The 288,358-nt window shown below is 37.4% G+C and overlaps 1 long non-coding RNA gene across 6 annotated transcripts; it reads right to left on the bottom strand.

Annotated features, from left to right (window-relative positions):
* Nucleotides 1-97,149: 97,149 nt before the first annotated feature.
* Nucleotides 97,150-263,502, bottom strand: LOC129206429 (uncharacterized). 6 transcript variants are annotated; one of them, XR_008577133.1, is made up of 9 exons: nucleotides 263,434-263,498; nucleotides 254,430-254,567; nucleotides 181,555-181,688; nucleotides 143,454-143,609; nucleotides 138,167-138,270; nucleotides 102,392-102,883; nucleotides 101,977-102,015; nucleotides 101,647-101,693; nucleotides 97,150-97,471 (listed from the first exon to the last, which is right to left on the bottom strand). It is a non-coding gene; the product is annotated as an uncharacterized LOC129206429 (long non-coding RNA). The 6 variants fall into 6 exon arrangements; XR_008577131.1 differs by having other exon boundaries at nucleotides 101,977-102,883; XR_008577132.1 differs by lacking the exon at nucleotides 101,977-102,015.
* Between the last annotated feature and the right edge of the window lie 24,856 nt (nucleotides 263,503-288,358).

The raw sequence follows: 288,358 nt of genomic DNA, 5'->3' as shown, positions 1-288,358 counted from the left end.
TGAGTGGATGTGCCAGCTACTCTGCTTCACCTAGATCATGTGGGACATGTGGGTGACTATAACCAAAACAGTTCTGTAATTCTGATTCTGTAGCCAAGTTTATTTCAGCTTAGAGAAGCTGAGCAACATTCTCCAGCTGAACTCACTCCTGAACTGTTGCATTGCTGCTACATTTTAGCACGGCCAAGCACATTTCCCTTCTGCTTTTCCATATTTGACTATATTCACAGGGTTGCAAGAGGAGGGCAGAGAAGCAGTTACTCCATCCCTCTGCTGCTGGCAGATCCATCCCTGTGTAGCCGCCAGGCTGACCCACGTCCCTCCCTGCCCCCTGTGCTCAGCGAGAAGGCAGAAAACCTGTCCCTGTAAAAAAATTAGTAAGGAACTGGCATAGATTTTTCTCTTTGCAGTATTTTGCATACTTTCCAATGAATTTCCATTCTTATTTATTTTCTTATCAAAGAGATCGCCTGCATAAAGTGTGAAACAATAGTACTTCCTGTTAGGAAGGGATGGAGTTTCATTCAAATGTCTACTCTGGTTTTGTTTTGTGTGTCTGTTTTAGGAGAGATAAGACGCAGTCATGACAGGAACTTAATCCACATGTGCCCATCTTCCCAACTCACATTCAATTATTTCATTTCACCGGTAGCTCAATGTCTAATTGCTCTCAATACTACTGAAAAACCCCAGTTGTGCAAGTTCAGGTTTTCCGTATACTAAAATTATTTTAGATTGTCTTAGCTGCAGAAGATTAGTTTCAAAATAAGACACTCACATATTGTAGCTTCTCCTTGTTTGCTAACGTATTAGTCGGGTCAGCAGTTTTGGAATAACTACAGCCTTGTTCCTTAACTTTTTTTCTCATTCTGGCTACACTAAACTTGGCATCAAATTATTCATCAACATACTGAAAAGCTTGCTCTGGTCGTAGGAGGATAATCGAATTGTCAGCAAAGATCAGTAAATTAGTGTTAACATTTCCTGTTTGAATTCTCTAGTTCTTCAAAACCTGTTCATAAAACAAGAAGAAAGACTTAATGGAATATGTACTGGAAGCCTGATTAAAATTTAAATATATGAAAAGTGCTCTTCATTTTAGCAGACTTAGAAAAGTGGTTGCAAAAATGAATCGCTAATTTTTTTTTTACATCTTCCTGTACCTATTAACTAACATGTTACCAAGGACTCAGTCATTCCCCAGAAAAAGTCTTCTACCTTTTATGTCTGCTTTTTCTTGCCTTTCTTTGCCTTTCCTTGCTTTCTTTCTCATTTTATCTTTTTAATTTTAATCTTTTGTATATACTTAGAGACATTATTAGTAATGTAACTTTTCAGTGCTGGTGCTTTTATATGATGTCTCCAGAAGAGATTTTTCTTTTTCTATTGTTTTATATATTTGCAGGAGTAGAAAAAATAGAGGCAGTCAATATTTTTTGTGAAAATACTGAGGTTAGAGAATGTACCAAAAAAAAAAAAAAAAGTCCTGATATTTCTGATGTGCCAAAAATTTTCTTGACTGGAAAATTTGCTTCCTTTAATATGCCCACTTACCCCACAATCTCTAAGTATATTTGTGCTGTATGTATTGGTTTTATAACAATATGCCTGAGACAAGACCAAAGACTAGTTCTACAGTCAAGTCAAAGATATAGCTGTAGTACAAGGTACAAGACAAATGGCTCAGACATGAATACTGAAAATATTAGCATACATACATCTTTTCCCTGTCTGTCTTTGACCTCTATTGAAAAATGGCTTCCCTTCAAAGTGTACATTCCCTTACCATGAAGTTGCACCTGGAACTGAATATGGACTGGAAGGGACAATAAGTATGAACAAGACAGCTATTCATTACCCTCTTGAAAATAAGTGTTTCTTACAAGCTACACAGATGTAGTTACACAGATGTCTAGCTACCCTCTAGTCAAATGGGTACTGATGGTATAAAAGCCTAAAACAAAAGTCTAAAAAATCTCTATTCATTCTCTTCATGGAAGGAAATTACAAGATTTCTTCAAAAGAAATAAATAAATGTGATTGTGGAGATGTTTTTCATGACCATGGTTAGTTATTTTCTTTACTGGTTTTTGCTGTTGCTGTTTTGAAGAGGAACATGCATTTTTCTACAGTGTACTGCTTTTTTGTGTGGGTTTTTTTTTTTTTTTTTTTTGAGGGCAGAAGGGTGGTTGTTGTTTTTAACTAGTTACAGCAGAGGCAAAGCTGATATTGATACTTCACTTCTTGAGTACCCAAGAATAGAGTCTGCAGGCTGCTGTAGGATCCCTGCAGGAGCTCAACCTCTGAGAACTGCTGCCTGCAAAGCAAAGTTTGGCTGGCTCTTGCCATTGAAGAGGCAGAAGGGAGTGGGGAGGCAACAGTATTTGCAGTTAATCCTAATATGTAAGGGTTGACGAATCCATAATGTTGTATGCACAAGGTCTCTGTAGATATCTTCCCAGCATATTACATACTTGACACATTCACTGTTTCTGGAGAAGTGTTGTGATAGGAAGGATGAGGTGGATGGGCAGGCTGGCAAGGAGTCTTCTTACCAAGTATTTTTCTGCCTGTTGAGGATATTTTTCTAATGATGATTTACACTAGTCTTTACTTAAAAAGGAATTCTGTCAATTGGATTTGGACTTTCAAGCTCTTATCTCTGTTTTTTAACTACTCTATGTATGGTATTTCCTAAAAGTCACCACAATGGCATAGAGGTGTAGAGATTTCTGTGTACAAAGCAATTGTGTGCCTTGGATTCATTTGGGCTGAATGGGAACAAATAAAACTCAGTCCTGTCACTGTAACTATTGTGTTTTCTGCCTCTTTCATTCAGGAAGAAGTCTGAAGATCCTCTGAAAAATAATATTGTAGAGGTGAGGGTGATTATGCAAGGAAGGAAGGAAGAAATGAGGGGCATTTAGAGGCAATGTGGAAGTCAACGTCTTGTTAGAGCTCTGCCTCCAGCAGCATTGTCTACAGAAAAACTGATGTTCAGTGGAATCTCAACAGCTAATGCTAAAGAGCATTATTCCTTAGATCATCTGGAAGAATATAATAAACGTGTCATTTAGAAAGCAGGGAGATATATTGTAAATCTTACCCAGGGTTATCTGTCAAATAATTCTGTTGTTACACTGAACTGCTGTGACCTTGAATTCACATTCACACATTGGCTGCATGATGCCTTTCTCAGTTAGCAAGATGGTTAATGCCAAACTTGATCAATAAGATGATCAATTCTACTTCAGGTAGATATTTGTTTTGTCAAACAGTATTCACTGTGTAATATTTGTTACAAAAATGGGGGGAAGAAGGTACTTGGTGATCATCAAATTTGCTACATACCAGAGGCTCAGGAAAAACTTCGAATTACTGTCATGGTTTAACCCCAGACAGTAATTAAACACCACACAGCTGCTCACTCACCCTACCCAGTGAGATGGAGACAGAGAATCAGAAGAGTAAAAGTGAGAAAACTTGTGGGTTGAGATAAAGACAGTTTAATAGGTAAAACAAAAGCCGCACACATGCAAAATGAAGTAAGGAATTCATTCCCCACTTCCCATGGGCAGGCAGGTGTTCAGCCATCTCCAGGAAAGCAGGGCTCCATCTCGCGTAATGGTTACTTGGGAAGACAAACACCATCACTCCAAACATCCCCCCCCATCTTCCTTCTTCCCCCAGCTTTATATACTGAGCATGACGCCATATGGTATGGAAAATCCCTTCGGTCAGTTGGGGTCAGCTGTCCCGGCTGTGTCCCCTCTGAACTCCTTGTGCACCCCCAGCCTACTCACTGGTGGGGTGGGGTGAGAAGCAGAAAGGCCTTGGCTCTGTGTAAGCATTGGTCAGCAGTAACAAAAACTATTATTAACACTGTTTTCAGCACAAATCCAAAATGTAGCTGCATACTAGCTGTTATGAAGAAAATTATCCCAGCCAAAAGCAGAACGATTTCATGAAAGTGGATCATTAAATGTCATATACCCCATATAGACCAAGTAATATTGTTATTATCTTTTGAAAAGCAGCTATGATCTACATGAACCATGCAATAGCCTAAATAAATAAATAAATGAATACCTTATTTTCCACAGGGTTATTCTAGTTTCAAAACAATATAATACACACCAAAAAATGATATAAAATTACAGGGAAATTACCTATTAGAAGTATAGCAATAAAAGGAAAAGGGGAAAGTCTTTTCAAAGTCTCTAGATTTTATCATGTTTAGTTCTTGTGGATGTGTACTAACAATACTAAGTCAATATTTTTACCAAGTATTAGTTGAAAAATGCCTGCTGTTTCCAGTAAACAAAATAATATTTTGTCTATTTAAATTAAGTAGGAGCTGAGCTCACTTTTCAATCCAAAAAGGATGTGATTAATATTGCAAAGGGTACTTGTTTGTTTCTTTCATACTCTCCAGTGTTCACAAGGAATACACTCGCTTATATGATACATGTGATTCATAGATTCATAGATCATTGTGGAATGCTTTCTTGAACATTTAGGTTAATAGCCTTTTTGATTGACAAAGTAACTCTTTTCTGTATGATAGATGTGTGCATAAACTAAGTACAAGAAGGTAAATAGGTAATTTGCTTACATTCTTATCTGGAAAGGCATGCTATTTTTTTTAAGTTTGCAGAAATTAGGCAGACGATATTAACAAAGAAATCAGTTCTAGACCCTTGTTTGAATAACTTAAAGAATATATGTGAAAGTAGTGTTTGTTCTTACTATACATGCCTTTGAGTTAACAGCTGAGCTACGTTTTACATTACGAAGCTGATCAGAGGGCTGGAGCACCTCTCCTATGAGGACAGGCTGAGAGAGTTGGGGTTGTTCAGCCTGGAGAAGAGAAGGCTCCGGGGAGATCTAATTGCGGCTTTCCAGTACCTGAAGGGGCCTACAGGAAAGCTGGTGAGGGACTGTTTATCAGGGAGTGTGGTGACAGGACAAGGGGTAATGGGTTTACGCTGAAGGAGGGTCGATTTAGATTAGATGTTAGAAAGAAATTCTTTACTGTGAGGGTGGTGAGGCACTGGAGCAGGTTGCCCAGAGAGGTTGTGGATGCCCCCTCCCTGGAAGTGTTCAAGGCCAGGTTGGATGGGGCTTTGGGCAACCTGGTCTAGTGGAGGGTGTCCCTGCCCATGGCAGGGGGGTTGGAACTAGATGATCTTTAAGGTCCCTTCTAACTCAAACCACTCTATGATTCTATGATTATTAAATACATTTAATCAAAGTAAATCTGAATCTTTGGCTGAATATTGTTCAAATCCCAACATGTGAAGGGAAGGAGTTGCTGTCATTTTAAGAAGAGGTTGACACAGTTCACTCTGACTAACCGCAAGGTTCAGCTTGACATTTCAAGCAGTTTCTAATCTGCTCTTATTGTCAAGTGAAGGGAAAAAGTAATGTTTGGGGTTTTTTTTCAAACAAAAATTGTTTTAAAGACTTAAATAAATGAACATGACGAATGTTACATCATGTATACATATATAAATACACATTTTACATAGTATACAGATGCCTGCAATTTTCCCTTATTGCAAAACATGAATAGTTTTCAACCTATACAGAAAGACTTATAATGAGTAATGTAGGTCATGGCAATACACCAGCTTAAGAACAACAAGTTTGAAAATATATCACTTTGCTTTACTCACTGTCAAAAGAAACATGATAATGTTCTGAAGTTCAAGTGCTGTCTCCCAAGATGCCTGGGGTGAAGTCTTGAACTCACTGACATGAACAAGAATTTTCCTTAACTTCAGTGGCCTAAGTTTATATGTGTTTATGTGTCGAAACAGTGATTGGAAGCATAAAATCTCAGCCCCACTTGGGAGCCATCTCTAGCAGTACAAACCTAAGAAATGACTCAACTAAATACAGAAAAAAACCTTACCACAATATATGTAAGCTGCAAGACCCAGCAATCTAAACACTAATGATTTTCCTCAAATTTTTCTAGTCCCTATGTCATGTTCAAGTAGCAGAAATACAAGAAATTTATTTCTAAATAGATCCAGAGAGAATATTTGCCTCTTACGGCTGTGACTCCAGTAGATGTTGATTGTCTGCACTGATACTACGTTAATATTTTCTTCCCAGCATTGAAAATGCGTTATAATAACATGAACCAAAGTCTCAACTTTTCACAACACTCTTTGTCAGAAACAATAGGCAGGTCCCTGAAGGCACAGCTTTAATTTACATATGGATTGAGGGTTATGACTGTTACTTATGTTATCGGAACAGCCCCAGTACCACCATCTCCCGAACTCTATGGAAATAAATACTTAGGACTGTAGAGATTTAAAGATTGAACACATAGGTTATATTTGGTTGTGTTTAAAGATTAGTCCTCATGTTTCATGAATGGAAAACAGTGTTTAAAAGCTGAAAAGAAAAAAAAAATCAGCTCCATGTGAAACACATTTTTCTGCAGCAACAGACATACCATAAGTAATGGATTTATGTCCGATGACTTGCTCTATGAAGCAATTCTTGACAGAGATAAATCAGCCTGAGAAAACGAAAAAAACATGAATCAAAAGAAAGGGGGAAAAAGAGAAGGTATTAAGACCAGATAAGTACAAAAATAACTAAGTTAACTGAATAAACATTATGAAAACAAAATATAGCCAAGGGAATAGTAAGGAAGTAGCATAAATACTTCAAAGTCAGTCTTATTTTCATGAAAAACAATACTATGATTAATCTCAGTTTTCTAGCCTAAAGGTATTTTTCTAAAATTCTTTTGTACATTATTCATATTCTTAGTATAAAGAGCCATGTTGGCTCCGTTACGATTGGTAGTAGGTTAGCAACAGAAAGAGCCATTTTACTTTCTGCTTTGCATTCTTTCATTAAAGTGGGCTCGAATGGTAAAGTGGCAATGGAATTTGGCACTCAAGTGTCTACCTTCGGTCTCACAGCTAGAATTTGATTCCCAGCATTCACAGTATCTTTTGAAAATGATGAGTCAGACAGATGCTGGCAGGCTTCCAGATCTTGGTTGCATGTGTGAAAGGACACCGCTTTTCTTTTAAAGAAGGGAAAGAAAGAAAGAAAAAAAAAAAAAACAACAAAAAACCCAAACCAGATGAGCAGTCATAGTTTTGTATCCAGAGAGAAGAAGGATAAACTGAACTTGCGTTAGAAACCCCTGCATCCAATTAGAGAGTAGAGGAACGTACAGTAGTCATAAGAAGACATCTCTTGAATTTCCAATTTTCAACAGCAGGAGAGGAAACAAAGTTTATTAGGATAATTTTTGTTTTAAAGACAAGTTTCATAAGGTTGAAAACAATCCTTTTAAATTTTTTTTTTAATATTAAATAATAAAAGATATCTTGAAAGATACAAACTCACTTTTCACCTTTCCTCAACTACCAATTAACATAACTGTAGTGATCTCAGAGACATTTTTGCCTCATTTAAACCTACATGAGCTAGAAATATGTTGTAAATTTTGTCACGGGGAGAAACAAGTGAAGAACTTCAGGCAGTAGTAGGGATTGAAAGATACCAGTACCACCAGCAGGTACCACACCTTTGCCCAGTAAACAAAGGATTGAGGTGTGGAACCTGGATCCAATCTCGATTCCCAAACTCCCCCAAACTAAGGAAAGGTTGGATATGATATTTTTCATTTAAACCAAAGCCACTGATTACCGAGGAACTAGAGAAGGGGTTAAAGGGTTCAGAGTCATTTTATGCCACACACAAGGGTGACCTCTTCTGGCTGAGGACAAAACTGCTAAACATTCTCCCCTGAGTTTTCAACCTTTTTTATCTTAAATTAAATTATTCCCCTCTGAAAGGAAGTACCTAAAACTCCATTTCCTAACACTGTGACTGTACTCAGGAAAAGAGGAAAAGTCAAAATGTGGGTGGTATTTAATCTGTCTATTCTATCAATCTGAAGGATGCCATGATTTATTGGTATTTATGGTACAGTCTGTTACCCCAGCATCAGCCTCTCTTGCTCTATGATTGCCACTTGTAAGATTGAAAAAGTTCAGAGTGACAATCTGCAAGCAAAAATGAGTGTCAAATTGTCAACTGCATTTGCAGATGCAACTGATGCAATTGCATACACAAATATAAATTCCCTACGGTATTTCCAAAGGAGGTGGTTTTGTCAGTAATCATTGCTGAATGTGGCTGGAAGGAACTTCAGGACCATCCTCAAAGGGCATCCTAGGGCAAATACTGTTGGATGAGAGTCCAGAAGACTATAACACCGAAAAATGAAATCCTGACCAGCAGAGACATCAATGGGAGTTTTGCAACCAGGCTCAGCAGCACCACAAGTCATCCCTAAGTCTTTAAAAAATTTACTCATATTTTAAACTATTCTAAAAGTACAATATCACATAAGCTGGAAAATTATTTCACGTAAACATTAAAACAATAATTTTTGTTATTTTCACAGTAATAATTTACTCAGGCTTTCTCAGCAGAAGTGTTTTAAAAGTTTCTGTAAAGCAGAAATATGGATAAACCTATAAATGATCAGTTTCAAATACTTTTGAAAATGGACTATCATCTTCTTTTGTTATTCAGATGAGAATACAGATGTAACATCTTAGTTATGGTTGGTGGTTACCATAAGACAAACATAAAATGTATAAAGAGCTGCTTAAATATTTTCAGTGCAATGGCTGAGGCTTCTTAAATATTGTAGCTGTTACAACAGATGAAGTTCCATCTGTGGTTAGTGGTAATGCAAGTTTAATTCAATATCATGTTAAAGTCATTCTCTGGTTGATGGAGTTTCAATCTATCAGGCACTAAAAGGGGGCCTCTCCCAAAGCAAGGTTAGAAATTTTTTCCTGGGGATGACAAAACCTGTGAATACCACTGCTGATAGACCTTTTAATAGCTGATATTTTATGACATCGGTTCTCAAATTCAGAATTCCTGAGACACAGAAGCAGCACATGCCTAAATTGATTCTTTATTTTCCATTGTTTTTTGAAATATTCTTTGCAAAAGACACCTGTCCTTGTGTCTGAAGAGCCAATCCAGCACCATTGTATTTCCTGGATAAACATCCTGATTATTTTTATAATTTTATTGAATAACTCATTATTTTGAGCTTAAAATTTAACTTAATAGGATAATAAGTCCTTTGGAAATATCTATGCTGTGGTGTTAACTGAGGACCTCAAATTGTCTGCCTTCCCCCAGGTTGAAGATTGATGTGAGAAGCCACCAAGGGATGAGCATATCTGAATTTCCAACAGGTACACAGGGGACAGGTTTGAGTTTAAATCCCATAGGGGAAACGGTTTCAGCTTAACAGACTTAGACTGTTCTGTGCTGTGAACTCCAGCCCAGCTTGGACACAGATAACAGGGTTGACTAACTGTAATTTTATTGGTTTAATTCATCTAGAATTTCTCTTTGTGGTTGAAAAGGAGCTTTGAATATATGGGGAAGATTTGGTCACTGGGAGCCGAAATGCTTTCCTTTATTGAGGAAACATCTGGAAAACTTAGATACTTTCATATACGATGTTGGCAACATCAAAGCAGCAGTCCAATCATATTCTGATATAATTGGGAAGTCATTGAAAATCTTTCCATTATAACTTCTAAAGTTCCCCAGCTGCTAAGAAAAACACTGCCACACCACCACTGGCAGCCACACACAGACCTGTTCGAGGGCTCGGCCTCATACAATTCAAGTGGCTGGGAATCTCGCCACTACCGCAGGAAACGGGCAATTTCCAGGATACCTCTATTCAGGAGGAGAGCCTTTGTTAAACACTTGGCTTTTTGATTGAAAATATGGAGCATGGTGGGATTAAAGAAAATCAATTCAGTCCCCAAAATGAACTCTTGCAAATTTGAAGCTCATTGCCTGGTTCCCCTTGTTTCTCTAGGGGAAAGAGAGACGGGCGAGCGCCACTACTGTTGACAGCTTTCGGTTTAATTTTCTCAAGTGAATTAATTCATCACGTCTAACACTGGAAATAACTGATGGATGAGATGAGTGTATATGTGTGGCTTTGAAAAGGAAATACTGGCCTTGAAATGCTGCTTTCTTTTTTTTTTTTTTTTTTTTGATACTCAACTGCGGAAATCCCAGGAACAGTTTGAGAAACACCGCTCCACACAGAAGGGCTAATTTTTTGGTATATGCTACCAAAAGTATTTATTAGTGCTATCATACAGTCTATACAGTCTGTTGTCTGTTTTTGATGTGTAAGTGTAGATTGATTTCTTATGAGTGTTTCTATTTACAGTTGAAATTTCAGTTGTACACTCAGCCATAGGAAAAAGAAAAGAATGGATAACTTGTACGGAGGAAATATCATATGAAATCTGAGACATTACAGAATTCACTAACCTTCTGGGAATCTTACCTTTCTTCAAATTTTACTATCCTGCATCTGAATTTGTGTTACATTTTGTAATGCTAACAAAAAATTCACATTTAATAAAATATTTTAATTTTAAAAGACCCAATGCATATAAATGCACATATAAAATGAGGCAGCACGCAATAACATTTTGAAAGCTCAGTGTTTGTATCACAGCATGGATACCTCAACAGTGACAATTCATCCATTTAGAAGAACTTTCACTGAGAATTTTACAAGAAAGTGGTTTTAGAAGAAAAGGAGTCAGGCAATTCAGGTTTCACTTTTCATTAATACAGAGGAAAAAGGATGTCGTGGGTCGGATAAAAGACAATGTGAGTAAATTTTTTCTTTACTACATTTTGTTTCTGCAATTTATGTGTTAATTGCTGTCACCTTCTGCTACTTCTAATGCAAAATTGTTTTGTTAATCACTCTATTGGAAGTGACTCTTCTCCTTTGAATCAGGCAGCATTGCCCTTCAGTCTCTTTAGGTGAGATATTAAGCCTTCTCTTTTGAAGGAGCTGCCTTTTGAGCAACGTATATGCAGTCTTTTCCATCCTTCCTTTAGGCTGGACTGTGCTAAAGCTAATGCCAAGAGCTCTTCCAGTATGCAAAGAGTCCATAATTTATATTATGATTAAAAACCTTCACCATTTGTAACTTTTAAGATAGACGATTTGCTAGAAGCTAGACAAGTGGGCTGAAATAATTGAAAATTGAGAAAAATCTAGGAAAGATTTTATCTCTTACTCAATGGAAGAAACAAGACACTTGATCTACATGTTTTAATTTTCCTTCCCTCTACAATAAAACCCAAATGTTATCTTAAAATCTTGAATAGAACACTTACCTGTTTTACCTGTGAGACTCACTGCTGTGCGGAACTCTTGAATTTTTCCTATCTTCTTTGAGTATTCCATTTTTAAGTTAATAATTATCAGTACATGCGTGCCTACAGCACAATTTAGTCTCATGAATTAGTCTTGAAATGATCCTATGGTCAGTGTAGAGCATATAGAAAATACCAAAATAGAAAATATCAAAAGTGAAGCAGTTCATAAGAGGAAGAAAAGTCAGTTCTCAGGACTAAACCTATTTAAAATAAGGTTATTTAGGTAGTACCGCCTCAGCTAATGATGGGACACATGAAACCTTAATACTGTATTTGGCTTTCACACATCAGCAAAGTCTGTTATTCTGAGCACTTTTGTTCAAAGCATCACTAATTTCCTATGCTTCAGACTTTTTCACTGAATCACATAACCACAATGGCTCTGTACAATAAGTATTTACAGGGTTCCCTCAAGAGAAACAAATTCATCAAAAACTTTGCCTATCTAGTGTCTTCCCAAAATTCAGAGTGAGGTAATCCCCAGAATTACTTACGAGTCCTCCAGGGTGTTAGATCCCTGAAGATCTGAAGGCAACAGCAGTGGCACCACTTGGCTGAAGAACATCCCTTGAACCTTCTCTGGTTTTGAACAAATCAGTACAATAGGAAAATGGCTCAGAGATCTAGTTCATCGGGATAACATTCTAGTCTGACCTCCAAACCTGTCTCATAACCTCAGCCACTTGGCTATTTATTTTCCTGTGTGAATGGAAGTAATTTCTCCTTCACAGATGTATGGGCATTTGTTTCCATCCCAGGAATCCTGTGCTGGCTAAAATCCTCTTTGTTAAAGCAGCTGATCAGGTCTAACTTCAAAGCTAGGTCTGTCCTTAAAGCTAGGACATACTAGATCCTCTTTAGACCATAGTTTATTCTTTGTGGTGGATCTGTTGAAAGAAATTTAGCTTTTCATAAAGTAAATCAAGTGTCTAGAAGCCAATAATATTCCTCCGCTAACACATTGTTACCTCATAACCTGAGCATATCAGATGGTCAATCAATACTGCATAGCTAAAAGTGCCTACTCATGGCAACCTCGAGAAAACTGCAAGCTCTGCCCAAACCTTTCAAATAAGTTATACGTTAGAATGAAGAGCACTGTGGGTTTAGGTCATCACCTGACATTCTGGGCAACAGATTTCAGGTCAGAAGCCAGGTCAGCATCCACTCCTTAGATCTGCACTCCCACAGATGGTTAGATCTCACATGTCATAAATCAGGTAAAAGATCAAATTCTAATACATTCAGGAAACCAAGAGGTATATTTAAAAGTCTTATATCATCCTGTCCAGGATTTCCCTTACCAAAAGGAAGGCTTAACCTCTAACTTCAGATCTGGAAGCTACATCATCAATTTAACACCTCCAACTTTGTCAATCTGTTCATACAGCAAGGTTAACCCAGCCGCAGTCATTGAGTTTTCAATATATGTAGGTGGATACATAGTCATCCACCTTTCAGGATAATCTTCTAGTGCCCTTTTAGAAGTAAACTTTCTGGCGTTATACTGTTCCTTTGATTCTTACAGAGTATTTTCATTTTGCTTGTCTTCCTGCCTATTGTTAGCAAGGCCAGTCACAGACACAATTCACTGACACAGCTACACAGAGGACACCTTGAATGCCATACTTCAGTCCATTAAATATAAGACCAACAGTAATTGGTAATGACATCCCAAAGTTCAGATAGTGCTACTCTGTCATGGGAAGGGAGCCCCTCGCATCCTACTGCCATCCCCAGTCCCTCTCTTTATCAGTACCAACCTGCTTCAACCCCCACCCTCCCAGGGGACGGGAAAAAACCTAAAACCTTTCCCAGCCACAAACATATATGTAAATTTCTATGACTTTTGGGGGCTGGAAGCCCACCAGCCCTGGATGATTCCCAGCACCTGTGCATGATTTCCTTACAAAATGGGACCAGCTGCCTTTTTAAGGGCCCCAGTACTCCCATGTTCTGTAATACTGGAGTGGGGGAGAAACAAATTTCTTAAATTTTACTTAAGCAAGCTCTGGAGTGGAAGATAAATTAGAGCTTACGGACTCATGAACAGGAGGTTAAGCTGAAGGCAGAAATAGAGTAAGGGCAAAGCTGGGAGGGAATAACGGGATCTGTATAAATCAGGAAAGAACAGTGAAAAAAAGAGCAATAAAGCTGAAAGAAAGCAAGTATTCTGGAGAAGATATAAAACATAAGCTAGGAAGGAAAATGAGAGTAACTGGGCATGAATAACAGAAGAGGCATGAGGTACAGTGGAAGAAAGGAGACTAGAATTAGTATAAACATGAGCAGAGTATATATAAAGGTGGCAAGTCACTTCAGCATATAAACAAGGAAAATAATACCCCAACTGTTGAATTAATGTGTTATATTTACTTGTTTTATAGTAAAAACTGGAAGAATTTACTTGTAAAGAGGAACCAACTTCAGAAATTATTTCAAAAGTGTAGTTTGGATATGGTAGACCAGAACAGCTGTTCAGAAGCCATTTATAGTCCATTGTGCAAATTTTTCTTAGTTCAGTTCTTACTGGCTTAATAGAGTACTCAGCAGGAATTCTTACGGTCCCTTCTATTAATCTTGCTGTCAGCCTTGCACAAATTCCACACTTCAAAAAAAAAAAACCATCCCCAATCTCCCCTACACTTACAGCATGACAAGAATGCAGAGGGAGTCAGACCCACTCTTCCAAAATGAGAAGGGGGCTGCACAGTGAAGATATTGTGCATTGCAGAGGTAACGGGAAAAGGAGGCGCATTGCTGTGCCTGGCTTCCTCTCATTCCTTTTCCCTTTATCTAAACACCTTATTTTTTCTGACTCTGTGTTGTTTTTCACAGAATCCATGTTTTCATCTCTGCTAAAGTGAAACAGATCTCTCCCTCATTACCTCCCAAAACACAAGGGACACAGAGTTCTACTCTTCACTTATCCCTATCTACCTCTTCCACTCAAAATGATCATATAAGTAGAGCTACTAGCCCAAGGAGTGACAGAAATCTTCTTCATGCTTGCTTGCTTGCAGTAAAAGCATCTTTAAAAGGCTTACTTCTGGGGGAGGGGATAATTTTTCCCTCTGTGGTCAAAGCAGAGTATATTAGCTTGTTTTTTAAAGCCACACCAGTGCACTCACACAGCTTTTGTAATGGTGCTTCACAGGCATTGTCCATCCACAAGCAACAAGTAGAGATGCCTCAAATAGCTAGAGGAAAGGTTGCACTGAAATTACATGGGATTATTTCTAAAAATATCTTCATTATCCAGTATATGCAAAATAGATCCTGAAACATCATTAATTTCATGTTCTCCCTTCATTCCTGTGCATGATAAATTGTCAGACAGTTTTTCTTCCAAATTAGGTGAGCTTTGATTTATCTTTGAACTAGGCTTCTGGTTGGGGTAAATTTTTCCTAATTGAACTGTAGTCCCTAGAAAAACTGCGGAGAGGTGTTGACATAACCTTAACCACTGTGGTTCTGATGATTTGTTTAGCATAGCTGTTTGCTTTGGAATAGGGAGTTTAGAGAAAAATCTGTGCATATCACGCTCCACAAAGCACACGAAGATCTGTGACTTCATGCAGTAGTTAATGCAAAATACTTAAACTTTCATCAGGAGCTGATTGGTCCTCTTTATGTCATATGTATCGAAGGTTGGAATCTAGCTCATCCTGCTATGCAACCAGAACTTTGATATCACTGCAGAGCTTTGTCCTGGATCCTGCCCTAAAGTTCATCCTCTTTTGAGATTATGATGAACGGTTGTGATTAAATTAATTTTTTCTAACTCTTCCCTTTGAAAAACTTTTACCTACCAGAGATTCGTGGTGTATCTGAGTTGTGCATCTGAAGATGAGGCTGAATTTTCTATGGGTAGTAAATAGAATGCATAAAGCAACAGACTACAGACTGCTATGTAAATTATTCACAGGACTTAGGATGTTCGGTTATGTCTTGCATTAATCAGTATGGTTTTAATTACACTTGCCACAAAAGGAACACATTTTTTACTAAAGGATCAAGGAGCCAAATTTGAAGATAACAGACTTTTCACATGTTTTGTACCTTCTGTCATGACAGATCAAGCTATCATTCACTGCATGATGTGTATTACTCTTTTAACAGTAATGTTAGTTTTCTTCAGGGCAATGTCATAACAAATAAATATAAAGCATAAATGTGATGTCTTTATATCCTTAGCATCTGAGGTGTGAGATCGCCTACATTAGCAACTGCCCTTGAGCTAAACAAGATAGCCTGAAAATTCAGATCTGTAGAAGATTTTGCTGTTGTTCTTGTGGTTAAGAATTTATAGATAAACTGGTGCCAACTTTTACTATGTATGTAGCTTGGGTTTTTTGGATTTTGTTCAACTTCTAAAAGCCTGTTTTGACAGCACAGATTTGTCTATGGGTAAAATAGCTTAAAGACAGGCAGAATGCAGCTTCCCATGTATTTGAAAAGAACCTATGAATTTGAAAGGGTCTCTGAAAGAATGATTTAAAAAACATTAAGGGACAGACGTGGAGTTACTTGGAGTAAATCAGCACAGCTCTTTCAAATTCAAAGAAGCCACACTGATTTATACCAGATGAGGATCTGCCCATAATAAAATCAGTTTAAAATTTAAATATTTATACAACTGAGGTACTACAGAAAGTTTAAAAGTAAAAGACCTTTCTTCATCTTTCCAGTCAAAGTCTCACGACTTTTTGTGGTTACTGGTACGTTTCCACCATGCTATATTTTTAACTGAGTTACTGGCTCTTAATTTGCTGCAGGCCATCATGTATCTGTATCTGCACATAATTCTGAGCTGAACAAATTAAGCTGAATAAAACTTAAGTTATTTCTTTTTCTAAAAGAGCTTTAAAATTAACAAAAGATAATTGCCCTTGAATTACAAATACAAGGTGGTAGGTAGAAAGGCGAGGTTTGTTAACATCTAAATCTGAGCAGCGAAAAGAATTCTCTACAAAAAATCTAAGGAAATTTCAGCACACATGTCCAACTGAAGGCTCTCCATAAATCTAATGTCGTCACCCTTTGAGTTCTCCCTCCGGATGGTGCTTGGGCTACAAGTTCTGTAGACTGTTTTTCCTAGACACGTTCTTGTATGTATTGGCAACTCCCCTGAAGTCAATGGCTTATTCTGTGCTGGCGTCCTTGTGTGTAAACTGAAGGTATTTTAATAAAAAGCTCTAGATTAAAGGCATTTTCTTGAGGATTTCTAAGTACAGTCCTGTATCCTGGTCCACGTATACCTCAAGGAACGTGATTCAGTAGTTTTAATGTTTTGTATAGTTCTTTGTGCTAATCCATAGCCTGGCAGAAGTGATCTGAAAGCCAATACTCTGCTTGGGACTGGTTTTTTAAATAGAAAATAATGAGTTGAGTCATCTGCCTGGAATAATGAAAAGAATTCCCCCTCCTCCATGAGAACAGCTCAGCTTAGTTCACTGATCTAGCAGGAAAAACAATGTAAATCCTCTGAACTTTCACAGTGCCATCTGAGTTTGAAAGTACTTAGTACATACTGCCTGTTCAGCCAGTTGTCCAAGGTGTCCAAGAGTTATTGAGAGTGCCTGGAGTTTCTTTACACAGATAAGTATATTAGGACTGAGTTTCAGCTGGGAAAGTTAGAAGACGGTAAAGCATTGCTGGAATGTTAGCCATTTAGTCTTTGCTTTTGCTTACAGGAAGCATACATAAGGAGTACTCCATTGCAGACCCATTTCCAGGGCTCACTTTTTCATACAAATATGACTGTACACAAGCTGCACATCTGGAGCTGTTGATCTTTGATTTTTATATGAGCTGAATAAGTTGCCTAAATGAACATGTACTTTTCAATGGTCTTTTAGGTCAGTATGTAGGTTACCCACCTCAGTCATACTGAACCCTTCTACATTTTAGTTGAAATTTCCCTTTGTAATTCAGACTATGATTGTTGCTATTCTGACTTTCCAGATGTTTCGCTTGGCATAGGTTCATTTCAAAACTTTTTTCAGTACAAATATCACTAATTTGAACCATCCAGATCCACTAATTATAGATATTTCTGGATTCAGCATGACTTCCCCACAGCAACATCAGTATATTATATGCTTGTTTAGGTAGAAAAATATGTAGATGAAAAATTAAGAGTTGATCCATAAATATAAAAATTAAAATAGCTGTATAAACTCCCTCCCCCCCCAAAAAAAAAATGCTTGTGACCCCTTTAAATAGTAGTTTCAGAGGTTTTATTCAGAATAAGGTGCATTGGAAAATAGTGTATGTCTGTGTTTATATTTTTATCACGTATAATGTTCCTTGAATACTCTTAAATGAAGCAGAGTTCAAAACAGCTGTTACGTATAGAATAAAAATGTTTGAAGTGTTATGTACAGTAACATTTTTGTTGAAGGGTATTTTTTGATCATATCAAAAGATAATGGCCTGAAGTTTGTTTCACACCTCAAGTATATTAGGCAAATGTATATTTTAGGTATATGTATTTACATCTGAATATGTAAAAAAATCCAGAAATCCTATCAGGAAGTAATATTACTTTATTAGTCTATTAAATTATTTTCCATTAATAAATAATATGCTAATGAAAGTAGTAGATGATACCAATTTGGGAGAAACTCATTTTAGATTATGGTCACAATAATGTATGATTTTTTATGATTCCTTCTCACATATGCAGAGAAACGCATATTCATGAATATATATATTCAAAAGTATGACTTATCTGATTATATTACTGTGTCATTTCATAACCACTATTCTATAAGCTTAGCCTTTCACCTGTTATAGGAGCGTGTCAAATTGCCACAATAAGGATGAATGTTAACTTCTAAGTTACCTTTATCGGCCTTAGGAGCCCTTAAGTGTGTCATTTGCAGATGAGACGAGATAATATATTACCAAAGCTCAACATGCCTCAACTAAATGACACAGTTGCAGCTAGAAGCATAACAGATTCCCACAAGCAGTCAGACCATACACAATTAGGCAAACAGCAAAAATTATGAATGAAACAGAGTCTTGGGATTTGTCCTGAAAGATATCGCAGCTGAACTTTGACATAAAACGTTTGGGAAAGAATTTCAATGATGCTCACCCTGAGAGGAAAAGGCTTCACCAGCCAGCCTCTCTGCGTTGTGTCCCAGGGGACAAAACCACTTCGTTTTATCTGACTCCAGCTGTCGTGACCAGAGACTGGGCAACAGGTGTCCCCTCCTGGAAGAAAGGCCCAGGGCTCCCAGGAAAAGGGGAAAGAGCGGATTTTATAAAGTCCATGCATGGACTCCAGCTAACAGCGGACAAAGAGAAGATGTTGCAGGTAGGAAGGACTCGCTGGCAAGTGAATAAAAGCCGGAAGGCCCCTGTCAAAAGAATGATGCTAAATCTGTACGAGACTAGAAAAAGATAGCTTCATCTTTAAAGGAAGATATGTCGCTAGGACTATTTGTGTGTCACTGAATATGAATAAAAGACTGCCATGTAATGGGACGTGAACCTGAGGGGAAAAAAAAAAAAAAAGAAAGATTTCTGTCTCAAATATTCAAGTTTAATCCAGGGTTCTGTTGAGACTATACATAGAGGAAAAGGTTAAACCTTCCTCAAATTTACTTCAAAATATGAAAATATTTGCAGCTCAAAATGCCTTTCCTAGAACATTTGCAGAAACATTACAGCTGAAGTTTTATTCAGCTGTTTTTCTCTTTTTGAGCTGAACTTCCCTGTCTTTTTTTTTTTTTCTTATCATCTCTAGTACTTGTCAACATTATGGCCTTAAAATGTATAATAGCTTCAGGCAGAATTAATTCAGTCATGATACTTCTATGCTGAAGCAAATCACCAGTAAAATTAACACTCATTAAAACCAAAATTGTTTAAAACCTAATATCTCATTGCAAAACTGTCCATTTAGTGAAACCCAATTAAAATGCAATTAGCTTTATAAGTGATGTATATAATATCTAAGAAGGTCAATTGCTCTGCACTTCATAGCTCTAATTTGTTTTCAGATTAGCTAGTGTAAGAAAATTTAGAATGGCTTTTAAAGTTTTCACTTTTCGGGAGTATTTGTTGCTATATGTTGCCTTCACATAAGCATTGTTACTAAAAAGGAGAAGCTGAATAGTTCGTTGTGAATAATTCTGTGTTTATTTGTCTGTTCTTCACGATAGCCCTGAATGGTAGAATTTTGAGTAATAAACATCCCTATTTAAAGAAACCCCTTAGTTTCAAAGATGCCTAAGTAGATATTTTAATCCACATAAAACAACATGCTCTGACTTTCAAAGATACTCAGTCAAAACCTACATAGCTATCAATGGGAGGCTGGACACATGTTTGATGGTATGAAGAATTATTTCTCTCTAGGTAGCTATTTCTCTTTACTGACCTGTGAAAGATCTGGACAGTTAGCTGAGATGGATGCCTAGGTTCCACATTACTTAGATGATTTGATGAGATGAATCTCCACGACTTGTATATAGTAATTTAATTAGGAGAAAAATGTTTATGATACTATAAATCCTTTGTACTAACTCCTGGTAGCAATAAGATCAATTTTAAACATTTGTTATATCATTAAAAGATGAAAGAAATCTGTATCGAAAGACAGTGAAACCAATTTGCTTCTCATATACATTATTTAACAAATTATGAACCAGCTATGTCTTTTACGAGTCTTCAGTGTAAACTATTTAACATCCTTAGTCATCCTTACTGCTCATGTTACCAGGGTTTGTTTCTCCTTAATTACTGATGGGCTAAAAAGATCTTCTCCCTTCATTTGATATGCATATTTGAACTTGCTATTTCTGAAGTATGTAAGGAAAAATGTTTCAATTTTTCTGCCTTTTCTCTATCTGTTAAAATGTCACCTTCTCCATCCACAAATAGGTCTATCATTTTAGGATTTCTCTTGTTCCTCTTATGTTTAAACTACATTAGTTATTTAGCTATAAGTCAAGGGGGGTTTATCTTCAATATCTCATACATTCCATTCTCTTTTTTGCATTTGCATGAACACATTTCCATTGCTCATTTTTTCCTATCAGCTGCTTTCACTTCACTTTGGAGCCAGCAAAGCTTTTAACCAAAGTGGTCTTTGATTTTGAATTTATTTTGGGTTTGTTTGTTGTTTGGTTGTTTGAGGGGGTTTTATTTTATTTTTAAATATTCTATTAATTTAAAGTACAAAGAGATATACAAAATAAATTACAAATAGTTCTCTGTTGTTACTAGGTTATCTTGTTTCTTAGGTAGTGATCGTAGATATGGTATTTTATTTACATCTATAAATTACATCAAAGAGATGGTTCCTAGCAGGTAACTATGATTTTCGGGTTTTTTAATAAAGAGAAAATTGGTGTATTTTCTGACTTCACTGCTCATTTGTATCAGGGAAACATCAGGGAAAAATTACCCTCTGGCCTTATGTCTGGTAAATTATAATTACAGAGCAAGCCAGACATTCTCAAGCTTGGAGGAATTTAAATACCTGTTGTTTTGAAACAGTCTTTTTTCTGTAAAAATCTTGGACAAGCTGTTTGGTAGTTTCAGAGGTAGGTATCATTTTTTTATGTGAATGTGTTTTGTTATGGAATGATTGTACCTGTGTGAAACCATTTTGGATGCTTGGATTTTTAATGTTTACATACCCCTATGATAATCATGATAAAAGTATCTAAGGAAGTGGGCTTACATGGAGAGAGAGAGATATATATACATGCATATATATATATATAAAAATTGCCTTTTAACCTAAGTCATATGCCTGAGCCCAGACTTGTCCCACATCCAACGCATCTGGGTGCAAGCCCAGGCTCAGCCATGGGTTCTGGACATGCTCTGGAGCACGATGGGGGAGGCAGTGTGAGCCCTCGGCATGTGCTCACCCCTCCTACCCTGGGCAGCACAAACGTGCACGAGAAGGTAGCACCAAGTGTTCAGCGTGTGTCCTCCATCACCCCTCGCAGTGGTGTCAATCATCTGCCCGCTCCCTGGCCTGCTCCATCACGCAGTATGCAAGGAGCTGCGCTTCTGGGGCCTGTAGCCTGCCTGAGCAGGGTGCGAGGCAGTGTTGTGTCATTCGCTTGGGGCTTTGGGGCTCTGTACCCTCTTACTCTAGCTTCTTCAAAGGTGCAACGCATTTGCAGCCTACATATATTCCATGAATATATATAGTATATAGTAGGACTTGACTTGTTGACTTGTTTCTCCTTAATGACTTTGAGTTTCTAATGGGATAGTTGGGAGGTTTTTGTTTGATTTTTGTTGTTGGTTTTGTTTGTTTGTTTGTTTTTCTGTCTTCTCATGCCTTTTCATGAAAAAGGAAAAAGAAAAAGGAAAAAGGAAAAGAAAAAAAGAGAGAAAGATAAAAAGAGACCCTCATTTATAAGCAAATATATTGAAACTAATTAATACCTTTGTGCTTAGTCTTTTAACAAGAAAAGTATTGCTTGTGAAAAAATCAGCTTAACACCACCAGCAAATTAAGACATCTCCCACAGTAAACAAAAAACCCATAAGTGATTATTACCTTCTCAACTGCATAGATAGCTATAAGTACTCTCATGGAAGATTACCCACACTGAAGAACTCCAAGATCGTTTCTCTAGTCTTTTATTTATTTTGTCATTAGTCTTTTTCAACTGTCTGGACAAATAGTAGCAGATATCAAACACATTTTTTGTAACCTTTAATTACTATCAAAGTAAGCCCAAGGCATGGCTGGTTTTTAAGAGAAACAACCCATTATAAATAAGTCTAGCTCTATTTGTGCGCTTGTGACTAGAGTCAAAGTTGACAGCTTATGGCAGCGGTGGTATGTACATAAAATTTAGAATCACAATTCCAGAGGAAGAGTGTTGGCTTAAACAGATCAGAAGTTTAATTTTTTATTTCAGTTGACTAATACCCTTGGAAAATAGCTTCATGGTTGTTTTATTTGATGATAAATTTGTAAGTCTTTGCCTGTAGGAATGTGGTAGACAAGAGGGATATGGACAGAAATAAAATCCAAGCAGAACAAAAGGTCCACAGAGGACCTCTGTGACAGTTAAACCCCCTTATTGATTGATGTAGCATTCACTCTCTCCAGTTAGAAGATTTGTATTTGGACACTCTGTTTTTTACTGTTATCTTGTTACACAAACTTCTTAAAATAAGGAAAAAGTCTGACTGACTCCCGAGTATGTAATTTTGGCAAGAGAAAGGAAATGGTTAAAGCCATGTGCTCATAATATGTGCATGAAAATCCTGGTGATTTCCATGAATAGTGAACCTCGGATCTTCAGTAGTACTGTTCCATGAATAAGGTAATCCCTACAGTAGATAAATATGAAAAGATGACATATGTTTTACTCTTATTATTATTACCATCATGGTTGATGATTATCATAAATTGCTATTGAAATTGAGTTTGAATGGCATTGCAGAAGTTCAGAAAAAGGAGTTCAATCAATAAGCTGTATGACCTTTGGATTTCAAATAACTAGAAATAGAGAACTTGTTATGATATTTCCTTTGTAAATGTGTATTTTGTAGAAAATATGCATGGAATTAAAAAGGACATCAGCTAAAAATGTATTCACGTAGCTGATCAGTGCTCATGAAGCACAATTAAAACTGATAGTATGACCTGAGCAGATAGGGGAGGACAGGGTGTATGCATGAAAATTTAATAGAATATTTCAGTAGAGATTTTTAAAGTAGTGAAATAGATTCTAATTTTAATCATTTTTAATCTATTCTGTAAAATTCTGTACTGGTAGCAAACTCATGTTATGGATTTTTTTAAAAGCGAGCTTGATTATGAATGGGTAGCAAGAGTAGTATTTTAAGACTGTTTCTGTTTTTCTATTACTTTTATTTAGTATTTCAGAACCACAAAACGTTTGAGCAAAGGCCAATGGGCAGTTCAGTCAGGTGTGATTGCTGAGAGGGCAGAGAGCGACTGAACCTTTAGGCATTGGACATACTTTGGAGGGGTTGGAGGAAAGGATGTAAAGCATCCTGAGTATTTTCTTTTTCTTCATTTTGGGAGGATTTTTCAGAATAAAAGACTGTCAAGAAATGATGTGTGTCTGCTGCTGTGAAGGGCACCACCATCAAGAAAGGGCAGCAACTCTGGCAATGTGCCAGACCAAGACAGACATTCGGAAGAAGATGAGATTACTCAAACACAAAATATTATTATGTCTTTGGATACAAATTTGAAATATTCTAAGAACTCTAGTTTAATACTCTTTATCCCTATGCATGATGAACCTGGGAAACAAGTGAAAAGGAGATCCCGTGATCTCCCATGCCCAGAGCTCATGGCAGTTTCCTGGCCTAAATTCATGTGAACACACAGAAAGCACGGTGGCCTAAAGGAAGGAAGAGAACTTATTCCTGCATTTTTAGAATACATTTAAACCTGTAACAGGATTCTTAAGTATTGTTCTTTTTTTTCTATGTGGGATAGGATAGCCAGATACTGGCACCATAAAGACATGAAAATACACAGTGAATATTCACTTTACTGTTTTTGAAACATATTTGACCTAGAAAATTGGGATGGTAGTTGAATGACAGGGAAATACATACACTCTAAAATAGAGTTTGGAATTCATTAGAATGTCTCTCCTAATCACACAGAGGCTAAAATTTCTCAGAATAAAAGCAACAATTTAGTCAAAACAAAAATTAAATTTACTCTCAATACTTTTTGTGTCAGGAAATATCTTGACTCCCTGCTTACCATGAGAATGACCACAAGGCAGGCAAATGCCCTTTCAAAGTCCAAAGCCCCTTTGCCTTTTGTAGCATATTTTGTGCAATACCAAAAACTTAAAAGCTTTCTGGATTCCTTTTTGTGCTTTAGTGTTGAATTTCATCCATTCTGTCACAGCTGCTTCCTTACAGTTTCAGGGTTTTCAAGCCTCATAATGACCTTTCTGGTTGACCCTGACCCATTCTTCATGTTTCCATGATGCGGTGTCATGATGTTTCCATGAAGTGCCGTCCCTGAACGGGTTAATGCTCCCCTGCCATTCAGCTGTTAGTTTCTCTTGAAATTCCCACTAGACTGTCACAAAGGATAACAGAGACGTAATAAAAAGGTCACACAGGTGTTCCCACAGAATATGTTATCAAGTCCTAACAGTGAAGGAACGTGAGTAGGCCTATTTGAATGAACAATGAGGAGACAATGAAAGGAAAGTCGAATTATAGACAGCAGGCAGGTTTGCACTAAAAGAGTAAACAGGATTTACTGTATTCAAAGAGCCTGAAAAATTACACTCATTAACCATGTATCAAGTAAATCGATAATACCATTATGTGTTACAACGCGAATTAGCTTTAACAGCTATTTCACAGAACTCAGCAGGGACTCGCAGCTAATTCAATTTCTACTACATTGTATTCACACTAATATTGCTTCAAAATGGTATTATTTTTGTTTTGCCCTTCATCTATTTCCTCATCTTATTCAATACTTCTAAGAAAATAAAATATAGCCATTAAGAGGTGTAGTTTTGACATAAGGTTCATTGCTACTGCACCTTGTGTCAAAAACGCTGAAGACCAAACCTTTGCCTTGCATGTACTCCTACTGATGCCTTCATTAGCTGTTCGGCTTTCTATTCCGCAATAGATCAATGCCAGCTCCCAATGATTGCTTAAAACAGGTCATCCATGAGGACTGTTGCACTAAGAATCCTTCTGTCTACCTCTCCTTGCTTCTGCTTTGTCAGAGGCTTCCTGGATGGCTATTATTCTCAAGTGCAGCAGCTGCATGCTTAATTGGGAGCCAGTAAATGAAAACAACTTGATGTTCACACCTTTACCGTACTGCATGGTTTAATTTAATAAATGAGGGCAGGAAGGAGGGAGAGATACAAAAAGGTGCTCTGTGAAAAAAGTGTCCAATAAATATGGCTGACGTGGATAGCAAATGCATATACCAGGGACAGAACAAAATAAAATGTAAGCAGTGAATTGTTGCAAGGCAATACAAGAATGACATTTAAGACTTTCAGTGTGCAAAGACTTGTGACAGAAATCTCAGCCTTTATGAGAGAGAAACCAAGGCAAATATTCAATAGAGCATAACCAAAAAAAAAAGTCTGTCATAATAATATGCCAACAGTCTTCCATGGGGTCATTTCCCTTGGTAAAGAGATCATAATCAATTTCATTTATGATCTTATTTTACTTCTTTTATTCCATGAAGAATTCTTTTTAATAGAAAAAGAAAGGCACAGTGAGTGTGGTTTTTGTGTTAAAAAAAACAATACCCAGAGAGAAAATGAGGAAACTGAAGACATTTAGGGAGGAAGGGAGGAGAATCATATATCATATTTGTTGCATCACATCTGTGGGTCTTCCAAGATTTTGTCCTATATCTGACCATTTATTCCTCTAGACAGATATACAAGGTACTAAATCCTGAGATATATGAGATTACTAAATCTTACACAATAGTCACTGAGGTTCACATCCAGAAGCCATTTCCAGCATTCTAGTATATATTGCAAATGAATCACACAAGCTATATGTGCAGCCCAGATTTCAAACGTTGCTTCATAATGTAATTAGCCTATGAAAACACTGGTGAACCCTTCTGAGTTGTTTCTATTGCTGAAATTTAAAGTTGTCTTCATTCCTTGTATGCTTTTAGCCAAAATGCACTTTTACACTACTCTAATCAAACAATTGAAAAACACAGATATTTCTTATTAGACCACAAGTGGAAGTCTGCAAATAATCAAAGCAATCAATGTCCTTAATTGATCATTAGAATTTATTTATTGAACATTTTTGTTTGTGTCAAATAACAAAAAGATTGAGGAAACTCTTCATATAAGAGAGTCCAAAACCAGGATCATAACTGCTGGCAATTACTTGCTCAGCATTACAAAATAATAATTTTTTTTTTGTCTTTGGTAAGACTAGCCAAATAATTATTTGTCATATGATATAGAGCACACACAGATTTTCTTTGGATCCCAGTTGTCCTCTCAGGCTTTTATCTACACACTGATTTGGGAGCATCCCAGCAAACACCTGGCTTCTGAACTTGCTCATTGCAGATTATTTGCACATGATTGTGTGTTTACAGTTTGACTAAATAATAAGAGAGTAGTTATTAGGTAGTACTGGGCAGTTAAAATATAGGAACACATGTGCTGTTTTTTTATGGGGTTTTTGTTGTTTTGGGTTTTTTGTTTTGGTTTGGGTTTGGTTTTTTTTTTCCTAAGGGAATGCCTAACTGGATGGGGAGGCATCCATATTGCATGCTTGAACTGGGAATTGTTCTCAGTTGAAAACAAAGCTGCAGAAGGTCAGAATGGGTCACTTGTAAGATAGTGAGTGTTCCTAAATTGGTTGTTTTCTTGGTGGCTTATTAAGAGCTTGATTTAATGTTTGCCAGTCTTCTCCCTGTACAATATTGCAGTAAGGGACACAATACCAAAATGCACAAGAAACTGTCCTACCTAGGCAAGGCCCAGAGCTATAGTTTTTAATTTGTCTTCAAGTTTCTCTGAACAACATTGGTAGTCATCAGAACACTGAGTAGATCAGCAAATACAATTAATTTCTTGTGAAGTTATGATATCCGTGCAAGTTACATGTCACTTTAATTTAAACTATTAATAAAATTAAATACATTTTTTAAAATTAGAAGAAAAATGTAGGAAAGTCATTTTGTGGGAAGTCAGAAAGCATGAAACAAAGGCCTAGGAGCACACGAACAGAAGGAAAGAAGGAAGAAAATAACAAGATCAGAGTTGTCAATATGTATTGTGAATAAACTGTTTTGCCCCCTTGCCCTTTTACATTCAAAGCTGCTGTTTGGGACCACATCCTCCCACGTGCAGAGGGCAGACTGCTGTTTGACTAAGTCAAAACAACAGAAACCCACAAGATGGTAACATGCAGATCACGCTTCTGTCTGCATCACTCTCTAGTTTCAGGCATTCATTCATCTGCAGCTGCCTTCCCTCATCTTCGAGGCTACATCAAGGCTTCCCGCTGCCAGGCTGTGGCGAGACGTCTCGGCTCAGCCATCCTGGAGGCAGAATGAAGGCACCCATGAGTGATTGAAGGTAACAGATAGATGGACTAAGTGCTCAGTAAACAATACGTGTGCCTATGAAAAATCTGGTGCCCCAGGCCAACTGTCCATTTGGCCCAACCCCAGCATTTAACAGTTGCTCAAAAATGTTTGTATTCCATTATAGTTCATTTTTCCCACATATTTACTGTAAAGGATTACCATTATGGGTTCCAGCTTTTGAACTGGACTGACCTATCTTGTCAAAATCAGAGCCATGTCAACAGAAGCTGGAAAACTACATGTGGAGCCTGCTGTACACGGTGTATTTCAATACAATTTATCTTCTGTCCTTGTGTACCCCACTGCCTGATGAGCACAGGGAGCTCTGTAAAGAATGTGTGTGCAGTGAATAGCAACGGAACATGAGGACAGCATGCTGAGTTATAAAACTCCTTTTTTCTGGTAGAATATGCCTTGTCTTACCCCCACCAGATAGACACACAGTGCTGTACGGATGCATGTTTGAAAGGCACTCATTGTTGACCTATTTCTCCTTCTTATTGCTTGTTTTGGGGGAAAGAATTTAGCCCAAAATTGAGCTGTGCCTTTCTCCTGGATTTTTAGATGTTATTTTCAGGAGAATAACTTAGAGTAAACAAACACTGGAGGCTGGCTTGCCAGCTAACAAAAATAATTACATGAAAAGGTATGACTAAGATTCTAAGACTGCTGTAGCTTCAGAAAATACAAATAATATTTAATTAACTACGTGTGAATTTCCAAACTTTTTTCCATAGCTCTGCACAGAGTACCTGAGTATAATTCTGTCAGACTTCCATCTCTCCAGTCATGTTTGTTTCTGTCAGGCTCTGGGAATAGATTTTGTCATGTGTAAACTCGAGAAACTCATTGTAAAGGCATGTCCTTCAGACAGCATTTGTCTCATCCTACCTATTATCGGCACTGGTGAGGAGCACTGGCCTTCGCTGTCAGCTGCTCGCAGGGCTGCTTCCCCCAGCCTGCGTATGTAGGGTCTCTACACTCTCAGGCCATGTGTGTTGGGCTCTCTCATCCTGTGTTTATTTTATATTCTGTGATTATGTTGGGGAAAGCAGGCTGAACAAGGGGGGATGGTGATGTTTGAGGTGGTACTTTACTTACTTTCTGCAGGTACTCAGAGGCTCCAACGACAGTTTGTGGTGATCCTCACAGCCATGTCTCCTACACAGTCATGCTTCCTGCTCATGGAGCAGCTGGGAGGTGACTTCTCAACTAGAATATTCCTCCTGAAGCTGTGGGCAATTTTTTTATTTGCTTGCACTCAGAATCAGCACACTGTAAGTCAATATTTACTGGAAAACAGTGCAGGGAACAGAGATTGATGTTCTTGTGATATTTCAAAGTCTTCTAATCAGCATGAGGCTGATAATGCTCACAGATTAAATTTACCTTCAGACATAGGGTTTTAATCTATAATAAATTCTGCTTGAGTCCGTTTCATGGCAGTAGATGTCAATACAAGGGGAAATATTAATAGACTTATATTACAGCTGCACTGATAAAAGCTTCTTCCTCAAGTTGTGACCCCTTAGTCCATAGGCAAATGAGCTGAGTGGCTCATGCTCCTACTTTACGGAGTGAGGCACTCTGAAGCCTGCAGGTTACATCCACATGTCATAGCTCTTGGTCCAGGTCTCCCCTGAGCTGTGCATGATGTCCTTCTAGCATTAAAATCTATGGGTTTCTTTTGTTTGCAAAATCATCCTTCAGGTAGCTTGAAGATTGGTACATTACAGTGTGATCCTAAGGTCGTGTGGTATGTCCAGTAGTGCCACCAAAGGGAGTGTTGGGTCTGTGAGGGCCTGCTGACATAGCATGGTAGTGCTGGCAGGTTGGAAAGAGCCCAGCCAGGTGCAGCTTCATCCTTTCATCCATGCTGTCTTCAGGGAGGGGTCTCTGGAGCAAATTATCACCAGAGCTCTACCCAGGTTTCATCTCAGAGAGGAGCATGGGCAGATGGAAAGTCAGAACATGGGAGCTGGAGTTATCTGGAGCTGTTTCACAGCCTAAAGTTGTCCTGTGTCATCTGTGTGTATCTGAGTGTTGAGCCATGTTTTAGAATCAGTTCACGCAGGAGCTGAGTATGACAGTGACCTTTACAGATCCTGCAAGGGCAAACAAACAGAAATCCTGGTGCCTTTCTTTCAGAAATAGTTATGTGAAGGTTGATTTAAAACGTAATTGGAGTTGCTTTTCATGGCTTGTTCTTGTATCCCTCTGTTAAACTAGCACAAGAAAGTTTTTATTATGGGGTTATGTTTAAAGTGAAAAAGAAAATTCACTCACATCCAAAATTTAATTTGTTACAGCCATGCAAATGTCTGGTAAATTTTAGGTGCTACAGAGAATGAATACTTCACTTTGTCTGGCCAAGTATTCCCTTTGGAAAAGGTCTGTTTCATTTGGGTTGGATAAAACTGGAGTAGTCAACTTCATAATTAACTAGGATCCCAGCAAGTTTGGCATCCCATATTGAACCTTAGGCTTCTGTGGCTACACTGTTATCTATATCCACGCTAAGTAACGTAAAATTTACTTGGATACATCGCTATCAGCTGCAATTATAATTTAGCATGCATACGTTTACCTTTGCAGGCATATAAATGTATGACCAACTGTTCTGAAGCTGATTTCTGCTACTTTTTCAAAGCAAATGCACTCTTCTCCTGCTTATATTTCCATTTATTCCACTTCTATTTTGCTTATAGGTATTAAAAAGGTTAGCATCACATATTAAATAAAACAGTATATGACAATTATTTAAACTAAAAACCTGTGTGTAGCATTCAACTGATAAATGATACAGCAGAAGACAACAAACTATAATTTGGTATTTCTTTTATTATTGTAAAATAAAAAAACAGAATCCAGAAACATAACTTGAAATATCTGGGCTATTTCATACCAGGCAGAAGAGCTCACCTGGGTCTCATTGTACATACACTGACATTTGGAGCAGGAGGGATAGAGAAGGCACTGAACACAGAGCAGCTCCCAGAGTGCTGGGGCCACCTCCAGCATCCCACCTTCACACATCCCAGAGGACACCATCCCTGCCAGCCAACTTCCTCCTTGTCATGCCTCATGGACGTGCCACCTTGCAGACAAGCCCAATAGGTGTCACATAGCGCTGGCTCAGCGTCCGACTCTTTAGTTACAGCTGAAGTCAAATGGATCGACACAACTTTCATTACATAAATGATCTGGATTTGGAGCGGATGAATGGCATGAAGATTTTTACACACAGGGTGATGGGCACGCTAACAGCTTCCACTTCTGAGGTAAAATGTGGATTTTTTTTTTTTTTTTAAGGGAGTGAATTTTTATGTAAATAAGTAACTCTCCTTACTGTTGCAAATAGTCAGTTGCTATGGGAATGCAACATGCAAGGTTTCGTAGTTTACCTCGGAAATGTCTCCGCATATCCTGCTATCACAGGCCTTAGACACCTAGAAGAAAATGGAAAGAAATTAAAGTAAATAATCAGAAGACTGTATGTGTTTAATGGCATTAATTTCTTTTTAAAATACACTTTGTAGACATTCCTTAGAGGACTCTCAAGAGTATCTTGTCATATTGTGAGGTTTTCTAAGCACTGATAGATTTCTAATGACTGATAGAGACTGGTATCACTTTCCAAGTGATCAGTGTGGTTTCCTTTCATCTTTGAGTTTCTATGAAGCAACTCTTAATTTAAAATCTAATATCTTTTTTCTGTTCCCATATGCAGCAGATGGCACATGCGACTACATCCTACTTTCTAATTCCTATGTGACATTTATTATTCATCAGAAAGGAAGTTAAAAATTATTATCTTTCCAGCTTCTGGTTTGGCTAATCATATAAATTAGAGAAAATAATGGCTAAAAGAAATTATATTTTAAGACATAAAAAAATATTAAAAGTATAGCATAGGGGCCACCCAGTGGGGCAGCAATGTATTGTTCTGTCAAAGTGTAGTTCGATAAAAAAAAAGCACAACTGTTGAAAACGCTTACTTGCCACCATTTTCGACTATATATTTCTGTTACTCTGGTGATATTTCTCCATTAAGTACTAAGGGAATTGGAGCAACGCTCAAGTACTGGTGACCATATATTCAAATATGGCCAAGTTTTCTTCTATTTCTGATTACAGATTCATTTTATAAGGCTCTCTAGAGAAGTTCTTATTAATGCCTCTTCCCAAACTGCAGGCAAGGCTGTCACTTATTCTCGCAGGTAATTATCTTCACGTGTATCTTCAGTTAAAGGGAAATATTATTGTCTGATTAACTGAAAATCTGTATTTTTCAGTGGGTATGGCATATGTACCATAGCACAGCAGCCTTGAAAAGTGGAAAAGTCTTGGACAGCAAGGCAAAGCTGCCTGAGAAATAAAAAAGAATTGCATGCTGGTGGCTTATTTTTTCCTTTGAGTGAAGTAGTTCTAGTATTGGGTTTTCAAAGACACCTGAATGTTTTAGAAACACAAATTCTTGGTATTCAAGAGGGCTTTTTTCAAGTAGAGGACATAAGTTTTCTTTTCTAAAATTGTATTGTAAAAATAACTAGATCTTGTCCAGCTCACAGAGTATGAGTTCCAAGCTTACCCAAAACTGAATTTCCTATAAAAGTTCTGACTTAGACCTGGAGTTTGTACACTTTCTAAACTGTTTCATAGAATCATTTCCTCTACTAATTGTTGAAAAAAATTGGAGATGGAATTGCAGCTTCTGGTTTGGTCTTCTAAATAAAAGTAGAATTGATCTAGAATTTGGGGTTGGTTTAGTTTCCAAAAATAGTAAGGTGCTTTGGGTTATGCCTTTCTGCTATGTCTGCTCAGCCTCTTGAGCGTAAAGAGATCAGTTCCATGGTAACATGTTTTTAAACTATCACGTACAGCTGTTCTTAAATACAAAAACAAGTCACAGTTTAAAATATCCTATAAAATACCTGACCTAAAGAAAAACAAAGAGTATTTCTTATCAATTCATACTATTGTTACTGGAATGCAGTCATAATAGCTAAAAAGAATTCCATGTGGCATCTGTTTATCCCCATTATAGAAGTCACATGTATCTTGCTGCATGCAAATAAGCATTTAAAGGAGAAAAGTGTACATCTTTTAACACATTCAACATTCTTGAATTCAGAGCATATATATACCAGTTAATCTTGTAATTATTCTTCACTGTACACCATCTCCCTGTGTGACCATAGATCCAAATGTCTTAGTTACTGTGTTGAAGTTGATAATTAAATTCCACTGGCTACTAAGTTAGATGTGTTTAGCAGAGGTTACACTCATGTATCATTTTAATCTGAATTTCCTTGTAGAGACTCACCCTGTTAATAGCAAAGGAAGAACAGAAGAGATGCTAAAAATATGCCTTTCTTCCCTGGTCATACAACACCTACTTTTATGATTATTTTTTTTTTTAAGCTCTGGAAGGATGCAGATGTTTTTGTTCTTATAATTCCTGTTTACTTAATAGCTTCAGTAATGCTCCTCAGTGGTCAACTTTTAAAGTGATCCTGATGCAAATTAATCCAGGATCTTCAGGTCTTTGAGTCACACTCTTCTCCAAGAGGTTATCGTCCTTGTTACACCTTGTAAAAACTTCTTGCAAAATATAATTTCTTGAAAATAATCAGAGTAAGGGAGATGGTATCAATATAACCTTTTATGAACTTGAATGTTTTGATAGAAATGTGTGGAATTCAGGGACAGCTTTCCCATAGAGATGTCCCTGTGCAAGTAATGTTGAAACCTTAACAGTTACCTTAAGAGTTTTTTTAAAAAAGAAACAGAAATCAGGATGATCGTATAGGCCTAAGTGGTACTGGCATTACCCAGCTCTTCACTCATCCTTTCTTCTCAGTGAATGAAAAGGCTCGCCTATTTTATTTATGGTTAAAGGATTTTAACTTCTTGGTCAGGAAACTTGGACTAATTCTCATGAGGCTTGTGAAAGTTGTGGGGTTTTTTTAATTTTAGAAAACTTTTGAAATTGACTGCTATATTTATCAGTAGAGGATGGCTTCTTTATTTTCAAAGTAATGTTAACCAGTAGGAACCCAAAGTATCAAACTTTAAGAATAAACATTTCATATAGTCCTTTCAAAGTTTATGTGGTGATAACATTAATACTTTTTTCTCCAAGGCAGTGTATTTTTTCAACTTGAACCAATTGTCTTCTTTACCTATGTCTCCTTCCAGTTCTTAACTAGTTATTAAAATAACTGAGATTTATTTTCTTTAATATTAAAGATGCTACTGATATACGGATTAATAGGATCATACTCTTTAAAGCTTCTGAAAGTTATTTGCCTTTGAGAGACAGAAATAAAACAGTAATTATTAGTCCAAGGATTCTGTAGGTTAATCTAATTAAGAATCCAGACTTGTTATGTCTTGGTTGGAGTCCTAGTACCAAAGGAATTTATAGCTCATTTCACTAGAAATTTGTTTTTGCCATCTGCCTACGGAAAAAAAAAAAAAAAAAAAAAATAGATTGCTATGGTACCTACAGCTTGCATCGCACTTCCACAATGCATCATATTTTTGCTACTACATCCAGATGGGCTGCTCTGTCCCTATGTACTCAGTAATATTCTCCAGGCCTGATTATAATGGAAGAAAAATATTTGTAGTATATCCTGCAATTTTAAAAGGTATTGTTTTGGTATATACAGAGTGATTTTTCTCCCTCCCACACTTTCCTCTTTTCCCCATCTTCCCCTCTATCTCTCTCTAACACTGTATCTCAGATATCACTATCATTCATGATGGTAGAGAAGTCCTGATTGATACATATTAATGTGGTAGCACAATCTTTCATGTCTTTATTTCCAGAATATTAAAATCCTTAGATTTATAGATATGAATGCATATAATTTTCTTACTAAATTTGATTGCTGTATAATTGGAAGGTTATTTATGTGACTTCTGGTGAACCATGGTTTTTGAAAACCACAGTACTTCCATAATATTCTCATCTGTTTGGTGACAACTGCCTCATATTTATTGTTTTCAAATTTTATAGTTTGGAGAATTTAACATAAAAATGGACTTGCCGTCTGTTTCTATAGAACTACACTATGAATGCTCTTCAGAGACAGGTAAAATAACCCATTATTAATTTCGGCGCATTTGTTTTAGATCATAGCTTTGATTTTAAAAATATTCAATAAATCTGCTAGTGAAGGAAATATTTCTCCTGCATATATGGTGGGGTTTTTTCCTCTCAGCTTTTCTGTATACTTTTTACTCATCAAACTTAATTCAACCAACAGGTAAGGAGGAGTCCAAATATTATCTTTTTTCCACTGATGATAGGTTGAGAATTAGAAATCCAAGACACAAATTCCTTCAGCCATTTCTGAGACCTTAAAAAACTTCAATTACTCTGGGCTGAACATAACATAGGGAAAATATCTGCATTTGATTATATGAAATCAGTCGTTCCATCTTGCTTTAATATGATCCAATTCTAGTACAGGACGGGGAAGGGGAAGGGGAAGGGGAAGGGGAAGGGGAAGGGGAAGGGGAAGGGGGCCTTGTTTTACTTTTCCAGAGTAACTATTGCCACCAAGTAACAAATGAAGCTTTTAATGCTTGAAAGGTAGCCATCATCTAAATGCTCGGTATTTCATAGCTCCTGCAGAACATTTCTTTACTTGATCAAAGCCTAGTCTGGCCAATGGACCCATGTTTTCCCTCTGAGACCACTGTATGCAGCAGTCTGCTTTCTACAAATACAGGCATTCACTCACTGGTGGCAGAGACCATATGTTCATAGTCCTTTTCATTTTACCCTTTGGTTTTCCCATCTCAATTAAATAGTTAAATCTTTGAGCCACAGGGTCCCTTAAAGACTCCCTTAGCCCCTATATTCACTGGCATATAGGCACCACAACAACAAAATCAAGGCAAAATGGATGTTATCATTCAAACACGTATGAGCTTCAATTTACAGAGAGTTGTTAAACCTTCCTGCCCAGCAAGTATTCTCTTTAGGAAACAGGTGTCCAAAATTGGTTTTGGATTGTTTTTTTCTCTCCATATTTCTAGAAATGCAGCTCTTTCCAGAATGTGAATTAAACTGAAAAAGACTCTCCGAAGCGCAATGTGCACAGACTGTACCTTTTAAGTCTGATCAGGCTGGAATTGTTCAGAGCAGTCCTTCCTCTGCTGGTGCAGCACTCTGCATCCATGGATCCAGAACTGCACTCGTGCAGATGTAGCTCTAAAAACAAGGCTGACTTCCAAATCCATTGGGTTTTGTCCCCTTACTAAATATTCTTGGACAGGAAAATTTAATGAAATGAAATGAAATTATTTACAGGATTTTGTCTTTTTATTCCAGTAATTATTTGGTCTGTCTGATGAGGCTTTGTTATTCTAAAACATAATTCTATATGATTCCCATGCAGATGAAACACTAACACAGATGATAATTTAAAACTCTCCTTATTATTCCTCATAAGAACTTCAATAAATCATTATAGTATTATCATTATTCAGACTTGTTTTGACAAGGCTACAACCTTCATGTTTCAAAATGAGTTAGGTCTGAATTTATCTAAGCCCAGGGTACTTTATGTGTTCTGAAAATGTCATGAAATTTTCACTGCTATATATCTTCATAGTGCTAATTTACCACCAGAACCATATGTTCCTAATCTTAGATTACAGCTGTATAAAACACTCAAAATTGTGTTCATTAAAAGTATGCCTGTGGTTAGGTCAGCCTATCTATATTTATTTTAGGTATGAGGTAGGGTTCATATTCTATTGCTAGTCATTTGGTAGAGACTGTAGCGCACATAGGAATGGCACAAAGGAGCTGAGAAGAAAAGCAAATGTGAATACAAGGCATTTTTTTGTCCATGAAAGGAAAGTTCATATTCTTATTCAAAGGAATATGTATACATTAAACATTTGCTACGCTCCCAAAATATAACTTAAATGTTGGCACAGAAATAAAATGCCAAAGGTGATGTTTCAAAGTGTACAATTCCTTTCATAAATATTCAGGCTTATAGTTTTGGTTCTTTTTAACAAGTTGGAGAAAAATACTGTCAAGTACACTGAAGCAAAAAAGTATCCAAAAGAAAAACATCTGGCAAAAACAAGCATTTCGAACATGTTCGCTTATGGTTGACTGTCCTACTCTCCTACTCTCAAAATGGTGCATGAAGTAGAGCAATGCTTGCATATATGTTGTCATATGTAAGAATTTTCTTTGAAGGGAATTCCAGTATCATGTGTTACAAGAAATGCTATGCAGTAATGTTAATTTATTTTTGGTGTTGTTGTTTAAGCACGTTAAATAGATACATAAAACTTGCATGAGTTGTTGGCACGCAAGTTATTGCTTCCTGGGGACTGCAGCAAGTTACTGAAACCTTTTTGAAATGATGTCAGGATTTTTTGTAATTGAATATGCATATTTTACATGTTGGAGGCTGAAACACACTTTTTTTGGCAGGCTCTTTCAACAGATGCACATGCTGGGGCCCTATTCTTACAGCATACGTAAGTCAATATTTGTGCATAATTTATAAAACTGAGCAGTGGAACATGGCTTTTCCATCAAACTTACATGATCATATTTCCCTCACTTTGTTTTTTGCTTAAGGAAAACAGGATGTAGAAGCCCCAAAGACATCAAGATGTAAAAAAATATAATTAAAAAAATATTAAAATGTAGGATGAGGAACTAAATATTATTAGTTAATTCTAGTAGAAATCGACATTTTTTTCTGAAGGAAAAGTACAAATGGAAAACAGAAACAAAGGAGTATTGAAAACTTGTAATTAGCCTTTCAATCCATACTCTCAAGTCTCTGAATGTTTCTTTTTAATTAGCCTGTCTTTCAATTTCTTCCAGGTTTTGATGAAAGAGATAAGCATAGGCAAGGTTGTACTGAGCAGAAACCATTTTCAAAACATGTCTAAAGTGTTCATAATATTAGTTAAGGAGTTGCCTATGTATCTTCTAGTTCTTTATATTGCCTTCACGCATTCCAGCTATAAGAAAGGGAAGACACACAATGAACATGCTTGTGAAGACAATGAATTGCTGTGTCTCAAACATGATGCTATAGTGACTGAAGGTCACTGAATTCAACCCACTATTTTCTGGTACTGTCATAGTGATTAGAAATCCATTGAAAAAATCATGGGTTTAATACGTCACCAGTCATTTTCTGTACAGAGCAAAGGTTGCATAGACATTAAGATAAACATTGTCTGACTTTTTTGACTTGCTGCCAAATTATCAACAATGAAAATATACCATACAAACTAAACGAAATCTTAAAAGGGAGTAAAGATCTCAGAGGACAGTGACGTTTTAATTTATCTTCTATATTTTTATAAGCAAAGAATGAGAGTCATATGCTGCTAGGCAGAGAATCAATAAATATTGTAATGAATATCAGCTATATCCTCTATTTTAGCTATATCCAGTGAATGCTTGGTAGAGAATAGCTTACATATACCTGAGTATGCTAGGCTAAGGGTTTTGGAGCTATCAGTGTAGAAAATAAAACTGAACTGTGATAGCTGTGGATTAGAATATATTTTATTAATGACAAAATATATCAATGTAGTGAGTGCCTTATCAGAACCATTCTGAAGTATTCAAAAATTGAATAAACTGTTATGAGGATCCTTCATTTTATTATTTTTTAAAACATGTATTCTTCCATTTGGTCGAATGTAAAAGACAGGAATAAGACCAATGGTGTTCCTGGCACAGCTATGTGAATGTATGCACACATGGACTTTAAACTGTGCTGGCTTTTTGTTTGTTTGTTTGTTTTTCGGTCAAGTCTTCTGATTATAGGCTAAGATAATGTCCTATCACTGATTTTATGTTGCCAATTTACCACAGGATCTAGGTTTATGAGAAAAGATTGATGAAGCCTCTATAGTGTACTGGCTTATTTTGACCAGTGATGATAGCATGTCATTGATTATCTATTATTTAGAAATATAGGACCAGGAGAAAAACTGAAAATCCATTTTGGTCATCTTAATCTGCCATCAGTTGCTTTCAGATGCTGGCTTGACTTTATTTCCTATCAAGGAACAGTGACGGAGTGATGACTAAACCTCAGAATTTCTCATTCCAGGAAATAATATCCATTAGTGAAAATATTAGCTAAAGCTTTTTGCTGTACAAATCTGAGAATTGGGTTATTCTCTTATTTCTAGAATGGTAAAAATCCTGCAATAAGTGTCCTATCTATTCTTGTTACTTCTGCTTCCAGAACTAGAAAATACTAAAACATTTTCAAAAAAACAGAAGAAAATATAAAACCCAAAACCAGGTTATCATGACATCTAGAGTTTCAGGAAATTTCTCGCTTTGGTTCTGTTTTAGTTTAGCCTTTGTTTTATACGCTGCATAGGAAAAAAATGGTAACAAAGATTTATTTCTCCACAGATAACAAATGAACAACAACTCTGACAGCTACACAAGAAGTTCATGCTATTGCATGATAATGAAGAAGAGCTATTCTGGTGACAAGCATGGGCTGCCAATTTTAGTAACAGTTTTCTGTCACAAAGTTTAGATTTGGACACAAACTTTCTGAAGAATATGAAATAATCAGATATAAGTCTTTAAGTTTTGACTCCTCTTATAAATACAAAAGCATTTCAACATGAAGAAGTAGAGGGTTTTTTACAAAAATACACTAGGTATTGCACTGCTGTGCAAATTTTACCTATGAGCGAGCTGATGTACATAATGACTCCAGATCACACAGCAAAATCTGTGACTGTCAAGAATATAAACTAGCTGTTGTCACTAATTATAGCCACCAGACTACATTCCCATTAGTCAAAAGACTTTTCATTTCAGGAAAGATGTCTGGAGATTGGTGCTAATAAAATATTATTTTCCAAAAATCCTGTCTTGAAATAGCTAAAAGGATCACTGGGAAAATAGACCAAGACTTAACTACAGCTTTCACATTCCTGGCAACTTTTATTGGCATTCCATTGCAGACACTGCTTTTAACATCTTCCTGTCATAAATTTCAAATAAAATGATAATGATGTCAAAGATATTGTGTCAGATCTGGCATCAAGTACATAGTTTACATATACGGTAATAAACTTCCTTATATAATAGAGAGAACTAGCTAAGAATTTGGCTTTATCAAGCGTATCATAATACAAACAACTAGAATAATGAGTCGAAGGACAATTTCCCAGTATGCAGATGTGATTAAATTGGGTGGAACATCAAGTAATGAGGAGTAATAAAGAAGGACTTGAATCACTGAAGAAATATGCCTGAGCTAATTTATAGTAAATAGGCTTTGACAAAGACGGATGTATTGTTAGGTGCTAAAAGGAAAGAAACCTCATCTGTGTGAATGGAATGGTGCAGAAGTCTTCTCATTTCAGACAGATAATCCACACCTCTGCTAATACCCTAGGCAGTGTACTTTATATATAAGCAGCACTATATATATAAATATTGTTCCACAGCAACTATAACATGAAATGGAAAGACTGTGAAGTATCAAAAAGAAGCAAAAGGAAAGGGAAAAAACAAAACAAAACAAAACAAAAACCAAAAAAACAGAGGAATAAGAGTGGGGAAAACTGGAAGTACAAAGTATTTCAAGTTCTTTTGAAACCTTCAAAGCTAGATTCAGAGATTGAAGAGAAGAATCCTGCTTTAGTAGGAAGATTCAGTAGAGTAACTACTCGGTTCTTTTTTATGCCTAAATCCTTATTATTCTTTGTAAGATTTCTGAGTTCTGGTTTCTTTTTCAAGTGGAAAAATATTGCTAAATGTTACCTTTGAAAATGCAACAGCTTTCTTCTGCTTCTCTCTTTTTTCTGCGCTTCCTTCCCTATATTGAAAATTTAAGTCTCAACAGAAATAGAGTTTGGCAGTTTACTAAAGATAAGCATGTCAAACTTTAGCTGCTTACCTGAAACTTGAACCAAGGTAGCCTAGACAACTCATTGAAATAAGCAGCCTGTACATACATGCACGTACCACAATATACTGGCATTCTACTGAAGATGTGCATTTGATGACCCTAGCCTGTATGTTCAGATTTCACCAGGCCCTTTTTATTCACTAAGGGCTGTTGAGGCACTCTAGAAGGCCTTGCTGTTCCTTTTTAATTACCCAGATTGTCCCTAACTGCAGTCTTATTCTTCCTCTTAATTTACCACAATCACCACCCCTGGCCTGAATCCAACCCCAATTTAACAATTTATTTTACCTTCAGACTGAGCTATCTTAATCAGTTTCTCCCTCTCATCTCTTCAGCTTGATATCTGAGCAATAACCACAAATGAAACTCAGCGTTAAATCTCTGCCAATTCCTCCTTCTCCTGTACAGTACACAGAGAGGCAGCCAGACTCAGAAACAGGGAACTCTCATTTTGTCACGTCCACTGATTTCATCAGGGTTCTGAAACACAAATCTAAAATCCCAAAATAACATTAAAAAAAACAAGGGCTCTCTATGCCCTCAGTTTGGTCAATGTGAGTCATTCCCAAAGTTACTGAAACATAATATAAAGCAGAAGAATGACATTTGTTTTCCAGTTCTACTTTTAATTTGCTGATACTTGAATGCATCGGCTGCTTATAACAGCTATCAATACATCTGTGCACTAAGCAAGCAAGCAAGCCGGATAAGTGTTAATGCTTTAATTTTCTTGACTATTGCAGCTGCTCATTGGTGAAGTGGACTGTAAACTGGATGCTTTTGAGATTTTCTGTTTATATCCATTCCTGGAATAAGTCTAATGACATATTAAGGTGAAATACAAGAATAACAAGCAGAAAAGACATAGTTTTCATATCACCTATTGACCATAAAATGAGCGAAATGTTGAACATGATAGAATTTATGCTATACTATTTCTTCTTCGTTCTTTGTTGAGAGAATTAAAATGATAGTTCTTTATGTTTTAGGCTTTCATTGTTAGAAAATGGCTGCTGTACATAAAGTAATAGAGGGTACACAAACCCTGCCTGTCTCATTTTGTCTCCTTCTTTCAAAATAACCTCACCCACAAGGAAACTAGTCATTGTTTTGTCTCTGACTCTGAAGTATACCAGTTCCCAAGGGAAGGGGAAGAGTCAGTATTTTATTGTCAAGAATAGCAACACACTGAAATACATTTTAGGCATGATTATGATCTTATATATTAATTGGTATATTATGGTTGAAATTAATGTTTACGCTGAATAAGGAGTTGATTATGCAAAAGTATACAATCAGAAAATTTCCATAGTGGCATGACAATACTTGTATTTCAAGGAGTAAAAATTCATTTGAACAGAATATTATAAAATAACCAGATATCTGACCACTATCTTGATACTAATACAATATTTCTTGAGGATTTCTGTCATGCCTCAAGAGGCCAAATGCACTGCCAGAAAAGCAATGTGAAGCAAATATGACCAGTCACATTCTACAGTGATTATATATGTATTTTTCATCAAGAAACATTATAATTATTTGGTTTCAGCAGGAATATTTTACTATCAAGGCATTCTTGAAAGGGAACTTCAATAGAATATAACCTTGAACAAATATCTCTTGTGAGAGACATGACAAAAAAAAAAAAAAAATATGACCACAACTAGGTTACGGCTGTGCTAATACTAGTACTGCTTTTGCCAAGTCATTGTTTCTTTTTGTTTCTTTACACACCCTCTCTGTATCTCTTGGCTAATCTAATGACACTTAGACTGTTGAGATTGTCTTTTTGCTGTTTTACATATGTCTAGTCTGTTTCTTTGATGTGTAGACACATATTTCTAACAGTCATTATTATTATAAGCAGTCCTGTTTAACCACATGTTGTGGTACTTTTCAATTTTCTCAGTCTTTTCTAATAAGCAAATGTATGAATTCAGAGGGAGCAGAAGACTACAAGAATTTGAAATCAGATGATTTGTGTCAGAGAGAGTGCCAATCAATCCCTCTGTTCCGGGTAAATGCACTGCCTGGTTTATGTTTGGGGTTCAAATAAATCAGTAATGAGAGTGGAAGCCAAAGGAAGCCATAAGATTTCTTCATTAAGAGACCTTTTTATTTTTTTTCTTCCCATTAATAAACAACATACTATCATTCTATAAGAACAAAGAAATTAGACCAAGAGAGTTCTATTATGTGCCACTGAATAACTGAAGTCAACAGAGAAACACTGTTTTCTGTCATAGTCATTACTTAAGTGCCATAATCTGTACAGTGCCCTGACCATACCATATCCATGGTCACCAAAGAAAATACTTCATAAATTATTTATTAACCTGAAGATATTCACAATGTTCAGTTAGAAAATTAGGTTGATCCTTCCCCCCTCCATGCTTTCATTTTCTCTTTCTGAAGCATCAGTTTTAAACCACCTGACAGAAACATAGATGTGCCTTCGAGCACCAACAGGATTTGCTGTGATGCTGCTCTGAACATCATGGTTAACCACCTACTTAACCACCTGATTAAATGAACACATCACTGTGCTAGCTCTAAAGCTGCTCGGTATAGCTAATGAAAGAATTGCCAATGTTGGTACACAGGCAGATTATCCTTTCCTTAAAATGCTGTAAGAGTATATTATGTAGCACAGATGTTAAAAGTGTTTTTCCAAGTGAGATATCCCAGCTTGGTTTATAATAATAATAATAATAATAATAATAATAATAATAATAATAATAATAGTTGACATCATTGATGTCATCATCATCATCATTTCTATGTTAACTCTACCAAAAAAAGATATTTTTCAAACACACTCAAACAAATTCTGTTTTCAGATGCATGTCTCTCTGGACAGAATATACCTTTGAGGGAAATTCTTAAGCAATTCTAGTTTGCTGTGTATACAGAAAAGAGCTCAGCCCAAAGCATATCCAAGGTTTTCTGTCATCTAATTCCAGCATGTGGCTACTTCACAGCACTGCAAAGGGTGTTTGAGCTCAGGTAGGAGTGAATGGTTAGTTCCTTTCTGAATATGCATCACATTTATTTTCCTCTTCAGACACTTGGTACAACAACAAGTAATTTTTTTTTTTTTTGCATAATAAATATTGGTTTGTTTTGATAATAGCTGGAGGGTATCTGTCAGTTTGTAGCATGATCTTGGTAATAAAAGAAGCATCTACTGTCTTGTAAAATAAACAATAAAACAATGCTCAATTTATGAAGCTCCCTGAGGTGTTGGAGTTGAATATTTAAATAAACTCAGAAAGTACTGGACTAAAAGAGTTTTAAATGTGCCTTCAAGAGGCACAGTGCTTGTTCCTAAACCCTGAGTTTGTTGGCTGTGGCAAAACATTTTTCATGTTGCTCCCTTTAGACTCCAGGAAAATTAAAAAAAAAAACAAACCCAAACCCAACATGAAAAACAAAAAACCAAAGCACATATAAACCCATTATAGCATCCTAGTCTATGAAGATAATAACACTTCTGCTTCTTGATGATGCTAAGTTGAGTAATCAGCATGTTGCACAATGGAAGACCATAAAAGTTGTTAATAAATGTACTTGCAGGTTGGTTCATATTGGTAATCAGAACTGTGTTTTGCTGTGATCCCTGATATTAATTGACGTTTATTATTTTTGATTGACATGGATAAGAAAAATGCAACCACATTTATTACTATCTTCTTTTTATTTGCACCTTTTTGCTGTTCAGAGGTTTTCAGGAACATGGAAAACATTTTTCCAATACTGGGGACACTAGGGAATTTCACAAAATAGAGGCTTGTAAGATTTACTTTCCTATTCTTTTTTAATTGCCTATCTGATGCTAAAGTACATTCACTTTGAAATCTCTAGTACAAAGATTTGCAGTATTAATAGCCTCAAGCTATTTTGGGTCTTACTCAGTCCTTATGGAGATAGAGTTTGGGCAAATTTTCTCCTCCCCACCCTCAGTTTTATAGTAAATCAGTAGTTTAACAAGGAATTTGACCAAAAGACTGACTCATTTAGGATCTTCATGTATAAAAATTCTTATATAAATAATTTTGTAAAATATGAATATAAAAGAATGGCAGCTGAAACATCAATTATTCAACAGGAAGTAACTACATGAAAGATTTGCTGAGGCTGGAGTACACTGGAAAGAAAAGTGAAACATCTAAATCTTCAATGTAATCATGAACTTTTCTACTATTTGCAACCTAATGTTTCCATATAATGACACACGCAGCTCTCTAAGCGACACTTTATCTTACTGCAGCTGTTACCTTGATAAGACTTGAGAAAACATGGCCACTGGTTCCAAAAAAAACCCCTGGAAAACCTGAAGCTATATAGTAAGTCAGAAGATGATTGATGCCAATATCCCATTTCTGAGCTAAGACTTTTCTTTTGATGTGCGTCTGTAGAGTTTTCACTAATTACAATATAGGGTGATGCATCGCACTAGAAGAGTTTTCTCATTGACTTCAGTGAAACAGAGATTTTGCTTACAATTTCAGCATTTTCTTGTATCTAACCTTGATCTGTTCCAGCACATCAGGAGATGTCTCTTGTGAAGCATGATTTTATTCTGGATGCATTAATATCAGGATAAACTGGAAGCTGACTGGAGAGCACCTGGCCCACTGAGGTCGTTGGTGTGGAAGTTGCTGCTGCTTTGATGGCATTCTCCTCAGTGGCACTGAGTTACTCTCATGGGAAACAACAGAGATATTCAAAAGACTCAAGCAACCCAGGGTGCAACAGCCACACCTAGCAAGAACTGTTGTTGGATATGGCTATGGTAATCAGAATAAGGTTTTATGGGCATCTTGGTTGCCAATGCTATCACCAGCAAAGTATCTATACATCTTAATATCATGCCCATGTCAGTGCGGGGGGACGAGGGCTCTCACTTGCTAAGGGACGCAGATATGGATACATTGTGTGTCAGAACTCATCCTCCTGTCTTCCCAGATTATCAAGATGCTCTGGCCAGAGCTCAGTGGAGGTGCCACCTTCTCACCCAGACATGGAAGCCAGCCAATCCTGTTCAGGAGACTGCATCCCTGGACCATTCTGGCTCTCTCACAAGACCCTTCCCTGGGGTGTCTTCCTCTAAGAGTTCTCTGAAACCACCTCCTCCTTCTCTCCTCTCTTCGAGACTGACAAAATGTGCTGCCACACTAAAGTAACTGGGAATACACTGGCATTACCAGCTGCAGCCCATGCTAAGCTGTGCACTATCTCACAGGGTGTGCGTAGTGTACACAGGTCAAGTCAGAGTGAGTGCCAGGATCAGGTCAGGCATGCCACAAAATTTGGTAAATGATGGTCTTCTTGACAGTGCTGTCTGTGATGATACACTACACATGCCCAAATGGGGCACTGGAGCCTGGAGTGCCTTCACTGGAGGAACCTCCAGAAGTGAACTAGCCTATGAAGATTTTGTCTCCCCATTTGAAAGACTGCATGCACTAGACGGCCACAGACACAATATAGAGCACATGAGTAACTGCAAATTACTTATGAAAGTGTAATTAAGCCATGTTGTTCTGAATAATTTATGTCTGCTGCACTTACAGACATTTTTATAGACATTTCTTCTAAGAGTCTTCCGGGATGGGTAAAAACCCAGAGAGATTGAACTGATGGAATGGGATTTTGTTCTAAGGATGGAGCTGAATGCTCCGTGTACAGTACGTGTCTTTAAACAGCAGCAGGTGACCAGCATTTTGAGCCGGATACCATTTTTTTAATATTGCATAAGTTAAAGTGGAATGAATGAACTGTGGCAAATATTCTATGGTTACTATTTTTAATTATAATGATTCACACATAGAATCTGAATTGGATACAATTTATAAAGAAAAATCTATTTCCCTATATGTTATTTATTGACCTATATATCAATAGAAATATTTATATTGTTTATATAATGATGATTGTTCACTTTTCCTTTGTTCCAGGAACTCAAAATAAAGATCTGATATTTTCTATATTTCTCTTGATTGTTTCCAGATATTTCAGCATATGTTTTTGCTATTTTGTGTAAGCTTTGTGTAGTGAAGTTAAGTATGAAGGCTGACTTATCTGCAACAGACACATGGAGGGAGAAGTCTCACCAGGCACTTGGGAAAGAAAGTACACTTTTCACAAATGAACTGTTAATTTCTTTCCCATTTTAGCACCCATTTGCTCAGGGATGTTGGAGCAGCTGTGATGAGAATGATGGATGTTCCAAATTGGTTGCCATTGAACTCCTGCAATTTTAAAAGGTCACAGAGTGAAGAAAATGAAAAAGCTCTGTTTTGGCAGAGACAAAGTTATCCTGGCGTGGCAATCGTGCCAACAAATAGCTTTGTGCTCATATCTAACACAAAATCCTAAAACTATTTCTAAAATACTTTTTCATCATTTTTATAAGGCTGTTTGATTTATTATTATTGTGCTTTCATTTATCTTGTGTTCAAAATTTGATCTCATTATATTCATACACTTCTAATCTTTTATTTACACATATTTTAAATCCCTCAAGTATCCAGGTATCACAAGTATCCCCACACAGTCAATAAATTCATTCCTTTTTTACCACTATTTGTTTTATATCAGTTCTATACTTATGACCTTAAGAAAGATAACTCTATTAAGATTTTCCTTTTTTTCAACTGTAGTTACAAGTAAATGCTTGTTTCTCTTCAGCGCTAGTCTTTGTTTTCTTCTAATTGTCCATCATATTTCTGTGCACATATCTGAAGAGAACAATACTTTCAGCTGATATCTTACATGAAAAATTTCTATTTATTACCTTCTTTTGATTGTGCAGTTCCAGAACCATGAAGGTAATTAGTTGCCTAACTCCTGTTTAGGCCAAATTTGCCAATGAAAAAATGGCAATACAGACCCCTGAATAAGAGTGAGGTACACAAATACCCCTGTGAATTTTGTTCAGTAGAATAGAAATATTCTCACTGTGTAAGCTGTCCAATTCAGACAGGATTCTACGCACTTTCCACTGGGAGTCTGATTTCTGGTATGGCCAATGGTAAGTATATAGTAAGTGGTGATTCAGAGCATCCAAGTCAGAGACCTGAAGCTACACAGAATTAATTTTTCTGTTAGTGCCCACTTACATCTTTGTTATTTTTAAACTATAATGAGTTGAAGCTGTTGCAAGGCGGTTTGTTTGCCATATTCATACTGGCAGAATTCCTACAGAATCCTAGAGCCCCCACCTCTGAGGTAGCTAACAGTATTTAGCTGCATCCTTTTTCCTTCCCCTTACATATGGTAGAGTTTTCCTCCCCTTAATCATTGCAGTCTTGCATTTTTTTAAGACCCTTTGAGTTAACCTTTATTGAATAAGGGTGACCAGAACTTTACACAGTGTTAAATGAGGATTCACCGAATATCTGGCACATGATTTTAGTTCTTATATTTACTGGAAACCTTCTTATAGATGCTTGATAAGATTGTATTTTCTTCAGCTCAAACAACAAATATCTGGAAAAAGATCAAAATGAAGAAGCACCCAAAGAAATTATAAAGTAGCAAGTAAAAACAAGGAAATAAGAGTATTTTTTCCCACAGTGTGTGAGTTAACTCTGGAATTTATTGTCCCAGAAAGGGAAAGACCCAAACTACGAGTGCAAAAAGTAATTAGACACATTTATTGAAGAAAAATCAGCCAGGAACTCCCAAAATTGCTTAAGCTGGAAGGGTGTGTTTACTGTTTGTAAGCAGGGCAACAGTATTATTCTTGTTTTTTTCCACTAAACATTTGCTTTTCAGAGACAGAGTATTGGACTAGACCAAAACTTCATTTGAGCTAATGCAGCTGCTGTGCACATGCTACATGTAAATCAGGGAGGCTGACCTCATGGCCCAGCAAGATACTTCATCAGTTCATTTCTGTGGTCCTTCAGGTCTACTGTCTGGACTTCTAAAGTTCTCAGTACAGTTTCCATGGCACCTCATTTCACCAACCCCTAAATTAACCTTTGCACTTCGGTGGAAAGTGCGCAGCGCATACAAGTCCTAAGCTTTCCTTCACCTGTGGGTACACAAGGGGTCATTAGTAAAAGTTTGTTATTTAGTTTAGATGCTTTCATACACACACAAAAATTAAATTTTTTACCTCTCACCTAATATCCTTCTTTACACATGCAAGCTCAAAAATGTAAATGACAAATTTTATTTTTCAGAGAGTTATGTTACTCATTGAAAAATTGGAATCACACACACAAAAGAGAAACACGAAAATGAGATACCACTCAGAAAACATACTCCTAGTTTTCATTGTTACTTGTAGCTTTCTTTGAGGCAATACTTTGCTGCAGAAATGAAATCAGCACAATTCTTCAGGAAGCTTGTCTTTACCATAGGACTTCTGTGAGACATCCTTGGCCAAAAAGATAGTTCAATAGTTCTAGGTTAGAATGTGGGTTTATAACAAGTGGGTGCACTTGTACACATTCTTGTTAATTTTATGAATTAATACATTCTTCCTGAATTGCATGGTTTTCTTTCAAATTGTATAATTTTTGAGACCATTACAATACTTTGTAAATCACATGTTCAGGGAAACTTGCACTGTACATTTATTTTAGAAATCTTACAAACTCTTACACATCTTTTGCATTGCTCAGTATCTGGACTGGTTTAGCGCGTGATAAAGTATCATGTTTGAGTGTACTGTGATCATCAAATCACCATCAAATGCTTCTGATTTAGCTTTTTCCTTACAGCTTTGCTAATCTTCAGGTTTCTACAATAAAGGCTCAAGAGGTTTTACAGGAAGCCGTATTTGCTTCCCTGCTCGCTGCCTTGTGTGTTGCTGTTGGGACTGAAAGGGAATAAGATGATCTCAGAAACAGCTGAAATTTTTAAAGGAATTCAAGTGAATGGAAAAATAAAACACTAATTTTATTTGCTTTGGAAAACTGACTCCTCTGCATTGGGTGGAACTGACTCCCCTGCATTCAATGGTAAGATTCCGCATTGCCTTCATGTACATCAGGAATTTACCTCTCATTTTCTGAAACTCAGGGATGAGTAGGTTTTAATACCAGGTTTCTGTATCTGTTGAAAGGTTTTGCTAGTAGCTCATTGTACTTGCACAAAATTAGGTATGCTTAGACCACAAAAATTAATTCAATATGAAACTTTGCAAAAGAAACAATGTCTGCCTATTTATTTCCACATTTTCTGCAACTAGATATCTGCAAACCTGTATAGACTTTCTGAAATAGTTTGTACCTGAAAGAGCCCAATTTTCCCAAGGTCAGATTGCTCTGTGAACTCAGATATGATTTATGCATGGTAACATAGATCAAAAGTGTGTCAGAAGAAGGACATAATTATATGAGACAAAATATGAAAAAATAATGAGGTCGTTTCCTATTCACATATCTATATACAGGCCTTAATCCTTTCCAGGGAAAGGAAGATAAGAAACATGAGTGCAACATGGTATTTTGGATCCAATTTTATGTCTTGTCCTCTTGATTCTGAAACAAGGATTTTCTGGGGAAAAAAAAAATTAATAATTTTGGACAGCACTGACCTTTTGTCTCTGAGTATAATAGGATATAAATTAAAGCATATATACACATATAAATATAAAAGTATAAATATATATAAGATGTAAATATAGACCCAATAGGGTATAATACCTAGATGTCCACAACCTTGAATAGAAGCAGAGTTACTGAAATGTATGAAAATCTCAATCGAGTGTGATCATATTAGGATAAATAAGTAGATTTCAAAGGATTTTGTTAATACAACTGAACGATATACACTTTTTCATTCACGACACTAAGGCAATTTTTAAAATCCTGTAACTACAGTGTAACTTTAAAATTAGGCATTAATAACTCACTAAACCTTTAAAGAGAATAAGTGACCGACACAGTTATAATAAGGCAAACATAACCTTTTAGTAAGACAAATTTGAATAATTCCCAAATCTGATTAAAAACTGACTAACACTCAGTACAGTCACACGTGAGATGAAGTAAAACCCATAGTGGATTTGGATAGTGGGGTTTAATTAAAAACCTGGGAGATTCACTTATACCCCACTCGGTTATCTCACACACTTGCTCACTGGCCGCTCCCACCACATCAAGTCCCCGCTTGGAAGGTGGATGCTGACCCAGGAAGTCAGGTAGAAAGTTGTACCAGCACGTGCCACACTGCTGCTTGCAGGCATCTGTCTTGGGCATCACCAGCCAAGGTCCCATGGCACCTCCCAACATTTGTGTTCGTGCAGCTCACTCATCTCTGGGACCTTTCCCTACTTCCCAGATCCTTTCTTCGGCCACAATCTTCACCTTCTACTTCCTGTGCCCTGCCCCCCACCACCCCCTGCCCGGCCCTGGCCTTTTTTTTTCTCAAGACCACTTCTTCCTTTCAGGAATCCCTCTTCTGTGCACCACCTCTTCTTTCCAGGACCCTACACCACCATTTTTCCCAATCCTAGATAGTCTAGGTAAGGAAGCACAACACATGACTGGCCTTCTAATGGGTGGTTCTCTCTCAAGTCTCTTTCTCAAATGGAGGAATCAGGATGTGACACTTTTGTTTAGTCCAGGTGTTATAAAAATTTATAGCCAGCCCATGCCACCTGCAGCTAGCAAGTAGGAGGCTTCTGCCTGAGAGTTTAAAAGTCCAGTTTTGGATATTCTCCCTTCCCAAACACGTACACCCAATTATCTTCTGCCTAGTAACGTTCACAATTTTAGCTATATTTTTACCTATGAGTATGCTCTTTGATTACCTTCCTGCTGAAGTTGAACAACTAGTGCTTCTTTCCATAGCTGTATTATAAGACCTATCCAACTTAGAAGAAAGAGCAATATTTTATATTGCAAGCATCTACAATTCTATCATAACTCAATATATGGCACACCTAAGAGTCTGACTGTTATAGAATAAATAAATCATATTAGACAGTATAAAATATATAGTCACAGAACATTAGACTTGGAAAGAAGGCTCATTTGCTTACTTAGTTCACCCTCATGGAAAGCAGAATTAAACTATATATTCTCTTGAGCTTTACCCAGACAGGTTTTTACATGTCCGTAATTATGAGATTTCCATTACTTTTCCCAAAAGATATTTTCATAATCTAGTATCTTGGAATATAACTCTGGCATTGATGAATTTTTTTTCACATAAATACAGTGAAACCTATTGATAGTTGATGTCACCCAGTAATCCACCTCTCCAAGCTTGGCTGGTTTTGGCTGGTAAAATTTATGATATTGAAAACATAAATGTCTATTTTTGAAGCAGATGCTCATTTTGCACTCAGGCACAGAATAGCCAATGAGAAGTTGTGAAAAAAAATATAGTGGTGATCTTTCATACTGAAGAGACAAGAACCACAAGTGAATGTTTTGTGCATAAATCACTCTTCAAACAGACTGAAATCATATATGAAAGTTTGACACACTGATTCTATCACATCTGCTTAGTACTGGTAACTTTAAACATTAAAAATCTGATAAAATAATTAAACTCTCAAAATTAATCACTGTCAATATTTGCTTTCTTATGATGAGCTACAGATAGTTTCCAGTAAACTTTTCTTCTCATCTCAAGATCTTGAGATTCATGGAAGTTTTCATTGTGTCAGTTATAGGTATCAATTCAGACATTTCAACATCCAAAGATTAGTCACCCAGCAGGAGACTCAGCATGCAAGCTAAATACTGCACACTAAGAGGGTAATTGCCTACACCCAGGAAAAAGAAAATAATTTGCATAGGAACTACTGTGAACTTCACCCAAATTAGGGCTTCTCCACCTCTTGGAAATTCAAAGCTGGGTTCACTTCCAGGAGTGCACATGTAGTAAAAGAGGAGATGACTTTTTGCACAATGTCTGCATGGTTAAAGAAATAGGAGAGCTTGCTTCCAGGCAGCCTTTTCCTCCTAGAGATGTGGAACCATAGTTTCTACTTCTCCGAAGTACGTCTTACTGATGAGACTATTGAAAGTAGTGAACCAAGTCCGAGATCCTTACAGCCAGCAAAAGCCGGACAACTATGCAAACAAAACAAAACAATCAAACAAAAACCAACAACAACAAAAGCCAAGGGAGGCTGGCTCTGCATCCTTCTCTTAAACACAGAGCTGTTGAAGTGAGGGCACAATGCTGTTACTGCATGGTACTATTCAGTGGTATTTTAATGAAAAATGCATAATCCAACAAACATGGAAGCCCAAAACTCTCTCAGAGTTCAATGAGAGATTCTACCATCAGATCTGTGTATTTTACATTTCAACATTATTCTTTAAAAGCACTTCAACATTTATTTCATTCCATTTATATATTTTTGACGTATTGCCCAATTTGTAATGGAAAATAATTTGGAAATTATAAAGTTGACTAGAAAGGGGTTTCGATACTTTTATTTCTAACAGTATGTTGTGTGTTATACAGAGGAGCCATCTTTTGACACATCTACAAATGTGTGCTGTCTTTTAATTCCTTCTCCCATGACTTCTGCCATCTGCCTGGAGTTGCAAATATCATTTGGGTCAGAAAAATTAAAAAAAGAAGGAAAAACACTGAAATAAAAGTATCAACAAATCAAGATCATGGTATCAATATTGAAAGATACAAGAAATTTTTAAATCAACAGAATTTATTTCATTAGAAGAAATAAAGGAAACAAATTTCAGGAAAAATAAGATTCAATACAATAGAAAGGAAATACTGAAACATCTAGTAGTGGAAAGAGTGAACAACACGCCAAATTGGTGTACATATATAGCATTGAAATTGATAGTATACTATGGAAAGCGGATATAACAACTTATTTATTATGTACTTAGGACACAATTACAATAAAATTGATATTTGAAGAGATTTACAAGAAAAATATTTAGCTTCTGCTTGTTTTTTTAAAGACTTTGGTTCTTAAATCCAGGTAATTCTCTTTAGAGAAATGTTACCAGATCAATTTGAAACCTTTTGATAAGTCATCACAATAACTAAACAAAGTTGACAGACTGCATCTTAAACCTTTCTGGAACTTCAAAATAGCTGGTATGTTTGTAAAACAAGAACATATTGGCAATGGCTTTTTTTTAATCAAACATATCTTTGCAATTTCTGTGCCATAGCACATCACAGCTGATTATATCATATTGCAGTATGTGTTGATGTAACCATAGCAATCATTAAATTCATTCTTGGAATTTGTAAGACACATGGATTCTCCAGACTGTTCAAACATTTTTTCTAAAAGTGCAACATTTTCTTTTTAGAAATGATGTATTTTTAAAGAAAATTCAGATTTTTTATAGAAAGTTCAGACACTAAATGAGTTGTTGTGAATATATAGTCCAGTCTAATGTACTTATTTCATGCTTACATTTCTCATTTGCTGTTAATCAATCTGAATTAAGTACAATCTACTGCGCCTGCTACGCATGATGCCTGGCATTGATCAATTCACTACACACTTACGTACTGCTTTAAAACTTGATCTGGAAGACATAAGCAGTAATTCCCTGGGGAGCCAAGAGTCAAGACACCTCAGAAGCACAACAGTAAGTGACAAATTAGAATGTTTAATTATAAACATGAGTACAGGCTATTTGTATTCTCAATAAATCATCCAACAATATCTACATCAGGTAGAATTTTAATTCACCCTTTCAAGGAAGAGCCCTGACCTATAATTTGCCTTTATTGAACAGATAATGGAAAGATCAGATGATAAGGCTGAAGAGGGAATACTCAGATGTTAAGAATTAGTCTTTTACTTTGCAATGAGAATTTTTAAATGCCACCATTTAGGATGTGTTGAACTGTTATACTAGTCCATACCAGTACAATTGTTTCAAGGAATATAAGGACAAGTATTTAGGAGCTTGTTAAGTAATGCCTAGAACATTATAGGGTGGCAGAAAAGGTAACCACCAGACCTTTGGAAACTGAAATATAGGATAGCTTTCTAGAACATGCTTTAGTTTGCTGGGACAAGCAGAAGAGCAACCACAAGAGGTTTGGAGTCATTTCTCGGTTCTTTTTGTGATCGTGGCAAGTATCTCAAGCACAAACGTAACATTGCATCTAACGATAATTGTTTTTATAAGCTTCTGTATGATCAGTGGCTGACAAAAATTCTGATCACATAGAGAATAATGCAAAACTAGGTTTATTTATCCTGATCAAAGTTTACATGCAATTCACTACTTTCAAACATAGTATGAGGTAAGGAACACTTCAGAGTGGGACAGTATACAAGTTCCTTTGATCATTTTTGTTTACCAGCTAGACTGTACATGAATCTCCTGGTAATTTTTATTAAAAACCCCTCTGGCCATAATTTTCAAATTTGTTTTCTGAAGATGTGCTACTAAAATAATGGCCTAATTATGACTTCTTATAAATAGTCCAAAATCCCCGAGACCTTTCTATGCAGTTTTAATGCTATTTATTTAACTACATTTCAAACCTAAACAACTCGAGAAACTGAGTCTGTAATATATAGTAATGGCTTAGAGTGTGTCACCCTCCAAAGAGGCTGTCTGAAATCCACAAGAGTGGCATCCTTACGCTCAATATCTGAGACATGGCTTTCATGTTATAAATCATTTAAGTGGTTAAAAAGTGGTTTGCAGGCAGGGTTGAAAAATAAATAAATAAACCAGTATTATTCTAGTGTTAGTGCATCTTGCAAGGCTAAGTAAAGGAGTGGTCTGTATCCATCACATAATGACATTATAAATCTTCGTACCTTGCAAGGCAATGACATGAAAAATTAGACTGAACAAGCCAGAGATGCACTATTTGTAAGCCTCAAAGGAAAGGTTAATGCAAGTTAAATATTGACATGTCAGCAATAAAGATTATAGCAATTATAAATTTGCACTAATGCCAGCTGCTGTTTAATTATTATGTGACACTGACAGGTCAGCCTGGAAGACTGACAGCTGAAGGCATTTGCCTTATAGGAATTATTCAAGATCTTTGGAAAAGGCTCTGATCTCGGTTACAACAGTTCACATCTATGCACAAATTGCCTAGAGTCAGGGGGGTTCATTCATATTCCCAGTGGCAAGAGCAGAATCTGCTACTACGTCACGTGTTGTATTCATTTTCCCTACTGTCAGGAAAGTGAATAATTAGTTATCATGTAAACATACAATAACACACTTCCTCTCTTCTTTCCTTTAAGTCACTTTTCTAAGAACTACACAAGAACATATGTAAATACTGTTAGCATCTGCCTGAGAAAAGGGAGGGGGAAAGTAAGAAATGTGAATTTCTACTCTAAATGGGAATGTTTTCATTAATCTCTGTAATAATCATAAATCTTGAGCTTTTGGGAAGTGCTCAGAAAGACAAAATATGTAGACAATGAAGGAGAATTTGACTGTTTTCTATGGGAAAAAAAATCAAGTAGTGATTAAAACAAAGAAGTATTTCTGGAGTATAGGGAAAAGAGAGATTGGACTTCTCTGCTGAAATATACTGGGTCTGATTAAATTATTCATCTGGAAAAATTAATTCAATGACTGCCATTTTGTTTCACTTGCATTGTTCACTAAGCAATCTTGACATCTAAAAGTACGCTGAAATTATGGCAGTAAATGCCTGCAAATGACCAGCACAAAGCCTGTGAATCAATTAAATTCTAATTAAACTTTAACATACTGAATGAACAGAATTTAACTTGTGGAGAAGTCTTATCTTAGTATCTCCACACACTGGTGCATTTCTAAAAGACTATGAAATAAAAAATCAAGACAGTCATACCTTTTGTCCCTTAAGTTGTATGAAGAAAAAAACAACTTGCTGATTTAAATGAGGGAAGATTAAAACAAGTCTTATCACTTTTGAAATTTCTAAATTGTACCGTTTCTATTTTCAGTATCTAAGTAAAACAGGAGACCTGTCCCAAAGACCTATAGAGTTCCTGGTAAAACTGCCATTTTCTAAGACAGATTTCTGTGGTTTGGGGCAGTTATTCATCTGTTTACCTGTAGTAAGACATGTTTAATTCTCAATACAGCAAATATGTTGAACTTTATCACGTAACGTCCTCTTAAATACTTTGCTTCAACTGTCTTAGATTATTGAAGGAGCTGATAGCTAAGCCATAGCATAGCAAGTGGAACTGCATTTTAGTTCTGAACTATCATTAAAACTTGTTGCTTCCAATCCCTCAGTTAAAGTTTTATAGATAACTAAATAGGTTTGGGGGTTTTTTAGTTTTTCATTGAACATTATAAATTTTATGGAGACATGAGGTTGTGGATGCCCCCTCCCTGGAAGTGTTTAAGACCAGGTTGGATGAGGCTTTGGGCAACGTGGTCTAGTGGAGGGTGTCCCTGCCCACAGCAGGGGGGTTGGAACTAGATGATCTTTAAGGTCCCTTCCAACCCAAACCATTCTATGATTCTATGATTCTATGATTGCTGGAGACATCTATATGCTTCTATTTCTATATTTCCCCTCTTCATACACCCAGTCTTATGAATTCACTAGTGGCATGGAATCAAGGTTTTAACCTTCCAGAGGATTCACTACAGCTCTCCTTGTATTCTTATCTTCAAGTTTGTTGCAAATGTCAAATTAAACTTCTGCTAAGATGAAATACATAAGATCAGTGGCACATGACTAAACTGTAAAATATCTGACCTTAAGCAAGAATTGTTGGCATTGTTCTTTCCTCTCTTCATTGAAAATAGGATGTTTCACTTGTTAAAAGAAAAAAAGGTTAAAAGTAACCTCCAAGAAATTTCAAATGCAAAACTGTTTCATGGTAACATTTTACAGTTATAAAATTAAAACAAATCAGAGGCAGCCACTAGGACCTCCGAACTTTAGATTTGGGCCAAACTTATGGTATAGGGTACCAAGAATGTATTACATCGGTTCAGCATTGTAAGAAAGAAAGTCTACGTGAAGCTCATAAAAGAAGATTGTGTCTCCTTGCTTTGAACAAAAGCAGATTGAGTGGTGACAATGGATTCCCTTAAAATACACACTCCTGATCCAAACTAGAACAGCAATGTAGACACATCCTGTGTGTCATTCCACCGTGTTCTTCACAATAAAGGAAGAGCTGAATTGAGACTTCTTTATAGCAATATACTGTGGCAGCATAACATACTGCAGCAACTCTAAAGCAGACCAAGGAGGTGACTGAATCAGGGTCTTTTACCCAGACCTTTCTTGAGCTTTAGAGAGGAAATACTGGAGATGTTCCTACACTACAGTAGTTTAACAGAGATTATTTTAAGAGCATTTACGTGACCAAAAAGGGGCCAGGCGTTGGTATTATTATAAAAGTTTCAGCGTTAGTAATTAGCCTCATGTTTGCAAATATGCTGATAGAATGAACTCAGAGTTCTCTCCAATCAGATAAAAAATAGATTAATCAGATAGCTATGCCAGCTTTTTTTCTCCTGCACCCAAACTAACAGCAGCATCATTTGATTTAAAACAAATATATTTATAAGTGTACTTTCAATTAAATGGGGGAGGCTGTATTTTAATTAGAATGTGTTCTCAATTTGAATGCACAAATCCAATTTGTGCAGAAAACTAAAGACATTTCTCCAGTTTGAGGGCGGAGCTGCAAGGGAATTATGGCACATATTTCAAGGGCAAAAACCTTTAAAAGACTGACCAATCTCAATTATGTTGTTAATTCCTGAGTGTGCTCATATGAAAAAAGTCATAACAAGATCCAAGGGGTTTGGCAACTGAGAGAGTGCTTCTGCACCTGGCATTGTACATGCTCTGCATCACAAGCAGGCAGAAAAGTAGAACTCTGCATTTTTCTGGAGCACTTCACCCTGGTATAACAGCAGCAGTAAGTTCCACAATAAACTTTCAAGGGGAGGGAAGAGATTTCACTCATGTCCAGTTTGGAAGAGAATTATAAACATAACTGGTTACAGCAATTATTTTTTGGCGGGGGGGATGCAAATGTCATTAACCTCAAGCAACCAGGAGCACATCTTCATAGTTCTTCTTGCAATCTTCGCTTGGTTCCCCAAGGGTTAAATCTTTTTTCGTTTGTTGTTTAAAGAGTTTCATGTTGTTTAAAGAGTAAGTAGACCTCTGCTATTTGGTAGTTATAGGATTAATACCACTTTACAAATCTACTTAAATGAATTCACAGACATAAAATGAGATTTTTGCTGTCTTTGTGGTTTTAATGCCTTTTTTTTTTTTCTGACACCATGAAATTTTAGCTTTTAAGAACTATGAAAAATAATGGAATATATTTATACATTTCTAAAAAAACAAAATGGGATCCAAAATGACAGGACACATTCCTTGAGGTTTTTTTTCCAGTAGAAAAAATGGTCTACAGAAAGCTGGGAACTGCCAGTCTGAATCATACCTATTATGTCTCTAATCTTGCCTGCTGTCTGAAATAGTGTCCAACACCAGTTTGCAGATGTTGCATTAATCTACCCTATTGCCATTTTCCTAAACAGACCCAAACTTCTCCTCCTTCCCATTCAGACATCCCAACTTTGTGGGCTTTTTGAGGATGTCTCTTTGAGTAAAAGACTCCTGGGACTCTTTCCTAAGTTGATACAATGCACCTGTAATGTGCACAGGAAATTCAAACAATCCCCTCTATTGTGGATTAATTAGTACTTTTTAGTTCTGTTTGACATTATGTTACCACATTACTATTCACGTAACCTTCTACTATTTTCTTGTAGCTTTCTCTGTACTTGGCTATTAATGAAATAATTTCTGATCCTCAAGAAAAGTTGCATCACTAATATTCACTCTCAATAGTTATGAATATATTAACACTGGACTTTTTATGGAGACTTGAAACATTGTACTGTCAATCTGATGTGACAAAACCTGACCGTTTACCACCTCGTTTCTTTCCTCTTGCGTTCTGTGGGAGACTTCTGAGTAAAGGCTTGTTCCTATACACAATCATTACTGTACCAAAATGTTCAAAGGACTGCAATGATACATCACTTACCAAGCTTGCTAGATCTGTTTTCCTGGAAGACACATCCTACTTCAAAAAGAGAAATTGTTAAAAACATACTTCTTAAACTGACTTGGCTCCAAATAAAGTGGAAGAAAACAATTTCTTAGTCCCAGAGAGTTTTTCAGCTTTACTGTGAGAGAAAAACGAATATATTCCTGAAAATCCTTTGTGGTACAGAATGAGGTTAGAAAATCATTGAACTTCTCGGCAATATCCTTAACTTCCTCCAATGTTCCCTCAATCACACTTAAATATACCAAAAAAAGCTCTGAACAATTTGGTCTGGCATTTACTGTGCAGTTAGAGTAATTGTTATGCACATGGCACTGAAATGATGAATAGAAGAGTTTTATTATCATTTGCAACTTTGAACACAGCAGAGTTTAGTAATGTCAAAGAGAAGAGCTGAGCCTGACAGGTAGCTGAAATCAATGAAAGGCAGAGGCAAACCATGAGCTGAAACAGGGTTTTTAGGCTTTTCATGTCCCTTTGTGTGTGAAAATCTCCCTCACACATATTATGTGGTTGCCAGTTACAGGATTCATAATATTTCTGGGATCACTGTAGGAAAATGGGGAATGAGAGGTAGGGAACAGAGTGAACAAATTTTCTCCTTTATTGCATGACGTGGAGACTTTCCTGCAGAGGGGGGAAAGGATTCTGCATGCCCTTCTGCTTTCTCTCTAGCCTGGTAAGGCCCTGGGGACAAACATTCTTACCACAAAGGTATTTATGGAAAAATCCTCCTTTGGCATTCTTCTGTTAGGATTCGCACCAAGGCATGGCAATACTCAGTGGGGAGGTGGTATTATAACCACCCAGTTTATTGATGAGCATGTTTTCTTTATTCTGCTGTTCATTCCTACCCACTGGTTGTCGCCGGTCAGACAGTGTGTTTGTGAGGAGGGGTTTATTCCGTGGGCATCCAAATGCCTGGGTCACCAAGAGGTCTGGGTGGAGCATTTATCTGTTTGGTATTTATTCTGGTTTTATCCTCAACAGAATGGGATTCAGTTTGCATGCCTAGAGCTCCTACATACTACAATAATCATGATGATCATTGTTTTAATCTCCAATTAATCTCAAAATAAAATTAGACTTGTTGAACAATTTATATTTCCCATAAATTCATGTTAGTTGGCATGAATTGCTCTCCTTTATGTCCTCAACAGTGAAAGTTTATTCACTTTTTCATCATTAAGGATAAATGTTCTGGGCTTATAAATATCATACTCCTCATACTTGTCATTTCTGAATATTGGCACAATATAAACTGTCCTTCAATCTTCTGGATTTTTTCTGCTGTCTCTGGGATTTATTACAAATCAACACTATCAAGCCGGCGATGTCATCAGCCAGCTCTTTTCTATGCAACTCTCCCAGCTTGATGATTTCAAATGTTTATCACCACCAGATGTTATTTAACATCTTTTTTAGCTATTAATAGACAATATCTATCCATCTAGACAACAGACATCTTAAGTCTTTCCAAATGTAGGAGTGTTCCTAAACTCTTTGGCTTTTTTCTTTCTTAAAACATCTTAATCTTCTCCAGTTAGTGAATGGCGTTTCTTTCCTAAGACTTTGTTGTTCTAATGAACTTAATATAAATTCTTATTATATAAATCTTAGCATAGGATATTTAATTTCACTATCAATAATCTACACTTTTAAATATCTATTTTTATTTGTTGAAACATGATTCTGCTTTTAACATTTTTTATATATTGTTTACCTTTTGACTTCTGCTTTAATTTCACCACCACACAAATATTAGGCATGCTGCCAAGTTGTCCCAATTCTTATTTTCAGAATCATGCTTTATCATCACATAAACTCTGTTTGAATCATTCTAAATTTTTTTTCACATGGTCTTTTGTCTTCTGACTGCTGTCATAATTCTTACTAACAGTTAGTTTTCTGGTCTAGTTAGACACTAGTAGGGCACTATATACTAATGGGTTAACTTCTCTAAAAAGGAATAACACATTATTGAAATAAATATAGAAGGGAAATGATTGATATGATGTATAAAGGAAAGTCACAGAGATGTGAAGGAAGGCAGTATCACCTGTCAGTCTTGACAATTATAATTCCCTAGTCTAAGTCAAACCTCTCATATATTATTTGAATAAACCTTTTTCTGCTATGGATATCCTAAATTTTTCCTGCCCAAGGCTAACGACTCTGTAAGTGCTGGAACTGGTCCATCTCTAGCATTCTGGAGCTGCTCCTCCACAGTAGACCGTAAACTTCCAAGTGTTACAACATGGGGTGAAAAGAAGCACATTCTATGTGGCACAATTACATCAAAATAAATATGGACTGGCTGTAGTGGTTATATGCTCTCCAAGCTGTTCAAAACTTAAAATGTTCTATGGTAAGGGGCCTATATTTTTCTTTGATATTCTTAATCTCTTTTCCTGATCCTTAAAAGTACATAGAAACTACGCAATTCATAAAAGGATGTGTGTGCATAGTCTTAAGGTTCTGCTGAAACACTTCTGCAAGATGTCAAATTTGTAAATTACAATCTCATTCTTGCAGATATTTATGAGGATATTTAGCTTTACACTAAGTAAATAAACACACTAAAGATAATGGGACCCATTACTAATTCTATTCACTGTTTGTACATTGAGACATATGTAATTTAATAATTTTTCATTTAAAAAGTATTACTGCTAATAGAGTTTTCTTTTGTATTAGCCTTTCATGCAGAAACATTAGTTAATAACTCTTTCCAATCTCTCTGACTGGCTAGGACACTCCGTTCAGACTATGCGGCCTCAGAACTACACACATTTGTCTTTTCATGGCTCGAGATGTGATAAAATGTAGACGGGAGTGAATCTGGAGATGTGCAAAAGTGTATCTGAAAATTCAGGAGGATTGTAGATACTCAACATGAAAATCAAATACCTGGGCTGCACCCAGCACATCAGCTCTTTCTGTAACTCTTCAGACTATTGCCTTAGATCTCTCTGCCTAAGACAATTGGAGGTGATAGGATTGCCCAGAATGACAGAAATAAATAACTGGTAGTTCTGTTTATTAGGCGAAGTGGAGTGGTTATTCCATCAGGATGGAAAGAATCATCTCCAGAGGGATTCAAGAAAGGACAAATTCCCACGGATTTTAAAATCCATTTCAAACCCGTTTTCTATGTAATATGTTTTATGCCCAAAAGTAAAATTACAAAATATTGCAGGAATTAAAGAAGAAAAAAAAGAATTTTCTCATTTTCTGCTAGAGTCCATTTTAGGGTGATTTAAGATGTATTATTTTTATGGTGATCTAAACAGTTCTGGAGATGGAAAGATCCCAATAGCAAAATAAGCAAATGTTACACATGACTTGGTACTCTACATCACACTTTCAAAACATTTCTAGTAATTTATTGATGAACTTACAAAAATTAAGCCATCCTAAAGTCCTAATAGAGGAAACTCTGGGTTTAAATTAATTCAGTTAATTTAAAAACAAGCAAAAAGAGTGTAAAACAGTCCAAAGACTAATTCAAACAGGTATACATTCCACACTTCTGAACCTGAAACTACTAGCTGAAAACAACGTGAGTTCATTCCTGCCAGTACCATCAGGAAGCTAAAATATTAACTGATGCCAATTAAGACAGTCCTGCAGATGTTTATGGAGGGAGTATCCTGCTACCAGTGTCCAAGCACTAGTGGGGATCTCCAGCAGTGGTCCCAGGGCAAAAGTGTGCTTCAGGAATACCAGATTTTCAGGGCTGCTTAACACTTTAGTTTGAATAGGAATGGAAAGGTTTGCCTCAAAATATCTCCTTTTCCAGTGCAAAAGACATTGATTTTCCAAGATTTGTATTTTATGAGTTAATAGAGAAGCTCATCCAGCCTTTCTCACTTCTCTGCATATTAACTTTAAGTTGAGACTTTAAGATAATCTACATCTTGCCAACCAACACAGAGATCAACTTCCGCTCTCGGTTACACATGTCCATACTTCAGCTAAGTTATCCTTCTGTACCTTACGTGGTTGGCGTTACCCTGAGCCTGAGAGGGTGCTGAGAGGGAAAGATGAGAAACCTACACCTTGAACTCCACACACCATTAGCCACTGTCGATCTCGAGATGAAGGTATGTGTTTTCCCTCCATGAAATCTTTCTCATTGTACACAATATGGGTTTTAAAATAAAAATAACACCCAAATCCCTCAGTCTATTTCCCTATTGAAAAGCTTGGCAACAAAAATGAGTGCATATAACATATGAACAGATGTAAACACACATTTATAAATGTGTAGTGAAATGCCAATACATCTGGCAAATGCAATTTTCACTGTAATATACCTTTTTCTTATGAAAAGTTGTATATTTTAAATGTAAGTCTGGAGGACAACTCTTTCTTTTCATTTCAGATCTTTTATAGTATATGGAACGTAATCTTTGCCATTTCATCCAAATTTGAAAATGTTAGTGAGGCTTTTTAAAGAGGATAACTAATACCGTGTTACTTTTAACAAAATCAGAATCTAAGGGATTATACATACTCATGAGTATTTATAAGATAACATTTAATTTTCTTTGTAAAAGACCTTTTGACAAGGTAGAATGTACACGGAAACTTCAGTATCCTACAATGAAAACATTTTTCTTTTTATGGGAATGCAGTGATTCTTCTATTTCCCCAATGGGATTTGAATTAGTTTAGCAAAATGTAGTTTACCCATAACAGCTGCAGCCTGCACCTGTGCAGTATTTCGGAAAATCATTAGGAATTGTATATTGCTTTTTCATTGCTATGTTGTGGGGGAAACAAATGGGCAGAAAGTGGTTACTGAGAACTAATGAGTAAGAAACTAATGCAATATCACTTTGAAGAGGGTTTTGGTTTTGGTTGGGGTTTTTTTGAGGCATGTACAAAAGAATTAAGTTTAAGGAACAAAAATGCCATATTTTCACAGTCTCTTCTGAACTGAAACAACAACTAAGCTGGATATAGAATGTTTAATGCTTCTAACTCTTCTAATGAGTGACAAAGGTTTTTACTTCATTCCAGATTTTAAAGGTCTGGACATAAAGAAGCCTGATGTGTGGTGACTCAGGTGAGTGAATTCACTGGGTGAATTAAACTCCCATGATGCTATGAATATCAATCCTCAACAAATTGGACAGGGAAGGGTGATATGAGGGATGCAAAGCTTACTCTGGCCAGATGCTGATCTCCCCAGCCTGCATTCAAGTCCCGGTGAGCTACAAGTACTCGTTGCACTAAGGGAAGTGCATTGTACCTATTAATATCTGCCAGGGTTGTATTTGATCCTGCTTTGAGAGGCGAGGGCTGTCTCAGCATGAACCACACCAGGTCAGAAAGGGCAGAGCGCAAATTGCTGCTAATGGAAGCAGACAAGAAGCAAACAAAGCCACTCTGTGCTGCCCCCTTCCCCCCCCCCTCCAAAAAAAAAAAGAAAAAAACCCAAAAAACCCCAAAAACCCAACCAAACAAATCCATGTTTGTCTCCTCTCTAATGTGTTTTGTAAGTTATAATGTCAGATGGCACAAGCCATGCCTTGGAAATCCAACTCTTTCCCTGAATTCCCAATCTCTCTTTTGGTGGCCAAAGACCATAAATTTCTAACAGAATTCCTGTAACTGCATGTGCAGAATTTTAGCATTTGTTAAAGACAGAAGATAAAAATAAATTAAATATACTTTCTTCCATCCATTTTTTTAAAGAGGTGTATGGCAAGTTGCCCAGAAAATAAATATAAGTGCATCCCAGTCTAAAAAAAAAAAAAAAAAAAAAAAAAAAGGACAGAATATCTTCCCATTAAATGCAGATACAGTAACAATCTTATTTTAGGTTTTTCAAATAGCTACAAAGAAATCACTTAAAATAAAACATAAAAAGAATGAATGCTATTAAAGACTGTCACTAGGCTTGACAAGTTAATGAGGGTTAGATTATGAAAGTATTATTGTTTTAGCAGAGTATTATATTCCACTTAGATTCTCCTCCTGACTTCATAGACAAAACTTGCTCAGAAATCTGTGCCAACTATTACATTAGGTTAATGGGACCCTGACATGTGAAACAAGGCAATGCAGTCCTGTTGACCTACCACATGGGAAAGGGATACTGTAGCTACAAATTCAGAAGGGACACTAGACAGTTTTTTGTGGGTTTTTTTTCTTTTGAAATGAGAGAATGAGGTAAAGTGATTAAAATTATCTCTAATACAGTGAACACCAATTAATTAATTGTTGTACTTCAGCACATTGTTGTGCCTAAGTGGGCTTTTTTTCCCTTCTAATTTTATCTTTAAAAAAGGTAGAATACATCCTAGAAGACCCAACAGCTGAGAAAGTCTCCTAAAGACACTGCTTTCCCTTGTACTTTCTTGAGGATCTGAAAATAGGTACCCCTGTTTTCCTTTCTCTTACCTTAAAAGACAAGTGTAATGCTTTTAAGCCTAGGCACATGAACAGCACACCTAAAACCTGCTAATTTGATTAAGTTCCGGACAAAACAGCCACAATTACTTAAGCTTTTGTTCAAAACCACAGCTGTGGCAGTGTTCCTATTTGGTTTCATACAATTGTTCTGTGGCTAATGTGTTCCCCTTGAATGCAGACATTTACATTGAAATGTCTTCAGTCTGACAGGGTTTATAGCCACAATCTGATTTCCAGGAACTCTCTCTAGCCCAAGACACAGAACAGGCGTAGCAAGTGACTCAGGACCAGGTGTATAGGAGGTATGTAGGACATGCTGTGAAGAGGACGGCATCCCCAGACATGATCCTGCGGTAGGGATGGGCCGCACTGGGCAAGCAGATGAGTTAAATGGACAATTCACTAAAGCAATTGCTATAGCCCCTCTCAGCTCTCCTGCAGCTGTGGTAGATTCAGGTCCCTCTTTGGTTATGTGACGCACGTCCCATATCCAACTGAGATTTTTGATCCTTTCTTGAGTTTGCATTCAGCTGAAGAGCATTGTTCTGATGATTTTTCTTTTGGCTAGTTAGGAAGAGAAAAGATTATAAGGAAATCAACCCCCCAGAAAGAAGGGCTGTGGGATCTGTCTTTACATATCCTATCGAGACTCTTATGATTCATTGGCCCAGAAAGTGAAGATGACTCCCTAGCACTGTTACTACGTCATTTCCACGGAAGAGGGAGACTGGTCTAAGTGATTTTTCTGTATTTTATTATGTTTCTCTTTTGATTGTCACCTGTGTCTGTTTGTGGCTATTATTAGTGGGATGTTCTGCTTTTCTTACTGACTGCTTATAACTTCTGTCCTGCTACGCTTTCCCTATACGTAGCTGGTCTGCTGCATAATTAGTTAATAATACAGTTTATACCCATCAGTTTCAGTTTAGTCTTTATCTGGCTTAACCCCTTAATCATTAGCCCTTCCCTCCTCTCTCTGGCACATAGCTTGCATTACTTCTGTCGTGACTGCTGCACCTATTTGAACCGCTATTGCCTTCCCCCCGTGTGCCAGGTTACACTCCCTGTCTCTCCTTTTCCCTCAGACCCAAGTGGGCCTTTGTCGTCTTGTCATACTTGAGATCAAGGGACTTGAGCCAATTTCTGCAGTCCTTAATCAATGTCTGACAGGACAGTCACTTGATTAAGGAGTGTGAACTTAGGATCTATAATGTCTGACAGTACACATGAAGCTCGCCTGTATCCAGAAGGAGGTTACACTATTCTTCCAGCTGATGCAATTGCTTTCTGATTTTAAAATAGATGTATGTTAACTCTGCATCTTTTCCTACCCTTTTCCACATCCTGATGATTTTAAAACCTAATATCAGGAAATAAATTATAACTGTCATTTTTCTAAATAGTTTAATACTTTAAAAATTAGGTATGTATCCGTCTTCAGTTTCCTTTACAAGGATTTTGTACTGTACTTTATTTCTTCTGTTCACAGGAAGAGAATAATTTGTCTCTGGAAAAAGATTATTTTTATGAATGTATGCATATGAATATAGATGAGAGAGAGAGAAAAAAAAGTGACCTAGAATTGGAGAAAAAAAAACTTTGGCAAATTAACTTTTAGGTAAAGGCAATTATTAATGGAAAACATTGACTTAACTACACTGAGCAAAGATTTATGAATGGAACTGTATGTGTGGCAAAACTAATTTCACCTGCTTTTGTAGGAGAGCTTGGACTTTCAAGCTGTGTCTGGGCAAAGAGCCATTTTGAAGGGCTTTTAAATCATGTCAACAGAATGCAAATCAAGCAAAAACGTGAAACACTGGTATACTAGGTACAACAAATGTTCAAGCTTTGTGCAACATTCCTATTGTATCACAACACTGTAAATTTTTTCGCTCACCCATAGTATCATTGCAGAATGATAGTGCAAGTGCATGTGAACTTTTCCTATAAACTGCAGGTTGATCAGCTTTGCCTTGGCAGCAACATTTGTTTAATCAGCCTGCACTGACATTTTGTGAAAGACACTCATGCCATAGTGTCCTGAGAGTGTGGCCTCTCTGGATTTTATTCTTGTTTGATCATTGCTCACATGTGCCCCCCACCCCATTACTCCTTAAGCTATGCTCTGTGGTTTTTTACTGATGGTATTTAAGCTGACATAGCGGCCGAAATGACAAGCAAACAAAGCCACAGAAGCCCCTCTGCTTACAGCCAGCCTCATCCTTGACAGTTTGACCTTGTCCTGCTAATTTTAACTGTCATGCCAATTGGATTTGAGAGCCAAAGCACAGATGAAATCAGTAATACAGAAATACTGTTCACATTTTATGTCCGTGCTCCTGTTTACAAGGAAAAAAGGTAGAAAGAAATCATGTTGCCCAGTCAAGTTTGAGGATATGGAGGTCATTTTGCCAATAGATGTATTTGCATGGAAAGAATACTATTAAGTTTCAGTCTGTGAAATAAGCTTATCAGACTGCAAAGAATAGATCAAGGTCTTCTGTAGTAGAAAATGATAACTGTACTCCTATCAGCAGAAGCAGCTTCTACAAACCTCTCTGATGACTGAAACAATACACTTTAATTTGCTTCCGACAAACAATGTAGCAACTGTTTCTTCACTACATTTTTCTCACAGTTACTTGTATGTATTTTGAAAGTTAATTTGGATATCATTTGTTTCTAGTGGTTCCTATGGTTTCCCAGCAGTGCCTCTCAAAGGCATAATTTTCTCTGTAAATATTTTTATACCCATTTAAATATATATGTGCATTATGTACTTATATATATTGTCTACTTAAGATTCAATAACTTTTTATTTCTTTTGATTTTAATATTTTCTGAAAGCTGCAAACTCACTCTTTTTTAATATATTTGTCACTTTTGAGAGAGTGATATGAATAAAATGCTGAGTTTCAGGTAGGCAGATGAAGAGTGGAAGTACAATTTCTTCCTTGTGAAGCTTACTGTACTCAGGGAATTCAATAACTTTGTGCCATCTAACATGAAAGTGTCATTTGAGATCCTGTTACCAGAAGAAAAAGGAAAATCACTCTGGCCATAAGTGAAATTAGACAGGAAGAAAGGAAAAAAAAAAAAATAATATGAAATAGAATGTAATCACATTTCTCTATATTCTGTTCTGTCTCAGCCACCAATTTTGTCTAATTAATCTGCTGAGTCAAGTGATACTTATTCATGACATGAATTCATGGGAGGAAAAAAAAAAAAAACCACAAACAAACAACAAACAACTGGCTCCTGTAATTTGGGAATTCCACAGGAAAGTTCCTGGGTTTGCAGGAACTAGAAAAACTCCTGTATCTGTTATTATACTTAGAAGTTTCACAAGGAATTAGAAAAGGAGGATTTTTCCTTTTTGTTCTTTGACATTTTCTGATAGAACAACTATTGACCAAATCCAATACATCTTCCTCTGTGCTGTACTCCTATTGAGTTTGTGTTTACACATGGTCTTTTGCTCCTCAGTAAAATATATGAAAGAAACAAAAACAAAAGTCTTGAACAGCTCCTTCCCCATCTGTCTACAGAGCTGTCATCTCAATCAGTGTCTGACACATTCATGTGTTTCTGAAGATGCAAGAACCATATTGACTAGCGGTTGCAGGCACAATGGATATAAAAGACATTCAGCATTTATCTGCATGATGGTAACAATATTCAATTCAGATCTGAGCTTTTAGTAAAGGGGCTATCATTGTGTTATTTGTTTGTACAGTTTCCTGATCCCTGCTGGAGACTCCTGAATGAGACCACTATAGAAATTAGAAATAATGATCCAACCAAAGGAAAGGTGCTTTGTTCTCATTCAGACATGCTTTTTAAAGGTACCATGAGTGCCAGGATTTAGTTATTTATGGCAGAAGTCTATAGAGAAAGCTATTGTATAAGTAATGGATTTTGAAGAAGTGGCAAAGATACAGGCAGAAAAATATGACAAATCATTCATTAGAAAGAAGGGTTATAAAAAAGGGCTATGAATTGTATGAGCAAAATTCTAATATGGTCATGGTGCTGGCTAATTCTTTTCTTACAATGTGGCAAATTAAGGGTCTATTACTCTTCCCTAACTCCATGGACTTCATAACTATTGAAGTCAGTAGACTTGCGGAGGTATAACACTGGTGTAAGGGAACAAAGAATCAGAATCTCATTTTCCTGTCTGTATACAATCTAAGGCATTCAAAAAAGTATTTTTTTTATCATATTTTGACCCTAATATACAAAGGAAGAAACAGTCCTACCCACTTGAACAAAAGAATGTTGCAGTTCTGGTGATGATAATAACAGCTTAAACCTTTCTTTTCGGCTTTCTTTTAAGCAGAAGACAACAAAACACAAAGAATAAAGAAAATCCAGAGACTTTTGTTATTTCCTGTTACGATTTATTTTTATTCAGAATAACACGCTTCCAGAGAATGAAAGATTTTACCAACATGACCAAAATACATCCATGTAAACCATATATGTGTTTTCCTTTTAGAGATAAAACTATGTAAGTTGAGTAGTTATGAATTTTTCCAGCAGCTCAGATAAGATTACTCCACTGAACTTTTCTCTTAAGGAATCTGATTTAACTTGTAAAAGAACAAAAATTTATTTATAACTCTTTTTTTTTTTTTTTAAATGCTGTCCAGCCCTTGAGAACTTCATGAAATTCCTTTTAAAGTCATAATGACTGAGTTAGCCTAGAGGCACAACACAACTGCTGCCTTGATTTTCAGTTATATGGAGTGTCATAGTATGCATAACTACCATGTCCTTCTAGTACATGCACAAGTAATCTACCTGGAAGTTCAATAATGTCAGATATATCAGCAGTGTCTTACACAAAGGGGAAGGGAGAGGGAAGCCTCAGTACTCTTTTTTTAAAGGATCATAGAATCATAAAATATCTCAAATTGGAAGGGACACATAAGGATCATTGAGTCCAACTCCTTGCTCCTCACAGGACTACCTAAAATTAACCATATGACTAAGAACATCGTCCAGACATTCCTTGAACTCTGTCAGACTTGGTGCCATGACCACTTCCCTGGGGAGCCTGTTCCAGTGACCAACCACCCTCTCAATGAAGAACTTTTTCCTAATGTCCAATCTGAACTTCTCCTGATGCAGCTACATTCCATTTCCTTGTGTCCTATTGATGGTCACAAGAAAGAGGAGATCAGTTCTCTTCTCCAAGCTGAACAAACCAAGTGACCTCAGCTGCTCCTCGTAAGTCTTGCTGTTGAGGCCTTCCACCATCTTGGTTGCCCTATTCTGGACACACTCTAATAGTCTGATGTTCTTCTTATGTTGAGGTGCCCAAAACTGCATGCAGTACTTGAGGTGAGGCCACACCAGCGCAGAGCACAGTGGGACAATCACCTCCCTTGACAAGCTAGCTATGCTGTGCTTGATGCACCCCAGGACATGGTTGGCCCTTTTGGCTGCCAGGGCACACTGTTGACTCATATTTAACTTGCCATCAACCCAAACCCCCAGATCTCTCTCCATGGGGCTGCTCTCCAGCCTCTCATCCCCCAATTTGTATGTATATCCAGGATTACCCCATCCCAAGTGGAAAATCCAGCACTTGCTCTTGTTAAATTTCATACAGTTAGTGACTGCCCAGCTCTTTATCTAGGTCTCTCTGTAAGGCCTCTCTAACCTCGAGGGAGTCTATAGCTCCTCCTAGTTTAGTATCATTGACAAACTTAATTAATGTACATTCAATTCCTGCATCCAGATCATTTATAAAACTATTAAAGACCACAAGGCTTAAAATTGAGCCCTGGGGAACCCCACTGGTTACTGATCACCAGCCTGATGTAACCCCATTTACTATAACTCTTTGAGTCCAACCCTTCAGCCAATTGCTCCCCCAACATATTATGGACATGTCTAGCTGTGTGCTGGAAAGTTTATCCAGAAGGATACTGTGAGAGACAGTATCAAAACTTTGCTAAAATCTAAACCCACCACATCTACTGTTTTCCCTTGGCCAACTGGATGGGTGACCTTTTAATAAAAGGAAATTAAGTTGGTTAAGCAGGACCCTCGTGAACCCATGCTGGCTATGACCAATGACCGCATTGTCTCTCAAGTGTTTTTCAATAACTCACGGAATAACCTTCTCCATAATTTTACCAGGCACTAAAGAGAGACTGACAGGCCTGTAACTATCAGGGTCTTCCTTCTTACCCTTCTTGAAAATTAGGACAACTTTTACCAGCTTCCAGTCAACTGGGACTTCTCCAGACTCCCAAGACCATTGAAAAATAACAGAGAGAGGTCCTATAACAACATCAGCCAGCTCTTTCAGTACCCTGGGATGAATCCCATCGGGCCACATCGTAGATTTATGTACATAAGCATAATTCTATGTATATATGCATAAGCATACATATGCTTACATAAGAAACAATTTTTCTAATCAAATTTGCCTATAGCTATGCATATATAAGTCTGTATCAGCTTTGGCTAAAAATTGTCCTATTTCAGTAACTACTTTACAGCATAAGTGACAAATTACCTCCTGACAAAATCAGTTGCTAGCACTGCTCATGGATGTATTTGGAAAATACACGTATGAAACACACAGCTATCAGACAATTGCAGTGTTAAGAATCAGTGACTTGCTAGCAAGAAAAAAAGGAACTGGGAAGAGACAAAAACCAAGGTCTTAGTACAGAAGCAATCACATATTATCTAAACGCCCTAACTTTTCTAACAGTAAATAATGTTTCAGATTCTCAGCTGGTGCAAATATCTGTTCAGCTGACAATGGTGGAACCATATGGATTTGTGATAGAGGGCAGATTCTATTTTATATAGATTACACAGCTATGCAGATTATACAGTTATCCAAAATATAATTCTTCACTCTAATCTTATTTGGAAGTAGCAATATTCAATCATCCCAAGATTTGTGGATTTGAAGAGTAAGGCCAGAATATATCTTTAATTTTAAATATATTATTACTGCTTCTTCTCCAACATGGTCCAAAACTAGTGTGTTTTCTAGAAACAGGATTTAATAGGAGGATTTTAAATCAGCATGTGATTGTGATAGGACTGCACTGTAATTGTTGTATCCAGACTTTCCTGTGCAAATACAGAGTTAAACAACATGGATACTGTAAAAGCAGAACAGATTCCAACCTGGAACAGATTCTCATTTACATTGTCTCTGCTAATGTGGGCTTATTTGCCATCATTGGGCGTTTACTTAAACATTACTAGGATGATATGAAGTGGACTTAAGTGAAGCCATGTTTACTTATAAAAGGCATCTTTCCCTGCAAGGACTGAAAGCAGATTTTAAATAAATAAATAAATAAATAAATAAATCTACTTGACCCACAAAATTGAGGCTAAGATGACTAAGGATGAGCATTTGCTATCTATCCATTCTCAGTATGCAGTTTCTACTATAGTAGCCAAAAAGTATTCCACCTATCACAACTACTATAGTGCTTCAGTTTTAGTTCTAAAACTTTTGGGGTTTCTTTTTTTTTTTTTTGTATTCTACAGTAATTCATATCCTAGCTATTACTTCAATATGATCATAGTCATTTAATTCCCTTTGAGGGTTTTAGGTGGGAGGAGTTATTACAGCAGTACTGAGGCAATTTGGAAGTATATATTAAGTACTTAATAGAATCTAACAATCTATCATATCATGTCAATTGATAGTATTAAACCACTAAAATATTGAGACATGAAAGCATTGGGATAATTATGTACAGCAGTCAGCTTTCAAACATACACACACTTAAGGAAGAGAATTTTAAAGGTAGAGTAAAAACAGCTGCAGGGTTTAGAAAATACTCTTTTGCTACATAAGAATACAGAGGTGCCATCATTCAGTGATGTTTCAGTCTGCAGATTTCCATTAGCACAGACTGCTTTTCTTAGCTTTGATGGTGTATTGCCTATGTCAGAGTAAATTAAAAGGGAAGTTCCATGACATAGAGCAGAACAGTTTTGTCTGATAAGCATACATTTGGGGGAAGATGAGGAGGCATAACTGGAGGAAAGAACAAGATACTAGAATCTAAGAGATAGACTGTAAATTTAAGTTTTGCCATTGCATTGCTGTATAAATGTAGACCTGTGCATGGCCAGTCCAACTGATTCAGTAGATCTACTGAAGTGATCTGAATTAATATTGTCTGTAAGCTTTGTAGTATTGGTGCCTCAGACCAATAGAGATCCTACCTAATTTTTTTGTATTCTCAGGTGAAATGTGCTTTGCAGAGTAACAGCATTACTTTTACAAGGGAAGACCATAGGCTCTGTAAAGATCTTAGAATGTTTCTCAGCTGTCATCACTCACAGGCTGGACTCTAACATGAGACCCAGGGGACTACCACAACCTCCTTCTTCCCCTTTAGACTAGCTATGACCAGTCTTGGCTTTACTGATCTCAACTCAGCTACCAGGAAAAGCTGAGTTCATAACTCTCAACCAGTAAAGAGTGGTTTGCAAAGTAATCCAATTATTGTCAATGACACCAGTTACTACAGATGGTTTTTTCTTAACGTGTTCTTGTAATCTACCATCAGTTCCTTTCCCAAAAAGCAAGTGCATAATCCAACAACATTCTTGCCAGATGTTCAAGCTCTGAATATACATTTCATGGACAGTGACCCATTCCTCCAAGCTTGTCTCAGGGAGCCATTCAGTATTTCCTGTTCTTTGAAAATAGTCTGTTTTGGGCAGATTTCATACTCACTATACGAGCTCCCCTTTTCTTAGACAAATTTGTCATAAGCATCTGAATAGTGCAGGAATCCAACCTCCCTGTTATATCACATTTTTTAACTAAACCTACAAGAGCAAAGAGTGAAATATGAATTAAAAGCCACTGGAACAAAAGCCTCTATATCTTGCAGTAAGAAACTACCAATTAGAAGGGATGAAAAATCCATTCTTTTGCTCTCCTTTAAAGAAGTACTTCACACAAGACTGTTTTAATTTTTGGAATCATTCTGGCCAATGTTATTTCACTAATAAAATATGTCTGTTTTCTTACTACTATTTTTTCATAACAGCATTTTCAGTCTGTCAAATAGGCTTATGTACATACACTTTATAATAGACAATTCAACACTGTATAGCTTCTTAATAGGCTCATCAGTGTACTAACAAGATTTGAACTATTGTGTAGCACGAAGTAACACCAAGAAAGGGGGAAAGGTACTACTAAGATGACTTTTAGTGGTGTAGGACTCCCAAGCCTTTTAAAATCATGTTGATGTAGTTATTCAAAGGACTAATCTCCTTATTTTTCTACAGTCTTTACTATGCAAAGATAGTTTTCTTCACAAATGCTGCAAGCAATGCAATGTACAGTAATCATAAAGAACAATCTTTAAATAAAATCCTCTATGCTGAAATTGTAAAATACTTATTATTTAAAAATTAATTTTAAAACCCTGAAAGAAACATGACATCAAAATAAAAGTACTGACCAAAGCTTGAAAACATTAAACATGGCCAACTCCAGAAGGAACAAAGAATTTTTGAAATGTCAACTTAGTTTTGATACTCTGTTTTAAAAATCTTTGATACTTGTATTTTATTCCTATTTATAGCTCCAAATTGACATTTATTCATATGACAACAGCTATAACATGAGCCATTAAGAAAAATTTGGTACAATTTATCAAATAACTTGTTACCTTATATCATGTTTTACTTTGAGCGGTCACTTTAACTTCCTTTGCAACACTATAAAAAAACAAGTGACTAAGGACCAAATCACCTAGGGCCTAAAGCAGCACATGCGGCAAGACCAAAGAAATACAAAATTTAGGAACGATCTTTCCACAAGTCATTTTGTCATGGACAGGACTTTACTGTGAAAGTAATGTGGATTCAGTTCTCAGATCCAATAGTCCTTGGGAACAACTAGGAAACAGGGCATCTTGAAAAGTCTGATCTTCCTAATTAACTCTTCATTTTTCTCCCGTGGTTCTGGACAAAAAGAGAGACAAGCTCTCCTTGGGACAGACATTTGGACAGATTTTACTTAGGAAAGATGGTCTGAGCACTCCGCAGCCCCGGGCAGCAGACACCTCTGCAGTGGCAGACAAAGACAGCAGGGTCTGAACACAGCTCTGCCAGCCCAGCAGAAACCTGCAGAGGCAGATCACAGTGGGTGGTTCTCTGGCCATGCTACCAAGGTAGATTTAAAAATGGGAATTCATAAGTGGGTGGAAGAGGCCAAGGCTTGTGAAGCTGATTCATGTAAAGCCAAATATTTCACTTCAGTTTTGAATAAATCTCTGATAGTTGGACTATGAAAACTTTTTGCTTTGAACCATTGCCTTATATGAAGCAACAGGTATGCTGACTTCTACAATGTGAAACCGATTTATATCAGTAGAGAGTGGGTCTTTTACATATTTCCTTACTGCTAAAATGGTGCATTTTCCATATTGATAATTGCATCCTGAAGTCAGTTTTTCTGCCACCTTAGTAAGTAGAATTTTGCTATGTTTTACTTGAAAAATGCATGACAAAAATAATTACTTAACGGATTTAAATAAGGTCCTGTTAATCATTTGAAATAACTTTCTAATTAATTTCCACAAACTGGCTACAAGAATAAGTCCTTTACAACTTCAGAATTTATAAAAGATATTTAACTGCTACCATAAGGAACAGAACTTTAAAAAATGTACTTATTTTAATCTATTGGGAATACCATAGTTGTAGAATATTCATAAGCAGAATAACAGCAGAAAATAATGTTGTCTATGCTTATAAACACAACACCTTACTATCGTCAAAGGCTGACACATGGTGCATTGAAATGAAATAATACTAACAGTTGTACTGCAAACATAGATTTATCACAAAATTCTCCTAATTAGCCGTGATCATTTTTCAAATCATATAGTTTTCCTCAACAAGCATCATGATATTGTTTCTTTTTTCTGATGCAGGTTAAAATTGGAAATTTTCCCCATCTCTGCCTGCTGGAAACTTGCAATTTAGAAGAAGGAAAAAAAGAAACAAAACAAAAAAAAAGAGGCAAAATAAACAACAACAGTCACCAGGCTGTTCTGCAGGACAACTGTATAATTTATAACAATCATAGTATAGAAATCAGGACAACAAAAGTAAAAGTTATGCCCCAAAGGAGAAAAAGTGCAGGTAGTTTTTTGTCAAGCCAATGTAATGCAGCATTGTAGTCTAAGGTTATGAAAGATGGTTAAACAGGTGAGGGATTCTAAGGTGCATCCTTTTTGTTTTGATTTTTCTTTTTTTAACCTCTAAATCAACTTTACAGTTTTAGCATCAAGCATTTAATGTGACTTGGTCTCTATGAACCTGAATCTACCTAATTAGAAAATAACCAAAAGCTCTTCAAGATAATAAACAAGAGAAAGAACACAGATGAAACAGGATGGCATATTCAGGTGAAAAAGACCATACAATGTATTCTAGCATTTACACTAAGGATTACAGATTTCAGTAAAGAACTGAAGAAAACAAAGTCACAAAAGATTGTGTATGGAGAACAAATCTTCAGAACATCTTCAAAATCGTCTACAATATTAGCAAAACAGTGTGTTCATTCCTTTCCACTTCATCCCCAATGAAAATGTATGTTAAACTAGAAGACAGTGGTAAGCATTTAGATCTTAAAGCATGAAAATGCTGCGCTGTGTTACTTAATTCATATTATAAAATTTTTAGTTTCTTCACACAAAGCTGTTTTCCTCTACTGCCATAGCCCATAGTCTCATTTTTGTATTTTCAGAAACTTGTTTTTCAATGTATGTCTGTAAACTCTGTCTCAACTTTTCTGCCTGCACAAGTCTGTAACAAAACTTTAATGATGCTGCATTAATTTTATTATTGGTTTTTATAAGTACGTGTTAGTGTGCAAAACAGTTTTAAGTAAAACTAAGCCCAGCAGAGTTATGATTCTCGCTAACAATGAGTATTATCCAAAGATTGCTCCTGTCATTTGGTATCCAGGGGATTAAAATGAGGGTAATGACATAGATGGAACAGAAACATATTACATTATAGGTTTCGTTACTATATTTCAGTAATTACTTTAACATAAATACACTGATTTTGAGTCCCTAGGTGAGGACTGACACCCCGTGATGGGGTGACCTTGGCCAGCTGCCGGACACCCACCTAGCTGCTCTCTCTCTTCTCCTCCTCAACAGGACAGGGGGAGAACATAAGATGGAAAAGCTCATGGGTCAGGATAAAGACAGGGAGCTCACACTTATCAGTTACCATCACAGGCAAAACAGACTTGACTTGAGGAAAATTAATTTAATTTATTGCCAGTTAAGATAGATTTGGGTAGTGGAAAACAAAGACAAAACCTAAAACACCTTCCTCCCACCCATCCCTTCTTCCCAGACTCAAATACACACCTTGACTCCTGACTCCTCTACCTCCCTCCTGCGCCGAGCAGCGCAAGGAGGACAGGGAACGGGGCGGGTCGTGGTTAGTCTGCAATGGTTCCTCTCTGCTGCTCCTTCCTCCTCAAGCTTTTCCCCTGCTCCAGTGTGGGGTGTCTCCTGTGGGCTGCAGTCCTTCAGGAAATATCCCCCCGCTCTGGCGTGGGGTCCTCCATGGGCTGTAGTGTGGACATCTGTTCCATCACGGTCTCTCTGCAAGCTGCAGGGGAGTCTCTGCTCCTTGCCTCCTTCTCTGACCTTGGTGCTCACAGTGTTGTTTCTCACACTTTGTTCCTCACACCTCACTGCCATGCAGTGTTTTGTCTTTTCTTAAATATGCTTTCCCAGAGGCGCCACAGGGTTGGCTGTGCCCTGCGGTGGGTCTGTTGGAGCTGGTTGGAGCCGGCTGGAACCGGTCGTGTGCAGCACGGGGCAGCCCCAGCCTCTCCTCACAGAGGCCGCCCTGCTGCCAGCCCTTGGACACAACCTGCCACGGTCCCTTACCACTCTAATCACATAGCTTGCACAGCTTTGGACACTGGCCGTGTTGAAGAAATAATATGCATCACTTATCCAATATGGAGCCAATAACATAAAGGTACGCTTGAGTTACTTTCCCCACCTCGCCCATTTCTAATTTAACAAGCACAATCCACATCTCTGATCCACACGGCAGGAACAATCTCCAAACGCCATATTCCTCATCGGAGCTGGCAAAGTGTTTGGATGGAGAGCTGTGATGGAGTTATTCTTGACATACAAGTTTTTTAATATCACACATTTTGAGGCTAAAACCAAGTACCTAACCAGCAAAACCATCATTTTTAACTTCTCTTTTGATAGTATTCTGAACTTTGTGAGGTATTATTTTCTAGAGAAGGCAAAAGAGAAAAAAATTCCCTCCCTTTAAGTACAACAGAAAGCAATTAGAGATGTAGCAAATGAAAAAGTACCGAAGTAGTAGGAACCATGATCTAATTAAGGTTTATAATTAGAAATAAATTGAGATTGAAAAGGGAAAAAAACATCAGCATGCTTAATGTCAGAAGGAAATAGTTGTCAGATTAGTTAATATATTCTCAGGGGTAAACAGGCTACCAAGCAATGGAGAGAGAGTAATATGTGGACAATGCAGATGAATGTTGCATTAAATGCAACGGAAGGCATAGAAGAGAGTACCCTGTAGCTGTATAATCTCAAATATAAATATGAATTAAAGACCATACAAATTAATGAGGGGAAACAGGGACTGAAAGAAAATACCTCAGAAACTAGCAGTGGAGACAAAATTGGAAATTTCAGTCTAACAACATAAGATACATGATGAGGAAATTCCAGTGATGAGTAGCAGTAGAAAATTAAAAGCTTTCTAAAAGATCTGTGATGCATTCAGTGATCAGCTTTTATGCTAAATTAATATAATTGTCCTACTTCACTAGTATTTTAACTAATGCTTCAATTCAGGGAATGCTATTCTAGCTTTTTACACTTATTTAGCTTTAAATTTCCCATGCTCTACTCTCTGTTTAACTCTAGCTTGAAATTAAAATTATTCACCAATAAAATGATTTGGAGATAAATATGTCACAAAAGGCCTGTTATCCACATACTGCTGCTTAAAGTTGGGTGATTTTTTTAAAAAAAAAAAAAAAAAAAAAAAGCTTTTCCCTTCTGCAGTGCCAAATGCTGAGAATCAATGTTCTGTGGGAATGCAGCGATTTCTTGAAATGATCAGGAAACCAGGCAGGCAGCCAGGCTGACCATCCTGGCCAGCCTTGCTCTTTTTAGACCCATGGGGTCCAACTTTCCTATGCTGCCCAGCAGAATCTTATTTCCTGCACAGCTAGCTGTGTTTATACTTCTTTATTATTTGTTTATCTAGTAGCCCACAAAGACCGTGATCTACCTAGTATACCATGGATCAGAAAAAACTGTGGATACATATAAGAGAAAGATAAGATACATTTTGAAGTTATTACAATGAAAGGAAAGAAAAAACTGATTCCTTTATGGGAACTGCCTCAGAAAGACAACAAACACAAATGTTACAATATCTATAAAGACACAGCGTAGTTGGGAGAAAATGAGACTAATGCATGTCTAAGACTTGGTCCTAAATGTGAATGTAGGTGTACTGCAGAACTGTCCTGCGAGACAGCCAATGAGACAACATTAAGTGGTCTGGGACATGAGGTAGGATCTCAAAATTGAACAAGTGGTGTAAATGTTTATAATTTCTATGAGCAGAAATATGTGACCATAACCCATTGCATTTTAGCAGTTCTTCTCTTCAGCACTAATTTTTTGGGTTTTTTTCCCTGTAATTTATTCTGCACATTCCATTCCAGATTCTGGAGCTTGCACTATTTCTAAAATGGAAGAATATATGTGTATTTTTCTTCAAGGAACTTACTGAAAGTGAAATTATAATATATCAAATGATGGTATAACCAATAAGGTATCATGCAGAAGAGAGATCTGAGAGATGGGGAAAATGACAAGGTGACACAAAACCTGGGGAAGTGAAAAAGCATTGCTTAAGTATTTGTTAGGCGCACGAATTAATCTGAATCAATGTCTTCAAATACACTCCCCAAAATATTCTTAATATAAGTGGATTTTACTTAAGATTTAGTAATTTATATGAATCTATAGTGTATGTATATGTATAAAATAACAAATACATATATATATAAAATAGGCTGATGTAATAAAATAAATATCTGGAGGTTTTTCTTTCAATTTAAAGAATGGTTAACACTTACAGTTAGATACTCCTAATATCTTTAGAAATACTGTTCACTCAAGTGTATGTTTTATTCCCCTTGTGGTTTGTACTTTTTTTTTTTATTAAATGAGTGTCTACAAAGATCACGGTTTATCGTATACCACTAGAACCAGACCTTCAGACACTAGACAGGACATGACACAAGACTAGTCAGCGCATCCATGAACCAACAGAAAAAACTGAAACTAATTTGAATTTCTCTTAACCTGATAATAGTGCAAATGAGTTTGGGTCATAGTGAAAATAAAAATAGCACTCTGAATATCACAATGAAAGTCAATTTCTATTTAATTAAAACCAAGCGCAGCTGGTCTATGAAACTGGTGGGTGGGACTTTCATTCTCTCCTTCAATCTCTTAATCATAGTATCAAGTGTCTCATTTCTAACATACTTATTAAGTCTTTTAATAATAGTAGCAGCGTTTCAAAATTATCAGATAGTTGTAACTCACCTGAGAGAACTAAGGGTATAAAGGATTTCATCCTAAAGCGATAGCTTGTGCATGACACGTCCATCTGTCATGGTGATTGATCAGGATGTCCTTGCCACTAAGACAACCTATGGATCTTTCCAGATAACACTAAATTTAGACAATAGGGAAAGACTTGCTCTTGTTCAAATGTGTACAGCACACTTGTTGGGACTGGAATGCAACTGGGATTCAGCAGATTACTTACACATCCTAATCCAATCTCTGCCTCCCTGATGATGAGGTTTAGACTATGCTCCTTATTAGGATGAAAAGTGTTTCTTTGATAGATTAGCCTTCCTAAGCTTATCTTTGTTCTCTCATAATGAGAAACCAGCAGTGAAGACAATTATATTCAAAATAAATATTCTTTAGATGTATAGTGAAGGTAGAGCAAGAGCAAAATCAGAATTAGTTTACTGAATCACTGTGTAGTGGACCATAATATCACAGCAAAGAGAAAATCAAAGAAAAACAAATCACTATTTATAAGTAGGAACTGTTACCCTGACAAACAGCATTTATGCTGATACAACAGAAAATCTCAGCCTTTGTCATGTAAACCTACCCTTTTTCCTTTTTTTTTTTTTTTTTTTTTTTGAGGAATTAAAGATACTCAGGAAGGGAAAAAATTACACTAGTGAGAAATGTTATCCTATCATACTCATATTTAAGTCATCCTCCTGAATTATCTGTAACAGGGCTAAACTTATAGTTAGTATAAACTTAGTGGAACTTCAGAAAGTTGAAACTACCTAAGCAATGGACAGGGTCATCTTATCTAATATGAGTGGTATTTGGAGGTTGTCCAAGAACCTGAGGCTGTGGCTGAGACTTATTCTTAAGAATAGTGCTGCTGTCATTGTTTAACCTCTTATCTCTCATGAGTCTCAAGGAAATCAAACCCAGTGAAACAGTTTTCCTTAAAGTGGTATTAATTGCAGGTTTAAGTCATGACTTGGAAATTCTCTAGAGAGATATCTTCATAAACACAGAATTTAAGGCCAGGCAAAAAAATTATAATAATTTAATTTGACCTTCTGCATAGCACAGGCTATAACTTTCACTCCATGAAGCCTATATCAAGCACAATTTCTGGTCAACCTAGAGTGTAAGTATTTAAAACATCAAAACTTGATTTGACAATGCAAGTAAATGCAAGCAGATCTTTTAAAAGTTACATTTACTAAAATATGCACCTTATCTCCAGCTTGGGCAGGTTTTTTTTCTTTCAGTTTCTGTCTCCTGGCTCTCATTATGCTTTTTCTCCATTAAAGGGACTCTATGGGCAGAAATCTTGTCATTGTATATATGCTGTCAAACATTCTTGTTACAAAGAGAGTGCTAGTACTGTCTTCTACCTTTAAGGAAATTTGATCTTTTTCACTCATGAAAGCCTGGTTATGCTTCTGTCTTTGAAAGAAGTTACCCATTTCGCATAGCGTATGTTTGACTCAGGATCAAAATTTTAAGGACAGTTCAGGCTTTCCTGAGAAAGAATGTAAGAAAATTAATGATGTTTCACTGTGTAGAAAGTCTGCCTTCTTGCTTCACACTCTAGGAGCTTGCTGGATCGTGCTGTATCAGTAGAGGAGGTGAGGGTCTGAGGAATTGAAGGGAGAGACTCACTGCTAAGATGAATCATAGGATAAGAGAATAGTTGGAGTTGGCAGGGACTTCTGGAGATTATCTAGTCCAATCTTCCTTCTTGAGCCAGGTCATCTAGAGCAAGTTGCTGAGGCCCGTGTCCAGTCAGGTTTTGGAATATCTTCAAGGATGGAATTGTTTCACAAGTGCTTACTAATTGGATAGTCCTCATTTTCTGAAGCTGTGGGGCCCAAATGCAGAAATGCTTGATAACACAACTAAAGACAATGAGAGCAGTAATTCGAACATACAATGTTATATGTAAACACTAACATCCTAAGAACATCAGGATATTGGACAACTTGAACCATGATATGCCTTTGGAGCTTCATTCATGCATTTAAAAGGGTATAGTACCATCCACTTCTGGTTTTACAGGGTTGTGAAATTAAATTAACTTTGTCAAGTACTCATACGCTACTGTGATGAGCTAAACAGAAGTGCCTGCCATTAATGTCCATTAATTCAGATTTGAGTATAGGATTTGAATAGTATGCAATAATCACATTGTAAAGCCACAATGTGGAAAAAGCAAAACATTTCTGTGTGCATGAAGTAAGCACCAATTAGCCTGTTCAATGAGTCAGACAGTCCTGAGGGGAAAAAAATAACATGTAACTGTCCAATTTAAACCATAACAAAATAACTCTGTAGATGGGAACTGAACTAAATTAGCCCAGAAAAATCTTCATATCAATATTTCCCATCAGTCACTTTGGAGGAAGGCGTAGTTTTATGAGTTTCTCTATTTTTTAATGTTAGGCAGCTTTAGAGAAGACAAATATTTCTTCCAAGTATTTTCTGAAACATTTCCAATTCTGCAATAACCTTTTGAAGTCTGGACACCAGAACTGGACAAAACATTGCAGAAATATGGCCTTACTAAATCTATGCTATTATCCCTTTATATATGAGAAAAGAAATAATTTCCAAGACAAGTTTAATTTCCAAGTATTGTGGTTTGCATAAACACACGTGCTCTGACATTCAGTGCACTTTAATTTATTTTGTTCATAAATCATCCCTAATGCACGAAAAGCAAGTCCAACAAACAAAACAACAAACACAGCATTAAATATATCTGCTAAATAAAGAGCTTAATTAAAAGCATCTCTGCAAGAAGCTTTTTGTTAGCAATGGCTATTGCTGTTTGGAATGCAGTAGAATGATTTTTCAAATCACGTCCAAGAAACGTTGAAAGAATTTTAAGTATATGAGAGAGATTCAGGCTTTTTATTTTTTTTTCTTTACTATTATTTTGAGATAAGACATTTCAGAAGCTATAGAACAATTTTTGGCTAGAAATTTGGGGAAAATTGGTGAGAGAAAGAAGCTTTGCTGGAGTAATAAAATGTTGCATCTTCCTGGGATCCCTAATGAGTCCTAAAATGACTTCTGTTTTGCAAACAGACTTGCACAAACCATATCTTCTTGATCTCTGCATTAGCCCTCCAGAACATTAAATTTCCCACAAAAAGTGTTTGTTTCTCAAACTTCTGTTTCTGGCTTCTTCAGTGAAGATCTTAGAGGAATATGGAAGGAGGTAGCCACCATCTGCTCGGAGACATGGACATGAGTTTACAAACATGAAAAAAAATATATTCAACAAATATAAAGTTTAATAACAGCAATGAAGAGTATTTTAATGAGGAAGTAAGAACATGATGGAAGACCCTTTCCATTTCTATGTTTCCACCAATTCTTTTCAAATCTCTTGTGTTCTTTACCCCAACCTTACCATATTTTCTCTCTTCTCAGAAAAATTCTTATTCTCATTTGGGTCTTCTGACCCTAAAACATTGCACTTGTTCTTCTTTTCAGTTTTGGTCATAAAAGTTCCTCTGTATTTATTCCCACATGCCTTATCCATCCAACAGACCTGCCCAACTTCTGTGATTTTTCACCCTTTTTATCAGAATCTCCTTGAGAATTTGCCCTTGAATTTGTGCCAACCCTGGAAATAAGCAAAAGATATCAGAAGCTGCATCTCCCTACCAGGATGGCAGGGCTGATCTGGTCCAAGCCCAGCCTGACCATAGACCTGTAGCATTTCCAAGGAAGGAATTCAAATGAAATAGGAGCTGAGGCAGCAGCAGGCAGGTGCTGGAACAAAAGCTTCCTGCCCCACTCATCACGTAACTCCTCTGCTGGGAGATGCTTTCAGTTCAGCCACTGAGTACAACAGCAGAATATTAAGAGATATTTTGATAGTGGGAGAGTGAATGAGTGCAGAGTGCTATTGCATTGTAAGCAGTTTCAGGCTTTCCTTTCACCACCTAACACAGGCTCCCTCACCCCTCTGAGTCAGCCTGAATTTGCAAGCGAGCATTGTTGTCCCATTCCAAGCTGCAAGTGGCTTGAGATTCCAATCTTCTCAGTTGCTCTATATATACTGAACACCTAGTAAGGAAGGTTTCTCATGCAGAAGGACCTAGATGGACCTATACCTATAGATTGCTTTGATCATTCCAGACAATAAAGCTGTTCCAATAAGGAGCTAATTACATATATTGCAAGAAGGAGTGAAGACCTCGTGAGTCATCACTACTAGTATATATATTAGTTTATAAAATATATTTCTCGTATTTTTTGTATGAAAGAATATAGGGGGTTTAATTTAATTAATGAAAAAATAGGTTCTCTCATGCTTATAAAAGTTATGTTTCCTTCCAACACTGTAGAATTATGTCTTGTTAAAATTTCAGAAATCCTGTAAAAGTTGGCACTGTTTGCTTTCTCTCTGTTCTTTTTACAATCAACAAGAAATTCCAGCAATACATGATCAGCTAGGCCATTTTCCATTATCAGTAAAATACCACTAACTGAATCATTACTCTTCTCAGGTACTCCGCAGAGGAAAAAATATTTTAGCGACTATATATTTTAGTGCCTATTTAGTGAAGAAACCCTGCAACATCTATCTTTGTTTCCTAGATTTTGTAAGGCTTGATCTAAAATCTATTCAGGTCAACAGAATTCTTATCATCAACCTAATAAGATTCAGTCAGGCCCCAGTGGACACAAATATACAACAGTAAATAAAATACACATGTTCACCTGCATTTGGCAATGAACCCAGGAAGTGAAAGAAAAAAACGTCCTGCAAACAGCAAGTTTGTAGGTAATAACGTATTGCTGCACTTCAATGTTTTTTTCATTTGAGGTATGTTTAAACAAAAAATAGATTTTTCTCTAAAAAAAGCTTCTGTTTTGCTTCTGACCATTTAAGATATCTTTTATCCACTCTGCTTACTGAGACAACTTCTTAGTGATGAAACACTATGCTAACTTACCTAAGTGATAAGACTTTGTTGCTAGAGGCAAATAAAAAAATTGCCATCAAGACTGTATAAGCAACTAGTCTACACAAGACTTCAGAAGCCTTCAGATCAATTTTTCAATACTTGAGAAAGCCTCCATGGTACAAAAGATACATATGGCTAATTCTTCTGTTGGGAATTATATTTTTTAACATACATACTTTGATACCTTTACTGTATCTGAATATGGCCATACATCTCAGGATTGTGATAAGAGATGCAAAAACCCTTTATTCAGTCATGTTCATTTTACTGCAGGCCAAGAGGATCTTGTTGACTGATGTATCTAGACTAGATTTAAATTATTCAAGAAATTGAGCTAATTGTCAGCCTAAATTTTTCCTTTGCATAGTGTATCACATCACTCTCAGTTATGTCCCGTTGGACCACCCTAAGCAGTTCTTTTTCATCTTTTTTCTTATGCTCTTCAATACCCCTCAATGGTTGTTACAGTCCCTCTTAAATGTTCTTAGCCAAAGTAAGAATGTGAGATGCATTCAGAATATTGCCTCCCATCATGGGAGCAATGAAATAAATCATTAATAGCACAGCTAAAGGCTTTGTTTCTTTCCATGAATTTTATCTAGCTGTGTTATTTTAGTCATGGACTGGGCAAATCAATAGACTGTGAAGATCACATTTTCCTCCTCTCTTTTCTCAGAAAGCTTAATGGGGACCTTTCAATAACTTTGAGGAGTTTATTGAGAAAACCTAGCCAGGACACTTCCTGTGGTGTCTGGCAGGTGTCTGACAACAAGCTGAAACAAGAGCTTGTAGCTGAGTATCAGTAAAAGCTTTTTCTCCATCAGGACAGTCCAGCAGGGGAGAAGGTTGCCCGGAGAGTTGGTATCATCTCCATCCTTCGGAGTTTTCAAGACCCAGATAGATAAATTCCTGAGAAACCTAGTTTCATGTCATAGTTGACCCTGTTTTGAGCAAGAGGTTGAACTAAAGATCTTCTGAGGTTGCTTCCAGTCCCAGAATTATTGTGTCATTCTACATGAACAATGAGGATGTAACCAAGTGAGGAAAAAAGAAACTGAGGAAAACAGAAGAATAAATCATTTTCTTACCCAAAGTTTCTGGGCTTTTTTACCATACTTATGAATTTAAGAAGTAAGGATATGAAAATAAGCTTTCATTCTGTAAGGTATAATTTAAACATTGTCTCACAGTCACTGAATAACAGTTTAAAAACACATTCAGGTATTGGAGGAGAGGAAAATTTTTTAGGCTATTTCTCATGATTAACAAACTCATGGACGATTTCTTGGTAGGACTCCCTCAGAAGTAATTTATTGAAAGAATAAAGATGCAGGTAACATATACATCTAGATTGCTCGATGGAGCATTCAACTCTCAGCCCTGCCTGTTGTCAAAGCCTGTTTCAAGAATTGCAGTGTCGGGCTATTAGGAACTCACTGTAAGTCACCATTATGCCTGAACTTACTATTCTAAAATATGCAGCATACATTCCTGGTTATGTGCTGTGCATTTTAATTCTGTCTGTCTCTGTGCTTGATCAGCTATTTAAACAATACTAATCACTACAGGAATTCAAGGAATGGCACTTTTATTCGGAGACGAGATTGTTTTATTTCTTTCAAGATACGTTCACTGAAATAAATGTTTTCGTCTTTATTTCAGTGATAAACACATTAGAGAAGATCCATAATAACTTGGAAAATATAGGGAACTATTTGACATAAAGGTCCACCATTTTGCCAACAATGCTTGAATGCAAATAAAAAAAAAATTGTAACATATGCAATTATACTGCTTAAAATTTTAAAATTACTTACTAGTTAAAAAAAAAAAAAAAAAAAAGCTTTTTACACTTCCATGCTTCTGGTTACATGAATATTTCCATATCTTCTTAGTTTGCCTGCCCAGACAAACTCTATATGATTATAAAGGTCAAGCTATTTTTTGTCTCTTATTCAGCTTTCAGTCACACACATGAGACTCTGCTGTCCGGCTACGTGGTTAAAACTGGGATGATGCTCCTGCTGATGCATAAGCAAGGACAGAATCTCCCTTTCTGGGCTCTGGGTCATAGGGAAGGAATACTGAAAACTTATTTTTCCATTAGTTAAATATGACTCTGAATATACCCATGCAATAACCTTGTGGATCGAGTATTTTTTAGAAGGGAGAAGATGCTATTTCTGCATATATATGCATGCCTTTAAAGTTCAACAATAGCTCTTCTGAGAACTCTTGGTTCAATGGTTTCCAAAAGGCCTTGCTTGTCAAATGTATTAACTGATCTTCACAAAAAAAAATATACAGAATAGTACATCTGTCATTACAGCACATACTTCCTTAGCTCACTAATAAACTGAGTCAGACTGAGAAACAGTCGCACTGATTGATGGCTCACTTTAAAGCAGTGTTCTGCTAATCAGTCTGCCATGGCACCGAAAGAGTGAATGCCAGGAATGTGCAAGAATTTTTACCAGTGCCGGCCTCAGCTCAGCGCTATGAAAATGCTTGTTTAGGGGGCTGATCCTCACAAGGTGCAGAGGAAGCCACTCTGGAGTGCCCAGTTTCTGCAACTCGCATTCACTCAGAAGGGAATTAAGAGCATTAAGTCCTTGGAAGGCAAGCTCCCACTCACTGATGTTGCAGCTTTGAGAGCTAATGTGTGCATTAAATATCTTGTTTCTGAACCTTTTATGGATTTAAAGATAAATGCTTTTAACTTTGAACTGATGCCATATATTATCTCTTAGGAAAAGAATAGACACTGTGATTATTTCGAACTTATCACAACATGAATTCAATGGGGGGAAAATGTTGATGTGCTGCTTCAATTCTAAACTAAAAATATATTGCTAAAAAGAGATATAAAAAAAATGTGCTAGCTTCAGTAGGGAACCTTTCACATTTCTAACTCATGCAAAGATTTATATGCTTTAATGGTGCAATTATCTACTATGAAGGATCTGAGCAGAGACTAGAATGTTTGCTTCATTTAGTGTTTCAGTTTGGACTTGAAACATAAATATGTCAAAGGCCAAGGCTTCTTCCTCTGAGCCCCCCCACCCAGTCCTCTTGACAGTGTCATAAGCCTGTACAATAACGTCTCATTTATTAAGAATTTATGATTTGCTGCCATGAATACCAATGGTGTAGTGCAAAAATGTTTGATTGCTGAATTGCAATTTAATAACCAAGTTATAAAAGCTATTATAGAACATGACCTACTGGCCAGACACACGTAAATATTTAATCAGGAGTCAAGACTTCCTTACACTTGCTCTTTAACAGAACAGCTTCTTAAAGTTGGAGAAATGGAGATTTTTTCAAAGTGTGTGTTGTAAAATGCCTCTTAAGTGCAGTACTGTTAAAGAATGGAACAATTTTTGTTTTAAAAGGATTTGTATACATACAGGTCCTATTATATATAATACACAAATATTATATGCAAACAGAAAACAAATAAAGTTGTAAATAATTTTAAACCATTCAATTCAGGTTTAAATTATAACGTTAATCATCTCATAAAAAAATAGCTATGTTATAGTAAGGCAACTATGAGCACATCAGCCAAGACTTTCATTATATCTCCTTAAGGAAAAGTCAATGTGATCCTACAGATAACGTGTTGTCTCATGTTATCCAAACCCTGCTGTTAAGCAATATAAATGCTCAGCTCCAAGGCTCCTCAGGGACATGGAGCTATAAAACTGGAAGAGTTTTTATACTATCATGGACTGTAAAAGAGAAATCATCTCTAATTTACTTGCAGTAAATAGGAATTGAAGAATTGGGGGGGGGGGGGGCAGAATGGAACCTCAGTAAAATGTATATTAAATGGAAAAATACAGACTTTGTCACAGCCTCTGATTTTGTTTAGCAACATTTGCTTTTTGTTCTCAACTGAAGTGCTATACCAACCTCAGGACACTCCAGGCAGAAAGAACGAGCTCTGGTCTTTCAACACGTCTTTCTTTTATTATGGAATGTGAGTTAGAGTAGTTAGGTAGTATAAACAAGCTCTAAATCTCATTAATCTTGCTGCCCTTTCTGTTCCCAGTTGTGCAGTCTCCAATATGACAATCATATTTTTCACTTAGGCAGCCACCATTTACTCAGAAAGAAGAGCGATGTTGAATTTTAAGAACATTTGCTGAAACAGTAGCAAGTACGATATTGCCTTTACCATCCAGCATCTATAAATTACCATTGTTAGGGTTGTGTCTTTTTTCCACACACAACCAGGAAGGAAAAAAATGCATGGTATATAAATGTTCTTATTTCTAGAGATAAAATACATTTTTAATTTATTTAATTTAGTCAAATTAGAGATGGGGCAAATGGAATCTCCCACCCAACTGTTCCACATGTCAGCAAGGGGTTGTGGATGTATCTCCACGGCTATGACTGGAAGGGATCTGTGCTTCCCTTCTCTACTTTGAACATGACAGCAATCATGTGAGAAGAATCACACTAACAGGATTTCAGACCAAACTGGCAGTCACCCCATAAGAAACACTAATCTCAAGAGATTTCCCACCATTTATGGCCAAGAAACAGTGAGAAATGTTTACAAGCTTCCAGCTAACACTTGTGAGTCCAAATCTGAACCCTGGCCTGAGCAAGAGCACTGCTTCCCTGGCCAGATTCCATGGGTACAGGCACATGCCATGGCTCTTTCATGGCACCAAGAAGATAATAAAGCAAAATAAAGAAGAAGGGTAAAAACTTCATTGAAGTTTAAAATAATGCCTATTGCCTCTATGTGCTGCAATATTGAAAAAGAAGGAATGCGTAACAAATTATATTATGCAGTATGTCTGAAAATACTGTGTTTGCTTTTAATGTACTTTTAGGTAACATGAACATTAACAATAACTTTTTAATTCTTTTTACTTCTTCTTAAATAAAGTTATCTTTAAAATTCATGTCATCTGCAATATGTGCAGTGATGTACAGTCAGATAAATAACACACATTGCTATTGTCAAAAAAGAACTTAGTAATTATTGGATAGAGATATGTGGCTAAGAATCTTAATTAGAAATTGGCTTAATTCCACAAAAGTAGAGAAAAATGAGAGGAAATTCATTCCTAAGAAAGGTCTTTCATTCCTCAGGCTGATATGTCCGAGATAGCTGTCACAGTATTTTCCTGATCTTTTTTGCCATATATACTGATCTCCAGTCTATCAGGTTGTAAGTACGGGCTTGCTCCTCTGTAACCCTTGAGCTTACTCTATTCGATTTGCTGAACAGTCAGCATCAGATGGGTGAAAGGTCTTGTTTTGCTCTAAAGAAGCAACAACAAAGAAAAGCACTCACCAGCGTGCAAACGGCTGTCTTAAAATTATGTAACCTAAAATTGGAGCGTCTTCATTTTCCAAGACAGTTATGGCAAATCAAGCTCGAATGCTGTTCGACTGACTTCCAGTCTAGGTGTGATACAACACCTGCTAGGAGTGTTTATTCCCAAATAATAGGCCAACATAAAAGATATTTTTCTCTGGAAGAGTATATGTGTGAGGAATTGGGGTAGAAAACTGAACTATTGCATTTTAACCTAAAATTAAGCAGTTGTCAGAAGAAAAAATTGGATCATTTTTCTGTAGTTTGTAAGAAGTGAATGCATAGAGCCAGCCCGCTCAGAGTGCAGGCTGGTATTATCAACAGCAGAACTGTAGTCAGCTTGGTTGGGACACCATTCAGCTACCACATCATTTTTCTCCTCTACCAAGCAATTAAAAAAAAAAAAAATCAGTATTGTCATACCTATGTAGACCAAACTGTTTGGTTCCAGATTGGCAAGTTTCTCATGCACATATTAATTTTTAATATGTAAAATTAGGTATATTAAATTAGATGCACAAAGACTCTTGAACAGGTTTCAGTAGTTAATAATCATCTGATTTAGATCATCCCATACTACTTCGACTCTCTCTGCTCTGCAGTTAGTACCACAGTTACAAACAGGAGATGTGATCTCATCTGTTGAGGATTAACACATGGCATTGCTGTAACAAGCAGAGAAGCAGCTAAGCTGTGAGGAGAATATTTACTTGAACAACTACTATCTCTTTAGTAATATCAAAGGAGCACAGAAAGATAAAACTAGCTGTGTTTGGCTTTGCTATTTTTTTTTCTTTTTGCCTTACTGTAGTGTAGGCCTACCTCGCTTCACCCAGTTGTTGAAATCTCTTTGAGGAAAAAATGTGAAACATGCAAGATAATCTATAATTTGGAACACAAGTATGACATAACCAAACAGTAATTCTAAAGTAATTTAACTTAGCTTACCCTGGTGGAGCTAGAATATTTCATCTGTAAATTCAGCAGCTAGAGTAATATATACATTGTATAAAAATTAAATATGTATGCTCTAACCAATATGAACAAAACTAATCAACTAGACTAAGCATCCCTGAGTTTCAGAAAAATGTAGCGCTAGAGCACATTTTAAGTCAACCATCTAAAAATCAAAAAGTAACCAAAAGTAGTAGCTTCTTTCAGTGTATGTAGATATAAGAATTATAACCTTCCCCAGGTTTCTACATTTTACTTGAGGCTCACAATTGCTCTAACACCACATCTAAGATGTGTCAGCTGTGTCTCGTTATAAACAAAACACACCAGTTAAACTAAGGGATTTTTCCATTCTCTACTTCCAGTCCTGCCTTTAACTGTCTAGACCTATGCTGATCTTTTTTTTCTAATAAATGTGTTAAAGAAGTCATTGCCTGTTGAGTATTTATGGCCATATCCAGTGAAGTATTTAAAAGGCAAAATAGCTAATATTATATACCTTGGAAAAAGCACTAAGCACAATTGTCCCAATACCCCATATGGCATAGTTAAATCTGTGGACATTTGCAAAATTTAGATAAGATTTAGTTGTTGTCAGGAAAAAAACCACAAACAAACAAACAAAACCCACAAACAACTAGAACAGTCAGCATCCTGAGCCCAGGAGTGTTTTCAGTCACCTGTAGTCGTGTGGAGTGTAAAGATGCCAAAAGCCACTAGATGAATGATGCAAATGAGAATAATGACTTAACATTACCTCCCAGAAACCTTCTTCTGCATCTGTGTATCTAAAGGACATCTTGCAGTCCTGATCCTCCAATTGACCACTGCAAGCCACATGCTAGAATATGTTCTCCTCATTTCTGAACCATGAGCCTTGTCTTTTTTTCCCTTGAAACAAGGCCCCAAGATACAGAGAGAGTATGCTTGAGTCTTTTACTAAATCACAGTCGTGAAAAGAGCAGGGGCAAGTGTCCATGGTGCTCACAATTCCATTGCCCGTTGATCTGTCCATAAACTGTTGTGTTCCTGTGCAGTACATCCCTCTTTCAACGTCTGGATCTCAGTTTTAATGAAAGGATTCATCTTTTTATTTTAAAATACACCTTTAAAAAAGGAAGGAGGGAGAAGGGAAAGACAAACACTTGTATATCCCAAGAGAAGGAAGCTCACGTTCAGTTCCTTTTCCTGCCTGAGAACAGCAGCATCTTCCTTATTCTTTCTCTCTGCCTGCTGAAAAGAGACAGAAATACTATGGTATGCTGTACTTAAGTACTTGCAACCACTATTGATGCTGTGCAGAAGAATCTCCAGAAGTTATTGGTTTATAGGTAGGCAATAATTAACACCTGATTTTATAGCCTGCTATTTACAGAACCACCTGAAATTTTTATCCTTGAACTTTGATGACTATTTCCAGAAAATTTCCTGCATTTTACTTTAAGCAGTCATTTCACAAAAGTCATGAATGTATCTGAAAACAGAGATGGAACACAGATTCCTCCTTCCCTCAATGAGGGCTTTAAAGTGAGAAAAGAGCTCCAGTTTTGTGCGTCCATTGTCAAAACAGTGATGTCGATGCCCATAGGTAAAGAAATCCTTGTGGTGGAATCTAGGACAATGTAATGTAAAAATGTATAGAATCTGGGGAGCTCGGGCAATCTCTAAGCAGAGGCTTTTAGAGAGACAAGTTTGGTCTTAAGCATCTAACAGTTGCCTGCATCTCTTGTTGGATCTGGTCCATAGTTTTGTCAAGGAAACTCATATAGGTTTGACTGTAGCTTTTATTTGAAGACAAATCCTGGGAGAGACCTCTAGTTCTTAAGTAAGTTCTAACCTTTTCCTGTGTAAGCAAACATGCTTCATTTTTAAATGTGTTTCTATACATACACTGTGTGAATCTCCTACTGCAGAGTATTAATGTCAACAAAAGGTTAATAAAAAATAAGGTTTCCAGGCCTTTTTTCATGCTCATCTGCTCCCACCTGATTTGTTTTATTACTGAATCTGATGGTTTTCAATAGCACTTACAGCAGCAGCAGTGGAGTTTAACTCTCACTTCTTATTGAAAAAGCCAAATCAAGAGCTGAGTAATGTCTATTACTTATCTGTTCTTTTCAAAATAAAAAGTGAAAGTTAAAAGCTGACAGGGTCACGGGTAAGTGTTATTGAAAGTCACAGCCAGCAAGCAGCTTGCAGCTGGAAGAAAAAAGTTCTTTCCCTTCCTTTTCTGTAGTCAGTCATGGTATTGCTATTCTTCAGTGTTTTTTTTCTTTTCTTCCCATGCCCTTTAACCAGCACTGATGGTCTGTCTTGAAATAAAATTCACTTCTCTTATTTTTAGATAAAAGTTAGCATGATCCAAGGTTTGTTCTTAGACTAGAGAATTTTGCGATCTGGATTTTAAACCTCATATTTCTACTGAATCACCATGCAACTCACTTTTTAATTCCCTCCCCTCTTAAAATTCCCAGTTTTAGAACAAGAAATAATGGATAACAATTCAGTGGTAAAGTACTTTGAGATCTATAAAGAGAAAGGGTTAAATATTATTTCTTCAACTATGTACCAGTATTGCAGTCCATAGGGAAGCTAGAAGACAAGCTGTGTGGAACATTTGGGAGTTCAGAGATCATTAAAAAAATTGCAACCTGCTTTATAATAAAGAAAATCTGCCAAATATAAAATGTGAAAGATCAAATTTGATGAACCTGCCTTCCCTCACTCTTACTGTTACTGGAGTTTTAATGTTAACATACCTAAACATCACATAGGATATTCACAGATTAAATAAATAAATTGTAAAGTTTATAAGAAAAGGGAAGGAGAGACAGGGGGAGAGAGACTTACTGTGACGGTAAGTAAATTTTCATCTACTACATAAAAGATTTTTATCTCATCTTGATTTTTAGCTACTCTCCCAAGGTCATGAATGAAAAATCTTTCTATGGACTGAGCATTGTAGGAGATCCTAAGTTTTAGACCTGTACAGGGCTTTGACAAACCAGTACTGCATTGGTAAATGCCAGTTTGCCAGCTCCAATGCGTTATATGGAATTATGTATTTCAAGAAAAACTTATCTGGGAAAAAAATTTAGGTTCATAATGAAATGTATGGTGAAGATGAAATAAAACCTCCAAATAGTCAGATGATAACAATGAAACCTAACTAGTCAGTTAAGACACTTTCATGGTATAAATGAGACCAAGTTTCAGAAGACATAGACATCAGTGTTGCTTTCCGTATTCCGGGAAACTGACTTGGCCAAATAGCAATATGATAAAGGCAGAATTGTACTCTGAAATCTAGTTTCACTGAAGAAAATTTAAAAGAACTTGTGTTCATCATGCAGTGGGAAAGGACACTACTCTTTTTTAAAAAAAAATCTTAGAAATTTTCTCCTAATCAAAAAACCACTTCCCACCTTTCTTTCCCACGTTTATACCTTGTTAACTACATCATTGTTAAAAACAGAGTTTGTCTTCATTTATTTTCCCACAGATTGAGCCTGACAATATTGGAATATGCAAACTCCCTACTACTGCCACAACATGAAAATGGAATATTGATATTTGATTCACAATTGTTTCCAGATCATCAGTTACATGTGTTTAGCATCCTTCTCTTTGATTGTAAAGTAGAGTTCTTTTTAAAAGAACCATGCTGTTTCCTTCACAACTTTCTGCCTAACAAGGTTGCAAAGCATAATGTTACAGTTTGTTACTCTCCTGACAGATAGAACTGCCAAAAAAGCCGTTCTCTCTTTCTTAAGATTCATTGGAGTGTCAGTCTTTACCCTCAGTTGTTCCTCTTTTCCATTTACATCACAAAATGAAATGATATTTACCGAAGAGAAATTATTGTTCACATTACAATTTAATTAATGTTGAATTAACAAGTAATTTTATTAACAAGCTTTGAATCAACATGTTTGTTGTGCCCTGGTGGAAATCCTCCAGAATTGATTAAAGCAAGCGAAGGATTAAGCTGGTGATTTATTGACAAGAAGAATGTCACCTTTATCTACAGGCAGGGATGTTTGTCTCAGCTGGAGAGTTCCCAGTACATTTCACCTCTCTTTTCCCCATTACCTTTCTGCTCATTTCCCCCATTTTCAGACAAAAAAAGGTATTCTTAATTTTGGGGATTATTTGGTGTAACTGTAGGAGTGGGAGCTGCACCTACCTCCTACTGTGTAGGATCACAGAGTTTCTTGGGCTGATGGAAACAATTTAAAAGAAACAAAAAACCAACCAACCAAACAAGCAAACAAAAAACCCCAACATAATAGAAAAGGCCTTTTCAAATATTTTTTATTCTCTTTTCCATGATGAGCTGCCTAAAAGCCAGAGGTACAAACGGGAAGTTTATTCCACCAGAAAACTTGACACAGAATAAGTTGATGTTGTTTGGCTTTATTCAGCTAATACACATTACATTGTTTTATATAGCTCTGGTGGACCATTGCTCCTTAAAGATGTACTTTAATAATATGTCTTGATACATCACTTAATACACAACAGTGATGATTCCTCAAAATGCAAATCAGTCAGGAAAAAGTTTAAGAACAGCATAGGGGAAAGTGATTATAAGCTCCTATGAATCACAGCACTGGCTATCTTACATGTGATATATTTTACAATAATCAGTTTGACTGCACTTTGCACTGGGCAAGCTGATTTCCCATAGGCTGTATTTCAAGGCAATATCCAATATAACCTGCACAAAAAGAAAACAGATATGAAGGTCATTTCAAGCAGAGTAGGGAAAACCTGCAAAAATCTGCCAGCTGAGCAAGCTCACTTGTCCTTATAATTCATAAAATTAAGCTTCCTCAGCTGATGAGGACAGCTTACTTTAACTTTAAAATTTTCCTATATTGAGGTGAACAAATATCTTTACACATGAAAACCTGTTTTCACACTTTCTCCATTCAAAAAAGTTTTTGCTACTATCAAAACACTGAAAATACATATAGACAGGATTCAAAAATGTCCTTCCTCCACTCATTTTTCAGTCACAGATTTACTTGATATCCAGAATTCATGGCTATTCTTAAAGGAAAGCACAATATGGGAATGTCCAAAGAGTCTAGCTAAATATCCTAAATGCTGTCTTTTCTAAAAATTTCTAATGATCACCAGAACTGTGGAGCAGAAAAAAGACATAAATAATTATAGACCTCTCATATTATAATTAAAAGGAATGTTATTTGTGCTCTTCTTTAATAAGAACAGGACCAGACCCATTATTTGAGGGAACAATCTATTTGCAACAATCAGATCTATACAGCAGGAATCAGCAGATACCTCTGGTCTCCACGGAGCATGACACGTTAAAAATTAAATTCTTATTTCAGCTATATAACTCTAAATGTGGTCAAGCAATGCCATCAATTTCACAAAACTTTCTTCAGAATAATCCTGGTCCCACTCTGCAGTGTAGTCTGGCATCAAACTTACATTTACGAGAGTCTTTTTGTTAACACTATTTGAAATATCTGATAAACAAAGTCTTGTATATCTGATTTCTGAAATCCAGAGATCTTTCAGAGGGGCACCAGACATCATCTAGAAATAATATTAGCTCTAAGGCTTGCAATCAAGAGCTGCTCATGAACATAACACTCGAGTAGTGATAAAATATGACAGCAGGGAGGAAGGATTCCAAATGGTTTCACACTTCCCGTCTTTACTATTATGCTTTGGAAACAAGACTACAGCAGTTTTTTTCCTCAGAGAATGTTTAAAGCGCTCAGTCAGGAAAATCAGATGGACAAGCAGACTCTCACTCCAGGGAGCTGTAACAATGAATTACTTCTGAAATCTTTTGACAGAAAGAAAAATGTAGGCTTGTGCTGTGTTTTAGACCACTGAGTCCTCTACATGGTTCATTTCTGCAGTGAAGGGTGTGAAGTGTTTGACCCTTGCTGTTTCTAAATCCAAACTATGCAGCAATGGCAATAGTCACCACCCACCGATCATCCAAGTTAATTATCCCTTTTCCACAATGACAGTTTTTGCAATAACTCAGCCTTCAAAGGATGTATCCAGGACTTTAACAAATGCACTAACCACAAGGCAGACAGTCTTTGATCTAGTCTATCATAGAAATCATAGAATGGTTTGGGTCGGAAAGGACCTTAAAGATCATCTAGTTCCAACCCCCTGCCATGGGCAGGGACACCCTCCACTAGACCAGGTTGCCCAAAGCCCCATCCAACCTGGCCTTGAACACTTCCAGGGAGGGGGCATCCACAACCTCTCTGGGCAACCTGTTCCAGTGCCTCACTACCCTCATTGTGAAGAATTTCTTCCTAACATCTAATCTAAATCAACCCTCTTTTTCAGTTTAAACCCATTACCCCTTGTCCTGTCACTACACTCCCTGATAAACAGTCCCTCACCATCTTTCCTGTAGGCCCCTTCAGGTACTGGTAAGCCACAATTAGATCTCCCCGGAGCCTTCTCTTCTCCAGGCTGAACAATCCCAACTCTCTCAGCCTGTCCTCATAGGAGAGGTGCTCCAGCCCTCTGATCATCTTTGTGGCCCTCCTCTGGACTCCCCCCAACAGCTCCATGTCTCTCCTGTACTGGGGCCCCCAGAGCTGGACGCAGTACTCCAGGTGGGGTCTCACAAGAGTGGAGTAGAGGGGCAGGATCACCTCCCTCAACCTGCTGGTCACGCCTCTTTTGATGCAGCCCAGGACACGGTTGGCTTTCTGGGCTGCAAGCGTACATTACCAGGTCATGTTGAGCTTCTCATCCACCAACACTCCTGAGTCCTTCTGCTCAAGGCTGCTTTCAATCCATTCCTCACCCACCCTGTAGCTGTGCTTGGGATTGCCCTGACCCACGTACAGGACCTTGCGCTTGGCCTTATTAAACATCATGAGGTTCGCACAGGCCCATCTCTCCAGCATGTCAAGGTCTCTCTGGATGGCATCCCTTCCCTCCAGCGTGTTGATGGCACCATACAGCTTGTTGTCATTGGCAAACTTGCTGAGGGTGCACTCGATCCCACTGTCCATGTCACCAGCTAAGATGTTGAACAGTGCCAGTCCCAGGACCGACCCCTGAGGAACACCACTCGTCACTGATCTTGGCTTGGACATCACGCCATTGACCATAACTCTTTGAGTGCGACCATCTAGCCAATTCTTTATCCACCGAGTGGTCCATCCATCAAATCCATGGCTCTCCAACTATGTGGTACAGTGTCAAATGCTTTGCACAAGTCCAGGTAGTCCAGTCAAAACAGAGGTCAAGTTTTGTGTGTGTTTTGTGAGGGCCATTTATTCAGTACACTGGACAACAGGAAAGATAAAAGGTGAAAAGGGGGGGAAAGGAGGAAAAGAGGAAAGAGGAAAGGGGGAAAAGGGGGGGAAAGGGAGGAGAAAGGGGGGGAAGGGGAAGAAAGTGGAAAAAAGGGGGAAGGGGGAAAGGGGGAAAGGAAAAGGAAAAGGAAAAGGGGAAAGGGGAAAGGGGGAAAAGGGGAAAAGGAGAAGGAAAAAAGGAGGGAGAAAAGGAGGGGAAAAAGAAGGGGGGAAAGGAGGAAAAAAGGCAGAAGAAAAAAACTTTCTTCTGGTTGTTTCATAACTCTCAGGATAAAATGTCAAATTCTACAAACGCTGCTTTTGATCTGACATAAAATAAGTGTTAACAATTATGATATTTAAAAATAAACAATATTAAAAGCCTTAGTCATTCACTCTCTTGAACCTTCTAAAATAAATGTACATTGCTCTCTGTGTTCCTTTTTACACCATAAAGGATTTTGCTCTTCGTGACAATGATGACTGAGTTTTCATTTGCTTAGACTGTTTGGAAATGAATGGTTTGTACTTTATGCAAACTACAGAGGAAAAAAGTTACACCTCAGAAAAGTAAATTTAAAATACTTAATTTCAGCCATGGAAGCACAAGGCTGTCCAAGCTTGCAAAGGAATAGCAAGTTACATTACAGCTTGCTTACTCCCTTAGACTTCAGGGCACATTTATTCATTTCCCTCACAGTTTTTGCCTACACTGAGACAAAAATGCATTCAGCATGTCAGGGGTACTTTATTCAACAGTTCTCTGCATTGGACTGACAGTCCTGGCCCCCTGAGGTGACTTCTGCTCGGCATGCCAGGGCCTTGACCACATCCTACATCTTATACATGTAGGACTGATTGAGCAGCAGTCACAAATAAGGAAGAATAGTCTGAGGTAGGAAGAGAATGGAAGAGTGCACAGAAGTGTAGGGTCATCCCATTTTCTGGTCAGATACAATGTCCTTAATTTGACCTAGTGGACGTATCACAATAAAAGTAGAAATGCTGGTACATACTACATTTCTCACCTTTTCTATGAAATGTGTTTCTGTTTTTATCACCTTTAAAACCACTGATAAAGTTTAGCACAAAACGTTTGGGGTGGTGGAACAGAAGGCAATATGGTCAATTCCTTGCTTTCTAGCTAGCTGCTCAAAATATTTGAATTCTTCCTGAACAATAATGACATGTCAGAACACACAAACTAAAATACTAGAAGACTTTACTCAGGTAGTTTAGCAGGAGTCAGCATCATTATTGTCCGTAAGGTTATACGACTTGGAGGCACATTCCTAACCTACAACTGTAGTGAAAGACATTGGAAAACAAATCTACAACTGCAAAAGCTAGGTTTTATGCATGGCACTAAAATAGTTCAGTACTTTTTGAACTTTCTGAAGAACAAGCTATATTTATTTCTTTCTCTGTAGTTACGTATGCATCTTCTTGAAACATATTTTCCATGTGTCTCCTGAGAAAAGACATTCTATAGAGTGAGAGATTAAAATTTGATCACGTAACTAGACTCAAAGAGACTTGAAAGTTTTCCTGATTACAAGTCCTTTCATAATTTTCTTACCAACATAGTAGTTAGAAATAAATAGTTCTTTGCACCTTTATGGATTTCTAAAAAAAAGAAAAATTGAATGTCAGAGAGACACTTCAGCAAAGACAAGCAATATGTGACAATTACTGAGCTAATAAACTACAGTTTTACTTTGCTAATTAAAATGAGAATAATGCAATAATTAAATTAAGGTCTCAATTAAAATTTAATCAATATACCAATAGATTGAATAATTAAGTCACCAAATTAATACAGCAAGTAATCAGATCAAATTAACAGATTGACGGCACAATGAATTATTACATATTGGTCTTTTCTGTGAAGATTTTAAGGAGATCATACCTCCTCAGTGAAAATCAGATTGCTTTTTTGCCCTAGAAGCTGAAAAAAAGATTGGAGAGGATGATTTGCAGGAGTTTTTGCCAAGAAAATGTGCTCAACCTCTTGGCTGAGGTAAAAACTATCAGAACAACAATCAGCAAAAACACGTTTTTATGAGATATCTAATGACGAAGTGGACACATTTTTTCCATACTTGAATTATTAAGGGCAATTACCTCACTGCTTTCAACATTTTAAAAATATCCTGGACTTTTTAATGTCAAAGAATTGGAGAACCAATATGAGCTCATAAGTCATTCTAATGTCTGTTGACAAAACATGAGCTGTTTTACATTTATCAGAATTCTAGTCATAATTAAGTAATTGTCCCAGCTGTACTCAAATTTCTGCTTAAATTCTTCACATGATTAAGCACCTTAGTTCTTCAAATGCTGTATCTTTTGTTAATTCCAGGCAAATATTCCCAGGAGTCCCAGTTTGTGGTAAAAATCCAGTTATTTAGTTTTCTAATTCAGAGACATTGTTTATTTCAAAGCACTTCCTCTTCAAGTAGTTATTTTCTTCAGTTAAATCATGAGATGAGAAACCCTGCTGCTCTCGCTGCCTGAAGGTCAAAGGGTTGTGTGGGAGAGAATTTACCATGGATGAAACAATCCAGCTTTACCTGGGTGACAGCAATTATGCAGAACGACAAAAGGAGAAGTTAAGTTACAAGATGAGAACTCTAATACATTCTCCCCAGGGTCTGCCACTCACTCAGCCATGAGAAAAACAATGCCAGACTTCATTTTAGCAGTTACGTCTCTATAATGCAGAAATAGTAAAGCCTATCATACACACGGCGTACTTTGTTGTTTTACTTCCCGGGTGTCTGCTCTTCAGGTTGCCTCCTCTTAGGTTGTCAGTCCTTGGAAGAAAACAAAGAACAGAAGTAGCCCAATCAATTTTTAATTTAAGAGTCCACATGAATAGATAGTGAAGTCATAATTTTCTCCAAAAGGCCAAACCTGGGCACTCTAACCTGCAGTGAAGGAGAAATGTGGGAAAACATATGGAACCACATTCACAGTATATTAATATCCAAATCAAGAAATAGAAATGTCACTGGGGAGAGGATTGCGGAGGGCATGGACTCTTCAACCCTCACAATAGGAGAGGTGCAGCAGGGAGGACAACACGTTGTCTTGATTTGGGTTGGCGCTTCAGGAGGAAATACTTGGAAGAGGTACTCACCCACACACATTCCCCACAGTCGTTTCCAGTGAGTCCTGAATGTAACTGAAAAGTGAACTACAAATGAAAAATAAACGCACCTTTACCTCTTTCATGTTGTGTATGAAAGATACCCAAAGGTGGAATTTATTTATTTTCTTAGGTCGTTGTTTGGATTATTTTTTCTCACACTCAGGCATCTTCAATAATTAAAAATGTAGTTAATTGTTGCCATTTATCCCAAGTCACCCCCGGAGTGTATTTTAAACACTCTAGAAATATTAATTAATATAATGTGTGAGAATATTAACAATCATTATTTCCGAGCTTGAAAAAATAAGACTCAGAAAGATCAAGACATTGCCCACAAAATGTCCTGGTTCCATGAAATAAACTTCAGTGGCCCATGAAAGAAATTGAAGTGTTCTGATGCCTAATCTTGACTCTACACAACAAAAGCCCAATCATTTTCTGAAGATCACATTAGACAATTACTCAGACAATTACTTTATCCCTTTATTAACAATTATTGACTGAAGCACAGACTAAAGACAATGGGAAATCTAAGAAAAAGAACTTCCAGACATTTATGTGGCAGTTAAACACTGGTTTATTTTTTAAGGCAATGATTTGTTTCTACTGTCAAATAAACAAGAATATGCAAATATGGATATAAATCCCCTATCACAGCATATATTTAGATAGTTAATCATCTGTAGAAGTCTTCTATAAAATACACCTCTGTGAAAAGCATTTTTCCTTAGTAATTAAATAATACTGCATAGTGATAACATTAATACTTCAAATCAATTTAGATTACATTTCTTTAATAAAAAGCTTTCTCTATACATGTTAATATGTATAGAAATATACACATTAGTATTTTATCATCAGAGGAATTTCAAAGGGCTAATACTCTGGAACTTAGCAATTTTATTAGTTTCATGGTTGTTTGGTGGGGTTTTTTTCATTCTATGGTTAAATATTTATACTGATTATATGCAAAAAAGTGTACTGTAAATCCTATATTTTGATCCAATTTTTTTATATATTTTGGGGGTCATCTTCTGATGAATACTATTAAAGTGCACGTTTGACTTAACTGTGAAAATGGAAAGCGTGTCTTTTTCTTAAGGACATTTGCTCTGTCCTGTTATAAGTGGTAAGTCAAATGTAGCCCAGCAGCATAAATATGCAGCGTTACTTGAGGTCTGTTCAAAAGACAATGAAGACTTCATTTGGCTTCCTTCAAGTTTAGCAGGAAGCTCTTGAAAAAGCACATGCTTCCTGTAATTATGCTGTATGAAAAATCCTCCCCTACAACATATTATGCCTTAGTTAAATTTCTAACATTCTTCTAAACTTTGTTCTCTTATTTTTGTAACATCATGCACATTTTACAAAGCTAAGAAATATTTTTATTTTGTTATTCTTATTCTTCCTGGTTCCACTACTTATTTTCAGCAAATGGAATAGGGTATTTTATGTGGATTTACTTTTTTTCTCTACTTTCCTGCTCTCTTTTGCTCCTTCAGTGGTTAAACATGGAGATTGGAAACTTTTCATGCTTTCATTCTCAACCAGAAGCTTTTCCTAATGACATTTGCACCTGTGTCATGAGCCATTAGAGAAATCCTGACCACAAACATCAATAATCTGAAAGGCAAGCAGAAAACACCTGAGGTAATGCCACATTCTTAGCCTTCATTAGAAACTTATGTTTAGACCTTCCAGTGAATGCTTCAGAGGGAATGAAAAAAGGTTTTCTCCATGTTTTGCAATACATGTTGCATTTAAGAAACATATTTATGCGTGTGTTGTATGTATATATATGTCCACATTTGAATTATGTTACATAGAGAGGTATCATATCCATGACATATTAAAACTTACTAGTCCTCAGATGCTCTGGGGGATTTACCAGCACCTGGCAGTAGCACTGTGATATTATTCATCTCCTGACATCAAGTGGCATACTCAAGTCCAAGCCTGCTGATGGAGCAAGATACACTCAAGAGCACATAGTTCATGCTAGAATGTGGTCTTACTAGCTACTAACTCTGGAAATCAGTTAACTTAACAAGTTAATTCAGTGTCTCCAAGAGTGAGATAAGTGAGCTGGGACTCAAACTGTTTCATTAAGATGTTTAAGTTACCTGTGAGGGTTTTAACCACGTGCACAGTAGAAATGTGCTTTCTGGAACCCATATGGTTCTGGTAAACACAACAACACAATGAAGTTATTGGGCTTTTTCTGTAACAGCTGCACTGCATTACTAATCTTTCTCCCACTCTACCCTCTGAGCAATGTAAAACAATGGGTCATTTCTTCCGCAGATGTAAACTGATGTTTACCATTGATTTAATGAACACGGAGCAAAGCAGTGGAACCAAACAGATGTACACAAAGGATCTGGTGTATGCCCTATTTTTTAAGTCATCTTACTACAGAAACAGTCTCGTCATTCCAATCTCAACAAAGAATTGTAGTATTTTCTTCAAAGTTATTCCATTCTGCTGAGCAAAATGTATAAATATTATAGCTCAGAAGCAATCTCTCAAGATTTCCCATATCTGGAAGAAAACCATTGTCCTTTGGAAAAAAGTACTTTTCAACTGCTGTTTTCTCAAAGGTCTAAGTTATAGGAAAATTCATATTATTGACTGTAAGGATCCAGTATAGGATACCCATCCCTCTATTGCTCCTATACATTCAATAGAGCAGGAGAGAGATTTCTCCAGGGGACAAATAATTTCTAAACTGAACTGCTGTTCTGAGTCATCCTCTGGAAGACATATAAGTGCAGAAGTATTTTTGGTCCCTATGATTTCCCCTTCTCCACCTATAATATTTGAAAACTAGGGGATATACCATCTTAACTAAGACACCTGAACTAGATGTCTAAAAAGCAAGGTAGCTGGAATATCCTGTATTGTTTCTACACCTGGAAGGTCCCAAAATACAGCTGGAGGTTTAAAAAAAAAAGCCTTTTAGGTTAAATAATTTCAGGCCATTTATAAAAAATTTTTTTTCTTCTTGCACCTTTTAGGAATTTTTGTATGTGTAATTGAGTGAGAAAGAGGCTACAAATCAAAAGCCGTGACTTGGAAAATGAGGGGGAGAATATTTTAGCCTGTACGTAGTAGTGTAAATTGTTCTTGTTTTGTGATTTTTTTTTTAAGATAGCATTCTCAACTACCCTTTTCCTTGAAGGCACATTTATATAATTATTATATTTGTAATAAAGATATGCACAGCAAGCACTTTCAGTGATACATTGAACAGGAGAAAATCATCTTTGCAAGGATATTTGCTTTCCCTGCAACAGCTAAGACTGTGTAAATATTTAACTATAATTATGCTAAAGCACTATTCTTTTATGCCACAGTCACTCACAAAATACAATCCTATAAATGCCTTTCTCAAGATTTGTTACATGCTGGCTTTTGGTCTTATGGGAACAAATCTCTCTCTCACTGCTATTGATCTGTTCTTTAAATTATTCTCCCATGACGCTTTCAGCTAAGAGCATCTTTTCCTTGAATCTCTTTGTATTTTTAATTGGCTTATGTTTGTTTAAACAAAATCACACCAGTGCCTTAGGCTGCAGCCGTCGACTCATTGCATTCAAAACCAGACACTGTACTCTAGCAGCCTTCACTTCTGTCCTCTACTGGACTCATCTCTTTGGGGATGAAATCTGTCACAAGGAGAAAAAAAAAAAAAAAAAAAAGGCATACAAAATTGCCTTTGGACTGGGTTGCTAGGGACGTAGCTGGGATTTGCATAATACTGTTAGAGTCCTAAAGATGAAAGGAAGGGTAGATTGTGCCATTTGTCTGCAAGCTCTGGCTAGCGGGTGGTGAGGAGACACTGCCCCAGGAGGAGCGCTGGAGAGATGGCGCCTCGGGCAGCCCCCAGACCTTCCTTCCCACATGGTCCCCCGGGTGCGGGGAGAGGCTCTGCGCAGTCTGCGCTTGTCTCTCCCATGGCACCGAGGGCTCTCGCTCTTCACCCGTCCCGCTCCCCTAGGTGAAATGAGGCTGTCGGTGCTGCAGACTCAGCTGTTCCCCGAACCTCGCTCATCAGCGGATACTGGAGTGAGCGGCTCCCAAGCTCCCCTCACTGAAGGGAGCCCAGGAACCGCTGCTGTGTGCTGCCCTCGCGCCACTGCAGAAAGAGGAAAAGGTTCTTATTTCCCCTCTACCCCTCCTTGGCTGAGCAAAGAGGGTTCAGAGCCAGAACCCAAAATAAGATAGACAGTTCGGGTGGTGAAAGCAATAGAGAAAAGCATTTCTTGTCATTCAATTTTATTCTTATGCACTTTGATCCCAGCTTATTTTTGAATAGTGTGAAGTAAGGCATATTCAAAGATTTTTAACTTTATCCTGTTCTTTTAACTATTTCCAGTCAATTACCAGCTGCTAAAGCACTTTTCTTCTTCTGTGGCAAGTAAGTACAAGAGGAAGGAAATAAAGTTCTGCTCATATGCTATTACGTTTCAGTTTAATTCAGTATGAAGCCAAGTCTTTACAGGCCACATGGGCATGCTAACCATACAGTCAGACTTGGGCTGTATAGCCCACCTCCATGCAATACAGCCTCGCACAGCATTGCCTTCACGTCACATTGTCTCTGGAAAGAATTAGTCCCTCAAACCCCTTGCTCCTGAGTGTAAGCCTCTAGCGCAGATGCTCTTTCTCTGGCCTCACGATCCTATCCCCTCCATGCAGTGTGGCTGCTTCACAGTGGGGTAGGTATTGTAGGAGGGACACCTACTCCCACATGTCTCCTTATCAAGCCTTACGTGACCCCTTGAGTGCCCCACTCATTTAGTAACTTGCAAGCAGATGGACATACAACTACAAATAGTAATATTTTTTCAAGACAAATAAAAGGACACCTGGCACACGCTTCTTGCATTGTGCACAAGGACCGAAATGCAACGCTGACAATCTATGTTATCTGCACCAGCCATGTTTGTGGCAAGGTTCCAGGTCCTCCATGGTACCAACCTCTTGGTTAGCTCCATTCAGCCCAAGCTTAAAAATGCCCAAGCTAACCTCTCTTATATGAACTTACCAGTAACGTTTGGTAATCATCAAGTCATCTTGAATAGCTAAGCTTATGCAAAGGAATGAGGGACACTGAGCTGCGAGATTAGGGGAAGAGACATTGCTGGGCTGTGTGAGTGGAGCGCTGCACTGTCATTTCCCACCATGAGATTTATACAATCAGCATCATAATGTCATCAGCTATTAAATAAGTAGTCAATAAGGCAAATGTGAAACTGTTAGCGAAGTCCATAGCAGTAGAAGCAAACAGCACTCAGTTAAACTAACATAATGATTTATAATAGCTGAAGGAAAGTACTTCTTTGTGCAGCCAGTGGCAAACCTGTAGAAGTTGCTTCCACAGCAGGTTGTGGAAGATCAACAACAGAGAGACACTAAAGCAAACAACAGAAGGTATCCTCTACGATCTTTAACCCACCAGCTGTGGGTGCTGGGGCAGGAAGGGAAGAGTCCAATGAAGAGAGTAGCCAGACTCACACGCTCTCCCCAGAGTCACCTGCTGCCATGGCTGGAGTCAGAGCACTGAGCTACACAGATTGCTGCTCTAACCCAGCAGGGCATTTCTTCTGTTCTCATATCCTTAGGTTATGCCTGCAAGCAGCAAGTAGTATTAATATTTCCCTTGCAATCATGCCTAAAATATCCAAATAGGGCCTACTGGAGTTACACACTACATGAGTGTGAAACTCAGACCAGCCCTGTAAACCGGGGAGTTTACAGTCCAAATCCTGAAACATTGCCATAACCCAAAGCATTCAGAGGAAATACGAAAACTTTGGAATGTTTGCAGATCAGTCAGGTTTGCAGGCATGCAGGGATGACAAAAGTACTTTTCACAATTTACACAAATCACAAACGGTGATGCAAATTCACCATCAAAAGTGAAATTAAGTGGAACAGGCTGACAGACATTAAAGTATAAGGAAAAAAAAGGAATTATTTTTGCAAGCTATAAGATTTTAATTAAATCACACAAATCAACAATATCCTTAGAGAATTACATTCAAAGCTACATGCTTAGGTGACATGAAAAATTAATAATTTTGCATTTCCCATTTATTTATTCCAGATTCAAAAGCAGGATAAACAGAAGACCACTAATACTTCTCAATTAACAATATAATGCAGTACAAAACGAACTTTATCTCAGAGCCCTAGACATAAAATGTCTGATGCAAACCCTGCACATTATTATCTTGATCTCAGAATCCTTTGTCTTCCTTCTTCATATGGCACACTCTAAATAAAACCATTCCAAGCTTTTGTGCTGGAATCTGTTTTTCCAGTGGCAGTGGTAGTGGCTTCCAAGATGCAAAAGTCACTTATGATATTTGAAAGAAGCAGTCAGGAGGAGACCATTCCATAGTTTAATTCACAAAGGGACTGTCAAATATGACTAATTCAACAGAAAGTCTGAATTCAGGTAAACTTTTGCAACTTACAAAGTCAAGTCACTCTACTTCATTATACTGTTTCCAGGATTCCTGGGTTGTAGAACTCTCTGTAAGATGGGTTACTAAGTGTGATTTCTTCCTTTAAAGAAAAGTAACAAGCCTGGTGATACAAAGGTTAAAAAAATGACTACTGGAAAAGATTATGAAAAATATTTAATGATGTCATCTTAAAAAGTATACAGATGGCACTGAAAATACACATAGCTCTGAAAGGATCTGACTACTACTATTGCTTCAGTCATATTTTTTCTTATTTATTCACTAACAAAATGGTTTCCAATGCACCTATAAACAATAAAAAAATCCAATTCCTAATGATAACTTTTACATATACTAATATAAATTATATATACAGTGATAAAAAATTTTGCAGAAGCGTAGGCTCTGGTAGGGTTTTAGTTAGGCTTAAAAAGCGGTGCCGCTTATCACTTGATGACTATTGAGCTGGGTGCAGACACTTGCAGTGACAAGCAGCTGCCCAGGGACGTGGCTGCCTCCCAGCCCAGTGACCCAGAGGACGTACGCCACAAGAAGCAGCAGTAATGCAAGGGAAAGAAAAAGGAAGCCCTCTGGTAAATCTGTCACTGACCATTGTCATGTCCTGTGCATGTTACTCTCCTCTAGCCAGTTTTATTTCCTTTTCCAGTTTCCATTCTTATCTATACTGATGTTTACCCTTGGAATTTTGCTCTATGAGATCAATGGGAGTTGATGTAAGAAGGCATAGCAATCTGGTGAAAATGCGCCTTAGCATTTTTGGTGGCCCTAAAAAGCAAACGGCTGATATCATAAGTCATGTTGGGAGTTCAGTGGGCTAACCAACTCAGCTGAGATGTGGTATAAGCAAAGGAGCTTGAACTAACTTCTTCATGACTATGTGCTTATATTTGGCATTATCTTAAGCAACTGACTGAATCAAGACCAGCGTGTTTTTAATACACTGAGCTCCAGAGACCACAAAATCGGTCTGAAACAAAGGCAAAGGATTAAGATGTTAAGCTGAGGGATCAGACCAGCAAATTACTATCACACACTTTACTGTTGATTCAGTGTCATCCAATGCAGACCATGTGTTACAACTTTTACTCCACTTTCTTTTTACTCCACCTTTTGCACTTGCTCCTTTACTAGCTTATGCATCCATGTTGCATATACCAAGTGGATTTTTGGTGTAATACTTGGCTGCTAAAAGTGCATGCATGCCAGAACATGACTAAAAGAATAGCGGCAAACTAACTGCTGGATGATATTTGCAGCAAAGGACACCTGGTCGAAAAGGTTTCCACGTACCTAGCCTGCATTAGTAATTTTTTTTTATTCTTTTTTTCACCTCTACTATAATTTAACTTCAACATGGGTAGCAGCTAAAATTGGACAAATTCCAAATTTAGACAAAATTCTTTCTCTCCCTAGGATCTAATGTTTTCATCATTTCTGTTCGTGAGTGCTACTTTTAAATAAATACCACCAAAGTAATGTAAAGAAAGGTCACCATTTTAACCGGAATTACAAAAATGAATGGATACAAAATATGAACAGAAGCTAGACAGATTCCTCATGAAAAATTTAGATGTCATAAGCGTTGTGAAAATTTAGACTAAAGATACAATCACTTCTGGAGGAAGGAAAGGAAATAAATATATCCCCCATTGAAGCAAATGCAGATGAAATCACTGGCTTGTTTCATATCACTGTTCAGTTGTAAATGCACACAATATTTTTCCTCCCAATCAAATATTTTTCTTCCTTGGGACAAAGTTTTTATCTTCCTTGAAAGGTGTAAGAAAATTAAGTAGCAACGACCCACACTACAAAAGTTTTATGGCTACAAATATCATAGACATTTAGAAAAACAATCTCATATATTCTGTTCTTGTGAAAATTATTACCTTGTGAACCGAGGCATCTGTGGAAACCAAGGAATCTGAGATAAACCTAATCAGAGTAAATAAATCAATATATAAATAAATAAAATCAGGCATTAAGGTCAAGTACTGTCCAATTCAACATGTATAACAATTAAGTCTTTCAACTTAAATGAACTTACAGTCAATGGTCATCATTCAGTTTATATTTTCCTAACTCTTGCTTTGAAGTGGTTTCAATTACATACTCTTACTAAAAGCAAGTTTTAAGCATCTTCTTGTTATGTCTGCTGTAAAAGAAAAGCAGATGGAAACTGAATGTTTAAAGATAACTGAAGAGGACCATTTGTATAGAGGATTATTTTTTCTTAATGGTTAATTAAACTGATTGAAAGTGCTGAGGAAGTCAAATGTCATTTTGGGGTTCATATTCATATCTCTTTGTTACTCAGAGTTTCTAGAGGTCTGGTAACTGGATTCAGTCACTAAGAGCTGAATTCACTGATGGTGTTGAAGGATGCTGCACGCTCAAATCTTGCAGAGGGTTTATACAAGGAGGCAGCATCATAGAAATGACCTGTGCCTTCTCTGCATGTTATTTCAAGGAGTTCCTCTTCTTTCCACTGGAGTTTGCATTGGGATCTGGGGATGCAGTGGCATCCTGTATCCTGGAGGATGCTCTGCAACTGTCCTAAAGGGAACAAACATGCCGGGCAGCACAGCTGTCCTGCACTATGTGGGTCGTGGGTCCTCACTTACAGATCAGCTGTGGCCACATGGAGCACAGACAGAATAATGCAGTGGCTGAAGGAGGAGGTGGAAAAGGTTGTGTGTGGCAGGGGATGTTGTGAAGGAGACAGAGTGCCAAGGGCAGAAGATTTTAGGGTGAACTATAAGGTAGAGAGTAACGATAGGCAATTTGCAGCTTAAGAGTACGTTCAGGAGGAGAAGTAAAAATCTTTAGACGAGCTCAGATAAGAGAATTATGTCTAAGCTGAGGAAGTGAGTTTATTCCAGATGTGTTTGACAGCATGAGAACAGAAGTGGAAGTAGTGCTTTTGGTAAGGAGCCAGTACTGGGGATTAGTCAGGTGGAGAGCACTGAGAGGGGAGTGAGGAGCTGAGAGCACAAGGGTGGGAAGAATTGAAAATACAGGCTCTGGCATCAAGCAAAGGGAATGAAAACAAAGAGGGAAGGAAAGGAATTAGAGAAGCAGAGAAATCAAAGGGAGGTTTAAGAGCAAAGCCAGCTTCGGTAGAGATCACAAGGAAAGAATAAAACCAAGAAGGAAGGGAGAATAAGAGCTGCTGAGGGAGGGATGCTGGTGGTTATGGGGAGGAAATAAAGGGACTGGAGATAATTTGGGGCTAGATTTCAACGAGTGAAGATGAATCTCTCAGACTTTCCCACGTTATGCCCTGCAGAAAGGGTTTTACGATCACTGTTGATCTGTGCATATATGCGGTCAGTTCTGTCGGTCTATCTGATTTTGGATTCTTTTTACTTCCCTTTTCTCTCTCAAGCCTACTGTCTAAGGCCTTTATTTTTATAACAGTGTCATTCTTTTATGTACAGTCTTCCTTGTTCCTACTTTTTAGCATATGGTCAATACACTGTATTGTTTGCATTTTTGCTGCAGCCTACTTCCATACAGGCGTCCCTGAGAGGCGGTTAGAGGAGCTGCAAGCTCTCTGCCACGGAAAAGCTCTGTGATCAGAATTCTTTCTTAAGGCAGAGGTGGCTGACCTGGGCCATGAAATACATACACAGTTCGTTAAAACAGAAGGCGGTAAGTCATCTGAATACCTTTGTAAAAGGTTGTTTAATTTAGGACACTCATACCTACAACCACGTCTGTCTTTGAACAGATTACAGGACTGTATTCTGTGTCCTTCATCTTGTTTGCATGCACATGCAATATATAGGCTATAAACATATGTTAAGTATATTACACTTCAAGCACATCTAAACCAGAGGCAGCAATTGCTTTTCCACAGAGAAGTAAACTCTCTGGGCTGAGATTGAACACTTTTACTCAGCGGAAAAATGATAGTAATATTGAAATAAGATTCTGGTGTCAGAAGAAGGGATAATGCACCCTCACCTTGGTATCTGGACACCTTGATGTTTACACAGAAACATTAAAAACCTGGGAGACTGAATCCCAGGAAAGGTGTAAGTCTCAGCACTCATTGGTTTAGACAGCTGTTGACATCAAAAATAAAATAGCTTGTGAGCCCTCTGGTGGTATTTATTTTTTTCTTTCTCAGATGTTAGCAGGATCCTGCCATAGCAACAACATGTAAATGTACTTGGATATATATGCAGTGATGTGTAAGTATTGCCGTGCATATTGACATACACATACATACATATGCATACATAAACATATAAATACATATACACACATAAATATAAAGAATTAATTAATGGCAGAGAAAAGAACCTTGGTACATTGTGAGAGTCACTTCCAGAGCAACAGAAAGAAGAAATCACCTGCCATCGTGATCTGAGTATTTACGCATAAGTGTCCCACTCACACATGACTACTAGCACTATCCATCTGAAAGACGGAATATGATCATACACTAACAACACTATTATAAGAAATTCAGAAAGATCTTTGCCTTTCCATATTACAAGCTCTGTCTATAACATAGACCTGTCACAAGTGACTTCAAGGAACAAAGTATAAAATTACTTCCCTATCAGATTCCAACTGGATTTGACAAATATAAATCCTTAAACATAACACAAATTAGGAATATTTTATAATTGCTCTAGATCACAGCAAGTACCTGGTTAACTTAGCAATAGCAACAGCTTTCCAGTTAGGAGCAAAAGACAGTTTCCTTTGGTTTTTTTATAATGCAAAACTGAAATGTATCAAAAAATCCTTTCCTATATTGAAGAATTTCATATTATCACCATGCTACAAAATCCAGATGTTGTAATCTTAAGAATAAGAAACAAAGAAGAACCTAATGGAATGGCATGTTGTGCTGAAATTGGTCTCCAGCAAATGTCAGTTAAGTTCATAGAATTCCACACTTACTACAGTAATTCATTATTAAATTGCCATTATCATCCCTTTACCTAACTTGTGGGGTAAAATTTACATTTTAGGTGTTACTCTTTGACAAGGATAATAACCATGTTTCATTTTCAGAATATTCTTTGTTATAAGTGTTTGGGGATTCCTGGTTTAAATTTAAATGTTGAACCATAATATTTCAACAATTACTATTGACAGTAGATGTAGAAACTCTGCCATTAGGGAATTTTCATAATCCCTCTCTTTTGGTTGTATTTAAGTATCATTTATCTTTAGGAGGAGCTTTAAGTGGTAAGAGTTTCAAATTCTTTCATATTTTCACCTCATTACAAAAAAACCCAAAGCATTCATCAAAAAACAGGTGACTAAAGAATATAACTGAGTTGTTACACACACATAGGGTTTGGAGGGATTCTCATTGCCATCGTCTTTCATTTATGGCTTCATTTGTAGGATTTGGAATAAAGTGTCATGCTTAAAAATTGACAAATTTGCTTGACTCTAATCATCCACTTCCTATTGTCCAGTGCAGGTGTTCCATTTTCTGGCACAGAGAAGGTCTGAAATGTCAGCGCTGCACATTTCATTCAATGCTCCACTATGTTTCATGTCAGCTGGGAGTCAGGAGTGGTGAGTAGTTACACCTCCCCAAAGAGCTCTAGGAAAAAGTGACATCTCATGAGGACGCCCCTGATCTTCTGGAGTGCATTGTGCTGTGGTGCAGCTGTGCTTTTTCTGTTTCTTTGGACGGGAAGAAAATAAATGTATTCCTGGAATTGCAGTGCCTTTGGAGCTCCCGTTCTGCTCTAGCAGGGAATATTTTGTATCAGACCATCACTAGAGGCAGTCCCCTATTCCCACCCGTGCTCTACACTGTTTAAGGTATGCCATTGCTCCTGCATACTGTGGGTTGTAATTGCAAAATTAATCCAAAGAAGTTTTACTATTGGAATATGGGATACTGAAATCAACATTTCTGGATGCCATTGTTAGCTTTTTCAATGTGTTGATTAGTGTCTTTGGGAAATTATTAGTCACTGATCTAAAGGTTTCAGTGGATTTTGTTTCACGGTCTCTACTCCCTGTGCATTAATCATTGTATCTACAAAATCAGTTTAATAATACCTGGATTATCTCCCAAAAAAAGGCTAGGAAGTTTATATCACTGCTCTTTCAGAGCACCAAGACTTTTGTTAGTCAAGTATTAACCAGAAAGGTAAAATGTGACTGCAATCATGACAACTGACACAGGACACATCTATGTTGAGCAATAAAGTTAGAAGAATCCTAGAACGGTAGTGAAAGACATGACCTTTGAATTTGAACTTTTGACAGATGATTTCACTGAACTCATGTCTCCACCACTCTTTGTGCAAGGATAATTCTCTCTGTTTCAGTTTAAAAAAACCCCACACCTATCTTGTCAGCCCTACCTCATATCACCTAAATATCTGAGAGTTAAAAATATGTTAAAACTTAAGAACTATACTGAAAGCATTGAGCAAATTTCACTGAAATACTATTCAAATAACCAGTGTACTGTATGTGACTTGCTCACAAATGATTTAGAGTTATTTGGAATACCATTTGTGAAATAAATAGACATGGGCTTAATTTAGTAGTCATTTGTCTCCCACAACTCCAAATTGGAAATCAAAATACAATAAAATTTAAAATGGTTATTAAATCCAGATGGATCTTCAAATGAAAGCAAGACCTATGGTAATGACAGCCTTTAAAGGGCACTGTCAACTCAAAAAACATAAAGCAACTGAAATGTTTTATCTCCTTTTGTTGCAAGTAACCACTATATTAACTTTAAAAATGCAAACCAAAAGAGTTTTCTTAAATTTCCTATCATTTTCTTCTTTGTAAATTTCTTAATAGTCTTTTTTACTGTTTCTTCTGTACAGTAAATTAACATTATTTTATTTTATTTTCCTAATTTCACATTCTACCTACTGAGATTCAGTGGGACTTACATAAACACTTTAATATATGTGCAAAGGTGCTTAATGGGACTTAAGCCCATCATTATTTGGTTTTAAAAAGAAAATGTCCTGTAGAAGTTCACAGTTTAAATTTTACCAAATAACTTCATTTGTCCACTTACAGAGCTGCAGCAATATTCTTTGCAACAACCTTAAAAGATAGATATTGCAGGAATTATTTCCTTCTTGGGATATGCAAGATACTGTAATCCACCATTAAGTTCTACAAAAAGTGTTCTCTAATAACTTGTTTTTAAGAGATGACATTGTTAGGCTTATTTGTTGTGATATTTGTAGTGAGCTGTGTGCTGTTGGAAGTGTCAGGAGACTACACTTAACACTTTGCTTTCATGTGATACCACATTTGCATCCATAACACAAAGTGACAGAAAGCGAATCAGGGATAGTGGTAAGGGTGGAGATGGCACAGTATAAACAGCTTTTGAAAATACACAGTGTTTTATTTGTGCACATTGCGTTCTTAATGGAAACATTCGTGTTTCAAATGGGTTGGTATAAAATCATCATGACATCCAGAGTTAGGTCCTCCATAGCAAATGAATTAGCACTACTGAAGATCAGGTCACCTCCACACACAAAGAAACCATCAAAACCTTCCCTTTGATATTTTAACATAGAACCCTCTAGGTTTCTCCTGAGTTACAGCACTGGGTGTTTTGTTGTTTCAGGAACTGTAGAGGTGCATGAGATTATCACAAACAGATGGCAACCAGTCAGCCACATCACATCAGTCCTTCCTGTTCATTTGTTGGGATAGTACTCCAGTAAAGACGTCACAACTGGCACTTGCTAGGAAATGATATGTATTATCCTCAAATGAAATTTCAGAAGCCAAAAAAGAGAGGCACATAAAGATCAGGCAGATTGAACTTTCCCCCTGCTGCATCACTCATCAGAATTCCTTCTTTCTTTGTGTATGTATTTATACTGCGAGCAGTAGAGGAACATATTAGTTACCCAGAACATCCATTTTGGTTCCTACCTTGTCTAGCTGAGGAAGTGTTTGAGCCACATGTGGCAGACCACATCCTTTCTCTTATGCTAGCAGTATGACAAAGGAGCACATCTGGATTTAAAATTTCATTTTCACCCTCAACATTTTTGTATTAACACACTGTCATACTTAATATAAATTGGAAAACACTTAGTCCCGTAGCACTTGATTTTCTGGAAGAAGACAAAGCATGACATTGTGGAGTCCATAAACAGCAGGGGGTATAATTCATAGTAAAACTATATAATATGTTCCATATACATTGCAGCTGCTGATAGATTTTATTACATTTCAGTTAAGGGCCTTATTACATTTGCAGGCAAGATTTATTATATTTGGTTGTATTATTTCTAAAGTTCAGGATATTTTCACATTTGTAGCTGGCTTATTTCATCTATGATCACTGAGTTTACATCATAACCTTGTTATAACCGTAGGTTATGAATAATGTCACCTGTTGTTATGACGCTGGCAGTCAGTTTTCATTACAACTGTTCCTAATACTTCACAATATTTTGCAGGTGCTGGATATTACATTGTGGTTTTTAAAGACATATTTTGAAGTCAACGGAACATAAAAGAGTAATGTCTGAAGTAAAGGCTCCTGCAACACAGAAATGAGGAAGCTGGTCAGCAGCATGAAAAGAGAGGTGGGAGAGTCCTGCTTACTCACATACAGGTTACATAGCTACATACTTATAAACTGGAAAGTACTTCTAATTTCAGAGATTTCAGGTATCATAATTTGGCATAAAGAATAGTATCCTATTCTAAAAATAAGAACCACTTTCTTTCTTTTAATCTTTCTTTATTCCTAGAAGTCAAAAGTTCACCCATGGGACTCAATGTCCCATGGCCTTGGTGTGGTGAAGATGTACTGGTTTTTTTGGAACATCACATGAACATGGCTGATGTCGTAACTGTTTTTTACACCCATCTTTACTCACCAGGTCCCACCATTTTTGCCCTTTAGCACCTAATGCCTTCCAGTGCTAAACAAATACTGTGTTATTCCGAAATCCTTTCTTTCATCCTGTATCACAGCTCTCCCCCTCTCTTAAATCCACAAATTTTAATGGAAAAAATAACCACTTCATAAACAAAAGTTATAAATTATCATGACCAGTGAAAAACATTGAGCTAGCTGTCATGAACCTAACTTCTGATTAATCTGATTAATTAAAATGCATTTGCTTTGTTGCAGTATGAAATAAAGATTCAGAGGATCCAAGCCCCTTTCTTCTGGCTACTCATTTATACACTTAGACAGCTTCTCTACCCTTCATAATTTCATCTGTGCTAAGATGGAAACATGCTTGCCACAAAAGGAGGAAATAAAAGGTCACATTGATTTCATGAAAAATCTTCAGTGGTTTAACAAGATATTAATTGTCTGGTTTCAAAAAACATTAATTCAAGCTAATGCAATCACTGAGTTTCAATTGCAGAAAAGACAACCATCAGTTGCTTAACTGTTTTTTACGATCCACATTAAACTGAGTCTAAGAGATTCTGTTGTGCATTCACATAGTTTAAATTGTTACTCTCTTGTGTGTGTAGATATCTCCTGCAAGTCAATACAGATATATATAGTCCAATATGTGAAACAGCTCTATTCCTTTGTAAATTTCTTCTTTCATTTTTTATGCTGAATCAGGTGTGTCTTCAGTATAGGATTTTGTCTCCCCGATCTCCCCGATCACTGGGGCAGAATCTGTTCTTAAAAGGAATTTTCACAGGAATCTTAAGAACTCCTCCTGCATGAGTTTAAGTCCTGTCTTATATGGTATAGAAAAGCAGAAGAGGCACTGTGTGTGCCAGATTAGCGAAACTGTACAGTTCATACAGCATTTGAATTCTATGCAGAAGATTGTACATTTATGATCATCTTTCTGTACTCTTTGTCCCATGTATAGCTCTTCGCCTAAAGTGTTTAAGAAGAGCATTTGCATGCCATCATCATGGGTTTTAATCATGTGATTAGACTTCAGCTGAGAAAAAAGGAATTAATTTTTTTAAGATAAATAGTTTTCTAATTTTCTTCTCTCTTTAGTTATCTAAACATGGTTAAATACTAGCCCTGGCTGTAATCTAGGTACACTTTCTTTGCAGAAGACTTCACTTAGAGGAAACCTGCTCAAAGAAATGGGATGTCAGTGCTCACAAAGACAAAAGACATTCATAAAGGAGAGAACCAAAGGTGTAGAGAAGTCAGGATCAGGAAAGGGGATTCAGAATTCTGAAATTACATCGACCCAAATGCTGTAGGACACTGAGAAGCAAGGAAACTGAAGAATGAAATTACATAGACGTGTTTTATTCATTTAGCTAGGTTCTGTTTGTTTCCTGTGCTAAGGAAAAGAATTGTAATTTTGGTGCTATTCTTGAAATATGTTACGTGCTTGATCTAGCACTTATCTTTTGAGATATTTACTAGAAATTTAAATGTCCCTGTCCTGGCTTTAAACCGTGAGTCCATACCCAGAAATATGATGAAGAGGTCAGAAAACAGAAACTTTTGGTCTGGGGAAGCTTCAAAGCATCTGGGTCTAATGTGATATGACCTGCACAAAAGAGCCTGTAGTGCATCTGTCCAGAATTGACAGCAAATGCCATGAAATACATTTGTATTTTCAGTATATTGCCTTTTAAATGCAAAGCATCAGTGTTGCAATCTGCCCCCCAAAAAAAACCCACTATGAGGCAATTCAAGCCAACCCCTATGAAATGGATGCAATTGCACTTGTTAGTTTTCATCAGCAGACTTTTTCTCCTTTTTTTCTTTGTTTTCCTTTCATAAAACCAAAATAATCCTGATTGTGAGCACAAGTTGTAATTCTTATATTTAGAAAAACATAATTCACTGAGAACCGCTGAGTAGAAGCTCTTCAGCGTGTTACAAGCAAAGCGACTCTGCAGATCAGGCCCTTTGCTGATTAATTTCATTCACCTAATTAGTGATGCTTCTTGAAAGAATCCTTCTTTTTTGTCTTTTTGCATTGATGGTTTAGGTTGGAACAGGCTTATGTTTTCCAGTTACATGTTCTCCAACAAGCGTAACAACAGAATTTACATCTGAAAAGTTCACAAAGCACTGTGTTGTAAAGTGAATTAATCAGTGACCTTTCACTACCAGAAGTGTGCATGTCCTGATAATGTAGCTGAAAGCCCTTCTGGAGGCAGGAGGGGGAGAAATAAAGAACATTGTAAATTAAAGGAGATTGGGGCTGGGAGTCTCATTTTCTGTCTTCTGAGTTCAGAGATGACTATTTCTCACCTTAAAGACTAGTCTTAGCAGGCAATTATTCACCATGCCCAACATATTTAAATGACATAATTGACAACATTTGCTCAAAGGACTGAAGAAACTGAGATAATAAAAGACTTTCTTGCATGACTAGTGCTGGTCATTCTGGGTCAGGGTTCAGGTGGCACGACAGAGAGTCTGGCACCCAAACTGTGAATAAATATAACATATTTCAGCTGGGGTGTCTGGTCTTTGAATAAGAGGCTCCACTCTTATCATTTTCCCAGTACTTTGTGTATCATCATAGCATATATCTACATTGAAAGTACAGCTGTGTATTTCCAAGCAATGAGGGAAGTAATTGATGTTAATTATAGGAATTCAAGATTAAATTATCTTGCATAGTCTATATAGACTGGATCAATGCTGCTAGTCCAAAGTGGTCAGAAAAAAATTTTACTGAGTGCTGTAGCAAACTTAGGATTTCATACCTAAGCTGTAGCATTATTTACATTCTGTGGCTGTTCCTTTGAAGGTATAAATTGACATATTTATTAAGTCTCAGTGCTTAAACTTTGCAGAGACACAGAAGCTTATGGATTTTAATTCACATATACAGATTGGGGGGGCGGGGGGAGGGAGGAAGAATCAAGTTTTTCTTCCCCTCTTCAGTTATTTGGCCTCATCTTTTCAATTTGAATTTACTTAGAAACAGCAGTCCATTTCTCAGCTGTAGTGAGACAATTACTTTCCAAGTGATTGTAGCAAACTCAAAGATCACATTTCACAGAATTCAGGAATGCTACTACTATACATTTTCTATGTTCACCTTCACAAAATGTCTGAGAAAAAAATAAAAGTAAATCTTCCTCTATCTGTAGGGCCACTGTACAATGGCATTAACACTGATCTGATGGGATTACTTTCCAAGATATACGTACAAACCACATTAGCCTTCCTGACATTTATATCACATTTCTCATTAATACCATAAATCATAGAATCATAGAATACCGAATTGGAAGGGACCTCAAGGATCATCTGGTCCAATCTTTCTTGACAAAAGCATGGTCTAGACAAGATGGTCCAGCACCCTGTCCAGCCAAATCTTATGTATCCAATGTTGGGGAATCCACCACTTCCCTGGGGAGATTATTCCAATGGCTGATTGTTCTCATTGTGAAAAATTTTCCTCTTGTGTCCAATCAGAATCTCCCCAGGAGTAACTTGCACAAGTTATCCCTCGTTTTTTCCATGTGACTCCTGGTAAAAAGGGAGTCTCCATCTTCATTGTAGCCACCATTTAAATACTGGAACATAGTGATAAGGTCTCCCCTAAGCCTTCTTTTCTCAAGGCTGAACCTCAGCCCTTCCTCATACAGCAGGCTTCCTAGTCCTTTGATCATCTTTGTGGCCCTTTTCTGGACCTTCTGCAGCCTGTCCACATCTTTTTTGTGTAGTGGGGACCAAAACTGAACACAGTATTCCAGATGTGGCCTGACAAGCACTGAGTAGAGTGGGATAATGACTTCTTTATCTCTGCTAGTGATGTCCTTGTTGATGCAACCCAGCATCCTGTTGCCTTTCTTTGCTGCACCAGCACACTGTTCACTCATATCGAGGTCCTTCTGCTGTGTCACATAGGTGCAATTCTCCATCTTAGTTTCTAACAGTACTATTCTCACTAAAATTTCTTGTCTTGTTCAAGAATTTGATTTCAGAATCCAGATTCCCTTCAGAAGGAAGTGACCAGAGGTCAACTCAAAGCCTAAATTAATCATTTGTTTGTATTTCATGTATTTGATTTATTCCTGTTGTTCTAATCTGCAAGCACATTCAGCTTTTCTCAAATTCTTTTCTGTATTGATTCCCAACTACTTGACACAACATATTTTAGTAGAACTCTCCTTCCTTTTCTTTCAAGGTGATTAATGAAACTAGATTGTCCTAAATTGATTTCTATTTGCTTTAAACCTCTGGTACACTACACAGTTGACTGTGAATTTCCTATGTATGACCATATTAAATGCTTCATGGAAATCCAGACAACTTAGTTCTATTGTACTTTCTCTGTCTAGATCACTAACTTATGAAAAAAAGATCTGTCCTTTCTATTTCATAATCCATTTCTTCTTTCTTTTTTCTCTTCTCCATGTGTCCATAGACCTCTGAATATCCTTTGCAAGGTCTATCTCATCTTGAATTGTTGTATTTTTTTCACTTTATCTCCAAACCTCTAAAATATATCCTTTTTGCTCATCAGTCCATTCTTTTCCCATTCTTTATAGCCTCAATATAATTTCTGAGAGTATTATGTCATCTAAGCAGATCTGGATCTCATATTCTTTTTATTCCCTTTCTTTGGAGTCCACATTTGAGATAGCTTATGCACTTCTACATTAAGAAAATGCCAAGTTTTTCAGTCAGTTTTTGCCCCAAGTTTCTGAAATGCATTAACTTCAGTCAATTTTCAACAATTCCGTCAACTTTCTTGCATTGTCAAATTTATTCCTATGAAATTGTGAAGCACTGTTAGAGGGTCTACTTTTAGCTTTCCATTTAATTTCAGCTGAATTGGCCCTTTACTGCCCAGTCCAAGTCCAGTGGGGGAGACAGTTATTTACAAAGAAATTTATAATTTTCCTCAGCATTTACATAAACTATCAAAGTTTCATAAATGTTATTTTATAACATTTCAGCAGTCACCCCTAGGAATAAGTAGGAACTAGCATTTTTCCTACCATTTTTCCAACCTATACCCAGGAACTTTTGAAATATTCCAAATAATACTGTACGAGAAATATCACATATTTGTGTATCATCATAGCAGAAGTATTATTCTTCACATGATCCAAACCCTGAGAGTCCATAACAGATCTGCAGCCATACCTTAATCGATATAGGTTAAGGTACCAGTTTCCCTACATACAGCAGTCTCCAAGGGAACTAGAACTTGCTGATCTACACAATTTCCTCACATGCTAAACTCTCTTATTTTCAGTAATTCTAGGATTTAGACCTTGCTGCTCTAAAGAAACTTTGGTTTTTTATACATCTAATATTCAGTCCACAAAACATTCGTTTTGATTTTTGTTTGAGACTGATTGTTTATCTCAGTAATATATCTAAAAATTCTCAGATGTAAACTCTGAAGAGCAAAGTCTTTTTCATTGTAAAGTCCAATTACTCCATGTAGTTTTCCTTCTCCTAGCCTGAACTCCATACTCCTCACCTCACAGATCATTAGACTTAGAGAAGAAATAATTTAGCTAATCATTATCATCTATATCTGTTCTTAATGATCCATGGAACATTACTGCACTTAGCTCCATGGATGACTGACATGCTCACGAAAAGGGTTAGCCACGCTGAAGAGATTTTCATTCTCTAAGTGGATCAGGGTTCTGATGATCCTCAAGGGAAGGAGGAGGCCAAAGTACCCTCCTCATGTCTACTTAGGTTCACTTTAGAACCAGTGTTTATGAGAGGCACAAAACAGCTTCCACTTCCATCCTCTATTTTTCTCTTGGTTTTCCTAAAGAATCATCTTTGAATTCTCCATCAAGGACATTTATAAAGAGTTTAACTTACTACATCTATTGCACAGATTCATTATTAATCTGGGGATTTGTGCACCAAGTTCTAAGTGCCAGAAAATGTTAGAGCGTGCTACAAAATCTTCTACCCACTCTGCCACTCAGGCGGAGACGTCAGACTTCTACAAGTAATATAATGTAAAACCTCAGGATAGAATGCCAGCCTCAATGAGGGCTGATTCCTGTCCTAGTTCTAAAATGTCTAACTGCTCTGTTCATGTTTAGTAAATAGGTAGAGAATCCACAGTTGGATCCCTCGTGTCAGTTTTAGGGTCAGTACTGAAAACTACATTTTTACAGAGATTTCTTCTCAGTTCCTGTTTAAAAATGGTTTTGCCAGTAGTATATCTACCTCAGGTAAGAAGTAATTGGTTTCAGTCTTCTTCAGTGACAGATATTTTCATCAATAGTCTCTGCAAGGAAAACAGTAACTTTTAACTTTCAAAAACATATTATTTTGCCCAGTGATCATAATATGCCTCCTATTCACTATTCAACTAATGAAAGAAAACTAGGAAGAAGGCAGAAGGGCAATTTTGGCATGACAGGAAACCATAATCTTTTGCTGTTATTTTTAAGGTAGCTTTAGACCCTTTCTTAACATCAACAGATGAAAGCATGTTTTTATACATCAGCATTATCGGCTCCAGTTAACTCATCTGTTCTATCCACTTCAAATAAATTACATTATTCTAAACTCTTTTTTTAGCTCCAAGGGATCATAAAAAGATAGTTTCATGCAATTGCTTACCTACATGGAATGCTTTCTCAAGCTACGTATATGTAAGAGTATTGAAGGAGACAAAAGACAAGGTGGGCTGCAATTCAGTATGATGATAATTTATTAATTTTAAGATTAATATAGGTAGTTACTAATTTAATTCACCATCAGCTATTTTCTATGAATCCCCTCATAACTTTCAGGTTAATGTAGCAATAGTAGTTTTGTTTCTTCCTTATAGTCATCCCTGTAAGAAATTCAGCACAGGTTTCTTCTTATCTGCCTCCATGAATAAGAGAGGATAAAATTAAAGAATTAATCTATTTGATGAGAAACAAGACATCAGAAATGTAAGATGAAGTTTACTTAAAGTGTCTAAAAACTTTGAAAGCACCACAGACTTCCAACTGAACTAACAGGCTAGCAGCTTCTAGGGCATATATATACACACAGAGAGACATATGAGCATGTACATGTGTTGTGTGTGTGTACATACGCATATATGAACATACACACACACAAACATCAAAAATTTCATGTGTGTATGTATATTACATATATATATATATGTTAGTAATTCCTGTATTCTTTTAACTCAGACCATTAGAAATTTGAGGGAATGGTTTACAATACTTCAAAAGTCATATAAAAATCTCATTTATTTTTACTTGTTTCTAACAGTAATAGATGTTGATACACATCTTGTAGTCAAGGTAAACCACTAAAATATTTGTTGAGTGAAGAGCTGCTGCAATGATTTCATTAAAGTCCTAAAAATTATATCAAGGCAATATTTAATCTAAACACTCTTAGCCTTTCTTTCTTTCTTTCTTTCTTTCTTTCTTTCTTTCTTTCTTTCTTTCTTTCTTTCTTTCTTTCTTTCTTTCTTTCTTTCTTTCTTTCTTTCTTTCTTTCTTTCTTTCTTTCTTTCTTTCTTTCTTTCTTTCTTTCTTTCTTTCTTTTTCTTTCCTTCTTTCCTTCTTTCCTTCTTTCCTTCTTTCCTTCTTTCTCTTTCTTTCTTTCTTTCTTTCTTTCTTTCCCTTTCTATTAGATATACTGAATCTGTCTTTCTCTTCATCAGATAACATGGGTTTTTGGAAAACCAGATCACCAGATACTACTCTCTCAAATTTTCACTTGGCCACATAATCTATATGTGGATTAAACAATAATGGAAGATTTAATGCAGCCAAAACCTTCACAACAGCTATTGTCCTGGAAAGTGATGACAGCAATTAAAATCAGCCTAAACTTGTTTTCTTACAGATACATTAGTTTCAGGATTATAATTAATTAATTCTTTAAATTCAGCTGGAGTAAAACTTGTCCTTAAAATGTACCACTTTATATGCAAGTTGTTTCAACTTAGAAAACAAACCTTAGATCACTTTAAAAAAATAATTCTCCTTTAAGCAAAAATCTCCTGATTAACAACAAAATAAGGCACACACAAACATAAAATCTGATCTTATAAAATGTGTTTTTTTCAGAATTTTCAAAAAGTGGATTATCGCCTGTGTATTATATACCTCACTTTAAGTATTGAAACCAGCCCATGGAATGGAGAGTACAAATTACTCATGAGAAAATTACAAGGCAACAACTTGTATTGTGGTTTACATGAAGAAAAATAACATTATCACTATGATGCCTACTCTACTGACTTTTCTCCTGTTCAAAGACATATTGAAAGTCACCTTGCAGATCAGTAAACTCAATTAACTTCTTTTTTTCTATTATGTGGCTGTAGCTCAGTGTACTTTTAGATGAGAAGGACCACCCCGGCCCTGTGGTGCAAGTGTACCTCTTAGGTTCTGGAAATACAAGTTAGGTCACAGTTGTTCAACAAGTAAATGCCATGGAAAAGTCCAAGGTTGAAAAAATTACTTCCTGCCAAATCAGAAAAATTACTTGAAATTCCTCATAGAGATACCATTCCGTAGCACTTTTTAAAAAAATAAATAATTTTCCTTTTGGAAACTTTGAGTTGGTTTTATTGCAGAATGGGGTTGTGTTGGGTTTGCATGGCAAGGTTTTGGTAGTGGGGGGGCTACAGGGGTGGCTTCTGTGAGAAGCTGCTAGAAGCTCCCCCTGTGTCTGATAGAGCCAATGCCAGCCGGCTCCAAGACGGACCCGCCCCTGGCCAAGGCCAAGCCCATCAGCGCCTCTGTGATAACATATTTAAGAAGGGAAAAATCAAGTCAGATAGAACTTTTGCAGCTGGAGAGAGGAGTGAGAAGATGTAAGAAACTCTGCAGACACCAAGGTCAGCGCAGAAGGAGGGGCAGGAGGTGCTCCAGGCGCCGGAGCAGAGATCCCCCTGCAGCCCGTGGTGAAGGCCATGGTGAAGCAGGCTGTCCCCCTGCAGCCCATGGAGGAAGGATGAGGGGGTGTAGAGATTCCACCTGCAGCCCGTGGAGGACCCCACGCCAGAGCAGGTGGAGGCACCTGAAAGAGGCTGTGGCCCCATGGGAAGCCCATGCTGGAGCAAGTTCATGGCAGGACCTGTGGACCCGTGGAGAGAGGAGCCCACGCCGGAGCAGGTTTGCTGGCAGGACTTGTGACCCCGTGGGGGACCCACGCTGGAGCAGTTTGCTCCTGAAGGTCTGCACCCCATGGGAGAGACTCACATTGGAGCAGTTCGTGAAGGACTGTCTCCCATGGGAGGGACTCCATGCTGGAGCAGGGGAACGATGAGAGGAGTCCTCCCCCTGAGGATGAAGAAGCGGCAGAAACACCGTGAGATGAACTGACCGTAACCCCCACTCCCTGTCCCCCTGTGCTGCTGAGGGGGGGAAGGTTGAAGCCGGGAGTGAAGTTGAGCCCGGGAAGATGGGAGGGGTGGGGGGAGGTGTTTTAAGAGTTGATTTTATTTCTCATTCCTCTACTCTGTTTTGCTTAGTAATAAATCAGATGAATTTTCTCTCTAAGTTCAGTCTGTTTTGCTCGTGACGATAATTAGTGAGTGATCTCTCCCTGTCCTTATCTCGACCCACAAGCTTTTCGTTATACTTCTTTCTCCCCTGTCTAGTGAACGAGGGGAGTGAGAGAGCGGCTCTGGTGGGCACCGGGCCCCCAGCCAGGGTCAACCCACCACAGGGGTTAAAATATTTCTTTGGTAATTTGAAAAAAGTATGAAAGGATGTACAATTAAATGTGCTGATTTGATTTGATTTGATTTGGCCTAAAAATCAAAACAATACATTTGAAAAGAACATTTGACAAAAGTCATCAATGCACAATCAGAGCAAAGCATATTCAAAATTAAGCAAGAAGTCTGAGATGTTTTGACTTTCTCACATCAAAGAATTATGGTCAACACTTGCTAGATATAAGATAATTTGTTTTTGACAAAAAACAATATTTTCCTTAGAATAGTTTTCAACAACTCTATCTCTGCTCCCAGCCAAGACAAAGCAGTAGGGAAGGCAGCTGTACCTCCTCTGAAAAGCAGCTAAATTTGCAACTTTCTCAGGGCTGAACCTGATAAATCACTCCAGCCTTCTATGAACAGGAACTATAACTTGATATGGTATTGCCATAAAGTTGTTATAATCAGTCAGACCAGTACTTCTTTTAACAAATGTAATTATAGAACCAGTTCCTTAACAGTATCAAATAATGTAGCTCCACTGATTCAATACAACTGCTTTAATTTACATGGACAGCCTAGCCCATACCATTTATAACCAGTTTAGTTTCCAATAAACCCCCTGAAACATAATAAAGTTCATTCGTTTCCCCTAAGAGTGTACATTCTGTGAAACCAGTTACACTTTAGTAGTATAAATGTAACTGCTTTGGAAGAAATTCAGGCCACTGTACCTCATGTATCTCAAACCAATGCTTATGTAACTCTATCAAAGCTGGATGTCACCAGGTGACTTTGTTGGTCATATATTGCTTCTCAGAGCTATGTATCACTGAAGTATAACCTTACAGCACAATAAAAATGGGATGGTCTACAGGAGAAGAAAAATAAGCGGAGATAAACTTAGATATCAGACAAGAGATACAAATACAATTAATACTCATTGATTTAATGTGTTTGATTGTATTTTTAAACATTTTTCTATCAGTTGTGGGAGAATAAGGCACAGGAAAAAAGTAGTTACAAATATTCACCAATTCTGTGAATTCAGAATTCAGTCATTTTGATTTCCAGATGTTTCCACCAGCATCGATTCCACTCACATCTGTGCGTAAAGGACAACCTTTGAGACAGGGGACTCCTCTTTCTCAATGAAACTATCTTCCCTGTCTGTTGGACACCACACACGGTACCTTGGTGGGAAAAGTATTCATGACATTTTAGTTGTCCTGAATCATCTTTTCGATAAGGAAAGCCTAGGATCATCACTCCAGCAGCTGTAGCAGATGACACAGAAGTTCCTCTACAGAAGAGCAAGACACTGATTTGCCATTCTTGCCAGGAGGCACCTCGATGAGACAGATACATTATGCCTTCTTTAGCCCCCCAAAACATAGCTGGCACTGCCCCCACCAGGCAGTCCTAAGTAAAAATGAGAGCTAAGGAGAATAACTTCAGAGTTGATGCAATGCAAGTTTGTTTCTGACAATGTCTCAGACTAGACATCTGAAAATCTGCCAGAACAGGGATCAGATTTTGCAAGTCAATGAACATCTTCTCCATAGTGTATTACAGTGGAGACTTTCTTCTCCTAAATTACTCCCTTCCTAGTTTTTACTACAGAAGTGTCACTAGTCCTGTGTTATGGCACCCTCCAGAAAACCATGAGTCACCACCATGGATGTGAAATACAAGACTTTGCCTCTCTCAAACCCAGAACACATGTTCCAATGAAGGATGTCTCACTGGGAACAGCTATCATGAGCCCATTTGCTTCCAATACCTCTCCTACAGGAGACAAGGGCTGGCCCTAAGGATGCTTTAATACTTTGAAGAGTCACATAGAGGAGTTACAGTAAGAGGAAAATAGGAAGGTATAATTATAGGATGAGAAGTAATAGAATTAACTAAGAACAAATGCCAAATTAAAAAAAGAACAAAATCTTTTTATATGAAACATAAAGCTGAAATTCAGTGGCTAGGTATAAAAAAGAGAGTTTAAAAAATAAGTATTTAAAGAAGGTGTAAACTAATGGAAGCTGAGCCATCCAGAAAAGAAAATGAGAAATACAACAAGAAATGTCACATCAAATAAATTAATAAAGACTATGTTTTGCAAACTTCTAGAGAAATGTTGAATTGTATTCTAAACTGACTACAAAGAACCTAATATTTTGGCACCAGTGATAGGATATTTTAGTATGAGAGTCTTGCATAGAGACCCAAAACTCAAACACTGAACTAAAGAGAGTATTTATGATTCTATGATTCTATGATTTAGTAAGATACAAAGAAAGAAGCATAGATCCATCATTGTCTATACCAACAGTGAAAGCAGAATCATGGAATCATAGAATGGTTTGGGTTGGATGGGACCTCAAAGATCATCTAGTTCCAACCACCCCTGCCATGGGCAGGGACACCCACCACTAGACCAGGTTGCCCAAAGCCCCATCCAACCTGGCCTTGAACACTTCCAGGGAGGGGGCATCCACAGCTTCTGTGGGCAACCTGTTCCAGTGCCTCACCACCCTCATAGAGAAGAATTTCTTCCTAATATCTCATCTAAATCTACCCTCTTTCAGTTTAAAGCCATTATCCCTTCTATCACTCCATGCCCTTGTAAACAGTCCTCTCCAGCTTTCCTGTGGGCCCCCTTTAGGTACTGGAAGGCTGCTATATGGTCTCCCCGGAGCCTTCTCTTCTCCAGGCTGACAATCCCAACTCTCTCAGCCTGTCTTCATAGGAGAAGTGCTCCAGCCCTCTGATCATCTTCATGGCCTTCCTCTGGACTCACTCCAACAGCTCCATGTCTTTCTTGAACTGGTGACCCCAGACCTGGACACAGTACTCCAGGTGGAGTCTCACAAGAGTGGAGTAGAGGGGCAGAATCACCTCCCTTGACCTGCTGGCCACACTTCTTTTGATGCAGCCCAGGACATGGTTGCCTTTCTGGGCTGCAAGTGCACATTGCCAGGTCATGTTGAGCTTCTCATCCACCAACACCCCCAAGTCCTTCTCCTCAGGGCTGCTTTCAATCCATTCTCTGCCCAGCCTGTAGTTGTGCTTGGGATTGCCCCAACCCACGTGCAGGACCTTGCACTTGGCCTTGTTGAACTTCATGTGGTTCACACGGGCCCACCTCTCCAGCCTGTCAAGGTCCCTCTAGATGGCATCCCTTCCCTCCAGCATGTCAAGTGCACCACACAGCTTGGTGTTGTCAACAAACTTGCTGAGGGTGCACTCGATCCCACTGTCCATGTCACCAGCAAAGATGTTAAACAGTGCCAGTCCTAGTACCAACCCCTGAGGAACGCCACTCGCCACTGATCTTGACTTGGACATCGATCTATTGACTGCAACTTGTTGAGTGCGACCATCCAGCCAATTCTTTATCCCATTCATCAAGTCCATATGTCTCCACTTTGGACACAGGTGTCAAATGCTTTGCACAACTCCAGGTGGATGACGTCAGCTGCACTTCCCTTATCCACCAATGCTGTAACCCCATCATAGAAGCCCACCAAATTTGTTAGGCATGATTTGTCCCTAGTGAAGCCATATTGGCTGTCACCGATCACCTCCTTATTTTCCACATGCCGGAGCACAGTTTCCAGGAGGATCTGCTCCATGACCTTGCTGGGCACAGACGTGAGACTGACTGGTCTATAGTTCCCTGGGTCTTCCTTTTTTTCTTTTTGAAATGGAGGTTATGTTTCCCCTTTTCCAGCTAGTGGGGGGTTGAGGAGGGAAGAGAGAGCAAGTGGCCACATGGTGCTTAGCTGCTGACTGGGGCTAAACCGTGACATTTACTTAATCAAATATGCATAGTGTTTTTAAGTTTTAAGCAATAGATTTTGACATGGTAAGAGTATTCTGCTGTTTTCCTGTGTCTATTTTTGGTATAACTGCCATGTCTCAGCTGTAAAAGGGCAAGTTTGGAGTCCTGTAGGCAAGCTCTTCATTGCAAGCAGAACAGGCACATTCTGTTTCAGATGGCAGGTAAGACTTCAGACCTCTAAAGACCAGCAAACTTCATTTTGTCATACTGCAACCACTGTGCCCACATTATTATGTAAATGAAAACATTTCAGACAGGCTTAGAAAGGCAAGGTAAGGGCTGTCATGTTCAGAAAGCAATGTCATTGCTAACCTCTAAGGTCATACTAGTCTATTATTGAAGTGTGAGATAACACTGTGTTGATAAGTAGATTATACAAAGTATTACTTTATTATTATATGAACAAATGTCAGTCTTATCTGAATAACTTTCACATTAATTAAATTCTCCTCTTTTTCTGATTTATTGTTTCTTTAAATCAGCCAAGAATACTAGGGAGAAAGAGAGACACTGTTGTTGTTGTTGTTGTTGCATGAACCAATAAAAACACTTTAATCAATCTCTCCTTTTGTGTAGGACACAACATCAAAATTAATTGTTTGCATCCCCATGCAATGGATTGCAGTGAAACAGTGTGGTATATTTATTGAATTTAATCTAGGATTAAATTACTATTACATAAAAATAGAAAAACCTGTTATAAATTATAGATATCTTTATTTCCTTCCAATCCCCTTATTTCCTGTACCAGGTGAAAGCTAAAACACCTCCTTGAAAAACTAGGATAGTACATGCTACGTGCTAAATGTTCAAAGCAGTATGCTAGAAATCGGTTCTCAGGCTTTTGGTATTATTAAAAGAACTTGCCATCCTAATTCACAATAAATTGTGCTACAATATTATATCCATTTATAGTAAAGGCTAAATGTGTAATACCCTTAGAATTGCATCTCACCAGCAATTATTTCTGCTATGTGTTATGACATATATTTCTCCTGTACTTAGGGTAGGATAAAGCACGCTGTGTGAGCACTTTCTTGTGATACATTTTTGCTATAGAGGTATTTGCCACCTAAATAAAACCTCCTAATAGCAACAACCAAATAGAAAAGTGTTGTCAGGGAAACAACAAAGGTGGCAAAAAATTTCATATATACCAAAGCATATACAAAAAAATACGCTGGAGAGTATAAGAACTTGATTATATATCCATTGAAATCCTAAATATTCTTCCTGCTAATGTCAGTGAATTTGGACCATGGTCAAGAGAGGCTGTATCTCTCACTAGTAAAGCTGAGAAGAAAGGCTAATAGTGAGTGAATTTAATCAGATTTTTCATAAATTTATCCTGACTGAAGTTTTTATGCCACCAGTAACAAACACTTAAGTATCATGGATGTAGTGACAACCAGAGGTACAGTGACACTACTTTTATCTTTTCCCTTCTCAGACAGAAGGACAACTGCTTTTTTTCTGCTGACCATTACTTCTTCTAGATCTGTATTCCATCTCAGATGCAGGCTTGTGTCAGGGGACTTGCAAAAATGTAGAGTAAATTCCATAACAGGTACTCACAGAACAGTGTACAAGAAACATTTTTTTTTTCTTTTCCTACCCCTCATTAGTTTGAAACCAGCTTATTACTTGATGGAAAAGGGGAAGAAATGGTAAAGTATTTAAGAGGATTCTCTGTGGATCCAGAGAGTGAGAGTGGGTCTTGTTCCACCCACCTGCCAAGGCTGATTACAAACTACCCACCCGGATGTAAGTGGGCACCTGGCCACTACAGGTCACAATTAGAGTAGCCACAGATGATACTAGTCACATTACTTGTGCGATGTTTCTTCTGGAAAATAGGATGCCCTAACCACCCTTTCTCAATTAGTCAAGCAGGTTCGAGTAGATCTGTCTTTACCTTATTTCCCTGCAGTAGAGGTACAGAAGTGTGCCTTTTCTTCATATCTAGGTTTTTACCTCATATTTTTATTATACTTCCATATTTGAACCCAGTTTCAAATGAATCCTGATTTAATAATCATGTCTTTCTGTTTCCCCCTGCCTGATTTACCTCAAAAGAACCATCTCTCTTTGCATGTGCCCTTGTCTCTACAGTTCTATAAAAGGGGCATGATCAATGCAGGAAGGCAGATACAGAGAACAAAAGCTCTTATAGAATACCTCCTTTTCCATTTTAGTGAAGACTGACCTTCAGAAAACCCAAGATGAAATATAAGAAGCTTAACTTCCAATTATACGTACGTTTGACCTAAGGCTGGAAAGGAGAAACCATCATATTTTTAAGCATCTTTGCCGTACTCACATTCAGGTCAGGATTTCATGGGTGCTTGTACTTATACTTTAGCTCCTGGAGCCTCTTATGGGTCCTGCACAGTAGGTAATAACCGGAATGCAATGTAGCCCATCCCACCTCATCTATGACACATTTCTATTTTTACTGGTCACTCTGAGTAGCAGAAATTTGCCAATTAGAAGCATTTTTCAAGTCCAGACTCCCATTCAGCCATGGAATGCCTTTGTGCAGTAAGCATCCAATGGCAGTTTTGCTCATTTTATAAAGGTCTCTTCTGTTCCTAGTACAACACTAAATTAGTCTACACAAGCAAGATTAAGACCCACACAATTATAAAATTTTCCTGCTTGAAACAAATGTATTGAGTTTGACTTTACTAGTTGTACAACTCCACGTGTATTCGATAAGTCATTTTCTGGGGACATGACGAAAGGAAGAAAGCTTTTGAAAAATACTGTAATACCTACCACAGATATTTAGCTTTATTACTACTCTGATTCTCGTGATAATTAAGCTTTTTCGCCTGCATAGGGTGAGCCTCCTATTTCTAAATAGATTAAGGCCCTAATGGTAACCAGTTTATTTATTTATTTTACTTATATTGAGAATTTTATTCCCTAAACTTCCTCAGAGATCTAGTGTAACATGTAACCTCTTTTCTTTAAAAAAAAAGACCTTTGCTCTTTGGTCACTGGGAAGTGTATCCTGTCATTTCCTCTGATGAGGTGAGGAAAAACTCTTCTTTGAAACTTAGATTCTGGTTTTGGTCATAGTTGAAACTTTTGACCTATCCATCAGTCAATGCTAAGGAAACCACAGTACACACAAAAAGCATCGGTTTTGCAAAATCAGACCAGGAAAATAGTAACTGCATTATGAAGGACAGAATGTATCAGACATTTTTGGCTAAAATATATTTTTATTTTAATATTGCAAGGCATCTGTTACCTAAAATGTGCTGCCTTATTTCCATTCCTTCTTTCATTTCCTACAGATGAAAGCAAATTGCAACCCTATAAATTAGTTCATCAGCCATCGTAATTGTATTAACCGGAAACAAAGTGCTTCTTGCAGTATCTAAAGTTAAATCATCTTTATTCACAGATAAAATAACCTATTAGGCTGAGATTTTTGAAAATAACTCCTGCCTACTGTGCTGGGATATTAATCCCCAAACACAAAACCTCACTTAAAAAACCCCACAATTCTTGTACTTTTTGAACACTGTTTAAGTTATCATCTCATTAGGGTTAGGGCTAGGTCAAAGCTCTACCTGTTTCATGTAATCTGAGATTTTTTTTCCTACCCTTTCATATCTATTCATTTGCTAGTTTATAATCAAGAACAGATAATTAAGGTTAGAGTTAGAACAGACTGAAATCAAAGTCATTCAGGTGATTCAAAGACAACTGGAAGCGGATCAGGACAGACTAGCAGAAGGTACCAGTGCAGGGCAGCTCTCCGACAGCATCAAGCTAGTGGACACAGCTTCTGACATAGTTTCCCCTGCTGGCTCCCTAGTGGTGGGGAGAAACAGAACAATATAGCAGCTCCTAGTTGGCTTTTACACGGCAGGACAAAGCCTGGGGTATTTGCAGCTCTGGAGTGAAGCACTCCTGGAATGCTGGAGACAACCTCCACACGATTTGTTAAATTCTGTTATTCTTTACCATAGACATTAGATGTATAAGTGTGTTTGCTGTACCTATATCAAATTCCGTAGTTGTCTATTTTTGACCTCTGACCAAAAAAAGAGATCCATAAGTAGTATAATAAAAAAAATTAAGGAAGCAACAGAAAGATTAATACAGAAATTTTTACCTAGCATTTACCACCAAAAAGCACAGCAATGTCTCTGAATTTGTTTCTCTCCTTAATTCTTGCTTATTCTCAAGTAGTGTTCACACTTCAGGGTTCCTCGGAGTGTCATCCATCAACTATCTATCCAACCCTTTGAGGAACTGATTAAAAGAAAAAAATCACCAGCTTCTCAGAATCTGGTATTGCAAAGGTCTGAGAAAATGGACACAGAACACCAGGTGGGTTAGATCATGGGAAGAAAATGGTTCACAATAAACGGATGTTCTAAAAATTAGAAGCTCTCTTCTGCTTTTCAGAAAGACAGTCATGCTCTAACCAATAAGTATTAATGCAAAATACAAATAATATGCAGGATAATGAACTAAGTAAAAAAATAAAACCAGAAAAACAATTAAAGAAAACAGTGAGCATTGCTATATAGTATTTTTGTCCCAAATCTTTAAAGTATAAGCTTTACTTTTTCCAAAATGCAATTCCTTATAAAGACAGCTTGCGGATGAAACATGAGCATCATAGACGACAATAATAAAACCATTGCCGTGGCCTTCCCCTCAGTGAACAGAGGCTTCATTTCATTGATTAAGCCTAGCTCTGCATAGCTTGACAGGAACTTGGGTGAAGGCCTACCAGTCACTGTACTGATCTCCAGCCTTAACTGCTTCATGTGGTCTGTTATGCTGCGTCAAAGTCGTGAGAATGCTCCAAGCACTCACAGAAATTATTTAGTACAGTTTCATTATGACTATACAAAGCAAAAACTTTAGTAACATGAAGTCCCTTTACTCCGACAGTTAAGATAGAGCACATTGTAATCTTAGCAAACTTCATTCCTAGGAAGAAAGAGAAGTAAAGCAATGCTTATCATCATAACTTCTCCCAATTAATGAAACCTGTCTGGAGTCAAGTTTCATTTTGTGAGCTATAGGTCTTAAATGCTCAGTGCATACATTTCTGTTCTCAAGGGTCCTTTTCAAAGAGTCAAAGTATGAATTTCGTCAAGCTTTTCAAAGTTTTCAGATCAAGGTTTTCCATGCTGGTATTTCCTGTCTGGGGGCTGTGGTGCAAAGAATTTGATAAAGGAGTTTCATTTTAGGACAATTTCCAAATATTGGTACTTGGGAGAAGACATACTTCTAGTCTAGACTATAGAGGAATGTTGCAAAAGCCAAGACACAAGCATAGCACCAAGTTTTTTCCTTATAATCCAGGAAACATAAATCTAGGAAAATTTCATCATTTTAGCCATACCATTCTGGTCACTGTTTTATTAAATGCCTTACCAGAACTGTGTATATTACCTTTATTCATCTGATGGAAAAATGAGTAAAATGTAATACACTGTACCAAACAAAATCCATGCTATTGCAATCATAATCCTAAATATTGCTGTTTCCTAAATATTGCTGTTTTCCAGCTACATTTATCATACCAGAACACTAAAAAGGTCAATGAGCATCACTGGACAACCACATATAAATATCCCTGAAGATGCGGACATGTAAGTGAGCAGTACATGTCGCTGTTTAAACCACCTGCTGCCTGGGAATACCAGAGTTGTCTACAAACATTAACTTTGTCCCATCATTTTTTTTTCTTATTTTTTTTTTTAAATCAAATGCTGTTAACCTCCCTTTATACAGTCAGGAAATGAAGCACAAATGAAAGACTTGACTAGAGAATCTTTGGCAGCAGTCAGAACAGAGTCAATTTTCTGAGCCCATTATAGGTGGAAAACTTGACCCATAAATACAGCCACCATATTTATGTTGATATTGCTTGCATAGCTTGCTTTTTTTTTTTTGCTACTATAAAATGAACTGGCTGTAGCACATACAACATATATGATGTATGGAAAGGATGAAAGAAAAGGCGATCATGACATAATGAGAGATACATCACCAAGTTCTGGAATCATGCCTCAGTCTGAGCTTCCCCAAAATTCACATAAGTTTGGACTCAAGTGTTCACTGATCTTTAAGAGGCAGATCTAATCTGATTCTGCACAAAGACAAAAGAAAATGAAGACGTTAGAAAAAAAATTATTAATTATAAATTCTCCTGTGCATAAGTCTTGATATCTCATCTGTATTAGTACTTAGTTGCTCTCTCTCATTCAAATTGCTATTTTCCTGTTTTGTATTGGCTTTTCATGTAATGATTATATTTCAATGTTTTGAGTGGATCACAATTTCAGAATTTATTTTTGCTCTAGAAGAATATGGAAGGCTAACTAAGAGCCCAACACACCTGTATTCTCAGTCGTGGATTTCCACTGAGATACTGCATAGCTTCAGCAAAGTTAAACCCCCTTCTCTAAACAGTTATATTTCACAATTCTCATATTTATGAACAGCGAAGTCATACTAATAAGTGGTTCCAACTCATACTAGAGCCCAGTAGTGTTAGGCACTGTATTCATGAGCAGAAGATGACAATCCAGGTCTTGGTACTATTTAGAAGGACAAGACACAGAAGGAGTAAAAGAGGAAACAGTACAGGGAAGTTAAGTGGCTTTCTCAGGACCTCATGGTGCCAAGTTCAATCCTGTTTAAAGCAGAAAACATGACAGCTCAGGGACTGTATTTCAGAATTTTCACAGTGTATTTGGACTTACAGATTTCTCGTCTCATTTCTAAAGGCCAGTTCCTGAAATGTGTGGAAAACTTTCTGTGGGTTGAGGTCATTCAGCACCTTGCAAGCCTGACCCTGATTTTCAGAGGTGCTGAGCGCACACAGCTCCTGTCGAGTAGACTAAGAGTTCACAGTACCTCTGAAAATCAATTCATGTCTAATGGCCTTTTCACCTGTCAGAAATAATTGCTGTTTCACAGGAGCATACTAATTCAGTCACCATTTTGTTTTTAAAGGAGACTATTTATTCCTAGCCTCCTTGGAACCTGATCTGCTAGGGGGAAAGATCAGGAACAAATTGTGTCCCAAAAGGAAAATAGATTTTATATGAAACACTCATTCTGCTGATTGTCAGTCATAAAAAATACATATTTTAATAGTTCTTTCCCTTGCAGAAAAGTCTGTTTAACTAATCTTATCATATAAAATATCTTTCTTCTAACATTAGATAGTTAGCTGGGTATTCTCTGCTGGGATATATCTTTTACGGTTTAAGAAAAGTCCTTAATACCAGTAGGAGCAGACTAACACATAACGGGGGGTGTCCTTTCTTTAGCTGGATCTGTGCCCAGATGCTGGAGAGCTTTTTCACTGAAAGGTATTATCTTCAGACTTTCTGCTGATGCCTTCCTGGCTTTAATGTTCCCAAGGATAGCACCTTAACGTAATTTTCAGCTGTTGTAAGACAGGTTTGGAAATTAAAGCAAAGCTTTTAAATGAGTAAAATGTATACATTTGAAAGCATATGGCAGCAAGGCCACATTCTAAAGTGCAAGTCTTCTCAATGGAAATTAAAATGCGTGTTAGGAAATGGTAAGCTGCGTGCCTTGGCTGTAATAGTTAACAAAAGAGCTCTACTGGGATAGCATAATGCGTAAAAACTCAAAGAAAGTTCTAGATTTCATGTCCCCACAAATCTTTCCTCACAAGGTTAAACTTCTGCATGGTTAGAAGCCCATCTTTTCAAGTGCAGCACCAAGGGGGCATTTGTCTTGTCCCTAGATCAGATCTTCAGTTCCCTTCTCTACATTTCAAGGACAAAATGAAATTTCACTTTGAGAATTTAACAAAGGAGAAGTGCTATGAACACTCGGGTTTTATTTAAAGCTTTTTAGTCCAATAGATCTTCATATCTATTTTTATATATATGTGTGTGTATAGATAGACATATGTATCTGAGAACAACCTGAGTGATTTTGACAAATTATGCAATGCAAAAACTCTAAGTACATGTTTTTGATGCATGGAAAATATTTCCATATGGACCTGCTTAACATGTATCCCTGGGTAAATGCCATTGGTATTCAGATTTTAAAAGCTAGAATGGTAAATCAATAGTGTGCATATATCATAAGACTTATTAGCCCCTAACGTCTCCTAGCTGTCCAGGGACGTGTTATGGCTCAATCCTATTTTCAGGGAAGTCAATGACTAAATGGTACCAAGGACCAGAGCTCCCTCCCTCATGCAGGTGTTGGAGATTGAAATTAAAAATTACTACTCTCTGTTCCCTGGAGGTTGGATGCCCCAGAGCAGTAGGGCTGTATCCCAAGGAAAACAGCTGGAGGCTTCTGTGATGAACACTTGGGGGGCGGGGGGGGGGAGAGAAAACAACCTCAGAAATAATTTTTTTCCTTGCGACTGTTCTAACATTGCACATCACCAGCATTCTGCACAGGCATCTTTTTTAAGTTAAGAGAATCTGGATGTTTTTGGAAAAGCATACATTTCCCTTTTAATTTCTCACTTTGATAGAAGTAATAAAAGATCACTTAATCCATGTAGTCCATCCTTTGCTGCAGTTACAAAATGTGAAAACTGCACTTGACAATCTGGCCATGCGGTTAATGTGAGTTGTAAATAGGTATTTCCCATGGCTAATTCTGATATTTTTATTTTATTTATAACCTGTTTTGTTTTGTTTTTTTTTTTAATTTCAGCCTACATAGTACTGCAGTGTGTAACTTTCTTCCCTGAATTTATCGCAATAACTCTTATTTTGTTTCCCTCTGGAAAGGAAAACTATGCAGTGCCATGCAATCATGCTGTCTTTTCCTCCTGACTTGTGCTCTTCAGCTCCCATTGCTTTGGGGCTCTAACTTCAAGAGAACAGTTCTTCACCTGAATTAGGAGATTCCCTGTTACATTGTTTTTCTGTCTGGATGTCATTCTCATTGAAAATATTCATCTGCCTAGAAATTAACACTGTAAATGGCATTGACTAGGAAATTCTGTGTTAGGGACCAAACTGCATGTCAGCGGATTTCACTTCAGTACCTGATTTAAACCAATGAACTGAGTGATACAGTAAAAAAATTAACATGTTCAGAAAGTTCTCCTCCACAGTACATGCATGCACTGCATTGCCACTTTTACAGCCATGTTTATATTACAGACCATATGTATCTCTTCAGCATATTTTATCAGAGAAGTATAAAAATACGCATTTGTTGGTTGGTTATAAAATCTATTTTCCTACTTCCCTTACTTTCTTGGAAATCAAAGTTTAGATATATCAAGAACAAGCTAATAACCCTGGCAGGAAGGTATGATGAAATAGACAAACGTTTGGTGTAATTATATTATTCAGTGGTCTTGCTCAGCTGCAATGCTTCATCTTATCCACTGTTTTGGGACGTGAAAGGTATGTCAATTTGTGTGATATGATAAGACTTGGTGGTAAGGCTAAATATTCCTTGGCCATATAACCTACCTTATCTTTTCAAGTTACTGCAGAGCTGGAATGCTGGTCCACATAAAAGTACCATAAGTACACAAATTCCTTATGTATAGGCTGAATATGTAACACTACAATATACTTCAAAATTTCAATCAATAAAGAGGAGTTAAACTAAGGATAGGGAAAAAAAAGAAATTAAACATCCCCAGTGGTTATGCCTTAGTCCTTTCGTCCTCAAAAACCCTGACAATCAAAGGCAATTATTTCTCCCATGATCTCTATCATAGCTTTTCCATGGCATCTTAATAACAGTTTCTCAAGTAAAAGAATACTTCCAACCATTTCCTTACATGCCCCCCAACATCCATTTGCAACTCTGTGCTAAAGAAGATTAACAGCAAGCTGACTTCTAGTGAAGACATAGTGATCAGGCAACAATCTATATTTCAGGTCACTGGAAAGGCCATGTAGAAGAAGCATTACAGACATTTGCTGGATGATGTGAAGCTGAGAGTGTCTCACTCTAGATCAGAATTTATTGAACTCCATCTGTCAACAAAAGTGACAAATTACTGCAGCTGGGGAAGCTGTTCCCTTCCCAACAAACAATATATTGGAGAGGCCAGTTGATTAGTCATCCATCTTTATTTCAGCATTTCAATTTAATATAATTGTAATTAATTCTGTATTTTGGAAAATAAATTTTAGAAAATTGATTTCTGACTTCAGAAAAATGTTTTCCATTTTTACAGGTTTCGCTGATTCTTTTTTGACCGACCTGATATAAAACGAGACAATGCCTTTCCAACTCAATATCTGTTCTTATTTTGATAAAGTCATAAACGTATTGACTTTACATGGATTTAACTTTGCATTGAAGCCATGCTTACATTGCAGCTTGTTTTAACAAAGAAGGGCTATAACTTGTCCTCCAATAAGAGGCATGCTATAATACTTAAATAAAATTAATTGAGATGGAGTTATAATGCTATAAATGGCTTAGATTTTGATGAAGGTCAAACACTTCAGACTTCAGTGCAAATTCATTTGCCTCGAGAGGAAAAAGATACAACTGGATTCCAAAGTTCCACAAGCAAAGCCACCAAAAATAAACATTTGCAGATTTGGGGGGAAAGGGGAAGGGGAAGGGGAAGGGGGAAGGCTAAATGCAAAGACTAAATGCAGAGATTAAATGCAAGCTTTCAGTAAAAAGACCCTTCAGGTGATCACCTCAAATTCTTGTTGCCTGCCAGGAGCATTAAGGTGTGTTGGCTTTGTTCAAAGTTTTTATAAGGAATGCAATCCACCCAGGAGAGGTTACATGAGAAGAGGCCTTTTCTTAACAAGGCTTTTCAAGCGCACAGTGTTCATTGAAGCTCAGCTCAGCACTGAAAGGGAGGGAGGGAGAAAGAGTCTCTGAAAGACCTGGACTCGCTTCCCCGTCTGTCCTAAGGGTATAGCACAAACAAGAAAGGAAGTTTCTAGATGGCACTGCTAATCTGTTACAGGACAAGGACATTACATAGCTCTTCACCTTTTCAGTTTGAGTCTTATTCTCCATGTATGAATGCCATTTCCTGCACTGAAATGTACAGCTGTAGTGTCACCTAATAACTAATAGATTTTTATAGCACCATATTGTCCTCCAGCAGTGAACTCCTCCCACAAAGGAGACATAGGTTCAAATCCCATTCCTGAAAGCAGCTCCTGAGTTTATTTAGACTGCTCTTAGCCATGGAGAGCTACACAGGGCAGAACAAACCATGCGCTCCTTGGAGGCTCGAATCCAGCTCGACTGAGCTCACTGGAGAAGCAGTTTCTCAAACCACTCCCAGTGTTTTTTTCATAGAAGTAAGCAACAATTACCTACCTGTAACTATACATATACACATGTCCAAGAGGACTTAGTGCCTCAGTGGAGGTGCTATAAATGCCACAGGATTTGGTTCTCCAAGATAAAAATAGTAAATGGAGATCTGTAGAGACTAAATCTTCATCTGAGCTCCTCGCAAACTTTCAGTCGGTACTTGGAAGGAAAACAGAAAAGTGATTCAGTGCTTCAATAGCATTTGTCATTTGCCTCAGGATTGAAATAAGCAACATATGTAAAGGTTTTATGCAAAGAACATAGCAGCACAATGCAGTCTGAAGCTCCCTTTATTCTAAAATTAAACTTTTCTATAAAAATCTACAAAATCTATTGATACAGAAGTGTTTATTCCTTTATAAAGCTCTGACTAATGCCAGTGACTAAAATCCTGAGCAGGAATATCAATGTAACTGGTGATTATCTATCCCCAGGTGTTATTTACAAAGATTATACCTGTTCTTAATACTGCCTATCTGAGCATCAATTTGTGTCACATGTATAATTCCATCTCTTTGTTTTTGATGATGCTTAAAAATCAAAAGATTGAAAGACAAGGACTGAAATAAAATAAAGATTTCAGATTTTCATTTTCAGACGTTTTTGGGAACATTTTTAGTTGTAGAAAGGACCCATTCAGATGTTGTTATGTAATTCTGATTGCAGATTTCATCATGGTAACTGGGGACAGATTTAAGTGCACATGATTATAGCAATTTGACTTTGGACGCATGCCTTAATGTTTTTTCAAACTCCTGGAATTCTACACAATTGGATAGGAAATATTATTCAATCTTGAGCAGATTTCACCTTCCCACTTCTCAGGCCTGAAATATCATTTGAATAGGCTTTTCCAGGAATATTTCAACTTCCACATAAATTACAAACTAGAAAATACCACAGTACAAAACATAAAAATTTATCAGCTAACAAGAATTTTTATTCTATCTCCAAACTACATGGTGTTCCAGACAAAAAAAATCTTCCAATGACTTTAATTTCTCTTAACTCATCCTATGATATATGCTTACTTTGTGTAACATTCAAAAACTTTGACATTTTGTAAGCCAAAGATTAATTTTTTTTTGTTTTGCTCAGACATTTTTCTAAGTTTGCTATAAAACTTTTGATTATATATATATATATATTTATATATAATATCAAGTGGGCAATTCCTGTTAAAAATAAGTGGTCATAGGATGAGTCCAGGGCCCATGGTCATCTTCTCTTGGAACTTCCGTATTCACTTACTTGTACAACATTATTATTCAGGTACAATGATTCAGTTCTCATGATACAAAAAATAAATCAATCCCCAATTCAAATTTAGTAACACTGAACAGTTACAACTCTCACTGAAATTAATGATACTTGGGAGCACCCTGCCCACACAAAGGCTAAGGAAGCCCTAATATTCTACCTATGAAAAATCAAGCTGCCACACAAAAATGAAAAATACGGGTTTGTTTGAGACTTTTCTATCTGTACATACGTATTGTAGGCACAAATGCTAACTTCTGACAGAAATTAAAGTACTTATTAAATCAAAGGCTCCTGAAAATAGACTTGTAAGAAACATGAGTAGAATGTTTTCACAAATAATAAATCCAGAATGTCTGTTGCACTCCTCCAGTGTGACGTTTTGAGTGCTGGGTTTCTTCAAACTAGCTCTTGTGAAGTAGAAGATAACTCTTAAAAACATCAAAATTGATGATGGGGGGGAAAAAAAGAAAACCCTGAAGTAATGGAAAATGCACAGCAAGATCCGGTAAATTGTTTCATTGGGCTATTCTCCAATGACCATGTCTGCTCTGAATTTATCTAGTTGCAATGTCTACAATATTTGTTCTAACTAGAATCATGGAAATGTTTGGGTTGGAAGGGACCTTAGAGATTATCTATTTCCAACCCCCCTGCCATGGGCAGGGACACCTTCCACTAGACGAGGTTACTCAAAGCCCCATCCATCTTGGCCTTGAACGCTTCCAGGGAGAGGGCATCCACAGCTTCCCTGGGAAACCTGTTCCAGTGCCTCACCACCCTCATAGAGAAGAATTTCTTCCTAATATCTCATCTAAATCTACCCTCTTTCAGTTTAAAGCCATTACCCCTTCTCCTGTCACTCCATGCCCTTGTAAACAGTCCCTCTCCAGCTTTCCTGTAGGCCCCCTTCAGGTACTGGAAGGCTGCTATAAGGTCTCCCCGGAGCCTTCTCTTCTCCAGGCTGAACAACCCCAAGTCTCTCAGCCTGTCTTCACAGGAGAGGCGCTCCAGCCCTCTGATCATCTTCGTGGCCCTCCTCTGGACTCACTCCAACAGCTCCATGTCTTTCTTGTTCTGGGGCCCCCAGAGCTGGATGCAGTACTCCAGGTGGAGTCTCACAAGAGCGGAGTAGAGGGGCAGAATCGCATCCCTTGACCTTCTGGCCACGCTTCTTTGATGCAGCCCAGGACATGGTTGCCTTTCTGGGCTGCAAGTGCACATTGCCAAGTCATGTTGAGCTTCTCATCCACCAACACTCCCAAGTCCTCCTCAGGGCTGCTTTCAATCCATTCCTCACCCAGCCTATAGTCGTGCTTGGGATTGCCCTGACCCACGTGCAGGACCTTGCGCTTGGCCTTATTAAACATCATGAGGTTCGCACAGGCCCATCTCTCCAGCCTGTCAAGGTCTCTCTGGATGGCATCCCTTCCCTCCAGCATGTCGACCACACCACACAGCTTGGTGTCATTGGCAAACTTGCTAAGGGTGCACTCAATACCACTGTCCATGTTGCCAACAAAGATGGTAAACAATACCTGTCTCAATATCAGCCCCTAAGGAACACCACTCATCACTGGTCTCCACAAACTAATCTGCAAACTAATGTCTTTCCATCTTCATTGTTAGCCATACAGCTGCCTTTTAACAACTTTGTGCTCTCCTTTACTGGAGAAGCTATGCAGACTTTATCTCCTACATCAGCATCACAGATAGGGTGCACAGATCCATCTCCTGCAATGTGATTGGGTCTATGCACCTCCTACACTTGGATCACAGATACTTCTACCCCTAATTACCACCAAGGTCCTCCTTAGCTGTCACTGTCTGAGCTAAACAGATCTAGCTTCTCACAATTCTCACTGCCAGGTACAAATTTTGTGTCATTCTTGTAGATCTTATCTGAAGTATCTCTAATTTAACAAGATATTTATTAGTCTGTTATGAGACTGGATAATAATTCTGGTAGAGGTCATACGTCAGTGCCAATATAGAAGCAACATAATCCTACTTCATGTTTTTCTGTTAAACTAAATTATTTAGTTTAAATAATAGTTTTAAACCATAGTAAATAGTTTAAACTAAACAGTTCAATGGTTTAAGCTATTAAACTGCTTCCAAGGATAGTACCTCCCTTCAGTTATTGTCCTACTCTAGAAGGCTGCATTTCACTGAAGTCCTGAAATCAGTCACTTTTGAATCCCCAGCAACAACTGCATTTGAAGACATATCAGTTAGATAGTGTGTGATCTGTTCAGTGCCTGCCATGTTGATTTTGATCATGTCGGTTGGACTATGCTGAGCACTGTGTGAAAGTTTTTTGGGACAAGTTCTTCCTACAGTTATTCCCATACAACTTACTACGGAAGACAGTTTTTTTTCTTCTGGTTCCTGCAATCTTTTTCACTGATTATTCTTTATTTTGATATACCTAATCCTGTAAGAGGACCTTGTTATCTACAAAGAAACCTTAAAAAAATCCTCAGATTCTTCTAGAGAAAGACACAATATACAAATAAGTGAAAAGACATTACAGATTGAGGAAAGAATGGCCATGTATTTGATATGCATGCCGAAAACCCACATGGTGACCCTTAGAGAAATTTTAGTGAAAGTAACAATACGTAAATGGCACTCCTACAGACTTATAGTTAACTTTCAGTTGGAGTTAACTTCCAACCTGTTTTTAATATTTTCAAATATTTCCCGACGATTCCATAAATGTATAATTCAAATCCAATGTAAAAATAAAGAGGTTTGGCTAGAAAACAGAAGGACAGAGTTCCTGCCTGACATTTGCATCATAAATCCAGTCAGGAATCAGAGTGCACTAGCCCACTGAAAGCTGGAGAACTCTAATGATAAACAAGCACACTGGGAGGCACAGCATTATCGCTAAATGGATTATTTATGCTAGTTCTCGAAACAAGGAAGGGAGGTGAATAATCCTCTTCAAATCTCAAGGCTGCTGATCAAATAAAAATTTCCAAGTACAATAAAAAATTTGGCTCCTAGAAATATATTGGAGCTCCTTGAGCTTTTCTTCCCTCAATTCAGGAAAGAAAAAATTGTTCCACAGCTGCAAAGAATCAATTTTTGGTACTCCTGAATTAGGATTTAAGTTCCCCATGGGACTGCTTAAGCTTTCCATCCCCTTCAGCTCTCTGTGGGAGGCACCCATGGTTCTGAGGAAAAACACTTCTGAGGCCAGGCCAAGTTTGGAGCTAGACAGCATGGCCAGGTGTTGAAGCCAAGTCTGTGAACCTCCATGGCACAGAGGTCCTCCAGACTCAAAACTGGGGTGGGGTAGGGGGAAGATTCACATTCAGAAATTCCTGCTTTTCTTCCCACTTTGTGTGGGACTTGGCAGGATTTTGTCTCAGGTACACAGGGGGAAACATGTATTTCACTTAACTTTCAGTTATGTATAACCTTGAAAAATTAGGCCAGTCACAAACCTGGTAGGTTTGCGCAAGATTTAAAGGTGAAATTAACACCACATGTACAGGCGGTGATCGAAAGCCCAGTGGAATCAGTGGGCAATTTTCCACTGAGATCAATGGGCTGTGGATTACACCCATAAAGCCTGACTAACGAGGCGTTATGTGGATTAAAAGCACAGGTTAAACTAGGAAATACAGTACTTCTGTGCCAGTGGGATTCTGGATCTCTTTGGTTTCCCAAAGACTTAGCCGTGAATAGCATAAAGGAAACAGAAAGTCCCTTGCAAAGCTATTGCGTGCAGTCAGACCCCATGCTCTCACACAGCCCATGGGCTCCAGGCCTGCAGGAATAAGGACTTAGCTTGCAAGCTCACTGAGAGCACCTCGGTGTCACATACATTACCAGTGTTTTAGGAAGTATAACACTAACAGCGTGCATTTCCTTTTGTCCCCCTCTCTCATGTATTTGCATCTGTTGTGCATGGAAAAGTGAGGTTATATCCATTTTAAAATGTCTATATATGTCTCAGGCAGGCAGAGAGAAAGCACTGTTAGACATTTTGAAGAGCTGAGTCAATACCTGAATGTCTTGCAAAACAAACTTATGAGCAGACTGGTTTCCACAGTCATATATCTTGTAAAAAGCACATAATGAGATGTGATAAACTATGGTAGGAAGATTCTTACTGCCTTATGCTTAAATGAATTCCTTTAAATGAAAGGGATTTTTTCATTTCAGATTTGCTATCACCAGCAGTGCTAAGAGGCATTAGATAATGGCCAAAGCATTTATATACTTCTCTTTCTCACTGCATCTCTGCGAATACATGATTGGACCAATTAAGGAACAAAAAAGAAGTTATGATGTCTTGGAGCTGCGAGCTCATTATCTTCATCAACAGAGAAGATTTTAGTCATGTAAGTGGCTAGCAGGAACAATGGTTAGGCATCCAAAAGTATCCTAATTCATAGAAATTAAGAATACAGCTTGCAGTATAGACCAAAAAGAGGAAGGTGGTCACTCCTGCCATCTGCAGAGGCAAAGTATTGCCTTTCAGCTATTCCCACCAAAGCTACAACACTCGGCATGAATCATGACCTTGCAAGAAGCAGATGATTTTCCCTTCCTCTACAGGAGGCCGTAAATCCCACATAGGCCCACAGGGACTCAGAATTCTACTCATTTTAAAAAGTGCCAGTAAGTTGCTGTTGTAGGTTTATGTACTGTCCTACACCAACTGCTAGCACTGAATCAGTTCTCGTCCTCTCCTTCCTGCCTTTCTTAACACCAAGTGGCTTGGATTGCTGCTACTTCACTTAAACTGGTTAACCAAAGCTTTAAACATTATATCAGAAAATGTCAATAAAATCAAAAATATCATATCTAACAGCTAGATAACATTTAATTGAGACTGTAAGTCTTAATGTTTCTATGCTTATAGAGCAGTTGCATACCATCATATATACCATAATGCATCAAAACAACAGCCATTCCCAGCTCATCCTCACAACATAGTCCATGGAACATTACTGAAAAGAAGATGTGACAGAAGCACAAATCATCACACAAACCACAGAGTCATCACGCAGAACTAAGGACTGCATCTAAATTGATGTTTTGCATTTAAAGTATCTCGTGAAGTTTGTCTTTTCTTCAGTCCAGTCACAAAGCCGCAGCAACAAAAAAAGGCTACAAGTACAAAAAAACAGCACAGAGATAAATGTAGCAGAACTCCTTTGTCTATTCAAACTGCATTTCTGCTCTAAACAATATGAAATTTGTTTCGTTTCAGTATTTTTGTACATCTAATTATTTTAAATAACATTATGCAATAAAAAAAATTCCAACTGCACAGAATATAACAATGTAAGCAACATAAGTCTATGGTGTAAACCGAAATGCCGGTCAAAACACTGTGATTCCGTACATGGCAACTTAAATAAGTCAGACTGAAGTGGATTACATAGTCTGCATTTCTGAATCTGGATCAAACTATTAAAATCTTGTTGATTTCAATTATTCAAACAGCATTTGCAAATATGGCAGCATGGATTCTATGAAGAAATTCTTAAGTAACCCTGTAACAAGAATTCTCAGCATAAATTACTCAATAGATATAATTTATTTATAACATTGAACAACTTAGTTTTCCTAATTTTGTCACAGTCAATGATCACTTGTAATGAATACTGTGTAAAACCTGCAGTGCTCCTCGGCCTTTTTTCTGCCAACTGATGTGCTCTTGACTGTGTTTAGCATGGAGCATGGGAAAGCATGGGCGTACGATTCTCAGCCCTGAAGTCAGGAGCTACTGCCAAACTTGGCAGCGATCAGGATCCAGCAGCAGCTGCTTCTCACAAAGGTCATGCGATCCCTCTCGTGAGAGTCAAGACAACCTGCTACTTCACTCCCACCAGGTGTTTGATGCAGCAGAACCTGAGAGAGCCCAGTATGCAGAGGAAGAAAGCCTTGCATCCCTGAATGGGCAGGTGTCTGCCCTCCTGCTGAGGCTGGAGCTCACTAGGAGCTGTGATAGTGGTCCTACTGCTCCTCCAAACAGGCTGTATCGCTGTCATGCCTGAAGAAGCTCAGGGTCTGGTGCAGGTTCCTCTGTTGGAAATGCCCAGGTGACTCAGCTGAACCAGTGGGTCTTACCAACTTTCCTGTAGGCAGGGCTGACTCTCCCCCTGGGAACAAAAGGGTCCGTTCCCTCTAAAGCTTTCCAAACCTCACTAAAATCTTTCTTTGTTGTTCTCTCTTAACAGTAACATGCAGTAACAGAACAACAGAGGCATAAGAGCACGAAATAAGGAAGTGTAAGTTATTCATTATCAAGACAACATGAACAGGATGAGCACATTTAGTTATTAAATACTGAAAAACAGAAAAAAAGTCACTATTACATGTAATAAGTTTCCCCACGCATTTTCTTTTACAAGTGCTTAAACACATTACAGAGATATTGCACCCGTGCAGTAGCCCTCAGTGGTTTCGCAGGTCGTCCCCCCAGCTTGCAAAAGCAGGCGTGGCAACTCATAGTGTAAAAAGGGCAATCCTGGGGAAGTTATAAGCTTCTTTACAAAGTTGTGATCCCTTTATCTGCAATTCTTCTTCCCAGTTTGAGCAGACTACATGTACAAATTCTATTCAGTCATAAACAAGGACTTCTACTTAGTTCAAAATAAAGCCATGAGAAGGGAGAAGTGTATCTAGTGTCATGCATAGCACAGTCAGGACTCCCAAGTAAGCACCACTTCAAAGTTTAGTTCTGAGTTAACTTGTTCCAGGTTCTCACATGCTCTAATCCAGAATGGAGTTACAGGCTCAGACCTATTTAATGTTTTTATTATCTCTATACCCACTGGTTTTAATGTTCAGTATTCCGTAGACTTTCACATTAAATTATCATCTTCTACAACAAATTTCTGTTCCTGGGGAACTGAAAATAAAAATAGCAGATGTCTCCACTCAAGCATATTGCAATTCCTGTTCTTAAACTATATAATTCTTTTTTTTTTTTATTTAAACAACCTCCTTGCATCCTCTAAGAAAAACAGACTTAAGCTGTTTCTTTAAAAAAAAAAAAAAGTTAAAGCTTTGATGTGATGGATGCATTGAACATGTCAGGAAGAGTATTATCAAAAGGAGAAGTTTAAAGCCATTCCCTGGGGTATATATGTTTTGATGTCCTACTGTCCTTGTCATACATGAAAGTATTTGGTCTATCTAGAAATTCATTTGACCCAGAAAAAACAAATTGTTCAGAGTTAACAGGGAAAAAAACCCACACACAGAACAAGGACTGGGACTATGATATGCTCAGTATTACACTGCACTCTCTGTTTGAAGTAGATTAAGAAGAAACAGTAATTAAAATGTGTCCCGTTGGTCCCGTACCACTATCCAAACATTTCTGTAATACAAAAAACCCAGAGGACTCTAACTCCCAGGTGTCTTGAATGGATTTCTTCAGGCCTCTACCTCGGGGTTCATTCATATGGCACAAGCTTCTTAGGTGACAATATACCTGGGAAACTTTTTTTTAATGGAGGGTAAAAGTGGTTTAAGGGCAGAATTAGCCTATATTTCTTCTGTATGAAAATATAGCCATTAATACTTGATTCAGATAATAGGAAAAAAGGTTGCATCAAATGTGATGATACCAGCCTCCCTAAGATTATACGATATTATTTATTATTTGTCTGATATTAAGTAAAAGTCATTATTTCTACTTTTTTTAAAAATGGATTTTAAATTGCTTTTAAGCCTTTGGCAAAGGTGTCTGCTCCAAAGACATCTTATAAAATACAAGCTCAGAAATTCTTCCCTCAGCTTCAGAGTATTTGTTGAAAAAGCAGACAGCAAAAATTCAGTGCAGCTTCCAGGACACCTTCTGTGTCCTAATAGAGGGTAAGGAGAGTAGTTATTTCCCACATGTTTCTGAAAGTCCTGATTCAGTTCTCTTTATAGTTAGCAGACAGACTGCCATAGACTTTAACATCAGTTGGGTCACAACTTTATTCAGAAATGTCACTTGCTGAATGCCTGTTCTGCCGTAAACTTCTTCAGGAATGAGAGAACATGAGTGTTAGAGCAAGGTGTAGTGAAACTCAGTGACTTAAAGATAAAACTGCTGACAGCTACATTCATAGCAGGGAACTAGCAATAAACTTTTCAAAAAGAGGTTTGCCTATGCAAGAGTGAACAGCATTTCTGGTTAACCACCAATTAGCCAAGGGTAAGAAGTATTACCAGTTCAGTGATCTCAGAATCATTTTCCTAAAATAGCAGAACAGAAGAAGGAGAACCAGCTTGCCTCGTGGACTTCAACAAGCTCTCCTATTTTGTATTTTGGCAGAATGATGGTACAAGCGAAGAAGACTTAGAACTGAAGTAAATCACAGAGATGCCCCTAGATCTGATACATCACATGTCTAAGGAATGATGAATTACAGCCCCTTGGAAAGGTCCACTGTAATGAAAAAAGTGACCTTGACTGCTAGTGATGACAGTCCACCCGGGAGTGACTGGTCTGCTCCAACAGTGAGAGCCAGTCTGTTGTAACCTTATCATCCTGAAATTCATGGTTCGCTGCCGGAAAGAATTTGAAAGAGACAGAGCTGCAAACTTTAAAGTGGTTCCAAATCTATCCCCTGGCTCTGGGCTCCCTGAGCACTTGCACATTCTCACATGCTAAAACACAGTTTCGGAGAAGTGGAACCTGACCGTTTCAAACAGGTCTTGCTTTCAGAATGAACAGCATGAATTAATATACACAGAAAATTCCATGAGGCCATCACAGATGTGTCCTAGTTTGTACAAAATACACACTGACATCTTAGACAGACTCTTTTCCACACTGTAAATGGTTTACCACTGTGTAGAGAAGCCCTACATTACAAACAGATTTATTAGCATATGTACAAAACCAACATTCACATGAAAATATTTATTTTAAATATAGCAAAGCTTGCCTTATTAAAATGATGAATTCTTTTTATCACTTTTCCTTTATGTATGGATCACAGCTTAGCAACAGACTTGAACATGAGGTGCATGGCTAAAAAGTTGAAAATTGTGGTAATATAAAAGTATATTGCTGACTTGTCTAATAATAAAATGTTCTGACATAGTATAAAATGCAAATTGTGTGTTATTGCCTTAAATTGTTCCAGTTCATTTACCATGCTATGAGCATTCATTACAGCTAATTATTGCAACAGATTTTTATTATTCATAATTACTTTTTCACATTGTAATGATCATAAATTTTGAAAATTCCGGTCATCATCTGTCACCATTCATGCTTGTCAGATCTTTTTTTGTACAGAACATTTTGCATACTTGTTATCATTAATATGTTTGTAGGCTGTTATTATTCAAATCTAGTAAGGACCTTTTAAAGGAAATGCAATACTGTTTCTTAAATACATCCTTTTAGACATAATGGCAGGCTGATGCTGATCCTAACTTAGAAAATGAAATGAAATGCCACTAATTAAATGTACAGTTTACCCCTTGCACTTACTCTGTCAGGCTCATGAATGCACCAACAGTTAGGCAGAAATTATTTCATTGTTATTATCATCCAGGCAGCAAGGCATTTCAAAGACCAGTTTGTAAAATGAAAAGGTTGCAAACATAAAGCATTCCTTCCCAGCAAAAATGGAGAATGAGAGAAACAGCAAAGGAGAGAAAGAAAACTGCCTACACAGCTGTAAGCAACAAAATGCTCACAGAACCAAGAAACACTCAATAACCTAAGCTCATCAATCTGGTCCCATTTTACGAGGTAGCTGTAGATGTCAGATAGTCGTTTCATCAGACAGAATAAACACAGAGGTTTTATTGTTGGGACTGCCACTATTCTGCAGTTGCACTTGGTTTGCTACTTCTGAATAAGCCAAAATACAAAGTCAGTACTTCCCTCAGAAGGGACTCTGATTTATTCTTTCCAGAACAACAGATATTAATAGATATTTTCATAAAACATCACAAAATTATTTAGGTGAGCTGAACTAGCAGATGAAGGAAGTGCACAGAAATAAAAGAAATAAACCCAACGAACAACAGTAACATCTTGATTCACTGTGTCATTCAGTGCCATCAGAAGTTCTGAATCCATTTATTCCTTGTGAACAGTGACACAAAGCACAGTAATGATGGTACCATGCTAACATATTCTATGGTCAATGGAGAAAAGGAAAGAATACATTACATATCAGAAACTAGGGGAAGTCTTTTATTAATATTTCTCAAGTCTCTGAGGAAGTTACAGTGGAGTGAAGATCACTAAATATGCTTGCTATTCACAGAGCAGATTCAATGACTGACAAAAACCAATTACAGGTTTCATTTTTTCATTGAGCTTCTACATAAAATATGATACCAGCACAGTTACGGTAAATGTTTCAAAACCATTTGGACAGAACATAGTTTGGCAGCTTTAAAAGAAAACAACCACACATGTTGATTAAACTATAGTACCTCTGACACGAAAGGCAGAAGATAAGGAGGTTACCAGTCATGGTTGACTAAATACAGCCTTCAACAGAACTTGACATTCGATGATCCAACTTGAAAGGTTATGGAACACATTCCAGGCTGATTAAATGGGTCAGAGCTTTTCCTATGGACCATAGCCAGCAGGTTAAAGTCAATTGTGTCCCCTCCAATTGGCAAGCGATTAATGGAGATGTCTCCCAAGGGCACTAAATTGGGACCTTTACTTTTTCTACTAATGATTAATGACCTGGTATTATACAATGCAGCAATAAAGAATAAGCACATGCTACTTCTCTTATGCAGTTTTTTTCTAAATCACTGCATTAGAGGACTCAAACTTCAAGAAAAAAATAACATAAAATAAACAGTTAGGCATCATTTTAAGAGTTACTAGCCAGTAAGAACAGTACCCTCTGTTCTTAGCTGAGCAATACAAATGCAGAATGATTCCACTTATTGCATTCACAGTACAGCTGAGATTAGTATCTGAACTTTTCCCTCATAGTCCTAGAAATATATTAGAACAGTAGGCAAATGGAATTAGGATAGGTGAAAATATTCCTAGATTTTTTTTCCTATTAAATAGTCAAGCTTGAAAAAAAACCCCAAGCTAAATCTCTATCAGCAAACATCTTAAGACATCTTTAAGCAGAAGCTCCATCACTTAAAGACACTGTGGTCCAGACATCAGGACCATTTTTTGAAAATTCACAGCCCATCATTTGGTCACACTTCAGAAGATGAAGTGATAGCTAATCGAAAATGTTCCATTACAGTTAAGAGAGCTGAGACAACCAGATTATATGTTGCAAATGGAAACTAGAGCAGTGCTTTAGGAGAAAATCAAATATTAATTAAAAGGCAGAAGAATCTGATTTGCACAATTATCTGAAAGTCATTTAAGCTGGTTCTTCACTAATTTTGTTCATAGCTAACTGTATCTCCATTTGTCATGATGCAAGTAAAATGTGCCTTTATTTCCTTAAGCTCCCTTCAAACTTCTAGATAGCTTCTAAGGTTATATCCTGATTTTTTTTTGTGCCTTTTTTATTACTAGAAATAGAATTTGAATGTGTATTTCAGATAAAGCAAGATATATTGAGAAAAGCTTCAGACAAAATCAGTCTTGAGACTTGATGTGTGTTCAAAGGACATCAGATTTAACTATATTCATCGGTTTGGGAAGAGACGGGAGGATGAGCTCATGGCTGACCCTGAGCTAATGTCCCCACTTTTTTTAGCAGATCAGAATGAAATCACTACAGATAAAACTTGTGGGAAACCTCATCAGAATGGCAAATAAACATGGAAAAACTGATCATGGGAAGATATGTTTTTCAAAATGAGATGTGACTCTAAAAGGAAGCACTTAGCTACATAAAAAAAAAATTAAAAAACCCCTCAAACATTAAGATTTGAAAAGATCAATGGATAGGTCTACGTAGAGTTGTGAACAGTGAGTTATTATCAAAGGATTAGGTTTCTAATGAGGAATGTATGGGATAGGATCTCAGATTTATGTTAACTGATATTTTAATCAATGAACAATAGAAAGAAACATCACATCACTGGTGATAATGTCTGAAAAAGTTTAATGATTGGGGAAATGCAAAGACTGAAGAAACATGGTCACTGTTGCAATTACCAGTCTTATGAGTTCACTGGAAATGCCATATCTCATTTGAAAGTTTTTTCCTAAATGATATATCTAGTTCACACAAGTAATAATTTGGAAAAGCCCTGCAGTCAGGAGGTTAGACTAGGTGCTGACAGTTGTCCTTTGCAGCATCACAGTCTATGAATCTCTAAATCTAATATATTTACTTCTTCCCAGCTGCAGAGCTGTACGTGACAACAAATGAAAAGTGTTGGGTTTATGTCATGAGATTACTATGTGAAATATTGAGAAGATAGGAAACTTGTCATTAGTAGGTTAAAGCTCAGACTTTTAATACAGCCTTCTGATAAAATATAACAAGGTAAAATCTGTATTAAATTAAAACACATAATAATTAATTTCCTCTTCTTAAAAGTACAGAAATGTTGCTTGGAAGGGACCTATGGCAGTCCTCTTGCTCAGAGCAAGGCAACTTAAATGTCTCAAAGTGCAGTCTGCAGGTGTTGCCCCTTATTATGTCATCCAGTGCTACTGAGAAGAGTATGAGTCTGTCAGCTTTGTGAGTGCTGTTCAAGCAGCTGTAAGCTCTCAGATCATCCCTTAGCCTCCCTGCTACCTGGCCTTAACGCTATTTAGATTCTTGTCAAAATCTAAAAACAATGTTGTCAAATACTGCAATCCATCTACCTGTGAAAAGGTACACTTTATTCTTTTTCTCAGGAATGAAGAAAACACTTAGCTTGCACCTTTCCTGTTCTAGGGTGTACCACCAAGATAGCATACATCTCAAGCCTTTTCAAAAAAAACCCGCATCCGTCCAAAGTTGCCACAGCAAATTTTTCTGGTTCTTGAAACATCAGGCTGCTCTGAGGTAAGAGTATTTCTTGTTGTCTGCTTCCTGGTCTAAATGCCCAGTAATCTTCAGATCTAAACATGCCATTAGGTGCAAGAGTACAATACAAATGTTATGCGTGTGTAACATGCATATTGAAGCTCTGAAAGGAAACATTTAATAGCCTTCAAGGTTCTCTCAGACTCTCAGCAGCCCTCTTCAAGTTATCTATCTCTTCTACCTTCTATGCCACATCTCACTTCAGAATGGCAAAACTGGGAAGACATATGGCAGAAAATGCCCGCAACAGGATTAAACCTAAGTAGTATCCCTTTTTATTGTCAAAGTACTGAATAAATATTGAAAAGGTACATTTAGAATATTCTTCAAACCAAGACTAAAACTTCAGTGGGTGTCTGATATTAACCTTCAGCCATCTAGAAGATTTCTATAAAGCTAGAAATCCAGGAAATGCCAGCTGGCTACTGTAATCAACGGCAGGGGGGGAAAACCAAAACACCTAGGGAGTGTCTCATCTCTTTCATCACTATTTTTGACTGGTATATTATTTGGAACTAAGATAACTCATTTGAATGGACAGGGTTTTACATCTAATATGCATATTCAACCATGACGAATTGCATGGCTTTTTGAGTACCTAACCATAACGTCTATCTTGACGGCAGCTCTAAATTACTGTTATTCCACATCATCCCATGCCTGGACTCTAGGAAGAACATGCAATCTAAGATAAACATGGCCCAAAGATTTAAAGTACCATTGTCCAACAGATTAAACTGCTCGGGTAATGAATTAAAAGGTAATGAAGTCTGTGAGGCACAAGTGAAAGCATGAGACAAACACAGTGCTACAGTCTGAACTAAGACTGCTAAATGAAAATTAAACTAAATGATTACTTAAAATGAACATATAGTAACTCTTTTTCTCTGTAAGTTCATATAGAATAAGTTATTAGATCTTCCCATTTAAAAATATTGTTCTTGTTTATCATATGCTGTTGGATAGAGCAGTGGGAAAGTAACACAGACCTTCCATAAAATATCCAAGATAGCCTTGAAAGATGACCATTATTGGTCTTTAAGATCCTGTATTGTTTGTCTGATGATGTAAGCACATTTATTTTGCCAATGCTGCAAGATACACACTAAAATGGACATCAGTTTTAGCCTTGCTGTCAGTTTGCACCCACAATGACCAGGATTGATAAGGGTCTTCATTAAAAAACACACAAGAAAATACATAGATTGGCAAGCAAAGCGTGCAGGGTGCTGTGGACAAGAGAGACCTCATAATCAAGAAACCAGGGCTGAAAGGAGGCCACCCCAAGAGTATGCACACAAATAAGGAAATGCAGACAGGATGGCACGATGGGAATGTGCTCACACTTTTCCTGGAAAATCAGCATGAGGGGAGCCCATCTGAAGGGCCCGTACACTAATGCACAGGGCACAGGCAACAGACAGGACGAATCAGAGGGCTGCGTGCGATTGCAGGGCTACGATCTCTTCGGGATCACAGAGATGTGGTGGGATGGCTCACACAGCTGGAGTGCTGCCACAGCTGGATACTGTCACTTTAGGAAAAACAGGCCAGAATGGCAAGGATGGTCAGTTGCCCTTTATGTGACAGAGCAGCAGGGATGCATGGTGCTCTACCTAGGGATGGGTGATGAGACAGCTGAGAGCTTACAGCTTGGGGTTAGATGGTGGACCAACAAGAGTGATGTTGTAATGAGTGTCTGCTACTGTAAGTATATCAGCTGACTTAATACGAGGTAGTAGTAGCAAAGCCCATCAAAAAGAAAGGCTAAAAGGTACAAGGAGTCACATGCCAAAGATGATTAATCAGAAGTCTATAAAAATGTGCACTGGGAAAGGAAAACTAGGAATTTATTCCTTAGTTTAGGTTAATCAACATGGGGAGACTTAATGTACAATGCTTATCCTTAACGTTAAGCTTATGACCAAATCTGAAGTTTAAGTTCACTAGAACCCGCTGAAATCTGCCTGTCCCTCTAGAGTCAATAAAGTGAGATGCTGAGGTTAAGACTGTCTCTATGTGCAGTGAGAATGGAATTAAATGAACTAGCCCCAGATACTCTAGTTTATTTAACCTCTTTGTGGGGTACTTGAAGGATGCATTATTCTTAATTTGTTCTGCTTCACAATGGCACAATACACCTTCAAGTTTACCTATGCTTGTTTGCCATTTAACAAACTTTCAAATATCACCTTAAGCACTAAACACAAACAAAACAGCAAATTATCATAATTAAGTTAAATTTGGAGCAATTGCTCTCAACCTGTAGTCATTCTGAAATTTTCTGCTTCCGATGCAGACATGAAGTACTTATGTGCATCATTCTAACAATTATTCCAGCAGAAGATTTTTTTCTCACTATAAGCCTTTGTTTGCTTTACAAAAAAAAAAAAAAAAGACCAAAAAAACCCAAACCTGCATAGAGTTCTAAATGTTACAAGATAGATGAAAATGAGCATTGTTATGTCTAACCATTGACTTCATTGTCTGTCCCTAACTTCTCCCCAGCTGTGGCTAGCAATAGCTTACAGCATTTTTGCTTTGCATCTGAATTTCCCTTTTTTAAAGCAAACTGAAGCTATAATTTCAGACAGTAAGTATTGGTGTCTAACTCAGAAAGTCAGAATTCAAGATTTTAGGCAGCTTTTTGAAAGATGTTGCCCATGTACATAAATAGGTTTCATGTGTGGCTTTTATCCTCCCTGCACAGTATATACACAGACTAAATACTTGAATTGAATTTCATACAGGCAACACAACTTTTCTTGGAAACAGCCTGAAGCAAAATTTAGAGTCTTTATATGCTTTCAAGGAAGATGAGATGTTACAGGTGCTCTGGAGAAACAATCGAGGAAGAAATTGTGACTAAACGCTTAGCCAAGCTAAATGAATATAAACAACAACTGTAAAGGTGAGCAGAATGTCCAGAGGTTAAGGCAGCACTGCACTCTAAAGGCTGGAGAGACCATTTGTTTCTTTATTACAGTAACCAGTTTTTGATAGTCGAGGTTGTGGAGTCCATTCTCTAGCCTGCTGAGCAGGGGACTTTGCTGAGAGCCACTTTGCTAGCAGCCGTGATGCCAACTGATCCACTACCACCTCATTAAATCATCATTAGATAACCAGTGTAGCAATTCGAGCAAAGCAGAGGTCCTTCCAAATATATTGTAAAGAAATGAAACATGAAAAGACATCTGCTTCCTCAACCAGAGATATTTCATGTAAGAAACTTAGGTACTTGTATCCTGATTTTTACTTTGTTCACAAAGATGCTAACATGCTGAGTATTTTTTTTATTACTGTATCGCATTCTGCCAGCTTCCAGCAGGCATTCACATGGCATAGCTCTGTCTATGCCTGACGGTACGAAACCGCATGTGACACAATCTGACTGGACAGTGGATCTGGTGATGCTGCAAATACAGTGACAATGTGTTTAAACCACTGAAGAGTCAACACTAAAAGTTCAGGTGAACTTTAAGTTCAGATGCTTATCCAAAGCTACTTGGAAGTTATAAAAATATTATTTTGGTTTTGTGCTCCTTCTTCAGATCCCAGGTAAGTAACATTTCTTTTAAATTATTCTCCAAAGTAGTCAAATTCTTACCCTGAAGCCATAGAAATCACTTATAAATTATTTCTGTGAAATGAAGATAGATTTGCACCTTCACCTATTTTAGCCTCTTCTAAGCCATTTTTTTTTGTTCCCTGAACTGCAGTTTGCTGACACACTCCTTCTCAGCTCTGCATCTTCAACAGGTACAGTATTTTGTGCTCAGCCCATCTACTGTACTCAGACCTTTAGGGTCTGCCTGGATCAGGGACACATTGTTCAGACATTGATGCAACCTCTCACCAGTTCAGAGAGCTGTTTAACACAACATTTTGACCAGCCAGAAAAGGTCGTAGTCATTGCTCAGTTTCTGATTTAGATTTCTATCATCTTGCCCCTTCTAACTTCCATCACTGCTGTCTCTCTACTGCCGCCGCCACATTACCTCTTTGTAATATGGAGGAGCAGGATCCAAAATAAGTGGTGTATTGTGTCAATACAGAATACAGAACTGCCTAGCAATGAATCTAAATGACTGTGTTTTTAAAGGGTAGCCAGACAAGTAACCCACAGAGAACACACACAATATAATTCTGGTTCTGCCTATAGCAAAATGTCAGCTGCTCTAATTGTGGCACATCCCAGCAAATATTGAAGGTGAGATGATAAATACAGATCAGCTTGACATCAGCTGTCACAAGGAAAACAAATGAACTTACAGTGATGGGAAAGGTGGAGAATACCAATAGCACAGATAAACTGAAAGGAAATAACAGAGCCAGATCTTGCCTAGTTATTTTAATTGATGATGAGACAGAAATACCATGTTTAAAGAAGGGCATATAAGGCACTCTGGAACAACTGCAGCATATGTCTACAAAGCCTAGAAACCTGTCTCTGCAAATGGGGTAAATATACAGTGATATTTCTCCAGCATATGCTCACAACTTCCAACAGACAGTTAAATTGTATGTCATGTAATTAAAATACCTGGGGTCTGTGTTTCCAACCTTTGGTGTCATTTATAAAGCACCAGTTCTTGGTGTCTCAGGCTGTGCTTTCAGTAGCAATATTGTCTTCTCTGATGTTACCCACTCCTGTCTGTGCACCATATTAACCTTTCAGTTCTTCCAGCAGAACCACGTCTATGCCTCTGCTGAGAGCAAATCTGGACAATTGCTCTGGCTTAAAGTTTACTTGGGCAAAAAGAGAGAGAAAGAAGGAGAGAGAAAAAAGTGTTTTCAAAGTCAAATCAGTTTGCTGCAAGCTGACGGTGTGGGTGCACAGACATTTGTGCCAGCACAGCTAAGAGACCCATTCATCACAACATGATGAACAAGCAATTCAGAATGTTTCTACCTCTTGTGATTGTTGACAAAACCTTGACAATGGAGGGAAAGAGGCTAAAGTTTGTTATTTTTAAAATCTTCCCCTTACAGAACAGGAGATGCCAGCTAAGTCGCAGAACAGGAGCTGTTGCAGGAACTGGAAGTGCCAGTGAAGGAGGCAGTTTCAAAAGCCAAGGGAATCCTTAAAACAAAAGCCGCTGAAGTAATTCCTTACTGAAGATTGGAATGAGCACTTGTAACTGTGGAGCCTTCTCATAGCAGCTGGTCTGGAACCACTTTTCTTACTTTTTATCAAACTTTTCATCAAACTTTTCAGCCCATCTTTACTCTCTCTTTTCCTCACAATTGTTGAATACTGCCTTAGTCATAAAACAGACACAAAGCAGGTATACCGCAGCTCTCAAGCTGTGCCTGTTTTCAGTCTGTAGTTTTCAATTTTTCATACAATAAATGAGTACCCTTTCCTACTGAGATACTTTCAGTTATAAATGCGCCCATTGTAGAGGGTGCTCTGGAGGGAACTGGTTCAGATAATGCAATGCTGAAAGGCAGGGGAACATTTTTCCTAATTGGACTCTTGAGTTTGGAAAATCTTTCTTTACTGGCTGGAGGAAATACTTCAGACTTAATGTCAGAACAAGAGATGATATATAAGAAAGGGAGACTGAAGGAATCTAAGGTAGAGCCTAATTTATGACTCTTGAATAAATCTTTTTTGATTGATTGCATTCAGTCTGTTTCTGTGCTCAGCTGAAACTCCCTTAAACAGCAGTCCTGTCTCCTTCATTTGCAAAGATTTTAGAAATATGCCTCTCTCTCTTATCTTTGGTGTTCAAATGACTGTAAGCATTTTTCAGTCTAAGAATACTGATCCATATTAATTCCTGGTTTAATACTGTGACTTTCTGCCAGAGATCGTTTTGACCCATTATATGTAAGATAACAAAAGCAGCACTGTAGAAGGAAAGAAGATTTAAAGAGCATAATGAAGACTTGCAGCATTAGCAAAGGATACAAATAGTTGGGTAAAAAAGAGAAAGGAAGGAAAAAAACCTTGAGTCAATCTGTAGAGAACTGCAGGGCAATATCCCCACTGTTAGAACAGGAAACAACCATTCTAGCTTTCATTTGAAACATTTAGCAAAAACCTGAGAAAGATAAGCTGACAAAGCTCAAAGAAAAGGTGGAAATTCTCTTCTCCGATAGAAAATAATATGCACAAGATAGTAGAACTAACATCAGACATAAAGTATTTGCTCCTTCTAATTGCTTTATGTCTTTACATATGAGACATCTGTGTCAATTCCAAACTTAAATGGATGCTCTTTAAGTCTACGAAAATGACCCCAGAAGTCCCTATTTCTGTGACCACCAGTCTTAGGAAAACTCAGAAGTCAGTTGGCACCTGCCTGAAAACTCCCTAAATATCTAAATGACATGCCCGGGTGTGAACATATTCTTCTTTTTTTGCATTCTATACAAAGGAGGACTAAGTAATCCGCACAAGTTAACTTGGAAGAGAGAACAGCAGGAAGAAGTACATTGACAGCGATTAACTAGTGAATAATACAGTACAGAGAATAAGAAATAATACTGACTCAGTGTATTATTTCTTGCATTTAAAAAACTGGGGACCCCTTAAGTGAAAATATTGTGTGTGTATCAATCAAATCATAATTCACATAGTTCATCTGTGGAACTCTTTGTAATAAGATGTGGTAGAGGCCAAAAGGGCAAACTGGTTCAAAACAGGGTTCGGCAAAGTCATAGATTATTTTACATTTACTGGTGGTTATTATATACAGCCTTTGAAATGCAATCTTCCAGACTGCTAGAAGTATATCATGGGAGGACCACTCTATATTGCTAACCGTTATTGGTCTAGATGGAGACAGGCTATTGGGTTAACAACTCGTATGTTGGAGGCGGCTTTCCTTTTGACTCTTTGATAGTTTGATGATTAGTCTACTGTGAAGGGAAACACCGACAGCAAACCCCTCACGATGAGTCAGAAAATCCTTCCAAGATTTCTACTCCTAGGTAAATGACCTAAACATAAGTAATACATATATTTACATGTATGTGTATATACACATAGTGTATGCATACATAGTGGGAAACAGCATCACCTATAGTTTCAGGCATCTTTTTAAAAGAAGAGCAAACTACACGAATTTAGGACCCTGAGCTTCCTACCTGGCAACATTACGTGGAGACTGGAACTATAGGAAATATTCTAGTGCAAATTATGCAGACAGCTCATATATATATCACGAAACTTCCTATTTTAAAAACAAAGAAAAGTTTAAACAGGTAACTTCTATGAGCCTTAGGTGCTTTTCAGGTGACTGCATCTTTGATTTTGCTTTCTGATTGTGCATTTTGGATTGTCTTCTACATAATTTTCATTTCTCCAACCTTTACTATCATTTTGCTCCTTTTTTTTCCCTAATCTTATTTCTGTGGTGGCTACTGTCTGATTCATGTGTAAAATTATTTTTGAGGTTTTTTAATAGCCTTTTTCAGAGCAATGAGAATAATTTAAAAAAACCTATTAGTATTACTGTGTCACACAATATTATCATTATTCAGGTTCCATAGCTGACACACACTGTTGGACAATGCACATGGCTAAATTATTATTATTGTACCCTGACCAAACACTAGCAAGAGATGTTCACTGAGCAGAATTATTAAAACTTTCTGTCAAAAATTAAGTGCTACTTAATGGAAATTGAGTAAAATGTTCATCAGTTTCAAGCCTAAAGTAAGTAAAGCCAAAAGGAGGCTGGACATATGGCAGAAATTCAACTGTGCAGTGGGTCATAAATAATGAGCTGAATTACTTGGTTAAAGAAATCTTAAAGCAGCCAAATTCAAGGTTCTCCATCTGGAAATCAGGAATGCAAGCTATACCTCAAGACTGGTTAAAACTGTCTTGGAAAGCAACAATTCAAAGGAAGACATATGGGTCACTGTAGATAATTACATCAGCATAGCTGTCAGAGCAATCTGCGGCAAAGAAAGCTAATGTAACAATTATGAGCATAACCTGAAGAACATCAAGTAGGGAAAGTTTTACCTCTGATACAATTTAGCAGAGGAAACTACCTTTATGTTGAGTTTTGTGGTCCACATTTGAAGAAGGATGTTGAAAATACCAGTGAGAGATCCATGAGGAGCAGAGGCCAGGATGATGAGCAGAAAACAAGCATTTCATAAAGCGGTTTATGAAATCAATGTAGAAAGATAGGGAAAACAGTAGCATTCTAGACTCATTCCTGAAAATATAGAAATAAAATTTTGAATATTTAATATGCATAGTATTAGCCAAATTATGTTGGTGCTAACTTGTCCAAAGTTACTGAAGTTTTCTGGGAATTAAATTTTCCCAATTCTTTTGATACAGACAGACATCAAAGACAGATATTTCACAGACACCAATATTTCTCAAAGATGTAAGACTTTATCAAAATGTGTACATTTTGGACTCTGAGCAATGAGCGGTCAGTGATGTAGATATATAATCCCACACTAATGGACATGAAGATGTATTCAAGAGCTAAGATGTTGAGAGAACCTATACTTTTCGTGTGCTATAGATCTACAGAGAATGACACCAAAAAAAAAAAAAAAAGACAAAATAGATTTTTTCCAAATAAGAGCTAAATAGTGAAACATAAAAGAAAGCAAAGACTGCAGAGTGTCTGGTTTGGAAACTCTGCTGTGCTACTGGTGAAGCAGTCACCTTATTGAGAAGAGGTCTAGAAAGTTCAAAACATTCTTTAATCCTATTTTTTGCAAAAAATCTGTGGGTGTCTAGAACAGCAAAATAAAGATGAAATTGCGTATAAAGGGTGGTGATGGTGTCTCTCATTAGCCTTTTTGCTTCATGCAAGAACACTGACAGCATCCAGAAAACTGTGGTTCATATTAGTGAACATTTGTAGTGAATAGACAGGTATCTAGATGTGACAGGTGAAGTAAAGAAACCCAGTGTCAAACAGAGCACAAAAAGAATCAGCTAAATGGAGGCTGGAGAATTAAGAATGTAAAATTATATCAAAGGGGAAATTGTACGGCAGTTCTTCTATAATGCCTTATAATAATAGACAAACAAATGTAATACAAAAGAACCATTCTCAAAGGTGCTCTGCCTGCTATGTACCTCAATAGTGCAATAACTAAGGCAAGTGACCATCCCCCTTCCTTCAGTATTGACCTAGAGCTGTCACTTGTCAGTATCCATGTGCTTGTATAAGACATTTTTAATGTCAACCCACTTAGCAGTATTCACAAAATCAGTAAAAACTTATAAACCTTTGCAGTGGACTAAAGTGCTAGTCTTAGAAATTAAAACTGAAGGTATGCCTAGCAAGTCCTGGCTTGATTAAGCAACAGAGCATCTTCAACATCAATGAGAACAGAGTGGAACCACAGACACTGAGAACAGAGTTCAAAGTTACATTTTATTCTGTTTTAAACATGTGCTCACACATCCTTTTTGCAAATGTACACATATCACATGTATTTGTGCATCTTAGACATGCAGCTGTGACACAAATATACTGTCTGGCCTTCTGTGTATATTTCACAAGCTTTGGATGAAATGTTCTGAATCTGTAATGCAACGACCAGCAGAATCATGGCTCTGTGAGTTTACGAACTAATAAAGGAGAAAAATGAATATACCTTATGAATTTAATCTTTTAAGTCTTACATCTTTCAAAATCAAAACTTAGCACTCCAAAAGAGGTATTGCAATCATCAATAGTGTGCTATACTGACACTTGAAATATGTATACTGATACTGAATCATCAGTGCAATCTATGATATTTTGGAATTTAATATTTTAAAATGTTTCTTCTTGACATCTTCCTGGATCAAATTGCCTACAATAATCTATAAGCATTACTTCACATTTTTTCTAGACAACATAATACTGTTGTTTAAAGGACTGTACTCTCTGATGAGACATGAACACTTTGACAAATTCGTTTGCATAGCAATGCTGCCGCACAGAAGAAGATGAAATTTGGGAAGCTTTATTATCTTCAACAATCAACTTTGCAATTAGATGTTATCTCAAGAGAAATTTGGAATCCAGAGAACTGCAAGGAACAGAATGAATCCAGCAGAGTCATAACCAGACAGTTGTTCAAGAGATTTGCCTCTTGCTAAGCGGACAGCATTGATGTAAGTGAGGTTTCCTGAGAGAAAAGTCTCTGTTAGTATTTTAAGACCACACCTACTCATAGAAATAGCACTTATTGGTATGTAAGTTAAATCAGAGAAATGCATTGACACTGATCAGTCTCCTCTTGATTTTCCATGAGAGTTGAGTTGAAATTGCCTTTGAAAATCTCCCCCTGTGGCAGGAAACCTTGCATCCACTGCACTGTTTAAGTAATGCAAAACAGGCCCATAGCTGTACTATCTTAGGCTGTGATCCTGTCAGATTTCATAAGGTGAGCAATACCAGGCATTGAAGATGAGACCTCTTCAAAGCAAAACCAGATGGTGCAGGGGGTGGTGCTGGCGACTCAATAATTGACATGCTTCCCTCCGAGTCAGTGCTGAGCTGAAGATTCCATAGCCCAATGTGGTGCTGGGGTATTGTCATTCCTGTCTTTCAAATTTAATGTGAATCAAAATCTGCGGTTAGTCCTCCTCCCTAACGGTATAGCTTTAAAAATCGAGAGGCTGTCAGGAGCAGGAAGGAATTAGTTACTAACAAGAACAAAGGAGGACACACACTTTTCCAGATTAGGGAACTGATTTCATGGGTAGGTATTCATGTATATGTGATGGCACTCCATATACAACGTGCAAGTCTGAAGGCACACGGATTTTACATAAAATGTAAAATGCGAGTGTCCTTAAATACAATGATCTGTTGGTACTGGTAGACGTTCTGTAGTAGAACCACTATATTTCAATTCAAGCTATTTTTAGACATGTTTTTTACATAGATATTAGAGTTTATGCTGGAGATTGGGTCCCATATCTTCAATTTATTTATATTGCTTCTTTAGTACATTTGCCCATTCTTGAGGCAGTACCTTTTTTCTACTTTTTTTGTTGTGAAAGTAATCTGGATTGTTAGGAGTAAAATATTACAAAAATGTACACCCCGAAAATGCTTGTGATCCAGACAATTTTCAACACAACAGTTTTGCAGAGTCCAGCAGCAATGGTCCTTGCAGAATGGACATGGCAGACAATAGCTTGGAAGCATAACAAACTCTGGTGGCGTGCATAAAAGTTCATTGCTACAAAATGTTCACGACTTAGATGCCCTCGATCCTTTTCTACTAACTGAAGTAAAAAACTGATCCTCATTCATTCCTCATGTTCGCTCAAGTGACCATCTACAGTGAACAATGCCACAGGTAGCAGCCTGAATGGGAAAACAATAGCTTTTCATTTTTTTTACAAAGTCCACCAAGCTGTCCAGAAGCCTGAAGACTAGAAAAGATGTCAAGCAGCCAGCAAATACAAAGCCTTGCAGACATGTAGCTAGAAAGTGAAAAGATTAGTCAAGAAAGGCCTAGTACTCTCAGATACAGCACACGTGCCACCTTTCAGGACTTCCTATATTTTTAAGAAATAGTTTATAGTATGTTCCTGACATCATAGCAGCTGGGTTAGCACAGAGTACCGTAGATAATAGAAGGGAAAGAGCTTCATCTACTGAGAAGGCTCCACGTCCAATGGCCCTTTGTCTTACATCATTGCTATTCAGACTGGAGCCATTTTTAATGTGCTTTAAACAACCTGTCATTAGGAATTCACTAGCATAGCTATAGTCATGGATAACACGTTCATCTATTAAAGGCATATGTAAATATCACAAATGTTTTCCTAAGTGGTCTACTGTTGTTTTAGCTAAAGGCAGTTAGCACTTCAAAGCAATGTGGAGTCTGGCTACCGGAACATTTGTAATAAAGTCTTTCCTTTTCAACTTCCTAGAGTGTGCCTTCCCCGAACCACAAACAAGCAGTATGAATGAAATAGTGGTGATAGATGCAATAAAATTTGCTATGGAATTGTCAACCTGTTTTTCCCAGTGTGTCTTCTTTGCATATGGGTCCCAGCTGTGTATTGAGCAGAAAATTATTCCTACCTAGAGAGCTAGGCCTATCAGCCTTCTAAATTGTTTCTTATAACAGTTTGTTTTCTTTCCTCTACCCTCACGAGAGCCTAACAAGCCATGGACTCTCATCACATGCTGATTACAATTAGTGTATAAAACTGGAAATGCAGTATGAGTAATACATCGTGTTGTGTTAAACAAATCTTCTGTTGAAAAGTAGAAGAAAAATGCTATCCCGAATATTAAAAATAAGCAAATAAGGGATGAGTTTTATATCTTTTGATTTGCTCTTTGAGAACTGCTGCTTCTGGACTACACATGGTGGTGCCAGTGTTCTGGGCATTAAATGGCTCTTGCTTTTCTTACAGCAGTATTTTTACACTCATTGCTTAATTTCCCTTTGTCGTCTTCTCTGTAACAGTTGAGAGGACACAGGCTTTGTGGTATATATTATTTCTCAAACTTTGAAAGAGAGGAAAGGCAGAAGTAATTTGAAATTATGTCTTTAGCATTTTTAACACTATATACTTCTGATGTAGATGTTTACAAGTCAAATGTATTATTATACTAATGCTTTCCTTGGGCTGTAACTGAAAAATGGTCCTAACATCAAAGTATGACCTGTCAATATACTCTCCAGATCCTAAGAGGAAAAAACTTTTTGTATTCACCCCACATTAATCCACTAATCTCCAAAACTCAGGGCTTAAGTCTCACTTACATTAAAAACATAAATATAGCTTTGGCAAATTCAGGTCCACAGACATTTCCAGAGAAAGCTAAATACAACTTTATGTAAATGAAAGAAAGATTAGGCTTTCCATTTTCAATTAATGAAATTTAATTATTAAATTTCATAGGAAAGGTGCCAGTCAGCTGTGATTTTTATTTATCTGTTCATTTTACTAATACATTTGAAGAGAAAAAATAGTATTTTCTTTCCAATAAACCTATCCATTTGACAAATATTTTATATCACTGGTTGACTACTCAGCATGCCTGCCTTTTGTTAACATCATTGACAAAGGAATAGACACACGTCTGGGGTACCCAACTGTGTATTATCTACACTACAAATCACCCGTCTTCACTCGTTAGCTCCTGCATTGAAACACACAAGGGAGCTCAGGTGTTCATATCACCAAGGCATGAATTCTTAAAACTGTTTTTTCTTGAACTGACTGGTGAACTATCATGGGTGAATGGGAAAGCAAAAATAAGAACTGGTGCATTTGAAACAAAAGTTGACACTTCTATAAAAACAGAGATTGAAAGCCTAGCCACAGTGCTGTTGTTCCATATCTGGAGTCACAGAGAAGGCAGAATGTGAGCTGACATCTTCACTCCGTTTATGCTTAAGGGCAGAGGATAACCTCCTCTAATAGTGACATTTTTTTTGATTCTCTAATCTTGGGGAAGCTCTGCAGGACTTTGGATGTATCTCTATTTACAAATGCTTTTTGGTTTTCATTTTTCAAATATGGTGCATTGAAATTCCATCCTGTAACTCTAGTAACTGTATTGACACCACCATTCCTACTTAAGAGTTCAAGAACTATTGGAAAAAGCACTATTAATTTTCTCTTTCACTCATAACTATGATGTGTGTCTTTTCTTACTAGTGTACACTGTAAGTAACAATGTGAGGCTCATGATCATCTTTTACAAGCTTTGATTTCACATATGACTTCTTATTCAAATGTACAGGTTACGTTTACTGAATTAATCAAATGACTTGTTAGGCAACTGTCTTCTGGTACCTCTTCCTTACAAACCCTGTATCCTATCATTTCTCAAATAATTGTAAATGGACAATAATAACAGAGCTCCTATCACTCCCCATTGTAGTTAATCAATGATTGAATTAGATACAGTAGGAACAACATACATCATAACTGCATTTGATGCTGTCCTATTTGCAACCGAGAATTTGCAGAGAGGCTTTATCAATCAGGCCTCTTTGTAATCTTTATAATATTTGGAAGTTTTTCTATCAAAGTCAATAACAATAGAATCAAGTCCAGTGTATTTAAAAAAATAATGTACTTAATGTGCTGAAAAACAGAAGATAGATGTCAGCTCACAGTTTATATCTGCTAACTTGGAGATCACGTATTTAATTTAATGCATAAAAGAACAACTCCAATGTCTTGCATATAACACAGATGTAAAGTAATTCTATTTTTGTGTAAAATTCAAGTGACTTTTCCCTGGGCTGCAATGGAAACTGAGATAAAGCTTACAGCATTGCCCGAGCAAATTGATTCTCTTTGGGAACTGCCTTTCTCTACCTGTGTGGAGCAGCTCTTAGAAACACAGCTATAGGCTCTTCTCCTCTATAAAGGCCAGGCAAGGAAATTCACATCACTTTTTGGAACATTGTATTAGCTTAAATCATTCTTCATCTGAGCATTTAGGTTTTCCTGGATGTCATCTACATCAGGAACACTAAAACACCACAACATACGTTTAACCTTAAGCATGTATGTGGTTCTGCTGAAGCCTTCCAGATCACTCACGTGCTTAAATTTAAGTAACTGCCTAACAGCTTAATTAGAGGGAAGCCAAAAAACAAAAACACATTTCCTTTATTATTTCTGATGGTCTTCCACACAGATATGGGGGGGGGAAGCAACAGAAAATAATCATCAGCATATAAGCATAAAAATCTGGGAAGATAAATTCAGAGCAGTGTTGGGTATTTTTTTAATTCATAGTTTGATACTGACAGTATTTCAGTTGGTTTCTGCTTTTCTAGCTCTAACAGTTCAGTTAAAGTTTCTGTTTGTTTGTTTGTTTTAAAAAAAATCTTTAAACTAGTTATCCAATTGTTGTGAGTTTACCTTTTCACAAAAATTCAGCCATACACATCCCTGTTTGCAAGCTGTAAATCCATTATGTTGTATATGGATTGGAATCACATACTGTACCTTTGCACAGAATGGCAGAGAGAAAGTGGCTACTTGACATGCAGTTCTTCAATACTTTCTCTGTGCTTTTCAATATGTATCTATAGGCCTTATTTATTGGACAGCATTCAAATCCTCGTTGTGGACCAAATCACTCATTTTCTCAGCGGCTTTTCAGTCAGGGTCTCAGTACTCTAGAATCTGAATACTTTCCAAACCTTAATTAATGTATTGTTGCACAATCCTGTGGGAAAAGAGGATTATACTCTCCAATTAACAAATAGGGAAGTGAGAAAATGTAAGGTAAAAGGATCCATTACATCAAATGCCTAGTCTAATATACCTATATCTGATTTTCTCACAGTACTGAACCTTAGAGAGTATCACATATTTTTAAGGTAGAAGCTCCTTGGATTTACTATAGCTGAGAGTACAAGATAGAATGTTTTCCAAACAAATATGACATGTTCTAGAAAATGAAAATTAATATGTGAGAATTTTGGTTTAATTGGCTCACTTGCCATTGCAAAAATTCAGAGATAGTTAGAATTTACTTTTTTCAGGGCAGCATATTTATTTGCTTCAGCTGAAGATCTCCTTTCTGTTCCACTGGATTTTTCCCTCAGTCATGGCAAATCTACCCATTTCTGCAGTAAATCAGGTAGACATTATACAGACAACAGCTCCTCTCACTTCATGAGCTTTACTAAGCCACAGAGAATCTTTATCCAGTGAGGCAGGAGGAAAATATTAATTATTAAGTCAATTGATGATGATAGAAAATGTATGACATGTGTAAAAGTTTGGACAGTTAGAGGAGCTCTCTATGTGATATATACTGTAATGGCAGAGATTTTCATTTCAAATCCATCAAAAGTTGTCTCATAATCACTACAGATGGATTTCCAAGATAGTCAATGCTAATAAGTAGTCCTGTCACAAGATTTCATCAGAGAAATGCAATTAAATGAAACTATCAAGCACTTAGGCAATATAGGTCAAGTGTAGAGGTTGCAACTTACTACAATCTAATTTCTTGATTTCATTCTTGTCTGACTTTGCACAGGTTTCAGTGTCTAAACAGATAGCAAGATAGGTGGGGCAAGGGAGGAGACAGTAGAGTTGTGTCTATTAATTACCTAGATAAATTAGAAACAGAAATCACTGCCAGTAATATGTGGGCTTGAATGAATTAATTGACCTGAATGGCTTTTGCATGTTCTTTTGGCTGGGCAGAAAGGTCTCCTCTTTGTTTGGGAGCTGTGAAGAGAAGGAAAGGAATGTTCTCTCAACAAGGAGAAAAGACTCACTGATGTAGGAACAGAACAAAACGATAACCCAGAACAAAATTCAGTCCAATTGCAAATCTGGTGGCTCCAGCTGTGTTATATTGGATGCACTGTTACAAACTACATCCTCAGAATATTAAAATTCTTAGGTTGTAAGAAAAAAAAAGTTATTCTAATCTCATACACCTGGAAAATGGCCACCAAAGGAAATATTACTATATGTTCCTGCTAACTCTCATCACTCAGACAGCAACTGGCACCAGAACTCTACAAAACTGAGTTTTTTCATTTTCATTTCTTGGGCTTTTTTCTTTCATTTTTTCCTAATGTTGTGAAATTTTTTTTTATAAACAAATTGTCACTGAAACATAGTAAAAATAGGGAAATGGGTGGAAGATTTTATTTCTTACTTTCATACTGGCCACAAATCCCTATATTTATCTCAGGCTGAAACAGAAAATAAAAAGCAGTCTCTATGGTCATTACCAGGATATATTCCAAAATTAGTTCATTTGAATCATGAAAATTATTTGCATATTAAAACAAAAGCAAATGATGTTGCTTTTCTCTGAAGTATTGTATCACTGGTTTGTAAACAACATAATTCTCATTAGACTGACAGGGTGGGAAGGATTTGTATATTTATACTCTATGTGGTACAAGTACCAATATTGTAAATGTGTACAGTTCAGTAATCTGTGTCTATTGACCTTGTCATTCTGATTCCACTGAGAAAGTGGGAACTGTATTTTCACATCTTTTATTTACTCACAGGCTGAAATTAGTTCTATTGCCTATGGGCTCCCTGAAGCTACTTCTGTGATTCACTGAATTGCTTCAGCTGTGTTATTGCACATTAGAAATGAAATAACTGCCAACAGCAGTTGCTTTCTGACCGATACTGCAGGCCAGATATACTTATATTAAAACACGTTACAAGAGGTGTCTTCAGAATAAAATGAGTATAACAATGTTTAACTAGCCATTGTGGATGAGAGCAAACTGCACTTGAGCAGTATTTAATTCTAAGCCCAAGAGAAGGTTCCAACCTAGGTTTAAAATCGTTTTTATTAACTGTGTCAACATTATTTGCCTGTATCTTACTGGAAGATTAAACTATTTTAGCCGGAAGCAATTTTGAGCCATACTTGAATAAAAACATAATTTACAGCTGCTCTTTAGAATACATTTTAAATCAAAGTGATCAAAAATGTAGCAAATTAGAGCATAGCAATCCTACGGGATCCAAGATCGTTCATGTGTTGAAGGCACACACTCAGCCACATCCCATCTCCGTGTTAGGATGAGACCTGAGCATGAAATCCAGAAAGAGGAGCACAGCTGAACAGTCTCCCAAGCTGCAAAGCCATGCAGTTAGCATTACAGGAGCACATACACCTGTCTGCACATCACTGCAGAAAAGCATCCTAAATAATATCTCTCAATAGTAGTAAATCAGAAAAATATTTAAATGTTTGCTTAGAGAGAAGTAAAGGCTGCATAAAAAGGCTTTTCCAGATCAAGAATTCCGTTGGTATATACACAAATTTCTCAATTAAATCTGCACTAATGGAAGTATGTTTTGACATTTTCATTGTCATGGACTTTCCAATTTCATGTCATTGTCCATGACAGGATGGTGCACTTCTTATCTTTTTCATATCATCTTATAGTAAGTATTCATTTAAACTTTGTATGCTGTCTGTTGTAAGCATGTTTGTAGTAGTAGTAGTAGTAATAATAATAATAAATAAAAGCTATTTGGTTATATTCATTTTTAGCACTCTGAAGCTCCTAGTACCTTCTTTGCACACACAACTAAATAAAATACCACAGGATGCATCCACTATTTATATTAATAATATTTTATATATGCATTTATACTTATAAAGCACTGGGCAAAAATTAAGTGATCTTTACCTCTTTGCAATATTATCTTCACTCTAATCAACATTTGCACAAGACACAGAGCACCAAGAAAATGCACTGATATCCAAGGCCATAATCTTTGGAGCCAGATACTTTTCCGGTTGTGCCCACACTTGCAGCGATTGCATGCCAGGCTGACACTGTACATTCTGAACACTTTGAAGTGAAATCCTAGCAAAATATTTCATGTCATTTCAAATTGGGAAAGACAATACAGCTTTCTTGAATCAGTGTGGACATTTTCCAATGTTAATAAAATTCTCATTTCTGTAACACATAACCCTGAGCCACACAGCCTCTTGAGTTCCAAATTATTTCATGACAAATTTGACAGACTGAGTTTTATAGGCCTAACTCAATTTTAAACACAGAAGAAATAACAGTGCACCATGCACTGTGATCATTTTTAGAAACACTTAACACAACCACAGCTGTTTAGCTCTTGTCCTGCTTGCAAAGAGCTTTATTTTTCAAACTGAATCCAACAATCATGGAAAGTATCAATAGACAGTAATATCAGTAAATGTATTATGTTAGTATATAATACACTTATGTCACATTTGCTTCTCAGTGGTAGTAAATCCACCGACACCATCAAAATGAAACAAATACTAAGATATTATCAGTTTACAGCCATTAAAATTTTAAAACAGCTAAACCTGGAAGAAAAGAGTTATTAAGAATCTATTTGCCATTGAAAGTTAATTATCTATACTACACTGATAAGCACAATAATCATGTTTGTGAGATGCTAGTGCATGATTAGATATCACAAATAAAAGTATTAGAGTAACTACAAATAGTTAAAAAGTCCCAAAGTTTAAAATTATTTTGTCTTCCATAGTGACATATTACTTTAACTGTACATGAAAGAAGGGGAAAAGTTATACTTCCAACACATAATAAATACTCAGTATTCTAAAGAAAAATGACTTGTGGCATTTTTGGCAAAACTACCAGCACATTCTATAGCATTGAATCAAAGCTCTTATCATATGATTCACAAAAAAAGTGAATGAACAAACACTATATTTGGAAGAATCATTTACAGAAGTTTATATGCTCATACAATTCAGGAGTAATAAAGGTCTTCTGTATTAAAAAAAATACATGTAAATGAAAATATCTATGGTGGCAATCTTCACAAGAGTACAGCAGATCTTATTCTTAGTTCATTAGGAAAAAAGAATTAATTTGCAACAGTCATATTTTATGACTTCCATATACCAAAAAACAACACCCTGGAGAAATATTTGTTAACATACTGGCCCAGATCTTCTGGCATGCCTGATCACTGCCCAGCTCAGAATTATGTATAGAGCTCCTCCATGTTTGTGCTCTAGCTCTCCTTGCTGGAAAGTCCAAGGGAACAACAAAATTTTAAAACAACTATCTGTTTTGTTAACAGATTTTCAGGTAAATCCTCACTGAAATAGATCTTATTTTACAGTGTGTGTGTTGATCTGTAAAGATAAATGGTAAATGCGATATGACAGTAAAAAACACATGGTAGCTTTCTACCAGGAGACACCGAAGTACCTTTGTTCTTTCTTTTTTAGCCCTGTATGTTCTCCTATATAGGAGAAAACAGTCCTCCCAGTAAGGAAGAGTTATAGGGAGGTTCATAAATTGTAAAAAAAAAAAAAAGAAAATAGACCCAAGGAACTCAGCTTCAAAGCTAGGGTTTTAAGGCCTAGAAAAATAAGCTTGGGTCACACTTCGGTGCAGGCAACAGTTTGGATCAGACAACTTGCATAACGCTGTATGGTCAATAACAATGCTGAGCTCCTCTGTACCATATTTATGAATGTTCATTATTTGTAAATATCAAAAATACGTTATTTCTGGTTATCCACAAACAACTTCTTTCTTTTTCTAACTGGACTAAATGACTCTAGACCCCATAACTACAATGATATAGGTATGATAATACAATGACTGATACAGATGCTTCAAATTCTTATTAGAAATTTATGGTACACTTTAAATAATAATGCTGCAACAGCTGTTTGATTTAAGCTTCACCATCACCATATATCTTTCTCTTCAGGAGTGAAGTAACACAGGTAGGTTAGGCAGATTGGGAATAAAGTGGGAGGGATCTGAAATATGTCCAAAGTGGCTCAACAGTAGTAAAATTTTTGGTTTCATAATCATCTGAATTTAAGCTCAAAATCCATTTGCTTTTCAAATTCTCCAAGGTATTTAGGTAAGAAGACTAAAAACATTCTCTCATTTTTTTTATACTGGGTGGAAAGAGAACTAGAAGAAAGCAGCACCTCCTCTCCTCCCCTTGAAAATTCTACTTTTAAACTAATAAAAAAATTGGTATTCCCTTCTCTAACAAGAAGGTATTTTGCTGTAAAATGGCAGACATTGATGATAAATTTAAGAAGAGGCAGGCAGGAAACAAATTCTATTGACGTATGCACATAACAAGAAATAGAAAAGGAAGAAACATCCCCCTCTAGCAAGTATGTTTCAACAATTTGGATATACAAAACAGGTAATACTTTGCGCAGTGCAGCTACCACAGCAGACACTCTGAAAGCTGAGAAATTGTCATTCAGCCTGTAGTAATAGCCCTGTTAGCACTGGTCTAAGGTGCATTAGCACCCTGAGAACAAATGGGACTTGCACCTCCCTTTTCTCATTGCCCTGTGCCTGCCATTTGCTCAGCAAACTACCCAATCTATTGTCCTTCAAACCCACCCTTGCTTTCAAGGCAATGTATGGAGCAAAGGAAGGCACTAGTAAAGATGGAAGAAATTTCTGCAGTAACCAGACAGCACTCTAGAACTTAAGTATCAAGCTGTATGTTCACATCCTAGATTTGGATGCACTGATGAATTCTCCACATTTCCAATTGGATTTAGTTCTGTAGATAGAAAATAGCTGCCCATTTAAAATCCAGTGAGCTATGGTTTTATCAGACAAATTCTGGCATTTTTCTGAGTTATGCTACTAAAACACAACAAGAATAATTGCCTTTGTCCTAGTCCATAGTAAGAGCAAGGTTTTCAGACTGATTTTCTACATACATCTTCGTACAGTGCCTGCATTGCCCTAGGCAACAGCACAGAGAATGCTGGAGACTTAAATCATCGCAGAAATAGTGAAACTGAGTGGTGATTTCAGTACCTGAAAAGTGGTGTGGGGCCAGGGAGGGCGGGAGGGGTAACTCCAAGAGGTGCAAGAGTGTCCAGATGTGCCAGACTTGGTCTGTGGGAAGTTTCTGATAAGGACATTGGAAATGTCTCTGCAGTTAGTAATGACTGTTGGAGAATGTTCACCTGTGAGTGGGTGAGGTGGCTATGATGGTATTGAGAGGCAGTTTGAACACCAGCGGAAGAACACCTCCATTCATGTAAATATTATTTCATTTACATAATGAATAGGAAATGAAGCAGAACATTTTGAAGATATTCATCACTGTGGCAGCAGCAAAATCCTCTCTATTTCATGTTACCAGAGATTGCATGAACAAGACCTGATAGATTAGCAACCACAAAATTTTATGTCAAAGTCCTGAATTGTTTAAAGTGATTTTTCTCCAGGAGAGAAATTAAATCAGCATAAGAAAGGGAAAGTCAGTCACATATACTATCTGCATGAGTCCCATTAAAATAAACAAATCATTCAGGTTGGGGCGGGGGGGGGGGGGGGAGAAAAAGAGGAAAAAAAAAAACCTACATCATTTCTATCTTTGCCAAAACCAGGAAATACAGATTCCTCATGTTCATAATTACTCAACATAAAACACGTTTTGCTCCCTGAAGTCCTAGGTACACCAGAACCAGAATACACCGAGGTTTGCAATATTGCATCAGAACACTTAAGTTTCTCTGTGTACATGTGAGTTGACTTGTTTATGTTAATAATAATTTTTTCTATAGATGGCCTACAGGACAAGGAAACAGTACAGAACAGCAATAGGTCTTGAAACCATTTAAATCCTGTAACTGATTGAACATAAACAGGTTTGCTTTGAAACAGTAATAAAATCATATGCTTGATTTTACTACATTGGATTAAAACAGCACCCTAAAGTGAAGAACCTTCATTTGGCATCTGGTAAAGTGTAATTACTTGGAAGCACATTTATTATAAAATTAAATCTAGCTTTTGGTATGTTTACAATTATGATAAAACCATGTCCTTAGGTTGTATCTCCAAATCAACAGTTCCTGCATCATACCTCAGATCTTAATTTTTTGCCTCCAGAGATTTGGAGAAAATACAGAAATAACACCATGTATTTCCAGCAGCAGCAATACAAAGCTTACATTCAAACACACTAATGTTGAAATTAAGGGCTGTCAGTACAACTATATATACCATGGGTATGTTTGTAATATAGTTCACTATCACACAAAAGAATGTGTTCCTCACCTTTTTGTCATGAGAAAACAAAATTATTCCATAACTTTATTCAAACAAACAACAGAGGACACTACTAAAAAAAAAAAAAGTTGTGGAATAGGTTTAAAAAAGAATTTTATTAAATTGTTGCTAGCATAAAGGCAACTTTCAGAAATTAAAATTTTTGTGCAAATGTGGAAAGTAGAAAAGAATATAAGTCTAGAAGTGAAATATAAAGCCATAAAAATGTATAAAAATATTTTTTAAGGAACCTTATAAAAAGATATAAAAACTAATAATATAGTCTTTTCAGCATCAAAAGCAAGCAGTTTGCCAAAGAGTCTGTAGGACCAATAGATGATTGAGGAGCTGTAAAAGAAGATAAGGCCAAAGCTGAACAGTTAAATTAATTCTGCATATTGGTGTTCTCTACAGATGAGATTAGACTGGTTTCTACATAGGAACTTTTCTTATAGAGGGAGAAATGTAGGAATTGTCTGCAATTGCACACTCAGTCAAAAAATTCTTAGAACAAATCAATAAAATTAATAGTAACAAATCACCACAGTGACATGATATTCACCTACAAGTCAAAGAAAGTCAAATATGAAATTGGCAGATGATTAATACTACTGAAAGTGATCTCAGTGCTGAGAGAATCAATGGTAATAAAAGTAAGCCAGTTCTTCTGACAAGTTTTAGCTAGACTAGAAGAAAATATGCATGAGTAAATCTGACTTCTTTACCAGAAAAAAAAAAAAAAGTAACTAAATGTAAAAAAAGGCTAGACCTACAGATATTATGATATAATGAGAAAAGTTAACTCAGCTTTTGCAGTGTCTTATTATGCCTCACAAACATATTGGAGCTCTTTGAAAAATTCAAGAGCATGGGAGATGTGGCTGACATAATGTATTTGAATTTTCAAAAAGCTTTTAACAAAGTTCATCAGCAAGGGATCTTATAAACAGTAAGTTACTTGGAATAATAGGAAAAATATTCCCTAAGATTCTTGATTTGTTAAGGGATAAGAAATAAAGAATAATAATTTTTTAAAAATTTCTTCTGTGAAGGGAGTTTTCCAGAAAACCTAACAAGGATGTGTACATCTCTTCTATTCAGAGTTTATATGCAGGATCCAGGGATGCTGGTGAAGAGCTGACAAATTTTGCTGACAATGATAATTATTGAAGGTTATGAAAGCAAAAGCCAGATGCAACAAGCTACAGAATGTTATCATAATAATGAGTGTCTGGACAAGAAGATATCTTACTAATACCAACATCTATTAATACAAAACTATTACTATGATGAGTCTAAATTAGCTATGTCCACTCAAAACAGAATTTCGGGAGTCTTTATGAACACATCTATACAAGCTTTGGCTGAATACTCACAAGAGATCATGAAAGCAGCAGAATGGTGGCCATAGTTGGAAAAGGAATACAGAATAAATCTTGTTGAATATTGAATGCAGTTCTACTTCCCCACATCTGAAAATGGACTCTGGAGAAGATACAGAAAAGTGTACCTAGGATGATAAAAAGTTGTTATTTAACGAGGAGAGATGAAAAAAGACTAGGTGGAAAAGAAACACCCATGAGATTAAAATGATGAAATCCTATAAAATATTGACTGGAATAAAGAAAGTACACAGAGAATAACTATTCCCTGGTTCCCACCATGAAAGAGTTTAGAAGACTTAGTTATCAAGTGGCAGGCTTAAAGCAAACAAAAGGAAACACTTTTCACAAAGCACGTAATTAAACTGTAGAACTCATAGCTACAGGATGTTGGAGATGTCAAAAGCTTAGGTGGGCTTAACAAGCAATTAGAAAAACTTATGGAAGAAAAATTCATCAAAGGCTATTATATAATATATACACACACAAAAAGTTTCCCACTCACAAAGTCTCTGAGCTATGGTTTGACAGAAGTTAGAAGAAATAGCAGGAAAAATTTTACTTTCTATTTGTCCTGTTTTGCAAATTCTCTCCCAAAGTTTAGCTACTGTCCACTGCCAGAATAGTGCTCTACTTAAATCTTTGTATGTGTTCTGATATATGCTCATCACTGTTTCACAGGGGGTTTGCCTTTGATCTTTGATATAATCACTTGATAAGTAAACTTACTAAAATAAGAACAATGATTACTCTGCAAAAGTATTTTTCTTATAGATGCTTAGTAAACCAGTCTTTTACCCAAATTAAATGTCGATCCTAATTTACAGGAAACATCATTATCATTTGTGGCAGTCTCAAGACAGCTTTATCTAACAATCTGTACCAAATAAGGGTTATTCCCTCTGTAGCCTGTAACCTGCATTTTTCTGCAATCTGCTTCTAGGTGCATCTCCAGACACTGACTCCTTGTTTTACAATGAAGCAGTTTAGATTGGTCTGGAAACTCCAGCTGATAAGCTTGAGTTTAAATAAAGACAGCTGCTCTGACAGAGCAGTCCCCAGTTCCTGAAGAACATTCAGGAATACTGTAGTCAGGCGCTTTCTGAGCTGACAGTAAACTGCTGAGCATTATTAGGGCTTTATTACTTGTTTCTCTCTTGAGCTCAATGAATTGTCATTTTTACATTAAAACATAAAGCTATAAAGTTCTACGGCTGGCCTTTAAAAAAGCAGTCAATGTCACCTGGTATTGTTAGGCTTCCACAGATTTCCCAAAACAGGTTACAGTTAATGAAATTTGCATACATTTCACAAAAGATGTCTTTTAGTATGAATTTCAAAACACTTTACCAGTACTTGTTTAGCAACAAACGTTATGAAAGAGTATGATTCCTAAGGTTTTTCTCAGATGTAGAAGTATTCAGTTGATATAAATCAGGAGTAATTCACATTACGGAACTACACCATTTGCACTTAGAAAGGAAGTTATTCTCATTAGCCTGACAATACATGTTAAAATTCATCCTTTTATATTCGATCACATGATTAATAAAGGTATTGTTACCCAGGTGCTTTGAGGCTATTTCTTCCCAGAAGAATTTTATAACATGTCTTGCTCGAGTAGCACACCAGAGCTCTTAAATCAATACAAACCTGACAATGTAGGACATTTGAAGGAAGCCGTTATCTCAAGCAGCGCTGAGGCACTGACTGGAAATAAAGCTCAGATTGCTTACCTGGTTTGTTCTTGAGTGAATGATTTCAGGAAATCCAGTCTATACTATCACACACAGTGACTTTGCAGACTTTGCTTACTTAGCAATACACATAAAAAGCATATTACAACTTTGCTCTGTTGTCTATGCTGATCTGAAAACTGTTTCTGGTGCAATTTTAAGTTGCTTTAATATGCTAAGACTTTTTTGCAATGCACTGGTTTTACTTTATTTGCAGTCTTGACTCCTCTTTCTTTGTTTAAGTGCTTCTATCCATTCTAAAAGTAAAACATCAATTCTTGGTTTTCTGGACTTTGGGCATTGGGATCCACAGAGGCATATGGGTGCTCTCTTAAATTCATGACTCTGCTACTAAGTGGAGGAAATAAGAACAAATAATCCAGAGCCCATACCCCTCTAAAGCAACTGTATTTTAAGCAATGAAATTATACATATATAAATGACATGTGAGTGAAACCCACTGGCATCTTTGCTATTAGTTTCTAATTATACTGGTAAAGACAAAATAAAAATCTTGCAACTCTTTACTAGAACAGCTACAACCTATACTGATAGATTGCCAAGGGCAGGGTCCAATGCAGAGAGGTAGCAGTTTGCAGAATTTAGGTATGCCAGTTTGTTTATGTATATGAATATCTAAGAAGCCACAACGTTAATGCATCATCTCCAGAAAGTGATGTCTCTAAAAAGTACTTAGACTCATAGAGTGGTTTGGGTTGGAAGGGGCCTTAAAGATCCTCTAGTTCCACCCCCCCTGCCATGGGCAGGGACACCCTCTACTAGACCAGGTTGCCCAAAGCCTCATCCGACCTGGCCTTGAACACTTCCAGGGAGGGGGCATCCACAGCTTCTGTGGGCAACCTGTTCCAGTGTAATACTTCATTTCCACAGTAATGAATTTCTTCTTAATATCTAATCTAAATCTACCCTCTTTCAGATTAAAACCACTACCCCTTGTCCTGTCACTACACTCCCTCATAAACGGTCCCTCTCCAGCTTTCCTGTAGGTCCTCTTTAGGTACTGGAAGGCTGCTATAAGGTCTCCCCGGAGCCTTCTCTTCTCCAGGCTGAACAACCCCAAGTCTGTCAGCCTCTCTTCATAGGAGAAGTGCTCCAGCCCTCTGATCATCTCCTTGGCCCTCCTCTGAACTTGCTCCCACAGCTCCATGTCTGTCTTGTTGTGGGGTCTCACAAGAGTGGAGTAGAGGGGCAGGATCACCTCCCTTGACCTGCTGGCCACGCTTCTTTTGATGCAGCCCAGGACATGGTTGCCTTTCTGGGCCGCAAGTGCACATTGCCAGGTCATGTTGAGCTTTTCATGGACCAACACCCCCAAGTCCTTCTCCTCAGGGCTGCTTTCAATCCATTCTCCACTCAGCCTGTAGTTGTGTTTCATGTCCTTTAAAATCAAACAGTGTAACAGCAGCAAAAAGTACAAATGAAAAATAGTTGATATCAATCTACAGTTGAGTCAGATCTATGCTAGTATACATGAACAGCAGGGACCACTGACACAGAGAAAGCCTTCCTGATCTCATGTATAACACAAATGGATTCATAGCATCTTCTACTATGGCAATAAACTCCAGAGAGAAAGTCTGAGTCATGCCATATGTTAGACAAACTCCTACTTAGAGGTACTAACTTTGCTCTGCTGAAACTGAAAATCCACTTAGAAATGAAATTCATCTACACCTCAGTATGATAGCAAATGATTTTTGTGATCAACCTGAAAAGGTCTATTGGCAGCCAGGCCCTATCTAGTCATTAATTTCTCCCCAGTCACTGTTTCTTATTACTTTCCCTAACCATTAAAGAAAGATGTAAATACTGTAAATGTTCTGGTCTAGTTATATTGATTTCCATTAGTAGGAAAAAGGCAAAAATCTCATTTCATCAAGCCTTATGTTATCAAAATAAAACTGTGAGAACTTCAGCAGGTAGTAGCTGGCATACATCCAATGAATTCATGCTAATCTATTCTACGTCCCCTAATTTTTTTCTCTATAGAATACAAAGCATCTAAACTCTAAAAAAAATAAGTAAATTAAGTATATTAGAATGTAATGTCAATTTTATATCACTTTGAAAAAATGTTGAATTAGACCTTAGATTTCTTATAAAGTTTGTTTCTATTACTTACATTTATTAATTTTATTGTTTAATACACTAACACTTCTTCTATGTATAATAACATTCATTTTTTCATCCCATGTGACTATTACCTTTTTTATCAATTTTGGGTTGCATTTGAACTTATTACATGCATAAAAAAAGATTAAAATACGTCTCACAAGTATAAAAAAAATGACCACCCTTACATTCAGATTTACATCTAAGAAACAGCCTAGCTGGGAGCCAATGGTTTTATATAACATCAGGGATCTGTTGATCACACATAATTCCCTTAGTTTTGATCCCGCAAATACTTGTTCGAGTACATTTTCCTACTGATAAGCCATACATTCAAAGTGCTACATATCATGAAAAAGTAAACCAAATGAGTGAGTCAATGAATAAGTCAAATACAAAAAGGTAATAAAAAAATACTGCCTTAGAACAGGTTGGACATTCCAGTAAGAACACCTCAGTCTTGACAGGATGCTATTTCTAGGAAGACAACTCTCTATTTTGTTAGGTGGTCATCTGATTTTTATTTATTGTAGGACTCTCTTCAATCTGTAAAATAAAGTCAGAATTTCCTTGGTAACAGCAGCAGATTCATGCCCGATACAGCAAGCACCAGAGTCAGCTCAGTAACCAAACTCCCGTTAGAAGAGCACTAGGCAAAGCAGCACATCAGTTGCCTGTTGATGCCTATTTCTTATTTAACATCTCTCCTTGCCTCTCACTCCCATAACATGGCAATAGATATCACTGTTTTACACACCATGTGTGCATTCTTATGTACATCAGTCTTTCAAGAAGTGCTTTTGGCTACTTGGATAACTGATCTTCCCACAGATATGAGCTGTCTACAAATAACCTGCAGTATGATTACTACATACAGCAAAATTTCTAGGAAGTCTTACTGACCACTGAATACCCTGTTTTAGCAGGGGGGATGGGCTAGATGATCTCCAGAGGTCCCTTCTGACCCCTGCCATTCTGTGTTTCTGTGATTCTGTGATCCTTGGAGAGACAGTTTAATGATTTCAGACTTGCCTTACCTAACTTCTATCCTCCTCTACAATCCTTTCAGACATATAAGTGACACATAAAGTACTATGAAACAGAGGGGAAAATAATCTCCATAACTCAAAATATTGAGGACTTTCTGCTACTTTCTGCTTTTCTAGTTCCTGTATATTGCTATGCCACCTCAGAGAAAGCCTGGATCTAAAGTGAGTAGAAAGAATATTGTCTGTAATTCTGACTATTTTGCAATCATGAACAATTTTGGATTGTTTGGTTCATTAGCTGTTTGGCTTCCCTCTTTTTCTCCTTTGGCATGGTACACAACAGTGAGTTAAGTTCAGGATATCCAACAAGATTAAGATAGACAGGCTAGCAAGGAGATGAAAAGTTCACAAGCAGTGCACAAAAACACAAGCATAATAATAGCAATGTTCTTAGCAGAGTGCTCATAGAGAGCTCATTTGTAGGCTGCAGACAAATGTTCATCTAGCAAAAAGCAGTGACAATTGAAGATATTAGGAACACTGAGAGTTTCTTCCTCTCTCTTCCCAAGAGGCTGCCAGTTCTGCAGCTTGTTGGCAGGATGGGTCATATGAGAACTCCATATGGAGTCATGGTAGTATTAATCAGCTGATGAAGGCAGTTTGAAAAGAGAACTGACTTTGCCTGAAGTGGATAAGGCAAAGCTCTCAGACTCCTTTGTCCGGCAGAGCTGTGGGAATGGCAACTTCCAGCTGGCAGATTATAGGTTTGGAGAGCTCAGCATAGTAACATCCTCATTCAGCACTGCTAGATCTAGAAGAGATCTTCTTGTGACACTATTTAGACTAGATATACTATTTAGAGTAGATAGTCTGAATTATTTAGAGGATTTTTTTATTCCACTGCAAAGTCAAAAAAACCAACCAAAAAAAACCCAACTGTGAATGATGAAAAAATAAAAGGGTATCACTTTTTCTTTCTTTAACCATATTTTAAAGGGGAGGAGAGGGGGGGAGATGTTTGAATGTATGCTTTTTCGCCCCTTCAGAATATGAAAAGAAAGCTTGAAGATTTTTTCTTTTTTCTTTTAAAACAACAAAATTCAATCCTTGCCTGTGGAATACTCTGTGACTGGAAGGAATAGTGAAACAATGATTTCACAGAAGTCAGGAATGTGACCAGAAAACAGAAAGCATTTTCAGTGCAAAGGCTAGTATTTTAATATTGTTTTATAAAAATGTGTCTATTAATAGACTAATTTAAAAAAAATTCTCCTTAAGAATCATCTGAAGCCATATAACAGGTTAAAGACTTCATAAAAGTTTCTAGCAAAATTAGGCAAGATTTTCCACATTACCATTAAAAATGTATGTAATATACCAAAAAGTCATTAAAAAAAGACATGCCTGTTTTCACGAATTCTTTGTAAATCACACAGAGTTAATCTCTTGTTTTTATCCCAGATCTCCTTCATTATCCAGCCTCTACAATAAATGCCGAAACATTCTAATGAATTTACTTAACATCATTTGGCCAGTGCCTGTTGTCACATTATAAAACTAAAGTATCTCAGGAAAAAACAGCTTCTTTTACAGTAGTACGAGCTGTACTAGTCCTAAAGTTATTTTATACTTAACCTTCAAGCCATCATGCTCTAGGATATAAACCAATCATCACTGACAGAGATTAACAAGAAATTTCCTCTACGGGCAGAATATTGCATAAGTGCTCACTGCAGGGTTTCTTGCACTTTCCTCTAAAGCATCTGGTAAAGGCCATTGTCAGATGGAATAATAGCATAAGAAAGCTGCTAGTCTGTTCTGGAATGGCTCCTCTTGTACACTAAAGCTTTTGTCCCTGATCTTCCTGAACCTTCTCTCTGCAGTTTGAAAGAGGCAGTGCAGATATCTTCACACCTATTGCCAGTTAACTAGTTAAATCTTTCTCTTATCCTCACTTACTTTGGTAGAAATGCAGGAACTGTCATCACAGAGAATCATAATTCATCTTAGCTATCATATGCGAACTCTAGGTATTCTTCTGGACCAGTTTTTGGAAACAGTGTTTTAAATCATGAAATTTAATGTAAGATTCATCTTCCAAGTGTTTCTGAAATTTTTACTGTTCCCAGAAAGAAGACATTATGTAAATATTTCTTCCACTGAGAGAATAGAAGTAAACAAACAAGGTTAACAAGAATGACCTCATAAACTTTTGATTTCTACATGTCAAATTAAATGAAGTACAACTTTCATCAGCAGATACCTGAATCAAGAATTAACATTCTTTTAAAGCAGTTGTCCATAACATTAGTTTCCTTAGGAATTTACTAGTTCTTTGAGGAACATCTCACATCAGCTCATTTTTCTTATTAACTATATTTTGGATTAGCGGTGTGGAATGCACAGAGGAAAAGGGGCTAATTTAAAACTTCACCATATAAAAGATGATAAGAATGTTTGTGTAACTCTAACAGTCACATTCCTCTCATTTTCTGATTCTGATTTCATTGGAAATCCTGTGAACTACCTTGAAGAAAACTACAATTTAAAGGTAGCCTATACATGTATCTAGACATGTACATAGATATATGTGAATATCTATAACTGTTTCTGAATGCAGTTTCATGTTTCTGTGACTGAAATAGACCTACATCACAAAAGACTAGAATTAATAAAATATATTAAGCAAAACCATTTTCTTACCTGTTACATTTCAGTTCCTAGTTTACTGATGATTCTTAATATACATCAGTTACTGTAATTCCCATACTAGAATACTCCAGCAATACAGTTTTTAAAAACCATGAAAAATGATGAAGATGAATTCATCAGTCACAGTCCAATGAGTTAGTTGTTTTGACTGCATGCAGACACTGAGGGCTTTTTAAGAGACCTGTCTGGGAAAAGTAACTTATTTTGCATTCATAATACTATGAAAAAAATATAGTATCTTAGATACTACTGTGGTAAACGCTGGCATCTATAGAGGAAGTAACACTGCCACTGTCAAACAACTAAAACTAATGATGATATTACAATATGAGTACAAAAAAGATTAGTCAGCAGCAGCTACAAGAGAACTCAGCTGGTTTTTGTACTCTTGGCACTGATTTGCCAGCTAAGTGCCAATGGAAACCCAGTGTTCACAGGAAGAACTAGTAGGACAAAATAATAACACTTGCTTAGTGAGATTCTGAGTCCAGTATCATTGCCTGGGTTTAAAACCTGAGGTAAGATTTTAGTACATTAAGGGTTCTTTTATATATGCTGGGTTCCAGTGACATCAAGTTTTACACATAGGAAGCATAAAATAAAATGACCTGGAAAGGATAAAGCCAAAAGCAGACATTGTCAACTTCCTAACACCTTAGCCACTATATTACAAATATTAACCTGGTAGAGTTATTCTATACTGCATCAAAGGACATTATATTCACATTTAATATTTTACACTGGGGAATTTGTCTTTATAAAAATGCTGGTGTGTCATTTATGCTAATGAGCCTGCCATGTTGCTCTCTTTCACTGCAATTTATAAAAATCATTGGGATTATGCAACAACCATGCACTCCGGATACATTAAAACAATAAATCAAGATATCAGCCATGGAATTTACTCAGATTAGAGATGTTCTTACATGGTGTAAATGACACTAGAGACAAGTGATGCATTGCTCAAAGAACTTAATATTCTTCTTTATATTATTTACAGTTAAGACCATATGGTGATATAAATGTCCACAAACTAAAAAAACAAACAAACAAACAAACAAACCACAAACAAAAAAAAAGCAAAAAAACAACTGGGCACCAACAATGTAATTTCATAAGATAAAAATTCAGTGTAAATTCCTAAAGGTCACTATTTTAGAACTCTCCAGACAATGGATTTTCAAAGTCATTTTATCTATATTGTCTATTGTATAACTGAGAGTGTGTTTCCTCCTTGTAAGGGGAAATATACCCCCCGTATTCACAGAAAAACTATTTTCTTCCACCTTTAATCAGTGCATTAGCACTTGTAGTTAATTTTGAAGTTAAACATGAGGCAAGAAGATTTCTGTTTGTTCTAAAAATGTACTTGGGGATTTCAAAAACCCTCAGCTTTGGCCTCAATTCACTCAATTTCAATGGCAAAACTCATTGATGTCAATAACACCTTTAAGTTATACCATTAAAAAAAAGAAGAAAGAAAATCTTATGAGTCAGGCCACAAAAAAATTTAATGTCTTTAAAGTACTTTTTTAATCATGAATATGTGGATCTTTTGGGTTTTGCCTTAGATCCTTTACCAATCTGTTTTCCAAGTGTTTTCCCCCATAGTCCTCAGGGCTAGAAAAAATTATTTTAAATGAAAACTGAGATTTCTGCATATTTGTATAAACCAAGGAGGTGATTCATAAAGGAAACACACAATATTATGATTCCCATCCCAAAAAACTACAGAACTGCCAACCTTGCTTCCCTGGACAGGGTGGTCAACGAATACCAAGACTTCATAAAGATCTCACCTTGATGAACTATGCTGTAAAAGAGATGTTCTGAAAAGTATCTTGTATTCTCCACTGTACAGAAGAAAAGGTCTAGCTGCATGTGAAAATGGAAGTTCTTTAATACTCATCAAACTGCCTGCAGAACAGCATCCTTGCAAAATATTTTGATTAATATTTTGTGTTAATTTCAGAAAATTTATATGTCTTATCCACATTTCCCAGTCTACTACAACAACCTAGGCTGCTGACAATTATTTTGAATAAATATATTTATGTTTTAAAACAGCATTTCCAATAGGTTAATACATGTGTCAGAAAAATGGCAGTATTATCAGTGACAGAGGGTAGAATGCTCAAAAATACACAAGACAGCTGAAACACAAAAACAACCCTCTTCATAAATCCCCGTATTTTTTAAAATTAAATGGAAATTTGGATCAAAAGTGCCATATTATAGCTGCAGAAATAAACTTTTTTAATTGTATGTGCAGGTCTGGTAAAAACTTATCTAGTCTGAATGAGAATTCTGCCATCTTGTGGTCAATTTTTTCTACAATACTCTCCACTCGGCAGATTAATGTTAAATATAAATACACATAGCTTTTACAAAGACTCATTTTAAATAAATTTATACTTTAGCAGCTGTAGGATTACTTGATAAATTTGAAATATTACCTAGTCACGCTAATGCCCTACAGCTCAGTGAAATTTTGCACAGCATGTTACCTATAAAGATAATTTTATCTTTCTTGCATGTTTATTCTATACATTTAGAGGATATATGTAATTTTTATTTATTTAATGTTCACTACTTGAAATTATTTTGCTGCACTTTTCTGTGTATTCCATGAGACATGCCTCAGTTTTATGTATATTTGGCCATTATATATAATTTGCTAGCATGCAAGATGTAAACTTCCAAGCCTGCTTCTCTGTGAGAAGAAAGCTCTGATTTGAGATAAATATCATAAATGATGATGATTATAGCCTATGAGTTCAAATTGCAGTAATATTTGGGAATTATCATTCACTCTTTTGATATAGGGCAATATGTTTCAGTACTGCTCCAAGGGAACACACACTCATAAATAAGGTCTACATGGGATGAGAAACAGAAACACCTGGTTTCCACCACGATAGACCTGTGGGAGTTTTTTTAAATGACCACTTAAAGTGCTGAGGTAAAAAGTTAGAAGTCAGTCATCACCTTTAAAATAAAGGCTTTTGAACTTGCTCAGCCACAGAGTACACACATCACGTTTGTTCCAGAGAAGACTGAAGTTCTTTGGAACAGCAATTTTCCTCACCATCTATCCATTCTCCAAAATTCTCCTTTCCACCATCTTCTCCCCCAAACACACTCACTCCAATGGTAACTGCCTTCCTGACACTCCAAGAATTTCTCACTCGAGCAGATTTCCTTTTCTATGTCTTTGACCACCTCTTTTGCAGCAGTTCACTTCCACCCTTTTCACAGCCTGTCTTTCTTCTCGCTCTTTATGCCTCCTTTTTACACTTACTCTCTTTGCATTTCCCCTAGATTCCTAAAATGGAGTGAATGAGCAACTGCAAGTGTGAGGCAGAATAAGGCATGAATTAGTGGGTGACTGAGTCAAACAGGAAAGAGACAGAATGGTGAATGAAATAAAACCATGTACGTGGGCGATTGTTAACATGAGGAGAAAAGCAAGGCAAGTTAGCGGGTGGATGAGGAATGAACAATCATAGTTAAGCTGAAGGAGAGAAGCAAAGAACAATTAAGGAACGCTGTAAGGAAAAAGGACAAAGAAACAAACCTACGCAGGAAGGTTTTGATGGAAAACTTGGGAAAGGGAAGAGAGAGAATTCAAAGTAACTGGAATAAAAGCCTTTAAAACACAAAAAACCACTGGGCCCAAATAAAAATGGTAGCAAACCATATAAATAGGAGATAATAAAAGGAAACCAGAAGATGAATTACATGTTCACCCCTTTCTTTAAAATAATTTCGTTTCTATATTAAAAGGCAGGAAACTGAAAAGGAATGAGGACTTGGTTCAGGAAGATGATGACAGAAACCTTTTAGCTCCTCATCTCATAACTCAGCTTCTTACACCCCTCCACATGAGCCTTTCTATCTACCTCCAAATAAACCCTACACCACAGACCAGGTCCATTCTTGGTATGTATCCTCATTTTTCATTTGAAAATCTGGTCACTTCATGTTCACCATTGCTCTTTTAACCCTCCAAATACCATTTCTTTCAGGCAATTCCTTGGTGTTCCTTCTGCCTCATATATCAGGCAACACAATCAATTTTCTGTTAGGTAGATGCTGTTCTTGAGTCTTTATATTTTTGCTGTTTTCTCATTGCTTTTAAAGCAATTGTTAAGGGAAGAATTTATTCTGTGCTTTAAACTAATACGAAAAGAAACTGAAAAAGCCCAGATAGACTTCATTTCATTTTTTTATGCCTTCATCTGTGAAAAGACTTGACAAACAGTAAAAAGCTAGCACTTTTTTTTCTTACTAAATAGATATGATCTACTAGATAGATTTGGATGTACATCAGACTCACATACACATAGAGAAAATTTGGTGACTGCAAATATTTCTCTCTCTTGCTACCATAGGTTATGACCGGTTATCTTCAATAATGGTATTATGATAACAAAGTGGCATAGGCTTCAAAACAGTCTGCACAATCTTGTCCATGACCTTTGGGTAATTATTCAATTTCTGTGTGGCTACTCTGCCATCATCACTCATGCTAGCTGAGAACAAGCAAATTTAGATACCTTCTGCATATGCTGGAATTACTATGTGCCTAGGACAAGGACACAATTTCCAGGCTTCTTTAAAAACAAAATCCCATTTAAGGAAGGCAAATAATTTAACCAAATGATTATTTCAACTGGATGTTATGACAAATACTGAAATAACAAGTTTTGATTACAGTACACCCTAGCCTTCTACAGGTCGTGATGGATTTCTCATCAATTTGACACATGGATACACAAACCGTTCAATAAAACCCCTGTATTGGCACTAAGTGGCAGAAATTTCTACCTGCAAGTTAAACACAAAATAAAGAATAAACTGGGAAAAGCAAAATTTTGCTTGTTTACATGTTAATGAAAAGTGATTGATAATGCAACATAGTCATAAAATACTTTGTGGAAAATCCATTTTCTAAAACTAATATTTATAAAACATTTTCCAGAAGGATTATTAAAAATTCCAAGCAACCTAACCTCAGGGTTAGCTGCAATATATATGCAGAGCAATTCAGAGACTAAATATTCTTACCATGTCAGATTATTAAAGGCTAGCATTAGCATTTGTACCAAACCCAAGCTAAATTATGAATGCATGCTCAACTGGGGTAAAAATGTTGCTTTTAAATCGTGTCTTATGAGGTCATGTTGTTGAATAACCAACTCTGAACATCTTCTACTTAGGGACATCATGTCAAGCCTATTATCTGCTAAATATGCCTATTAGAGTAAATGTATTCACTTACATGCTTTAGACATTGCAGTGGGGCGAAGAACAGATTTCAAAATAACAGTATAGGTACATCAGCCAAGCCACTTCAGAAACCTTGGAACATGTTTTGAAAGAAAATAGAGAGCTAGCAGAATCTATGAGCTATAACATTGAATCTATACTTTGCCTTATATTAAATCAAGATAGAAATGTATCCTGGAATAGAAATGATTAAGAGAATCAGTTCAAAAAAAAAATCACTTCTTTACTATGATAAATTTTTTAATAGAAGACTTGTCTTTTCTCTCCATTATGAAAGCTTTACGAGCGTTTAATATCTGTACACTTTGAATCATCTTTGTGGGTAAAAGTGCAACCGGCTATTTATGCAACAGTATCTAATGACAGGACATGTTAGGGAATCAGATCTAATTTAGACTGAGTAATCTTGTTCAATGCTGTCTGCTTAATATCAAAAATTGAAGCTAAGCCAGAGGTTATTATGTGTAGTTCACTGAAGACACAAGTGCCATTAAAATTAGGAGACATTAGTTCTTTTCCTGGCTTTGCTACTCAGTCAATCTTTGGGCTTGAGGAAATAATTTATATATACATATATATGTATGTATATATATACACACATATGTGTGTAGATGTAGATGCATGTGCTTGTGCATACACAAAATGTGAACACAAAGTGTGCAAAATGTGAACGCTTCACTTTAGAATGCCTAATGCTATTTTAAAACCCTTTCAAAACAGATCCCAAAGCACAAAGTATTTCAAGGAATACAAAACACTACTCACCAGCTACCAATTTTTTTTCTCACCATACTATCTTGTGGAGCATATTGCTGCTTAAAAGTCAGTACAAAATTTGTGTGCTACATTATAATGAATGCTGAGAGAGCCTCAAAGGAATTAATTTATCCGACTCCCAAATATTTCATAAATCCAGAATACACTTAGGCAACACATAAAGAATAGATTGGCTGTGAACTGAAGACAATACAGCTGCGTTTCCTTAGACATGTACCTCACAAGCATGAAAGCTAGCACATTTTTTGTTTGTTCATACCAAAGTTATAGATTTGAACAGCTTTAAGCACAGGTTATTTGTGGCTTCTCTTTTATCTACACAAACACAGTCTGGAAATTCAGTTTCATATTTTGCACTTTAAGAAGTATCATATCTAGGTGTTTACAGAAGACATACAGAAATCTTACTTTGAAATTGTGCTGGTGCGGGCTGGGATAGAGTTAGTTTTCTTCATAGCAGCTAGTATGGGGCTATGTTTTGGATTTGTGATGAAAACTGTTGATAACACAGGGATGTTTTAGCTACTGCTGAGCAGTGCTCACACACAGCCAAGGCCTTTTCTGCTTCTCACCCCACCCCACCAGCGAGTAGGCTGGGGGTGCACAAGGAGTTGGGAGGGGACACAGCCGGCACAGCTGACCCCAACTGACCAAAGGGATATTCCATACCATATGGCGTCATGCTCAGTATATAAAGCTGGGGGAAGAAGGAAGATGGGGGGGATGTTTGGAGTGATGGTGTTTGTCTTCCCAAGTAACCATTACGCGAGATGGAGCCCTGCTTTCCTGGAGATGGCTGAACACCTGCCTGCCCATGGGAAGTGGGGAATCAATTCCTTGGTTTGCTCTGTTTGCATGTGAAGCTTTTGCTTTACCCGTTAAACTGTCTTTATCTCAACCCACGAGTTTTCTCACTTTTACCCTTCTGATTCTCTCCCCCATCCCATTGTGGGGGAAATGAGCAAGTGGCTGCGTGGTGCTGAGCTTCCAGCTGGGTTTAAACCACAGCAGAAATCAAGATTTCAAAGCACTAATTTATTGCTTATATTATCAATAAACTGACACTGATTTGCATCTGAACAGGGGAAAGTTAACCAAATGTGACTTGCAAGTAGAAATGTGGGGTTTTTTTCGGGGGTTTTTCACAGTTATATTTTTGTTGCCTTCCCTAGAGTCTATAAATAAAGCAGAACAGTGGCTCTGCTTTGGCAAGTGAAAAATCAGATTTCAAGAAGAACTTGAGATCAATAGACTGCTATTTTGTAGACGAAGCCTGGAATATTAGTCCCAGAAGGCCAATATATGTCTTTAGACAGAACTCCCAAGTTTTATTTTCTTTATACTTAAAACATTTATTCATATACATGATACTGCCAGCTTTAAAAGATGAAGTATAATGTCAATCTGCATGGGGTAGGAACATATCGGTGATGCTGTTCAGTGAAATAATACAGAAGGTTTCACGTTCCTAGAGAACAAAATTCCATACAAACATTCACTGTCATGAACACCCTCAGCATCAAAACAGCATAATATTCATTAAACAAGCGACACAGAGAGGAGCAGAGAAATAACCATGATTTAGCCAGTTTTAGTGTGCAGAGATAAAACAGAAGATAAGCCAGAATTAGAACCCACAGATTCCAGGTGCTAGGTGCAAACTCCACCCATTACACAGCACTTCTGCATGACAGAAATCTCATCTCCAGAACAAGCCTTCTTTCCAGGACACCAGAGGCTAATAAACCTTCTCCATTAATAAGAAGATAAATTTCACTGAGGCATCCAAATCTCTCTAACGCTGCCAGAGCACAAGGGCTTCCATGAAATTTAGTCTTACTGCAAAGTTTTCCACTGTGAACTCTTCAGAGCGTAGCGCCTGGAGAAGGAAAGTGACATAATTTTGTGATACTGTACTCATTGATTTTGCCTCTAAATGTCTTATCCTTGGTGTAAGGATGTGGTTCATAACTCCCTCAGTTAAAAGGTAGAAATCAGAGAACTTAGAACTACTTGAAAATAAATAAAACAATAAAAAGGCATCCACAATTGCAATAAATTAACAGGTGTTTTAAAGCATTCTTAGCATCTCAAAATTTCAAGTTGCTGATTGCTATGGCAGTGTATTCTAGTTACAGTCTACAAGGGACATAAGGCTCAATAGGTTGGAAGGAGTAGTAATAAACTAGAAAAACAGCCTTTGATCTCTAGAAAATGCGTGCTCACTTCCTATCCAGATCTGTACTTACTTGAAACTTGCTATTATTGTATAGAAGAAGAGTATCTACATGAATTCTGGGATCAACCAGAAAACTAAAAATAACAGCAAATATTATTTCATTTAGATACAAACTGTGTTTTGTTGATCTCAGTAAAGACTTCATCCAGGGACTCTCCCTCCAGCACTGATATATCAGGTGTTATATGTGCTGCCAGTGGTATATGAGGCATTAATATGTAGTAATACACAGGAATGACTGGAACTCTGGATATGTATCTTGAGGTTTTGCTTTAATTAAAATGCATTGACAATGGAGTGAGCTGTCTTTCATCTTCATACTATTATTGACATTGTGATGCTGCAGTTCTGTGGGCTTTTCTAGCATGTACAGATGGGTTGAGCACTTCCATTGACAGACTTTTTTAAGTATTCTGTACAAATGCAAGAAGCGATGGTCAGAGAAAACAAATTGTAAGAGAAAGTTTGGAAGATGTGCAGAGTTCTTGTATCATTAAGACACATGTTCCAATATGAGAAGCCCCCTCATCATGATCTGAATGCAGGCTAAATGACTAGGGTAACTGAACTTCAGGGATTACACAGATCACACTCTGCAGGCAGATGCTGAAGTTCACTTCATAGCCAGTACTACCAAGCAGCAAAGCAAGGGCTATGCCATCATTTGATGCATCAGATGCTAAAGTCAGAGCTAGTCAAAACCAGAATTCTCTCAGACATGCTGTATAACCTTGTCAATATCTAAGGAAGGACGCTGTGAAAATGTAAGTTTCCTTTCCTCATTCTCATGCCAGATGGACCTATAATTCTTTGTAGTAAATTCCTTGTTCTTATATTTCTACATATGAAATAAGCTGAGTAGAAGCCTTGTCCGTTGTGTTCAGTTACTGACCCAGACTTTTGTCATGAGTTCTACTTGCATTATTTATTATAATTAATTGTTACACTTCATTGACTATTGAGAAATTTGATCCAAGGACATGCATAATCCTTGAAATTCATATATCTTCATATTACAAGGATCATAAACCTTAAATTAGGAAAGGATGGACTAATGCACATAAATTGCTCACGTGTACTTTAGGAAAAGCATTAATTGTCTATACCAGGGTGATGGTGTATTTCTGATATCTGTCTATCAGCCACTGATGCCCTTGCTCTTAGCATAAATTAAACAGAACTGTTTATTCCCATAGTTGTTATAATTATGAACCAGCCCATGCAAGAAATCATTTCAGCATATTTATTACTTGAAAATTAGAGAACTTGCTCAAGAAGGCTAGGTAAAAGAATGAGTCTAATTAAGTTCCTACTCTTAAGACAGGAAATTCTTTTATTTAGTCTTCCCTTAGTAAAATCATTTGAGGAATATAAAATGATCAATTCTGCTCCACAGTTCTATTACTATACACTCATTATAAAACCTTCTCAGTTTCAGCATAAAATACAGTAGTCTTGAGTTCTCAGTTTTTCCATTTAGTATTTGCAGGCTTAGTCAAACAGTTCTGCTCACAGTGTGGAATAAACACAACAGGAGAGACAATGCTGCTGAAGCCATTCAAAGCTGTACTTATTTATGGTTGGGCTTCAGCTGAGCCTCCAGCTGCTTGCCAGCATCCTTGAGGATTTGCAGCTGAGCAACTAGCTGTACCTGCAGAAAATGCACACATCTTAGGGATGTGATAGTGAAGGATCACAGCTTTAAAGACAGATTATTTTTGTCAACTCACTTTTAAACTTTCCTATCCAAGATGATGTTAACTCAGCTTTTCAAGCAGGATCTTCTTTGGCTCCAACCCTACTAGGCAGAATGTTACATTCTTATTATTTTCTTCTTTGGAAAACAAATTACTCCCTGGTCTCTGATTCAATTTCAAAAGATGTGAGGCAGAAACCCTAAGCAAAGTAAAGGAATACCTTTTCCCAGTACTGCACTAGACAATAAAGTAGACAAGAGACACATAGGTCGATTTCAAACAGTGTTACCTGTCAGTGGAGCTCTTATTGGAATATTAACTAGGCATAATGATTTTAAAAATTTCTTTACTTCTGCTTAGAAGAAACAATTTTTGAAAAAAAATCATTATAGCTGCTCATTGATTTCATTAAATTTACAAAGCTCAGTTTTCCTATGAAAAGCCAATCGATTAAACAATTTACAAAGCTGTCTCCTTAAGAAGTCTCCTCCAAATTAAATAGGGATCTGAGCTAATCATACCACTTCATTCAAAGAAATTTGGCTATATAAGTAAGTCTGGCAGTGTCCCTTGGATGTTGGAAAACTAATACTTTCTTCCAACAGGACATGGCAGGGGTTTGCGTGTTAATGGGTCACCTACAAATGCCCTGCTACAATCCCCACACAGTTTGTTACCTAAGGACTATCTCTATTGAAAAGATCCTAATTAGTGTCAATTGCCAGGGTTTGGGAAGTTCACCAGGACCTATATCAAATTCATCTCCTAAGTGGAAAGACTCAAGCAGACTCCATTCTATGGGGCCCCAAGCGGGGTAGGATACCTCCAGGGCCCCTTGGCTAGCTCAGGTACCAAAGGCAGGGTGGCAATGCTCCTGCACCTTTCTGCCAGAGCTAATCTGACCTGAGTTGTTCCTTCTTTGTTGCGTTAATCCACATATTACTCAATATATTCCTGAAACCCCTTTTTTTATTTTTGTCAGTGCAGACAGGAAAAAAGAATAATTCCAGCCAAAAAAAAAAATTTCCCCCTATATTTTTTTATTTATTTTCTCCTTGAAAAACATTTGTCTGGGCAAAAGGAAAGATACTTTTGCAATACTGATTTTAATTCACTATTCTGTCTCTCTCACTTACATACACACACTGTTTTGAGATACCGGCCTCTGACAGCAGAGATCAATAGACTCTTCATATCTTAAAAACCATCAGGTAACACTTCAGTGATTAGGGGATTGATTCTTCTCTGTGTTGTGCTGTTGTCAATCTGGAATAATTGAACTGAAACCAATGAATTTATATTGTTGTAAGTGAGATCAAAATCCAGTCTCCTACCTAAGATGATTCCTTTTGCTTCCCAATCCTATAATAAGAAAAAGAAAAAACAGGAAAAAAAAAGATGGGGGAGGGGAGGGAAAGGAGAAGCTCTCAAAAAAATATTGCTTTTCTCTTTTGAACATATTAACCTTAAGAACTTTTTTTTTTACTAGTGATTGAGTTTCATCAACATTGCATATGTTTTATTTATAGTTTGTATACCAGGAGAGCGTGTCTTTCCACAGAACAAAGAGCTTCAGCAGAGTAATCTCACCTCTCTCTTTCAACAGATGCATACATATGAAAGTATATATGACATTTCCACACATATACAGATAAGTCTTCACACACATACACACATGACACACATATACACATATATAAGAATACATCCATAGGTATATAAGCATCCCCACATAAATATCTCTCATAGAAGACAATTAATATATAGCAAATATATTTGCTCTCCTCTTCTCTATTTCCTTCCATCTTTTTAAATACTTTTTTTCCTTCTTCTTCTTTAACAGTAAGACTTGGCACTGGAGCTCCATGTAAAGTTTAAAAGTTTCTTTGTACACAAGACCTTCCTCCCTCACTATTTACAAAAGAGCATTTTCATATTTAAGCAAATTCTCTTTTTTCCTAGACTTCTAGATAACTTTTAATAAATAATTCTCTAAAAAGGGATTGCTGGGAGACATCCAATCATCTGATATTAAATGGGAAAGCTGTAAGTGCAGATTTCTTGGTTTAGACATTCCAAAGAAAGATAGGGTCATGAGTCAGAAGGGAGGAGACATGCTGTCTGATTAGCTAAGCATTGAAGAAATAGAAACTAGACTTCATATTATCTCAGGCAGGTCAGTTCTTTAGCCCCTCGAGTATCTTTTCAGTATCCAACCATCTCATCATTTTTACTTACAATTTTACTTATAACTCTTATTCATCACTACTAATTAAAAAAGACAAACACATTCTGGCAAGTCCTCAAGCTTCCACCATGTCGCCTGCAGTAATCTATTTTTTGCCTCAAACAATTGACTCTGGAGCTGTGCAAGATAAAGAAGGAAAAGTCGTCCATCACTTTGCTCCAAAAGGGCTTTATTTGGCAACTCAAATCTAGAACCTCTGGCCTCCCCATTCCCAACTTCCAATATGGATAATAAGGTAAAATGCAATGTGGAAAGGACACCTGCTTTTTTTTTTTTTTTTCTGTGTTCAGTTTCAGTTAATCTGCCCAAAAGTCAATGAGTAGAACATGTGAGATTTAAGGATATTTCCATGGGGCAGCCATCTGTTTTATGTTCTATTCTTTTCAGAATACAATATTATATTTCAGCTTTATGTGCATTGGTTCAGATTTATAACATTTTATGTAACTGTGACCCATCATGATGAATATCACAGATGATGATAGGCTCGTTAAGCACATCTCATTTTAGTCAAACTGCAAGTGGCATTTTGTTTATATGGTTCATTTCGCCAACAAATTAGATTTCAAATTGATTGCTTTTTGAAATGACTTTGTTCATCAATTTCTAGACTAGGCAATTACAAAGACTATACTAGTAATTAATAAGCCTCTGTATCAACAATGTTTTTAAACTGCTTGGCAGTCGTAGTGAAGTTTAAGGGAATTCAGATGTCAATTTTCAGGGTCTATCACAGCTGCCCAGAATCTGATAAAAGAATACCTCACAGAGATACTTTTTCATAGACTAATACCTTTTACTGAGATAAGACCCTCTTTTCCTCTTAGCCTTAGGTAGAGGCAGAAAAAAGAGACATTACACCTAATTTGTGAAATATTCAACTAAGAAACTCAGTGTTAATTTTTTCAGTCATAAGTGAGAAGATTGACAGGATCTAGATTTAAGTTTTGATTTGCCAGAGACTTGGTGAATGACATTAGTCAAAAGCCTAGGATTTGTTTACATATCAAAATCTAACTCAGAAGGAACTAGTTCAAGTCAAAGAGCTTGGAGAGCATGCTGCAGTAAAGTCAGCACTCTGCTTCTGATCCCTACACTAGCAAAGGAGCCTTTGTACATTGCAAAGCACAATATAAATGACTTGCCCAAAGCCAACTACAAGCCTTATGTCAGAGTGAACTTTAATCGGTGTTTCTGTTCTTGGTATGTTATATAAGGAAAACAGCATTTCCTACCTTACAAGGTCACTGTAAGAAAAGTAAATGGTTGTGAGGCTATCAGACATCATAGTAATGTGCTCCATCTAATAAATGTAAAATTCATATTAAGTCTTCTAATGACAGGTTTTACTGCTTTTGAGTGAGAGAGAATTAATTTTCTTCATAGCAGCTAGTATGGGGCTATGTTTTGGATTTGTGATGAAAACTGTTGATAACACAGGGATGTTTTAGTTACTGCTGAGCAGTGCTTACACAGAGGCAAGGCCTTTTCTGCTTCTCACCCCACCCCACCAGCGAGTAGGCTGGGGGTGCACAAGGAGTTGGGAGGGGACACAGCCGGCACAGCTGACCCCAGCTGACCAAAGGGATATTCCATACCATATGGCGTCATGCTCAGTATACAAAGCTGGGGGAAGAGAAAGGCAAGGGGGAGGGTGTTTGGAGTGATGGTGTTTGTCTTCCCAAGTAACCGTTACGCGTGATGGAGCCCTGCTTTCCTGGAGATGGCTGAACACCTGCCTGCCCATGGGAAGTGGGGAATGAATTCCTTGGTTTGCTCTGTTTGCATGTGAAGCTTTTGCTTTACCTATTAAGCTGTCCTTATCTCAACCCACGAGTTTTCTCACTTTTACCCTTCTGATTCTCTCCCCCATCCCATTGTGGGGAGAGTGAGCGAGCAGCTGTGTGGGGCTGAGCTGCTGGCCAGGGTTAACCCACAGGACAGGTCGAATCTAGCCTAAGCCACTGAGTTTTTTTCCATTATCTTACAAAACTAAAATTTTACCTGATGTGCCTCAAGATCTCAAAAAATGTCTTCATGGGAGTCTCAATATGTAAGACTATCTCCTACTCCTTCCTCTGTGCTGACCAATAGCACCTTCTCAGGTGATACCAGGTAGGACTGGTATCAGTGGGACCAGGCAGACTGTCTTGCAGGATGTTTCTAGGGCAGGTATTCCACTGCATGAGACATGCCAGTTCAGAATGAATCATATCAGGTTTCTCTCCAAATGCCCAGATGATTTCTAAATTGAAATTTTGAAGGGCTATTAACCCAGGACATAAAGCAGAGCCTTTGGGATTCAGGATAAAAATTAGGAAAGGAAATGTAAAGCATCAATTTTCTCACCATTTAACAGAAGAGCAGATATTAACCATCAGCATTTGCTAAAAGTGAATGTAAACAGTTCTTGCAAGCTCTGAATATCAGGCTGTGGCAGCAAACTATTAAGCTGGCTCACAGTGTGCATCCCCAAATAACTAAAATGCCAGAGTGTAGAGAAGAGCCAGCACCTGATGAAAATGGAAATAAAATTTTAAAAGATTGTAAGGATTGTGAAGGCCTGAGGTGAGTAATGAGGTGAGGGAGTAAATCAGCAGTAACTCTAGCCTAATACACCCTAAAAAAGAAAAGTAATAAAAATAAAGAAGCCAGCAGGAAATGGAAGCCTCAGAGGTCCCGAAACTGCAAAGACAGCTGACATGCACACACTTGTATCTCTGATGCTGTTGAAGGGGTTTAAACTTGGACATTGAAGAACATTGTCAAAATCTGTTTAAAAAGGGATGGTGTGTTATAAACAAATACTATTAAGCTTAGCCTATTATACCCCACTTTCTCTCTGGCCCAGAATTTTCCATTGTATTCAACAACAATGGAACAGCTCATGCACTGGAATTATCTGCTGATTTTTCAAACTCCTTCTGCTAAACTTTGGAGTTTAATTCACTTTAAGATATTCAGGCAGCTCAAGTCATTTTTACAGCTGCTGTTCCAGGAAAAGAAATGTCATTTTTCTGACCATTGTTCTGACTTCTGTAGTTCTCAGTTTCATTGAATAAGTCAGTCACAGTATGCATTAATATAACTACCTGAGATATCTGTCTAGCATTCAACTTTAGCTTTTTTCCAGGAAGCATGTTTTGAATCCTTCCTAAATAATTAATCAAAATTTAACTGATGGATTTCTCACCAATAACCTCCCTTAAATTTTTTTCCAGGCTTGACCTTCAAGTAGATTTGCATCTGATACTAGATATTATCTCTATGCTAATAAGCTATAATAAACTACATCATCTTTATCAGCCACAGATATGATCCCCAATGTTTTATGTATGAAACACTGCAGACCAACAAGAGAACTCAAGAATAGTTATTATCATAATGCAAAAATTATTACAGTTTCTTCAACCTCAACTTAAAAGGACAATTTCTGCTTAAAAACAAAATCCTTTTTCCTCATTAGTAATGACATTTCAGGTTTATACAAAGTAAAACCATGACTATTACAGCAAGTATTACCAAAAAATATATTCCACTTGGCCTTAATCACTTGGGTCATGTGGAAGACATAAACCAGATTATGAAATAAAATGAGTTCGGTTTTCACTTAGATGAGAATGTATTTCCTACATCAGAAAAGTTTATTTTACATGCTGTATTAGCTGTTTAAATAGACTCAGTGCATATACTGTAATGAATCCACATATAATACACTGAGGAATTAAAGGCTCAGAGTACTGGAATTAAAGGTTCCATTATTTTTCAGGTAATTTATTTTGCATCACTGTATTATAAGATTGAGGACAGATGCTTTGGCCCTTTGCCTCAACTCTGCAGACGGTTCACCTTATTTATGTGAGTACTTCCTATAAATCCAACAAGTCCCAAGGGTATAGTTAAACATGCACATAATATTGCCGGATCAGGGCCCTCATCTTGATTTGCTGTGCTCACTGGATGCAATTTTTTTCCCGTTGCTGCCAGACTGCTTGTTTGTTAATCATCTTTCCAGATGATTACTCCAGTTTTCCAAGTCCATCTCTGTGTGGGGCCACGTATACACCTCGCAGGTAACTCCGACCTATTTCTGCCTTATTCCATAAGCTTGATGTTTCAATACATCCAATACAGTTCTCTACCTGGAATTTACCTTTCCTGAAACCCCCAAGCTACTTCCTCCTGACCTCACTTTGTCTGATTGCTCCTAGTCCTATACAAAATATAGACAAAGATTTTAGTTTGACCATGTTTTATTTGAAAAGAGAGATTTCTATGACTACATTAACAAGGACTTCAGGAAATTTTAGACACAGCAGTGTCCTTGTTTATCTTCTTACTTTAACAACACTTTGCAAAGTCCTTTTAGTGACCCTGAAAACTTATTACACTGGCTTGTTTGGGCATCTGGGGAGTCTGGGGGTAGGAAATAAAAAAGAAGTAAAAGAGTTGTATGCTATTTCTAATCCAATTCCCTCATAGATACAGCCATTCCCTTCTTTTAGCTGGCATTTCCATGCTTGATAGGTTTTCTAGGCACTTCTGAGGACAATATTACTGCAAATAACAGAGAGATGCATTGTGTATATTCTGTCTGCACACTATAAGCATTTCATACATCATTTAATTGTTACAAAGACTCAACAAGGTCGATGTCTTTTTCTTAAAGTTAAGAAACTGATTTTTCTTCTTTTATCCTCATTGATGGCTCCATAGTGTTTGCAGAGTAGTCCATTTGGCAGGAGGAAACTGTCACGGATTTCATTTTTATTGCACTGCATTAGCATCAAAGTCGCATACTTTTCTTTTAGTAAATGAATAAGAGAGATCTAAATTTGTTTTAACCTTGGCAATGTCTGTAGTATTTCTGGCTAGGTAAATCAGCCACTGTCTGCCATCCTTTGATGCAATATTAAACTTAGGCCATGAATATTTAGAGGCATTTAATTTTCCAAACAGTTCTGCTCACAAACATAATGCAATAGTCCCTGTGTCCTGGCCATATTCAAATAGAACGATTTCCTCTTTTTAACTACTGGATTCCAACCAACTATGTGGTTGCTGATGTCTATATTTCACCCGAGATGAATACATTTCATCTATAAATGTATTACTGCTGTTACCTCAACTCGCAAATACGACACTTAAGATTTACTCAGATAAAATTAATAAGTCATTTGCAGGGAAATCACTAGTTACCAGTATCTACTATCCAAACTGATTTGCCCCTAGAAAATTGTGCAAGTACAGAAAGTAAATAATGTTGGTCAACAGAGTTTATAAAGATGAACATTCTGACCCTTCTTGTGCATTTAGAGCACAAAATCCGAAAGAAATGAAATTCATAGAGTAGCCATGTGACATTCCTCAGTAAAGGGGAGCCAGGTTGGAAGACAAAGGAAACCTGATAATCTTTTTTTTTTTTTTTCTTGTTTTTCCAACAACAGAGAAGAATATAGAAGGAATCAGCTTAGGCAGTAGGTTTGTCCTGAAAGTTATTGGCAACTAAAGCCAGTTCCATTTCTATGCCTTCTTTCCAAAACAACTCTTTTTTTGGATAAAGTTTTAATTGACTACTGATGGATAAAGAGGTGAATGTTTTAGACCACTAACACCACTAGAAGCTGTCAAACAAATACTCTGGTTCTCAGCCCAGAATCCAGCTTTCATGCCACAGAAGGTTACTCAGGCTTGGAATATTAATATTGCCTCAGAATAAGAAAAAATATTCCAAGATTACCAAAAACAACCAAACAAAAAACATCAGTATTGAAAGTTAAGTTGTTTGGTTCTTTTTTTCTTGCACTGAAGTAATAGTCTGATTTTCAGAAAAGCTGAAGAATATGTACCTTTTCTAGACTGGGTACTACTTCTGAACATATTTTGAAACTTTCATAGAAAACTAAATCAGGATTTGAGACTATATGGAGACAGACTCTGTTTAATATTCTAGACATTTTGATTTATGTCTCTCTTCTTCCAGTCTTCAGGCAAAACTATTGTTTCATCTACCTATCTTAAAGCTGTATTCCCTCTGGTAAAACATTTAATCCATATCTTTTGTTCCAGAAAATCTTTTTTCATGGTTTATCATGATTAGAAAACTGTAGATTCTATTAAAGAGATTAAATGTATCTTGAAATTAGATTGGTATCAAATCCCTTAAAATTATAATGACATATCAAAATTTTCCCCAGACAGATATAGCTAGAGAACTTATAGCTGAGTTTACAGATGCTTTAAAGATCCAAGTCTGCCTACATTCTAGACAACATAAGAGATACTGAATATGAAAAGCAGGCATCGATTCTGTTCATAAACTAGGTTTGGTAGGTACATAGTATATACAAGCTGGAACACTTCAATAATGAAAACAAAGGCATCAGCATTTCTACTGAAACAAAGCTGATTGATAGATTGCAGAAGTAAACATCCCAGTGGCTTTTTTCATCATGCAACTCTAATATTCCATGAAGGAACAAATTAGCCTTCTTAAGCTGTTCCTCCCCAGTGAACACTAAATACAAGGCTTAGGATTTATTGATTGCAACCATTCCACAGGGTAAGTATGCTTTGCAGTATGCCCAGCAGTCAGTTTTGATTGATCCAGTCTGAGGGATATATTGAAGCACACTGTAGGTTTCTCTTAGGCTATGCACCCAACTTTCATTTTCTATTTGTATTTCAAACATGGCCTAAGTGCAGAAAGTACTTGCTTCACAGTCTAGACAAAGCCAATATCAGCGCTTTCTGAAAATAAACATAATTCTTTTATTTCCACTCAAATTTCCAAAGTTTTGCAAAGAACTCCCAAGAATATATACCAGGAGGAGATGTCTGACAGCAACCAGCTTTGTTCTTGTAAGAAAATGTATGTTGGAAGTGTATGGTGAAGCTAAGCAAATTCAAAATAATGTGTTTCTTTTTTGAAAGTCCCAGTCGTATTTATCCTTTGGAATGGCTTAGATAAGAAAGTGACAATTTCTTTATCACCTGAAAGCCTTTCCTCAAGACTAAACAACTTTCGAAAAGATAAGATATCTCACAGAGATAGCTTGAATTTGGCGTTTACTGGGAGAGTTTCTACCATCTGTGTAATGCCAGATTGTGGCAGGGTTACTGCACAAGTCCGTTTGGCTCCAAGTTTACAACAGTATAAAGAATATCTCCAAGAAGTGTGGACATTCAACAGTGATCATGGTCAAAATTTCAGTTTCTCTCATTTCCTTTTCTTTCAGTGACTCCTAACTCTGCAGAATACAATACGCTCCAAGAACTTAAGAATGTATGAGAAGCTCTTAAACATTTTGTGATTCAGGGCCTGAGAGAACTATTAACTAAGACAAAAATTGTCCTATTCCACATCACACTTAACAAAGCAGGATGTTGTGGTCATTGCTCAAGGCATATGTGGCACATTCAAAACTCTTCTCTATTAATTATGTATTTTGAACCTGCACATGGAGAGAAGCCAATTCCTTAGAAAATATCTACACCGCAAACTTTTCCTCACTACTTTCCATTTACTGTATTTTATCAATATGCTAGTTACCATCATAGTTCAAACACATTTTGTGGATGCTTAACAGATTAACACAATGTTATTACTGCTCAGATTATAGATATCATATCACAATCCTACATATTGACTGACTAGACAGGCAGCCTATATGACTAATTTTAAGTAGATGCCTAACTTTAATACATGGAAAATCCAACGAATCCAACCCCTACCATTTAAAATATTATTGTTTAATTTCTATAAGGAGTGCAAATAAGCAGGAATTACCGGGAATCTTTGATTTTTTTTCTGAAGATGCATACCAAGGACCCACACATCCCATTTATTGTGTGCTGAAACTGTTTATTCCTCTTCTGTATTTAAGAAGCTGGCATTTGGAAAATATATATTCCCTCTTGTATTTTTTCTACCATTTTAACTAGTTTTGATGTGCAAAATATTTTCAATATAAATCATTTAAATCTTTAAAAAATCTAATAGGAAAGAAAAAAGCTAATTCAAGAGAGATTTAATATAGTATTGCCTACTTATTACATTTAGAAAGGTTTTTCTTTCTAACACTTCAGGTTCTGAACTCATGAGGTTATCTGAGCTCAGTTTTTATTCTTGATGATCTTACTTGATAAAGAATTTCTTGCCAAAATGACCTTCCCAGCTCCCAAAAATGAAAACACCAACAAACAAACAAACAAAAATAAAATATTTTGTACTTTTAAAATATCAAAATTTAATTCACTCTCTAAATTTTGAAGTGCTTGGCTCATAATTCTGATGTTTCTATTGGGCATGTGTTATAAAGTGATTTCTGCAAGACATAAATATGATTATTGCAAGAGTCTTGGTCTAGAGGTCACATGAATATAAAGGATAAAGTCTTGAACAAGAAGGGAAAACAGTTTTAGAAAAAACTGTTAGCATTGAAGGAAGAGGAATGTGCTCCATCTAGAAAAAGTCAACAAAAAGAACCACACCAGTGACTCTATGGCACTAAATTAACTGAACAGCACATTGGGAGCCCTTATCCCTCCCCATAAGATCAGAATAGCTCATGTAGGTTATAAAAAAGTCAACTGCATTAGACAATATCTGTTTTCATATCATTGATGGCTATAGTAATAGAGTCTGAACAGTTTCAAACATGTTTCTGATCTTTTCAAGCGTTTGTTGGTGTGGGTTTTTTTATTTTTCCATAACGCCACTGTGTCTTTTATTCAACCTCTTTCTACTATATTTATTGCCAGACACCCAAAAGTTAGAAAGAGTGTTTTTCCAGCAAATGAAAATTTTGCCTCTTGGCTGAAACATAGTAATGTTAGCAAATCAGTTTGGGAGTGAAAAACTACATGGAGAAATGGAAGAAATTAAAATTGTCATGTTAAAAATTTACTACAGTGCTAGACTGTTCTCTGTCTGACAGCCAAAGGCCACGAGCGCTGCAGTGGACAATAAACGGGCTCAGTGCTCATGCAAAAGTGTTTGTTACTAAGTCACAAATTATTCTATAGAGCCTAGGTTTCCTGAAGAAGCCTTTTATCTGAACATTTCTTTGGTCCAATCTATTGTAATGTATTTAATCTAACTTATTTGTGGTCCATGAGAAGTGCAGAACATTAATCACGTCTCCTTTTAGTTTTCTCCACAATTATATGAAGCTTGCTTTTGCTCTCTCACACACCATTGTAAATCAGAAGTAAATTAACTGAATTAGATGGAATCCACTGGAACAAACTGGTATAAGAAAGTGAAGAATCAAGTTCTTTATACTTTAATTCATTGTTCCTGCTTTCTTTCCTTTCCTGCCCCCCATCATTATTTTAGCACAGAGGTAACTAAGGTCAGTATATTTTGCTTTCAGCCTTGATCACAGTTACATCTTCGCTATATTTATAGTGAATGAGACAGATCAAAGAACTCTAAATCAGCTGCAGAAATAGCTAAAGCTTGCTTAAACAACAGCTGAGAAACACTTTGCACGCACCATTTGACCTAACCTCAACTCTGCCCTCATGATGGATGAAGAAATGCAGCTTTCTGGCTCAACAACAAAAGTAGTGGGAAACATTTACCAGCACAAATTATAATGGTAGATGGAGTACCATGTTCATTTATGAAACCTCAGACTTTCAAAAAAATTCTCTTTCAACCGGACAGCAAACATGGAAATTCTCAACTTGAAAAGAAACATTTTTTTCCCAAGATAATGCAGATGACAACTGAAAACTGCTGGTTTTTTCAACTAGAACCACTACCACAACTCCAGAAAACCTGAAGTACTTCTAGATAATAATGCTTTAAGCTCACTTTATATCTCAAGAGATGCTCTTACCCACACACACATAAGAAAATGAAACAAACATTCAGGGGAATTGTGTCCCTGACATTTTGGACGCAGTGAAATCAGTACACAGGGCAAATGGTGGGGTCAGATCACAGCATGTTCATACATAGCACTTCAATAAAAGTAATTAGTTGATGCAGGCTGAGCTATGGTTTCTTTTTTCAATCCTGAATTGCTATTTAAAGCAGTTACTAACAGAAAGGGGAAAATCACCCATTGGCTGGCCTTCATTTCAGATGCATGGACTAGTAGTCTCACATCTAAATATTTGATTGATGTGACATTCAAGTACTTCAGAAACTACTCTCTCATGGACTGTCATAAGTCAATACATGGAGTCTTCAAAGAGCTTCAAGTCTATTGCAAATGCTCAATAAAATTTCCTGTGGAGTATTCTTGGCTTTCAGGAATATTTCTGCATGATATATCTCACAGGATATGCTTTGCATCATACATAGACTTTCTGCTCAAATCCCACTAATACTTCTACAAAATATAACAATACAAGGATGAGATGACAGCCTTAATCAGTGATTTCCCCTGTTTTTCAGATTAACATTATTTAAGGTTTTGAAGAAATATCTGCTCCAGAGAAGAACATTTATAGTCTGTGAATAATTTCTAGATTTGTAACAAGTTCGTATGTATAGTTGCAATTCAGTGATTAAAGAGGGATTATTTTTTCTGTATGTCTCATTACATGTCTTCAGTGCACAGAAAAGTAAGCTGAAAGCACCTCCAAGTGATCTTGGATTCACCATGTACAGGAACTTCATGATTAGTATAACTCCTGGCTTTTGCTAGCATTTATGATGCTTTTCTTGCCAGCAAAATCACGCTGCTAGAATGTTTACCATACATCTTTGTCTTGGGATCTGGGAAACAAGTTTAGGGAGTTTCTAAACACAATTCAAAGGGACTTAAAGTCTGTTTGCTTTCCATCTGAATATAATCATGCAGTTAGACTTCTCATTCAATTTGCAGCTTCACCTAAAACACTACGAAGAGAAACAGTTTCTGTTTCCTGTCTAGTTTACTTGTCATCTGTGCAATGTTTTATATTGAGAGAGGAGCTATCTGATGATAGAATAATAATTGATTTTCTCTCTCTTTTGTAAGAATATCTAGGATACATCTGGATATAACATAAGACAAAAAAAAATACAAAAAGAAAATGGCTCAGAATGACAACTAACCCTTCTGACTAATTTATAAGACAAAGTCTGAAAAAAAGAACTTTTAAATCTTATCTTCAGGCCTGCCATCTTATCTCATTGTGACAGAGTACCCAAATTTGATTGATTATAGATAGTTTGGTTTTACCTATTGGAGAGGAAATGCTGTAAGGCAATTATCATGGACAGAAGATGAAATTTTCTGGTGTTTTGTTTTGTTTTGTTTTGTTTTGTTTTGTTTTGCTTTGTTTTTTTCCAAAGTAGAGCTCTCACTTCATAGATCCACCTAAACAGAGAATCATGAAACATCCCTTTCTCTCCTGCCCACAATGTCCTAATTCCCTGCTACATTCTGATACTCAATTTCAACTCTATTTGCCTATGCAAAAGTATGCATATTTTGTGTGGAAGATCAGCGCACTTGTGATGCATGATAGGCCTACATATTCACCCATGAGTGAAAATGCATAAATCACAGTGCTGCTGTCAAAAATGTAAAGAACAAGCCTGTATTTTATGACAGTAAAGTCATTAAAATCTAGTCCTTCCTTGAAGAGGTAAGATTCTTGTTTGGTTTTCACCATCTGGAATGGGAGGAAGTAGCAGGAGGCAAAGTTCAGGATTCTTTTCTCTTTTTACTCTTCCAACATTGCTAAATCATACTAGGTCTGAATCCATGTTAGCACTGGCCTGCTCCATCAGGGAAAGTCTTGAGGGAAGATCATCTTTATCATGGCAAATCCTACATTCTGATGACTACATTAATATGTGAGGACACTCTAATCTGCCAAACACCAAAAACATTTCAATAACAAGTAGTTGAAGTCAATAGATTTCAAAATGGAATTGAAATTCCATTCTAGATCCTGGAAGAGCTTATTAACTGATCATAATAAATTTGCCATAGTTGAGGACTTTCAACCAAAGTTGGATTCTTTTCTGAAAAATAACAGGAATCAAGAAAAGTATTGTCATTCACTGCACGTTGTTGGTCTGGATGCAATCAGTGGATGGAATTTTATGGCCTGGTGTACTGGGTTTGTGTGGAAAGGTTTTAGTAGCAGGGGAGCTACAGGGATGGCTTCTGTGAGAAGATGCTAGAAGTTTCCTCCATGTCCAATAGAGCCAATGCCAGATGGCTCCAAGACAAATCCACCACTGGCCAAGGCCGAGCCCATCAGCACTGGTGGTAGCACCTCTGGAATAACATATTTAAGGGGGGAAAAACCTGCAGCAGAACAGCAGCCAGAACAGAGGAGTGAGAAGATGTGAGAGGAACAACTCTGCAGACACCAAGGTCAGTGAAGAAGGAGGGGGAGGAGATGCTCCAGGCACTGGAGCAGAGATTCCCCTGCAGCCCCTGGAGAATACCATGGTGAGGCAGGCTGTCCCCCTGCAGCCCATGGAGGTTAATGGTGGAGCAGACATCCACCTACCCATGAAGGACCCCACACCAGAACAGGAGGATGCCCAAAGAAGGCTGTGACCCTGTGGGAAGCCCGCGCTGGTGCAGGCTCCTGGCAGGACCTGTGGCTGCATGGATAGAGGAGCCCATGCTGGAGCAGTTTGGTCCTGAAGGACTGCACCTCGTGGAAGAGACCCACACTGGAGCAGTTCAGGAGGAACTGCAGCCCGTGGTAAGAACCCGTGTTGGAGAAGTTCATGAAGGACTGTCTCCCACAGGAGAAACCCCACGCTGGAGCAGGGGAAGAGTGTGAGGAGTCCTGAGGAGAAAGGAGCAGCAGAGACAATGGACTGACTGCAACTCCCATTCCCTGCCCCCCTGCTTCATTGAGGGGAGGTAGAGAAAAATCAGGAGTAAAATTAAGCCTGGGGAGAAGGTTGAGGGTAAAGTGGTTTAAGATTTGGTTTCATTTCTTATTATCCTACACTGATTTTATTGGTAATAAACTAAATTAATTTCCCCAAGTTGAGTCTGTTTTGCCCATGACAGTAATTGCTGAGTGGTCTCCCTGTCCTTATCTCAACCCACAACCCTTTTGTTCTATTTTCTCTCCCCTGTCCAGCTGAGGAGGGGAGTGACAGACTCACTTAGGGGGCACCTGGCATCAAGCCAGGGTCAACTCTCCACACCTAGTATGTAACAGGACAGACTGGCCACATGAAACAGCCCTAAAACATTCAGAAATTTTACAATTTTGCAGTCTCCCCTCTTCTGTCCAACACTCCCTCATACACCCATTCATTAGCTAAGAAAATTAAGAGAGTGCATTAAAACACTTAATTCCCATTATACAGATCATCATTTCTCAGTATATTCTCAATTTTAAGCACCTGGGTGCCATTTAAAACAGAAATATTCCTGCAAAAAAAATTACCATGAAGCATGCTTCCACCCTCACCCTTAGCGTACTTCAATGACTCTGTGTATCTGTGCCATAAATTTTCCCTGAAAGGAGCTGCCAAAGTTCAACTTTTTCCAGAATATCAATTCATTTCTATATTGTTTTCCTGTATTTAAGGACCTATAGACATTGTTTTCCTTTCTTTAAGGAGCTATAGATGTTGAGTGAATGAACTGAATGACTGTAAGGAATTATAAAATAAAATTTGAATTCCTCAATTGTCTCTTGCATTGAGGTTGAATGCTGCATTGCATAAGTATGAGATTACCTTCAGAGTTTCAAAAGCTATAGAGATATCTTCCGTTTTGTGTGACTGAAAAGTGTAACTATTTTCCCTTTTTGTGAATGTGTATTTTCTCATTCTTTCATTTGTTAAAAAAAAAAAATCCAATTATGTGTGAGATCACTTCCTTTTCTATCTCCTATAGTAGGACTTAGACCTACCATGTCACCCTTGTGACACTAGACTTGAATTTTCTAGATCTCTGATAAAGCATTTTTCATGACAGGCCAAGGCGTCTGTCAGTAGGCCATCAGAGCATCATGTTAAAGAGTAAAAACCTATCTGATCTGAAAAACTTTTAATTTACCTTTGCATTCATGGGAAACAGGAAATAAGATTTAACATGCAGCAGGGTCTACAGGTTTCATCAGCAGTTTGTTGATTGTTTGCTTTTCAGACATATAGTACTGCAGTGTCTGGATGCCAACATAAATTACCAAATAAATAACTTCTAATAATTTAGTCTGCACATTAGTTTAAAAGGAAACTGCGCACCTTTCCCAAAAGACATATCAGCTGCATGGTGCCTGACAGCAAGTGAAACAGATTATATGCAAATCCAGAAATGTGCTACTCTGGCTTTAAAACTCTTTTGTTTGTGGTGTGCAGCTGCAGTTTTAGGCAATATGATGAAGCAAATGGGCCATGCCAGATCTGGTAACAACAATAAAATATTTGAAAAATATTTATGGTAAATGATTCAAATGTTCTTCTCCCATCAAATGTTCAGAACATTAACATATTTCAAATGCTAAATAGTTGCAAGTGCTTGGGATGTTAAATCATTCATTAAAGGAAGTGAGTGAGGTCATCTCAATGTTATTAATTATGGGACAGAGATAGTGACGTGCATCTTCAGATGACTACTCTTCAGTTATTGGCCATAACCCTGAGTGAGGCTGAGCACCTTCAACTCATGCAGTTTACTGAAAGCTGAAGCACAGCAAGTAATCATGATTCCAGGAGTTGTTTGCAGAAGGACAGTCTGTTCTGGTTAGACAATATGTTTCCTCTAGACTTGCCTGCACAAGGACCTGTTCACTATTGCTTGCAAGAATGTCAGTAATACTGAAATAAACTCAATAACAACATTTTCCACAAATAACATTTGAAATACCTTGCATTCTCATCATGAAGTAATATTTACATATGGCTCAAGAAAGACAACTTAAAATAATTGCTACGTATAAAAAGTCTTGTTTCTCAGGACTCTACCATGTAAAAGTGTACGGCCAAGCCATGTGCTGCAGGTCAGACAAGGTCCACCCTAACATACTATACACAGAGGGGTTTACATCCTGCCTTTCTGTTCCAGCACTTGTATGGTTCCTGTAGAGGGAAACAGTTACAAATGAAGCCTGCTAAGGTTTCTCTGTCCATGTGATGGTGTAGGAGGTTCAACTCCTTCCACACTGGCACTCATTCCACCAGTTTACAGTGCAAAGCAAGCAGCAGCCATCCACCTGCACAGGCAGAGGGAAGAACTGACCCAAAAGGGACATCCACCATGACCTCTCAGCATTTTGATCTCTTCATGCTCCTTTCTAAGGTTTAACCACAGGGAAGAGGAATGAGCCTTCCAGCTCTCTGGAAAGATTTTTCTTTTTGCTTTTTTAATTTTTACTCCTTTTCTCCATTTACTTATTACTCAGTTTGGCTGTGAGTTTCTGCTGTTATTTCCTCCTACAGAAACCTGTAAGACTGCAGACTGCAGTGAAATGGGAGAACGTCTCCATCCCAAAAAAATATCCTCCCCAGAGGTATTATTTTTCAAAGTTCAAGATTTTTCAAGCAGTTTAATAATTTCAGACTCAATAATATACTGATGCTAGATATAAATTAGTGAATCCATCCCTCCTCTTTCAGATACATAGGCCGTTTCATAGAAATCACTTCCTCAGCTCTTCTTGTTGTTATTCTCAAGTTAAACTCTGTGAGTTTTTTCCAGTGGCCCACAACCCACTTTTTGCATGCGTTGCTAGTCATATGGTGGAGAAGGACCCTGAAATGCTCTGAAATATTCCTGAAACACCCCCCCAAAGGCCAGGTGGTCCACCTTCATGGGTGGGTATCAATTCTGCTGATACATATGCGTGAGCCAGCAAGAGCATAGAGGTCAGCTTGGGCTGTAAGAAACACTTAACATATTGAGTAGAAATTTGGGTGGCTAGCTCACACTGAGCATCCAGCTGCTCTATGCTGTACTGTCTTATTTATCCCAGTGGATAATGTAAAGCTGGTTCAGGAAATATGAGCTGCAGATACTGCAAAAGGTAGCATTCTTCGTAAAATATTGTTGAAAAAAAACCCCCACACTCCTCATCCTAACAGGTAAGAGTAGATAGCATAGGAGCACCTGCTTCTCTTTAATGTAGCAATAGACAGTGTGTTGGCAACATCATGCTATTGACATGGTTCTAAGTATGTATCATTGGAAACAACTCTTATAATTCACTGGGAGCATGACTACATTCTGGAATTAGAATGCTAATGCAGAATGGACAAAAAAATGGATTTTTTTAACAGCACTATTCAAAAAATAAATAATTAAAATACAATAATTATCATAAATCCTTCAAGTGTGTTCAACAGAAAACAAACTAGTGGTATAGCAATACTTTTCTTCACAGCAATACTATGAAAAGTTTAAGTGTTCACTTCAGTATTCATTAAAATTACACATAAATATCTATGTGTCAATTAAGGAAAATCCTGTATAGAGGTGAAATTCAGGAATGCTGAAGCTAATATTAAGAAGATGCTTTGTTTTTGTTTTGTTTTGTTTTTTTCAAACAGACAGGAATACAAAGACACATGGAAGTGACATTTCATGAGCTGTATGCCACAGAAAAGAATCCAGCAGGCCAATGTAGAAACCACAAGCGAAATTTCTCCCACAGATGAAATAACGGAAAAAAAGAGCAGAATCATATTAGCATCTTTTGTGGCAGTCAGGGGAAGGGCAAGGAGGTAGGAGAAATACTCCTCATGTTGGTTTCACTCAAAACTGATTTTCAGACACTAAACTGGTGAGATTTGATCTTGCAGAGCTGTGATACTCAGTATGAGTATAATGATGTGTTTCATAATATTAGCAGTATAATGAACAAAATGTAGTAAAGTTTAAATGACAAATCAAAACCCATATGCCAAAAAGCATGCAGTACATTGGAACACACTTAAGGAAATAGTCTTTACTGGCATAGGAAAATATAATACTATGCAAAAGGGCTGCAGAGAGAACTATACCTGACACATAACAAGGGGCACATAAATAACTCCTTGAAATAGTAGTTTTCTTCCTTCCTACTTCTTAAGGATTTATTGCAACATATCTGAATGGTTTTTTGAATAATATTTTTATAAATGTCAAAATTTCAACTCACAGTCCCTGTTTGGGAAGAATGCAGTGTTGAAATGTAAAATAGCTTAGAATCTTATGACCATTCATGGATTTAAGGAAAGTCACATGAAGTCCAATCTTACTCTGATTAGTAAAGATGGTAAACTGCAGCAGTGCCTAACTTCACTCAGTGAATCAGTCAGGACAGTGAAAGAAAGCATTTGTTCAGTCCATCTTCACACTCTAGATAAGGATCTTGATGGCAACTATGTATGAAGCAATTGCAAAGAAACACTGTATTCAATCAATGCCTTGTACTGATGCATAGATTGATAAAAATGGCAATGGGGCAATGGTTTGTTTTGGTTTATTTTTGTCTTGCACTTTTATTAAGAGATTGAATAAAAACTCTTGGATATATCTGGCAATATTGAAATAACTTCAAGTTTTATTTCAGCAGGAAAATTTTCCAAAGGAAGTGTCATGTAGTAGTCAGAATGAATAGCAGGAGCCAGGATACTTAAATTCTGTTCTGGTGTTGAGGACACCTGACACAAGCCAACCTTTCCAGGTTTTTAAAAAAGTTGCCAACACATGATACAACTCCAGAGAAATCCAGTACAGCTTTCCTAGTTTTTGCTGCCTGCTCATTTCTCACTGTTTCAGAAACACACAGCCTTCTCCTTTGTATGTAGCTGCTGTGGGGCACTCTGCTCCTAAGTTTTGCCTTGAGCTTTGGTTCATCTGGGTAATGAAATAAGGTAATCAAAGAGTAATTAATATTTATGGACTACTCCAAAATGTTTTACATGAAAGTTGCAAAGACCCCCTGATATAAGGAAAACAAGATTGTCATGGAGAAAATTTTGGCAGTAGTGCACAGGCAGCTGATGATGACATCTTCACTTTGTCTGAGTTGAAGTACTTAATGAAAACCTTCGAATGAAATTCAGGTAACACTTCATGATATCTTCCAAACTACACTCATTGTTCACTTGAGAAAAATCATGATCCTCTGACCAGAAACACAGGTCATCCACAAATGAGGAAAGAACGTTGGAAACTGAACCTGATACAGATATAGTATCTGAATTGCAATAGTATAGCTGAGCATACAGTGAAGCTGTATTCTACATTTTAGGTAGTCCTCCGAGGAGCAAGGAGTTGAACTCCATGATCCTTATAGGTCCTTTCCAACTTGAGATATTCTATGATTCTATGAAGCTGGAATGGTAAAAAACTTCACAAATTCCCAAACATTAAGCAAAGAAATTGTTTTGAAGATGGATCATTATTTTCATTTAACTTTATTTCATATAATACGTTAGGTCCTCCTAAAAAGAGAGGCTTAATTCAGTAGCCTTCTCACTAAATGTGGAGCTGAAATGGAGCTCCTGGGCCCACAGGCAGTGGGTGTGAATAGAGGTCCCCAGTGAGGTTGGTAGGGCCATCAGGCCCATTAGTGCCCTCAGGGTCCTCACAATAACTGTATCTTATTCAGAATCACAATAATAATTTCACTATAAAAATTATTAAAGGATGAAACAGAAACAAAAAAGAAGCAGCGATTCACTCAACATTACCACTGTTGCACAGAGTCACCCAAGGTTTCTGAAACCCAGACAGGTTCAGATTCGGATGGCCTCTACAACCAAGCAATTGCTCACTATGTCTGAACTGTTTGTACAAACCTTTAATGAACTTTGCTTTTTCTGTTACAGAACATCCACTAACATTTTTCAGGCAGTGTTTATAGAATTCTTTAAAGGTCAAATGTGGTTCTGCTGAAATGCATCGTGTCATCATGTGATGTTGATCACAGAACATTAACCTTTTAGTTTTGGTTTGTTTCTTTTGTATGACTGCAAGGGGCATGAGAGTACTGAAGGAGCTGTTTTCTTGTTTTGTCTCAGAGTAAGGATTCCTTTGTATATTGGATGGAAAGTTCCTGGAGGAAAACCCTGTGCAAGACCCCACCTTTGTTAGATTCCAGCAGGCAGCAATCTATTACTATATTACCTTCAGTAATTTCCCTAGTTCCTGGGAACTGGCTCATTATTTTACATTTTGGCACACAAATACAAACTTGAACATTTCTTTAAGATAACTCTTGTACCTGAGTTGAAGGCTAGTCTCTGTATTCCTGTGCACTCCGGTAATTCCCTGAGGTATTGAAACAGCAATTTAGTATGACTTTAGGTATTAGCTCACATAAGCGCTACTCAGTTTACAGGGGCAAATGTGTCTCTGAAATCAGAGACCTGTTACGGCAGCACCCAGATACTCTGACCCACTTCGTATTCCAGCAAACCAATTCAAAAAATCATTAGTTAATCAAACGTGAATCTTCTTACTTCAAAATTTGAAACTATTTCCTAACAAGATTTGATTAGAGAAATGGAATTGCTTAAAATCTCCTTTTTCTTTTTTAGCTTCACAACAAATGAATCTACATATTTCATAACTACTGATGCTAGATAGTATACACAAAAGATTTTCAGATTTTTTTTCTAGGTATTTTACAGATGAAATCTAGGGAATTAATCCTGTCAAATCCAAAGTACTGAGTCATTCTCTAATACAACATGAATAACAATTTATTGTGGACCTGATCTAGAACCAAACATCATCTCATCGGGGCAACTCCAGTTTTTACTTAAACAATATTACTGGATGGTCTGTTACATATTGACAAAAATGAAATCAGCAAGGTTCAAGTTTCTTAGAAAAACAAACAAATCAAGAGTATGGTAAGAGCATGCGATAGGTGGTAATATCTTTACTGCTTACTCATACCAAAGAATATGAAAAGAAGTGTAAGGAATATGACAGAAATGTTAGAAAATAACAAGTTACATTTATAAACAGTCAGACCCAGAGGACTTTCTTTGAAGGCATGTTGGTTTCCATTTTTTATCAATATAAACTGGGGTAACTATATGGACCTCCATATAGCAGATGTACACTACCAGATAAACTCATCCATTGTCCACATTTCTACCATAAAACAAAAAAAAAAGTCATGAAAAGAACAAAAATAAGATCCCTAACATGAGATATTACTTCTTGGCTAAAATTTTAAGACTCTTCTACTGGAAAGATTACGAGTATTTCTCTATATGCCAGTAACTTCTTGTATAACTTTGGTCTGTATTGTAGGCAAGAGGCTTTTCCCTTAGGTAAAATCAGTGCAGAACTGGATTGGTGAAGAGTCAAAGTCAAGAACTGGAAGGCACTGAAAGCACATGATAGTTTCCACCAGTACATTTCCCCAGTTCCTCTGAAACAAAAGATCTTCAGCCCTGTCAAACAACAATCAGCTACAGTAGCAGAATTCTGTCAGTAGAGAGGACACCAGGAGCTCAGTTACTGCAGACACCGAAAAAGTGGTTAACCCCAGGAAATAGCCTAGAAGGAAGGGAATTGCCTTATGCATAAAGGTATGCACAGCTTAAACTTTGAATATCTGGCATTTCAATGAGCTGGCTAATGTCATTGTTGCAAGGGAAACAAAAGAAGGGAGAAAAAAAAAAAAAAACAACACCAATAACATCAGCAGGTAGCAAAGTTTGCAAGTGTTTGAAAAATGCTGTCCAAGGCAAGGAACGGGGATCTTCATTACTATGACAAATAATGTCAACAAAGGTAGTGCATGTTGAAAGCAAATCGAGTTAGCACGACTGTTGTAAGACCATATATGGATTGTTACCATGGTTCTTTAGATATCATTCTTAGGGCATCCTTTTCACTCTACTGCATTTTTCCATTGTGATGAGATCTCCTCAGCTGCTGTTTTAATGGGGTTAGGGTTAAGCTTGCTTTCATCACTGATCTATAATTAGGATGGCTGTTATTCTATGGTTTCTGTAGAGCCATATGGTTATCTAATGCTAACAAGACCTGCAGTGCCTCAGATTCTGTATATTGCTTCCTGTCTGGCTTCTGGTTTCCTCATTTTCTGCAGCATTTCTTGGGTTGTCTATATAAGGAAGGAAAAGGAAATCAAAGTCTGTGTTTATTGTGCTTCCTGGAGATTAATATTCCCCTATGAATACTTTTGAAAAGATTTCAGCCATGCTTGTCTTGTTTTTTCTGCAAAAGAATATACCCTAAGAGCTACAAGGAAAACTGTTCAAATTTGCTTCTGTGTATTTGTCAGAACTCTATTTGTTTTATTTCACTAAGTTGCACCAAGGGAGTACCAGGTAACATTCCTCAACTCATACTGCCACTACAACAGATTTTTTTCCTTCCTTTAATTCCCAATTTTGTTTGTTTGTTTGTTTGTTTGTTTGTTTCCAGTACTACCCAGAAGGAGTTAGGCATCAGAAAGGTGTAAAAGGGAAAGATACTTCCTAATCCAAAAATGACAAGACAAACAAGAGGTAAGAAAGGAGGTACAGAGTGGTCAAGGAAGTGACAGGCCCTGTCATGGTAATTCAGGGTTTAGTAACACAGTCGTTTGGCTTTTGGAGAGGGGAAACTCACCATAGATTTTGACATTCTGTTCTCTGCCAAGGTTGGCAAGGCTTTGCACTCAGAGAACAGAGAGTTTCATATAGGGCTTTCTTCTCCCCAAAAAAACACAACTGTAGACATTTTGTAATAAATTCTCTGTTTCTTAGAAATGAGCTTTTCTCATCTTGCTCTAATACTCTGTTTTACTTCCTGTTTCCTTTGGGTCCAGATTTTATTGTTTCAGTGCAGCAGTTTCAGTGCCAATGTCAACATAAAGACAGGAGCATTTCCAGTTTATGACAGGTCTGACAGTCATGCTTCCAGTGCTTCTAGCTGGAAGCTGAACCAGTGGGCCAGCCCAGATGTTTTTGCAATGAAAGTATTGATTGAAGAAAGAAAAAAGACATCTTGGATATTAACAGGAGCCTGGAAAGCAAACACCTCACATGAGAAATAACCCAGAAAATGACACTATTACAGGACACAAACTGATACATGGTATCTCAGAGAAGGAAGAACTGGCACTAACCACGCAAAATGTTAAACCATTCTGAATTTGGTAGCCACCTAAAATTGCACAATCATGTTGAAGATTGGGTGGAATACAGAAACAGAAAGGGAAATGGGGCAATCTTAAGTAGAAATTAACACAGCTAGAAAACCTTTTGTAAGACATAAGGCCGGATGCACAGTTACGTAAGTAGCTGTCAGTATCACCATACACATTTCATCAAAATTTAATTTCACTGATTACAATAAATAAGCTTTTGATTCATCATGAAAAAGAGAAATTTATAGAAATGCATAAAAAAAAGTTCTGTTTACCAGCTTTTTGCTGATTCTTTATATGTTCAGAAAATATTCAAAGGAGAGTAACAGAATGTAGTTCCTCACTGAATTTCAGTGATCTATGACTTTGTATAGTCTCTTTCACCAAAAAAACCCCTACAGCACAGAATAACTCGGGGGTTTTGTTCCTCTTGTCCATATTGCTCGTATTTTTAGGAAGACTGATTAGGATAAGCATACATATGTGCAAGCATTGTGCTTTCCTCTGTCACCACTCTTGTAAATGTATTGATTTAGGTATCAATTTTAGGTACTCCTTTGCTCCACCTCCTACTCCATAGCGAAGTAACAGATAATACATTGATCCTTGCAAATAAAGCAGTATTAGTCTTTCCATTTTACAAACTGAGAACTCAGGAACAGAAGGATTAAGGTCCATATCCTCAGCACACGCTGAGATGCCTGGCTGTTGGCAGCATTCTTCAAGGATTTGAGAGTCATCCAAGGCCACACAGGAAGCCTTTCATGGCAGAAAGGAACTGAACTTGATCTTCTGAAGTCCAGGCTAGAATCTTTACCTTTCAACCATCTTCCCTCTTGAGTCCCAACTTTAGGCTCACAAGATTTAACAGTTACATTAAGAGCAGCAAAGCAGAGTAGCACCTAATCCTCCATGTCACAAAGGGGACTTTCTCCCCAAGACTACAGTAGATTATATGTGAGAATTGTTTTGCCTCTGGAAAACACTGTGGGGGGTGGATTTTGTCTCCCCACATTTCACATAGGCACAGCCCACATAACTGATTGTTCAGCAGAAACATATTTTTAACATGAAAACTAAAAAAGAGAATATCTTAAAAATCAGTGTTTCTACATCAAAACACAGTAAGTCAAAATTAAATACTATCCTGTAGTGAAGCCAAAGTGTTTTACCTCTTTATACAAATTTAGTAATTGAGAATATCATTTTTGTTGATAACAAGGCCAATGAAAAATAAATAATCAAATGCTTGAACAAATTAACAAACAAGTATATAATGGAGGACGTTTAGCAATAACCTGACAAGTATACCACCCAACATCATTTGCACAGCGAAACAAGGAAAAATTTACAATTTGAGTGAGCCTCTAATCCCCAATCAGCCTGCTGCTTGTGTAACAGACAGCATTCACTGGAGATTAGAATAATGTAAATTATAGTATTGCTGCCATCAAATTTACCCTTACTTTAATTTGAAGAGAACAAGTTTTACCGTTTCTAAAAACCTATTAAAAATCCTGCAAATTATTGAGCGCCATCTACTGTTTCATTAACTCTTAATACACTAGCAGTGTTTTGGAGCTGCATAGGTGAATCAAGATTTCATTCAGCAACTAAAGCAGAAATCCAGATTTTGGGATTTATTTAAAAATTGCATTGTATTCTCTCCAAAAATCACTGCTCATTTTTTCAAGCACAGAATGAGTTTTACAAATACTAAAAAACAAAGCCATTAATTAGAGATTAAAAGAATTAAGTTTAGCATCAGTGACAGTCTTCTCTTTACCCAAAATATTTTAGTAAGGAGATAATATAGATCTTTAATCCTTTTCATATCACTAAATAAATTGAAACATTGGGTACTGACTACACTTGGAAAAAAAACCAGCCACCAATTAAACAACTCACCAGACATTAAAATAATACTGGTTGTATTCTAACGATTATGAATATCCAGTGATTTACTTTTTTAAAAAAGAGATAATAGCTTAGTTACCTAGGCATAGTCTGACATCAGATGTAGTTCAGGTAGGCTCCTACCTTCCTGAATAACTAATTTACAAGTAGTTATTCTTCAAATTGTAGTGAATTTGCTTAAAGAAAGAGATCAGACAAATGTCAAGACTGATGAATTATATGGACCAACTGTCCATGCTCTCTTGCATCTATAGTTCCTTTTTTTGCATTCATGCTGGTAAATTGTTTGTAGAATTTCTGCCTCTACTCATGAAGTGAAGAAGAACATAGGAGGAAAAAAAAAAACAAACCACCCAAACAAATGCTACAAGGCTTACTGGACATTCAAGCTGTCATTTGCCTGGCTATTCTAGCAGCTCAATATCACTTTGATGATCTGCATAGCCAGAAAATAATCTGTGGTGGGCAGCATTCACTCCTAGGAAATTACATGTTTAAAAAAAAAAAAGATGAAGAGTGATATTGTATCCCAGAAATATCACATGCTGTCACTGCTTTTCATCTCCCAGTTCAGAGCAGATTTCATCTCTTGCCCTAAAGTTTAGACATCTACTCACAGCTAATAGTCTTATCTCTGAAGTCAATAAAGAGAGGTGGGCACTTCTAGAAGATAGTCTATCTCATACTAAGAAATATGCTAAAGAGACACTAACTTTTGTGTATATTTTTTTCTTTTTTTAATTGAGTAAATTCACAAACACTATACTCAAATACCTTTGAGTATATTTATGAACATAGGTGGGGTATTGGCCACAACTGTCACCCTTCTAGGCAATTCTCCTTTGAACAGACTGACAACAAAAAGGCATGATGTCTCAAGATCTAGTGCTCTATCACTTAGGCCCAACGGAGTGAGCAGTAACAACAGATACTACAAAATATCTAGCTTCCGTGTCCAGCTGTAAGGATGAGCATGGGTCCTGGAAACAGTGAAATGCATCAGCAGAGCAGTGCTCTCAGGCTGCCATGGAGAGCTCTTCTGAACAGGGTCAGCCTCTTCCTGTTCCAGACTTGTTATTCTGAGACAGCCTAGGTGTCTTTAAATGGTACCATATTGCAAAAATCAGACAGCCTCAGATAAATACACTGACATGAAGAGGACTCAGGAGGAGACTGAAAGGAAAGAAGTTAAAATCTTTCTTTGGGAAGGAAAACTGGTGTCTGATTCCTCAGTTCTTTTCACACATCCTCACCCAGGAATTTTTTCCATAGCAGTTTTGCAGGGAAGAGTCTGCATACACCAATATTCTACAATGCAGCATGGTGTGGGTATGGTAAGAACTGCAAAGGTCACACAGGTGATACAGCAGTGGCAGCGTGGCATGGCTGAGAGGCAGTCTTTGCCAGCTCAGAGCCACACAAATGGGCTCACACTAATCTATGTAGGTTAATAGCACTACTTAACAACTGGTGGTGGTGCTAGTTTATAATATCCCTCTGCATTATGGTCCATTCATTGCACATGATGGCCACTCAGTCTTGCAGTCTCATAGCATCCCAGTCTGTCCGTCGCTTTTGAGAAGCCCTAGATGGGAACTGCAGAGGTTTACCAAATTGTCACATTCTGAGGAGGGAAATAGCAGAGTTTGTGTTACCCTGTAATCTCTAACACTTCATTTTAAGGCATAACACAATTGCCAATGCTCAAGCTGAGCTTTCAACTGTAACTCTGAATTTGGACTTCAAGCTGGGTAATTTTTCAACCATCACTTTGCGTGAATACAAGTTTTATGTATGAAATAGCACACTGAATGCAGTATTACCATCCCCAAGCCTTAAATGTTCATGAGTCAGACCTCCCATGAGCTATGACTAATTTAGAAACTAATGTTTTTTTCTTTTATATGTACAAGTAATTTGGTTTTTCCATCTACCTTTTGAATTATCAGGAGATCAATCAGGACACAGCATGTTTCTGCGTTTGGCTTTTCCACAGGTTAGAAAATTCCCAGAGGGGTTCTGCACTGGCTGAGATCCCAGACAGCTGGGACCTGAAAGGCTCCAAAGGCTCGGTAAGGGTAATTTGAACTTCCATGCTGACCTCCTGATCTTTCAGCTTTGCCTAGCCAGATGGCTTAGATGTGGACAGGTAAGAAAAGGGGTCCTTAACAGCTGGGAGCTATTATAACTCCAGGGCATCATGAGACACAGTGGTGGCTACTGGCCAGTAATGGTTCAGGCTGTGAAAGGCAAGACTAACTGGGGTGTAAGAGGAAGGCCACTACAGGTCCTGAACTCTACATGGACATCTTCAGAGTCTTGGCAGTTGCCAAGTGCAGAATGAACCACAGCAGGATCTGGAGAACCATTTCAAATTCCCAAATCTCAGTGGAGGCCATCTGACTCTTCAAACCAGCCTACTAATTTCCTGCGTTAGCCTAGCCAATTAAAAGCATCAAGCTTGCTACTGTTACCACTTGAAATTGTTCGGAAGTTTAAGAGACTGCAGATGACACATTTCCCTAGAACTCAACAAAAAGCAGAACATTTTTTGTGAGAGATATTGAAGACATCAAAGAATCCTGCTGTGAATTGAGATATTTTGACAGAAGAAACAAATGACTGCCTTGTCTACCCAACCTCCTTCACAGCACCACATATTTCTCAGATTGGAGGGAACGTTTCAAAATCAAGACCATGTCAAAGAGAAGAGATGTAGCCTTCCTCCATACAGCTGGATGGAGAATAAAAGCAGTTCCCATACCATAGGGCCGCCCTCACTCTTCAGGTTTGTACTGAACAGCATAGTGGTTACGACCACTAATAGTGCTAGCACGGTCAAATAGGTAATTATAAATATATAATCTCCATTTGTGGGCATGCTTAGTTCAGAATGAGAATTATTTTTCCTATTTAAACTCCTGGAAACACAGTGTAAGAAACCCCAAACCAGTACTTTATACTGATGCAAAGCCCAACTGCTTCACTACATACCAAATCTCCTTTAAGGTGAAGATTCAATCCTAGGGATAGTCCCAACAATAGAGACAATATTTTACTGAATATAGACACCTCAAAAGCCAGGAAAACACTATCCCATTTTGTCCGTGATGGTAAATTATGAACAGTAACACACTCAAGTCAATGTAGTTCCTCCAAGCAGTGCATTGCCAGACATCTCTCAAACAACCTCAGTCATGTAGCCATTTGCTAATCAACACAGTAGCCTGAAATACAATAGACTGATGGATTTCTTATGTGGGTAGCTCATCCTGTTAACTGAAGTAGTTTTCTGCTAGTATTTATTTTCTGCCCTTCCAGTTTATCAATCACACCTCCATCCCTTGCTATGTTCATCTTATCCTCCCTCTTGCTTATGTTCCAGGTTTTCACCTAATCCCTTTAACCTTAAAAGACACAAGGAAAGGGTTCAAAGAGGAAGCGCTCTGTAAATCCTCTGTGCATGTTTCATTGTTTCACTAACAGCAGAGTTAAAACCTTATTATGATAAAGTACAACCAGAGTGTTCACACTAATGGCACTACAAGTTTCGGGGGACAATCAGGGGTTTGGGTTTTTTAAGGAAATGGTTTATCCAAAACATCAAATCTATTGCAGAAATGTTTGGCTTTGTCATCAGTTAACTTTATTAATGCAAGAAATTTAAACTGAAATATCAGACTTTAAGATATCCAAAATTTTAAAGCTCTGTTCTGAAGTTTTTTGGATTTATGATCTTGGTCAATGATGAAGCCAAATGCACTGCCATATATTTTACGCTGAATTGTAGTGTCAATTCTAAGTCAATTTTTCAGTCTAAACATGTTCCCCTTCCTTTCTCTCAGATTCTTCCTGAAAGCTTGTAGAAATAAAACATTAAAGATCAGGGGTCATCTTCTTCCACGTCTTCTATGTGAAGCACACACACCCACACAATTTCAATAGCAGATGTTATTTAAATAAAGCTTTCTCCAGAAGTTAAAGGTAAATGGATATGAATGTAAATGGATATGAATGTAAATAATGTTTACTGATACAAACTTGAAAACGGACTAAGGAAATAACCTTGAAAACATAAACAACCATAGAAAAAATTGCTATGGTGAGCATTTGTTCCTGGTGACAAGGTTTCATACCAGTTAGGTACCTCATGTATTTTCTGTGATTTCTACTATGACTTTCTCCCCTAGTTCATGTTTTGTTTCACGCTCTCTTTGATTTCCATCCTTTCCACTGTGACAAAAGAACTTTGACATTACCGTATTGTTTTGCAGCTAATATATTAATCCATGGTGCCTTTATTTGCATAAGTTTAATCAAATCCAAGAATTGCAATGAAGCAGCAAGAGGCTTAAGAAATTTCTTTAAATCTAATTGGCACACAGAGGATGCCCTTAGTATGAAACCAGCTTCCTGGCTAGGAACAAAACAATTAATTGATAGATTTTATTATTTTTTGTTCTATCAGAATTCTTTTTCCCATACAAGGTAATGTTTCTTCCATACGGATTTCAATTCCAGTACATTCCTGGTGGAGCTATCCAACTTCTACATGGCAGCAATTGACAAAGTATTAAGGAAGCATTTGCCAAATGCTATAGTTACAGTGCAAAATGTTACCACCACTAGAATGAATTGTCTTAAGTGCTGTTCAGCTTTAGTTGATGAAACTTCAGCTTTTGACAAGACAATAAATATTCTTAGTATTGTTTCATGTGCTGACACACAGAAATACCCAAAGTATTGAAGTATGTTCCAATATTTGAGTTGCATATGGAAATAACATCTGCTAATATTCTAAATAGTAGGGTTTGCTGTTGTTTAAACATATTCCTTCTAAATTAGTCGGTTAAAGATATAATGACTATTCCAAAATGCCTAAAAATGTTGCGTATTTTATATGCATGTCTGTACATGCACATACAAAAGCATACACAAAATACTATAATATAGTCAAGATACCATCAGCCATAAATAATATTTGTGCACTTCCTACCACAAAAGTTAAGCCTAGTCATTAAACATGTGAAATAACTTGGGCAAAATCTACAATGCAATCCAAAGTATGCCTGCTGACGTGGCATTCTCTCATAACAGAACTCTAGGATGGCAATATATGTTTAGTATTTTATGTAAGAGATATTGGGAAGAAAAACAGAAGAAAAAAAAATAATGTTTCCCTTCTTATTACAGATATCTTATTCATTCATGCAGACTTTTCTGCATAGAAAACCAAGACAAAACAGTCTGTGAGTGAGTTGTCCTCCCACACACAGCAGTCAGTCAAGGACCTGCGCTCTCCCAGGCTGGACCGATGGCACAGAGGGCAGTCACACAGACAAAAGTAGCTGACTGGGACAGCTTTGCCCAACTTGGTCTCTGCAGTAAAAGATGCTCAGAAACCACTGCTCTGAGGTGCAGTAAAACGGGTACTGAGCTAATCGCTCCATGGAGAAGGCGCATTTCCCTTCCCCAAACACCGTGTGGCAGAGGGAGGCACAGCATGTGGGCCACCCCACACAGCCACCCAGCATCACCCAGCCCACAGCTCAGGTGTGAGGAGACCCCTGAGACGGCTCCATCCCGCATGTGGCAGCCCCTAGTAGTGCTGGGGTCACCTCTCAGACAGCTGCCATCATGTTTGGGAGGGATCCTGCCTCCGACCCCAAGCACACTCCACAGGCACCTAATGCACGGCCCCAGAGGGTGTGTGGGTCGTGCTGAAATGGGCCTGGCCCTGCTGAGGGGCCCTGGATGTGCAGATACCCCTAGTCGAGTGACTGAGAAAAGGGAAACAAAACCCTCTGAGGCGTGTTTAAAGCCAACAGCTGATCACAAGCATTTAAAAACTGAAACAGTTTGTGCATGCCTAAAAGCTGCATCAGTCAGTTTCTAGACCTAAGCCGACACAGCTTAAACTAAAACCTGAAGAAACCCTCAAACTTACCCTTGAGAAAGTGAGGGAGCAGCAATGCCTGGTGGCTCCTTACGGGGCAGGAACTGGGAGCCATCAGTGTTCCTTTGCCAGGGCCCATCTCACTGCAGTGGGAGGGAGCTGGGCAGGCCTCAGACAGTGACCAGGCCATCAGGCAAGTCCCTGGTGATGGCTGGGCCCAGCCTGGTGATGGCTGGGCTGTGGGGAGCTGGAGACCGGCCCTGCTGTGGCGTCGCTGAGGCAGGGACTGATGGCCCCGGGGGGGCTGAAATGGGGTCCTGGGCCCCTGGGTAGGGTGCGGAGACCCCCAGGAGGGATAGCAGAGAAGTGCTAAGACCAGGCACACACTCAAACATTGCTTCAATGACATGCCAGTTTCTGAAGTCTGGGACAACAGGTATAAACATGGACCATGTCAGTATTTGGAAACATGCTAAACTAAAGCTTTCTCTCCAAGTAACACCTTGCTTTCCCTCTCCAGTCACAGTACACCTCTGGAGAGCCATACCTCCCCTCAGCAGGGTCACAAGATAGCTTTAATCGATGGCAAGTAACAAATGGCTGATTTAATTCAAGGTCCTATTGTTGAGCCGGCTGACTCCAAAAAGATGTTTTTTCAGAGGTTACAATTGTTCAAAGGTTACAAATATAATTGCATTTATAATGAAACAAGTACACTGCAAGGAGAAAATTCATGGTGAAATTGGTCTGACTGTAATACCAATTGTTTCTCAGTTCAAATCTTTGTGTCTGGCAGCAAATTTTGAGAGGTGCAAAGACTGCTGTCTTTATTTGCAGTTCACATTATTTTTGTTTAAAAGTGGCAGAACAGGACAGCAAGGAAGAAGCTACTCTATTTACCTCATCCAAGGTCAGGTAGACCCTCTAGACTAGGTGGTCTACCCCACAAGCAACTAAGCATGCTAAGGTGAGAGAAACTTCCCTGTTTCTTCCCTGCAGACAGAAGGCAGCCAAGGGCAAGATTAGTAGTTTCTCTGGGTGGACTAGGGAACATGCTAATAAGCAGAGCAAACCTAGAGTCAAGAGAAGACAGAAAGAAGGAAACTTTCCCAAGGCTCCAAGCAGGGCTGTATATAGTCTGCTGCAACCATGGAAGTCAGTGAAAGTTGTTGAACTACAAAGTCAGGCCAGAGGGGGAAAAAATATGCTCTACTGGAGTGAGCAGAGCAGAGCAGAGATTTGTTTTCAAAACATTTTTTTAAACTTTTCCACTCAACAAATCTTTTTCAATCTGTCTTTAGTGTAAGATATTTCACCACGGAAGTTCAGATACCTGTGTTTGATATCTTTTGATATACTTAAGTTAAAGCTAGAACAGAATTCTGGCTATTGCCAAAGTCCTACATCAGGATACTGGACAACTGATTATTCAGCAAGCAAAACAAAGATAACCTGTCTTCTAACAGGCAAGCTTTGCTGAGTGCATATACAGATAGGGAAACCTGGGCAGTGGTGCATCATCTTGCTAACAGAATCTGACCAGCCCATGTCCTGTGAGTCTTGACCTCTGCAGAGAACCATGAAGAATCAGTTCCTGTAAGTCCAAGGTGTTAAGAAGTTCAAAGTGTTCATTACAATTTTGGTTTTGCCATCTTCTGTAGTTTTGGTCATTCTTTATACAAATCTGGCATCACCTCCACTGACATAATTTGTCATGGTCTAGCTGTAGCTTCCATATACTAAGATCTTTATGCACTTACACCTCTGAATTAAGATATGTGCCTTTCTTTCAAAATTTCACTTCTGGATATATAAAAAATACATTTACTGAACATTCTAAAAAAAAATAAATCCCTCACTGACCAAAATGAGTAAATCAAATCATATCTATGCAGTTTTTTATAACTAATTTTAGGTGTGCTTCTTAAGTCCAAGCCTTTAATATTTTTGCTAGTATGTGCAACTGATTAATTCAGTCTCCACTTCTTGACTCCATAAAAGTTATCAGTCAGTGGCAAAACTTACTCTAGGGAGCCAAAATTATGCACCTGCATAGAAAATAGAAATGTTAACCCACTAAATATTTCTTAGAATTTACTGGCCTATAACCCAAATAGCAATTACAAGATGACAAATGTAACTATAGGTGGGGATGAAATTTAAAATAAGTAATGCGATTTTGAACGCCATGATTCCCTTGGATCCCTAACAGTTCCACACACTGCAAAATGATGTAGCTACTACATTTGCAAGTGAATAGAGTAATTTGTATTCAGAACTAGTTTAATATATAATACTGATTCATCAAAAATAGAAACCCTCTGAAAGCTTAAACATTGACTGGTCTATGAATCTGTATGAATGATAATATTTAAAGAATTTCATTCTATGTAATAGAACAAGATTAAGTAAAAGAGTTTACCGTTTTCAGGCACTTGAATAATACTGCTTACTACTTATCTATGATTTTTGCTCACAGAGCACCTGTAGGATGAGATTATTTTCAAAACAATTAAAATAGACTGGAATAGGATACTGAATGTCTCTTCTCCAGTCTGACAACATAGAGCAAAATATAAAACAACTCAACTTATTGAAGAGTTCTTCTGCAAAGAGGCTTCAGCCGAGTTTCATTTATTTTTCCAGCCATGTTTCTTCTCATCTGAAAGCTGACAATGTGCTCAATTCTGCAGCTACTGTCACAATGGCAACTACATTTGTATAAAAGGACTCATTCTGCTCGTGTGTAAATGATTCATAGCACATATCTAATTTAATTCTCTTTGGTGGATTGTTAAATGTTGAGACTGAACTCAAGAAATGTGGTCACAGAGGCAAAAGCTTCATTTGCTTAATAAAAAAATGCACATCTTTTGATTTGCATCTTTGTAGTTTCCCATAAGACTATCTATCAGCTGTCCCTGATAGAGATTCGTGTCTCTTAGCCAGACTATGGCAGGCTGAGATGCTTACATGCTCTAGTCACAATCTTCAAGATTACCTACAGATGCAGACTCCACAGGAGAAATGCTAAGAAAAATCTGACCCTCCTCTTTGTCTATAGACCCAACATTTGTCGCACTGCCTAAAGAGTGGGAATTCAATGTTCCCTGTATGACAGCATGACTTCTCTGACTCCCTGCTCCCATGCAGCAGTTACAGGAACTGGATAAAACTTGAAGCATATCTTCATTACATGATATGAGATGAGAGGGGTGTTACACTGTCCTTCTTTTATCCAACACCAAGACTACTTTGTAGACTTATAATGCATTGGCAAAACACTAGCAGCACAGACATAAGTTCTATCTGCCAAACCACACGCTTTAATCCATATGGCTTATTCTAGCCACAGAGAAGAGAAACAAGCTATGCAGAGCCAGCATGGATACAGCCAAAGCATGGATGAGAAAAAATTGCCAGACATGCAATAATAATAATCACAGCATCACAAAAAATACACTCTAGAGTAGGAGATGTTAATGGGGAGTTGTAGGCCTTTTAAACCCTTTGCTAAGTCTGCACAAGTGACAAGTCAAATTTTGCCACAGCATTTTAACAAAGGGCTTTTTATGCCATCACCATGTCAGTTAGGTGCCACCCTCCCTCTGTAGCTGTGTTAGCAGAGATCTGTAGAAAACTGAATGTTGATTATGAAAAACTCCTGGAATAATGCAAAACTCCTTCAATAAAGACTATATTCAGTCTTTAGCCAAAGCATGGCTCCAGTGTTCCTATCCCTCCCGATGAGTTATTTCAGAGATTTAAACTCCTGGATTTTATCATATACCTTATGAAATTCAGTGCTTTTACTCAATCTTCAGTGCTGGATTCCCTCAAATGTCAGATCTTCCAAGGTAAGATATGGACATCTGAAACCTAATGGCTATGAAACCAGGGATGTGTAAGGGATTTTTTTTTTCCTCCTCCTCTTTTTTCTTAAAAAAAATGAAGAAATATATATAAAAGAAGAAATTTAATGAATGTCATTTTAGGGACCAACATTACAGAAGTATCTTTTCAACCAAGTAAAATTACATCATTACAAATTATTAAATTTGTTGAACTTTCAGAAGAAATATTTCATTTCAAATGGGAAAAGTCAAGTGCTTTGAAAGCATTCCCTCATCTTCTCCTGCCTCTCATTTGGAGAGGATGCTGAATGTGAGGAGCAAAAGACAAGAACTTAAGAAGATAAAACTGCAGGAGATGACTTGATCCTTTAAGGTTAATCCTTAAAAAGAAAACCGCAACTTTTCCTTAAATTTGTCATTCAAAATGCAGAAAAGAAATTTCATTAAAATGTGTGATTCCATCCTCCCCAACCCTCGAGAATTTTTGTAGAAAATGAAAGGAAAAAAAAAAAACCCAACACTTTTTTTTGTCAACCAGCTATAAAATAAACCATAGGAAACAGTGTCTTCAACATAAACAATTATTACCTTTCCCTTAGTGATGTTATGTAAAGACAGGATGCAGCCTGCCTTTCAGATCACCAGCTGAGCTGATCAAGAGCACCTTTTTTTTCCCTTGGTATCCCCTGCTGCTTGCTTTCTGTCCCATTCCCTGAAAATCTCACTGGTGTAAATGGGAACCCTTAGAAGTGCTCAATTCTCTGAGCAGCAGGAGCAGCCCCTATAGGAACCCTTAGCCCTCCGGACGTATGGCTTTGAGCCCAGTTTCAAAAACGCAAAGTGTCAACGTAAGCCAAACTTTCAGGATTTTGCAGCTCATCCGGCACTCCTATGGTTTCATTAAACACTTTCCTCAAGTCCAAAAAGGCACTATTTCTTAAAAGAAAAGAAAAAAAACCAAAACACAAAAAAAACCCCCAACAACCACCACACAAAAAAACCCCCCACTACTGTCTGATCTTAAGTATTGCATATGTTCCTCCCTATGAATCCTTTCCAAGAGAAGATGGTATTTGCCCTGCTTGTATAGTCTGCTTTCTCCTAGTAGATTTCAACAGAGATTTGCAGGGAGACTTCTTCAATGAAAGCTCAGCAAATTCAGTAGTCCAAATGGGATACGCTTTCCAGTTAAGGATTAGCATACTTTAACATGAAGTTGTAGATTTCAATTGGCATGACTCAAACTGAAATGTCAACCCACTTGCCATCTGGTTTATACATATCGAGTCTGGAAAGCAGCAATGAAACAGCTGAAAGGCTGCTACCATAGAAACAGTACACATACAATAAACGTTACCTAGAGATCTTTTAAATTCTGTCAAAGTATTGTACCAGTAACCTTGTAGTTTGGATTTGCTTCTTTGGACAGAGACAAGTTTAGAGAAGATTTAATCTGAAATGCAGTACATTCAGCCAACTAAGCTCTAGAAGAAAGAGAATGATTTTTCCAGGGTCTGAAATAAAAGCATTCTAATTAATGAGTCCAGAGAAAAAAATTAGTACATTAGTCATATATTTCAATTTGTTACAAAGATTAAACAGGCCAAGAGAATCTGTTAGATAAAATAGACTACCTTCATTAAGGGTAAGTCAACCTTTATTAAGCACTATTTCATATGCATTCCGTTTAAATACAGTACAAGAATAATTCGTAAGAAAGAATTGCCAACGTTTCTATCAAGAAAGGACTTTTGTATTTGTTACATACATTGCATAGATCGTAATGCACTAACTTGGGCCAAAACCTGTCAGTAATTCATTTTACTGACCAGGACTGTCTAAAGCCCCATAGTTGACCCATCCACATTGCAATGTCCAGCACCCAAAATGACCAACACTTTGAAGAAATGTTAAGAATTAATGGATATCAAAGAAATTGAGATTGGAAGGTAAGGTTTGATATATTTTAGATACTGGGGAATGAGGATGGAGGCAAAGCAGTTGGATGCCTTTCAGATAAGCACACACACTTTATCCAAACTAAGTGCTCTGCTGTGCAGTACTAGAGCACAGAACGCGTGCACACCTATTCCTACTGACCTAGGGTACTGTCCAGCACACATGAAGAATTGCTGCAGCTAAAAAAAAAAGCAAGCAATTTTGTTTTTTTAAGAGAAAATTCCATCCGTTGTTATCACAGGTCTCAAATTCTGAGATAACTCTACATTCAGCTTGTGATAACAAAATGTAGACCTGGGGGGAATAAAAGCAAAGAAATGTACATGAACAGAAGGGGTTATTTTGTAGTAAAGATAGTAGTAAATTAGAACATCTTATTTTAAAAGATGCCACTGTCCCCTAAGCCTCTAGTTTTCTCCTGAGTTTAAGATATTAATGAACTAAGCAAGTAATTTTATGGATTGAAGGCTTCACTGCGATTCAGAGAGAGAACAGATTATCAGTCACAGAAGACAGATGTTGCAGAGAGAAATCCAATAACCATATTTAAGACAGGATCATATCCTGGAAATAAAATTCACAGCTAACACATTGGAAGGAATAGGCAGAAACCAGAAACACATTTTTCCTTGATAGGAGATTGTTAAGTGTTAACAAACAAACAAAATTAGCACCTAATTTTTTTTATTCTGCCAAACTGCCCAGAACTCCACTGAAGTCAGTGGAAGTTCATCACAAAGACCTCAGCCCTACACTATTAGAATCAGTTGAAGTTATGTTCTCAAGCAGGTGCAAGATCAGTCTGCAGGAGATCACAGGATATATAAGAGATAGAAGTTGTTGGCTAAGGCCAGAGAAGACAATCTGGTCCCTTAGCACTGGAAGTCAGAAACCAAATGCCTGAACTTTCTAAAATAAAGTGCGAAGAACATCTAAAAACTTAAAACACCTATTTGTCTTAGCTAAAACCTGCAAAGGACTAGCATTCACAAATATTCTCAGAAAATTCCGGATAACATGCACCAGCAGCATTGTTCCTATCAAGTCAGCATGCTCAAACTGTATTTAACCATATGGGTGTGCAAACTCCAGAATCAAAAACCTGACAGTGGTATTTTGAACCTAGGAGTGTAACATGAAAGTCATAGCCAGAGGAACACTCAGTTTATCTGGAGAAGTTCTTCAGTCCTCCCAGGTCCAAAGTCTCACAAATTATCTATTTTTTTCCAAGACTCCAGTTTTTATGCAAGATATTTTTATTATTATTGATACAAAGCCAGATCTAATAGGCAGGTGAGGAAGTAAACCCTTTTGTCTTTTCCAGTTGTTGCTCGCCCTTCGGCCACAAGATAGCAGTGTTTTCCAAGTCTTGCTGTTTGGAAACGTTCTGCAGCAAAGCCAAAGCAACTCCCATTTGAGAACTGCTGGATTCTTCAGAGGGAATGGATATGGAAAGTGATGCTCATCAGACAATCCCTGCCTTCCTGTACTCCCCCAAATATGTTTTGGTATCTATCATAGCAGGAGTTTGTCATTCATTGTAGCAGAGAAGCAGTTAAAAAAGGAAAGCCTTTCAGTAAATACTACAAAAGTAACTTCAGAGAAACGTGTTCATTGTGAGAAATACCTCTGTCCTCTCCCATGTTCCTTCCGCTCTTTTTCAGTCTTATGTTAATGATTTCCTTGAAAAGTTCAGTCACAAAGGCTAGTTCAACCAAAACTATTGAAATAAAAGCACCAGAAAGGTTTTACTGTAACTGAGAGGTCAAATTTATCAGTAAATAGCCCATGTGCATTTCTAGGACAGGCACTGACTCAGGAAAGTAGGAAGGTGATCTCTCTCTCTCTTTTCCTCTGTCTCCCGTGTCTTCTTTTTTTTTTGTCTTTTTTTTTTTTAGTATTTATATTCATGCACAAAGAAGTTAAAGGTTTCTTTAGGACTAGAAAAAAAAAAAAACAGTTTCATAAGAGAGAACTTTCAAATGCCTAGGAGCATCATATATATATACACACACTACTGTATGTGCCCACTGGGCATTTATTCTGCTCAGTTCTTAGGGGCGTAAATACACAGCTCCTGCCATGTTGGGCTTGTGCTGTGGAGAGGCTGGTTACTGCAGTAGCAGGGTAGTCATGCTGCCTAACTTGAGGCACAGACTCTCAAGAACCAATTTGATACATAATAAAGACAGACAGTTCCAAAGAGAAAGAACAGAGCATCTGCTTTAGATTCATATTCATATGACAGAGAAGCATCTCTTACTCTTCTTCCCTCCACTATTAAAACAACCCAGAGAGTACAGTTCTGTGACTGAGGCTAAGTGCATAAGCAAACTCTTTCCTTCTCTTAAATCAAGACTGAAGAGCTTCAGTAATTGTCTATGAATTTCTGGAAATCTTACAGCTCTAGAGACCTGATTTTCAGGAGCAAGAAGTGTTTACAGCTGCCATGCAAAATGTCCATACAAAGATGTCTGTTAACTCTGGAACTAGAAGCTGCAAAGCCCCTTCAATAGGCTTCCTCAGTATTTCCTTTTGAGACTGTTCCCTTTGTATAAATTATTAAACATTTTCCAGACCAGGAACTGGAACCCAGGTGTCTTAACCCACAGACTAAAACGTTAGTCACATCTCAGACTGTCTGCTTTAATGAACGTTAAAGTATTGTGTGCAAAATGGAAAAGTACCAGACGGGAGAGACTTGAGGAGGTACGCTGTTGATAGCCTGTAGCCCAGTGACTATAACACTTCCATGAGAAAGCACATTCAAATTCATTTTCACGTTATGCCTACTTTCTCAAACTCGTGGAGATGCTAAATGGGAGTAACCAATACAATCTGTGTTAACTGGCCTTTAGTTTTCTTTGGTTTTCTTACAAGTTTTTCTAACAAAATATTGTGTTTTGGCAAATGTAACATTTGACACAAAAGCAGATTCCAGCCTAGTTATTTAAATGTGGAGAAGCATGCACAGGGCATGAGTGTGCTTTTGTTAGTCATGACCACTCAAACAAACAGAAATGGTCTGATTTAAATAAAATGATTTTAGAGGAAATCTTCACACTATATTTAATGATATGTACAGAATTTCCTTATATATTCTTAATATATATAAAACTATAAAATATAAATAAATTAAGACATAGTGAAGCAAATACATATTAGAACTGCATATTAAATAAAGCCTTACTAAATATGGAAAAAAAAAGATCCACACAGTGAAAGGATGACTTCTACTCATTCCAAAACTGAAGTCAGGCTGAAAGGAGAAAGGAGAGCTCAGATTTTTGTTTATAATGTTTATGCATTGCTAAGGAAACCTTATACAACAATTTAAAAGTACAACATTTCCAAGATCAAGTTTATGATCATACAAATATATGTAAATATTTTGATACTTAGAAAGCATTTTAAAATAGTACTTTTTGTATTTACATCAATCTAATCCAGTGGATAGTTTCAATTTACAACAAAGAAATCCATTCATTGTGTAACCACATAAAAAAGTAACATTTCAGAGGCCTTTTCTTTCACATTTCTAGTTTAAGAGTCTTTTATTACCTATCTAAAAATGTTAATTGACCCTATTCTGCATTTGGAGAGGAAAAAAGAGAGCACATGGAGAGTTAATCCTTTTTCCATCTGAGACACAAGTGACTGCATAATTACTTACACCCATGCTTTCACTGGTGCATGTGATTGGAAACAACTGCCTCTCCCATTTCACCAACGAAAAGCTTCCACATTAATTTATAATACAAACAAGCATGTGTGAGAGTGAAAGAGCGTGTGTGTGAGAGCATGCTCCTTCATTCCTCCATGCTACACATGCTCCGTTTGTTACTCATGCAGCCGTTAACAGATTTTTCTATTTGTTCTCCTTTAACTTATTGGGTACTCTTTACATTAAAATATACTTTAGGATTCGATTGCTTTAATTTTACATTGCAGCTTACAATTTTTAAGTTTAGTTTAACAAAAGAAAACAAATCACCATTCAGAAATCTACTCGGGCTGTCATTTTTCACCAAACATCTTCTGTTGTGATTCCAAGCAGTTCCTAACAGCAAGCTGAAGACAGAACCAAGTGTAAGTCAACCACTGTAAACAACAGTTTAATAATATTTTGAAGATGCAGTTTCTTAAGTTAGCAACACAATGGCTTTTAAGCAGTTGCTGTCTTGAAACAGTTGCTTTGAAACAAGTGCACAGTCATAAACACAAAAGCAGCAAGAGACTGCAGGGAAGACGCAAACAATAAATGTTCTTTAGGTTCCTGCCATACAATTGTTGTTCATTGTTTACAGTTATTTATTATTGTGTAAATGTCAGCTCTTTGGGAGGGACTGCACTTACCACAGTAGAGGTAGATCTGTCATGGGGCACCATTATCCATTCTTAATAAACAACTGCTAAGCAAACTAAGCATGAACTCCCTCTCCACAGTTATATCAATCAAACTGACAGCAGATAGGTACAAGAAATTCTGCCTCCCTGTCTGCAGGGAAAGAGAGCAGGTACTAATTTCCAAGTATCCTCTTACCTGATTTTATCAGCAACTACAGAATATTTAAAGGTATTCTTTGTTCCTCAAAAGTCACAAATGGTCACTGATCCCTGTACAGACTTTCACTGACACTGATGACAATGCTTTACAGAGGAAGATGATACTATATATTTTTAATTACTGCCATGCCACTTTTGCTTTTCTTTGCTTCTTAAAGGCCAATTGCAGAGCTTGTAGGAACTTTTTTCTTCTACTGGTTCATTTTCTTTCTAATATTGCTTTAGTGTATTTCCATAAAACACTTGAAATCACATTCATTTTTTCTCTTCTACTTCTTTTTATCTGAACGTTGTAGGTGATAAGTTATTATTACCTGATTCTCTGCTCTGCGTTCAGATATTAAGCATTGTGCCTTAAAACAATTGACTTTCTCTTTTGGCATTGTACATTTTGCTGCTATTCTTTCACAAAAAGGCTTGTCTCCAGCAAAATGCAGAAACCCTTCTCCTTTCCATTTCACAATGTCTGACCTAGCTATGATCCTATCAGTGGGTGTCACACATTACAATCCCAACCATCTAACTCACTCATCTTCTGGAGACTTGAGGCCCTTTGCTAAACGTTATGGTTTCACCCCTAAGCTCAGGCCCCTTAAAGCTAAGCATGGTAAGACTGAAGCAGTAATTCTACAATGGAGAAGCTGTGACTGCATTTTGCGCTTAGGGAGTTCCCGCTATAGCACATCTCCTGTGTCATGCCAGTACAGCTGTTTGTAGATTTGTTCTCTGAGACAAAAAAATTGGATTAATCCATGCGTGTGTATATATATATATGGATTTCCTTGCAAATACATGCAATGATAGGATGGAGAGAGGCAGATCTTCCTTAAAATAGCATTGCTTCCAAGGCTCTCATATCCCAAATAATGGAACTACAGCCTGATCACTACACCTTAAATCATTTAGGATCTGGATCTAACATTCAGGACACCAGACCTGTGGAGTCTTTGAAGCACAGTGTGGAGTCTTTGAAGCACAGTGTGGAGTACATCGTTCCCAAATTTAGGCTGAAGTTTAGAGTCTCAGATCTTTATGTTTAGATACACGCTTCCATGTATCACCTTATCTGAGAAATACTTGTTAGATCAATTAGACCTACTCCTAATCCCTATTGAGCCAATATATATTCAAAATAATTCCACTGGGAAAGGGCTAATTTGCACACTTTTACAAGTATTTAATTTATTTCTGAGAGCAGTCCCACTGGAATCAATGGGAGTATTCATAGTAAAGTTAAATGCATGCAAAAAGTGCTTTACTCCGGAAAAATGACATTCCAAAGCAGTTTTTAAACCATTTTGCTTAATTCATGTTTAATCAGAGTGCTGTGGTTAAACTGTTTCTGTGATTTTTCTAATAACTGCATGCATGGACAAGGCCTCTATTTTGTAACTTTTGATGTGCAACGCTCTGTCACTGCACAACGGGGAAGCTTTCTGCAAGCATGTGGTCCAGCTGCTCAAAACACTTTTCCTGGGCTAGTTGCGCTATTCTGTTGTATTCCATTACATAATGCTGGCTCAGCCCAACTCATTTCTGTCAGTAGTAAAAGCCCAAAGAGATGCAGAGGAGTGATGCACATTTGAGCAAGCCAAACACTGCTCCTCATGGAAGCCTCTTCCTAGAGAAAAAGCTGTGATTCCCAAGCAAACCTATAAGAGTTAATGCCACTAAAAATATTTCTTCTTTTTTCAAGAAAACATTGCAGGGAAAAAATAATGGCCTTTCAAATATGTTTATTTCCTCAAGAAATATTTTCCAGCTCTTTCCCTTATCAATAAATACGGAACTATTTTGGTCAGCCTGTGCTTATTGACAGTTTAAGACTCGCACCACCACCACTGTGAGTCACAAATTTGAAATAATGCTCTTTTTCCTTTTTATCCTTTGAAAACTATGCTTTCAGAAAGCTTTCTTTTAAGTCAAGTGGCAGAAGTAAAAAGCAGTCTAGTGGCAATTTCATGCCATTTTTAAGAGAAAAATGTTTTAGGAACGAGGGGGTTGTCTGCAGTGCAGTGCTCAAACTACTGCCCCAGCCAGGATGCGGCGCACCAAGATCTGCCAGCGCAGAGCCTGCTCCCGCCCCGACCTGAGGAGGCCCCAGGAAAACGCTTTGCCAGCGGCAGGACCTGCGGCGGCAGGACAACCTGCTCCTGCCTGCTCCTGCCTGGCTGTGAGGAGCACCTGGGAGATGTGGCTGGTCAGACTGTTACATGTCATAAATCAGCTGTAAGTCAAATGCCACAGGGATGAGTCGCGGCGCTGAGAGGAAGAACTTCCTCTACCACAGGAATCGGGTTCAGTGGAAATATTAGATTTCAGTGGTCTGCTTCTTCCTGCAAGGTAGTTTAGCCGTGTTCCACCAGTTTTAATCACGGTGTCTCAGCAGCAGCAGCATCTCCAGCTGAAGGTAGATGGTTACTTTCACGTGGATGGTTGCTGAAGCTGAAGCCTGGCAGTGGAAACCTAAAGCCCCAGGGACATTGTCTCTGCTCAGGCACGCATACCAGAAAAAATACAAATGTCCGGAGGTTTTAGGTAGCCGTGTTGACCCAATAAATATTTTGCAGGAAAAAAAAGAAATTAGTTCAACTCCTTGCATATCTTTTCAAAGAATTGCCTTAATTTGCATTACATTTTGTAATCTTAAAAAAGACAAATGATCCCTTATGAAAAGTTGGTCTCAGCTTTGCAGAGTTTTTGTCCTCTTCTGCTGTCCCCCACTTATATCTTCCTATTATTCCAATTATATTAGGGTGATGAAGTTATATTTAATGTGCAATAACATAAAGTATATATGTTTCTCCCCTCTCTGTTATGAAAGTTTAAAAAATAATCAAATAACAGTTCTCAGTTTTTGTTGCTGTTCTATATTTCTCTTGCAGTTTGTAACGGAAAAGGATAGAATACAAAAAACTGAATAAAAATACTCAAGATAACAAAAATCTTTGCTTCATTAATATTCTGAATTTCTCTTTCCACAGCTGCAACCAGAATTTTTAATCCCAGAGAGCTATTTCAGTACAAAGTGCAGTAATTAGCTCATAAATGATCAGAAACAGATCTGTGCCCGGTGTTTTAGCCTTTAAAATAGTGAGGAAGAAGTGAGGTTTTTAAATACCATTTTTGCAAGCCTGCTGAGGAAAAATTTTTTGCTTATTTTTAAGGGCAAATTTCCCTCACTGTGTGGTTTGTCTGTTTATATTATTTTAAAAAGTTCAGGGGAATGGTAATGTGTGAAATAATCCTTACCAGGAAAGCAATTCCACTAAAATGTATATTTAAATTAGATCTGTTTACTATCTTTAACTCCCCTTCAACTGAAACCAAACCCTCAACTCAGCTCCGCTGTAATTTAATTAAAAACAATTTAAAATAACCTTTCCATATACTGAAGAATACTTCAAATGAGACACGCACACAAGGTATGTTAAAAGAAAAATAAAGCTGTGGCATTGAGCAAACAACTAGAAATTCCAGAACTAGATTCCTCTGAAAAATTCATTTTGCCTCCCTTTTGAATAGGTGTTAAGATAGATTTTTAATTACTTGATCACATATTATTCCTCCCTAGTCCCAACACCTTCCCCAGCTCACCATGCTATGGGGACCAGAAGAGTGCATCGCTGTGTCTCTTTTCCCCAAACTGTTCCAGTCTCTGGTCCCACGCTGGCAGCTAATTGATTCTCTCACTTGCTCTCATTACAGATGCTCCTTCCAGTCTCACTAAGCTTCTTGCCTTCATCACCTTCTCCCATGAGGTCTTTTGACTCAAATAGATAAAAATCAAGCAGCTACTCTGAACTGCTTGACAGCAGAATGAGACAGAAAACTACTAATTCCAATATCTGGCCTCAGCTGGCCATGCAGGATCATAGCTTGATCCAATTTTGTAGTTTGACCAGGTTGCCAAGGTGTCCAGATGAGTTTTAAGATGTGTCTGAAGACAATCTGCTCCAGTGTTTGAACTCGCTCAATGTGATAGGTTTTTTTCCTCATATGTAATTAGAATTTTCCATGGTACAACTTATGTCTATTGAGCCTCTTCCTTTTCTTTTTGCCAAAGAGGACCCTAATTTGATTTTCCTCTAGCATGGGTAGCACTTCACTCCCTCAATTTCACTTCTGTCTGAGCTTTGGCTTTTGCTATTCATCCCTATGTGTCCAGGCAATATATTTCTTCTGGTAGCCTATAGCCTATTCCATCTTCCTTTCTGAGTTTGAGCTTAATCAGGAGTCTCCTATTCAGCCAGGCTAGGGTGTTGCTGACTTCCTGCACCTTGCAATGCATTCTTGTGCTTTGAAGTGCTTGTAGTTTTGTTTGAAGATCAGCCAGCGATCCTGGACCCCAGTAGTTACCTTCCCCCAGGCTCCCGCTAGGCACTGAGATCGTATCTTGTAGGCTGTAGGAAAACTCTTGTTTCCTACAGCCCAGAGTCATTGCACAGCTGTTCACCTTCCTCACTTCCCTGACAACCTTAAACTTTACCATCTCATGACAGCCCAGACTGGTGTCAGTCATCACATCCCTGATCAGTTCTTCTGATTCATGAATATCAGGCCCATCAGAGTGCCTCCCCTATTCAGCTTGTCCACCAACTCCATGGAAAATTGTCCTCGAAGCACCCCAGAAATCTCCTGGATTGCTTGCACCCTGCAGTGTTAATTTTCTACTAGGTGTCAGGATGGCTGAAAACTAGGGCTTCGTCCAGTCCTTTAAACAAAGTTAAAAGTTGTCCTCGCTAGGCCGGCAAAGGGGCTTTTGCAAGTCTCTGTCAAATGGATCCCTTCTCTTCCTAGCAGTCTTCTAAACTTGCTGTCTAAAACAGCAAGTCCTGGGCATTTCCATCCCCCACAGAAGGGTGCCTCTGGTCATCATCACCCATTGTTTCTTCTTAGTGGCAGTGGTTCTGAGCCACAGTTTGGGCTCAGGTGCCTCCTGTGACAAAGTGAGCTGCTCCACAATGGAAGGCAAGCCAGGAGCCACAGGTGACTGCAAGGCAGACAGGGACAGAGACAAGGGGCACAGCCCCACAGACCCAAAGTAAACAAAACCAGATCACATCTGATGAAGGTAACTAGGTTCAGCCCACAGTTCAGTGGGTTGAACTTGCAGTGGCAAGGCAAGTCCAAGGCCAAGCCAGAAAGCGAAAGCAGAATCAGAAAGGTACAGGAGTGGGCAAACAAGGTAGCTCAGGCAAGGACTAAGGGCAAAGGCCTGAGCTTAATGGCATCCCCCAGACCAAAAGGCAGAGTACACGTGTCAAAGCTACAGACAGGGCAGGGCAATCATAGCCCGTTGTTATATTCAGGGCCATGACAAGAAGACACCAGAGTCACATTTTAGTTGATGGGTTTAGCAGATGGGTTTAAGACCACCTTTGTTTGTTTGGTTGGTTTTTGTTACCAACAAAAAAAGGAACGCAAAAATAACTTTTAGGCAATCATGTCTGTAGATTTAGAGCGTATCCCTTTATTACATGCTTTTCCTCAAGTCTTAAAGTGTAGATAAAATTTCAAAGAACAAACATTTCACACAGGTATTAAGTGTCAATCAAAGATTCAAATCAACACATTAAGTTTATTATTTGAACTATAGATCTATCAAGGCTACTGTTGATCTCTGAGGATAACTTCAGGTGACAGAATTCTGCTAAGGGTCTTGTACTACAGAAATTGTTTTGCTCCTCAGCCAAGTAAGTTAAAGAAGAAATAAAGCCTTTCTCATTTCACCCTAAGGTAGAGAATAATCATTCCCCATGAAGGATTCATAATGCCTCTAGCAATGCTTCAATCATCTAAAAGAGATCCAATAGACAAAAATGTCTTTGGAAAGAAAATTCAAAGATTAGAAGTTGTATTATTCCAATTACCAAATTTATTAAAATCTTTCCTAATCACATTTGGTTTTTTGTAAACATTGTAATAAAAATGTGAAGAGCTTTTTCTCAGATCCTCTACCCAAAAAAATAGCTAATAGTCCCACTAAGTCCCTCCATTAAGGAGAAGATAACAAAATTGAATTTTTTTCAGCTTTTCTGAACAGAAAACATGGGATGATGCACTGAACTAAAACTGAAAGAGTCAAAACTATTTGGCCTGATCATGCTTTGTTCTGTCTTTAGTACAATGAGGAGCTGCAGCCCATCTATGCGTTGCCGGTTGTCACCCTTGATGCAGTCCCCATAGAAGGTATCACAGAAATACAAATATGCATGTTTGCCCATTTCCTTTCTAATTACATGGACAGACTTGAGTCCTGTTGATCTGACAAGAATGTTTGCATTTTAGGCTACATGTATGGCTGCCATGATCTTAAACCCAGCCGCAATTAAAGAGATTTTCAGAGTAACTGAGTAAACATTCTTAGAGTAAATGACAATCCAAAATTGGATTTACACACAGAAGAGTCCTTCCTGGTGAAGGCAAATAGATAATACTGCAGGTGATACTGAAGGGAGGAAACAGTTGAGGTTGGTGGGTGATGGGGATATTGCAAAAGCAGTTGTCTTTTCTTAAGCAGTAATCGGTATACTCATTTGTGCCATATTACCATAGAACGTAGTACTTCTAGCAGTTCTTATTACAGGGGCTATGGCCACACGACAGCAAATACTGTTAAGACACAAAGTGGGCATTCAGGAAGGATCTTTACTGAACTAAAATTGGCACTGAAACACTAATGTTTTCAATTACTGCAGAGCAAAATAAAATGTATACATGACAGAAATCACCTAAAGAATTCAAGCCTGCTCTTTAGCAAGTGATTATGCCATAACACCACCTGAAATGGATACATCCAGGTGGGTGATCCTCATTAAGACTGGAACTAGCCCCATTTTATAGGATCGACATAAGACCAGATAAATTTTGCAAGTGTTTAATAGCATTGAAGTGGTCTACAAGACCTTGTATTAGCTCATTTTAGGAACAGAAAATTCATTTTTCTTTCAGAACAAGTAAGCCTTCAGCATATCCAAAAATATACCTGTTTTTTCCAAACGTTGCCTCACTGATCAAGCCAATAAATTACACCAATAGCTTGTATCAAATCTCAAAAACTATGGAAAAAAAACCCAAACAACATTTCTTAGTGTTTTTCATTTGATGTTAACTTCTGGAGACTTAAGTCACTAATGGACTCTGGTTACAGATCTATTTAGTTTCATTTTTTAAATTAATAATACCGAGGTCGCCTGTCAGTACTGCCTGAAACTAGAACATTTCCTTTTTAACAATCGAACACTGTATATAATTCAGTGTGTTAAAGAAATTACTCTTTTGTCAATTATTAACTTACCTGTTCTGTGGCATATGTTATCACCTGGCACAGATCTATTTTTTCCGTTAATATTTCATTTCAGTTTGTTCTACAAGAAACTGAGTTAAAATGCAAGAGTTTGAAATGTCATAGGAAGGTATAAATGCATGAACCACAGTTTCTGCACAGTTGCTATTACAGTTCCTTCCAGCATGAATTAAAGGTATTTTTATCTTCAAACTCCAAAGGAAAAACAGGAAAAACAATCCCTATGATTTAAGTAGTCATGCAGAGTATTTAGATTTTTTCCACACCTCAAGTCTGACTTTGATGTATAAAATCAGAGAATTCCATTTGTTCCTACATCCATTTCAGCAACAACACTTTGGGCACTGAAATATTTTGAGAGTTATTTTTCTGGAACTGTTTAGCAAATCATTGCTGATGTACTTTGCAAGAGCTTCTCAGTTAAATAAATTACAAAAAAATAGTCTACACAGTAATGGAACAGTAAACTAAGTAAAATGTTCCCAAAAGAACCAAGCATAATGTAAAATATTAAATAAACGTAGCATTAGAGACTTAGTTATTGAAGCATATTTTGGCTCTTGCTGATCTTTGTTTTCCTTTTATGTCTTTTAGAAATGCTGGAACAGTTTGAATCATTTCGTTTTCAAGGTCAAGCTCAGATAAAGTGTGAACCCTCCCTAAGAGCATGTTGTAATATGTTCCTAGTTGTTTCACAAAACTATCAGCTTCTGAATTTCCTTCTTCAATTTACACATTGCCACGTGGCCTTATTTCTTTGGAATGACAACTATTCATGTTTGCAAAATCACAGATTTCTCATAAAATCTTTTGATATTTTTCTGTTAAATGGCATTTCTGAAATTCAACCTGTTTAGTAGAAATTACTCTGAAAGATGTATAGAGCTGAATAAAGCACTTTTTGCCTAGTCCTGCTGTTCCTATTTACTAGGAAGTACATCATAATTGGCCATATACCATCACTCTGATAAGAAAATTTTAAAAGCTATGTGACATACAACAGAGTAAGGTAGAGAAGGAAGAGGATATGCTCTTTATTTTTCCAGGTTGCACCACAATATTCATAGCAACCACAGCATGCCTGCTGATTCCAAAGATGTTTGAGAAAAGAACGTAAGCAGAGGGAGCGCAGAAGATGCTATGCATCGAACTCTCCTATTATTTACTGGTTCAAATGAGATGTTTTGATGGTTACAGCTGCACAGAGTATAGAGCTAGTGCTGCTTCATAAGGGCTTCCAATGTGTCAAATCTAACTGTCCTCAGAGTTATCGCGGGAAGAAATAGAACGATGCCAGGAAGAACACCAATAAATTCTTATCAATGACCTTCCACCTTTGATATGACATTCTATGTAGTGTCATACAGGTATAAAAATTAAAATTAAAGATCTCTGGCTCAGACAAATTATCAATTAACTTGATAATTCAACAACTCCCTTTGCCAAGAGAAAAGAAAAAAAAAAAATCACCATATTTCCCTCTATCCCTCTTTCTCCTAAAAATACTTTCTCCTCATGTGAGCCTGAAAACATCATATGAGCCACCATGGTAGAAAGGCTCAAATCAGAGGGCATAGGTGTAAATGCGGAACAGTGCATTGGTCAAAATCTCATTTCTGTTCTGAGATAATAAGTATTAAACTATATTGCTTAAGTATTTTCATTTTTTCATCCTAGCTGCTCCTGAATACTCAGTCTTTCTACCACTTCAAAATTAAGAAGGCTTGTAATGTACATCATCCTTTCAATTGTTATAATCAGGTAATTTAAAATTAACTAAGCTGATAGTATGATTCATGATCCAAGTTTCAATAAAGCTCAACAGCTTTAGCTCTATGTATTAGACTGAATGTATCTCTACAGCAATTTAACAAAACTCCAATATTGGGGGGGGGGGGGGGAAGAATATCAAAAGGAGCAAAAAAATGGAATTGTGGAGTTTCTATGTGCATTCATTAAGTTCAACTTTCATATGTAAATTTAATGCAGTTCAAGTGCTATTCAACTAAAAGTGATTTTATTTCTTCAAAAGTTCATTCAGAAAATTATGTTGGATTGTGCTGTATTATCCAAGGATTATAGGTGCAATTCTTAACCTTCCAAGCGTAAAGTTTACAAAAGTAGGTATCAAACTCATGCATGTTGAGAGTTTGAAAAATGTTCTTCTTAGGAACAGTACTATCAAGGTCAAGCAAGGGCAGCAGGGAAGACTGGCTTTTGAATTACATAAATTCTAGGCTGCTGTGTAATAAGTAGAGAACATCTTCCACAAAGTTAGCGTGTGACCCTGATTGCTCACAGATTATCATAATATCCCCTATCTTGAAAGCTATCTCTAGTCCAGAAGGCTTCCATCTAGAACAAGAACATCTAATTTTCTAAGATATTCATTATCCCTGGCTTCCATGGACATCACTGCAAAAGCCGACCTTGGGAACCTTGCAAGGCAGTCAAATCTTCAGCTGTCCCTCAAAGACATTCTCCCTCTACTTTTGAGATGAGAAGCTCCAGCTGACTCCCTGGATTATTTTGGACACAAGTTCTCAGAAGCTGAATTGCAAAGTGATGTTTTGCAAAGTTTATCATTCTTGTCTCTTGTTTGGACTGATCCTATACTGTGGTATTACATAAGCAATCAGCTTTGCAGCTCTCGTCACCCACTTCTCTTACACTACCCACTTTAAGGCATGGTACAGCAGATACCAGTGTATGGAGAGACCGCGTGCTTCCAACATTTTAAATATGGATGCAGAACATGAATGGTGTTTGTGTTTCAAACATAAGCTGCTTGTAGCTGAAGACTTGCAATCCTCTAAGATGCACAGTTCACTTGCGTGATATTTCCACAGTTATTTTTTTCAGAGCAACTGACATATGCAAATCAGCCTATTGCCTCTTATTCGGGTGAAAATTTGGTGCAGACACTGAAGACATCAAAAACCTGGGGTTTTTGGCCTTTGTTTTAGCATTTAAATGGGTATAGAGAACAGATTCTCCCCTGCTCCAAGAACCAAAAATCTAGTCCTCTATCTATTAGCTATATTAGCTATATATCAGCAAGTAGCAACTGCGTTGTTACTATTATTTTTAAGGTTAAATATATTCAAGTTGCATTTGTAAGGTGCTAAGAACCTGCAAAGTCACTTCAATACAGAGGCGCATCATCGTTCCAGTAACGCACAAGCCCCAAGAGACTGAAGCATGTGCACAGTTTTTAGTCCATGCAAAGTCCCACTGAAGTCCTAAGAAAAAAACCTTCTGAAATCAAAGGGATTGTCCAAGTTGTTAAAATGAAGCCTGTGGAAACGGTCCTGGAGCAAGGCACAGCCATTCACCCCATTCCCATTCATCACATTGCTTTCATTTCATGCAGTGTGGATGAAATGGAGTCCAGAGCTCCACTGACAGATAGACCTGATGTCCTACCTCAGTCTTCATAGTCTAATGCATAAGCCTCAGCACATATGCATAATCTATAGTGATTCTCTGGCCCTAGTATAGAAATAGAGAGAACAAAAAGACCCTGGCCATAAATACCATTAAAAGAAAAAAATGCAGAGGCAATTATATTATGCCAAGGATGAATTAGACAGTTAACTTGCTCTCCTGTGTTAAGCGTGGAAAACTATTACCAGTTTTGACTTTTCCCATCTGTTCTACTCCAAGGTTGCCGAAAGGCTGATATTCTGACAGCAATCTGAAGCATGGTTTTGCCAACTGTTTCTTTTTTAAAGTCCATGTTCCATATGTTCTTATTATGCTTCTTTTTATTGCCCTGAGATTACACAACTAGGAAGGAAAAAAAGTTGACAGTTTTGTACAATGATATTAAATATATTATTAAAAAAGTTTGTGGAAGAGATCATCAGAATATACTTCTCTCTTTTCCTATGAGTTACATCCTTGTCTTGTCATAGTGTATATTCCTGTCACTTACAATGATTGTCTGTTAAACTTCACATACAGTATGTTTAATATATATCACGTACAGTCTCCACAAAAAATTAATGATTTAGAACAAGGTATGCAGTAAGTAGGAGTTTTAAATATGTATTGAATTTCAGAAGTGTAGAAGAAGTATATCTATGGTTTACACATGGAAAGTATTTCCACCAGCATTCCTAAAATATTGTCACCTTCCAAGTAGTTCATCTTTATCACAAGAGTTTTAAAAGCAAAAAATCTTGAATTCTAACCTCATGATAACCTTGCAATGCTATGTAATAGAAAGCATACTCATAAAATCTATGCAGCCCTGGAATAGTTAATACTGATTTTATGTCCAGAGTTCTCATCAACTCAGGGCAAATCTCTACAATTATCATCTATAGCAGTATAAAAATCCCTACAGTTATCATCTATAGTAGTATAAACTAGAAGTTAGTGAATAAACCACCAGAGGAAACCACTGGAGTTTCATATCCATCTACAACAGTCTGACTGGCATGAGTCCCAAAAGAAGACAGTAATCAAAAATGAAAGTATTGAAAGAGGGTTTTGGTGTGAGAGGATTCAAGCACAAGCTTAGCCTTATCAATAAAGGAAGTGGTATGTTTTATTTGCTCACCTGATTGTATAAGAAACAGACAAAACTTTGCAGCACACAACTCCTTCTTTAAGTCTGAAAAGGAAGCATCAGCCTTCAAAGCTGAGGAGCACAGAATTATGTTGGTGGGCAGGGACTCTGAAGACCATCTAGTACAACACCCTGTTCCAAGCAGAACTACAGCCAGCACTTGATCAGGTAGGTCAAGGCTTGGTCTAGCCAAACCTCAAATACCTCCAGAGATGGTGATCCTATAACTTGTCTGGTAAACTTGTTCCAGTACTGCATGTTCCTGCTTGTGAGAATATTTTTCATAATGTCTGAGATGATACCTATGTGGCCATTGCCCTTGCTACATTATCTGTCCTACCAAGAAGAACCTGGCCCCATCATGTTCTTATCTACCCTTGAAATAGTTGTAAGCAGATGTTAGACTGGCCCTTAGTCTCCTTTCCATCAGACTAACAAACCCAGATCCTTCAGCTTCTCTTGAGAGATGTTCTCCAGGCATCTTGGTAGCCCAGCAGTTGGATCCTCTCCCACTTCTTTATGTATATTTTGAATGTCAGGGGCCCAAATGGGATGAACTTTTCCTGAGTGGCCTTGCCAATGACAAGTAAAGAGGGTAATAAGTTTTCTGTCCGGTGGTCATCTCCTTAAAATTCGGGTCGGTACACTGTTTGCACGATTTATTCCCAGTGAGAGCATGCTGTTGGGTTGTACAGCCTGAACATCTCGTGTAACTTCCCAGCCCTTTTCTGCAGATCTCTCTGCCAGTCACTTCCCAGTCTGCACAGGGTAATCCTGCCCATGAAACAGAACTTTCCACTTTCCCATGTTGAAGCTTACAAGATTTCTGCACTTGCTGAGGGTACACTCTGTGTAATCATTCATAACACTGTTGAAGGTGATTGAACAATATCTGTCCCAATATCAAGCTAAGGGTATTATGGTCATTACTCACCATCAGCCAGATCTCAGACTGTGGATTATTGCCCTTCAAACTTGGTGGTCCAGCGAATTTTCTTCTAACAGTCCCATCATCCAGCCCACACTTACTCAGCTTGCAAAGGAAAACGCTGTGTGAGATGATGTCCAAAACCTTATGAAAGTCAAGATATATCACATTCAGCGATCTCCTCTCATGCACAGAACAAGTCATATCATTAAAGAAGGCAATCAGCGTGGTCAAGCATAATATGCCCCGGCAAATCTGTGTTGAGTTTTTTTATTATATCTTTGCCCTTCAGGTGCTTGGGCTTGAATTCCAATACCTGCGTGATTTTTTCAGGGAATGAGATTTTGAGGGCATCACAATTGCTCTAACATAATAATCACCTTAACCTATTAGGTTATTGTCCCATCCCAGCCAATTGTCTTATCATTTCTCTGCTTGAAAATGTTACCCTTTGCTTCACAGGTACCAACCCAGTCACCTTCTCTCTCAGATTGTCTAATTATTTAAGGAAATTACATCAAACTAAAAGCAATTATTCTCCAACTATATTAAGCTTGAAAAATTTTGCTTCGATTTCAGACTTCAGAAAAAAAGGTTTACGTGACTAAAAAAACTTTTACAGCTGTACCAAGTGGATCTAATAAAGACATAACTTTGTTCTACAAAATTAATCTCATTTATTTATTTTTATTATCACAGGTATAACAACAACAATACTATTAATAAATACCCTGCAGCACTAGTTCACACTTTGAAGCTAGGAGAATTAGTTTCCAGATTGTTAACTCGCCTTTAGGTTGTTAGTTATAAACAAGTAGTCAAAATCTGTCATCATTATAATTATTATATCAGTAATATTTTATTTATTTGTAATAAAATAGCATTTGGAGTTGCAAGCCTTACAATCTTCTTTTATACAAGCAATTTCCCTTCAAAGCCTACTGCACTCCATTAAACCACTTTACCTGATTTTTGAGGCTTTGGTGCAAGTCAGAAATCATCAAAATGACCACCCTCAAAATGAGTTTCAAGGTTTGCTCAAGCTGCCCTAAACCTCCGGCCCCATCTTGCCTCCCTGCCCTGCTGCTTTGTTTGGGCTCTGGTGGGTCTGGGGTGAACCAGCTCAGCTGATTTGTCCAGCTGAAAACATTATGCTGGGAAGATCCGCTTCCAGTCAGACCAAGAAACTAATACAACTCACCACACAAGTGCTGAAGATAATGCCAAGGAAAAAGTAGGCAAGTGTGTCCATGCTCCTTTTAGGAGTAATGCAGTCTTAAAAGTCATCTCTGACACTTAGATCTCTCAAGACATTTGTGAAAATACTCTGTTAACAGTAGGCTTGAAATTGATGTCACCAATTGAAATTGATGTCTGTTTACGCTAATGGAAATCTGCACAAGTAGAAAAACGCTTTCCAAAAGGGAAAGAAATAAGCAAGGGCAATAGCCTGCCTTTGTACTTCTTTACATTTTCTTCATTTTGATGGATTTAGAGTGACTGAGTGACAACTTTCTCACTTCCATTTACCCAGTTCTAACATGAATCACCTCAACGGCACACGGAACTCACAAAATCATAGACACAGGAAATCAGAGGCTCAGGAAACAGGGATATGCACACGCACACAGAACCTGTGCTGTAGATGAGCTGAAGGGCAGTGTTTTGTTCTTAAGCCAGATAATCCATTTCTTTTATGGTTGGCTATAATGCTGATTATGATCTGATTAACGGCCAATTTCATGATGAGCACATTATTCAAATTTATAGTCGTTTGTTTGTAATATGGGCTCTCAGAAAGCTTTGCTCTTAATTACACTGATGCTTTAATTTTATAGTTCTACAGTGCTGATTGGAATTGTCAGTTTGTGAATATGATTATTGCACATTAATGCTAAGTGTATAGTAATGTTCTTCTAGTATGATACGAACATGCGTTGTGTTCTTGATTCTACTGTATTTAATTATCATTAATATATTCTTTATTAGAAGCAGATGGGCTGTTCAATAGAAGCATTCTTGTACTGTGTCCCTGCACCTATCACAGTGATCCAGACGAGGACAATGGGTTAGGATTGCATTGTTGAGGTTCCGCACATAGTTACTGATTTAAATCCAATGCAATTTAATTGGCTGCAGCGGGGCTATTCTGGATTTGCAAGAATGTTCTGAGAGCTGAACAGCAAACAAGGCATTATCTTATTGATGCGCCTGTTGGTATATGTTCAGCAGACTAAATGTTAAACAGTAACTACAGTAAGACCCTCTGCTCCAGTGTAACCTTACAATATCAGTATTTGTCTGTATTTCATCTGACCTTAATTGCAAAGTGTTTATTTATTCAGACTGTGCATTTCAGTTCATTGCTGCCTTATCTGTACTATGCTGAAATGAAAGACTGTGACAATTAGGTGACAGTGCTGATACCAACCACTACAAAAACTTGCTAGCACTATGCGTTGCCAGTGCTACAGTGGAGGCTCCTTTTTCCTTTTAAAAAAGTTTGGTACCTAAGGAAACCAAATTAACTACTGAAGAGTAGTTAATTTGTTAACAAGTCCCTGGGAGGTGTTTCCCTCAAAAAAGGAAAGATTAGGCGTCGTGACTGATTGAAGTCTAATTATGAGGACTGACTTTCTCCATCCTATATTTGTATCCGCTATGCTTTAACATCAACACGCGACAGCTCTACTTGTCAAACCAACAGAAGTGGCCTCTGAGATGCCACAAGGAGCCTGTCCACCAGCGCTGTCGATTCATCTCTACCTGATATCCTGGTCCAAGGCTCAGAGTACAAAGGACGTGACACAATAACATTAATAATTTAAAGATCAGGTAAGTCTTGTTAGTGAGAGTGAAGAGTTTCCAACTACTCTTCTTCCAAAGACATTTAGTGGGGAAAGTCATGAAGAAAACACTGGTAACGCGTACTGGTTTCTTGACGGCTATGGCGTTATGGGGTGCTTCCTTCTCTGAAAGCAGTGGTTGTATCTTGGGGAGCAGCCTTTACCAACTTTCGTCAGCCCCAGATGGCAGGTATTCACATCCCTATGCTAGCACAAATATTTCAGCAGAATGTAATCTTTCCCAAACACATTATGTTGCTTTTTATAAATAACCGACCAGCTTAGTGTGTGCTTATACTGTTGGATGTAGAAAGCCGTGGGCTAGCCTCACCCACAGCCCAAACTGGCTGGATGCAAAAGCCATTTAGCTACATTAATGCAGGGCTACACCTGAGCTAATAAGACCTGCTGAGAGTCCCAGTATTAGTACAATTACGTTTTCACAGTAGCTTGTTTTTCTTTTAGTCTAAAATATTAGATCACACAGGCTGACGATTTCATTATTTACATCAGAACCCAAGTAGAGTTTAATATGTATAGAGAGAGTTTATCACAAACAGAAGCTTAAATAGCCAATATAAATCTTCTCCAAAGTAGTAATAGTGGATTTAGCAGCTATGTGGTAAACAGAGAATTAAGGATTTCATTCCACTAGTCTTTTATTTGTCTTTAAGCTGACATGCAACATAATTTTGCTGTTCACAATAACAAACCTTAATTAATAGACTTCTTCCTAGTATTTTATTCCAAAGAATTAATGTTTGCATTTAATATCATACTGTCATTATCTTGTTTCCTCCACAGTGAGAAGAGTTGTCTGCATTCTGCAGGTGCAGAGGACCAGCTAAATACACAACAGCCCCACCCCCATCCTTCCTATCAGCATACACAATGATCACCAGTTATTCTGCATAATTACATGGTTGCATGTATTAAATGTTGTTATATTGCATGGCAGCATGTTTTAACAGTTAGGAACTTACATCTCAGAACTCTTACAGGTATTTTAGTCACAGTTTGAAAAAGCAGCATCTTTTTCCTGGAATGAAATGTGGGTTTAGCACAAGTTAACTAATCTAATCAACAATATGAAAACATAATTAAATAAGTGCAGAAAAAACCCCATGTTTTTCTCTTTTCTTTTTTTTTTTTTCTGTGTGTTACCATCTGGTTCGCTGGTAACCTAGAAACTAGATTTATCAGCTGCTAGCTACCTGAAGGCTTGGGAGAAAGCGAAGAGGAGAGAGGAAGGTTAGTACTCAGTATTTGTTTTAACGCAATATGTTCTAGGTGCACTAGAGCTAGTATTGTCAAGTCATACAGTTGTATACAACACCACAAATTCAAAAGAGCATAAACAGAATTATTTTTAATTAAGATTACCAAGTTAATGTTGATTTTAAGTGGGATTACTAGTCTGAGGCCCAACAGCAGAAAACTTGAGATGCAACTTGGTTTCTCCATCTATATAAAATGGAGGGTTGCTTCCCACGTACGTTTGCTAATAGCACGAAATTCTGAGTTAAGGCTACACTTGAAGGAAAATCAAATATTTGAAAATGTTTAAGCACCTAGACAAGACATCCTAAAAACTAAAACTCAGAAAATTGAGCCAAAGAACTAAGAGGGTTTTTATCAATTATACCAGAATTTCAACCAGCACTTGCAACCAGTAAATTCAGTTAGACACACACTACTCTCATAATGCAACATTAATTTACTCCCAGCAGCTGGCACTAGCATTGCTTTCCTGACACAGTAGTGTAAAAACATTAAGAACTTTAGCTTCATTTACTCCACTGACTGAAAAGTAACTCTGCTGAGCAGTAGAGGGATTAGATAGCTTAGATTATCAGGAGAATCCAGTCAAGATGAATACAAATAAAGATGGATATAAAAAACTTTGGATACCAGGTATTCTTCATTTTGGCAATGAGAAGTAATGTTTTGCAGGGATTGCTATATTACTGTGAGACTGAAATGTGTAGCTGTGATTTCTAAAACCTACTAAAAGGCAATGGTGACAGTGTTTTTCAGGATGACTCTTCAGGGCAGGGAAGATGTGGTAGCAGGGTATCCTGTTTTAATTTTTTTAAAAAAAACACTGCTCTGTTTTTTGTCATCTTGCCAGTACTTCACTATTTTAAATATGCGTTGGGTTTATCTCAAGACCAGAAATACCCTGAACGAGAAAAGAAATTGATTTGGGTCAATCAGTGGCATCAGTATGTGAGGAAAAGTATCAGAAGGGAATGAGCAATAACAGAGACAAAATTCATATTAGTGAATATGAATAAGAATATGAATAACTCACCTTAGTGAGTTACTGTATGCCAAGCCAATTCCATTTCAAAAAATCACTAGCCAAAAACATTTTCATGCTCAAGGACAAAGCATTCATTAAGGTAACCTTAAAGATTTGGGAAAGAGAGGAAAGGTTCTCTGTGGAATTAGAATCAAGTTTAAACAAAGAAATCTGCCTTAATCTAACAAGGCAGCACCCCTCCAGGAAATTAAGTGACAATGTTATTGCAACGTAAAGTCAGAAAGTAATTAAAAGTGTAGGGGGTGGAACCCTGCAGGCCTTGCAACAATGAATATTGCCATCTTTCTGTATTTTTGCTGCCAACGCTGGGAGTGATCAAGGGATCAAGTCTGCAGAAAAGGTCAGAGGATTAACAGGTGTTTAAGGGAGTATAACAGAACTAAAGTGGCAGCTTCCATGGCAACAGCCAGGGGAAAAAAAAAAAAAAAGTTGAAAGAAAAAAAAAGAAGTACATTGTCAAGTAAAGAAATATGACTCTAACTCACAACTAAGTAGTAGGTCTGGGATGCCTAAACAACCGAGAAATGACCAGTAATAACTTTTTCAGGTAAAGGAGGGAAACTAATATAATGATTCTGTCCATATGCTTTGCCTTTTCAAATTTTAGTGGCAATTAGAAACTGTTCTTTCAGTAGGAAGACTGCTCCTGGTTCAGCTGAAGGCTCTCCCTTGGTTTTAATCACTGTGTCCCAGGCCACGTACCTCTGTTGAGGGAGAGAGCAGTAAGACTGATGTCAAACTGCAGCACAGCACAACCTCTATCAGCCATCTTCTGATCACACTGGGGGTTATTATACTGCATAGTATTTGGGGATATTAGGGTAAAATAGCCCAACTAGAATTCCCTGAATGCATTCTCAAAAATCCAGCTTACTACAATAAGTACTATCAAGAGACTTTGCAGAACGATAGAAAAGGCAACCACTGAAAATGAAGGCCTTGAACGTGATTTTTGTTTAATGTAATGAGATATCTGTACATGCTTTTACACTCATTTCATTTTAAACTAAGTATTTCCAAATATAACAATGTGCATTTAAAACTAAAAACAATCTCGCTTGCATGTACATTTTAGCTATTGATTGAAAACACATTTTTCCTTTTCTTTTTTCTGTTCTTTAATCTCCCTAGCCTTGGAACAGATTGTACAGAGTTCGGATAAGATTATGTTACAATGCAACTGTAAACTGACACCTTAAAAAATGGGAACACTGCCAAGTTATTCACAATTCATATAACCAAGAGTTCACCAACTGTTTTCCTTTAAATTGAGAAAAGTATCAAATTGCACACCAGTTTTATTATCTATAAATATTTATGCAAGATTAACTGTTCAGTTTTAAATTTCAGTAAGCAAAAATTGCAAAGGGCCAACTGCTGAAAATGTATGAAGTCTCTCAGAATATAGAGCAAAGTGAGTTGTACAAGAGTTTGTAGGCCTTAAAACTGTAGTGAGTTCCCTGAATAGAGAGGAATCACCTATTTATGGTGAATATTAAGGCAAGTTAAAAGTAGAATCAAACCCTGAAAACCAACCTATATTCAATTCCTTAATATATCTTTATTTATATAGGTACACAGAAATACAAGAAGAACTCTTATGCTTTGAATCTGCTCATTTAAGTTGTTTTAATACAATTATATTTGGCAGTTGACATTAGCTATTCATCTAAACTTCATTTAAACTTGGGATAAAGATGTTAAAACACCAAAATTCTGCTCCTAAGTATGTTTTTGACTTGCTGCTAAAGGCAAAGAAATCCTTTGGTTGGCATAGTAGATAATTTCTCTCAAATGCATTTTAATTTCTTATGGTTTTGCTTTCAAAAAATTTCAAGAATTCTCAGTATAAATGCTCAAGAAAAGTGAATTTTCATTACATGATACATTCAAAAACACATGTAAGATAATGTACTGTTCTTTTCCTACAAACATATTCAGCATAAACTGGATTATAAGATTTACATCTGTCTCACCAGAAATCTACGGAAATAACATGTGACTGTTGTGACCAGTCCAGTAACGAAGCAGCAGCTCGAATTTCAAGCAGTAAGCCAAATTTATTTGAACTGTGAGAGCGAATTATTAAAAAAAAAAAAAAAAGAAAGAAAAATAACACATTTACAAATACTGACTGTGTACACATTTTTCAAAATGGTAGAGCAAAAGCCTATGTGTAATTATGCACTTGTTCACCTCAGAATTTTGTCTGCAGGAATGTTTTAAAGCTATAAAATTTCTATTAAAATAAGTTCTCCTCCTAAACATAAAGACATCCATAAATATCTAAATGAAAGAATCCTAAATGTGGGTTCAGTTGTGACTTCAAATATTTTGCAAATGTGGTAATTTGGAATTCATCTTCATGTCTTAATTTTTTAATTACAAAAATACCTAAGCCCATTTCAGAGAGAGCTGTGAATCATCTTTCATTTGCATTTTGCCTCCACTGCCAGCAAAGACATCATTGTTCAAGGGAAACATATCTCAGTCATTATCAAGAGCTTATGTTACAGCTAAGTCCTTGGACAAGCTGATTTGTAACTTATTTCAGTTACCTAATCTAATCAATGAAATACTAATAAAGAACCTTGTTATTTATGGAAAACAGCAACAAAGATGGGAAAACTTTCCTAAATATACCAAGTCGTATCAGAAGCTTAACTTCTTTGGATTCCAAATAATTTTAACTGTTCAGACTTCAAATCACAAAACTAACACGCTGCACATAATGTGAAAGTATTAGGAGATGATTTGGAAACACTGATCACCTAAGAATCGCAAATTTCATGAGCAACAAAATTCTTGCTAGCTAAAGTAAAAGACATTCAGTTAGTTTCTCAGATAGCAAATCACGCTAAAGCTTTTAATCAAAAATATACCTGCCAATATTTATAAGAGCTCTAAATAATTTCACACCTAGACAAAAATCTAGGCCTTCTGTATTTTCTCTAATTTCTGACGTTTTCCCACTTCTATTCTTTCATACCTTTCGCTCTTTTTTTCTTTCACCGTTAGTCTGAGTGAATGATTCATTGCAAATAATTGCCATGAGCTATTCATACTTTTGCTGCATGCTGGTATCCACCAGCAGATTGTAATTTATTTGTCATTTTAAACCAGCCATGTTTTTTGCAAGTTGATGTTCTTTTTGTTTGGGGGTTGGTTTTTTTTCTGTACAAGTAGATCATGAAAATGTGAGTACTGGACACTTAACATTTCAAAATTCAAACTGTGTTGCTTAGTTGCTATGCCACAAAAAAAGAAAGAAAAAGGCTGTAGTTTCTATTCTTGGATCTTGAAAGTATAATCACACAGTGGCTTGAAGAAGCCAAACTTTTGGGGAAAGGAAATGTTTAGAGAAAGACTGTAAAAAAGTAGGATACAGGGAACATTACAAAACAATTAACCATTATCTTTCCAGGCTACATTGGCATATCCCAGGTAACTCAAATAATCGCAGTAGTTATGAGTGGAAGAGATTGCTGAGTGTCATCTATCTACTTCAGGTTTTTTAGTCGTTGTGTTGCAAATGTTTGATGATCTGTGGATTTGTTTTAAAATGGATTGTGAATATATATAACAAAAGAAAGTCAGTTGTTATTATGCTTAGAATTGCTGTGTGGAGTTGTGAAAAAGTCAAAAACCACATACAAACCCTCTACAAGCAGTTCCACAATTCCTTCTAGACAAACTTTTCCAGAAAAATAGATAAATGTATACATATATATAAAAATAGCTATATAAACACATGTAAAATACATATTAAAATAAATTAACATAAATCCTAACATACAGCATCTCATAGTCCAGTTTAAACCCATTATTTGTTGCCTACCCAAAACCAGAAAGCGCTAAGCCAAGCCGCAGACCTTGCCTTCCCACGGAGCTGCTCCGTGAATGCCAGTTCCATTTAGCAGCTGTAGGGTCAGGGGGAAATGTGTGGTTTTGGAAACACAGTATGTCAGTGTTTCCAAAACATTTTCCTGGAATTTTTTTTCTGAAGAAAATTTTCTTAAAAAAATGGATTTGTTCCAATTTGAAACTAAGCCAAATTAAGAAGAAAAAAAACCCCATAAATCTGTGAACTGCAAAGCCTGCTATTCAGCCAGCCCTATTGCTGTGGCATGGTGTTTTTTTCCGAACACTCTGGTGCCACCATGGTCAAATTCCTATTCTTCCTCTTGACTCTTCCAGTTTCATTCAACAAGACTTTTCCCACCTCTTACTACTCTTGAAGTTTCATATTAAGCAGCTTTCTATTCTCTTAACCACTTCCTGCTGCCCTTGTTCTTTGGTGTCCTACACTTTGCAAACTAACCTCAGCCTCGCTGGGGAGAAAAGCAGAAGACTGCAAGACCATGAGTGAGGATTGCTTTATTTTTATGTACGTCTTCCTTTACCTGTCTGCAGAAAAGCAGCCCCCATCTCCCTTTGTTGAAGTGTCACGCAAACCCTTACTTGCTTATTGTAAAATTTATTATTATTAGACAGGATTTTGTGCTCTCAGCTTTTCACGAGGGTCTTTTGAAATCCCTGTACTCCATAAGGAAATATTAAGTTCCAATGACAATAAGAAGTGGTGGATATTTTGGATATGACAATATATCTGACTTCAGAATCCTCGATAAACCTTGCCAAACTTTGCAAATCCTGAAAAAAAATCATGATAATTGCTAATACTGTTATTTTCCCATCCACTGAAAGTCACTTTTCGTGAAACAATTATACTGGTAATTAAGTCCACGCTTTTATCCTGAAATGAAATCACCAGAGCAACCCTACAGTCTGAGATGCGTGCACAGAGTGCAACTATGACAAACTTAAATCAGATAGGGCAAAGAGATGTTTCTGCCTAAGTAGACAGCCAAGAAGACTGATCGTTGAATTATTGAGCCTCCTTGTCATCTGAATTCACATAAAGTAGGAAATATTTTTTTTCTATTTCAAATATGTTGCAGGAGTGGTTTTTAGTGACAGGTAGGCACATAAGTTCCTTCTGTTGCTTTCAAAATTCAAGCCCACTTTTCTCTATCTCAAGCAAAAAGCTGTGGAATATAGAGTGGAGAGCACCTGAAAATAACAATCTCAGGAGCAGACAACAATGGGCACTGTTTTACATTTTACTTATTCTTAGACTGATGAATTTTAGCTTGTGGCCAGACAAGGACAGTCCAATGTGAAGTTACCAGTTCAAAATGACAGTACACTTGATTGAAGACAGTATTTTATATATTTTGTTACACTTCATAACACAGTCAACTAAAAATCATCAGTCTACTTTCAGCTAAAAATCACTTTGCCCAAAACACTAGAAATCTGCAAAAGATGTTAAGTTTCTGCCCATGTATGTGTCTTGTTCTGCTGGCTGCAACTCCTGTAGTTGGATGGCTCTCTTTCAATTCCATTCATACATTCCAGCAGGTCATACTTTGTGAAGCTTCTAACAACTAATTAAAGTTTTATTTCAGACCTCTAATAGCTCAATCAATAATTTAGGGAGAAAAGAAAACATTTTCTGGGAAAGCATTAACATAAGATTCACTGAAGCTGTATCACTCCTTCTGGCCATATTTAATTTCAGCAAGATGAACAAAGAGAAAACACAGTATAGCTCGATGCCATACCATTTGTGTTGCAGTATCAGTTTTGTATCTTGGAACACATCTAAATAGCTTTTCTGCTAAAGCAATAATCAATTAGTACTAAGGCACATCTGTAGCAAAACAAGACGTTCTCCTTGGAACCGGATCAAAATTACATTTTGCAAATGTTATCTCATTCCTGTACCACTTTCATTTGAATATTACAATTAAAGAACTTACTTACAAACTTCAATTCCAAATTCCATTGGATCAGTGATATGGAGTTAGAAAAATTTTGAAAGGGTAATCTCCAGAGGGAATCTTGAATTTCCAAACTTGCTTACTTTTGACTCATATATCATTAATATCTCTGGGTTAAAGAAACATTTGTACTGATGGCTTATCACCAGGAAATTATTTGGATTTTTTTTTTTTCTGAAGGCAAACCTATTAAAACATTCAGAAGTGCATCTCATTGTGGACAATACCAAAAAAAAAAAATCAGTTAAATGACCTGTAAAACAAACACAGGATAAAAAATTGGATAAGCAATGGGCCCAGGTACAGTTATTAGCTGGGAAAAAGATCACACAAAAGCTGTCTGAAATGGCCTCTGCATTACTATAATATAGAAGTCTAAAATTAATAGCCATAAAAGAAATCTGTAAGCCACTGGTTAAAATACTGAATAAGTGTAATGATTTAGTATAAAAGAATTGATGAGATTATAGACTGGTGAATATTTGCTTGAAAGAAAAGGGCAAAGAGGAATCGTACATTCAGTGAAGGTCTCTGCCTAGCGTGTTTTAGATTCAGGCACCGCGTCTATACATGGAAACACATGTTGGACTCCAAAATGTTTCACTCTGGTTTGCATTGCACTAGCTCAGCCAAGGGGAAAGGCATCTAAACACCATCTTTCAGTCTTCAAAAAGGTGGGAGAGATCCCCTGACCCCAGTGCACTCATCCACAGTTGAGGGAGAAAATCCCTGGTCTTCTCTCTGGTTGTACCAGTAATAATAAAGAGGAAATTACCTTGATAAGAAAATGAATAGTCATACTTAAAGAAGTCTAGAGAGGCAGCCAGCAGTCCCGCACTCCTGCCTGTGGAGCAGTTATTTCAGACGTGATTATGCCTGGCAGCAGTCTGCCGCGTGATTTGGACAGAGCATTCGGAGTTAAGCCAGTGAGCTCATCTGCTTGTGGTGTATTGAGCGGGCTGACCCTGCAGACTCTGTAATTGGCAAAAGGGAGGACCTCGAGGAAAAACCTCTGTTGTAAAAGTAATTTTGCTGATCTTAAAGGCCTCATATGTCCAAGGATTCTAGCTGCCCATGAAAGTTATCTACCATATGTTTCGGTACATGGAAGGAATAAGTTCATAATGTACTCTGAGTTGTATAAACAACTGAAGTTTTTTGTGTTTGGGGTTTTTTAAAGCACACTCCAAAATGTATTTCTTCCCCAGCTTTGCTTCCAAGTCTCTTGTTTCCTGGATCTATTTTTCCTCTAGGCAAAGGAACCAGACTCTTGGCCCTAGTGATTCCTTAGATCACCATGTAATCTGACATACACAACATCCTACTGAGGGTTATACAGGAGATGCTAATTACACAGATGATGATAAACTAATTTCTCTGATACTTTTTCTTCTTTTTTTTTAACACACTGAAGAGTTCTGCCATCATTTATGATTATTTGGCTTTGTTGCTGGAAAGAAATGGGATGTTGGCAGATCCTATATTTAGATAGACTTTTCCAGCACAATGACACTTGAAATCCTGATTTACTGAAGAGAATAATCAATTCTCTGTTAAAGCAGCTTCCATGTGAATAAAGATCCTCAGAGTTTAACATCATTCATATGTCACCATCATTTTGAATTTTAATGCAACACAACAGTGAAGAAACTGAAGTGAATTAAGACAAATACAGTATTCATAGCAGAGTTTGCATGTATACATCAAGAAATTCCCAAACAACAAAGTATATAAACTTTATGTAGATCATCCATATACTGAGATTCATTTCAATAACAGTGCAACTGTTTAAATTCCATGTAAAAAGCTGGACTTTGTTAATGCAAATGCAGCCAAATTTTCATCCAAGAATTTATCAAAATGTGCTTCTTTCAAAACTCTTGCTCACTTCAGAAAATGTATAGAAAGCTCCTGAATACTTCTTTGCACTGAAAAAGTAATTTCTGTTTCCTTACAGTTCCTGAAGCACGGCCAGAGACATGGCACTTCTGCAAGTGTCTTTGAGACGAAGATGTTCAGAAAGCCACCAGAAGCAAGGTGTTTAACCGGTCTTACCACAGATGTCTGACTGAGATAACACAAAAATAAAGTACACAGCGCTAAAGCACACATCCTGTAACTTGATAGATTTGCTTTTAGTTTCTTTCTTTAAATAAGAAACAAAAAAAGGAGTTTAAGTTTTTAAACAGAGAGTCTGCATCAGATTTCCCAGCTTTCATTTGGAAAAGAAATAAGTCATGAATACTTAGTTGTTTCTGCTTCAGTAGTAGTTAATTACAGCTGCATCTCTACTGAGGCATACCAAGCGTGGAGCAATATTCTATGGATATTTTTGGCCCTTGACCTCAGCAATTTAGTGTATGTTCAGACTTTGCTGAATATTTTTTTAAGTAGAGATCCTAACTTGATTGTTGTTATAAATAGCACAGGTATTTCTTTGGCACAAGCAGCGTCAACCAATCCGTTTACCCTTAAACTATACAAACAGTAAGATTGGTAGGAATTAAGGTAAAAGGCAACTTTCTTATTCATAGTCTTTACACTTTTCTTTTTTCACAACCTGTGTACCTGAAAAGCACAGGTTCTCTTCTATCTAAGGACAAATAATAGTGCTTTCTGCTGCTTGATTCTTGACTTTTGGCAGAATATAGAGGTCACCAAAACCCCGCACACCACAGCTGTCAGCCATGGAAGTCTCTCCAGCTTTACCGTAGTGGCCCGGGCTTTGGAAGATGATTTCTTCTGGTTTGGCTCTTAGTAAACAAAAAGCCATTCTGTCTGCCTGAGGGAGCTGAGCGTCTACAGCAGCTTCTCAGAGGTCTCTGACTGAAGCCACTGTGAAATCCTTTCGCTCAGCAACTTTAACTTACAAAGCAAACAAACTCAAACTATTAGGTCTTATCTATGCCAGAAAACTTAAAAGATTAATGTTGGGTGTGTGCTTAAAGCTCAGTAGGCACTCCTGATAATTTCATCTGTGAACACTTCTATTCTGGAACCAGTCTCTTCATTCTAGTTAGCTTAAGTCACTGTAAGATATTTTATTATGTCCATTTTTACATTCCCATGAAATACAGTTATAAAATTTCACTTGTGATAATCCCATGAGGTGACTAGCTACAGAAAGAGGCATAAACTGGAGATTTTTTTTCAATTACTGCAGTCAAGTTCCAAGGATATAATGCACAATAGGTACTATACAGTGGTCCTCTCTCAAGAAAACACTTTAATTATAGGTTGTTGGCAGAGATCCAAAGGAAAGCTGGCTATCATTACTGGCTGAAGGCTTTCATCTAGTTAAATTCAGAAAAAGCAATGCAAAGCAGACAAAGCAAAGTAATTACCATTATCAGGAGGAAATACAACAATACTAGAGCTGGTCTTTGCTCTCCACAAGAGATGTGCTCTTTTGTTAAGACAACGATCTTGACCTCTGTGTATTCACACAGCTAGGCTAGAGCATGTGTGAATATTTAGTAACCTTTTCTTTCTTGACAAACAATGCTTAGCAGGGCAAACATCATATGTTTGATGTCTCTCATTAACCATAAATTCAAAGCAAAAGCACCTGCTTTTTAGCACATATACAATTCCTCTGTGATTATTACCTATACGCACCTAAGTATCTCATCTGCATGATATTGATAAGGGGACCTTCATCTGTTGTTGCGTAATGAAGCAGTTATTTAAGCTGCTATCGTATAAAATAAATTGGATAAGTGCTATAATAAAGTCTCCACTATTATTGTGAAATAATAATAACGCGCATGCACAAACTCACAGAAACAAGCTTATTAGAACAAATATTAGGAAAAAAATCCCCAGGAAATTTTAATTTCACACAGGTGAAATATTTCTCTCCCTTATCCAAAGAATACACTGCATTTAATCTCCTGTCCCCCAGGATACTAACTGGTGAGAAAAGACCTAATTACCTGGAAGCTTTGTTGCCATTTAATAAGTGTGCCCCCAGGGCTATAGGGAGATGTTTTGCTGCCTGTGGAAGGACAACATCCCACATACAGTCAATCTATCACCTTTGTATACGTCTCAGTTGCCTTTAAAGGCACCTCCCAGACCATCATCCTACACCTGGTGACTACTGCACTCCCAGCATGGTCCCACTCGAAATGCCCGGGCTGAGAATGGCCTGTACTGGTGCACAGACAGTCCCTCGTCCTTGAAATAACGCGATCCTGGCCAGCTGCAACATGCCAGAAAATTCCCATTCGTACCAAACATGATCTACAAAGAAAGGACCTTCTCCCAGCACTGGGTGGTTCAGACTCGTTTGCAAGTCTCCTTTGCTTGACTCTTGCAGAAACCATGGAATCACACTGGTATGTTTTGCTTTTTGAAACAGTTGGCGCATTACACTGAAATTCAGGACAGAAGTGTTCCAGGTGATAAGAACAATGTTGGGGTTTATCCCTAATACTTCCAAATTATGTATTTCATTCAACATATAGTCTGGGAGAAACTTTTCTCAGATTAATTTGTTTTGACACAGAAGACAATTAAAATATTCTGGGGCAAGTGCATTGCAAAATGCTTCCAACACCTCTTGAATTGAGCTTTCCACATTACTGAACTACTGACCTCAGCCACCATTAATTACAATTGCAAATTTTCCAGTATTGTTTTATAACCTGATAAGGAAACATGTTTCCTGTCCTTCTGGGAAGAGGCGAATCAATTCAGTGCAAGGAACACAGCACTGGCCAACCGTTCCCGACAAGAGAATGAACCTCTTCAGCTTCTTTTGAAAAACAAAAACTGTAAGCTTTATTGCCTGAAAATTTGGTTAATTTTCCTTGCCTGATTTGTGGATTGCTTTATGGCTATAATATTTCTTTTCTTGATTATGTAAGTTAAGATTTTTTAGAAACTGATTTTCTGATGATTACATAGGAGACATAGTTATTTGAAACATTGTGTTTCATTCCCCTTTTTAATAAGAATTTTTGAATGCTTTAGCAGAATACAAATACAGACATGTTTTAATTCTCTTTCAGAATGACAGACTTTGGTGAATTCTTAGCATCACCAGGCATCTTTCTTAATTATTTTTCAAGGAGAGGTGAATCATTCTTTTCTGTGAGTTCATGAATTATGTATTGTATCGGATACTATGTTCAGTCATGTGATTATTAATATATCTCTCTCACACACACAGTTCTTAATCATTCAAGGTTGTCTTTTTTCCTAGGCAGCTGAATAATTTCTTCTATGCCACCTGAAGGTTTTGATCTTCCCTGCAGTAGGGAATTGTTCGATACTCCCTTGGGCCTGAAGACGGAGGGAGCCATCCAGCCAGGTGCTCAGCACCTCTTGAGACTCCTGAGGTCCCTTTGGCTACTGAGGTCCCCTTGCACCGACTCTCATTGATGCCAGTTGTCAGGGAAGTGCTGAGTGCTCCCCAGCAAGTGCACAGCAATTTGCAGGATTGGGCCCCAATATCCGGAGGGCTGGGTGCTTGCGTTACATCTTTTTGATTAAGGTACCAGAGATGTCCCTTCTGGGTGCCATAGTCCTTTGAAGCAGTAAGAGCAACCAGAGTTAATCACCATTATTGAAGCCCACCCTCTTTTTCGGCTGTCAGCTGGCGTGACGCTGGGAAGCAGAAGTTCCCTTTGCTGTTTGCATGTGTTCACTCTCCTTTTCCCCAGGGCCCTCGGGACACCTGGGGCGATGCTGCAGCCAGCTGCAGCGGAGGCAGAGCCTCCTCATCCTCCTCCAGCCCCAGCCCCAGGAGCAGCAATGCATTGCTTCTGATCCTCCTCGCTCTCACCTTGCCCACACACCATCCAGGCTTCTTTTCCATCCAGCTCCATGCCAAATTACGACCACAAACTTCATTTATCTCCACTTGTGACTAAAATCTTTGTACTGCTACTGATTCAGGCTTTGTGGCATATTCCGAAGACACTAGCAAATAAAAAATATCATCTCTTTTTGAGAAATTATGTCTAATGCAGTAATATTTAAATGAGTATGAGTGTATCGTCTTTATTAGAATTGAAGACTTCAGATAAGAAACAGGGTATCAAAGGAGAAATTTTGTTTCTTTGCTCTTTGTGTCTCACAATAGCAGCAATAGACCATTTTTCTGTGCGGTTTTTTCAGGAGCAGGACCTCATTGAAAAAATTGATCACTTCTCCATATTTTGAGGCCCAATTTAAAGCCCAGAGTACTAGCATATTTTGTTTAGGGGGAATATACCCCTGCAGATATAAATTATATTTATATTAAGGACTATAAGGGAAAATTTCAGGGAATTTAAGAGAAACCTTATGTAACTAGGAAAATAAGAATCAGTATGGCAATGGAATTCATTGCTGATTACTAGAGCTGACTAGGTGACACCGCTGGGTTTTTTCCCCACATTTAAAGATTTTGAAAGTCTTGCTTTCTTTCAAAGACAGACCATAGTCAAAATAACATTTTCTGGAGAATAATATATTTTTCACATTTATTGAAAAATCATCCATAGATGCAATCTGTTTATTTTATTTCAGAATCTTACACCCCACATCATTCACAACCTCAGGATTTGAATGTAGGTGTCTCACATTACTAATTTATTTGCTAATCCTCATGCATGGCAGTGAGGCTCAGACTCCCATTCTTGTTTGACTTCAGCAAAATGACGTCTTGTGACAAACTGAAAATACATCAACTAGCTCTATTAATCAGTGTAATGTAGGACAAAGTGAAAGGAACATTTTGATTTATTTATATGTTTTGCTGGGTTTTAAATGAGCTGCAGACAAACATGAAACATGAAAATTAAAATAGGGCCCTTGTACAGAGCACTCTGCAGAGTGGGAAGAGGGGTGAGCTGAACCACATCGCTCCCAGAGAGGGAAGATGATGTCCTGCAAAGAAAAGTTCCAAAGGCATTGCTATACATCCTTAACCTACAGCCTTCTTGCGCCAAACACAACCTTAATAAACTAACTGGCCAAACAAGGGAATATAGCTGGATCATTTATCACACTATGAATTTTGTCCCTGTAACAGCAGCAACATCTGTGGATACTGAAATATGTATCATTTCCATACTGATACTGACGTGCTTTCCCAAACTCTTGAACCCAAAATCTGTGCCAGGAACCACAGGACATTTCCAAAAATATCACAACAGTGAGTAACGTTTGGAGACTCGATTTCTGCATGAAGACTAAATCTTTCTTCCTAAATACACTAAGTAGTGCGGATGCTGCTGCACTCCAGCAGGAGTGACCAGTACAGGATACCAGTGACAGAATGGCATACCATGACAACAGCATGTCCCGGTCTAGCCTCTGGCCTCTCTGTGCCACCTCTCTGCCTGATAGCTCTTCTGCAGAAAGCCTCATTCTACATCTCTGCAAAAAATTAAAGAATCACGATGTTATTCAGGCTGTATTTGCAACAGCATTGGTGGACTGAGGAACTCTGTATTTTAGCATTCCAGTCCAGCTGGACTGCAGGAATGAAATATTGACTTAGCCAGCAAATAGGCCATTACAGGGAGCGCCCCAGGCTCTTGCCTGACCAAAATGGGTTTTGATAGCTACAGCTCTGTCTCTCATTTTGTTTCTGCCCATTGCTTGATCAAGGGCCTTTATAGCTAAGTCTCTGTCTGTTTTATCAGTTTATGAAGTGGGCCAGTTAGTTAGGAAATTCATTACAGGCACTGCTATTAAGTGGTTCACCTCTGCTGAGTTTCTGCATTACTGTTTAGCGTGCTTCCATTTATTCCATTAAATGTACTCTACAGAACTGTGTGCGATGGTCACATGGTAAAAATACAGCATGTTGTTTATAAAATCCAAGATTTCATTAAACACTGATAAATATAAATTTTTGATGGAAAGGAACTCTTCATGGTATAGTGCAAGCTTGGTATTCAAAGCACTCCTGCACTCAAAAGAAGAATTACTTGGAAAAAGGCTAATGGGAAAAAAGGTCAGATCATCCCAGAACAGAGCAAAGAGTTCACTTGGAAGAAGGTTGGTTTGCCAGCCTCGCACCTTGCCAGCCTCCATTCAATCTCACGTTTCAATAGCACTGACTGGGATGACTGGCTAAGTTTTGATGCAATAAACGTGTTTTGCTCCTATATGAACATAGTATTTTCATGAACTGATATCATGCAGGTCACTGATTATTCAAATAACTTCAAGGAGTTTTGCATATCTCCTCTTTAAAGAGAAGTGCTGTAATTTTAGAGATATTTTGCTCTTAATGGAGGCAAACCACTTGTTAATATCATGTATGGCATCATCTGCAAATAGCATATTGCTGAACTAAAAGGATTTAATGTGTTAGACCAGTGGCCAAAGAACCAGTCTCCATGGCAACTCTGTATTAAGTTTCTCTGCTACAGCAATTGTGAAGACTATTCAATCACAACTCATTTGAGCTGGCTCTCATAAATATTTCCACTTCCAACATTTTGTCTTAGTTTTAGGAGAAAAAAAAAACATAGGAAAATGAAAGGCCAGATGAAAGGCTGACTTTGAAAGGTCAACATGAGTCCATTGTACATCCCTGGTCTAAATAGAAAAAAAAAGAGTGTAAGTATGTTAAAATGTTAGACCCAGCACCTACCCACAGAACCCAGGCAGAGTCCATCAGCTATTGTTATGAAGATTTTATCAGATCAGTTATTTATCTCTGAACTTTCATCACTTATCTGGGGGGCAGATTCTTCTTAAGGAGCAAAAATACCTTTTTTCTCTTATCACTGAGTGTCTATACCCACCCATGGATAGCAGATTTCTTACCATATACAAGCCAAGCCATCTCTCAGGTTGCTCAGTGCCTAGCAGAGGTCAGCAGTGGGACCAGTAAAGGGAATATCTGCAAAGTAGAAAACATCTGGTTCCAACTACCTTCTGCACAATGCCCCTTCCTATTAGGGGCTTCTCCTAAAAGCTTTTCAAGTCCATTTGTAACTGGATATCCAAACACACCGCTCTTTCCCACTTGTGGGCTCACTAGAGCTCCTCACTGGTTGGTTTTAGAAGCAGTTTGACTAATGTGAATTCCTGTGTATTTGATTTCTGTACCGGATTACTGCAACACGTAAGCAGGGAAAGAAACTGTGCTCCTGAGAAAACTCCATCTGATACAAGTGCAACTGCCCACCAGCTGAGGCCACCATGAACATCTCACAGCACGGCTCCAATCTCTGCACTGAATCCCCATTAAAAATGGGCAAACGTGCAGTGTGTCCCAGCTAATTGGACTCTGTCACAGAACTGACCTTTACAATCTCTGAGGTCACCTCTCTGTCCGTGACTACTGCTTTCTGTAGCTGCTCCTTCCCACAGGAACCACAAGCCAATGGTTGACAGACACAAGTCTGTCATGATGAGGACAAGATGTTAAGGAATACTAGGTAAGATTTTGGAAATAATTTCTGAAGAAAATGGAAGCAGTCACAGAACCACAATGCCTTCAGGAATGATATTGCCTTCCACATTGCCCATAATCATGTACCTGAAACTTAAAAAAATAACTGACCTCTGCCTGTAGAAAAAGCAATATATAGTGGAAGAAAGAAATGACTCCTAAATATTACCTGAGTGGCTCAAATGTACAGAAGTAAGCCTTGTAAGACACAGTCAGTAATACAGGTGTATGTTATAACCTCCTGCAAAACTCCTGTTGTGATTCCAATCACCTCTGTTTCTGAATGTCAGGCTCATATAAGCCCAAAGCTTCAGGGCAACAGCTGAAGTGGAACTTCCAAGTTTTATTTATTTTCCATACTACTGAAAATAGTAAGACAACATACTTCTACTTTTTGTGGAGTAGAGCCCCCACACCTTCTTGTACAGGTGAACACTGCCAGTAACGATGATATATTAATTACTTAAAAGGGTCTACATCTGTTACCACAGCACTAATAATTAACACAAAGATTGACAAAATTGAGGGTTACTGTAACAGATTTAGTTCTAAGGTTAAAACCATATATTCAGTTACATTCATTTAAAAGAGGAATCAGGTTAGAATGAAAGATCTGGGAGTTTTAAATCTATTCCAAGTTTTAGTGCTTTGCTTATAAAACATACAGGCAGGAAAATGGTTTGTGGTTTCAGGTTTCCATTAAAATACTTAGCACATGTGCATTTGTGCTTATTAAAAAACCCACACACTTTAATCTGACCATCTCTAAAAGACATAGGTGGGATGTTTTCAGTTTCCAGGCCACGTCTAATTATTTTAATGAATTGATACTATGAAGCAACAACAACAATAACATCCTGAAACCACATCAAGCATCACATGAAATTAAAATTTGAGCTTGAGTCATTCTGCTTATCATTACTGATCTTACCAGTCATTATACGTATTTCTCCTTAATCCTTCTTTCCTGTAATATCTTAAGGTCTAACTGCAATATGGGGGCAAAGTAATTTAAAAACATGAGACACCAAATGAATGTCTACAGGTAAAATGTCTTATAGCAATGAAGTGTCCATTTATTTTAAAAGCAGCAAGGTTTAATGGAACATTACTGAAGCTTTTAATCTGTCCTCAAGATATTTCAGGCCTTTTCTCCCGGGAGCCTTGTCTGCAGGGATCCCAGAGCTAAACTGCAGTCAAGCTGCTATTTCAGAAAGGGTTGAGGTAGTTCACACTTCAATTAAATTGCAGAACCCTCACAGCAGGAAACTACAGTTACAAAATAAAATCTTTACATAAAAGTCTTTGTCTTTAATCTCTTTCATTAGAAGATTAGAGGTTTAGTTACAATAAGTTGCGGCAGGGCCAAACCCCATCTCCACTGGAGTTAAAATGGCTTCAGAGAGACCAAAATTTTGCCATGAGCATCAGCCCAATACATTTCAGTAAGGCTCTTTACCTCAAAATCTCCATGATCTAAAGACATGCCTCCTAATAAGCAGAATTTATTAGCTTGCATCCACTGGCTCAGTAGATATGGCTACATTGCTTTTGAATAAAAGTGAATCACATTCTCAGAAAACAGCCCCATGAAAGACAGTATTTGCAAAAGCATAATTAAATATATCCATGATCTTTGTATTTGAGATGCAGGTACATAAATTGAGGAAAAGCATCTCCTTTCTCCACTTACCAGCACCTAGGAAGCAGCGTCTTTGCTAAGAAAGTAGGCTGTATCTACACTAGACGGCTCAGTGAAAGCCCAGAACCTTTACCAGATGCAGGAACATAATTACATGTACCAATAAATTGCTAGAATGGTCCCTGGCATACTTCTTCTTTGCCAGCTAACAATTTCCCAAACAGTTCCTGGGCACAGGTCAAGAGGCAGAGCTTTCCAGAGTCATTCCCAGGAGGCACCTCGGAGGCATTTAGCTACAGGGATGTGGGCTGTCCCATGCCCCTTGGCCACCGTACCCAGGGCTGTTCTCAAGTATGCTTCATTTACTAATGCAGATGTGGCCTTTGAGGCAACTTAACACAGAAGGTTACCACAGCAGGTCGTTGCATTGAGCCAGCCCGGTCACTCGGACCACTGTGTAGTGCCAGGTGTCCTGGAGGACTCTTCTTTCTTGCTTCGAGCACAACAAAACTCTTTGGAAGACCAGGTCCAATTATGTCCCCTTCAACTCTTGTCTGAGTCCCTAGGGTCATGTCAATAAACCAGTCCAATCTTTTGTGAGAATAGTGTGAAAACCAGACCACAGTGTTTACAGCTGGGGCCCACAGCCAGCGGGGTATCACGTTCTTCCTTACAAAGGCTCACTGTTACCCTCTCCCTCTTACCTCTCCTGCAGAAATATTCCTAATTCCAGAGTTTCCACTTAATTCAGTATGACTATCAGACAGTAAACTCGGCAACACTTGGTTTTCTATAAACAAGAACGTATGGTGAAAGAGCATTGTGGTGCAAATTATAATGTTCAGGGTATTGTATTTTTTAAGTAAGCAAGTGAAATATCTCACTTGTAGCTAAATGATATAAGATTTTTCATCATTATTCATGCTTTTTAAAAATATTTCTATGGGTGTCTCTTTGGGGTAAACTGGTGTACGCCACAAGCTGAGTATTCTATAAACAGTTTCAAAGGAAAGTTCTTTTTCCTGTGATACAAATGACTGGTTAATTAGTTGAAGTCAGCATATCTAGAACATTTACTAAGCTTAATGAACAGTGAATTTTAGGAACTGTATTTTAATCACTAGGTCTCTCCGAAAGCAATTTGCTACAAAGCCAGTAAATATAATTATACAAATAACTGTGATGTGAATTAATACATGATAACATTCATAAATGCAGTTTGGATTTGAACACTGCAATATAATTCAAACACACTGGGAAATCACCTAAACTAAGTAAAGCAGTGTATTTTTGCAGCTTTAGTTTTACTTCAATTGCTTTCATCTCCCACTAAAGCCTTCTGTAATTTGAAAACACACCTCATGATTAGAATACTGTAAATCACAGGCCTTATATGGTAAAAACAGCACTTCCCAATTCCCTTGTAATTCTTTAGATCATATGCTTAACATTCTCATTTTCTTTTGTGGGTGAGGAAAGTCCAAAATAAAAACCTACTTAAAGATTACTGTTCAAAATCCCAAAGTAATTAAGAAAGCTATACAGAACCTCTTATCCTCATGCGTGCATGTGTACATATGTGTATATACATGTAAATCCATACTCATACAAGACTTTTTAAAGTTATCAAAATACTTGAGCTTACATGCAATAATGAAGAAGCAGTTACTATATGAGGTCTCCGGGCACTGAAGATGCAGAGTATTTCCAGCTCCAGGGGAAGTCAGTGGAGGAAGGCACTTACACATTTCAGAGGAGAACGTGGCCACTTCAAAGCCTCTATCGCAGCCAGGAAAAATGAAGATCCACACCTTTTGTTCATACAGCACTAGAAAAACGAAAAAGGAACAATGAAACCTGAAAGCATTTTTAGATGATATGGGTAAGCTTTTAAGACGCTGAGAATTACTCAGGTTGTCTGTTTAACAGTTGTTTTACATCCCTGTGGTAAATACCATGACCGATGAGGAGAAGTTGCACTGCATGTTTGTAGGTTATGAAACACTTAGAGGGCACCTCATCTAAACATCACTAGAGAGTAATTGTGCAAGGTCACATGGGTGTTGGGATGCCTGATGCAGAAGTGCCCCATCACCTTCATCAGAGCACCTGGTCTCGGGGCGGGGGACCAGAAGGAGATCAGAAGCGCAGCAGCCACATCAGAGTTACTTTGGACCTACTGGCACTCACAGGGGTTACTAGTTTGGGCATCCTATCATGACACCATGGTCAAACAGCTTCCAAGGCCAAAGTGAGCTGCGTTGAAGCGCAGGACGAGTAAATACACACATTACTATTATCTGCACCGTCAAGGTAGACCTATATAGATTTTATTATGCAAAGATTAATGCATAGAGGCTTTAGCCTTTCCCAGCATGTGAACAGTCCTCTAATCAGGTTTACTGAAATTAGAGTCTTCGTTCTGCTGAAAATCTTCCTTTCTCTTCCCAATTAACAGCTCAGTGAAAGATGTGTTTATTGAAGAGATTGACAGTAATCTAGACTGAGGAGTCCACTCCACTTTCTGTGTGGGTATGCGCACATAAACAGTCCCAGCTCAGGTGACAGCTAGGTAACAGATCTAGATGACCTTATTTTTACAGCTTGAATTGGTCCAGAGACCAATTTAATTTAAGCTTTATATATTCCTCCCACAAGCATTCTTACTTTGAATTCACTATTCCCTTTTTCAGTTTTGTTTAACCAGTAAATAAAAATCACCAAAAAAATATTAAAGGAATAGAGTATTCTTTGTCCAAAAGAATTTTTTACATACAAAGAGAATTTAATTAAATCAGATGCTAATCCAGTTAATTAGTGTTCAAACTGTGCTCAGACAGCCCTAAAAAGTATTTGTTCCGTAGTCTGGATATCCATTTAAAAGCATATTATAAATCATTTCATTTTGCTTGTCTTCTAACAGCAATAATTATAAAACCAGAGCATATTTTTCTAGCAGCTATTAATACTCTTCAGGAAAAGTAAGAATGATTATCCCCATTTTACAGGTGGGGAAACCTATTTCCCATTCCGTTAATGATCCCCTCTTTCTTTGCACTTCATTAAGTCATTCACAGCAGTATAAAGGGAATCTAAAATAGTGCCATGGTAGTATTTGTAGCATGTGCAGTTTTTCATCATTTTGCCCTGGAATGACTAGCTTCAGTGCGGTGTTGGATCAGCTTTGAGGACTGGAATACTGAGGTTTATTAATGATATTCACATCTACATGTGACTAAATACTACTCACGTAGAAACCCTCCACAGAGTAAAGCCATAGGGAAAAATCCTTACTAACTGAAGTTTCATGAATGGCAAGGAATGGAATGTCAGCTATTTAATTCATAAGACTTCAGAAAGTGAATGAATGAGAAAAACAACTTCTTTTACTCCTCAGAATACTTTATATTTTAAAATCTACCTCTTGAAAAATTCCAAACTCTTAACTGAGTGCCTGAGATACCAGATCTGATAGAGGAAGTGTAGTGCTTAGCTGATTGCCCTCTCACAAAAAGTACAAGTTCTCTCCTGGATTCAGCACATACACAGATATGCATCAATTCCAGAAAACATTATCTTCAAGTGATGTCTAAATCACAAGATAAATAGGCTGTTCACCAATTGAACTTTCTAGTTATTTTAGCTCTTTTGAACCACCGAAATTACAGCCATAGCCATTGTAACCGCAGCTAGGTTCTGTGTTATTTCTTTGACTGACAGCTGTAAAAATGTCATAGTGACCTTGAAAACAGAACTAGTGTGGGAGCACCGTGGAAGAGAAAAGACACTGAAACACAGAGACTGGTTTGGATGGCTCCGTGGCAGACACAGTCGTGTTTCCATGCTGCTGTCTACAGCTGGGCGGGGGTGGGGGGGCTGGTATTAGATTTTCCTTCAAGCCTCCTCGCTCACTTTGATGACCAACAAGGTGTAGCAGAAGAGTCAAGTGTTGTGCAGAAAATGGGTGACTTCAGTTTCAGGGGAGCATGTTAAGGAATACGCCCCAGCGCGCAGGTAGGACGGCAACACAGACACCTCTGGAGTACCTGGGCGTTACAACTCCTGCCAAACTGCCTTAGTGGCTCTGCCCACCACTCGGTCTGCTCCCACTTCATGGGCATTCTCAAAATCTACCTCTTGTACCTCTCCAGCAGTTCCTTCATTTATACTAAAGGGTTTTTAAGAAATAAGATGAGCAAAAATACCTATTTTCTGGTTTAGAATTACATGCTGTATCATCTTTCCCACTTTCAAGCCTACTGTGTCCTGTTTAGAAAATAAACCATTTGCGGCAGGGACTGTCTTCATGGTCTTTTTCATACAGTATTGTGCCCATCTTGTTGTTAACATAGACCGCTGATACAATACGCTGGTAGGATAGCTGCTTGTGAAATAAACATCTACTTGTTTGGGTTTTTTAATAAAGCTCTAGTTTTGAGATGTCACATTTCATTCTTTCAACACGAGGGTGGTGTGCTTATTCTCAACAGGGAGAAATTTGGCAATAAAAGTATCAATTTTATTTTTATATGTTTTAATGACACAATATGGAAGCCCACATTTAATTAGATTATATCTTTTTTGGCATTTCTTTCCCATTCTAAACATTCTGAAACTGTATACATGTAGACAACACTCTGCATTCTTAGAGGGTTTTCAATTCCTACCAGAAAGGATTACTCCATAGTCAAGATTAGAAAAGCTCTCCAGTGAGAAAATTAAGACTCATTAACTTGAACTTAGGTCACACAGTGACAACAAACTCCTCTTGGAAAAGGAAATGTCTTCTATAAAGTCACAACATAATGCAAAGAATGTATTGGCAACAGGAGTGAAAATATCTACCTGTGCGTTTAGTTTCTTGTTGCTGTTTCTACAATTATGTGGTGCAGGTACAGTTGCAAATGTATAGATTGACGGGCATCGTTAGTGAAAATCAGCATAGCTCGTAAAAATCTCAGACAAGTACTGACAGTTATAGTGCAAATTACCTTTTGAGAGCACTTCTCTGAATACATTTATAATCCATTAAAATTGTAATTATGATATTAGTATCTGTTATGTAATTCTATCTCTTTGAATTGTAATTTCATCATCTCTTAGGAATTAGTATGACGAACGTTTTACAGAAGAGAAATAATACATGTATTGGACAGCATTTTATTGCTCTGCCACATCACTGGTGAAGATTTTAATGCTTCTCTAAGCAGCACAAGAAAAAATTTCCACATATTTCCACACAGGACCTCATAAATGGAAGCGAGAGAGCTCGCTCGTACCTGCCATCTGTTCTGCAAGTAGAAATCCTCTTAGTGGACTGAGACACTACCTTCTTTTTTAACCCATAAGTATCTCACTCTGTCAAATTACTGCCTGGAATTACTCAGGAGAAACATCCGTTTCTAAGGTCAGTCCCATTTACAATACATCACTATTACCTCTCCAAGAAAATTTTAGAGTCACAGAAAAACTGTTTCTTGCATGAGGAAAGTGGGAAGAGTTAGGAAGGAAAAAAAAGAGAGAGAAAGAGAGAGAGAGAGAGAGAAAGAGAGGAAGGAAGGAAGGAAGGAAGGAAGGAAGGAAGGAAGGAAGGAAGGAAGGAAGGAAGGAAGGAAGGAAGAAAGAAAGAAAGAAAGAAAGAAAGAAAGAAAGAAAGAAAGAAAGAAAGAAAGAAAGAGAAAAAAAAATTCAGACCGGGGTAAGATGAGAAAGGGTTATGTAAGGACCAGCGAGCATAAAAACGGATTGTGACAGACAAAATAAGAGGAGGCAATACATTGAAAAGGAGGAGAAAGAAGAAAGGAGGAGAAAAATGAGATTTTAAAAAGGAAAAGACAATGCAGATAGCTGGAAAATTACATTAAAAAAGAAGTTAACAGGAATGAGGGGAAGAAATGTATTTTCTGTCATTTTCCATCTGTTTTGTAGTCTCTTTTATTCTATTAGTCAGGCATTTAGCCAAACTTCCAGTTGCTGAAAAAAAAAAATGCCTTCCAGTCTCAGTTAATTCAGATTTTTTTAAAATTTTTTACTTTTGGTTAAATCATCCTCTTTAAATGGGAAGTTGCATCACCAATCATGCAAAAAACATTGTTCTGCTTTGGAAAAAATTCCTTCAGATCATAATCATTTTTCTGCAAAATACTTTTAAAATATTCAGAAAAAAATATTCCATTTTCCAGCTAGTAAGGCAATGCAAAGTGGTTTATATTTAAATTAGGTCTTAATTTTAGTATATAGTACTCATCATTAGTATTCAGTACTTAATCCCTGCATTCAGTGCTTCAGTAAATTATTTTCAAAGGAACTAAAGTCTGTGAGGATTTGCATTTGGACATCACCCTCTTCCCGTTTCATTCTTCGTCACCTCTCACCCACTCTGTCTCTGCAACTCAAATGTAAACAGACTTAAGCATTTCCTTGCCTTCCACGGTTTTCCATCAGACATTACAGAACTGTCTTTTTATCCTTTTGCTACTGTTAATAATTGAGATTAAAAGATCCAAAAGAACATTTTGGATTTTTTTTTTTTTTTCAAATTTGGGAGTTCATGTCTCTTTCTAAGCCACTTTGTGCTCATATCAGTTGCAAACAGTCAGTAGCACAAGATGTAAGAAGCCCTAAGGGACTTTTTATAGATTTACTTATTAACTGCATGGTGGTTTGAAGCCACATTTTAACCAAGGTAGCCTAGTTCCACTTAGTTATTTATTCACATAAATCCTAATCATGTTTGAATTGTACTGAGCAAAATGTCTTAATTAAACTTGTGACAATGAGTTCCATGGACTAATTTTATACCGTACAAAATAACTATTTTCTATCAGGCTTATTTTTATAGCCTTTTTTATTGTCATTGAATATATTCTTGTTCTATAACAATGCTATGCTCTGCATAGCAATACTAATCTATACTGTTACATAAATCCAGTAATTTGTGGCTTCTAATTGGGATATTTATATAACTATGGACAACTTCATCTTCTTCAATGTATTTTCTGTTAAGCTCCTGGAAGTGTTATGTGTGGAAGTACTTTTATCTTTGTTTACAAAAGGAGAACCAAAACACAAAGTTTATGTCTACACCATGTCAATCCATGTTAGGAAATCGAACGTGCTCGCAGCCATTCTCCGGCACTCCAGCCATGTAGACCAAAACAGTTTGTGCTCATATATTGAACGAGGAGTCCCACAAAAGCTGATTTTTAGAAATGGTCCTCTGCCTGTACTCACTCCCAGAGCTGTTTAGGAAGATGCTGGTTAGCACAGACCAAAAGCACGACAGGGAAGACTTGAACACTGCAACAAGTTAAGTGATATTTTTTTTGGCCCTGGCCCTGTTTAACATTTGCTCATACAGCTTTAGCTGAAGAGAGTAGGTTCTGGTCTTCACCGTGGACAGAAGGACAGCATCTTATCCGAGACTACCAATGCAAGAAAACTAACACGAAAGAACAAATGATGAAAAGCAGTCTGTTGCTCTTGTTAAGAAAAATTCTGGTTTTCCCTTGTGACGAGGGGCATGAGCCCTTCAAGGAACACCAAAGTGCAGATGGATCTAATTGCAAAGAATGGGTGCAAGCAAGAGAATGAGCTAGGAAACTAGGAGAAAGGGAGGGTATTATTCCCTTCTCCCTGGTGTAAAAGCATCCCAGTATAGGAAGGGTGAACTGCTGAAGCGAGAGCAGCTACTTCCTTCAGAAGGAGCTTAAGTGCTTCAGTCAGAGCCACATCAAGTTCCTCGCTTTTGCTGAGGTTAACACAGCAGAGCTGAGTTGCTGCATTTCTCTTTTTTACTGGAAAGAGACATTTTTGTATTATAAACATCAAAAGCTGTACTATTTGGTGAGCTGGCTAGCAGGAAGCAAGACCAGCCTAACCACAAAGTTTTTAACTCTTATAATAATTGCAAGTTGTCTTTTTTTACTCAGATTTGGACTAAAAGCAAGTTCAAGTTAAGGGTACACTTCTCTTTTCTTAAAAGCACAGACAAAACCTAACTTAGGTGAATCTGGCTAGACTGAAATCTGGACCTAGGACCCTAGCCACTAGGCTATTGATGTTGTGTCAATGCATATGTATTCTTCCAATAAATGATTCCAATAATTTGCTCCCTCATGAGGAAGAGTTTTTCTCTTGCTCTGAGTGCATTTCAATATCTTACATGGGACAGGCAGGTGATACTCAGGATACATTAAAAGTGAATCCACTCTGATGTTATTCCTTTATCATAAAGGTCAAACATTACTCTCATAGATTAAATGCTTACCATATAAATGACAGGAACAGTAGGGAGGACCTAACGAACACAACAAATGGAAAATAATGTCAGGAAGACCTGGAGCAGGCCCAACAAAACCAGGCTTAAGTTAATTAATTTAGAGAGAACATTGAGAACTCTGCTGCAGAGGAGCTCTTTAGCTGTCAGCAATCAGCTATGTCATGACCACAGGACTACCCTAGGTAGAAAGGTAACCTCAAAGTTATTTGGTCAGTGGAAAGACACCTACTGACTTAAGTCATTTTTGGATCACAACTTTAAGACAGACTAGAAACTCAAGAAGTTGATCCAAGTATTGACCCTTTGTATCTCATTTTAAAATGTCCCAACTCCCATTAAATCTGATGCACTGAGAACATGGAATCTAGACCAAGGTCATCTACACAGAGACAGATTAACCACAGCCCCAGTGAAAAATAAAATAGATGTTTCTCTTTTGTAGAGAAGCAAGGAGCAGTAGGATAGCTATGGACTTCATCTAAAAGATATGTGTTATTAAAAGGGTTGGTATAGACATAAGCCATATTTATTCCCATTCTGCTATTGAGTTTTATTCTGAAACTAGCAATTAAAAGAAATAAGCTGAAGTAACCTTTCTAGAGCAGATGGATAATTTCAATAAACCAATCAATAATACAAAAGACACTTCTTTTCTGGGGGTATATGGGCACTATATAGTCACAGAAAGTCACAAAGAATGAAAATACATTGCAATTACTTTTTCTTAAGGTCAATTCATTCAAGATACATTTCATTTGGGCTTTCAATGCTAATAAGGCTGTATACCCTGTGCTGCACAACTGGGACTTGGCAATACGCTATATTGCCATCTGGTTTTGTTTATCATGGATCTGAACTATTAAACATTTATTAAAGACCTTATTGGTTAAGCCATTCCTCAATAATTGTGGTTATTATTTATTAATCGTAATACAGCTACATAATTAGTTAGGGCCTCCTTCTGGTATCCTTACTCACACTGAGTAATAATTTACTCCACGATCTACCCCAATAAAACAAACCACAAATCTGGCTAACACTCATCACAAATTTGGGAAGCAAAACCGGTTTTCCTGTGGCATTCGCACAGTGTGTATTAGGTTAAACAGTCACAGGCATGCACACGTGTACGCGTGTATTTTGGTTATCTGAAGAGTTGTGTGAGGTTCTGCTTAGTAATTTCAGTTTAGAGGTGTGTATGTCACTAGTTTTTCTGAGATAGTAAATTGGTAGGAAGGGCAGGTCAAGATCTATCACTGCTAAGGATTTGATCTGTGTTATTAACCCAAATTCTAAAAGACAGGTGATGTTCTGTTTCTTAAAACACTTTATCTGGTGTCTTGTTCAATATCTAGTGCTACCTTTGGTTATTTTGTAAAGCAGACTAAGATTCACAGCATTTTTTCAGACAGAAGGGAACGATTTTGTATAATTTGGAGATCTGAACATTGGATGGCCCACTTGATTTAATCATTCCAAGCTGAAGAGCACAGCCTGACACTAAGACACATCTTAACTTGTTTCAAGGAAATTGTTATTGGGCCCCTGAATAAGGAAATCAGGTATATGTCACCCAAAAACTCTACCAAACAGTTTGACTTAATATAACCAGAAGCTGAATAGCCTTCAAAGGTGCTTTTTCACAGTACACACGAGCCAGTGAAAGTAAAGATAACAATGTATGTATTTATGAGGAAGGGAGCCTGACATTGCACAGATAATCAAGGAAGATATTATTTTGAGAAAACAGCATGTAACACAATTAAGAGCCCTTGAGAAACAAGACATCAGGTCTCTGCCTGCCATTTGTGAATGAGGAAGACATGCCGCAATCCTAATGAGTCTGATCCAGACAAGAGATTAAATAACCCATTTTCTTACCTCAGGCTGGGAAAACTGTAAAGGCCAGAACATTTCAACATGTTTACAACATATTGTACTTGTGTTGTCATATATAGATGAGAACCTGGGGCATTAGAAAAAAGGCAAAAGTAAGTTTGTTTTCATACTTTCTCTCAGTTCTCAATTATGAAAGTGATGCTAAGGGTCTTTTTTTTTGTTATTAACTGATTTTCTTAGTTTTAGCATTAGCTCAGTAATTCCCATCTCAACAGAGCTTATAAAATCCACCAAGAAAACATTTTAAAGAGATAAATATGTAATTAAGCTAGAGTCATTTGATTTGTACATATTATTAATATGTATGTCGCCAGAGACTTAGGAAGAGATATGAAGGCAAAACTGAGCTTGGAGAGGGTTTTCGGTACTCTCTAGGAAGTGCAGTGGGTGGAACTTTTTCTATACATAGAAGAACTGTGACCCTTGATCAGGGGTTTCCTGGGTGGAAATGAATTTAGCAGAAGCATTCTGGAATTAGAACAAGTAGATGCTGAGAATAATAGCTTATCCTTTAAAATGTCCTTTTGTTTCCAGAGGTAAAATTAGTTTTCCTTTTTTTTTTTTTTTCCATATTTCACCTGGTCATTACTCAAAACCATTGTATGTGCTGTATTAAGATTAGAAGCTAGGCTTTCCTGTTGCAATTAACACAGATGGCAAAAGCAAAAATAAACAGAACACTCAAATGCTGTAAGCACACTTTCAGTATATTTTAACTCATTTTCACTGGACAAATAAGTCTTAATCACAAGGACAAGAAATTTTGCTTCAACACAGCAGAATACTCCAGTACTCAAATGAAATCAATTTATGGCAGCAGATATTAAAAGTATAATATAAAAATATTACAGCGCAACAGAATGAAAACAATCTCTGTCTGACTTTCAGTCAATTATGATGCACTTCTGTGATATGCATTTCTCTAACAAGTTTGTTCTTCTCATTAAGCCATCTAACTGTGTAAATACCATCAACCCTTTATGAAAAAGTAAAGAGGATTTTTGGAAGGAAAAATTCTGCAGTAACATTATGCACAACTTCATGCTGTTTTTTCAAGCTTTACCAAGGCATTCTTTTCTTGGGTCTTTTATTTTAGTTTCTGCTAGCTGTAACAAAGAACCATTCAGTTACAGGACAGCTAATAAGAAATTCAACTTTGAAATTCCATTGTAGTCCTTAAAATGATATCTCATACTTTAATGACTACATGTAAGTTTAGTAGCTGCTGAGCATGTCTTTCGGCAAGATTTATGCAGTCCCATCTTCTCAATAATCTCTCAGGCTTGGCCAATGCACTACAACTTTCAGTCAAGCATGCTGGCTAGCATTATTAGTAATGCAGTTGGGTTTCACTAAATCATATTTTATTTAGTTGAAAAGGGCATAGGAATTGAACTGATTCCAGTTCATGGGATTTTTAGCAAGCCACAGGGGATGAGGCTGTTCCTTTAGCTTCTAATGCTCAGTGTTTCAATTTTACTGCACATGCAAGAGTGTCCCACTGGTAAGGGTAACAGTCTGGATTAGACAGTCCTGGTCTTGCATTCTGAACAGCGATAGGCTCGCAGCATAACTTTGGGCAAGACTCGCTAAACCAGACTGATCTCGTTTAACTTCAGATGACGCAAAGTATCCAATCTATATCAGATATCAAGGTTTCCTCCAAACAGTGGAAAGAAAAAGATGTGC

The sequence above is a fragment of the Grus americana genome, chromosome 4 (assembly GCF_028858705.1).
Source record: "Grus americana isolate bGruAme1 chromosome 4, bGruAme1.mat, whole genome shotgun sequence".
NCBI classification, from domain to species: Eukaryota; Metazoa; Chordata; class Aves; order Gruiformes; family Gruidae; genus Grus; species Grus americana.
Note: the sequence above shows the minus strand (reverse complement) of the source record. Positions and strands in the feature narration are given on the sequence as shown.